The sequence below is a fragment of the Microtus pennsylvanicus genome, chromosome 12, assembly GCF_037038515.1.
Source record: "Microtus pennsylvanicus isolate mMicPen1 chromosome 12, mMicPen1.hap1, whole genome shotgun sequence".
Classification (NCBI taxonomy): Eukaryota; Metazoa; Chordata; class Mammalia; order Rodentia; family Cricetidae; genus Microtus; species Microtus pennsylvanicus.
In genome coordinates, this window is record NC_134590.1 from 36,653,843 (window position 1) to 36,913,027 (window position 259,185).

At 46.0% G+C, this 259,185-nt stretch overlaps 1 protein-coding gene across 6 annotated transcripts; it reads right to left on the minus strand.

Moving 5' to 3' along the window:
• Positions 1–47,132: 47,132 nt before the first annotated feature.
• Positions 47,133–234,180, minus strand: Tbc1d1 (TBC1 domain family member 1). 6 transcript variants are annotated; one of them, XM_075943453.1, is made up of 22 exons: positions 233,703–234,180; positions 221,277–221,783; positions 135,722–136,162; positions 133,126–133,215; positions 130,423–130,527; positions 129,700–129,832; positions 123,266–123,357; positions 118,848–118,958; positions 116,583–116,711; positions 114,830–114,916; positions 113,768–114,048; positions 111,518–111,676; positions 110,877–110,996; positions 109,746–109,885; positions 89,102–89,287; positions 84,331–84,492; positions 76,846–77,004; positions 68,155–68,399; positions 65,979–66,138; positions 59,924–60,093; positions 53,215–53,388; positions 47,133–48,823 (listed from the first exon to the last, which is right to left on the minus strand). In XM_075943453.1, the coding sequence occupies exons 2-22, from the start codon at positions 221,691–221,693 to the stop codon at positions 48,623–48,625; spliced, it is 3,762 nt and encodes a 1,253-aa protein (XP_075799568.1). In that variant the 5' UTR covers positions 221,694–221,783; positions 233,703–234,180; the 3' UTR covers positions 47,133–48,622. The 6 variants fall into 6 exon arrangements, with proteins under 6 accessions (XP_075799568.1, XP_075799571.1, XP_075799573.1 ...); XM_075943456.1 differs by lacking the exons at positions 221,277–221,783; positions 233,703–234,180 and adding an exon at positions 168,860–168,904; XM_075943458.1 differs by lacking the exons at positions 221,277–221,783; positions 233,703–234,180 and adding an exon at positions 167,597–167,676.
• Positions 234,181–259,185: the final 25,005 nt, after the last annotated feature.

Consider the following 259,185-nt stretch of genomic DNA (forward strand, 5'->3'; position numbering starts at 1 on the left):
ATTCGTCTGACCATCCATTGAGTATGTATCTGTTCTCTAGGTAGAGAAAAGACATTTTTATCTTCTTTAGGGTGTGGTGATCTGTACAGAGGACAAAGATATCCCGACTGGTGTCATAGTATGAGCCAAGGCTGCAGAGACAAGTGCACAGGTCACATTCTCAAGCATGCCAGACCCTGGGTGTGGTGGTGACTTGCTGGGAATGAGGTTGGCCAGACACTGTGGGCACCAAGTCTAGAAAGCGAGGCCCTTGACTGAGCAGCTTAACCCTTACCATCCTCAGAGACATAAGCTTCATTTTAAAATAACTCTCTTTAGATACATACTTAAGACACCACCAGAGCCAAATAAGTCAGCCAGTTGAGAGGCAGAGAGCCAGATGGTAGGAATACCAAGAACACTCTTTTTCTCGCATGGTAGATATTGGCCAAACTTCACATTTTGCCGCTCTTTGAATCACGGAGGAATGGGCTCATATTTGCAGGTACATTAAGAACCTGCTCGGGCTTCCTCCAACTGCACACCGATCATTCCAGAAGGCCAGGTGGGGAGGAAACACTATTGTGGCTCTTGGATTTCCAGCCATACAGGGGAGGAAGACTGGCCCCACCGAAGCAGAATGTTCCTGGGTCGGCCAGGTACCCTGTGCAGCTAGAAAACCCATACGCTCCCTCAGCTCCAGGCTGTAAGCAGCTAGCCCCAGGAGAACTTGTTGAACCTTGTTGGATAATGAGCTCCTTGCTGGGCACCAGGAACAGCTACAAGAAAACCAAGACAGGTCTGGAACAGTTCCTGACTGACCCTATGGAAGGGAGGCGATGCTTATAAAAATCATTTGCACACTGGCATCAGCAGACAGGCTGGCTGCTCTGGCAAAAGCAGCATATAAAAATAATTCTGTGATAAACCGACTCTCTCCTATATATAGTAAAGACAAATAATCACCCACTTCCCCCGTTAATGTATTTTGCAAGTTCCTGTTTTCAAATACCAGTTTTTCTTTAAAAGCTCTCCTCACAGGCTGAAGTTCTAATGGTGGCCACAGAGGGGGTATCCGGCCATCATGGAGGTGACCTGTAAGTCCCTACAGGGGTACAGGAAGTGACGGATGGGCTGGTGCAGGAACCCTGTAGCTCATCATCCGCAGGGAAAATCAGGCCACTTAGGAAAAATTCTAAAGCATCAGTTCCAGACCTTTGTTGCTGCTGGTTTCTGTGTCCTGGCAGGCTGGAGGACTCTGCAGAAAGGGGACCTCCAAGAACTCTTCCAACCTTCTTGTGGTGTGTGATCTGCTCTGGAGCACTAGGTTCAACCCTGGGGCAGGAGGAACCTAAGCTGTGTGCATGGTCAAGGTCTAGGAAACGTACCGATCTCTAGGCTGTTGTGATGGTACCAAAACTGCCTTTCCCATGGGTGCAGCTCAAATGAAAAGACCCAGACTTTCTTCCCACGAGTAGCTCTGCCACATCCCAGCAAATGCACTGAGAAAGATAGGCCCAACAGTAAGCTGGGACTGTTTCCTTCGGAAGTTTACAGCTAGGCATGCATGGAAGGAGCCACTGAGTCCTGCTGGGAAATGCCTCCTCCTGTGCACCTTGTCATCCTACCCAAGAAACTCCACTTTGTTCTTTTTACCTGTTTCCTCCCTCCATCTTGGGAAGAGGTTCGAGTCCCATTGCTTCTCCACAACCATTCTACTGGGAGACGACTTGTCAGATAAGAAGACGTTGCAGTAATAGGAAATACCATGAAGGATACCTGTCTAGAGTTTTGTTAAGCCCCGGGTTACGGGGAACAGGACCCTAGTAACATCACTGTGGATGACTGTAAAGGGAACTGAAAGAGCTGCAGAATATATTGTTGGCGGTCTCCCCGCTACTCCAGTCGGAGACTGGGAATCTACCATTCGCTTGGTAAGCACGCGTGGAGTGCGGTGTCTGCACCACTCCAGGCATTGCCAATAGCTTAGTGAACCATTCGAGACACAACCCTCCCAGACTCCTACCAGTCTTGCTATTATGGTTCCCAGTGTATGATCAAGACCATGGTGGACCTTGAAGATTGAGTCATTTCTCTAGGAGCACCCAGGTACATCCTGAAAACCCAGAACCAAGGTCCCTTCAGGTGCCACACTTAGCTGTCCCACCTCAGTGCCCCAGGAGAGATGTCCAAGGGAGACATCTTGCGCAACCCACCCTAAAACATTGGTTCCAGGCACTGCCCTCAGAAAGTCCCTCACCAAGCATTTGAACCTCTCCCGCTCCTGTCACAGTCCATTTCCCCTTCCTGGACTCCACGCTAGACAGTTAGGTGTGGCAACTTCCGAGAAGGAGGAGGGGGGCAGCCCGCAGGACATCCTACAGCTCGGAATGTGAGCGAGCCAGCAATCCTTCACAGCCGTAGTACTGGAACCAAAGCCCTTCCTGTGAAGGTCACCTGCCCCCATCGGAAGTCCCCCACCCCCACGTCTTCTTGTCAAAGCTCTCCACACACTGCCACCCTCTCCACCTTAGAGAGCAAAGGTTCATTAGCCTGCCAAGAAATCACATCTCTGCCTCTGATGCAACCCGTCTGGGGGCTTGTCAATCAACAGCATCTATTGCAAGGGGAAGGGGGACTTTAGGGCCGCGGGTAAATGGTACTTTCGGTGCCTTTGAACTTCTGTAAACCTGTGGTTCCATCTGATGGCATTAAATAGCCTTCTTACTTTTTGGAGCATGCTCAAAAGTCAGACCCACCACAGGGCTTGTTAAAATTCGGAGGGCAGGACCCCAGATATTGGTAGGACCCCAGAGCTTGCATCTCTAAGAAGTTCTCAGGGGATGCTGATGCTGCTGGTCTCGGACCACACTCTGTGTCTCCAGAGATTCCTTTGTGGAATTTGCGGTGCTGTGCTAGCCCCAGCTATGCCATTTCCATCAAGCACAGTTTACAGCATGATTCCAGGATAGCATATTACGTAAAATCCCAGAAGCACAAGTTGGCATACAAGGTCACGAGGTAGAGGAGAGTGAAGAAGTGGAAACAGACAGACAAGCCCCAATCAAACATTGAGGAAGAAAACCCTTGAAGACTGCGTCTCTTAGTACCCAACACACTACAAGGACTGTGGGGAAAGCCTTGTTTATAGTCAGGCTTGCCACTTCATTCCTAAGGCGACCACAGTGGATCTGGGTAAAACAGGCCTGCCCTGCCCAGACCTGCCCAAATGCTCCCTCATTCCTTGCAGGTGGTGATGGTACAGGGTGGGGGTGGGTGAAGGCTAAGTGGGGCGTGGACTGGACCATCTGTCTGTGCCAACCTGCCAGCCTGATTGGGCGCTAGCATTTCGATCTGAGTGTCTGAGAAGAGAGGGTTCTGATGATTCTTTGCTACAACCCATGTCTAGAAACATAGACATTAGAAGCTAGAACATGAAAAGATTAACGACTCAACTTCTTTCCAAATTCCTTTGCCCATTCCGTTCCTTCTGAATGGAAATTCCTTTCTTGTGACCACTCCTAGTCTTCCCTCAACAGCCAGTTATGGAGTTTCTGTCTGGGGGAGGGGAGAGGGGGAGAGAGGGGAAGTGGGGGAGGGAAGGGAGGGGAGGCTCATCTGCTCACCCTCTTCCAGCACCCCTAAGCCCACAAGCATCCCCAGCCAGTCAGCACCACCTTTGCCTGCTCCCTGCCCCAGTATCTCGTCTCTGTCCTCTCTGGGGAGAGGGGTTTTCCTTTCTGAGTTATCCTTCCCCCCCACAAGACCTCGAGAACAAGAACAGAGATAAGGAACCGAGGAGACAAAAGGAAATGTGGCTTTGTGCCAAGCAGGGCGGCAAAGACGTTTTCTGTCAGAGACAAAAAGGAAAGTGTGAGGGCTTGGCAGGTCCCTGGAGGTTTTGAGGAACAAGTACTCAGTCAGGTTCAGGGTGAGCAAGCTAAAGAAACAGGGTGGAGGCTGTAGCAGGGGTCGCTCTGCCGAGTGTTTACAGAGTGTGAAAAATGTAGGGAAAGGCCTGTGGTTATTGTGACACCTCTTTGGGTCCCTAGGACCCTTGTCATGTGACTACATTGCCACTCTGGAGCTAGATAGCCTGACCTCAGCCTCCCTTGGCTCACGTCCTCTCGTTCCTTCCATCTTTGACCTTGCCCTTCCCCGTGTCTGGCACAGGGCCCAGGCCCTGGGAGATGCGCAGAAAGGGCTCCCTTCTTTCCTCTCCTCAGCTCCAGGGCACCCTTCGTGTTGACATGGTGGCAGAATGGAGCCGAGGCTGCTAGGACAATGGGGGATGAGGGAGGAGGCAAATAATACATCCCACTGAGCCTCCCTGGACCAAATACCAGTCGCACAATGCTGATCTTGGCAGGGAGCCCACCATCTACCAGCCCCCTGCAGGCCTCTGGGGTATGGCTAATTAAAGACATGGTTACTCATTTCATTCCCAAGTCACTATTTAAGGAAGTAGAACCATGCCATTCCTATAAGGCCTCTGACCCGATACTAGAGGCGAACAATGCCAGGGCTTGTCCAAGTGGCCATAAACGCAGAGCTGTTCAAAGAGCAATTGAGGGGCAGAAAGGGAGGACAGCGCAGGCCACACAGCTGGACCAGCTGCTGCATGGCCCCTCTTTCCATTCTCCCCCCCTCCAGCTCCTTCCCCCTCTGCCCCTCCCTCTGTCCCCTATGGAATCTGGTGGCAACCCCTCCCAGTTCCCCTGCAGTTAGCTCCTGGTTTTCTGAACTTATTCAGTCTCACAGCTGACTCAGAAAAGCCCCCCCCCCCCGCCCCGTGATCTCTGTGGATTTAAAGCAGAAGCAGGGTTTGGGGTTTTTTTCCCCCTAGATTTTTGTTGTTGTTTTTAGAGTAAAGAAAAACATGGATTTTTGTATGTATGTGTGGTGTATATGCACATGTGTGTTCAGATGTGCACGCCAATGCACACATGCAGGCAGAGGTCAAAGAACATCTGGTGTCTCGCTCTATTGCACCCTTCTTTATTCCCTCTAGACAGGGTCTCTCTCAGAGTCTGGGTCTGGACTGGAGGCCAGGAAGACCTGGGGATGCTGTCTGCTCACTGGGGTTAGAGATGCACACATAGCTGTACACAGCTTTTTATGTGGATGCTGAGATCCAAATTCAGGTACCATTGCTTAGTGCTCTTACTTGTTGAGTCATCTGTTCAGTCCCAAACACAAACCTTAATCAACAAACTCTTGGCTGAGATCTGCTCTGGTATCAGACCCGGTACTGAGAGAAGGCAAAGCTTGTGACAGATGGTAGAGGGCCCCGGTCAATAGCGTCTAGAGGCCACTCTCTGCTTCCTGCACTGGGGTGGAAGCCTCCAGCTTATTCAGGTACTTGCCCCTGCAGCCATGGGCTCTGCCATACCTTCCCTGCTGGGATGGACTGAAACCTCTGAAACCACGAGCCAAAATAAACTTTCTTCCACTGTCTCTGCTTTGGCAGTGATGTGAAAGTCACTAATAGAGAAAACAGATAGCGGAGAAGTGGGTGATTTCTGTGATCACCCCAAAGACATACTGCTTAGGCACTGGGAACTGGTTTGTGGAAGGAATTTGGAAGTTTGAAGCCGTGGGATAGAGAAGTCCTAAAATGCTGTGAACCTAGTACAATGGATGATTCGGGTGAGAGCATAAAATACCCAAAACACTGATAGAGACACAGATGGCAAAGGCTAGGCTAGAAAGCTCCAGCCAAGAACAGGGCTTCTATTGGGAAATAGATCTCAAGCCATTTGTATTACATCTTGGCAAGGAATTTGTCTATATTCTTCCAATGTTTTTAAAACTTGGAATGAAGCTGGATTTTGCTTGTTTGGTTTGGTTTTGGGAAGCGGGGGTTTCTCTGGGTAGCCTTGACTACCTTTAGGACTCTCTTTGTAGACCAGGCTGACCTTGAACTCAGGGATCTGCCTACCTCTGTCTCCTGAAGGCTGGGATTAAAGGTATGAGCCACCACCACCTGACTTTGAAAACTGGTTTTTAAAACAGTGGGATAATTTATTTGGTTGAGAAAAATCTCAAAACTTCAGAGCATTCAGGTTGGCACAGGGTCATGGTTGGCAGCTTTTAGTCAGGTTTCCAGTGGGGACTGGGGACAAAATTCTGAGCAAAAAGAAGAGGGAAAATATGCAGTTTGACAAAGAAAAGAGCACAAACTTGTTTAAAGATGGAGATAAAACAAGTACAAACAAAGCAGCTAATCTGTTAATGAATGAGCCTGGCATCCTTAAAGAAGGTGCAGACGGAACCAGGAGCTAGGAGTGGAGGGTGAGACCCAAGGCTCAATGGTATAAAGTACAAATTCACTGGCAAGAACTTCCTTTAAAGAGAGTAAAAAACATGCCTTCCCAAAGAGGCTCTTGGGCACAACAGCTGCTGACGTGATCTCGCAGAGACTGTGGCGCCCAAACTTGACCTGTACACTTTCAAAGCAGACAAAAGCCCAGTACTGAGGCAGGGATGTGGCCGCAGGGTCCCTCTCCTAACCAATCCTAAGCAACAAGCTAATTGCAACTGAACCTGTTGGAAAAGGGAAGGTCTTTTCTCTTCATTGGAGTGACACTCAGATCAACCACACACTCCAGGGTAGACTCCAGGCCCCAAAGTAGTTGGCTAATACAAAAATAGACTCCATGTTTGCTGCGCGGTGGCAGGAACGCAGCCCGCAGCTCCGCCTACACATGTTAGTGTATGTGTGTGTATTTTGTTGTTTTATTTGTCTTATTTTTTGTCTTATTGAATCTCTCTTCTTTATTTGTCTGTTTTGATTTTTTTGGTTTTCTTTTCTTTTAAAGAGAGAAATTACATAAAGTTGGGTGAGTAGAGAGATGAAAAAGATCTAGGTGGAGTTGGGGAATAAGAAATAATATGATCAAAATATATGGAAGAAAAAAAATTAAGGGCGTCCTAGAACTGCACCGAATAGGCTCATTTTCTTTCATTTAGCCAAACGGGCACTCAAGATGTATATGTCTGCATACTGCAAAAGCGGGCACTCAAGGGCTGCATGCGCCCAATACTGCTCAAATGGGCACTCAAGGGCTGCATGCGCCCAATACTGCACAGGAAGCTACAGGATTTAATGGTTGTTACACTGGGCTTTGGTTTTCCTTGGAGTCGATCTTTTTCGCGGTCCTACTGTTCCTCCCATATTAGAATGACAATATTCGCCCTATGCCGTCTTCTACTAGAAGTGTGTCCTTTTGTTTTTGACTGAATGGCTCACAGCTCAGAGTTTCTTTTGCACCTTCAGAAGAGACAGTGGACTTTGGCACTTTGTTAAACTATTATGGCAGAACTACAGGAATTCTTAAAAATTGAAAAAATGCAGTCAGGCCATGGAGGCGTATGCCTTTAATCCCAGCACTCTGGAGGCAGAGGCACAGATCTCTGTGAGGTCAAGGCCAGCCTGATCTATAGAGCGAGTTCCAGGAAGCCAGGGCAACACAGAAAAACCCAATCTCGAAAAACCATTAATCAATCAATCAATAAATCGATAAACAAGCCAAGACGTAGCTTGTGTCAGGAGATGCCCGTGAGCCTTTGGGTCCGGGGTAGAAGATTATGGATTGAATTTGAAGTGTCCCACAGGCTCAGGCCTTGATTGTTCATTCCCCATCTGGTGGTACTATTTGGGGAGGCCGTAGAATTGCAAGTGGAGCCTGGCTGGTGGCAGAAGTTCGCTTAAGTCAGGCTTCAGAAGGTAGCCCAGCCTCTAGCCCTAGCCCACTGTGATCTGAGAGTCCTCCATCACCCTCCTGCTGCCATGAACTCTGCCACGTCTGCCCGACTCTTTTCAATCCAGGAGTCGAGGGAAACTTTCCTCCTTAAGCTATTTCGGGCAGCTCTTGTGGCCACCGTGGTATGAAGGTAGCTGATACAGATAACAGTAAAACACATCCGGAATTTCATGCCAATCAGTGGATATTCATCAGCCAAAGACAGCATGTTCATGTCATGCTGGAGACCAAGGATGAAGACATTAGGTGTGCCCTTCCACGGAGCCTTTCCGCGAGTGGTTGTGCAGTCATTTACGATGGTCTGACAGGACGTAGAATCTCCTTGAGGGCAGATCTCTCCCTCTGTCCATGGGGGATTATCTACTTTAGGTTAATGAGGTAGGAAGACCCAGGGGGACAGTGCATTCCAAGGACTGGGGTCCCACATTGAATATTAAAGGAGAAAGTCAGCTGAACTCGTGGTTGGCTCCTCCCTGATTCCTGACTTTGGGCACACAGTACCCAGTTAGCTCTCTTAATTTTCTTCCACCACACCTCCCCACCATGATCTGGACCCTCAAGCCAGGAGCCAAAGTAAACCCTTCCTTCCTTAAGCTGCAGATATATTGTCATAGCAGGAAGACAAGTAAATTATATGCCACTTAAGAATAGAAAACATCTTTCAATATCCCTAAGAAACTATAGTATTATTATTAATTATTATTATGGATTTACTTTGGTTTATTTCCATTTGAATAAGGATATATCTGTACAACATGAATTCTTTTCCTTCTGTCTGAAACCATAAACCTCAGTGACATTTTAGACTAGTTAGGGCTGACAGGATGGCTCAGCAGGTGAAGGTGCTGGTCACCAAGCCTAACAGGCTAGCTTCTCTAAATCCACATGGCAGAAAAGGAGAACCAACTCACTGCGGTTGTCCTCTGACCTCTACACGGGAGCCTTGGCGCATGTGAGGAAATGGATTTGTAACAGAAGCGGCAAATTTTAAGTTACTAAATAACTTTAAAACTAATTCTCATTGAGTTAATCTCACAAAATAGCTTTAGTCCAAGCAAAGTGCTTGGTTCTTAGTTGATGAATTAAAACCCATTCAGTCTGAATTGAGCTCAGCCAGGAGCTGAGAAAAGATAGCCTGGCCAGCCTTTGAGAGAGAACCAGACTAGTTATGTGGGGACTCCTGCTGACTTCAGGCAGAGCCTCAAACCCTGTGTGTCTGCCTTCCCTAGTTGGGAACTGGAAGTCACCTTTCCTTGCCAGAGGGACAACAGGGTTGTTGTTTGTTTGTTTGTTGTTTTTGTTTTTGCTTTCCCCCTTTGAGAACACAGCATTTCCTCTTCTTTCTGGAGGCCGAGATCAAACGGACCTTTTTGTTCCACAGATTCCTGTTGAAAAGGGAAACCATTCTGGTCAACTAACTTTTCCCAGTGCCACCCCACCCCAGCAAAGGAACTTAGTGCCGAATCTAGCACCGACCTCCTCTCCAGGGATCCCAGAGGCGTGTGAGGTGCGGACCCCAGTCTCTGTCAAGGCTCCCAGGACTGAGCCTGTGACACTCACGAAGTTGTATGTGTGTGTTATGGGAGTCTGCCTCTACAAATGCCTCTCTGTATTTTCAAGAAAAGGGCACGAATTGCAATTTCCCCCAACCCTGGACGTCTCTAAGAAACTGTAACCGTCTGGAGCTGCTTTCCAATGGCACATCGAACCAGCAGACGAGTGGCTGATTGGTGGGAAGTCAAAATTAAGTTAATACTGATTCTTTTTTTGGCTGAAGAAGCCCTGGTAATGCTTCCTTACATCTAAGTTTACTGATCTGTGAAATGGGTTCATTTCCCTCTCCAGGTGGTTTCCAAGGAGAAATGAGGCAGTGTGGATGAGGTCACTGAAGAGACTATAAATCCAGCACTCCCAAAGCCAGCCTGGCTGCTCAGTGAGTTTCAGACCAGCCTGAACCATGCACTGTGTGAGGTCACGTCTCACAACAAAGCGATGACAAAATCCAGTGATTGACATAAAGTAAGGCTTATAAACAGGAGCTTTTGCTCATGCCACCGTTGTTGGAAAAGAGTTCACAGGGCACACCTAGGTGGATTTCAGGAAAGAGGACCGAGGCCAGTTAACCGGAAGGTCCTGCTACCCATCCCTGTAAAGGGATACTTTCCATAGCAACGCGCGGCTTAAGTGGGATCAGTCACCTGGTGGTCAGATGTTTCCAAGTTCCTGGGGGTGAGACAGTTCTGCCGGGGAGCCCAGGAATGCAGTCCGATTTCCTGGTTCAAAAATCACACCTGTGAAATTCTATCCAGGTGGGAAATTCTTCAGCTTGAGCCTCCTGAAGCCATGGTTCGTTATCAAGTTATTTTTTTCCAGGTCACTCTGAGGTCACCGCCTTAATTAATACCATAGTCAGGGAGGATAGCCACACTGATCAGCAGCCCGGGCTTTGCCTAAAAATCCGCAATGACACCTCTTTTGCAGACCGTTTACTATGCTCCAGGTAGCAGGCATACAGCCCTACCTGCCTCCATCTACTTAAGACTCTAACTACTCTTCAGGCTCCGGCTACAAAAATCTAGCTAAGGCTTGGGAACGCCCAGCTGTTCATCCAAGATCACAGCCAGCAGCTGGAAGAAACAAGGCTCCAGGTCTTTCTGATTCCGGTACCTGTTTCCATCAGTCTCCACTTCACAGAAGCCCATTGTCACGTGTGTTTACTCTGCAGCAGAGAGCCAAAGGGGTTTGGGAATCTCATTTTTCTCACCCGCTAAGGAAGCAACCCAGCCTGTGGCCAAAATCGGGTCCTACCTGATGGATACCTCAGTGCTATCCAGAGGATTCTCCTGGCCTTCCTCCTATCAGGTCATCCTTGACCCCAGTGTCTGCTCAAGACACAACATACTGTCCGTTTTTGAGTTCTTTGGTTAAGTGCCCCTTTTCTCAAACACCTGGTTGGAGCAAGAGTGCCACCTGGTGGAATATTTGGGTCACTGCCAACACCAATTCCTCCAGGCGGTAAAGCAGGCTAGCAGGAAGGAGTTTCTGAAGGTTGAATTCTGAAGGTTGAGTTAGTTCTGTGAGAGCTGAGTAGCACTCGCTCATGCCTGCTGGACATGTTCCTGGACAGCTCCTAGAACTCACTCCTAGAACTCCAGGTCCTGATTTCACTGAAACAGACAGTTGTTGCTCAAATACAGGTCTGAGACTTTGGCGGTGTTCATTCCCCAGGTTCGAAGCCCAGGGCTGGGATTAAGAAGACAGAACCCAGAACCATGCTAGTACAGGACTGTATTCTATCTTTCTGTAACATTTTAAAAGGTTGTTCATCATACCTTTTGGTATTCATTTTAATGTTTTAAAGATATGACTTAGCTTGTCTGCAGAGTTTGAGGAAGCACCACTTTCATTGTTTTTGTGCTCAGTCAAATGCCTTCCTCACCTTTTCCTAGTAACCACCCTGCCAGAGCCCTCTGGGGAAGGATTCTGCTTCCTCAGGGAGCTCCTGTTAAAAACTAACAATACACAGACCTTGTGTGCCCGCATGCCCATCTTCATTCCCGCTGTCTAACCCTGGCCTGACTTTACCATCTCGTCAACACACACCTCCTATCTCCTGGATACACCAGCTCAAGTCACCAGTGAGCACACAAGCCAGCACTCACGGCAGGTCACTCGGAACTGATCTGGTAAAAACACACAGTCATGGCCTTGCGGCAGACCACTGCTCCTCTGGCTGTCAGTGGCTTTATTGAGATACATGATGCTTCCGGTCTGGTATATTCAGGACCATGAGGCCAAAAACCCAGGCAAAGACTCTGGTCCACACTGTCCTCACCTGACATTAGCCACAGCAAACTGGAGTCTGTCCGGGGACATCACCAAGAGTCTCTGAGTTTTAACGTCCCCACACAGCCCTGTGTCTGCTGGACTGGATCATCCCTGATCCACATCAGCCCAAGTAGGGAGCTACCAACCTAGAATGTATGAGTGGCTAGCGGCGGGGGTGTCCAAGAAAAGTTGAGGATTTATACCATGAGTATTTGTATTTTCTGGGGAGATGGTTTATCATGTCCCGCCTACTGCCCAGGAAAGTTTTGATTTTGTAGGCATAGTCTTTATAAAATCTGCATGCTTTATCAAGCAAATCAAAGACCAGCAGGGGCCAGCTGTTGTAGGCAGAGGCTGCTTGTTTGTTTCCCTGCCGCCCAGACCCAAATAATGACTCAGAAATTATATTAATTAAAACACAGCTTGGCCTATTAGCTTAGACTTCTTAGTAACTAACTCTTACATCTTAAATGAAGCCATTTCTACTATTTTATGTGTTACCACGAGGTTGTGGCCTACCGGTAAAGTTCCACGTGGCATCTCTCTGACTCCACCTACTCCCTCTATATCACTGTTCAGATTTTCCACCTTGCTATATTCTGTCCACAGCCTAAAGCAGTGTCTTTATCAACCCATGGTATTCACAGCATACAGAGGAAAATCATCAAGCTGTGGCCGTAGAAACAACTTGGGCTGCCCGGACACAGAGACCCAGGCATTTCCCACTGTGCAGAGTTGAGGCGGGGTGGGGGAGGCAAGGACAGAGTAGGGGTGCCCTTCCGGGTAAATGGAGTCTCAGCAGCGTAATCCACACGCCCTTCTTTGCTCCTCACTTGTTGCTCCCAGTCCTCTCAGCCCTACCACGGTACTCATGCAGAGTTCTTGGGAAGCTGTAGACCCTCCTTGGGAACCCACCCACTCCAAAGTTCCCTGCCTTCTGCAAGATGGTTCCTGGGCCAACCCTCACTATGTTTCCAGGCAACCCTGAGCACTTCACAAACACTCCTATTAGCAAGCAATTTTTTTTTTCCAAATTATATTCATGGTTATCTGTCTTCTTCACAAAATGGTAGGCTGGGAGGACAGGCTACCAACTCATATTCATTTTGAAATCCTTAGCACAAATATTAGGATGTTTCAACAAATCAATAATTTAATTGTGATTGAGGGAGCAAATACTTGTAATATTCTTTTCCTAAAAACATTGCTTGGTTCTTTCAGCCTTGGTGTATCAGCCTATACATAGCAGCCTTGGCAGGGATGACAGACAGATCCCACCCCCATGCTCAACATTTCCCAGATGAGGAGCCAGCCCCTGATAGTCACAGCATGTGGGTGGAGCCCAGCCCAAGGGGGTAACACCCAGGTCACTCTACCGCTAGGTTTGGAGAACACATGATGCCCATTTAGCTACAGGCTGTCATGGGTCTTGCTTTTGCTGCTTTTTGTAACTCCCCATTTGCCAGAGTGCTCAAGAGAGAGACCACTGACTAGGGGAATTCGCAGGAGAGAGTGGCCATCAGCTGAAGCCAGCTGCCACCCTGGCAGGGCCTGGGAACCCACAGCTTTGCTGTTAAAAGACCCAAACAGGAAACTAGTTGACTCAACTTACTTCCACATCAGGATAAAGAGAACTGGGTCTCATGACCAGAAAGACATCCTCCACGGAGTTCACCGGCTAGCTTTATTCTGCCTCCTTCTGCCAGAACAAAATTCATAAGAAGTCTGATAAGATCTTGGGTTGACCGCTCCAACCTCTGCTTCTCCTGAAGACACTTCAGTGGAAAGCAGCTTGAGGCAGGAGGCCTACCCAGCAGGCTTATGCCCACCGTGGAGACAAAGCTACCGGGAAATGACTGAGGCCCCGCAAGGCTGTGGTTGCCAACGAATCGTCACTCTTGCCCCACACAGCAGAGGACATTCCTGCGCTCTGCAGAATGAGGCTTCTCACTCTCTTCTGGGTTCTCCTGGTGATGTGGTGGGGCCTGTAAAGTTTCCACACAGTAGATTCTCTTGTCTCAAAGCCACCAAGCCGCTGGCAGCAGTTCACACCACTTCACAAAGATGCGTCCCAGCTTCCATACGCAGAACCCAGGAACTCAACTAGCCGCGGGTAGAAGAAACAGTTAAACCTACCATCTGCCCTGACTATCACAGACTTTTCCTGTTTGCTCTAAAATACACAGAAGAACACCAACTATACAGCATTTGCTTTGTATTGCCATCTAACATAAGATGCACTCAAGGTTAGAGGTGATTTAAAGCATGCAGGAGAAAATGCACAGGTTATTTCAAAACTGCACCTTATTCCATTTGTTTGTTTGTTTGCTTGTTTGTTTATTCATCTACTTGTTTGGGATGGGGGAGGACATCTCACAATGATGTCCAAGCTGGTCCAGCTTCTGGGTTCAAGGGATCCTCCTGCCTTAGCCTTCCTAGTGTTGGGACTCCGGGTAGAGGCTGCAGATGTGGCATGCAGATGTGGCATGCAGATGTGGCATGCAGATGTGGCAGACACGAGAGTCCTGTTTCCAGGAAGGAACCTGCAGAAGACTCAGTGTCTATCTGCAGTTCCCTGAGTAGCAATTTGACCGTCTGCTCTCCACTCCTCTGGATTAGAGGTCTCTCTGAAGAGCACAAAAATCCACAGAGAAGGAAATGAGGCGAGCATCCCAAATTCAGAGCTAGCCAAGGAGAACTCGCAAGACTACTCTCACTTGGATGCTTAGGCTCTTGCTGGAACTGCAGTTACAAAGGGGCACCCAGCCCTGACCAATGGCTTTCTGTCCTATGCTGGTCTTACCTGTGGTTCCAGGTCTCTTTCCCTCTCTTTTTTACTGGTGAAGTCATATATGGATGACAGCCTCAAAATCTAAAGTCAAGAACACACACACACACACACACACACACACACACACACACATATATATATATATAAAATCAGCCACTTCCAAATGTTGTCTAGCTAGGCCCTTTATCTTATAGTCAATGCTTACTATGAGCCTCCAGGTAGGTGCTGTCACTGCGAGGCTACGGGCGTCAGCATCTCAGTCCCAGAGTTTGGACTTCTGAGGGCAGGGTCTGACTTATAAAGCTGTTCTCATCACTCAGGGACCCCTGGTGTTGCAGAAAATGACCTAGGAAAACTTTCAGTGCCTGAGCTCATTAATAACAGCACCTGAAAACAAGGCCACAACCAGCTCTGGGGGAGTCACACCAGCAAGTCAGGGTACCATTCCTGGTAGAGTTTCAAATACTGCCCAAGCCCAGTCCTCCTTCCTAAGGTCCTCCCACTGCCTCCTAACAACGCCTATGCCTGTGCGTCTCAGCCCTAGGCCCTCTATGTTCCTTTCTCCAGCTTTTCTAGTCCTAGAACAGATGCACGGCAGACCCTAACGTTTTTGAGGTTATGTGCTACTCTTAAGCTCACCCCAGTTGTGTCCGTAGCTAACTAAGTCTACGCACCACTGTAAAAGGCGTACTGGACCCCAAAATCCTTCTCACCACAGCCCTCCAGGTGGCCACTGCCAATCAATCAACTTTATTTCTACCTGAAACCTAGGTTCACCATTAGCACAGCAAGTGACCCACGGCATTTCCTTGCTGGCTGCTTCTAACCTTCCTGCCTGAATCACCTGGTGTGTCTAGGATGGAAAGGATGAGGGAGGAAGGGATGGAGGGAGGGAAGGAGAAAGGAAGACTCTCTGCTGAGGAGCCTTAGTGGGGACCGCACTTTATTCCCGACTTCCTCCAGTTCCAACATCACCTTACAAAACTCACTCTTCGTGTGCCTGTCGCAGGAACTGGTGAGATCTGGGGGTCACTCCGAGGCCAAGGAGGCTCCCCTATGTCAGCACTTTGTACCTCACTCAATCTCATTTCCCCTCTGACACGCCCAGGCTTGAGGCCGTCCCTTCACCTCGCACTTCCATCTTCTTTTTAAAGCTGCAGCTGACGGAGAAGTTTCTTGTCCCGGTTCCCCCTTCTCTTCCCCCCACCCCTGCCCCACCACCTTGTGTAAAGAAGTAATTGTAATGGCTTTCTGGGGAGGGATTAAATACTCTTTGGGGTTCTGGGAGCCTTCCGTGTCTGGACCTTGGACCACACACCCCTGCGTCTCTGAATCAGCCCGTGCTGTTGCTCTGGGTAGCAACATTTTCTCAAGGCCTCTCTAGAAGCACTGGCTTTTGCTTCTGAGTCAGTTCAGCATTGGTGCTTCCGGGTTTCTTTTCTTGGCAAAAGACCACTCGGTGTTTAAGGAAAGGAACGGATGAACTATTGAGAAGAACTCAAGGAAGAATCCAATTGCTCTTCTTAAACAACATTTTGGTGATCCCAAAACAGGGAGAGCAAAAGCCCTGGGTAGCATGCTGTCTAAACACACTCGTTTCTTCAGAAAAAAAAAAAAGAAGAAAAACTTGCCGGGGAGAAGTACATTGTACAAAATGGCACATACTGGAAGATAGCTGTGGAGTTTTGGAAGAAACCTGAAATGTAAGAGGGTTAGCCCAGACTTGGTTATTAATATCTTGGAACCAGCTGGGGAGTAAAATTAGGCTGTAAAATCATTGCACCATTTGCTATGCCGAGCTGGAAATAACACGTTTCTCGCATACTTCTCCAGGGGAATAACAACACACTGGAGTGAGCGCAGGAGAGATTTGGTCTTTGTCTTCTCGTTCCTTGGGTTCCTAACTTCATTCACTGAGCTCACAGACTGAAGGGTCAAAGTGCAGAGGTGAAGGCAGGGTCTTGGAGTCAGGCTGCTGGCTCTGTCGCCAGTCGTGGTAGGCTCACACTCTGCCCTTGTCCCCTCATCGAGAGAGCAGCTAATGACGACAGCTGGTTCACTTAGCATCCAGGTGGAGCACAGAGCACTCTCTGTCATGCTAGCCACTCTGAGGTGCTGTCCTCACAGCGGGGTCTGCCACCGGGTCGGCTTCAAAGACTGACAACCCCTTAGGTAGCCTGGTAAAGCACAAGAGAAAGCAGAAAGGGCTGAAAGAGGGATGTCCCTGCCAAGTTTACAGCGACAGACTCCCAGGAGACAGAGAAGGGTAGTTGTATGCCAAGGGCTCAGACAGCTTGGATAGAGAGGATCTCTAGAAATGTAAATCACCTGATTACCACTGGTAGAAAGAGAAAGCCACGAGAGATCTACATCAAGAAACTGAGCCAAGAGAGCGAAACCTCTCTGTGAAGAAATCTCAGGGCCAGGTGGCCTCCTTTGTAAATTTTCCAGAACACTTCTGGAGTAAACACCCACTCTGGTCCAACTCTCCCAAACAATGTAACAAGATGAGCAGTTCTGAACTCACTCTGGGAGGACAACCTTGCCCAGAAGCCATAAACCAGTTCCTTAGTCCCCTTAGAGTTCTGCCCTCCCTGACCATTAGTGCCCTCCCTCTTCTCTCACGCCACACTGTTTTCTTGTTAACGTTGAACCCCATCTCAGAGGTATCCTATCCACCTTGCCTTCCCTGCTAGCATTCAAGTTCCATCCCAGTGGGGCATTTATTTGAGTGTTTCTTGCTAACTTCTCGGTGCCTGGGACGTTGTTACCTATTACATAATAGATGCTCAGTAAAAGTTTACAGCGTAAGGAAGTGAACACACCATCTCGTCATTCATGGCAGGGAGAATACTGCACAAACAAGGGGGTGGGGGGATGGTAACGGCTGCCAGGAGAAAATGAGCTTCCAGAGTCAGAGAGATAAGCCAGAAAGTGCCCTGTCAGGAGGATACAGGAAATGAGTTTCTTAAAAGCAAGCACACTCATTGTGTCAATCAATGCTGGAAAGTCAGAACACAAACGTCCATTGGAACTTCCTGTGAATGAAGATTACTAGACACATCAGAGAAGCCACATGGGGACATCAGGGGGATGAGTAGCTGGGACAGGTTTGGGGAGAGCCAGGTCCTTAGATAATAGGTGTGATTTCTTTTTTACTGGATACAGAGTGATAACTCGATACATGTATATAATGGCACATAGTGTGTGGTGTTCTGGTTGGGGTAGTGAGCCTCCCTTCTCTTAAACAGGATTTCTTAGTGCTGGGACCCTTTGAGATCCTCTCTTTTTGTTTTTTGTTTTTCTGAAATTGTTTCAGTTCCCACTCCTGTGCTCACAACTTAACAATGTGTTCCCATTGTGCTCTGGCTTCCCCTTTGCCTCTCCTCCTTCTTGCCTTTCCCAGCCCCCATTTCTACTTCTGCTCCTGAGAAAATAACTGTCACAAGTGAATAAGGGCCCACGGCATTGTGTCTAGCACTTCACCAAGTAAAATGCCCACCCAGCTTCCCCTCACTGCCACCAGAGAGGCAGGGCTCCCGTTGCTTATATCTTTAGGCAAGGTTCTGAAGTAGTATTTTTCCTATAGAGAAGGAAGTACAGAGATGGGGAAAGTGCTAGAAAGCCTGAGGGACAAGTGAGGATATTGTTTTCATATGGTAAAGACTTCCGTAAGTCTGAGGGCCTGTGGAAAATACCACTGAGAGAGGAAGGGTGCTAGGAGAGAAGCTGGATCCCAAATCACGGGACTGGTGTCTGCAAGGAGAAGCCATCTTGCCTGCACCTTAGTCTGCAGGTAGGAAAGTAAGATGTGGACAAATGATTCTCTTAGGCCCAGTCAGGACACAGTCTCCCGGGACACAGTCTGCTTACTGTGTAACTCTTCTCTGACTCATTTGAGAATGCTTTTAAGGGGCAGGGCAGAGGCTGAAGGGGTGGAGAGCAAAGCTGAAGTGTGGGAAATGCCCACTTCAATACTGTCATGTTTGTGAAAGACACTCCCCATCCTGAGTGATGCTCTACCTCTGGAGTGATGCTCTCCCTCTGGTGTGATGCTCTCCCTCTGGTGTGATGCCCTCCCCCTGGTGTGATGCTCTCCCCCTGGTGTGATGCCCTCCCTCTGGTGTGATGCCCTCCCTCTGGTGTGATGCTCTCCCTCTGGTGTGATGCCCTCCCTCTGGTGTGATGCCCTCCCTCTGGTGTGATGCCCTCCCTCTGGTGTGATGCCCTCCCTCTGGTGTGATGCCCTCCCTCTGGTGTGATGCCCTCCCTCTGGTGTGATGCCCTCCCTCTGGTGTGATTCTCTCCCTCTGGTGTGATTCTCTCCCTCTTGTGTGATGCTCTCCCTCTTGTGTGATGCTCTCCCTCTGGTGTGATCCCCATTACAATAATAGCCTCCCTTCCAAGTGTGAGGAGAATTACCCCATGGGTAAATTAGTGGTGAGAAATTAATTGGACATGCACAGCCTTGTCCTCTTCCGGGCTCCTTTTCCTTTAAGGAAGCAGATGATAGGCGTAGGCACAGAGCTTCATTCCATACCTGTGGGGAGGGGAGGCATGGTCTGACCTTGCCATGGGTCTATGGGTATAAATGGACAGCACCTGGGTTCAGCCTTAGGAAATCCTTCACCCACAAAGACTCAAGTTCTCCAGTGCCTGCTCTATTGCAGGAAAGGTGGTGTTTTGGGTTCTATCTCTCTGCCTTTCTCCTTTGTTCACCACTCTGCTCTCTGCCACCACCACCACCACCACCACCACCACCACCACCACTATTGCCACCACCACTACCACTATTGCCACCACCACCACCACTATTGCCACCACCACCACCACCACTGCCGCCACCACCACTATTGCCACCACCACCACCACTATTGCCACCACCACCACTATTGCCACCACCACCACCACCACTGCCGCCACCCCCCCCAACAACAATAACCATCCAGAAGGTTCAAAAAGAGACAGGGAAGAAGGAGGATTACCACACTGGTAATTATAGTATCAAATGTGGTTCCTGGAAGATGTTTCTCAAAAATCATTCCTTTTGAAAGATAGCCCCTTCCCCCCAAAAACAAGAAACAAACATTTTCTGATACCATTTAATAATAGATCCATTTTTCTTGAAGAGAATAATTGCAGTGTAGAAATGAAAACCAGACGCTTTGATGGACGTGTCCAAGCCCCGGGATCTGCTTTCTCAATTCAGCCAGATCAAAGCACATGCCAATGGTTTCTTCAGCTCCTTCCAGGATTCCATGGTTTTCTATCTGGAAACAGCCATCACCACACGCACCGCTTCTAGCTTGAGAAAATGCCTCCAGTCGTCCCGATATGTGAAGACTCAGCAAAGCGGCAACCACGCTGCGAAGGCAGGCGAGCGCCTGCCAAGGCGCATTCCTGCTGGGTGAGAGATAGCAAAAGCAGGTGTTGGCACCCAGCATGCACTGCCCCAGGCTCAGCCTTCAGAGCCGTAATCACTTTAGTTTATTTTTTTTAACTTTTAAAACAAGATTTATTTACTTATGTATTTTCAGTATATGACAGTATATGAGTGTGCTGTTTGCATGTATGCCTGCGTGACAGAAGAGGGCATCAGACAGGAGAGGGCATCAGACAGGAGAGGGCATCAGACAGAAGAGGGCATCGGACAGGAGAGGGCATCAGACAGGAGAGGGCATCAGACAGAAGAGGGCATCAGACAGGAGAGGGCATCAGACAGAAGAGGGCATCAGACAGGAGAGGGCATCAGACAGGAGAGGGCATCAGACAGAAGAGGGCATCGGACAGGAGAGGGCATCAGACAGGAGAGGGCATCAGACAGAAGAGGGCATCAGACAGGAGAGGGCATCAGACAGGAGAGGGCATCAGACAGGAGAGGGCATCAGACAGAAGAGGGTATCAGATTCCATTACAGATGGCTGTGAGCCACCATGTGGGTGCTGGGAATTGAACTCAGGTCCTCTGGAGAAGCCACCGGTGCTCTTAACCACTGAGCCATTTTTCCAGCCCCCACACTCATTTTAAAAATGGTCACTCTTCCCTTCCCCAAGTCTTTACTTCAGTCTCCATACTGCAACTTGAAAACCATGGGCTCAACTGTCCACCCCCTCTCTACAGCGAGTGTCTGCTGTCTGTAAGTTTACCAAGCCATCATCAGGTCTGTGCGTGAACACAAAGAACACCCGTGAAATCGCTCTTACAATGCAACTAGTCTGCTCCCTCCAGAATCAGAGGGATGGAGGCTGTTCAAAGTGTGTGTGTCCGGGGTGGGGGAGCAGCATTGGGATCTGTGGGAAGCTAAAACAAATCTGGGGCTGAAAAGAGTGGGTGGGGCCCCCACTGGGGGCGATGCTGCCAAGGCTGGTGCTTGTGTGTGGTCCTCATGCTCACGGTGCCGCCTTTGGCGAATGACCTCCTGCCATCTCACGTTATCGTGGCTGTTGTTTGAAGTGTCCAGGGGGAGACACTGGCCCCTGGTCTTTCCAAGAAGCAAACATTCCCACCCCACCCCCAGTCAGACGACAGTCCACAGGAGCAAATCTCCTAAAAGGAAGATGGGATGCTGACAGAACTGATGGGACCTGGGTGACAAATGCCGTCATCCCTGGGCTCTGTGAGGACACCGGGTTGTGCAGGCATCAAGTCAAGGTCTTGTTTCACCCAGGACTGCTTGCTGTAGGCAGCCTGGCAGCCTGGCAGCTCTCAGCCCCTCCACCTTCATTCTCTTCCTATTGTTGAGGCCCTTCTGAACTGAAAGTGGGGACAGGCAGGTAACCTGACTCACCCTTGACCTTCATGGAGGGTGCAGCCACGTCAATGCAGCTGGCTTAGAAATAACCACCAGCCTCTCTCCCCTTGCTCTGAGCCCACAGGGGATGGAAAAGAATTATATCCAAAATCTAGGCTCAATCTTGAGGAAGTTGCGTTAAAAAAAAAAAAGATGTCATCAAAACGGGACTTGAGATTCCAAAGATGGAGAGAGCTTCTGGTTTGAATTATCTAAAACTGAAAAAGCTAACCACTGTGGGGTGAAGGAGATGGGAGTGTCACCGTGTCACAGATGATAGCATCGTCATCCAAAGATCACGGTCAGTAAACACAGCTTACTGGAAACATTGCTACATGCAATTCCAGAGCACAGTGATTCAAATAAACACTCCCACCTCAAAGATCTGTTGTAAGAGATATTAACTTTGAACTCAAAGAATGACATAGGGGGATGGGGGCAGTGAGACGGCTGAGGGCAAGAGAGCTTGCTAGCAAACTCGATGGCCTGAGTCCATGCTCCGGGGTCCACATGGTGGAACGGGAGAACTAACTCTGTGAGTCGTCTTTTGACCTCCACACAAGCACTATGACATCACACACACACACACACACACACACACACACACACACACACACATACAAATGTGAAGAATGAACTGAGCTAGTTAAAAAGTGGGTGGAGAAGGTGTTTGTGAGGGGCTGTGCATCAGGCAAAGGCTGAGCTAACTTTTTCTTGATTTTCATAGTGACATTTGGCTGATGACAGTGGTCATTGTCATGGAAAATCACAAACCTTCCGGGTCTGGCTCTCTGTGGCCTTAGTGAGCCATCGTAGCTTCTCCGAGGCTCACCTCCCCACCATGACACTAGCAGAGGACTTCCTGGCACTGGTCATGCCCCGACCATGTGCCAGGCTCAATGCTGGAAAATTTCATTATTTAGTTTGGTTTGGTTTTGACAGGCTCATACTATGCAGCCCAGGTTAGACTAGACCTCATGATTCTCCTGGGTCAACTTCCCTAGTGCTAGGATGGCAGGCATGAGCTGCCACTGCTGGCTTTATGTTGAAATTATATATATATAAAACAAATATACATAATATATAATTATACATAATTTAATTTGCCACAAAATCTATTAAGGTTTTATTTCTACTAATTCTACAGTAAAGAATCAGACACAGAGCACTGATACAATTTCCATAAAGTCCCAAAGCTGATAAACCTAGGAGAGTCAAAACTTTTAGCCCAGAGTTGTGGCCCCATAAGCCATGCTCTCCAATAACTCATTCCACCGTCTTCTGACAACATGTCTGGTTGGAAAGCTCAGCCATGGCTGCAAAGGTCTTAACACTTTCCTCCCAGCCATCGCACACCGAAGCTCCTGCTTCACACTTAACCAGCAAGTGGTTTTCACTCAGGGTGTAAGAAGGTTGCTTCTGTACAGCATTTCAGCTGGCAAAAGGAACTCCACCTGAAAATGGGATGAAACATTCTTCCTTGACTTCCAGTGACCACGCAGCTTTCCGTTGCTGCAAAGGATGCTGGGAAAGGTGGTCTGGTTGCAAGAAGTCATCTGCCAAGCTGAAACAATGGGATCTTATTGTTAGGGAAGAAGGAAGGGGTGACCCTGCAGGGCAACCTCAAACATTTGGTGTGCGGTCCGTCGATGACATCAGGCACTAAGCTTGCCGGGTACCTAGTGGCTACTTCCTGACTATGACTCGTTGCCTGTGAAACACACACAGAAAAAATAAAACAATTCCAACGGGGCAAAGAGAGGTAACAACATGGGGAAAGGAGGAGTTTTAAAGCCTGCCCAGGGTTCTATGTCGGAGCCTCCCTTTCCACGTCCCCAGCACATAGCCTTGGCCCTCTGCAGCAGCCCCAGGACCACACGGAGGGTGATAAGGAGATGCTTCAGCAGGCAGCTCTGCAGAACCAGCCCTCCCAGTAAGAGCCAGGGCGCAGCGCGGTGCAGGTGATTCTGTTGGTAAATAATTCCTACTGCCGCAGTTAATGGAAACGCAGTTTTCATTACAGTAAGGAAATTGAAATCGCAGCCGCCCTCTGTGGGTTCCATCTGGCCGAACTTCATTTCTCATAAGACGATGTGTTGTTTGCATTTCCCTCGCGGTTAACCTTTACTGGGAAGGGTAGGAAGCCGGGTGATTGGGATCCTCACCACCTTTTCACCGTGCTGCCATCGTAACAAGGAGGAGGTGGGAAGAGACTGATTTTGTTGTTGTTGCTTGTTTGTTTTGTTTGGGGGGAGAAGTTATTTCGAAAGGAAGGTTCCAGGTGGCCATCCTGAGTTGAAGAACTAACAGGCATGCAGAAAGAGGAAAACTGAAGGTAAGTGACAGCACAGTTGCACACGTCCCTAAAACCCTAAAACTTTCCCAGATGTACCGGACAGCCTCCCCTGGGTAAGGGATATCCGGGGCCTCGATACTGTGAATGCTCCCACTGCAGTCTGAAGACTTACAACCATGATGCCCAAATTCATACATGAAGATCCTACCCATCCAAGTGGCGATCTTAGCAGACAGAATCTTTGTAAGGACATTGAGCCTTAGGCTGAGCTCCACGTTCAAAGGAAGTGCCTTCAGGGCCCCCAGGGAGACCCTTGATACTTCTGACACCTAAGAGTGCAATAAGAGGCCTACTATGCACTAGGAAGGGACCCTCGGCAGACATCAAATCCCTAAGTTTCTGTTGTTTACAAGCTACCCAGCCTACGGCATTTTGTTATGGCAGCCCAAATGGACTAAGAACTATCCCTACGCAAAATATGTTTTTGGCTCAGTTTAGCTCTCTGAATTGCAATGGTTTGTGGCTGTGCAGATCTTCTCCCTCGCTAGAGACACGAGCTGAGAAAGGATGGTACAGGCGTGCTTCCCCAGCTGCTCTTTCCTCTGCGTTCTGGGTCACATCCCAGCTCCTGATGGCTCAGAGGACCCTCCCTGCCTTTCTGTCACTGTCGGCTTCTCCCTGGCAGATTTGATTTTTGCACCACCCACTCAGCAGAGGAGGCACGGAGCTAATAGATCTATGACAGAGGAGACATCTGCTCAGCCACAGCAGAGTGCTGAATCTCATGATTTTGTTGAGAACACAAAAAGAGAAAAGACACCCTCTGTTGGCAGAGACCTATCTTAGGGTGTTAGTTCTTTCCTGTGGTTTCAGTGTCTGTGTTCTTTACACTGAACAGTTTCTGACTTCCTTTTTTCCTCTCTCTCTCTGACCAGAACTGATATTGTGTCAACCGTCGGGCTGGCAAGTTTCATGTCAGCTGGACACAAGCTACATGTCGGGGACCAACCTCGACTGAGTTCACACATTCCAGGGTAGGGGTTGATAAATTAGGTAGTAGGAACAGAGATATGAAAGAAATACAGAGACATAAGATAGAACTGGGAGGGTTATTCAGTGAATACTGAAAACACCCACATTTATTTTCCATAGGCTTATACACCCCAATCCAAAAAGGGGGGAAGAAGGCAAAAGACTGCTTTAACATGACAGAAAGGACAAAAAGAACAATTACTTGTTTCAATACTTGAAATATCAAGCAACTATATCCTTTAGTTAAATATTCTATTGTTGAGGCAGGACACATAAAGAATGACCACACCTTAGACCAAGCTTTCTAAAAGCAGCCACTGCTTGGGTCAAACCTCCTGTCATATCCTTAAAGGAGCAGAATAGGTTTGAATCCTCTGGCCTTTGGTCAAGGTGGAGCGGATCCACCTTTATGGTCCATCTTAATATCCAAGTAACTACACCCTAGGTCAGGATATTTTGTTTGTAGCCATTGCTTAAATCAGACTTCTTGTCGGTAACTTTGAAAGAGCAAGAGCAGGCTTAAGCTCTCTGACTTTCAGTCAGGGTGAAGCAGACCCACTTCTGTGGGCCCCCACAGCTATAGTCACCTGAGAGATTCCCTCAACTGAGAAAATGCCTCCATAAGATCAGGCTGTAGCCAGGCAGTGGTGGCACATGCCTTTAATCCCAGCACTCAGGAGCCAGAGGCAGATGGATTGCTGTGAGTTCAAGGTCAGCTTGGTCTACAAAGTGAGTTCCAGGACAACCAGGGCTGTTACACAGAGACACCCTATCTCAAAAAAAAAAAAAAAAAAACCAACCTCCAACCCTGAAAAAATGGATCAGACTATAAGTAAGCCTGTAGGGCATTTTCTCAATTAGTGATTGATGGGGGAGATCCCAAACCATTGTGGGTGGTGCCATACCTGGACTGGTGGTCCAGGGATGGTGCTGGTTGTTTTTGAACTCTTCAACTTTTTGACTCTTTGGGGGGCCCACCACCCAGTTCCCAAATAGATACACACAGAGCCTTATTATTTATGAATGCCCAGCCTTAGCTTGGCTTGTCATACTTAGCTGCAAGAGAAGCTGGCAATGGAATCTATTTGGGAAGTCATCCATCCAGAAAGAAAGACAGAACAGACATAGGTTCAAATCCATTGCTTCCCATTGGTCACAATGTTGATACAACTAAGCCTCTTTCTGCTTCACTTTGTTGGGTTAGTAGCAGTTTTCTCCTATTAGACACTCTTATTCCGGGATTATTTCCTAGGTAGCTTCTATGTTCCAGGGGCTGTTGTCTGATCTGGTGAGCTAGCTGTGAACAGATCATGCTGCTAACTCTGGAATCAGATGCACTGCGAGACTGTTGAGAAACTGCGAGGACCTTTTCTACTCTCAGCTAATATTCATTTTGAGGTCTCATTGTCTTTTCAATTTTTTTTTTTGAGATAGGGTTTTTCTGTGTTTTCCCGTCTGTCCTAGAACTAGCTCTGTAGGCCAGGCTGACCTTGAACTCAGAGCTCCACCTGCCTCTGCCTCCCAAGTGTCACCAACACCCCACCAAATTCTTTTTTCTTTAAAAATATCCTTGGATTTAAATGTGCTTCGAGGCACAGAAAACCAATTTTCATAGAGCACACATCTTAGTTGGGATTAAAAATACCTAAGATACGTATACATCAAATAGTGAAAGTATTGATACAAAATACAGACAAGGTCAAAAGATAGGGATACGTGTATTCATGTGTATATATGTGTTTGTGTGTGTGTGTGTGCGCACGCGTGCGTGTGTGCATGCATATGTGCACTTGCACGTAGAGTTCAGAAGTTGATACCACCTGTCTTCTTCAATCTGCCTCCACTTGCTTGCTTTGTTTATTTATTTATTTGTTTGTTTGTTTGGGGGGCAGGGTTTCTCAATGGATCTGGAGTTCACCAGTTTGGATAGACGGCTGGCAAATGAACAATAGAGATCCTCCTGTGTCTGCCTCTCTGACATTGGGATAAAGGCACGTGCCACGCTTTGTTTTAAAAAATATTTTTAAAATGTATATGTGTATGGGCATTTTGCCTGCATGTATGTCTGTGAACCACATGTGTGCAGTGCCTGCAGAAGCCAGAAAAGGACACTGGACTCTGACACTGTGTGGGAATCGAACCCAGGTCTTCTGGAAGAATAACTGATGTTCTTAATTACTGAGCCATCTCTCTGGCTTTTTATGTTGTTTGTTTGTTTTTGTTTATCTTTTTTTGCTATGTTTTCTCTATGTAGTCCTGGCTGTCCTGGAGCTCTCTATGTAAACCAGGCTGGCCTCGAACTCACAGAGATCTACTTGCCTCCGCCTCCCAAGTGCTGGGATTAAATGTGAACACCATATACCTGGTTCTTTTTGTTTTGAAATATGGGTTCTAGGGGACCAAACTCAGGTCTTCTTGCTTACGCAGCAAGCACTTTGCTGACCGAGCCATCTTCCCAGCCCTGACACTGGTCCTCTTTAGGCTGCGCAGTTGGAAACCCTTTCTAACGGCAGTATCACGTGAGCAGAAACGGGATGAAGGGAGGCGCTTCTAGTTTCTGCTGCTGTGAGGATGACTGTGATTCACATCCCTGCGCATAGATCTTCGTGTATGCTTCTGATTAGTTCTTTGAATCTATTTCTGGTGTGGAGATCATGAGTCAGAAGAAGAACAAATGTTTTAAGGGTCTCGAGACAATGTGCTGAAGTCTCTCTATTGAACCTTCTCAGTAGAGGTGAGAAAGCAATTAGGAGAGACCTCTCTTTCAAGGCATTTTCACTGTCTACTTAACCTTTTGCAATGTCAGAATATGCTAGAGATTTCATGGTTTTATACCAGTCTGTCTGAGCCTGGCTATGCCCAAGATCCTATCTAGTTCTTTCTGTCTCCCCTCTCCACATCCTTCCAAGCCATTCTTCATGCTAGAGCTGTATTAGGCCTTGGAATATTAGTTCAGGAAAGGACCTTGGTGATAACAAGTTGGGAAAATTGAGACCCCGAGAGAGCTACTGCTCAACTTTCCCAAAGCCTCATGGTAAGTTTGTGGTCAATAAAGCCTCACTCTTCTGGTTCCTGCTTCTGCCACAGAACCAAGGGGAAGGGAAATGTCCACGAGGTGATTTGTATGAACACACTGAAGGCAGAAGTTTAGGGTCAAAGCCATGGATAGGGATTGCCAGATTCACCTATCATGCAAGGTGGTGGTGAGCATTAATGTCACTAGACAGTAGTTGTGAAGGACATAGGGCAGTGATGGGCATTGTGACCTTTCAATATTAGTAATGGCCACTTCTTTAGTGACAAAAGACATGTCCCCACACTAGATATGGGACCATATGGTAAAAGGCACAGGTGAGTGTACCATGGCCTTGGGTCTAAACGGAAGACCTCTGTAGAAAGGGGCCAGTTCTTCAGCCATCAGATCCCTTCAGCTGGGGAAGGAGTCGCACAAGGCTGCTTTGAGGCTCTGAGACGCTTTAGCCTAAGTCGGGGGACAACAAGAGAAAAAAGCCCAGCTGGAGGCCTCTGACGAGGTCAGCTTTCATGGGCTGCCAGGCCTCTCCAGGGAGGCCAACTGTCCAGCCCAAATGTCTTGGGCCACCCTGCCACGTGAGAAGACTCTTGTTCCCTCACCTCTCCCCTTTCTGGGCTCCATTCCAGACATACAGGGAAATGGCGCCTAGCAAGGGTAGGAGGTGAGCAGAGAGAGGCAAGGAGGAGGAGCATGCCCCCTTCCCAGGGCAGGTTTCCAGAGGGAAGAAGTCAATGCCAAGAGAGAAGAGTTAAGGTTAAACCAGTTCCAGTGTTTTAACTATTACTTTGGACATAAAAAGCCAAGATCTGAATGGAGGCTATTTATTTTTCCAATTCAAAGGGGTTTTTTTTTTAATTGCCTCAACCCAACACAGAAATTAAAGGCCTGCCCAAGTCATGGAGGGGGACAGCAGAATTCTACCTGTAGTAGATAACTCTCAAGGAGACAATGAGAGATAGTTAGTTACTTTTCTCACTGATGTGGTCAAACAAAGGAAACAAGAAAGGAAAGGGCTTGTTTTAACTCATTGGTACATGGCAGGAGCCGGCCAGCTCATGCCCATGGTCAGGAGGCAGAGAGATGGAAGCTGGCACTCAGCTCCCTTCTCCTCGTTTTTCCTGTTATTCAGTCTGGGACCCTAAATAGCCTCCCATATTCAGGGAATTTCTCTCCTCAGTTAAACCCTTCGGGAAATACAGTCATGGAGTGAGTGGCATGTGCCTCCTGATTGACCCTGAATACAGCCTTGTTGAGAGTAAAGACTACCAACCATCAGAGAAACCCACAAAATTTGGATCTGCCCCTACTGCTTTCACGGGGTAAATAGGCAATAGATAACAAGTAGATAGGTTGGTAGGTAGGTAGGTAGGTAATTAAATGAATAGATAGATAGATAGATGATAGATAATAGATGAATGAGATAGATAGATAATAGATAGATAGATAGATAGATAATGGATAGATAGATAATGGATAGATAGATAGATGATAGATAATGGATGAACGAGATAGATAGATAATAGATAGATACATAGATGATAGATAGATAGATAGATAGATAGATAGATAGATAGATAGATAGATAATGGATGAATGCCTTGTGTTCGCCACCTCTATCTCATGCTTTTCTGAGACTCCAGTTACATATAACGTTGACTTGACCTGCATTCTGGCTGTCTCACTTACACACAATGGGGTTTCCTAAATAGCCCTTGTCTGCCAACTGGACTCTATTCTAATCTCATGCACTGACCTATGAGTCAAAGTAATTTTTAGACTCCTCTGTTAAGGTTGAGCTGCATGACTGTGTTTTTAAAACATTTTCTTTTCTAAACTCTTTTTACCCTTTAGAGCCCCAGCTGCATGCACGATCCAGGTCAATGTTGCTCTGAATGCAAACAACTCACGGTTGCAAACACCGACCCTCACATCTGAAGGCCACAGAGGATCGTGAAGCCTTTTCCCGGCCTTCTACTGAAAGTCCACGCAGATCCCAGTCCACACAGCGTTCATCCGTACCGACTTCAGTGGATTGGCGGCCCTTTGTCTTCAATCGCTCTCCAGAGCGCTGGTGTGCACACATGGGAGACGAATGGCAGCCCCTGCTCTCACCTGTGCCAGGACTGTACGGGTGCAGAATTGCGGTGAGTAGGATGTTTCTGGTGTAGTCAGCAGACAGGAGAGCAGGAGCTGTGTTTGGCGTGTTCTCCCTAAACTTCATGCTGAAACGTAGGCCCATTGTGTGATGCTAAGGGAGCAGATGCCTAATCTGACTATCTTTGGAGGTGGGGCATTTGAAAGTTAAGGTTAAATGAGTCAAGTGGCTGGACCCTTAGCCCACAGACCTATGGCTTTATAGCACAGGATAGACCTGAACACACATTCAGTCCTTCCCACTATGTGATGGCCTCCGCCATGTCCTGACTAACCACAAAGACTCTCACCAGATGCCAACGGATACCAGCAGCACTCTCTGTGGGGCACCCTGAGCCCCCACACCCCTAGTTTCAACTCTAAGCTCTAAGCATATTTATGATACCTGAGGATAGAGAGTATAGATTTCAGCATCAGAGCCTCAGCTAGGCCTGCCCTGGTACCGCTCAAGGCAGAGGTGTTATATATGACCAGACAAAGGGCCAGCGATCTCACCGCGAAGCTTTAAAGATGCTGTGTCTTCCACAGTACAAGGATCCTCCTTTCTTTTGTCTGCTGGAGAGAGATCTGCACACTTTGCATTTCCTATTGCTGCAATTACTCACCTTGCAAAGATTTTAAAAATATGCAACTATATAGAATTGTATCAGGTAGTGCTTTCATTTAAAAACAATTATTTCCAGTATCAACAAGAACTGGTGGCCAGACGGCCTGCAATTGATTCTGCTCCTGCAAGTCTGCGAACGCCTACCTGCTCTCTGGCTTTGTGTCTCGCCCTAACAGGAAGCCAGTGAAAGTGATCATCAGAGAGCCCCCCTTTATGTCAGGGGAAGCTGCTAGCCCACCCTCCCCGGGACTTTGGCAGGTACTCTCATCCCCAGTAGGTTTATGACATAGCAGGGAGTTTCACAGTATACCAATACAGCACACAGGAGATCAGCATCAGTGAGTCGTCAGGGCCCCAAAGTCTGTGGTAGCTAAGCATTCCAGAACTTTCCAGGACACTGGCAGAGGCTTCAGGTTGAGACTTCCTCAGACACTAACAACTGGGGCTTCCCTCTCTGGGGGAAGCATTGGTTCTCTGTTTCTCTCTCTCCCTCCCTCCCTTCCTTTTTCTCCCTCCCTCCCCCCTCCTTCCCTTTCTCTATCTCTCTCCTCTCCCTCCCTCTCTCCCTCCCTCCTCCCCCCTCCCTCCCTCTCTCCCTCCCTCATCCCCCTCACTCTCCCTCCCTCCCTTCCTTTCTCTCTCTCTCCCCCTCCCTCTCTCCCTTCCTTCCTCTCTCTCTCTCCCTCCCTCCCTCCTTCCCTTTCTCTCTCTCTGTGTCTCTCTCTCTCTGTGTCTCTCTCTCTCTGTGTCTCTCTCTCTCTCTGTCTCTCTCTCCCCCTCCCTCCCTCCTTCCCTTCCTTCCTTCCTTCCTTCCTTCCTTCCTTCCTTCCTTCCTTTCCATTTTCTTTTTTAAATCCCAAACTCCTGCGTCCTGGAGGCAGCAGAGAAGTGCTGGCCCTCAGTTGCCGCCCCACCGTGGCCACCATCACCGGTTCAGAAGCTTGCCAAGAGTCAGCCAAGCATAGACAGCTTGTGTTCAAAGTTGCTGTGGGCCGGACTCACCCCACCCACCCCACCCAACCTCCTGTAAAAGCTTAAATCAACAAGCATGGAAAAAAAAATCAAACAGGCCATCTTAGGATAGGGGGAGGAAAAATCCCAACCGACAGCTGCTGCCTAATTGGCCTTCTAAATAGCTAGAGGGTTGCCAAGTGCAGAAACGAATTAAATAAGCCTTTTCCCCCCTTCAGGGTGGAGCGGCAGGCTCCAGGTCTCCACCCAAGTCACACCCTAGCTGCAGCTATTTATAATATCTAAAAGCCAGATGGAACCTGCCAAGGGGAACAGAGATCGTGACAAAAAGCACAGACCCAAACCCAGCTCCCCCTGGAGCAGACACAGATCCTGAGAGGTCCCCTGGGACTGGAGGGGTAAGGCAGAGGACTTTAGAGGAACCTACCCCTCTGCTGAGCCTTCTGCAAAGTCAGCCTTCTGGGGGGCGGGGCACCACACAGATTGAGAATGGGGTGCTGCAGGCTGTACCTGTGGGAGCTGCAGGGAGCCAGCTGATTCCAGCAGTGTTTGCTCCCTGGCAGCTTGAACCCAGTTAGCAGGCACAGCAGCCAGATGTGGATTTGCCAGGTGGAGCGACTGGGCTGCCCCTCAGCGAGACAGAACTCCCAGTAAGGTGGTCTAGTACTTGGTGGTCTAGAGTGCTTCGAGGGAGCCAGGAGTAAATCCTGATTTCTTGTCTGTGAGATGTGCTTGTCAGTCAAACCTCGGAGCGTTTGTGTCCTTATTTATGAAACACAGACCGTAATCAAGCCAGCCAGATGGGATTTTTGAGAGCGTTCAACAATCTCCAAGTACTCAGGATAGTTTTGCAGCCTGCAGTCCGCAGCTGTTACTCTGGTGTCTGCACTTAAATGTGCCTCTGTGTTGGCCACAGAACGCAGGTCTCTGAGAGGGCAAATCCCCATAACCCTTCCGGGCTGAAGCATCTTGGAGAGAGATTGCATCTTGACCTCCTACTTCCTGCCAAATGAACAAAGGCTGGTTTGAGCTGACAAGTTGTCCAAAATAGGCACCTGTTAAAATCCCACTCACATCCATCTTCCCAGGCTGCCCTAGGCAGCTAGTTTGGCCCTGCCTCCCCCAAATTCCAGCCCCATCATGAGACACACATTCCTAGCTCAGCCCTGACCTGTACTGTCCAGTTTTCCTAACCCTCTACCGTGCATCTCTTACGTCCCCCAAGGGCTCACGTGTTGACTGAAGGCCCCAGGGTACTGGGTTGGAGGCCCTTAGAAACTGACTGATCATACTCCAGTGGCTCAGACCTCCTGGGGGAATTCATCTACTTATCGGCTCCTGGCTGAGTGAGTTTTGGAGCAGGGGCTTTATACAACAAAACGTGAGGTCCTCCTCTGCTTCCTGGGCGCTAGGAGGTGTGCAGCTTTCCCCCACAGCATACTTCTGCCATGATGTGAGGCCTCAGGCACAGGCCTGAAAGCCAGCAGGCCAAGTGGCCTCACAATGAGATTCAGAAAACCGTGAGCCCAAATCTGTCTTCTTTTCACATAGTCTCGGGTGTTTTGTCAGAGTGATGGACCGCAAATACACTCTCAGACCTCACTGACGGGGTCTTCATTTTCACTACTCCTAGAGCAAGACCACACGGTGACATGCACATGCTCCTTCAAGTTTCGTAGTAGCCACGTAAATAAAAGTCAAAAATTTAAAGGTGAAATTAAGGGCAATGCTCTATTTAATCTACTCTCTCAAGGATAATACTGTTTGGGGATGTAATTGCTATTAAACATTATTAATATACGCTCTCTTTTTATCTGAGGCATCTAAGCTCTGATATTCACTTTACACCATCTGTCTGCTCTTGTTCCCTGTTCAGTGCTCTGAGGCTACCTGGGCCAGGGCTCCCGAACGCCTCACTACCATTCTAGAGCATTTGCGTGACTTGCATTGTCTTGTGTTGGAGTTGAGGCTCCCCATTCTGTTAGGAAGATGGCAGGAACAGTGTTCTACTACCCACAGGGCTGTCTGAAGAGTCTGGAAGGAAGGACTGCCTCCTGCGGGTGGAGCTAAATTAGGTGTAAGTCAGGCTCAAAGCACCTGTTGCTACTCCCAGGGCATCTGGTTGTCCCCTTGGGTCTGGGGTGGGGATGCATGATGGGAGTTGTGAACCAAAAGCATCCTCCCACCTCCAGAGAGTGGCAGGTCAAGGGGGTGACCGCTGCTGTCCTTGGAGCCCCCTCTAGGAGAGGGTAGGTTTTGGTTGCTGTTGCTTCCTCTCTAGCTCTCAAGGGTAAAGTGAAGTTTCTCAAGGGGGTGTCTCCCAGAGAGAGGATGAAGTGGGGCTGGAAGCCAAAGGGATGGGAGGAGAGAAGCTGGGACCACCATCTGGGAAGCCTGTCAGGCAGCTTCAGAAGACTACGAAGGCTTCTTGGGCTTTTGGGGTGTCTGCAGCATTTGGAAGGCTCAGTGGACCTTCGCAGTGGATATTTCCCATGTCACATGAACAGTAGCTTCTTTTAGTGAGCTGAGCCCCCTTTGATCTGGTTCTCTCAGCCAACGGTACAGCACTTCCTGACTAGGAGGTGTCTGTGGTGGCAGCTGCCCACAACCCACTGTGCCCCAGGAGGACAGATGCTGGGACCTTCTAACAAAACCTGGGAAGGGCCGAGCGGTAATTTTGTGGTTGGTGCCTACCTCTCCTGGAGCCAGGGAGGGAAGCCATGGTCTCATTACTTGTTCCCACACCCTGCCAGGCCGGCCTAGAGTTGACCTGTTTCTCCCAGGCATTCACTGCTCTCGCACTGACCCACAGAGCACAGTCACCAGAGAAGATCTGGAATCTGGGTGTAACCATCCTGGCAGGAGGGAACATATTCTAAAGAGGGATATTTGTGCCCCTCCCTTTGGCTATCAGATTATTGAAACAATAGTCCCCAAGGAAATGGAATTTCCCTGAATCTCCTGCTATGAGAAGGCAAAGCTGTGTAGCCTGGTGTCAGCCGTGGGGGTGGGGGAAGGATGGGGTAGGGGGTGACGATGACACACTTGTCTCCCAGGAAGACACAGTTCTCTGTGTCAGACTCACACACTTCTTACCCTCTGGTTAAACCTAAACCTCATGAAGTGACCTTAACGTGGGACTCAGGGAGAAGGTCCCTGAGTGCTGGGCATCGAGCTTCTTCCTAGTGCCGTCACACTGAGTTAGCACTTCCCACCACCCTATCCTTGTCTCTTTAACTGGTCTGTTGAGGATGGTGCCTGAGCCTGGCTGGTGAGGGCCGCCAGGACCCAGGTTCTGACCCTAACTCAGGCAATATGGGGGAAGGAGAGAAAACACACAGAGGGATTGCCAGGTCAGATCATCTCGGGGATTAATTTAGGAGGAGAGCCTGGCCTGAAATGACCTCTCTTGGCTAAGCTGGCCTCTGCGGACCAGGCCTGAGGGCATCTCTGCCCTCGGGGAGCTGTGGAGCTGTCGGTACTGGGAACAGAGCCCTGAACACAGCTAGATGTTCCTTGTTTCAGTTCTCATGGGTGGCAGGAGGGATGGCCAAGGGAAGGGGTACCTTGCTCCTGAAGACAGTTTCCTAGGGAGACTGCTGCATCTCCATCCCTTGAAAAAGAATTTGTTTCTCCCTTACCAAGTGCATGCTGAGGAAATGGGGTTCTTCGATATCCCCCTTGGCCACAACCCTTTTATTTTATTTTAATTAGTGATACCGAAAATGTTTATCGCATGGACTAGTGCCTTGGCCTGTCTTTAATCATTCACAACCCACTGGGTGGCAGGGCACTGGTATTCCAGATGGCAGTGGCCACAGCCAAGCAGTATACAGCCACAAGTCAAACCCAATCTCAGGCCTGCCATCGGCCGCGGTGCCTTGTTTCTGTAAGTGCTTTCTGTCAGATCCCTTCAACGAGTTCTTTCGGCAATAGCATAGGTACAGGATTCAACACAAGGGCTCGAATCAGTTGGGTTCTGCTGGAGGCCTGGCTAGGGTTGAAGTCAAATGCTTTTGGCTCCCACGTGGTGCCTGACCGCCTTTTGACTGTGGAATGACTTTAGCGTTCACTTGGCAAGGGCGTTTCCATTTGGCTCCCGATGAAGTCACAGAAATTCTAGCTATTTCTGCAGTGTGTGATTGCTGGTTATTTATAAGAAGCACCCAGCGGACTGAGTGTCTTTTGCATCTGGAGCCACTTGCATTATCACAGTTATAAAAAGTTTATTTTCTTAGATCAGCTACAGCTGACAGGGCACTCTGGCGGTCTCCATTACAGTTCTTCTGACTCAAGGCGGTTTAGATAAGAACATGACTTTTGGGGTGAGGTTTGAACATCCAGGGAGTGTCACTGTCTCACAGACCCTTTGAGACCTGGAGTCCCCCTGTGAGGAAGATCGCTGCCAACATCCTTTGTTCTCTCTAGCTCCCACCCAGGCCTGGGAAACAGCCTGAGGAACCGGAGATGAGGTCACTGCTGAGGCAGAAGGACAGAGGCCATTTATGAATACCCCCGGGCACAAGAAGCCCCCAAAGGATATTCCAGGTTACCAAGGGCTTTTGTTGTTGTTGTTGTTTTTGGTCCAGGTTTAGGATTTAAAATTTTAATATGATAGCTCTCAGTCATTGAGTGATGGTAGAGGTCTGGTTGCTCTTCTGCCTAGGTGCTCCAGAGGACAGACTTCAATCTCACTGACCTTACTCTCTCCTGGCCGGGACGAACAGATAAGTAAGCGTGGAATCTGCTGCCAGAGAGCAGTGGGGGACAGGAGTAGGAGGGCAGACGGAGAACAGGCCTCCCCGGCAGGGTGGTCAGGAGTTAATGCAGGCCAGAGGCTAGACTGCAGGGATTATCTTGAGTGCCAGGATGAGGTAGAGGGAGCTGGAGTGCCCTTTACTTGTACACGTCTGTTCACACATGTAACATGCCTATCACTGAGAAGTCGTTTTAGAAAGACCATATACTGAAAGGGTAGAAACTAGGTTTCCCAACAGTAAGCCTTCTTCAGCACACACAACTCACGCTAACAGCATTCTAACTTCAGAGGAACAAGACCTGGGAAAGGATGGGCTGGCACTTTTCTGGGCAGTCCTGAGGTAGTCACTGCTGCTTCACAGAATCTTCCTAGGCCAGACGGACGTCAGGAGAAGCTATGACTGGCTATGGTTGTAGCAAAGTCTGTCCCAAAGTCTTTGCAGGGTTCGAATTGGCTTTCAACACTTAGTTGTGAAATCTGCCCTCAGATATGATAGTTCTTTCAGACAAAGAAATCAACTCTTAGTCAAAGTCCCCCACACTGGCTTTGCATCTCTGCTTACCTCGCTCTTGCCTGTGTGTGAGCATCACCCACTTATTAGACTACGGGAAGGTGTCTGTTCTCTGTCTACACCCCAGCATCCTATTTCCCACCAGTGTCTCAAGGTGCACGCATGTCGTATGAATGCACTGGACCAGGGAGACTTCCGTTACCTGCAGTATCTCCCCTGACTTCCTCGTGTCTTGTGGTGGTTTAAAAGAAAATGGCCCAAGAGCTGGAGAGATAGCTCAGAGGTTAAGAGCACTGACTGTTCTTCCAGAGGTCCTGAGTTCAATTCCCAGAAACCACACTGTGGCTCACAACCATCTGTAATGAGATCTGGTGTCCCCTTCTGTCATGCAAGCAAAACACTGTATACATAATAAACAAATAGAAAGAAAGAAATAAAATTGCCCCCAAAGGGAGTGGCACTATTAGGAGGTGAGACCTTGTTGGAGGAAGGTGTCACTAAGGGGGCAGATTTTGAGGTCTCTGTTGCTCAAACTTGCCTCAGTGTGACTGAGATGACGTCCTGTTGCCTCTGAGTGGAGATACAACACTCTCAGCTCCAGCACCGCAGCTGCCTGCACACTGCCAAGCTCCCCACAATGATGCCAGTGAACTGGACCTTTGGATCTGTAAGCGAGCCCTCATAATTAAATGTTTTCTTTATAAAAGTTCTCATGGTCATGGTGTCTCTTAGCAGAAATGAAAACCCTAACTAAGACATGTCTCTTCCAACTGCCTTGCCTTCTCTTGTTCCCTCCACACACTGAGGCAGAGTTTTCTAATATCTCTCAAAAATGCTCTTTTGCGAGGACAAGGGGAGAAATGGGTATAGGAGAGGGCTCATGTTTAACTCCTGGCAATCATTCATTTTAAAGTATCTTTACTGTTTATCCCAGATTCTCAGACACAAGTCTCAGGCAGGAGCTCCGATAGTCTATGACAAACAAGGAAGTGAAGTGACGCTACCCTCGGCACTAATGCTCCAATAACCATGCTCACATCTTTCCGTGTGATCTGGAAATCTGGCTCAGGACAATGCCTGGCACACGGCAACTGGTATGTTTCCACTGTTACTGTATCTTGACACTCTATCTACACTTGCTGCTTGCCAATGACTTTTCTCTGGAATTGCTCAGATTTGCAATGAACAGATCAGCAATGTGAATGTGGAACCCGGAGATAAGCACATGGCACGGCCTGATAAATAGGAATTTCCCAGCACTTCTTTTTGCAGAGGATCTGGGTTCAGTTCTCAGCGCCAACATCAGGAGGCTCGCAACTGCCTGTGACTCCAGTTTCAGGTGCTCTAATGCTCTCTTCTGGCCTCCTTAGGCCTCTGCCCACATATAGTGCACACACAAACAAGCAGGCATCGACACATATACATTAATAAAATAATAAATAAAAAACAGCAACAGTATGTGTGTGTGATGGTGTGTGTGTGTGCATGCATGCACGTGCGTGTATGTGGGTTGGTAAATGTGCGTATGTTCATGAGAGTGAATTCTGTCATGCCCATGCCACGATTCACGTGTGGAGTTCAGAGGACACTCAAAGGGGTTGATTCTTGCCTTCCTCCTTGTTTGAGACAAGGTCTCTTTGTTGTCTTTCCTCTGGGTACACCAGGCTACCCTATTCTCTTGTCTCCATCTCCCATTTTCATTTAGGGGCACTGGGATTTCAGACACACTACACATTCAACTTTACACAGCTTCTAGGGATTCGAACTTAGGTTCTTAAGCTTGCATGCTACTTTTACCCACTGAAACCATCTCCCTGGCCCAAGAATAGCGCCTCTTAGCAGTCATCACCATTGCCAGCCCAGATGCCTCCCATTCTGTTCTTGTCCAGGGGCCTTCTCCCCTCCACACTATGATTTTTAATCTTTAGTATGTGGCAGGAGTCTCTGGAGGATTAAAGATCCAACCTCGCCTCCAGAGTCCTGAGTTAATAGCTGAAGTAGAGAAAGGGTGTATTTCTAGCTACTTTCAAGTAGAAACAATAGCTTTGGTCTGAGTCTACACTCAGCATCACTGCCTCCCTTCAAACTTAGAACCTCATGTGTCAGGTACGTGCGGCTCAAATCAGATTACTTGTCAACACCAGTCTCAAAGCCCTGTCGTCCACCGCATGTGGTCTGAGGCATCAGGCACAGTCCTGAGTCCTGCATCCAGGTCACTGATGCAGATGTGCACCCAGCTGGTTAAGGACCTATAAATACTCCTTAAATAAATTAAATCCCAGCTCGTCCATCATCAACTAAAGCACTTGCTTCCAATCTTAGTTAAAGGTTAAAGTCACGGAGCCCTATCACAGGGAGTCCGGTTTATCAGCGAGAGCTCCACGTGGCGCTGGGGTTTTACAGTTTCCTCTGGGACTGGGGGATGTAGCTCAGTTTATAGTGTATGCCTAGCATGCACGAAGCCCTGGGCACCGTCCCCAATACTGTATAAACCAGGCATAGCAGCATCCGTGTTATCCTAGTGCTGAGAAGTTGAAGGCAGAAGGATCAGAAGTTTGAGTGTGTTGGGCAGATAGGCAAATGGCATGACCTTGGCTACCTATTTTGTTAAGGCCAGGCAAGACTACGTGAGGACCTATCTTTAAAAAGAAAAGATTTCCAGGTGAGTCTAATGCATACCCGGGGCCGAGGACAACCATCAGGGTTCTCCTGGCTTAAGCACTCACAGGACACTGCCATGGAGCTTGAGGTTTAATAAGCTTTGACTATTGGGAGAGCTGCCCTCAAAGCACTGCTCACATCTAAGAACGGTGTCCTACAGCACATCAAATGTTTGGCCTAAGCACTCTCAGCAACACAGTTACACCGGCCTAGCATAAACTGATTTTAGGGACTCATAACAATGATTCTTAAAGATCTTGATTTCAAACGTTTATGCCCCGGGGTGGAGGGATTTCAAGCTCAAAGACTAGATGCAGTTGGTTTATGGTATCGGAACACAATGATAACTAACATTTACTGCTTACTAATGTGCCCGCAGACCCAGAACTTTGTGCTTTCCACAAATCCTTGTACAAGAAACATGCAAATCACTTCCTTCCATTTGACACACCCGGGGTTGGTTTCAGCTGACTCGGGGCCTCTGCTTGTAACTATAGCATATTCCTTCTGTTACTGGCACTGGGTTTCATTTTGCTCCTGGTATCTTGAGAGTGTATATATTTAAAGCATACACTAATCAAGGCCAGCCTAGGCTACCTAGGGAGTATCAGGCCTGCCCAGGCTATATAGTGAGAACCATCCCTAAAAAATAAATCAAATCACAAATTCAATGGATTTAGGTAAAAAGTGCATAGAGTCAGAATGAGTCATGGGTTAGAACCAAATGCCCACATATTGACTGGTGGGAAGGCTGCCAATTTAGCTCTGAATATTTATGTCAAGTCACAATAAGATCCTATGATTAGTTGTGCAGTTGGCATTTGATTAAACACAAGTTTACCTGAGAAGTTCCAGGGGCTTCTTTAGAGGGTGCCAAGGATTAAAGAAACATCTGCTAAGAACACCACGGTCCAAAGACGAGAGTGCCCCCAAGGTCAATGAGCCATGATTACACCGCTTGCTATTGTTCTAGTTTTATTTGTTGCTGTGAGAAATATCCTGACAAAAAAGCAACTCAGAGAACAAGGTATCTATTTTAGTTCCAGACTCAAGGTTGTTTTTCATCACTTCAAGAAAGGCATAGTGGCAGGAGCTTGGGACAGCCGGTCACGTTGCATGTAGTGCCAGGAACAAGAGAATGAAGGTGTGTGTGCTTACTGTGCTCAGCTCAATGTCAATGTTCTTACATAGTCCAGGATACCTTCCTAGGGAATGGTGCTGCCCACACAGGGCTGGGTCTTTTCACATCAGTTGGCCTAATTAAGACAGTCCCCCACAGTCAGCCCAGAAGCCAACCAAATCCCCCACTGAAATTCTCTTCCGGGGTGATCCGAGGGCCTGTCAAGTTGACAAAGTTAACCATCACACACTTCCTACTTCATTGAACAAGCCAGGAATTTTAGATAGCTCTGTGATCTTCAAAAACTTCTGTGTTCTCCTTTCCAATACTACTTTTTGCCACTGTCAACTCATTTTGAAATAGTATGGAAAGCAACTGGGGAACTTTTGCTTATATCTTCTTAGTGCTCTGTAATGAAATGTGGAGAATCCGTCCCCTCGTGCCAGGAAATCAAGCCTGAGTTTTCCTGTCTTATAAGGTGTGTCTTCCCGAGGCTTAGATTCCCCGTGCTTTACTTCTAGCCACATCATGAAGTGGACAGGGCTCTGTCAACAGCTTGTATATGAGACCTGAAGGCCAAGCCATGGTAAGGCAAGCAATAGTGTGACCTGCCACCAGGAACGATCAACAATATCCATGTCACTAACTCATCTTTCCTCATAGCCTATGCTAAGTTGAAAGGAGAAGATTTCCTGTGTCCATTTAAACACTCAATGGAACAAAAAAAAATAACTTATAGTTTCTATTTATGGGCTAATATCATTGTGTTTTAGGCTCATATATTTGAATACTTAGTCCCTAGTTGGTGGAATTGTTTGGGAAGAATTAGGAGGTGTACCCTCATTGGAGATTTGTCGCTGGGGGTGGGATTTGATGTTACAAAAGACTTCCACCATCCCAATGTCTCTTTCTGCTTTGCTTTGTGGTTGTCTCAAGATAAATGCTCTCAGCTCCTGCTCCAGCACCATGCCTTCCTGCCTGTCACTCCTTGCCATGGTGGTCATGGACTCTATGTAATGGTCTGTCCTATCCCTTTAAGACACAAGTCTCCCCTGCTCCACTGATGCAAGGGGCTCTTCCTTTTGCTTTTAGCCTGTGAACTCTTTTCCTTTCTGCCTCTCTCCCAAAGAAGTAGCTTGTCTTCTCCTCTCCACTCTGTAATAATAGGAGCAGCGGGCCGCTTCCCACCACCTGGCTAGCTTTGCCCGAAATAATTACATGGAAACTGTATTCTTTTAAACACTACCTGGCCCATTAGTTCCAGCCTTTTATTGGCTAGCTCTTACATATTGATCTAACCCATTTCTAATCATCTGTGTAACACCACAAGGTGGCTTACCAGGAAAGATCTTAACCTGTGTCTGTCTGGAGTGGGAGAATCATGGCGACTGCTTGACTCGGCTTTCTTTCTCCCAGAATTCTGTTCTGCTCTGCCTACCTAATTTTCTGTCCTATTAAAGGGCCAATGCAGTTTTTTTATTTAACCAATGAAAGCAACACAAAACAGAAGACTCTCCCCCATCACCTCTCCCCTGCTTTCTGCTTCTCTTTCTCTCTCTGCCTCTCTCTCTGCTCTTCCCCCTTCTCCCCTCTCCCTTTCTCCTTCACAATCCACTAAATAACTATCCAACCTCACTCTGCATGGCTCTGGCTCTGTCTCTCACCCACCATGGCTCTTTGTGGGCCTGGCTGACCTGCCAAGGTCTCTCACCAGCCACGTTAACTCCCTGCCTGGGGTCCGCTCCCGCCCCTCTGGGAATCAGGGAATCATGCTGTTTTATTTTTACCATTACACTCTAATCTTCTGAAACTACTGTACACACTAAATAAACTCTTCTATCAGTTGCCTTGGTCATGGTGTTTTGTCACAGCAAGAAAATAGTAACTAAACATATACAGTTATGAAAATTTACCTTAAAAAATACCGGTATTCTCTTGGCATCTGTTAAATGGGCTTCTAAGCCTATTGGAGGCTTAGATTGGATAATTTAGTAAACATGTGGGATTTAGTCTGCACAGTTCTGGAGGCAGAGCCTCCAGAAGGTACCTCCTAGGCACATGGCACCTCTGGATACATCTTCAAATGGGCAAGGCAGCTCCCAAGAGCCTTTGACAAGGGCACTGTCATGGCCAGTTTTTGTTTGTTTGTTGGTTAACTTGGCACAAGCCAGAGTCTTCTGAGAAGACCTCAGTAGAGAAAATGTTACCATAAGAAATGCACTGTAGGCAAGCTTGTGGGCATTTTCTTAATTAGTGATTGAAGTGGGAGGGTTCAGCCCACTGTGGGAGGTGCCATCCCTGGACTGCGAGTCTGTGGAGGGCCAAAAATGTGAGCCTATATCCATCTTGACCAAAGGTCAAAGAGTTGGAACTTACCTCTACTCCTTCAAGGTTTTTGTGTTTCTACCTCAGACAAAGGTCCCACTATATAGATTTTGAGCAGAGAGTTCTGCCCTCTCAAGGTTGTCAACAGGTGTGACTAATATCCAGACCTTGTATTTCAGGAATAGGGAAATAGATATGTTTCTACCTCAAAAAAAAAAAAAAGTCTAAGGATCCAACTAAGGTTCCAGTTCCCTTAAGGAGATAACTTTGGATTCCACCCAGGGAGTGGTTTGCCTACAGAATGTTTTGGTCTAGGGTGTAAATGTGACTTGTTTTGTTCTAGCAACAGAATGTTTAACTATGGATGTAGCCCTTCAACTGGTCTGTTCATTTCCTTGTTTTGGGTTAATATAGTTTTTTTTTTTAAATCTTTTTATCTTACTCCTACCTCTTGGGGTTGGGGTATTTTAAGCAATTATAAATTAAATGCGGGTGACTTCAGTATTCACTGGGACTCCCTCCTGTACTTTTCATGTTTTGTTTTTATTATTTTCACATCTTCGTACTCTTTACTTATATTTCTGATCCCTAAGCCCCTACCCTGGCAAGTAGTATTTTTGTTAAGTCTGGTCCCTGACAAGAGTCCTGGGCTGTTTAAGAAAACAAACTGAGGGCTGGGGAGATGGCTCACAGGTTAAGAGCACTGACTGCTCTTCTAGAGGTCCTGAGTTCAACTCCCAGCAACCATATGGTGGCTCATAACCATCTATAGTGATATCTGGTGCCCTCTTCTGGTGTGGACATACATGCAGGCAGAATATTGTATACTTAATAAATAAATAAATAAATAAATAAATAAATAAATAAATAAATAAATAAAATCTTTTAAAAAATGAATAAAAGAAAACAAATGAGCAAGCAAGGGGAACAAGTTGGCAGCATTCCTCTATGTCCTGGGCTTCAGTTCCTGCCTTGAGCTCCAATCCTGACTTCTCTTCATGATGGGCTGAGGTGTCTAAGTGTCAGCTGAAATAGCCCTTTCATCCCCAAGTTGCTTTCAGTTAGTGTTTTATCACAGCGACAGAAATGGGACAGACAGTGATCTCATCTGTGAGTGGAACCCTCAGGCCTTCATCATTTCCCAAGGCTCTGCAACTCAGTACAGTCAAGCTGGATACTAGGATTGAGCAAATGAATTATAGGGGAGGAGGCATCAGGTTTCACAGGAGTAGATTTAGGATTTTTGAAAGGACTTGGTTCATGTGACTCAAGCTACGGCATAATCATGCATCACTTGGACTCCACCCACTAATAATCAGCTGCCCAGGACACACCCACTCTATTAGCTGCTCCTTTTCTTCTCCTTCCAGTGTCACCTGAACACCCGCACCGCTGAGCCTTCTCTGATCACTCTGTGTAGGCAGCGCCCACCCCATGGGTGATTGGTGCTGATTACCTATAACACTTGATGAAAACCTGAGTGATGGCAGTCACCCACCTTGTAGTCCCAAGATGAGGTTTGCTACATGGTGAGGGCATCCTAACCATTGTTGGGGTGAGTGAGCAGGCAAGCAGTCATACTTTGTACCTGTAGTCATATCCAAGGATGTAGAGCGGTCCAAATCTGTTCTTTAAATGTGCGTATGTGTGTGTTCATTACAGAAGGAAGATCCTGGGTGAAAAAGTAGATTTTACCCCGCCTAGCAAACAACCCACTGAGATTATCTGAGTACATAATGTAGGACTCAAGTCAACAGCTGTGTATTTCTAACAATAGCTACTGACCCTCCAAACGAACTTTCCTCTCCTTCCCTAGTACACAGCCTCCCCGAATGGTCCACGTCAAGGGTGTTGAGAACCCCAGGCTCAACAGTAAACAAGAGCCAGCTTTTCCACACTCAAAAGAAATTAGAGACATTATTTAGAATCACAGGATTTAAAAAGTTTCCAGACAAGAAGAAACCACTCAAAATTGGTCAACATAGATTCAAACTTGGAATAAGAGAAAAAACAAAGGCAAGAAATTACTGTCAGAAGAGTGAGGAAGATGAGCTGGGTATGGCTACATATGGCTGTCATCTCATCCCCCATGAGGCTGAGGCAGGAGGATCATGAGTTTGAGGCTAGCATAGGTAATAAGGTTGATTATCCATGGCCATGCCTGGTTGTCCAGAATCTGAGAACGGCCACTGTAGTAGTAAAGTGCCGAGACGAGGGGTGCAAGTGGGGCACAGGGCACTCCCAGCTTGGGTTTCTAGATCTCTCTCTTCCCCCACTTCTCTCTCACATGCACGTATAGTGTTCTGCACAACCATGAATTTCTTGTAACTTATAAAAGAAGAGTTGCAACCCAGACATGTTACTCATGTATCTAGATGGTAAAAACAAATAAAAAACTGCAAACCAAAAACCCAAGGACTAGGACCTTCTTCCACTCCCCCCGCTTGACTGTCCAGAGCAGAGGTCTCCAAGGAGGCTGAACCCAACAAACATTTACTGAGAAAGTACTAAGGGAGGGCTTGTGAAGGGCTTTGGGAGGGGCTCCATTGTTTAAGTCATATTTTGGCAAAAATCATGGGAGGGTGTAACTTAGATAAACTTGGAAAACTTTTATAATTGGTTAGGGTTTTTTTTTTAAGAAAATACTTAAAATGCATTCTTTTATGTTTTCATGTGTATACAAGGTATTTTATACCTATCAAACCCAAATGTTCTGTCATATTCCCTCCTGGCCCCTCCACTTCTTTTTCTTATTGAATCTTGTTCTTTCACAACTTTATGTATTTGCATAATATGCTCAGGTTACTTTCCCACCCTCCCTTATTTCCCTCCCACTTCCCCTTCCTTAGGAATCATTTTATCATATATACTAGTTTTTTTGAAGTTCATTTAATGTCCCACAGAGTTTAACTACATCTGTTTGTGTGATCCTGAATTGGAACTAATCATCAGAGCCTGGTGGGCTCAACTGTAGGTATAAAGCTGGTATTATGCCTCCCCTTCCCCAGAGCCCATTAGTTGTTAATGGGGCAGCAATAACTGAGTTCCTTTCTCCTCTGTAACTATTAGGAAGACCCAACTTGTGTGAATTCCAAGTCAGTAGGTGTAGCTGACATTTCACAAACCTTTTCCCTACTTTTTTTTTTTTAAAACAATCTTTCTGCTGTAGTTTCTGGTTGGGAAACACCCAGAGGCTCCCAAACAATACAGGTTTTGCCATTATCCAACAGAACCAGCTGGTAAGACCCTATTGCTGAAGACACTACACTCCTTAGATGCAAGATATAGAGACATCAAACTGGACTTGTACTGGAAACATCCTGTTGGCTAGCTCTCAGTGCAGGAAGGTGCTATGAAGGTGGCTGCCAGGAGAGGAGGGTAAGGGCATCAGTGGTCTAACCTAATCCTACGAGCTATATCAACCTGGCAAGATGTGCTTATTAGAGCAATAGTGGCAGGGCTGCTATGGGGATAACCAACCACTCCGTGTTTGGGTTTGAGGCCCACTGTACAAGAGGAAATCCTCGTCTAGAGCTGTAAACCTTGTCTAAAACCCATTACTGAAGAGGTTTTAGGTCCAGGAGTGCAACCTAAGGCTGCTGCTTTGCAGGATTAACATCCTTTCAAACTACCTCCTAAGTGTCTTTGTGTTTATACTCACACATAGAGGCTACTTAGTCTTAAACAGAGAAACATTTCCTTACAGCGAATGGGGGGCAAATTAAGCAGAACTTGAGTAAAACAATGAAGTTCTGATTATTCTCCTTAAGAACACTGGGTAGGGCAGGGAGGAGAAGCTCAGTGAGAAAGCACCTACCTAGGATTCATAAAGCCTTGGGTTCAAACCCAAACTGCAAAAATAAAAACTACTCTTCATCCTTAGCTTTCAAACAATTTCAGTTGACTTCACTAACAACTCTTCTTTTCTAATTTGCTTCATCACACAACCAAACCCGGTGCCCCTATCAGAGTGCCACTCAGGTTCTACACAGCAGTGCTTGAGGGTTGAGGGTCTGACACAAGTGTCCAAGACATAAATGGTATCAAAAGAGGGACAACTTCCAAGTGCACATGCAGGTACGGAGTTGTGCACGGGGAGAGAAACTGAAATGGACCTTGATTTAATAATTTGCCTGAGATTACTCATAGTAACATGAGTTGCCTCTGTGTATTTCTCTCCTTGCTAGGTCTCCAGCTGTGACTACATCCAACCTTTACCTATAGGTTCACTTAGGAGTTTATAAGAATGGTATGCTGGCCCAATACAGTCTTGTAATGACAGGTGGTGTCCACACATGGGAAAAGCCAGTTGCCTTGGTGCTAGCATGCATAGCCCTAGGGAAAGGTGTCCCAACATCATGGATACTTGGGCACTGATTCTGGAGGGAGAGCTAATGTCTCAAAATTGACTGCCAGCGGTGAGGTGAGATGCACACTGAAGCCACGTTCACTCCTAGCTGCCAAGCCAAAACTCAGAGTTTGAAAACAGACGCCATGAAGACACAGGTGTGAATTACCAGTTTTATTGCTTTCTTGTTTCTTATTGTAGAGTCAATGTTTTGAACAGTAGTAATATGTCCAAAACTCAACATTTTAAAACATTCAAATAATAAAATACACTGTGGAAAGAAGCCCCCACAGTTGCCTCCTCTAACTACCCCTGGTGGAGCCTCCTGGAAGAGAGGCAATGGGACTGTTGATGTTGTTTTGTGGAGAGAACAACTTTCCCCTGACCCAAGAGCTGGAGGGAGTCTTCAGTACCACCTGCCATTTGGTGTCCCTTTGAAACAGCAAGGAGATACCAAATGACACCAAGGATGGTGGTCCCTCCTGTCACCCCAGGCTTAAAAGGCTCCTTTCCTACCAAGAGAACTGAAAAGACTTCTGTGGAACAGGGGGCCAAGTGGTAGAGCCCAAGGCAGGACCAATTCCATTACGTGCCCGTGGCTCTTCTCCAAGCTTGCTGTGCACATGGGCGATGCTCTCCGCAGGACCAGCTGGAAGCAGGGTGGCTGTGAGCTGCACTCTGCCTGAAGGCACAGGGTCCTCGCCATCCCAAGGGAGGGGTCACTGTATTTTGAGTGCTTCTCAAAACACGCAGCCTACCTCGGGAAATCTGTCAGCTGCCATCGGACTGCAGTTTCAGCCGGGGTTCTTCTGCAACATTTCAGAATCTTAGGAGCCCCTTGAAATCGTGATGTGCTCTGCTCCTTCTAGGCAGAATCAGAGCTCCAAGGGGTCAAGACTCAAAGGAAGACATGGCTGTGGTACATCATCCCACAGACAAAAATAAATAAGTGACCCTATGGTGTGGCTATGAAACAGTCACAAATAAATATCTCAGACCCCAGAGCGATAGTTCACACACTAGAAAGAACAGGGAGTCTAAAACTGTGATTTCTTTATGAAACATTTATCTACCAGGACTTGAAAGAGTGAGCAAAAACATATTAAAACACTGGGTAAAAGACGAGCTTCTTCAGTACCCGTGGGAGCGACTGTGGAGTCGGTGACGATCAACACGTCCAATTTCAATAAACCCTTCAGTCCTTCCCCACGGCCACCTCTGGTCTCCATAACATGAGTAGACAAAGGCCCCACTGCACCTCATGGTGACACCAAGGGCATGGTCACAGGAACCTCTCCTTGCAGACGGACAAGGATCACACTTTTGCCTGAGGAATTACTTCAAGCCCTTCTTGCTTTGCTCTCTTCAGACAGTGCCTCTGGAGGAGGAGGGAACATAAAGGGACATTTACTCATGTCCATGCCATCTAAAGCTACAACAACCAGGACTGGAAAAAGGGTGAATTTAAACCAAAACAACAAAAACTCTGGGACTTTAGCCCTCCCAACTCCAAGTCTGAGCGCAAAGCGTCTGCGGGCTGGCGAGCCAGTTTCCTCCCTGAGGAGTCTTCTCTTCTCTGCCTCCAGCTTCTGTCTCTCTCCATTAAGGCCTGGACAGTGTTAGTGGTGTGCAGTCTCTCCAGGGAGCTGTCAGTCACCTGTCGGTTCGGGCTGGGTACAGTCCGGCTCCTGAGTGCTGGGCTGGGCACCCTGCCCTCGCAGGTCCTCCACCATCTGCAGCAGGGCAGAGCGCTCCAACTCCAGGGTTAGCGCCGCCTGCTTCAGCTTGCTCTCGCTGGCTAGAAGCTTCTCCACCGTAGCTTCAAGGCTTTGGATCCTAGCGTTTGCCACCTGGAAAATGGAAGGAGAAATGAGAATTGTACCCGCCTGTGATTACACAAGAGGGGGTGGCTACGAAGGCCACCACTCAGTCTTTGGGGGCCTCTGGAGCAGAATCTGGGCAGCAACAAGCCAACTGATGATCAGTTCTGGTCATTTAAGAACTATCCCCGCTTCCGCTGCAGGAAGGCTGGGCTCTTACAAACACTGTGACATTCTCCTGTGTCTTTTCTAGTTTGACTCCTCTGGAGATTGAGAAAGCAGCATCAGAGGACAGAGGGAACAGGACCCCCACTCTCTATCTGAGTACATGCAGGATGCTGTGGTAGGCCAGGTGGAAGACACAGCCTGTCCTGTCCCAGCCGACCATATATCTCCACGTACAAACTGGTTTCCCAGGAAACAAGGCATCTTCCTTGAGACACGAAAAGTCAGAAACAGTAGTATTCTACTGAGGTTTCTCTCTACTGTCGCTTACTGGCCACCGCCAACCTTGTAAAGAACAAGCCCTTGGTCTCTCTTGGAGACAAAGCATTGTCTTAGGTCACATCCTTAACACCCAGCACATACCAGGTCAGGGAAGTGCTTTGTCAGCCCTAGCTCCCATCTCCCGTCCACTGGGGCAAGCATCCCAGGGGTGGTCGGCTCTAGTGACCTGAGAGGCCCTCTGAGAGTACTGAAGCAGCTCCAACCTTGGACTTTATACTCAGGCCTTCTGAGCCTGCTCCTCCGTGCCCAGCTGCACTGACAGCACTCTGGACAGGAAGGGGGGGCCCGCCTTATCAGTCCAGCCTTTTTGTGTGTGCCATTTATTCTAGCTAGGGGAAATAGTACATCTAATTCCCCACTTCATTTTCAAAACTTGGGAAACTGTGTTTGAACAAGACAACCCTCGTGTTAGACAGAAAACTGTGACTCCAAGTCTAGCTCCTGCTGTAACACCAGAATCCTGAAGACCACAGGAGAAACAGGGTGGAAGGCACAGCTCTTCCAGCTCAGAGAGGGAATGGGCAAGCCTGGTGCATATCCTTAAGTGGTACCTCCCACTCCAGAACATTCCCCCACTGTCCAGGCTGGGCTGGCCCATTTCTGTCCTGAAAGCCATGTAGCTCACAGAGTACTTCCTAGTTTGCACACTCACTTCCCATGTGACTTCGTAGTGAACCAATCTGCAGGATGCTTTATGAATGGCACAGACGGCAGGTCTCCTCAGCAGACTAAACAAAGCATGTCTGATCTCAAGGTCTGGTCCCCACGGCCCTTCAGCTGGGGACCACCTGTAGCCTAGCAGATTACTAGGAAATGCGCCCATGCCACCGCCCAGCACACAAAGTCATCTGACATACGGCTAGTGAACAGCAGGATCAAGACTTTCATCTCTTGTTTCTGGACAACTCTGTTTTTGAGTCAACCTATTTTTACTCTGTGTGTTTATTTTAAATGTATAAACTCGGTGCTAACCTATGAACATTACAGTTTAATAGGCAAAGAAAATTTTAGAAATTTCTCAAGTACTTTATAAGTAAACCTGAAATAGCATTTCAAATTTTGAAAAAAAAATATTTCCAGTCTGCTAATTTAGATGACATACATTCAGTAACTAAATTTGGCATTTACAGTTCGAGAATTTATTAAATGTCAGGAATAATTTCTGGCAATAATCTACTACTCCTTTATATACATTTACATGTACTCGAATAGCTTGTGCTACTTACAAAGGTAAAAATGCCTTTGGACTTAAAGTAATAGCAGAATGCATATACTTCATAGAGGACTAAACTTAGCCATTAGATGTTTATTTCCTCAAGGTACTGGAAGAGAAAAGAATAGCGGAACACTGAAAAACTAGTGCAGGGTGTCTGATGTTCCCCTCGCAGCAACAGTTGCTACTGATATTTAGTGTATGATCTTTCATATTTTTTTCCACAGAACACACATAAATCATACTTTTAAAGAAAAGCACACCACACAGTCTGCTTAGTAATTTGTTTTTCTACTTAAAACATCAAGAACACAGCTCAACACACTTGAAAACAACGGATGCAAGTTCTATATTTTACTAAAGCACAATCCAATATAACTGTGAACAGTTTTATTCTCTCTCCTACCCCCTTCTGTATACACCCTTATATGCCAGTATGCATACTGAGGCATGCGGGCGGGGCCAATGTCACTCATTGAGAATTTGTTCGACATTGCTTAAGGCTGCAGAAAAGAGAGCCCTTGCTCACAGTACTGGAGGGCAGTATAATTTCCCCATGCAGTCCCTTCCACTGTTGTCTTTGCAACCTAAATTTTAAGAGCCATAATTATTAACATACATTAAGTGTTCATGTTAACGGGTTTCACTGTGGCATTTCCATACAAGCAAATACTATGTTTTGGTCATGTCTACCTTCTCAACTATTCCCCTTCCTCTCTACTCCCATCTTCCCTCTCGTGCCCCCCCCATGCCCACCCTGTCAGGCCATCTTTCTTAGTTTTTTTCCTCCAGTGTTTTTCCTCTGCATGAGAACTAACAGGCAACACTGTATATTACTTGTCTTTCTGTATGACGTCACATCAAATGTTTAAAATATAGATAGATAGAACTTTGGTCTGTCCATCAGTGATATGAACAGAACCAAGCTAAAGACCAGGTAAATTTTGATACTCAAGGTGGGGAGAAATGTACTTTAAGATCATACTGAAAACCTTCTCATACAAAAAGCATGAGATACATACGGGAGACAAAACTTCCAGAGAGGATCATGGGAAAACTACCTCTAAACCAGCTCAGGGCCCAGTAACTATACAACTACCCTTGCCTGTGTTTCTCAGAGCCGTGTCCGACTCAGCTTCTGTCCGGCACAGGCTCAGTAACCACAGCCGGCTAACAAAGCCTGCAACCCTGTATAATACGCTCCTGGAGCCACTTGGCTCAGAGAGGAGGGAATTCAGGAGACACCAACGACGTTTTCTTCAGTATGAAGGTTTTTCAGCAGCGTGTCACGAGGCCCTCTCCTCACACAGAAGCAGTGTATATAACTGCTTTCAAAACTCCAAAGATGAACACTGGCATCCGCTTAAGAAATGAGCCCAGAATATACTTCTGCTTGTTGTAAGTGGAAAACTTTAGAATGCAAACGTGAGCTCAGTGGGAGGAGCTCCCGTCAAGGTCCATGTGTGTGTGGGGCCCACTGTTGCCTTCCAACCTCTGGAAATGACCATGTGCACAGTGTGCCCTCGTGGGACAGAGCAGGCTCTTTGTCCCCTATGGCTTCCCTGCAGGTGACAGCTGAGACTTCCAGGGAAGAGTGTAAACATATTTCCAGTAAGGACAAATAAACCAGTGTGGCTTCCGAGGTGCCTGGTGGTTAGGATGGGTGAGGGGAGCTTTTGTTTCTGGGTGCTACAGTAAGGATCTACTGGTCTCCTGTGGGAGAGCCTGCTGGGAGGAAGGCATTTGAGGCAGGGAATGAGTAACAGACTCTCAAATGCTCACCTCATTTACATCATGGACAAACTCAAGTCTGCAAGGTGGCAGCATCTTACAGAGAAAGATCAGAACTGGGTAAGGATGGAGAACATATTCTAGGGAGCTCAGGGACCCCATGAATAACCTGCTTTAAAAAACATGCCTCCAATAATCTCTGAACATTGACACATTCTCTCATTTAACTATCAGCAAGAAGAAAACAGGGTTACTTAGTGCCGTTTGACTGACAGGGGCCACACTCTGCAGTGAGGATTTTGTTCTGCTCCCATCACACCAATGAGGGACAGGCCTGGGAGCCATGTGCATGGGCCACCTCTGGACTGTGTCCCACAGCTCATTCCCTCACCTTTCTGCATGTACTATTTACACGGCAGTTCTTCTGTGTCTCACCTGCACTGACCTACTTAAGATGGAAAGGTTCTAGAGGGGAGAATTGTGCCCTCAATAAACAAATCTTTGCATTTGTACTCCACTTATTTATTAATAACTATCATATGTTCTAGTTTACTCTGTCAGACAGACTTCTATGTCACTCCCCTCCTTTAATATCTCTCCAGGGACCCAGCTTGTCTCACCCCCAGGCAACAAAAGCTCAAGACTATCCCATCGTTATCCAAAGTACAATTGATGGCATTCAGCATCCGGGACTAAGCTGGTCTCTGGGCCTCTGGGCCGGTCTCCTGCAAAGCTAAGTGTAGAAAAAGCCTCTCAGAAAGCTCCAGGACTGTCTGACCTTAGCAAGGACAGTCTGTCTGCTCCACAATAAAAGGGCCGATTCTCCTGGGACACCTCTGATCGCAACTACAAACAGTGCAGGGCTGGAAAGGTCCTCCGGTCCTGGGAAAGCCCAGGCTGCTGTTGCCTTTGGTGAGTTAATGAGCTACTATACAGAGGCTCAGGAAGCTGCTTTGCAAATATGCTCTACCTGCAATTGTTCCAGGAGGTCAAGGTTCTGTTTGCGTAAGCTGCTGTTGGTTTTCTCCAATTTATCCATTCTTTGGTTGTCACTGAGAGGAGAGGAATCAATGAGTTCTTCTTGGAGCACATGGTACTCAACCTCGTAGGCTTGCAGCTGTTTGGCGATGTCCATCTCAAACACCTATTAGAGACAGAAAAATCATCAGGCTCCGAAACTAAGACAAGCTTCCACATGCATAGGTACCTGTACACACGTATGCTCATGCCAATGTGCAGCTATCATCCCTACATGCTTGGCAGCATGACTGTAATACACATGAAAGAAAAGGAAATTCAGCTCTGAGGAGGTCATGATTTTACAAAAAGAAGATAACAACAAACATCTAGAAATGATTTCAAAGGATAAAACAAGTATAGGTTTCAATACCCTTTTTCTAAAAGGCCAAAAAAAAAAGTCTTAAAAGACTTTCAAGGGGCTAGAGAACAGCTCAGCAGGTAAAAGCACTGGCTGCTCTTCTAGAGGATCTGAGCCTGACTTTCAGCATCCACATGGTGGCTCTCAGCCGTAAATTTAATCCAAGGGATCTGGCACCTTCTTCTGGCCTCCCTAGGCACCAGGCACTCGGGTGGCATGCATACATACAAACATACATACACGCACACAGACAAAACACCCACACATACAAGTAAACAAGCAAAACAAAAACCAGATCTGAACAAGACTTTCAAAAATTTTAGTTCTTGAATGTTTTCTGTGCAAATTCTATTTCACCGACTCTAGGTTAAAAGGTGGCAAAAGAATCATGTCTTGCTTGCAAAGTCTCCAAGTCCAAGATACGATCCAGCTGTGTCTTCAGAGTTGCAAGAACGACAAAGTAACAGAACTGTTAATGAAAACATCCTCTTGACACAGATATGCAAAAATTAGCCAAGCCCAATTGTCACCCACATGCATGAGTGAACACAAAACAATGCCTGAGCTGTCTCTGCCCACAACAGCATTGATGGTGACAGAGCCACACGTGTGCAACAACCCGCAGTGCGGAACTGACTCAAGAGGCAGTGTCTGCACTTTCTCCTGAGGAGGAAGTGACAGGGCTGCAGTGAGGTCAGAAGACAGATGTGGTGCTGCCCAGTGCAGCCCCTTCTCAGGGAGTGGGCGAGGGAACCCTACGGGCTGAAGCCGCTCAGCACAGGGCCATGCTAGTTACCCTTCTCATTGCTGTGACAAAATGCTCAACAAAAGTCAGAATGCATGACAGGTTTTAGCTCAGTTCAAGTGTGCTGAGTCCATCGGGGTGGCAGGAGCATGGGGTGGGCTGATCACAGTGCAACTGCGGTCAGGAAGCGGGGGGGGGTGTGTGGGGGGGGCTGATGCTCAGCTCCAGAGATGGAGCTGCCCACTAGGGTAAGTCTCTTCACCTTTTAAGCTCATCTGGACACTCCATCAGGCAAGGCCCGAGGTCCGTCCTCTAATTCTATCTTGTCAAGCTGACAGGGGCTCTGATGCTCATGTTCCCAGGACAGGAAATGGCCTCTAAAAGTGGCATGCTTGGGTATTCTCCAATTCCACATGAGCTTTGAATATCGGGGACCTCGTGCCTTCCACTACCCTGTCTGTCTCCCAGTCTCCAAGGTTTCAGGAAAGTTCCAGAATTTTGGTGCTGAAAGGAGCACTATCTTCTGTTTGTCAAAGCAGGAGCGATTCTTTTTTTGTTACCAAAGCAAGAAAACTAGAATGCAGGGAGCGTGGAGAGGAGGAAAGCCCAGCGCAGAGTCCTTCACCGTTAGGCTTTCTCTCATCTTTACTATTAGAAGCACATTTTTTTCTAATCATAAACAAAACTAATGCCAAATATCCTTCCCCATTCACTTTTTCCACTTAATTTTATGTTCTAAGGGCTTTCTTGTGTGGCGCCATGTTCCCCATAACCACCACAATAAATGGCTTTATGGTTCTTTACCAATTCAGCACAGCACAAACATATAAGCTCACTTGGTAAATGCTGGACATCTTGATACTTCCATTTTTTTTAAAATTACAAATGACAACTCTAAGAAAGTTTCCTTCTATACAGGGCTCTCCTAGTGTTTTGGCCCAGTTCCTAAGGATGCATTCCAGTAGTTGGGATTCCGGCACCAGAAGGGTCTGATGGCTTTACTGGCACGTACTGCCTCTTGCCAAACTACTTCCCACGTAGGAACAATCAAGCCACAGTGTCACCAGCATGTACTGATGTGCCAGGTGCTGCATGCCCTCGGCACTGCAAACTGATGTTAAAAAGTTGGTTTGTTAGTCTAGCAGGCAAGGCATTAAATGCTATGCAGAAATTTAAGTTACGCATGAAGCTAAATAGGTCCCCAGATATGTGTCTGCTAGATGGCTCCCCTGTATGCTTCTATTTTTGGCTCACTGCTATTGAAGTCTTGGTGTCTCGCTTTGCAGTCTCTGAACATGGTACAATGAAGGCACTGACTTGTGGCTGGCAAACCATACTTTCTGGCTTTCCTAGACCCTTCCCAATCTGTTGGTCTCAGTGGCCCTTAGTGCAGGGTAGAGGAGCAGTCTGCCGGGGGATCTGAGACAAGGAACACACTGTCTAAAGTAAACTTCAAACTGATAATGAAGTTAACTAGAAGTCAACCTGACTTTAATTATCACAACATGTGGCAGTGGTAAGGCACGTGTCCCCAAGGCACTTCACCCTCTTGGTGAGGCACTGCTGACTGTCCTTTTGCAAACTACTCATTTCCACCAATGCAGTGGCTCGAGCTAGGGCACAGGGCCACCCTGCTGTGGTAGCCTCCTCTGAACACAGGGACTTTGTGAAGATTGGTTTCTGCCCCACAAGGTCGGGTACAACTGGGAACTTCTCTGAACAACACTACCCACGGCACAACTTCCACACGGTCTTGTGGCTCTCGTAACCCTGCAGATTCCTGAGTCAGCAGGCCCGGGGTGGGTCCCAAGATTCCTCTTGTAACAAGCCATTACACGATCCGACAGTGCTGGTCTGGGACCGCAGGGCAGAGACTAAAGCAGGCTGCAGGCAGCCCTTTGATGTTAGCTGCTGTGAACTGAATCAAGGCTTCAGCGTCAGAGCGCTCACTCACGGCTACATGACTGTCACTCCGGCTCCCACGACACCCTTCAGTACTGATCGTTCCCGGAGGGCCTTCTTCTGGGTCAGCAAATGCTTACGACCTTTTGCATCTGACAATTGTGGCGAGCACAAGGCCACACTGAGGAAGGTGAGTGGCTCCAGAGACCCCAGCTCTTCCGTCCTGGACAGTCAACCTTGGAGATATGTCTGATGCTGCTCCCAGCATGAGCCGACTAAGGCAGGGCTCATCCAGGAGTCCGGCTGGGACCCAGCTGCTCAAGTAGTCTACAAAGGGCATCTACTGAAACAGGGTTATAGCCCCAGAGAGGCCTGCCCGCCCACCACAGCCTGTCCAGACACGGGGCTACACGCTGCCAGAGTCAATGACTGTACCCATCATTTCCACCATGAGGACCTCCCAGGTTTGAAGCTGGTAGCTCCTCCGGCCACTGAGTAATCATGCTGCACACCTCAGACTTGCTCTCTAGTCTGTTCAGACGTTGGTACCTCTGGGGGGAAGGGGCAACAAGCCTGAGTTCTTAGAGGTCAGGCTCCATACTGAACCACGAGCCAGAAGGAGGGCAGAAAGCTGCCGGCACTTGACCCGTTTTCTATCAAGACTGTTTCTGGAATGAAAGCTTGGGTTCCCAATGTCAATTTCACCCAGCCCACGCCCTCATTACTTCACCACACACTGAACACATCTGGCACTAGAACTAACTACTTTCTGTTCTCTTTCTCGTCTGCCTCTGGCATGTGGCTCAGCCAACTACAGCCTGCCTTGCTAATGTTCTGTTGTAACATGGCTACTTCACCCCTTTACCCGCTGCAAAGGCAGAGCTGTGGAACTGCAGCAGAGGCCTTCTGCTGCACACACAAAATGCTGGCCATCCAGAAACATCTCATTCTTCCAGGCCCAGATGAACCAAACTCTGTCAGCTCCAACACTCAATACCCAGAACCCCGTGGTCTTTCCCAGTTAGGCCCTTCCATTGCATATGGGATGCTGGACCTGCCTAATCTCACTGAAAATGGAAACTGGAATGTCATGGCTTAGATCTGCTAAGGAGTCTGGGGAGTACTGCCTGTCAAGTTCAGAGCAGCTGCACGAGCCAGCTCAGGTGCACAGATACAGATAGGTGTCTTCTGGTGCTGAGACACCATAAGCTTCCGGTATTGAAGGGCACTTGATGCATAGCAGAGTATGCAGTGCTCCCAGTAAGTACAGCTCTTCACAGAAAAGGGGAGGAACAAACAAACAAATAGCCATTATTCCCCTCTCTCTCTGAGGCTGTATACTCAGGAGGTAGATCAATGACCTGCCTTGGAGCTGGGACAAGAAGTCAGTAATCATGGGACACAGACTCAGTCTAGGCAGCCAAGACTCTGGGTTCACCTCAGAGGCTGTGAGTCGCTAAGTATATTCAACAAAGACTAAGAAGGGAGTAGACAGTGCAAACATCAGAAATAAAGAGCACCAAGAGTCTATCCTGTGTTAAGATGCAAATATAATCTTGAGGTATGTGGTGTGGGCAGCTGCTGAAGCATTCTGAGGTGAGGTGCACCTGACACCTCCCCTCTCCCCTCTGCTGCAGTGAGCACAGGCCAGCTAATAACCACTTTCTGTCCTGGGGAATGTGGTCATGCCTGCAAGAACTCATGTGGATATATAGATTCCCTAGGACCTGGCAGAAAGGATGGACTCAGCAAGCGAAAGCAGTCTACACTGAACAAGTGTGCCAGGCAGGTAAGACCTGGAGCCAACCAGTTAGCCAAAGATAAGTAGAGAGTGGACAAGAACTCCTCACCACGGGCATAGCAGTGTGCAGAGATGCAAGGTCACGTGCAACAGGAAGTCCCACCCTGTGCCAGGTCTGCACTTTTTTCAGTACTTAACCTCTAAGGTAGAAGAGCAGATGAGCTTCACAGCTGCATTTAGCTACAATTCACTGGACCAACCGGCCTGAGCTAGCGGGTGAATGATCAGAAATCCTTACATAAGCATTTACTTTTTTAAAAAGGCTTTATCTCACCATCTGTGTTTAAACGACTTATCTAGATTTGTATCTACAGAAAGCATTCTAAGCTTAGGAGAGCTGACTGCTGACTCTGCAGTGTGACCTGATGACGACATCCCTTCCAGTACACTCTGTGTGCTGGTTGATTTTGCTTGTTGATGTGCCTGGATTGAGGGATGTTGGGCGATTAGTAGAGCGTGGCTGGGTTTGTCCGTGCAGGTATTTCTGAAGATGACTGGTGTGTGTCAGAACAACTCAGAGGAAGACTTGTCCTAAATGTGAGCAGTACTCCAAGAGGCTGGGGGTGTGGGTGGGGCAGTCACACAAGAGCAAAGAGCAAAAGGTGGAAAAACCTTTAATCCTAGCAGCTCTCTGTGCTGATGCCAGCCTACATAAGTGAATTCAAAGGCAGCCAGGGCTACAAAGTGAGATCCTATCACAGGGGGAGGTGTGCAGGGAAGGGGGAGCAGCCTGCAAGCAAGCCGAGTTCTGCTGCTCCTGGGCAAGTGCAGTTACCACTGCTGCCACCCACTGACACCAGACTCTAGCTCCTTCTCCAGGACTCCAGACCTGCTGCTGCAGACTAGGACCACACCGTTGGTCTCCCTGAGGCTTCTGGCTTTGGGAACTGCACAGCTAGCAGACTTTCTGGCTCAAAGGTATGCAGATGGCAATTAAATTACCTAGGTTCCAATCATGCAAGACAATTATAACCCCCCCCCCCAATGATTATGGCCTAGCCTATTGGTTCTGTTCCTGTGCAGAAGTCAGATCGGCACTCTCAGCCACACACCCTCTGGACGCTTCTAGTCGGGACTCCCCCACTCCCACTAAGCATCTTGCTTCTCCAGCGCAGCAATCATTACCAGAAAAGTCTTTGTTCCCAAACCGTTCATGTTCTGCTTTAGTTGTAATTCCCAGCTAAATCTACCTAAAACATTCACCATTTCGGAGTAATGGTGCTATTGCATATGGAAGCTAGAGATGCCAAAACCTTCCAACAGTAACAACAGATTAGACTGAGCAGATTCATGAAATCAAGCTTATACTGATTACAGAAAAGTCATTTTCTGAACATTTCAGTTAGTACCACTGAGTGGGAAAAAAATCAAAGCACTCATTTTTACAAAACCTAGCACCTTACAAAAGTTTGCATTTTTGAAGAACAAAAGACAAGAATGGAAGCCTCCTACATGTAACAAACTACCGATACTGGTCCTTCTTAGCACACCTGGCTTCCCGGTGCCTTCTGCCATTAACACACATGCATACACGCATACACGCATACACACACACACACACACACACACACACACACACACACACTCAGATATTTCTTCTTCTGATGAATATCTGTGATGTGCCTTCCATATGCCAGGCACTGGGCAAGATGCCACCCGAAACACAAAGTGGTCAGAATCAGCTCCTTTTTAGAAAGCGACACTCCAGACCTCAGTGGCGTCTGGAAGCCGGGAGCAGGCCATACTTGACTGACACACTCCAGACCTCAGCAGCATTTGGGAGCCTGGAGCAGGCTATACCTGTTGACGGCACTCTAGATCTCAGTGCATTGAGAAGGCTAGTACAGCCGTACCTGATTGATGGTCTTCTCCATTTGCACTAAGCCCAAGTTGGGTAGTGTGTTCTTTATGAAGTCCACTATGGTTTCCAGGTTCTCATGTTGCAGAATCAAGGGCTTATGGCTTCCCAAAAGACTTAAAGCCACTTTAAATATGACCTCTGATCCCTGAAGAAAGATCATATCTAAGAAGACACAGAAATGCAGAGTTAAGTCCTGCCAGCTCCTGACAATATACCACCCTCTTCTCTCTGCCTCACACTAAGGAGCAAAAGGGTGGGAAATTTAATCCAAGTTACAAATTTTGTTTCTTCCTTTTTAAGAGCCTGTTATTTCAGACAGAGTTGTCAAGACACTACTGCAAATGATAACAATTAAAAACAACAGATACATATATGGCTTAGGTTTTGTCACAGGTTCAGATAAAAAATTTCTACTCTGAAAAAAACAATTAAAATTAAAAGATCTTCAAAAGTTGAGAAAATTTTTATTAGCTTATGATTTTTTCCATAAAAAAGATTTTAAAGGAGTTGCCAAAACATGTTTTAAAAAGACCAGTTTTTAACTATGTATGTGTGTGTGTGTGTGTGTCTATGAGTATGTGGAGTGTGCACATCTATACACTCATGTGCATTTATAGAAGGCAGAAAAGGGTATCAAGTATATTCCTCTTCTCCCTACATATTCCTTTGAGGAAAGGTCTCTCACTGAAGCAAAGGCTCATGTTTTCCTGTCTAGGCTGGCAGCCAGCCTGAGAGATTCTCCTGTCCTGGTCCCCCTCAGGGCTGGGTTACAAGCATGTCTGGGACACCCAGCTAGTTACTCTGGGACTCACAGCTGTGTAATAAGACCTCTTCATCACTGAGCCGTCTCTCCAGCCACTGCAACGGGCTTTCAATTAGTAAAGCCTAAAGACTCTTGTAGATGGGGAATTATATTTTGAAATAAAAAGACAGAATGAAAAGATGTTTAAAGCTTTTAACAGGCGTACAAAATTTCAAAAGCACACTGAACTTCATCAGAACAATGGAACCAAGAGCCAATCTTCTGTCTGAGGAATTTAAGTTGGGTGAAGCTACTCTCCAGTTCTTGTTGTGTTTTCTCATGATTGTTGGCAAGCCACAGCAATGCCTATGCTGAATTTATGCAGTAGGATGAGGCAGTGGACAAAGCAACGAACTGGAACTGGAGCCAGTAAAGATGGGCATCAGTGCCTGGGCTAGAACAGAAGAAAACTGGCTACTGGGTGTCTCGGCTCGGGCACGTTGGACCCAGTGACTGGAATAAAGTGAAAAGAAAACAGTGAAAGCAGAAGTATAAGTAAAACCAGGGCCAACTAATCCGTTTCTCTCCTTCTTTGACACTCCCCACCCCACCCTTGGCTGCGGCACAGTAGACAGGGTGAGGAAATGGCACCGGTGCAACCACGACACCAAGGCAAACCAAAGCACCCCAGAGAAGATTCCCCGAGATGCCCCTCCACGTGAATCAGAATGACAGCATGGGAGATCTGTTCATAAACTGGAACAAGGCTGGACACTGCTAAAAAGGTGAGAAATTGAGTCAGGGCAGCATCTGGACAAGGCACAGGAGAGAGGGTACTTATTTGTAAGCTTACTCAGCAGGCTAGTCCTCAAGATATCTGAAACGTTTACTATGTCCCCGGTCACGTGACTGGAGTTGGTGCCAAACGGGAGGTCTGTGCTGGAAAATGAGGGAACCAAGTGCAGCCTGAGATTGCTGACCACATGGGGAGCCCTTAGCTACTGAAAACGCCACACCTGCTCAGGGCTCAGGCTGGCCCTAGTCATGGGATGACCTGCTTCCTCCTCAGGGTTGGTTGTTGAGGCTCAGACAATAACTTCAAGATTGGCGTGGCTTAGAGGAAGTATATCCACACCAAGGCTGTGTCACTGGAGAATCCGTGACATGCCTCGCTTGTGGAACACACACCCACATATAAACCTCACCATGGCAGGAAATGACAAGATGGAGAAGAACGCTATAGGACTTATTTTTATTAATTTGTGTGTGTGTGTGTGTGTGTGCATACACACACACATGCCAGCCAGAAGAGGGCAACAGATCCATGGGAGCCGGAGTTACAGGTGGCTGTGAGCTGCCTGATATGGGTGCTGGGAACTGAACTCAAGGCCTCTGGAAAGCAGTAAGCTCTCTTTACTGCTGAGCCATCTCTCCAGCTCTTACAAGATGTATTTTAAACATAAATGTTTTGTAAAAGAACAATCAAAATGATAAAAGTTTTATGCACTCTGAAAAACTTTAAGCCTAATTTGTAAGTAACTGAAAAAAATGTTACCTACAACGCAGCCCCTCTGTGCGAGCCCAGCTATTTCTATTCTGGTCATCTTCCCACGCTCACACATCTGCATTTGGGAATTAAAAAAGTCAACAACAGTAACTGTCCTTGGAAAGCCCCTGCAGGCAGTGACCGCTGCCTGGGTGGAGGTCCTGCCAAGCTGCAGCTGAGCTGGGGCACAGCTGCCCACTTCCCCCTTCCCTTCCTTCGCTGTGTTTTCCAGCCATTCAGAAACAGGCAGGAACTAGAGGGTGCCTTAAGTTCAGCTGACCCCATCACAGTGCATAGGACTTGCTGAGAAGAACACAAATAACAACTTTCCCTTTGAAGACATTCCCACAGCTCGGGCTCTGTGCCCCATCACACCTGGGACCTCTGTTTACAAGCCCATGATCTGCAAGTGCAATTTCCTTTGGTGACCTCATCTGGAATCTCTCTCAGCCACATGACTGCTGTCCAGGACAGCCCCACCCTCCCCTTAACGTTCTCCTAGGAGGTTGCAATCCTGTGGTCATAGCCTCTACCTTCCTAACACAAATGTGACAATCATCGTTCAGGCAGATTCTGCCAAGGCACACAGTTGCTACTATGTCATACTGCAGAGCCAGCGGTTCCCTGGCCAGAGGACAACTCCCATTTCCTACTCTCTTTTCACTCTAAGGCTTCTGTGCCTTATGTCAAGCCCTCAGTTTTATGCTCCACTTTTATCTCCTCAGCAGGGCATTCTATAGAAGGACGCAGAGCCGGACCCTGCAGCTGCCTCCTCTAGCAGGAAAGCCAGCTCCTGTTTCTCCCAAAGGCAGATGTGATCAGAAAGTGAAACAGATGTATTTTACTTTATATTGATGTGCCTGTGTGTGCAGGTTCTTATGAGGGTGTCAGACCCGCTGGAGCCAGAACTACAGGTGGCTGTGAGCTGCTTGAGGAGGGTGCTGGTGTAAACACTGGTTCTCCAGCCTCCATCTTTGGAGGCCTCGCCCCTGTGCCCCTTGAATCTTGACCCCTCCCCAGGAAATGTCAAGACTACTCCCTCAGGCTATTTAAACTGCTCCCCCCAAAATAAACACGTGGCTTTCCCCCATTCCTCCAGTGGTCATGTGTTGGCAGCTTTCAGGTTCCCCTCGGGCCACCTGAGAGCACGGGAGTCCAATTAAACTTGGATATCTTTTAATTTGTTCTGATTGGGATTATTTTGGGTCGGCAGAGAGCTCGTGTTTGAAAATATTCCTAACAGCTGGGAGCTGAACTCCGGCCCTCTGCAGGAGCAGCGTGTGCTTTTAATCTTGGAGCCATCTCTTCAGAGCAAGAGCACGTGTTTCAAGGTCCATGCTCCACTCAGACTAAAATCATCCAGACCACGGGGTCCAGGACAGAGGACCACATCTACCTCAGTATGCACACCATGAGGTCACAGGATACACACTGGCAGCAGCTGTCCTCTCAAGCAGCACGTCCTATTAATTAATATGGGAGCTATGCTGGTGCAAGCTGGGAATCTCTTTACATTTGTTTGCTTATTTATTTAATGCATTTGTACGTGTGTGCCATGGCACTACTCATGGGAAGGCCAGAGACAACTTGCAGGAGTCAGGTTTCTCCTTCCTCCACCTGGGCTCTGGGGACTCAACCCATGTCATCATGTTGGGTGACAAAAACCCTTAGTTGCTGAGTCATCTCGCTGACCTCACAAACTGGAAACCTTCTACTCATGTATAAAAGAGAGACTATCAACAAAGGCTCATTTGCTTTAAGATTTATCCAGGTTTAAAGGCTTAAAATGGGAAGAGGTCCCAGGCCAGAAAGGCCCAAGAGCCTGAACGGCATAACTATGCAGCTTAACTACTGCTCCGTATGGAGCTCAACGAGCTTGGTCCCCACTGCTATAAACGGAAATGGCCGTGAGAACGCTACGTTTTCAGTGGGACCTACGGCTGAGCTGGACCACTGAGATGTGAGCCAGCCAGGAACTCACTAGTACAGCAGGGAGCTGTGGGACCCAGGAATTTTGCAGACATTGGCATCTTTAGGCACACTGTATATAAAACTCCAAGACTCATCACTCCTTCAGAGAAAAACATCCTGTCTGAACTGGCTTCAGCTTTTATTATTAGACTTTAAGTCACGAGAACGTGTCGCACGGAGCACCAAATTATCCTGCAGAAGAAAGGCTCTCATCTCCAGGGAGGAGGCTGCTTGTTTTTCCTGCCCTTCACCAGCATAAGCAGCTTCACTTGGCTCTCCTTGAGACCGGAACTTTCTCTGCAGGTGGCGGCTCCAGTTTGGCCCCGGGCAGGAGTGCCTCACTCGTCCCCTGTAGCTGAGTCTGTGGTCAGTTCAGCCCCCTTGGCACAGTTTCTCCCACGAATCCTGGAATTCAACTTCTCAGCTGTTTCCACACTACCAACAAGGAGTTCTCCCCGCCCCCTGCTCAGTTCTAGTCCTCGCACGACCCACACAGCTAAAGGAGGGGGGGGGGTGGAGCGGGGCACCCCCACCCCATTCCAATTTATAGGAAACTAAAGCTCAGAAAATATTGGCAAGAAAGACTGAAGCCCACAGCTAGAGATACATCCTGGGATCCTTCTGTCAGTATAGCAAGCACCCAGCTTTGAGGCTTTTATTCTTTACATATGGTCTAAATGCCATGAAATCTCACAGCTGGCCAAACTGTGAGAAAGCTTTTACTACCCATCTGACTTTAGTGAGCCATCCTCCCTCCCAACCCTGAACGCTAGAAAATAAGTCAAAAGAGTTACGCGGAAAGGAGTTGTTTTAAGGATACAGATCCCTGTCACAGAGGGGAAGTCTCCAAAGGTTCTTGTGGACAGACAGAAGGAAATAAAGGAATAAATAGTTCAGCATTCTGCTGGGAGGTGAGGGGAGAGGAAACCAACACCCACTTAGCCTCAAAGACCAGCGTTAAGGGAAGGAGAGACAGCTCAGTGGTGGGGAGAGCTTGCTGTTCTTCTTCCAGAGGACCCAAGTTCAACTCTGAGCATCCACATCAGGCCCTTCAGATTACCTGTAGCTCCACTTTCAAAGGATAGGATACCCTCTTCTGGTCTCCTGGAAATTCACACAAACATCTACTCACACAGGCACACACACATACACAAATAAAAATAAATTTAAAAACCAAAAAGCTAGTTTCGTACTTTTAGGATGTAGAATCTTCAGATGTCTGTTCAAAGCATATGTATAGTAGTGTACACGCAATGCAATGCTTCCGAACAGTTCCTTAAGACGCTCTCCGAGGGGCCGGAGAGATGCAAGTACTAGCCATGCAAGCATGAGGGACTGGGTTTGGAACCCTAGTGCCCACAAAACAGGGCATCATGGAGCAAGCCTATAATCTCAGCTCTGGAGAGGGAGAGACAGGAGATTCTCTGAGGCTTCAATGAGAGACCTTGTCTCAAAAATAATGAGGGGAGGGATAACGGAAGGTTACCAACCTCTGGCTGCCACATATATGAGCATGCTGCGCGCACGCACGCGCGCACACACACACACACCCTCTTTGGCTCTGAAGAGAAATCTTTGAAATTATGACATTACATGTGCTTCAAAGTAAAAGAGGTTACTAATGGGCGGGACTGTGTAGAGCAGGGTCTGACCTGCTCACGAGATGAGGACTCCTAGGCAACCAAGCCTGACTAGACAGTCACATAACCAACAACGACCACAGGCTGACAACACAAGCTGCTCACTGACAGGAGAATGCTGGCTGGCAGACACACGGAGGAAGCTCACCAAAGACCCTGGCAACAAAGCCGAGCGGGAACTGTGAGGCGAACACCGTGAGAAACCAGGGAGCCGCGTAGAGGCTGGGGCCGATCTCCTGCTCTTCCAGGTGGTTGTAGAGGTCTCTGTGGTAGTCATGGAGGAGCCGTGACAGCTGGTACATCTGGATCTGCAGGAACACATATCCACAGGGCTGACAACTACATACCTACCACACGTATGGACTTACTCATCTCACGGGGGGGAGGGGACTTTCTGCCCTGCCTGTCTTCTACTTGGCTGAGGGTATCCACTGACTTCAGTGACTAATGCATCCCTGGAGCTCTTGGGAAGAGGCTCACACGAGGTTAGTGGAAGAGTCCCAGAGCGATAACGTTGGGTCAGCTTCCACTTCCTTCTTTGTCCCCTTTGTGTTCCTTGGCTAAGAGACCCTTAGATGTCTGTTTGTAAAAGCATCTCACAAATTCCCTTACAAATGCACATTCTTAGAAAAACTCCAATCAAGGGGAATATGAAACATAATGTTCCAGCTAGGTAGCAGCAAACCAACATCACCTTTATTATGATTCCAGAGAGTAAATCCACTGTCTGCGCTCAACAGCCAGTTCCCTCTGGACTCCCAGAATCACCCCAGCAAACCAATTTCTTAGGTTTATTAACAAAGAAACACAGATTCTGAGCAACTTAAAACAAGAAATGCTTAAGATGAACAAAAAGAAAAACAAAAACTTCAAGCTAAAGTTCCACTCTGGGGTCAAAGGCCACTTCTTCAGAGAATGCTGCAGCTCTGGTAGGAAGCTCACCCCATTCTGTGTAGTGACTAGAGCCTAAAGACAAAATAACTCAGAGAAGGCCAGAATCTGACATGAGGCACTGGGGTGGATATGTACGTCCGTAACTGGGAAAACTAAAATACAACTTAGATCATAAGTTTTCTTCAGCAGCCTCCAAGCTTCTGAATGAAAAGCTGATTCTGCTAAAGCAGGAAAAAGCCTGGAGAGTAGGCTAAGTGCCGTAAAGCTGCGCCACTCCACTCTGGTGACGGCTGCCGCACACAAAAGACAGCGGAGGGGCTTGCTTTTGTGAGGTTCATGTTCATAGGGTTCACAACTCCAGCGAGAGTTGAATGGACTTTCAATAACACACACTGGTGTTTTCAAACCAAGCCCTCAGTTCTGACAGTACATTTTAAAGCCCTCAAGTTATGGGAAATGCACAAATGAACAGGTCCCCCGACAGTTAAGCAGTGCTTAGGGACACCTCCAGATCAGGACCCAGAGCTTTCTCCACTTCTGAAAAACAACAAGTACAGTGCCTGTCAAGCTGGACACACTGCTGTGTCGCTTTCTCTCCTTCCTTCCTTTCCTCCCTCCTGGCCTGGAAGCTGGGCCAGAACTTCACCACGCGTTAGGAAAACACTCAACTGCTGAGCTACATCCCTAGACATTTTGTTTGTTTTTGAGACTGGGCCTCACTATGTAGCTCAGACTAAATTCATCCGTACAGGCCAGGACAGCCTACAACTTTGGACTCTCTTGCATCGGCCTCCTAAAACTGGGGCTTACACACCAAGACCAGCTTGGTTTTCTTTGGATAAACTTGTTCATTCACTGACAGGGTTTCTACTCCATTCCCGGCACTGCTGGAAACTAGTGCACAGCTCGACAGAATCTTTTCCTCTCACTAAGGAAATCAGGACACCAGACAGTAGCAAGTCAGCACTAAGGTGATTTATGGCAGGAAATGTGTTGTCCTGAAGGCACGGTATGTCTAGGATGAAGGGACGCAGGGTCAGTATAGGCAGGAAGAGCTTCTGTGATACAGTATATAACAGTGTAGCTGAACCCTAGACGGACAGGCAGTGGGATGGAGAGAGGATCCCAGGCAGAGGATAGAGCAGATCACAGGCTTGGAGACACCAGTAACATTGCTAGGAAAGGACGGGATAGGAGTTAAGGTCCTGGAGCCAGACAGGCCTGGATTTAAATTCCACCTCTGCCACTGGCTAGCTGCGTGCCCTGGGCCAACTTCATATTCCTGTCTACAAGCTGACCCAATTAATAGCATCATCCTGAAAAGCATTATGGGAAGCACACAGATCAGTGGAGAAGAGCCTAGATCAGCCTAAGAGGAAGGATGCGCGTCTCCAGCATCTCTTTATTGACAGCACAGGGAGGCCTGGTACCTGTAAAATAATCATGTCTGGCCGGTACTGTTTCCGCAGCCCCATGTCAAACATCAGGAACTTGAGCATCTTGAATGCCTCTTCCTCACTCATATGAAGAAGCAAAATGCCTGCCACAAAGCTGAGGCCTTGGCAGTATCCTACTTCCTGGTCCAGAAGCGAGTAGGCCTTCAGGATGTTGTAAAGGGACAGCTGACCTGCTCCGAGCTGGGCAGAGAAGTATGGGTGCGTTGGAAATGTTCGCCCTGGGAAAAGAACATAGGTCAGGTATAGCATACACAGAACCCACGGAACCAGAAAAGCAGCTGTAGGCCAAGGGTGTTAACATCTGTGTCCTCAGCACCACCTCTGCCCTGTGAACGTGGTCAGCTGGCGGTAGGTCCTAACATAACATCTGCAACAATAAACGGTAAGTTCGATAGCTCTGTTGTCGTATTTAGTTGTTTGCTTTTGAGACTGGGTCCCCGTTTACAGTTCTGGCTGGCCTAGAAGTTGTTTGCTGTGTAGACCAGGCTAGACTTTAACTCACAGAGAGTAGCTCATCCCCTCCCTCCCAGGCACTGGAATTAGAGGTGTGCACCACCGTGTCCAGTGAGTGGTGGATTAGGTAGAATACATTATAATTACCTTTTATCTAGTAGATATTTGTGTTTCAATCACATTTGGATTGAAACAAGAAGGAAGTCGCTAGTCCTGACAACAGAGCCCTACTTCTTAAGAGCACGGTTCTTTCTAGACATCAACCCTGGCCCGTGTCATTCAAATACTGGGACAGATCTTTGCCACAAGCCTTTCCAGACCATGAGTTCTGCCCACAAGTGGGTGTCACCACGGGATTCTTCTATACTTTTAAACCAGAGGCTGAGATCTCAGACAGGCCAAAGGATAGTAGTTCTCCTTTACTCAAAACGGTGACCTTCTGAACAGGGGATAAAACAGGTCTTAAGATCATGGGGCTGGAGAGATGGTTTAGTGGTCACGAGCATTGGTGCTGTTTCAGATGACCCAGGTTTGATTCTCAGCACCAGCACCCACACAGCGCTTCCAACCACTTGTGGCTCCAGTTCCAGGAGACTTATCCAATACCCTCCTCTGACCTCTATGGACACACATACACACAAATAACTAAATACATTTTTTAAAAAAAAAGAAAGAAAAATCATGACTACTTCCACCAAGTTGATACCAAAATCAGAAGACATGGGCCAGGGAGAGGCTCAGTGGGGATTGTCGTCAAGCTGACAGCTGGATTGTGATCTCCAGGGACACACATGGCAGGAGAAGAAAACTAACTCTACAAGCTGTCCTCCAATCAACATGTGTGCTACGCCACAAGTGTGTGCACAAATAGGTAAAGCTGTCATAAATAAGTTTAAAATATAAAGTAAGTTTTAAAACCAACTTTTTTTGCCTTGTTTCATTCAGGAGTCTCTTCCTGCTGATACCTGCGAAAGTCTCTGGTGACATCCTGGTGACAGATGGAGAGGAGGATTTCTAAGGAATAGTCACTAGAAAGCGCCACATTAAAAAGTTACAGAGGGGCACAGGACCAGGTGGACACAGGTGAGATCCATGGCCTGGCTGGTCACCCGGGCCACAGCAACTGCTAGCCAGAGTTCCTGAGCATCAGCATCAGGCAGGAGGACAGAGCCACAGGTTTGTCCTCAGCTTCTCTAGAAAGCACCTACTTCATCTTGATGAAACGTGGCTGAACCAGCCACAGGCTCCTGCTTTTCAATCCCTGTTCCCTTCCTGTCTCTGCTACCTCTTCCTCCAACACATTCCCCAAATACTCTGCGCAGTCACCCTACTGTTCAGGAGAAGTAAGCTGTGCACACAGAACAAACACTCCCCTCCATCAGTCTGGATGCGCACTCTCCTTTCCTACTCCCAGATACGCCCTTTAGGCCTGTGAGGCCTTTGAGGGAGATTCCCAGGGTCTCCAAGACCTTGTTCCACTGTGGACCCCATTGAAGGTGTGCACATGAGCAGAACAGGCAATTACTTTTGTTAAGCTCTGAGTGATGGCTGCATATGGCTATGCTGCAAGCTATAATGAGAATTTAGCACTGCCTAGCTGTCATATTAAAGTTACAGGTAGGGCCAACAAGATGGCTCAATGGGTAAAGGCACCTGTATGTAAGCCGGGTGGAGAGAGTTGACATGCCAAAACTGTCCTCAGATCTCCACACATGTACCACGGCACACCTATCACACATATACATCATATACAAACACAATACTTTTCTAAGCACAGGTAGAATTATTTTGAATAAGCTGTTTTGTTTAATTAAACGTATACAATATTATCATCTCAATATGTAACCAATATGAAAGCATCAAGGCATTTTGCCTTCTCTTTTCATATGGCACCGAACTCCAGCGGTTCTTGTGAATGACAGCACACCTTAATTTGGGCTCATCACATTTCAAGAACTCCACAGTCACTCTCGGCTTCTGAAATGAACGGGCCAAGAGTATCGCTTTCCTTGGATTATCAGAATATCAGAAGCAGGCAGCATACGCCCTTCTTCCTTCTCACTCCGTTCCCTCACCGGTTCGCAGGCAGACTGAAGCACACCCTGAGACAGGCCAGCCAGCATGAATACCCCTCTTCCCTATTTAAAAAGATGTTTATTTATTTCCTTACTTATCAGGTAAGTCAAAGGTATGTACATCTTACATGTGACAGCCAGAGGACAAGTTGGAGAGGTCAGTTCTCTATTCCAACCTTGTGGGTTCTGGTACCAAACCTGGTTTGTCAGGCGGGGAGGCAAGCCGAGCTTCCTCACCACCCCACTATCTGCCATTCTTTTAGCCCTGTGCTTTGCGCTTTCAGCCAGAGGATCCTGGGAGTCTGTGAAGCCTGTTCAGAGTTTGTGAGAGCTACCTTTCTGTTTTCAACTTCAGATCCATATAAAGTCAGCCTTTTCTTTGTTTTCTTCAAAGAATATAAGCAGAGCAGACTAAATGAAGGAAACACGATAATCCTGTTGGTCCTATTAAGTAAGCTATGAAAGTTGTTTTAAAACTGTAACACAATGTCATAAACCATGACTGATTTTCTTTCGGAAGACAGTTGTTTCTCATTGTATAGTGAGCTAGTTATTTTAAAACAAAAAAGTTTTTTTTAACTGTGTCAGTTTTAATTTCTAATGCAGTAAATATTAACACATTTTCCATATAAGCCAAAGCTCGTTGGGCTACTCAGTTTGAAAGAGAAAGGAATCCTGACCTCCCAAGTTAGGAAACCCTTGTCCCAGGCGAACACAGCTGATCTGCCTTCCTGGCTGCAAATCCAGAAAAGGCGAAGGCCGGGTACTGCGAAGAGAATGGACCATCAGGGTTAAAAACGTTTCCTGGGCAAGCCACTCCCCTGAAGCCAGTGTTAGTGTGGCAGCCCCAGGGAGCAGAGGGAGACACACCGCATCCCTCATCAGGTCTTCGGTTAGTCACCTCACAGACACAGCCCCCCGCCTTGTGGGATGTATACCCGGGGCATTCGTGGTCCGATAGGCCTCACTTCTCACTCAAAGCTGCTGACCACAGGTAAACCAGCAGCGGCTGTGTGCTGTTTGGCACACTTAGGAATAATAAAATGAAAGTCCAGGGCCAAGTCTCTCCTGCAATGAGCCTGGCACAATAACCCCTAGGCATACCACTGGCTCTAGAAGACCCTGCCAGAGGAGAGTAAGAAACTGAGGCGTCCTTGCACAAACCCACCGGATTAAGACTTCCTTTAGTAAACTACACGTTATAATTTACCATTTCTTGGTAGAGAACTGCGGGTCCCTTCAATTTCTGCTAAAGGAGATGCAGGCTACCTTCATAGACCAAAAAAAAATTGGTAGTTGGAAACTGTCAGATGGGCACAAAGAAACTCCTGGACTAGGGAGATGACTCGGTGGGTAACAGCACTTGCTGCATGAATACAGAAAACAGAGCTCAAACCCCCAGAATCCACACAAGTAGCGAATGTGGTCACAAGCATGCCTGTAATTCCAGCACTGTGGGTGGGTGGAGTCAGGAGGGCTTGCTGGCCAGCAGCGTAGCCCAGGTTCAGAGAGACCCTGTGTCAAAGGCATAGGTGGAAAGTGATAGAGCAGGACATCAGATTTGGGCTCTGTGTGCCCTCCCACTCCAGTGAGCTTCCTACAGTGCATGGCATATCTAGGTACCCAAGGAGACCCTTTGCAACTGCAGCTGCAGCTGCCGCACGTGTGCGCTCTGTCTTAAGTACCTAAGTGTCCAGAGGCACTGGAGTTAGCATGATTCCTGGACTAGCTCACGGGGCTCTGTATGTGAGCACCTGCGCCAACCCACCACCTACCAGATATGGCGGGAGTCTTGGCACTGAAAACTAAACCCCAGAGGTCTTTTGAGGCATTGGGAGGAGACGGCCACCGAGAAGTTTCTGGAGACCATCAGCTGACTGGAAGGGTGCAGGAAAGGAAGGACATTGTAGTCCGCTTTACTCATTTATCGTTCACACTGTTTCCTCGCCGTGAGGTGACAGGCTGGAATAGTGCTTGTCGCTGCCACCACCGCCGCTGCGATAGCACACTCTGACACAGCAGCTCGAGAGAGAGGATTTATCTGAGTTCGCAGCTGAGGGAAGTCAGGGCGGCAGGCACTGGAAGCAGCTGGCCAAATTACATCCAAAGTCAGAAAAGAGCAGGGAGTGCATCTGCGCTAGTGCCGAGCTGTCTTCTGCTCTCCACAGTCCAGAATGCCCTGCTCAGGGAATGTCCTCCCTCACAATTTAGACAGACAGATCTTCCCACATCGCTTAGCCATAATCAAGATAGCCACCCTGCCCAGAGGCCAGTCTCCCAGGTGACTTCAGATTCTGTGGGGTTGACAGCTGACACTAACAGTCACCCAGGGCATATTTAGAATGACCAAACAAAGTGAGTTCATGTTGAGATCTCGATAATATCAGAAGCACACACTCTTCTGAATAATTCGTGGCACTGCTGGAGCAGGAATTTATTACCCTCGAGGACTGTGATGTTTAACTGATTTCCACAGAACAGAGTCCAGTCTCAGGCTGGACGCACAGACTAGTGTGGCTGCGGAACAAATTCTAGGCATATTTCTGTCTTTTGCCATTAAGGTTTTTCACCTGTTTTACTGTACCTCCCAGTTAGCAATAAAGACCTGCTCATTTTTTATGAATTCTAAAAAAAGCAGCGAAAATTCTGCCTCAGGTTTGAAGCCTCTGGTTAAAACACATTAAGTGGAAAGACATGACATGACAGTACCTAGCCTGACCCTGCGCCCGAGTGGCTCTGATGGACATGCTCTGCCTCTCTTCACCAGCACAGGCAACCCTGCCACGCCCAGGTCTCACAGGGGAAGCGTCTCTAAGAAGCCCGTCAACCACGTTTCTGAGATGAGAAATGGCGGCACACCTGCAATTGAGGCAATGGGGATGTAGGCAGGGGGACTTGGGGTTTGGACCACACAGTGAGATCCCGACTCAGGAAAAGAAGAGCAAAGAACTGGAACCCACCGAGAGACTCATGGGACCCTCACAGAGTCATTTCATATATGGTAACAAGACTGCAAGAACTTGATACATAGAAGGGAGGGGCAGTTCCAACTCCTGCTCCGACTCAATGGTGTTTCTGTGTCTGGACTGGGTTGTCCCCTGTCTCACCCCCATCACAGGAGAGGCTGCGCAGAGTCACTGGTAGAGACAGATAATTGCTGATGTGCAGGATGGCTACCAAGGAAGGTGTTTGGAACCCATCAACAGCCAGAAGTGAACGGGAGCCCCAGACACAAGGCAGGGTCTTGGCAGTCCATGTTATGCACCCAGGATGGAGAGTCACAGAGCTGGGGAGAAAGGCTATTGTCATCAGGAGGTCAGGCCAGAAGATGGAGCTGGAGCAGGGTGACACCTGCTAAGCCTGGCAGCTTTCTTCAGGCTGGCTGTGGTCTGTGCTGAAGGAAAGGCCAGGAGACACATAAGGAAGCAGTAAGCAGAGCTAGGAAGTCAGGCCATGAGGCACAAAGACGAAGGTCTCTGCACAGAGCCTGCCCCAGCTCTTGCTTCCACAGTAAACTAACTGCACAGTCCACAGCAGGCCATGCAGAGGTGAAGTCAGGCCACATCTGAAATCACACTTTATAAACCAGAGAACACGACTAAACTGTAAGGTTGACTATTTTTACTCCTTGAAGGAACAACTCTTGCAAAAAGCTGTTTAAGCAAAAGGCCCGGTTTCATAAAATAAAGCAAGAGATAGGAAAACAAACCCATGAAAAGCCAAATACTTCCCATCAGTGATGCTTTTTCTTCCGGCCAGTATAGGAAAGCCACTTTGAAGGAAATAGACTGTGACGTCACTCTATAGCACACACCTTCCCTGGGCCCAGAGACTGCCACTGTACCTACAAAGTACACAGCGTGGGCTCAACAAGAGCCGGCGGGGTGAGCTGAGCTCTGGCGTGTCCCGCTGGTCTGGGCCAAGCCTACTTGATGTCAACTCACAGCAGAGCCAGAGCCCTGAAGAAGGGCACCCGCTCCAATTCTGGGTCTGGGCCAGCAACCAGGATTTCTGGTTCACACAGGGACAAGAGCTAATGCTGGCAGAATCCCTGGATCACTAGGAGCCTGGTGGAGGTAACTTGGGACACGGATTACTGCAAATAGAGGTTCTTTAGACCCTTGGGAGGAGGTCTGGAGGCCATCCAAAGTGGAGAGCAGGCAAGCACTGGGCCAGAGGTGAGGAAAGAGAAGGGTCAACACAGTGGGGGCTGGGTGTAGCTGGCCTTGGGAGCAGAAGGGAGAGGGTGGGACCGAGCAGGGGCAGGGAGGATGTGAATCAGGCTGTTTTCTAGGGGAGAGGCCACTGAGCTTGGGCTCAGACAAACACTACTTCCTAGGGTGAGGCCTGGCTGGTGGGGTGGGGGTGGGGGCGGGGACGTGTGACCAAGCTGGACTTCATGCTCTTTCTGCAGGAAAGTGATGACATTCAAGCAGTCTGAGGCAGAGGGCTGACCATGCCCAGGAAGAGTGAGGGCCAGGCAGACAGGAAGTCAATGGAACAAAATGCAGAACAGGGAGGGAAGTCTCGGCCCCATTTCCTCTCCTCCTCCTAAGCTATGGAGGAGGGGGGAAGGCAGGAGAGAGGTGATCTGCACACTCCCTGTCACACTCCTACCCCCCACTTCAGCTCACGTCACATGGTGGGAACATGATGTCACTGTTCTGTTACTTACCTGCCAATGTACCAATAGCCATCCACCCTCAGGGTCACTGTACCAGATGGGCTTTGATTGGAGGCCTGTCAGGCCTGTCAGCATCACCCTTTACCTGCCTAGCATCTCCTTGGCAACATGGAGCCTGCTGGGCTTGGCAGTCTCAGGGATGGCAGAATGATAGGGGGCAGGTCCAGTACCTCTGCTCTGACGACCATGTGACTTGATTGCTCAATGTCAGTTTCCTCATTTCTGAGGACAGAAGGTCAGGTTCCCAGAGAGGAGGAGGGAGGCAGCTGAGAGTGCCTCCCAACTAATGTGGTAGAAAGATACGAGTGCCTACTACGTGTGGGGCACTGTCCTTGGGTTGAGAGTGTACTGTAATATAGCCCATGTGCAGCCATGGATGGCTGCGTCCTACCGAGCAGAACCAGGGGTCAGGAGGGAACAAAGCTCTCATGTCACACTGCTTATTGGAATATTTATTTATCCAGGTTCTGAGACCTCTCTGTGCACTTACCTCTGTGTAATGTGAATGATGGCATTTAAAGCCAGCACTAAGAGTAGCCTGAAGATTGTATGGAAGCATGAAGTGTATGGCTTGAAACTGACTCCTGCTGACCCAGCCCACCTTCTCCATTGTGGCTGCAGCAAGGGAAGTACCCATAGAACGGGGCCACTGCAGTGCCCTGAGCAAAGACCTGGGGGGAGGGTGCGCAGAGACGGCCTCGGCACCCAGAACTGGCACTCTGGAAGCAGAACCACATGCTCCACCAGCAGTAAATGAGCTGCAGCCATGGAGCCAGCACCCTGCAGCAGAGACAGACCTTGTGAGAGGGTGGAGAGGGTGGACAGCCACCCAGCAGTCAGAGCGTCTCTTGTTCAACGTAATTCCATTCTAAGTCAATGAGGTCTTCCCCATGGCAACTGCAAAGACATCCAGCACCCTGCTTCCTTCTTGTGTTTTAAAAGCTATTCCAGAAATAAGGCACTGTCCACTTTCCAAGATGAAACTGCAAACACATAGCTTTCTACAGCTTTTCTGATGAGTTTTGTTTGCACACCACAGCCCAGGGGATGCTCCGAAAACTAAACCAAGCCAGTGCATTTCTCTGAAACTAAACCAAACTAGTGTGTTTCTCCTGTAACTAAACCAAGCCAGGGTGTTTCCCAGGATGCTTCTTCAGTGGGCCGCAAACCATTGTGGAAATATGAATTACTGAACTAAAGCAGAATTATGTCTCTACATCCTTAATGACCACTTACCCTTCTCCATGCCCGAGAACATGCCAAGCAGAACAAGCCAGCCACCATGCAAAAAAGGAGATGCTTATGCCCTCTCAGAGGACATCTGTGACCACTGTAGGGTTTTGAAATGAAGTCTCAGCATTCAATTGCAGATCACTAAACGACCTGGCCACCTCTCCAGATTTCTCAAGTGTGGAGCATCCCCTCTTGTCTCCAGGGGGAGGGCAGACTCACCGAGGTCAATGAGAATGGCGTGCTGCTGGGAGGTCAGCTTCTTCAAGAGTTCTTTGTAGGGCACATCCTTTGGTTGATGTTTACTGGGAAGTGGATGTCGAAGGAGAAACTGCTCAGCTAGAAATTTCCAGATCTCACCCCGGTGATGGCGTGGCACACCTTTAACAGAGTGGAAAATGCTAAACCAGACTTTATGCACAGAATTCCATCATTGATAAAAAATGAACTGTGTCCTTTCCCGTGGCTGCAAATTCGTGTGTGGTGTGTGTTCTTTGTGAGTATACATACCTATACATGTGCAGGGCATTTGTGTATGGGCACACATGCACCCTTGGGTGCTGTTCCTCAGGTACACATCCACTTTATTCAGAGACATGGTCACTCACTGGGCTGCATTACCTAAGCAGGCTAAACTGGCCAGGGAGCCCCAGGCATCTGCCCATCTCTGCCTTAGTTGGGATTACAACCATGTGTGGTCATTCTCAGCTTTGACATGGGTTCTGGGAACCAAACTGAGGTCCTCACGCTTGTGAGACCACTCTTTACTGACTGCACCATTCCCCTAGCCTCCAGTGAATGAAATTCTTGTTCCATTATGAATTAACTGCACAGGAGCAACAGAAAAAGTGTTGCATCTCCCCCTCCATCCCTCCCACCTCTTACCTTCCCCTCCCCTTAGCCCTCCTTCTTGTCTTTCACCTTCCAAAAGATACATTATGATCAGAGCAGGCCATACTCTGCAAAGGACAAACCTGTGAGTATGGCAGAAATCCCGACCCCACCTAAAGCCAGCTAACGATGCTCTAAGAAATGAAAGAGGGATAAGGAAGTGAATCAAAGTGCGATAGAGCTCAGGTGAAAGCGAGCGGCTCCGTGTATCTCAGCAATTGAGATCTCACAGCCTCTGGCGTGCAAGCCAAGATGAAGGAAAAGGAAAGAGAACCAACCGGAAGGAAGTTATCTTGAGTGGGTCAGGGTACCTGGACAGTTGTTGGTTTTTCCCCACCCTGTGTATCAGCTTGGGAGAAATGTAAGGAAGGCCTAACTAAGTGACTGCATCCCACACATCCTCTTGATGATTCTGAGCAGGATCCATTTCCTAACCCTGGAACCTCTAGTGGCTTTGTTTCTGTAGATGTACCTAAAGCCAGGACTTACGACATCATCACTGTAATTGCAACTCTGTACCTTGAGACAAGGGTCCCTGACAGCAGCACCCAGAGAAGGAGCTGAAAGGAGAAGCCAGTGTGCCCATGGAAGCACAGAGTTTCTGCCAAGAAATGCTACAGCTGGGGGCTGGAGAGATGGCTCAGTGCTTAAGAGCACTGCCTGCTCCTCCAGAGGTCCATAGTTCAACTCCCAGCCACCACTTGGTGGCTCACAACCACCTACAATGAGATCTACGGTGCCCTCTTCTGGCCTGCCAGCATGCATGTAGGCAGAACGCTGTATACATAATAAATAAACAAATCTTTAAAAAAAAATGCTACAGCCAGCAAAAGCTGGAAAAGCCAGGTCTGACATCTGGACTTGGGATTGCAGAACTGTGAGAGAGAGAAAAAAAACATGTGTGTGTTTTACTTTTTAAAGTTAAATTTATTTGACAATTTTTGTACATGTGTACAATACATTCTGATTAATGTCACTCTCCATTTTCTCCCCAGTTTTTAAATATGTTTCATATATCTTGACCATATTCTTCCCTTCCAGCTTCTCTCAGAACCTCCTCGCCTCCCTAATTTTATGTTCTTTCTCTTTCTCTGAAATCAAACAAGAAAAACAAACAAACAAACAAGCCAAAACAAACACACATTAAAAAAACCTCTCTAAACCTACAGAGTCTGTTTTGCATTGGTCAACTACTTCAGATCATGGGGCCTGGCCTGGAGTTTGCCATACTGTTGGAGAAAACTGATTTTTCCTGTGCCAGCAGCTATCAGTTGCATGTTGGTTAGGGGTGGGATTTCATGTTCACTTCCCCTTCCCAATAATGGAATTTTGTGTGTCTTGAATGTGTACAGGTCTTGAAACTTATCTTAAAGAAAACCTTTGGGTGTGTGTAAGTGTAGGCACACGTGTGCCACCATGCTTGTGTGGCAGTCAGAAGACAGTTCTCAAGAGCTGGTTCTCTCCTTCCACTCTGAGGAACCCAGAGACTGAACTCAGGTCATCAGGCCTGCGCACAAACGTCTACCCTTGGACCCGCTTCCTGGCTAACTTGTGTTTTAGCCACTGAGTCTGTAATTATTTACTGTGCCAGCAACAGGAACCTAACAGCCCCTAACATCAATCTACTCTTTTTTCTTTGCTTACCATTCCTGCTCAGGTCTCCCTTAGATGTACACACACACACACACACACACACACACACACACACACACACACACAGAGCAAACCTGTAATACTTCAAACTCCGACTAAAAGCAAACAGTGAACAAGATCATAGTCAGCATGATGAGTAATTTATAGAGGGGCTTTTTCACCAAATACTTTCTGGCAGACTGGAAATTCTTCGCAATTAGGAGATGTCCAGCTTCCTCTTCTTCCTAAATCATTCCCCTATCTTATCGGAATTATTCTGGGGAGGAAGAGAATACTGGTCGCTACCAGTGAGCACCGGATGCTCTCATACTGCAGGATTAGCCAAATCTGAGGCAGAAAGCAAAGTCATTCAGTCAGACCCAGTGCTTTTGCTCAGAATGTCCTGGAACATCTTCCCCCATGCTCAGTTCTGCTTTCTCCTAAGCTCAAGAGGAAACCTGGTCATAGAAGGCCAGCAGGCAGGGAATTCTGGCTAAGCAAGAGACTGTTCACTCAGCTCATGTGTGAATAACTATTTCACCAATGTGAAACTAATATACGCTTACTGCTATAAAGGGAAAAGTTCTGACAATGCAAAAGTATAAGATGAAAAGCAATAAGCCCACTCATAACCAGGGTAGACATATACTTCCAACATTCACAACAGAAAGCTTCAGAAAGTGGGGAGAACCCTCGCTGCTCATTCTATCAGGACAAGAGTTAGCACAGGGCGCTGTGCCCGGTGGCCCAGGAGGCGCACTCACCCACCTCTAACCTAGACATGAGCGAATGCATCGCCACAGGTCTCTGTGTGAGAGACCAACTGTGAGACCGAGTACTGTCCTTCTCTCACACGTGGAAACGCCCACTGGGCTGTTTCCCGGGAAGACGCATGGGTGGTCACATGGCTGGGCCACTTTGTTTTGGTTTCAGCTACTAAAAAAAAAAATAGAATAAGCATTCTTATCGTAGCAATCTGTGGCTGATTAATTTCTAGAATAAGTTTCTGGGAATCACATTGCTGGGTCAAAGGTAAGTGGCGTTTGCATCTGACCCATTCTGCAGATTGCTTATGGCCACTTCACGCTAACATACTGAGAGACACAGCTATTTGCTTCTAGGACTCTGAACTTTGCTGTCTTTCAAAAAGTCATCTGAGGCCCATCAAACTTGGAGTTACTTAATATTCCGCAGAATTCTTTTCCCAAGTTGACTCCTTAATCCTGCTACTCCCCTCTCATGTTAACTTGGAAAACTTTCTAAGTCCCTACTGGGAGGAAAAGCCTCATCAGTTACACAAAGACTGTCCTCTGTTTCACAGTCACCTCTGCTTGGAAGGTCAAAGGCATGTTTTGGTTTAGTATTATTTAAAAAAGTCCGAGGCTCGGACGAGCAGTGGTCATTTGTTTGAAGTTGCTAAGTCTTTGCGTGTTGAAACTAGATGATGGAGCCTCTGACTGTTTACACTCCTTCAGGGAATGACCAAGTCAGAGAAGTCAAAGGAGTTCCAGACCAGCCCTGGCTTACCACACTCTATGACAATCTATGACGTGCCTCACAACCCTGCCCTACTCTAGCCCACAGGGTCCAGTTACCTAGAGCCCATCATCCCCTCACCACAAGGAACAGGAAATAAATGCCGAGGTTTGCAAGGCCTCTGAGATGCTCAAATATTTGGAGCAGCTGCCAGAGGGCAGGCTACTGCTGCTGAGGTACCACTTCAGCACGTCACTTAGCTAACTGTGAGAAGGAAAAGACGGTGCACTCAGTTTCTGCTTCCATAAATTTCAAAACAGCCATCTGCGACCACCCACTATGACGGTCACAATGCAGCAGCCACGATGGGTGCCAGATCCATCAGCACCGCAGGACTGTGCAAGAGTGACAGCTTGGGCCAGGCTTCCCCTGCTGCCAGTCAGGGGGCAGAAGTGCAGACTCCTACCCAGGATCACACGGAAAGCTGTGCAGAACATGCCTCCAGCCCTAGCCCACATACACAGGGACTTGAGAACAGCGCTCTTTGAGGCATGGCTCAACCAAATGCGGATGAGAATTCCTGCAAGCTGAGGGTCTGAGGCCACTATCACCCAAGTCTCCTTAATCCGTAGGAAGGGAAGGTCAAAACTAGCAGTAACTACCCACGAGCACTGGGACACTGCTGTCAAAGCCCAGTAAACGGTTTTGTTTACCTATTCAATCTATTTGCATGAGTTTGTTCGAATGTGTGGGGTCATGGTACGTGTTTGCGCAGACCACAAAAGCTGGCATCAAGGGTCTTCCTCAATGGCTCTCCATTTAGCTTTGGAGCCAGGGTTTCTCATTGAACCTGGAGGTCTGACTGGTCTAGCTAGTCAGCCTTCCTAGGGAATCCCTGGTCTCTGTCTCTTGAGTGCTGGACTTACGGGTAGTTACCACCTGTCTAAGTTTTCCATGGGTTCTGGGGATGTGAACTCCCAGGCTTACACTGGCACTGAGTTACCTCCCCAGCACAGCAGAAGGTTTTTAAGGATGTCTAAAAGGGATGGGCTTACAGCTCAGTCCAGACACTGACCACTCTTTCAGAGGATCTGGGTTCGATTCCCAGCACCTTTATGGTGGCTCACAACTGTCTATAACTCCAGTTCCAGGGGATCTGACATCCTCTTCTGACCTTCTTGCACACTAAACATGCACATGGTATACAGACATACATATAGGCAAAACATCCATACACACAGAAATAAAAATAAAAACTCTTTATTGAAAGAAAACGACCATGGTAGAACACTGCTTAGTCCTATTGGTTCTCTTAGCGGTGAGTAACACACGCACGTTGCCTCCTACTACACAAGCACAGGAAACCCTGCATTGTGTCTGTGTTTGCAGCCCTCATTCAGATCCCGGGTATTCAGAACTGATGGAGCAGAGCCAGGAGCATCAAGTACAGCAGATTACTCTCAGAAGGCTCCCCTCACACCAGCGCTCACCAAGAGAAATCATACTGTTTACTGGAACATAGGGAGTTTCAATGAATCAGACCAAAACAAAATGAGAGAGAGAGGCAGGGGCAGAGGGATGGGGAGCCAAACAATTGGGAACAAGGTAAATGACACATAGTCATGGAAATGGCAAAACCTGTTACTTAGTATGCCAACCTAGTAAGTTCAAAAAAAATGAGAGAAACATAATGATAAAGGACAGACCCATATGATTTTTGAGACAAAAACCAAATTTTGTGACAAACTGCTGGAACCATTTCCAGACTTCATTTCAAGCTATGTGCTCACCTCTGCAGGGATAGAGCAACTTTGGACTGGCAGATGGCAGGGAAAGGCGCCCACACTTCCCTCCTCCCATATCTAGGACAGCAGACTCAGGTGCCATGCTCCAGGGTTTCAGTGCATCTATTCTTCAGAGCCACCATCGTCAGGCACACCTTACACACGTGCACGCTGAGGCTCACAGCTGGAATGATGCCCAGCACCGCAGAGTACTTACTGCTCTCACAGGGGCCTGAGATGGATCTCCATATCACGTAACCGCCCATAGCTCTGCCTCTGCCGCCTGTGGGCACTCACACGGACACACTCTGGGGACCCACTGCCTCTGCCGTCTGTGGGCACTCACAAGGACACACTCTGGGCACCCACTGCCTCTGCCGTCTGTGGGCACTGACACGGACACACTCTGGGGACCCACTGCCTCTGCCGTCTGTGGGCACTCACAAGGACACACTCTGGGGACCCACTGCCTCTGCCGTCTGTGGGCACTGACACGGACACACTCTGGGTACCCACTGCCTCTGCCGTCTGTGGGCACTGACACGGACACACTCTGGGGACCCACTGCCTCTGCCGTCTGTGGGCACTGACACGGACACACTCTGGGTACCCATTGCCTCTGCCGTCTGTGGGCATTCACACGGACACACTCTGGGGACCCACTGCCTCTGCCGTCTGTGGGCATTCACACGGACACACTCTGGGGACCCACTGCCTCTGCCGTCTGTGGGCACTCACAAGGACACACTCTGGGGACCCACTGCCTCTGCCGTCTGTGGGCACTGACACGGACACACTCTGGGTACCCACTGCCTCTGCCGTCTGTGGGCACTGACACGGACACACTCTGGGTACCCACTGCCTCTGCCGTCTGTGGGCACTGACACGGACACACTCTGGGTACCCACTGCCTCTGCCGTCTGTGGGCACTCACAAGGACACACTCTGGGCACCCACTGCCTCTGCCGTCTGTGGGCACTCACACGGACACACTCTGGGTACCCATTGCCTCTGCCGTCTGTGGGCATTCACACGGACACACTCTGGGGACCCACTGCCTCTGCCGTCTGTGGGCACTGACACGGACACACTCTGGGGACCCACTGCCTCTGCCGTCTGTGGGCACTGACACGGACACACTCTGGGTACCCACTGCCTCTGCCGTCTGTGGGCATTCACACGGACACACTCTGGGTACCCACTGCCTCTGCCGTCTGTGGGCACTGACACGGACACACTCTGGGGACCCACTGCCTCTGCCGTCTGTGGGCACTGACACGGACACACTCTGGGTACCCACTGCCTCTGCCGTCTGTGGGCATTCACACGGACACACTCTGGGTACCCACTGCCTCTGCCGCCTGTGGGCATTCACACGGACACACTCTGGGGACCCACTGCCTCTGCCGTCTGTGGGCACTCATATGCAGACTCACACATATACATGGGCACTCACATAGACAGACTCACACATAAACACATAATTAAAAATGAAATACAACTTTTTAAACAAATTTAAAAACGAAGTGGGGCTCCCGGAGAGAGGTTATCTTTGCTGAAGATCACACTACAAAGTGCTTACCTGGATGTGGTCCAAACCCAGACCCCCGCGAGATGAGCCGAGCACTCTGTTGTTTCCCTAGCAAACCCAACCATCAAGAAACCACATGTGGTTTCTCTTTAGTTTCCTAATTAATTTATCGTATCGCTTATCCAGCTCACAGGCAACTAAAACTAAGCCTTGGGTTTTCCTGTCAACATACTGGTCCCTGGTTTTCCGGGCATTTTCATTACCGTAATTAAGATCATGAATGGTGGTGGAACCCACATCAATCAATCACACATCTGGAAACACAGTCACAAAAATGGGCCTCGCAAATGCCTTCACTCTGTTCTTCTCGCCGTCACAGAAGGTCACACTCACCTTGCCCAACAGCTGCGTGCATTCTTTCCATGTCAAATTTAATTTTGGATCTTCCTGGAGTGCTAAGCATCTTTTCCCACACGGTGGTTACTTCTTTAAGACAAGGAGTGACTTCTTCATAATCAAGCTTCAGGCGTTTGTTCAGCAGATCATTCTCAGAGGCTGGAAGAGATAAGGGGGGTAGGTGAGTAGAGGCCCCAGGGCTGCCGGCAGGAGGACTCCACACAGCTCTGCTCACCACTGCTGCGAGGTCAAGCCAAGGCAGCCAACAGCACAGGCACATTGAGGCCACCTGCTTTCCTCCTCTTAGAAATGTAAAGATGTTTCTCTAGCCAGACAACCTGTGCCCCATCCAGAGACTAAAAGTTGTGTAAGAAAGGTAGCTGAGCAAGGCAGCCAGTCAGTAAGAAGAATTTCTCCATGGCTTCGGCTTCAGTTCCTGCCCTTGTTTTTTTGGTGATGGACGGTAGCCTAAAAATCAAACTCTTTCCTCTCCATGTTGACTTTGTGTGTGTGTGTGTGTGTGTGTGTGTGTGTGTGTGTGTGTGTTTATCACAGCAATAGAAAGCCAACTAGGACAACGCATCAGTCCCAACATCAGCACCGGTTTTCCGTGTCCCTAGGAAAAACCACAATCCCAGCTGCCAAGTGTCGACAACACAGACAGACAGACTGAGATGGTGGTTAACTTTGCTCTGGGATGGAAGATTTCCGGAGCAGTAATTAGTACTGGATCATATATTCAAAAAGCAGAAAGCAGGCTTAGTGAGAGGAAGTCTTTGTCATGTGGGCTCCTCTATTTTCTTTCAACAAGAGCATGCAAACCAGCTTGGATCCTGGTCAGTTTCAGGGGTCACTCACACCTGCAACTTCAACTTCTTTTAAGAAGTGCATGAATGGTTCTGTGTACACGGTGCACCTTCTGATTCGGTCCCGTCTGACCTAGCTTCTACGTCAACGAGAAAGTTCTGCCTCCCCAGTCACTCCTATCAAGCTTACTAAATATTTTTAGCATTTTAATATTTTAAGCAATCAGCTTGCTATTGTTGATTATTTCTCAGTAATACAGGTATAGCACAAACTAATGGACTGATGCTTTCTATATTAAATTTAGCAAGTTGATTACATTTTGACCACAAGTCAAGCATTTCCTGGGCCGTACAGGTAAGATGAATGAGCTCAAGCAGAAACGCTCCAAGACCACCAGAATAAGAACTGCCAATAAACCTGCCAAGCAGTCAGGCAATATCACAGCCCTGGCAAGGTGACTAAGGCAGCACACACACACACACTCGGCTGCTCATGCTGATCCGCCTACTCATCCCTGGCAAGGCAGCACACACTCTGCTTTTGGGGTATACTGATTCTACTTCACCAATTATAGTCATGACTTCTAATACTCCCAAGAGGCAGCCCGGCTCACGCTCCTTCTACAGGTAGACCTCCGCTTTCATTTTGACTGGCTGAAAAGCACTGTCAGGACCCACATAATGAGCATTTCTGCCTTTTCAGTTGCCAACAAAGATCTCCAAATACATAGATGTTATTTACCTGATGCCACACTTTGTAAGGCTATGACCACAAGATGTTTTTATTTATTATTATCGTCAGTACCCCCCTGCCTCTCTGTGTGTGTTTATGTGTTTGTGTTTATGAAGCTATAATGTAGGGCCCATAAGATAAAACAAAACCAACCCAAAACATCAAAATAAATAAATAATTGTCCTGGCTAATCAGAGAAGATTCCTTCTGCAATAGACAGAAACAAATATAGAGAGCCACAGCAGGACAATCAGACAAGGTGAGACAGTCTAGACCACTCGGTTCTAAACGGGATGTCTCCATCAGTTTCCTCCCCTCAGGGCTCAGGGAACCTTACCAAAGAGGAGGAAGAAAGATCATAAAAGTCTGAGGGAAAGAAGGACATCAAGGGAACACGGCCTTCTAAACACACCAGGACTGCACATATGAAACTGTGGCCATATGCACAGGGCCTGTGTGGGCACTGCCAGATGGGAACCAGTGCTGAGAGATGGGGACAAAAGCCCCATCTCTAACTGATAATCACTTGCAGATGAAAAATTAGTTTTCTCCACGCGTGTCTCACTGCAGACGCAGATCACTTTCAAGGGCAGGCCCCACACCCAGTAGCCGATGGCCAACACAAAGGGAACTCAGTGCCATCTTTGGATATTCTTTGTCTCTTTAAAAGTTTTTAAGACACCTGCTTTTAGAATTACCTTTAACAGTACACAAGGAAAAAGGAATAAGAATAAAGCAGGAAAAGCTTAATACTGACCTATTCGAAACTGCTCTTCCTGTTCTCCAACAGCTTAGAGCACGTGACAGGACAAGCCTGCTCTTAGCTTTGATCCTCTCAACAACAAGCGCGGGCTTCACTTCTAAGCATCGCTCCAACTGCTGTGTTGGGCAGTATTTTCAGGTGTGTTACTTTTGTTTATGCTGCATTTGTTTAACTCTGTGAAGCTGTCTAAAACACCTGATGGTCTACTAAAGAGTTGAATGGCCACTAGCAAGGCAGGAACAAGGATAGGGATGGCTGCTAGGCAGAGAGAGCAAATAGGAGGAGAAACAAGGAAGGAGAGGAGCAAGAGAACAAGGAGAGGAGGACACCAGGGCCCAGTCACCCAGTCAGCCACGGAGTAAGAAGGAAAATAAGACACACAGAAGTAAGAAAGATAAAGGCCCAGAGGCAAAAGGTAGTGGGGATAATTTAAGATAAGAAAAGCTGGTTAGAAACAAGCCAAGGCACGGTCTGGCATCCATATAGCTAAGAATAAGCCTCCGTGTGTGATTTATCTGGGAGCTGGGTGGTGGGCCCCCAAAAAGCCAAAAGAGTAAACATCACACAACACTGTTGGACTACAGTTCCATCAACAGGGTTTGTTCCTTCAGTTCATTGCTTCCCGATCAAACCTAACGATGCTGAGTCTTTATCACTTGGCATTTCACCAGTCTGCACTTTCTCAGCAGCAGGAGCTGCAGTCCTGGCATCTGGCGCTGCTGCAACTCAAAGGCCTGATCATGATGGGACAGCTACTCACTGTGACACCAGCAAAGAAGAGCCGCGGAGTTCTAACCAATAGGGCCTCATGGGACACAACACATTCTGAGAGATTACCCATGAGATCTGGTGTCTTAGTTACTTTCAACTTTATTCAATCTTCAAGGTCCTTGTTAAAGGACAAAAACCTGTGATGAAGGATAATGTTCAATGAAACACACTAATTTTGCAACTGCCTTAAGCAATGTCACTATGAGAGAACCTCCTGCTGCAGGAGTGTTAGACTTCCCACTCAAAAGCTTTAGGACTTCAAATCCAGGCAGGGCCTTACACCCTAGAGTCCGCATGGTTCCCACAGGGGACACATGTGTGAATGCATGAGCTACTCTGGAAAGGGCAACTATTGATTAAAGTCTTGAAATGAAACAGGAAACCAAACCTAAACTTTCTAAGTTCCTTATAGTTTGATAATATCGGTTATTAGTGGAATAATCTTTTTGTACATTGTAAAGATGTGTTGCTGCTAAAGCACCTTCTGGTTGAATAAATAAAGAGACAAATGGCCAATAGCTAGGCAGGGGAGGGCAGGCGGGACTTCTGGGAAGAGAGAGGAACTCTGGGAAGAAGAAAGGTTGGATTTACTGGTGATATGCAGAGCAAGTAAGATGTACACTATGGAAGAAAGGTAATGAGCAGATTAGTATAAACAGGTTAATTTAAGTTATAAGAGCCAGTTAAGAATAAGCCTAGCTAAGGCAAATCTTTTATACTGAATAAGAAGTCTCTGTGTCTTTATTTTGGTGCTGGCAGTCCAGAGAAAGTTCACCTACAGTTGGTATCCGTACAGGTAAAGCTCACATAACTATTTTTCTTCAGGAAATCACTAAACAACCATATAAAATGATGTTATACATCTTAAGGATTTACATAGGATCAGTTTATTCTCAGTATCTTGGCAGAAACTATGGCTGGGCATAAAAAAAGGAAAAAATAAAAACAAAAACCCATAATTCCACCACAGAACTATCATCACAACAAACAGACCAACCGACCAATCAACATAAACCACTTCTGAGGCTCAGAGCTTAAGTGGTGCTTATATTTCAGAAGTTACAGACATGGTGCTTACGATGCCAGGGAGAAATACATAACACAGGAAGATTCCCTTTAAATATCTGGAAAGTAAATGGTGATGTGGGAGTGTCACATATCAATCTGTTGATTTCATTGGTTAAGCAATAAACTGCTTGGCCTCATAGCTTATAACATAGGTGGGAGGAGTAAACAGAACAGAATGGTGGGAGGAAGAGGAAGTGAGCTCAGAGGCCATGCTCCCCTCTCCCTGGCAGACGCACACGATGAAGCAAGCCGCCAGGTCAGACATGCTGAATCTTTCCAGGTAAGACCAGTGCTACACAGTTTATTACAGATGGGTTGATCGGGATATCAGAATTAGCCAGTAAGGGCTAGAGCTAATGGGCCAAGCAGTGTTTAAATGAATACAATTTGTGTGTTGTTATTTCTGGTGCAAAGCTAGCCATGCGGGAGCTGGGCGGGATGAAAAGCAGGCCCGCAGCTCCTACAACAAAATAGCCCAGTGCTACTTAGAAAAGGTAAACAGACAGGACAAGCATCCATCGCTTGTTGCTTTAAGACTGATCCTGATGGCTGTTTTTAAGGGTAAATCCTGCGTGAAAGGATCAACTAAGAGCATCAGTTCCGATCAGCTTCCAACTCCAAACCAACCTTGCAGCTTCTGATTCTCCTTCTCCATCCTGAGCAGCAGTATCTGTTGCAGAATAGCCTTTCTCCATAGCTCTCGAAGCTCGCGTGATGTCCTCTTTTTTTCTTCTGGTACAGGGCCGAATGGTCCATCTTCACACACTGGTTCTAAAGGGGATCGTGGAGGGAGCTCTCCTAGCTCTGAATAATCTGTAAATGAAAAGGACATTGCAAGATGGCATTTCTCTCCTTTTAAAATTCCCCCCACCCTTTGTGTGTGTGGATTGGTTCTCTCCTTCCACCTGTATGTGGGTCCTTGCGACAGAACTCAGTCTTGGAATGGTCTCTTTCTTTCAACAATAAAAAGTATGTATTCAATTCTTTATCAATTCAGAAATTTCTGCTCAATTAGCTAAGGCACAACACCGGCAAATGTAAAATTTATGTTTTAGAGCCAGCAAAGATGCCTCAGCAGGTAAAGGAGGTAAAGGTGTGTGTCACTTAGGTTGGCAACCTGGGTTTGATCTCCTGGACCCACATAAAGGAAAGAAAGAACTAACTCCTGGAAGTTGTCCTCTGACCTTCACAGGAGTGATGTGGCGCATGCATGCTTGTCCCACCCCTCACAGACACAAACACACAGATCAATGTAATTTAAAAATTATGTTTTAATATTCACCACAATACCTTATGTATGAGTCACAAATGTGAAACATGACACATTAGGTAGGAAGCGAAAGCTGGAGGGGTTGGGAAAATGTTTAAGGACACGTTTTAGGGTTTAAGATTAAATAACCTTCGGAGGTATTTAGTAACAACCATACAGTTGTTACTATGTTTCTATGGCCACTTATTTAATACAACCACCCTAAGACACTGGTATTCAGTTTTATAAACTGTCTAGTTGTGTATTTAGAAGAACCTCAATAACAACAAACAAACAAGGTATAGGTGTGTGAGAGAGTTGCCCAGGGTCACCCAGCTAGGCAGCAGGGGAACCAGCCTGGGAACACACCAGCCTGGCTTACACAGGCATTCTTGCTGCCACACTGTTAGATATTCTGAGAGAGTTTAACATCCTTAGGGACAATATGAACCAGCACTGTTAATAGATCCCCAAGCGCAGGACACTGTACTGGGCATCTGCACAGGTAGTCACTCATCCAGACAACTGTAGAAATACACAATTGCCTGAAAAGGAAACTGAGGCCCAGAAAGACCAATAGACTAAGCAAGCAGCTCTATTGGGATTCCATGGGAGTCACCTGCTTATCATGAGAAGCAATTTCACCTCCAACGTTCCCACGTCCGTTTCTAAATACCTGTGTTTTGTTTAACTCCTTGCATTTCATGAATGGAAATCCCTTTATCTGCAGAAATTATGTTCCTGTTACACATGATACTGTGAGCCTAGCACTAACAGGCAACAGAGGTCCCTGAACAAGTGGATCCACACGACAAGCAGCATTTTAGGAGCTATTGGGTACACTGAACTTAAGGAACACGGGTCTTAAGATCTGCGATGGAAACACCCTTCACAGGCAGCTTAGGCCGAAAATCACCCAAACAAAATCGGTTCTGACTGGCAGTTCCAACACAATCCTGCGTTCTCGTCTCCCTAGCCACCACTGGTACTGGGCGGTCGCTGCCTTTCTTGATGTTTAGTTTCCTACTATGAGATCCTTAGCACACACAGAAGCACAAAATGGTACCGGGCGGTCACTGCCTTTCTTGATGTTTAGTTTCCTACTATGAGATCCTTAGCACACACAGAAGCACAAAATGCTTAATTTCTTCTAATAACCTGCCCATCTGAACTACAAACACTGGGCTGTAACTCGGTCAGGAACAAGGAATAAACAAGCGGTTTAGGCTGCTTGGTCTCAAGTCCAGAGCAGCTTCTGACCGGAGCTGTCTACAGAGGCTATGAAGGACCAGTTGTGACTTCAGTTTTCCTCAAAACTGCAAGGTTGCAAGCACCGTTTTGAGGTGACGATGACCCAAGGTTTAAGATATAAATCCCTTCCTAATGTTCTCTGCCTTTGCCTACTTGCAAGCCATCAAGGCAGTTTGCTGGGGGACACAGATAAGCTTGTCTGATTTTCATAGGTCGTATGAAAGACTTCAAACCAAAACCAATCAGAAGAGATAGGGAAGGTCATCATCAAAGGAAAATCCACCAAGAGGACACTGTAATTCTAACATTTATGCACCAAGCGCAAAAACACCCAAATTCATAAAAGAAACACTAGAGCTTAAATCACATATTAAGCCACACCCAATGATAGTGGAAGCCTTCTCTCATCAATAGACAGGTCAAACAGAGAATTGCTGGAGCTGACTGACATTACCAACTAAATGGACCTAACATATTACACAAAAGAATATACCTTCTTCTCAGTACCTCACAGGACTTTATCCAAAACTGAACAAATACTCTGATATAAAGCAAGACTCAACAGACACAAGAAGACTGACACCCGGCACCCTATCTGACCACCATGGATTAAAGCTGGATTTCAACAACAGAAAACCTACAAACTCATGGAAAAGGAACAACTCTCTACTGAATAAAAAGTGGGTCATGACAGAAATTAAGAAAGAAATTAAAAACTTTCAAGAATTGGGTGAAAATGAATACACAGCATACTCAAACAGGAGATACAATGAAGGCAGTTCTAAGAGACAAGTTCATAATGCTAAGTTATGTTAAAAATCTGGAGAGCACTCATGCTAGTAACTTAACAGCATATCTGAAAGATCTAGAACAAAGAAATCAAACCTTTGGAGTATATGGGAAGAAACAATCAAACTCAGAGCTGAAATCAAAAAAATAGAAACAGCAACAACAAAGCAACACAAAGACTCAATGGAACAGAGTTGGTTCTTTGAGAAAAAAAATCAGTAATATTGACAAACCTTTATCCAAATTAACTAAAAGACACAAAAAGAAGATCCAAATTAACAACACTAGGGGTGAAAGGGGGGGGGCTAACAATAAACACTAAAGAAATCCGGAAAATCCTGAGGACATGTTTGTAAAAAGGCTACACTCCACCTAACCAAAAAATCTAAAAGAAATGGATAGTTTTCTTGATAGCTACCACTTACCAAAGTTAGATCAAGATCAGATAATAAATTTAACAAATAGCCCAATTTAAAAAACAGGGCTATAATCCCTACTGAAAAACAAAAAAAAAGTATATCAATCAAAAAAAAATGTCCAGGGCCAGATGGTTTTAGCAAAGAATTCTACCGGATTTTCAAAGAAGAGTTAATGCCAACACTTCTCAAACTGTTCCACAGAGAAGAAACAAAGGATCACTGCCCAGTTTGTTTTATGAGGCCAGTTACCCTGATACCCAAACCACATAAAGACCCAACAAGGAAAGAGAATTACAGACTAATTTCTCTTAGGAACATAGATGCAAATATTCTCAATAAAATATTTGCAAACCTAATCCAGTAATATATCAAAAAGATCTTCCACCTTGGTCAAGTAGGCTTCACCCCAGAGAGGCAGGGACAGTTCAACATATGTAAATTGAGAAATGAAATCCTCTATATAAACAAAATGAAAGACAAAACCACATGATCATTTCATTAGATACCGAAAAAACCTTTCACAAAAATCTAATACCCCGTTCATGAGAAAAGCCCTGGAGAGATCAAGGATACAAGAGACATACCTCAATCTAATAAAGGCAGTTCACAGTAAAACTATAGCCAACAACAACCTAAATGGAGAGAAACTCAAAAGCATTTTCCCTAAAATCAGAAACAAGAGAAGGTTGTCTGCTTTCCCTGTATCTATTCAATATAGTATTTGGGAGTCTTAGAGCAATAATGTAACTGAAAGAGACCAAGGGGATTACATTGAAAAGGAAAAAGTCAAAGTACCTTTACTTGTAGATGATAAGATCTTATACATAAGTGACTTTCAAAATTCTACCAGGAAACTCCTATAGCTGATCCACACTTTCAGCACAGTGACTGGATACAAAATCAGATCACTAAAATACATACAATTGACAGACTGAAAAAAAAATCACGGAAACAACACTTTCCATAATAGCCTCAAATAATATAAAATTTCTTGAGGTAACTCTAAGCAAGCAAGTGAAAGACTTGTATAATAAAAACTTTGAGACATTGAAGAAAGAAAATGAAGATGCTATCAGAAGATGGAAAGATCTCCCATGCTCATGGGTTGGTAGGATTACTCTAGTAAAAATGGCCATCCTACCAAAGGCAATCTACAGATTCAATTCAATTTCCCTCAAAAGTCCAACACAACTCTTCACATATCTTAAAAGGAAAATTTATAGTTTCACATGAAAACATACACACAAAACCCCAGGATAGCTAAAACAATCATGAATAATAAAAGCTGTGGGAGGTATCACCATTCTTGACCTCAAATTGTACTATAGCTATAATAAAAAACAAACAAACACATGATATTGGCACAAAAACAGCTATGTCTCAACAGTGGAATAGAACAGAAGAATCAGACCAAAATCCATACATCTATCGACACCTGATTTTTTTTTTTTTTGGTTTTTCGAGACAGGGTTTCTCTTTAGCTTTGGTGCCTGTCCCGGAACTAGCTCTTGTAGACCAGGCTGGCCTCGAACTCCCAGAGATCCGCCTGCCTCTGCCTCCCGAGTGCTGGGATTAAAGGCATGCGCCACCACCGCCCAGCTTGACACCTGATTTTTTTAAAAGTCAAAAATATAGACTGACCTAACTGGATGTCAGCATGTAGAAGAATATAAATAGATCCATACTTATCACTATGCACAAAACTCAACTCAAAATAGATCAAAGACTTTAACATAAAACCAGACAAAACATAAAATGCTGATAGAAGAAAAAGAGGGGAATAGACTTGAACTCATTGGCACAGGAAAAGACTTTCTGAACAGAACACTGTTAGCTCAGGCACTAAGATCAATAATTAATAAGTGGAGCTTCATGAAACTGAAAAGTTTCTGCATGGCAAAGGACACCATCATCTGTTTTATTAAACCAGTATGAGTGATAAATTTTTACAGTGTACAAGAACACTCTCCCACATCACTCACCCATTGTTTGTGGGAATACAAATTTGTACACCACCATGGAACCCCCAAAACAAACAACAAATATAAGAGCATCCCAGAAAAGGGAACCAGTAAAGCCTGGAACATCCTGGAAAGATTAAGCAGAAAAGAAAGAAATGAGAGGGACAGAATCAGAAATATCCTATAGTAGGAAAAGATTTTTACCAACTTCTTGTTCAGTAGAGGGCTAATATTCAAAATACAAAAAGAACTCAAGAAACTAAATACCAAGAAAAGAAATAAGCCAATTAAAAAAAAAACAGAGTACAGCTCTAAAAAGAGACTTCTCACAAAAGGAAACTCAAATGGCTGAGAAACATTTAAAGAAATGCTCAACATCCCTATTCATCAGGGAAATGCAAATGGAAATTACTTTGAAACTTCACTTTATACCCATTAGAATGGCTAAGATCAATATAACAAATGGCAGTTCATGCTGGTCACTTGTGGAATAAGGGGAATACTCATCTGTAGACAAAAGTTTCTGTCCTGCCTGATCCCACAGCCCTTCAGTTCCAAAGAAACACACAGACACTTATGTAATTATAAATTGTTTGGCCTATTAGCTTAGGCTTATTATTAACTAATGCTTACAACTTAAATTAATCCATACTTCTTATCTATGTTTAGCCACACGGCTTGGCACCTTTTCTCAGTGAGGCATTCTCATCTTGCTTCCTCTGTGTCTGGCTGGTGATTGTCTCTCTGCCTTTCTTCTTCCCAGAATTCTCCTAGTCTAGTTTCCCCACCTATACTTCCTGCCTGGTTACTGTTTTATTATACCAATACAAATGACAAATGTTTACAGTGTACAAGAGCATTCTCCTACAGCATTCATCCATTGCTTGCAGTAGTGCAAACTTGTACAGCTACCATGGAACCCCAAACACAACAAATATAAGAGCATCCCAGAAAAGGGAACCAGTGAAGCCTGGAACATCCTGGAAAGATTGAACAGAAAAGAAAGAAATCAGAGGGACAGAATATAGCATAGCCTTGTACAGCATGCAATATTGGTAACAAGTGACTGGGCTGCAACTCTCTAAAAATAACTTTATTCTTAAATTACGTAAACTCTATCTATCATCTATCTCATTGAGAGCTACAGAGATAGGTGGATATTTATCACATATACCTTTATATACATATAATCGTAAATTCTATCTATCATCTATCTCATTGAGAGCTACAGAGATAGGTGGATATTTATCCCATATACCTTTATATACATATAACTTTATAAGAAACATCACAGACTCAGTATTAATCCTCATGAGACCAAGCATCCACCCACTTCAGCTCAGAACAATAGTGAAATAAAACCAAGTTCTATTCCCAAGGTGATAGCTGAATGGGTCCCATTCCAAACAGTGTCAGGAGTGGTTGAAGACAAGTCAACAGCGGTGACAAGAGTTCAGAGGGCCATTAATGATGAATGAGCCAACCAACCCTAACTGGACCCTCTGTGGGACTGGGGGCCGTCAAGTGCTGAGTCCTGAGATATAAGTGCAGCTGCCACGGCCAGGGCACTGTGCGAAATAAAGCATGGGCAAAGCAGCAGAGAGAATCAGAGACCACAAAGAGTTCCACCAAGCCCCAGGTCAAGTTGGTAAGCTGGGTCAACACACGAAGGCCACCTGCTAAGTAAGACCTCTACCCTGATAGACACGCAGAGGAGAAGTGAAACAACGGTGGGCCACAACTTCTGTGTCAGAGTGTCAGAACGCAGGAACCAGCTGACTGGTACCCACACTAGGCCATCAGATCTCATCCACAAGGGGTTTTAAAAAGTCGTCAGATCACTCAGCATTGTGATTTACACTGCTGGTGTCCAGGACTATAGTTGATGATCAAGCTTCCTCTCCCCAGAATTTACAATGGGCACAGAGAAAAGATCTGTCTCAAAGCTCCCTCCAACAGCATGTGGGTCCCAGTGGATAAAACGTAGCAACAAGTTCAATCCTCAGAATGCTTCTCAGAGTGTGGCCCCAGCAGCATCAACAAGAGGCAACCCTAACAGGCGTGAGAAAAGCTGCCTTGGCTCCAACCATCCAGGCCTGAGAAATCATACACCGAAGGGTAGACCCAGTGAACTAGGCCTACACAACTGGAATTCTACTCACATACATGTTTGAAAGCCCCGGATGTGGGCATCGGCATGTTCACTGCTGCTATATTTTCATCCGTTTGCCTTAACTGGTGGTGTCATACTATGAGACACTAACATGAGACAACATGTCTTGTATTTACTTTTTGCAGTGCTGTGGACCTTAGTGAGGGCTTCGGGAACACTCAGCTAACCCCTTAGCCCCAGGCGTACCTTTAAATAAATTTCACATTAAACAATGACTCTAGCCATCATGTGCACCCTGACCATTAAATAAAGTACAAAAATACATGTGTCTTTTCAAACACTGGCCAAATCACATTATCTTAGTCAAAGGCAATTGTTTGAACTAAAATGAATACCATTTTCTTAAGAAATGCATTCAGAAAGGGCTCCCTCCCTGCTGACCCAGATCCACCACCCACACAAATCAAGTCATAATAAACTTCCTTCCAAAAAACCCCAGATCTGAATATAAATAGACAGGGGCAGAGACCAGTGAGTCACTCAGTACAACAGTAAGATATACTACAAAAAGCTAGGGAGAGATTTCCCAACCCATGTTGTTTAGCTAACTGCAGTGAAGAGGCTTGTTTGGAGTGGAGCTTCTAGCCACCCCCTCCCCCCACTGCTGTGCACCTCTTCCCAGCCCGCCTCTGTAAACCAGGATGCTCCTGGACCACCGGCTCTCTCTGCTGCTCAGCTGCTACGGAGGCATGGGAAAGAGAACCACAGAGAAGACACCCACTTCCTCACTCACCCTCAAGCTTCTCCCAGCCATGGCACAGGTGTAACCATGGCACACATGTTACAGGGGCTAACAGTGGAGCTGAGAAGAGTCAAGAGATTAATTATACCATGGAGAGGAGAAGGGGAGAGAGAGCCAGTATGCTGGGCAGAGCTGTCTCAGGTTTGACTTCTACAGCTGGACCTAATCTCCTACCCAATACCATCATATTGGGGGCCAGAGCGTCAACATAGGACCATGTTGCAGGGGAGGGGCACACATCGACCCACAGCAGGGGCAAATGCCACTCTAAAATGCCCCCTTGTTCTACTTCTACAAACAGTTTTGGCTCAGTGCTCAACAGGAATTCTGTAAACATGACAAATCTACCGAATGATCCCGGGGACAGGGACTACATCTTATATATTTTAGATATTCATTAAAATTTTCATTAGGGACATGGCAAGGAGTATTACAAGGGCTGGAGGTTACACACACACACACACAAAACAAAGCAATAGAAGAGCTATTGTGTAAAGGACGACACTGAAGTCTGAGTAGAAAAGACAGACAGACAGACTGTAACAGGGCAGCACATGGCAACTTTCAAGAGAAATTTAATTTTCCCTTTTCTGGCCCGGGGAAGTGTAAATATTTCCCTTCATATTTGCATATTTATGAAACCATACATCTTTAAAGGGCTGGTTTCCTGCAGTCCTGTTTCCCCAGGATAAGCCTTCTCCCGGCCCTTCATGGAACTGTCTCTGCATGATCCATTTGCTAGCACTGCACTGGGGTAGCTCCTTGGCCATAACTGCTCTTTAAAGTGCCAGAATGGCAAGGCAGGCTCTGAAGCTCTGAGCATGTGCCCGCTGAGCCAAGATTCTGAAGCAGGGGTTCAGGCGCACACCAGGAACTCTGGAGAGGGGCACTGGAAGTTTACAGCCGGGCCACAGCACAGCCTGTGCTGGGTGAGCATTTCTTAGTGCTGGGGAAGGGAAGAAAGCAGGAAGAGGAAGCGGGTGGCACTGTAAGAATCTCAGGGGGAGGGCAGCACAGTGCTGTAGGAAAGCAATGTGTGACCTAGGGGAGAATCAGAATCTCACCAGAGCCTTTGGTCAGGACGCTGCTGGTCACAGCAGGTCTGAAGCAGAACTCTATGCTTGAGTGGCCAAAAGCTCCAGATACAACCTCTGTTGCCCTCCACCCCCAGAAGCATCCGCCACTGATACCCTGGTCCCATCCGCTTATTATGCAATGGTTATGTGTGATCTAAGGTTGGACTCCATGAAAGGAAATCCAAGGCCCGAGAGCCAGGAAATACTTTTGTGCTTTGCTGGGGAGAGGGGATGGGGAAAATCCATGCAATAAAACAAAAGGCTTAAATAGTGGACCCAGTTCTTCCCCAGCTCCTGCAGTGTTCAGCTTGTTAAATGTGGGATTGCGGCCCTTCTCCCTGGAAAAGGCAGCACTCAGGCTCCCTAAGAGGATGAGGCTGTCTGCAGTCTGTGTGACAACAGCTTCAACTGGCCGACCCAACATCCCTACTACCATCAGGCAGACGCTGTTGCTATACTGTGTATATTATGGATAAGGAGGTCACCAAATCACTGTTAGCAGACAGGTCACAGAGGAGCCACCATGGGTAATCACCTCACACCCATTAGAATGACTCCTATCATATTAACCAGAAAGTGGCATAGGTTGGTGGAGATGCGAAGAAACAGGACCCCTTGGGTACTGTGCCAGTGGGAAGGCACAGCTGCCATGGAAGGTGTGGAAGCTCCTCACCAAAACGTTAAAATACTAGGGTTACGTGATCTGGCTTTTGGTATTTGTACCCAGGTTCACAGCAGTGTTAGCCAGAACAGCTGAGAGATGGGTACCGACAAAGTCCAGTCAGTTGAAGCAAAACCACACACATGACAGAACGTAGTGTGGCCTTGAAAAGGGAAACCCTGCCATGAGCTAGCTGGAGGAAACTATTTTAAGTCATACTGCACGATTTCACTTACCAGAAACATCTAAAGTAGCTGCATTCATAGAAACAGAAAGTCAAGCAAAGGTTAAAGGGGGCTGGGGACAAGGGAAGTGTGCTAATGGCTTTAAGGTTTCAGTTTTACAAAAAGGAAAACCCATAACCAAAATATACCATCTTAACCACTTCGAAGTGTAAGAATGTGTTTTACACAACAAAAATCATTTGGAAAAATTTTCATCAATATCCTTAACCAGAACAATGCCCCGACTCTCCAAATGATCGAGTATTTCCAAGGTCACAAATGTCTCTCAATATCTCTCTCTCTCTCTCTCTCTCTCTCTCTCTCTCTCTCTCTCTCTCTCTCTCGTGGCTACAAGCCAAGTGATTAACTGGCATGGAACTTCTTCTTCTTCTTCTTTTTTTTTTAAAGAAACAGTGTGGTCCAGTCTGCCCTCTAACGCTCTGATCCTCCTGCCTCAGCCTCCTGAGTGCCGAGATTATGGGAGTGCCCTCCCATGACTGTCTCTGAGTTTTGATTTGCTTTGCTTTTACCACATGACATACCAAGAAAACAAAGAGCTGCCGCTGGGATGAGGTCGTGGAAAAAGCCTGCAGAACCCCCACTGGAAGGCTGCAGCTGGGAAAAGGAGGGTGTGTGAGGTCAGGCTTGGTGTGACCGGACCCCCAAGACCTCCAGCAGCGGGCTGCCCTCCCAAAGGTCGCATCATTTTCGTACTTGAAACCCCCACACTCCAGAGCTCCAGCTCTCAATGTGGGTGGGTGTCACAAGTTCTCTGTTGCTTTCTGAGGCCTGACACTTCTGCCTTATGAGGGATGCCCGACTCTCATGCCCTGTGCTATACTGCCCCTCACAGCTCCACACAGTGACTGCAGACAGAGAACAAGGAGCGGGGACAGGGCACCAGGCAGAAAGCGCTGAGAGCGAGCTGAACAGCACCGCAGCACCGCAAGCTTCTAACCAGGCTGCTCTGTAACTGGTCAGCACTGAATGCTGACCCTGAATCTTCGTACACACAGGGCAAATGAAGGCTGCTGTGGGCTTCAGTCCTCTCATGGATAAAATGAAGCACTAAGTTAATTTGTTTAACAAGGAAAAAAAATTTAAACTCTCAAGAACTTACCACAGTCTATAGCCTCAGAGTATTTACTGATGACAAGCATTTAAGTGCACAAAGAATCTTCGCACCTTGACCACAGTGTGCAGAGTCTCATGTGGCTGGAGAAAAGGCCAGGTGGTTAAGAGCATTTGTTACTCTTATGGAAGACCCAGCTTTGGTTCCCAGCAGCCATGTGGGTGAGCCAGTTAGAGTCACCTCTGATTCTTACAACTCAGTAACCTCTGAAGTGGGCGGGGTTGTGTTCATCCATTGTTTCCAGAGTGCTCTTGGAAAACTCACACAAGGAGATGGCTGAGAAGCGGAGAACGACTTTCTCTGTCAGAACTGAAAACTAGTAAGAGGGGAAGAGGCTCAGGGAAGACAAGCTGGTTGGTGACCTCAGGTGTCCGTAAAGAGTCAAGAATTGGAAAGAGATAAGAATCTACCTCCGAAAGGCCTGAGTGACCTTCAATGGGTCCTGTTCCCACAAGCCTTTGCTGTCTCTGTCTGTTAGGAATTTGAACAGATGACTCTCAGCGTCTTCGCCTGCTGTCAGGATTCCTTGAAAGTGCAGTATTCGATACCCATCACTTACTGTGGGGAGAAGTGTGGGAAATCTTGACTCTGCCCGTAGATTGCCACGTCAGTGAGGAGAGAACATACAGCGAACTTGGGCTCTGCAACAAACATCTGGGTTCTGAGTGGCAGGCAGTGCGAAGGGAAAGCTAACAGCCTCACTCTGGGGTGGGGGCAGGGAATATTCTAAAGCTGTGCCCTTGAGTACTGTGCGAGCTCACACGTGGCCCCTGAGCACCTAAAGTAAGGCCAGCATGAGGAGCTAACTTTTTGTTTCTTTCAAGTGTGGCTGGTTTACTCTTACATTTGAAAGGCTGGATGTGGCCATGGTCGCTGGTGTGGAAGTTACCACAAATGACCAGATGTAAGAAATAGGCACAGCCACAGGGACACCAGAAGTCAGTTAGGAGCAATGGGAATGGAGAGGCCAGCTAGGTCACAAGAGGAAAGGGGAGAAATATCAGTACTGAGATGGCCTGGAAGGATGCGGGGAACTCTCCCAGTGTTGCAGCAGAGATTACCCATAGAGGGGAGAACATAAGCAGGAGGCTCTTGATGTTCAGAGAAAAGATCCATGTAAAATATGGCTGCCTGAACACACAGCACAACAGGAAGCAATAGACCTCCACACAGGCACAACTGCAGGCCTCCAGCCCTACCCCGCCATCACTCCCCAAATACTAGACAAGGCAGAAATGCACTGAGCCAAATATCAAGGCTTTCCAGCTTCCCTGTCACTGCATTTGTGGGAGAATTCTTCTCTCTGGATATGAATGAAGGCTTGTGATTAGGCTCACAACTTTCCTCCTCGATGCTGCCTTCTTTGTTCACAAGACTTGGAGATGGAGGGAAAATGGATGAAAGAGGCACAAGAGGCATTGAAAGGGTAAGCCCAAGACAAGGTCAGGGTGCACTGGGAAGGTCACAGGGTCGCACTGGTAACGTCACAGGGTCAACAGAAGGAGCTTTGCTCCTGCTGGCCATACTTGTTACGGAGACAAATGAGTCCTGCTGTGGTCACATCAGTGTGCATTTGCTCAGACACAATCTCTAAACCATCTCAGTTTTGATGGCTGGGAATGAGAGAAGAGAAGGACAAAGACAATTGAGCATCAGGAAGTGAGGAACTCCCCTCCCCCGCAGCATAAGGGCATTCAGTGACCTGGTTGTGTGCTGAAAGAACATATGGGCTAAGAGTGTGTGGCTTCTGGACACGGGGACAGACACCAGGTGGGACTGAGACTGCAGTTAGGGAAGAGTTGCGGAGACTACCTAGTGGTGCGCGCTGCTTCAGAGAAGAATGGCGAGCTCCAACCTTTCTTTCTTTGCAAACATCAATCTGAACAAAACTTTGTGACAAGAGGAAAGCCACCCCCCATCCTCACCTTCCAATCTAAGTCCCATGGAGGGTTTAAAAGAAAATGGCCTCCAAAGGAAGTGGCACTATTAGGAGGTGTGGCTTTGCTGGAGTAGGTGTGGCCTTGTTGGAGGAAGTGTGTCACTGTGGAGGCTTCCTATGCTCCAGATACCACCCAGTGTCACAGTTCACTTCCTTCTGATCAAGATGCAGCCAGCATGAAGAAACTGCAGGTCACCACCTCAATTAAACGCTTTCCTTTCTAGGAGTTGCTGTAGTCATGCTGTCTTTCCATAGCAATAGAAGCCTTAAGACAGAGGGGGTTCCAACCTAAGGCCCCATTGAAACCTCACAGGGCTGAGGAAGTCAAATGGTTCTATATACCCCACCACACTCCTAAACTCAGGCCAATATACAACCCCAGAATGGGGACTGAGGGAAAACAGTAAAACCGTCTGAGACTAGATGTGGCTGTTTATCCCTGATAATAGAACCTACCAAAATGTCCTTTACCCAAAGCTCTCCAGCTAAAGTGCCCCTATAAGAAATGAACCACAGTTCTCAGCATTCTGTAGAAAATTCAGTTCTCTCAATTATAAAATTTGTCATTTGCCACTACCAATTACATCCAGAATTATGCAAGACCATCACGATAGTGTTTCTGTTTTTGTAAACAATGTTTAAAATCTTTTAGGACTTAGGCTGAAAATATTTTCATTTGTATGAAAGCACTAAAACAAATTTACTTGGACAAGTCCGATTAGAAACAGCATAATGCATCTGCTGGCTTTGTCTCAAGATTTTCTCAAAAGCAAGAGCTTGCTGAATGTGTCGAGAGCTGTAACCTTGGAGCTGCCAGCCTACATACAAGGGGTACACACAGCATCACCATCCCCAGGGGACAAATGTTCCTTCCTTTAAATGTAAAGGACAAAAACCATCCGACTAGGCAGATCTTAAACCTCCCAGAGCTTTGGGGTTCCTGGGAGTCTAAAATGTATGCTTCATTAGGAAGTCATCAGGTAAGGCCACAAACTTCCAACCGGAGGCATGCTCATTTACTATGGCACAGCCTCTCTCTGCACAAGGACTAGCTGAAGTGCTCAGACCAGACAAAACTCTTGGCAATTTCTTCCTAAAACTGGGAACAGGTCATCTGTACAACTAGAGAGTGGATTTAATGCTAATTAGAACTGACTGGGACTTAGCTGCAGAGGGAGCTAATCAGAGCAGAGGGAGCCATGGGTCCGTTATTCATTCTGTCCACCATCCCTAAATGAGCAGCGACACCAGGACTTCTGTGTGTATAAATGCAGAGACACTAGATGCTTAAGACACACGGAGGAGAAGCACTACAGCTGCTGTTAGGGGTCAGAGAGTTTCATGCAAAGCAAACAGTGTGCGGCACCCCAGTCTGCTACAGGCTACAGTTCTATTTTGCATTCTGATGTCCCTCTTACTTATTACTCTGAACTTTCGGGGGCCAAATTTAGATCAGAAGATGATGAGCCCTTTTTTGTAAGTGACTGGGACCATGAAGGTGCCTCTCCAAATAATTTCATCTCCAGAACCAGAAACTTTATGGTGATGCCCAGCAGCCTGTTTCCACAAGTCCCCAAAGCATTCTGGGTTGGGCTACGATTGAGGATAGGTGAAGGAAATGTGGCACCTAGCAAATGCCCCAACCCGTGACCCTCTGTCTGGCTCCCAGGGGCAAAGGCAAACTGTGGAGCCCTGAGGGAGGCCCCTTGGATACTGGGTTTCCCATGAGCTCTTGAAGGCAGGACCAGGATGCAAAAGCTGAAGCGAAAGCAAAGACAGTCTGCAGGAAAGACTTAGGTGCCAAGACCCCTGCTCCCTCTATCCCACTGGGTATAACCAGCCCAGTAGGTCGGAGGTACAGGGGCATACCTGGGAAGGGAGTTCCATGCCAACTCACCCTTCGGGGCTGGGCTCAAAGCCAAGGCCTTGTAGATTTCAGGTAAACCTCTACCAGCATATTATACCCCTAGTCCTAATTCCCTTTGTTGGAAGCTGTGGGCCCCCAGACCCTGAATTTTTTGTAAACAACTTGTTAGGCTTGCAGCTGCTCTAAGCATGAGATCCTCAGGAGTTCCTGGTAGCAGGGGAGAGGTTTCTGGTGGCTTGCAGCTGAGAGTTAGGGCGTGGCCATTGGTCAGGGAAGGCACTATATAAGCTGCCTTGGAACACAATAAAGTGTGCATTCTTGGGGGATTCAAGGATGACCCATGTCACTGTCTGTCTCTGTGTTTGTGTGTTTCAATCTCCAGTAGTTCAGGCGGTGTGCTACAGGCATAGTACCGTAGTACGTGCAGTACAGGCGCTACAGGACGGTAGTACACATAGCAGCGTGGACGTTACACCCCTTTCTTAACAGTCATCCACAAAACCCCTTTTCCCAACAATGCTCCAAACATTATGGTTCCTAACAGCCAAGAAGTGGAAACAACCCACATGTCTACTGACTGGGAAGTGTCACGCAGAACGTAACATGCCTGCAGGTTGGGGCATTGGTCTCCATCAAAAGGATGAGGCACTGACAGACGTGACAACACCGAAGACCTAGGGAACATAAGAGAAATGGGAGGAGCCAGCAGAGGGCCGCCTATTCTGTAGATGCATTCACAGGAAGTGTCCAGGATACGCCTATCTACAGAACAGGATTAGTGATCGGCTATCAGCAAGGGATGGGATGTGAAGGGATGGTTAGAATTTTTTTCTAGTGATGTAAGATTTTGAAAATTGCGTTGTGGTGATGGCTGCACAATGTTGTGAACAGATCTCTCTAACAACAGCAACATTGAACTGTAAGCTTTAAAGGAGTGATTTGTACAGTATACGAACTGTTTCCTCCCAAAAGCTACTTCTTAAGTAGAACTGAGCTGTTTCTTCCAAAGAAAAATAAATCCCTTCCCAGAACTCATTCTCCCCTCCCCTGCAGGGTAGGGTCATCCCAGTACCCAAGGAGGCTGTAGGGCACACAGTTGAGGATGCCAGTTTGGGCAAGGACCAGGAGGCCAGCAGGCTGGTGCAGTACAGAAGTCAGGAGACATTCACCATGGGGGAACTCTAAGTACAGGGCCGGGAGCCTCCTTGTATCCTGCTGGCCACACTCTTACCACAGCCTTCCTTTGGAGGCTGGTTCTTGTTTGCACAAGTCCACAAATTTTATCCCCTTGAAAGCATTTTAAGCTTGCCACTGCCTTGTTTTAAATACTTCAACAGCCACTGGAACCTACAGATTAAATTTAATGGTAAATCATAAGCTAGATATGGAAAAATACATCTGTTGTTCCAGTACTCACAGGATTGGAAGTTCAAGGCCGGCCTTAGCCACACAGAGTTCAAATCAAAACCTTCTGTTTTGGACTTTATCCTGGGGGCACACCAGCAGCCTTGGAGCAGTTACTTTACCCTATGAAAGAACTCCCTGCCACTGGGTAGCTCGGTGCTGCGGTCAAGTGACAGTCACCTGACAGGCCATTCAGCTCCTATGCTGCAGTACACGACCCTCAGCTCTACTCCATGAGTCTTGCAACCAAGCAGAAGTTGTCAGGGTAACAATGTTTTCAATCACCCCATAAATAGTGGAAGGACTAGCTGCTTAAATTCTAGAGGCACAACAGGAAAAGCTGACAGTGCTGGCTTAGCAGTTCAGTGGTGACAGGACACAAGCAGCCAGCCAAAGTCAGCCTCCGTGGCTGCTGACTTCTGAAGAGACATGCCAATACACACACACACACACACACACACACACACACACACACACACAATCAGATCAGTGGCCCCAAAGACATCATCTCAAAACCTAGTCTTCACTCACCACAGAAAAGCAAAGTTCAAGGACAGTAAACAAAAACCACCTTGTCAGGGTAGCATATGCCTGCAACCCAGTATCTGGGAGGCTAAGGCAGTGGCTCCCATATCTAAGTCCTAGAGAACAAAACCCATCTCAAAATAAAGTAATTAAAAAAAAATCACATCTGTCAACTGGACACAATCAGCTTCTTCTTTGTTTCACCCTTGTAACAAAAGCCTTTAGAAAGAGAGAAACTTGACGTCAGAACTCCATGTTCAAGTAAGTTGAAAGCGAACAGGAAATATAACTATCTCAACAACTCACAAACAAAACATGCTGGGGAAGGAAGCAAGTCCTTTTGGCGGGATAGGAGCCTAGAGCCATCAAGACAAGGGAGAAATACTGCCACCAAGTGGTGACAGCAACTCCAGTCATCCCTGAGGTTGCCTGGTCTCAATGCAGAAGCAATCAGAATCATCAGAAGCTTCCAAAACAAATCCCAGCATGATTTGGGAATTTAAATTCTTCTAGTACTAGCTTGGGTACCTATAATCTTCCAGCAAGACTAGGGATCTGGCTCAGCTGGTAGAGTCCATGCCTTGCATGCATGCAGCCCTTAGTCCAACCCCCAGCACTACATTAGAATAAAACAAGAACAAAAACAACAAGGTTCCATCCACCACCACCAGAAAACAGGCATGTGGCACACCAGTGGACTCCTAGCACTCAGAAGTGGAGGGAGGATCTAGAGCGCTACACAATTTAAGGACCGTCTACGCTCCTGGGGACCCAGTTTCAACAACTGAGTCCTCAGATGGCTGCGGTACTCAATGAAAGGCAAGAATGCTTAACCAAGAGGTAGTGATTATATAGATGTGAATATGGTGCTCACGTTAATCCTCTCCTGTCACTCATTAAAATCTCCCCAAGGTACACAAATTCCTGAAAACAAATCCGTCACAAAACGTGTCCTACCTTTTCTACAGGAACACAGAAGTCACACTAAAGATCACTTACATGCTTTAGTTGGCTCCAACTGCTTACATCTCAGTTCATGTGTTATCTAACCTAGAGTTCTTCGCGCTGGAAGTGGGGCAGGCTGACCCAGCTGTACTCACAAGACAAAAACCCTTTCAACTTTGGCTTCCCTGGACTATATACTCACACAATGGGTTTCCAGTCAATAAATCATTCTTATTTGTGCCAGAATGAGTTTCCTTCCCTTTTTCAAGACATGTCAAAGTCTGAAGGCATCCATTGTTGGAGAAATGCACACTGTGCTATGAAATGCTCAGATGAAAAGAACTAGACCAAGACGAAAGCTGTTCCCTGGCACAGACAGAACAAAAAGATTCTCTCCCGTTCCAAGTGGAGCACTGCCTAAAAATTATTCCTTAATGGCAAAGAGTTCTCTTTTGTACGGTATGCTGAAGAAAGAAACTGGAACACATGAGCCACCGCGGATCTAGGGAAAAGCCAATTTCCAGCATCCTGTGCAGGCCTGACAAGTAGGTGAGAGCCCTTGGCAAAGAAAACAAAAGCTCTGTAGACACTGGGTCCTTGAGCAATCCACGGGGTGGGCCAGGCTACCTGTACAGGGGTGAGGGCAGGCGGATGTTTTCCCAGGCCCAGCAGCAGCACTACACACACACACACACACACACACACACACACACACACACACACACACACACACACACACGACTTCTAGTAAAAGGCTCAGGAGGGCAGCACTTGCCCAGCAGGCACGAGGCCCTGTGTTCAATTCCTGACATTACAAAGAAAACAAGAAAGTCACTATTGGAGGCTCTGGGACCTTGGGAACTCCTGAGTCCCAAGCAGAAGCCCAGATCAGTCTCACAGAGAGACTAGCTAGGTCTGGAAGACCCGGATCATACACATTGTGGCAGCTTACTCTAAGCCCTTACTGCTTAAAATATGCTGTTCACATCAGCATCAGGGCGACAACCTTTCAGAAATGAAGGCACTTGGGATATAGCTGGAACCACTCATCACAATCCGTCTTTCAACAGGACTGTCCAAGGACCCCAATCTCATTAAAGCTGGTCAGATACTGTTCTGATTCATGACTGGACAAAGCCACTTAATGGACAGGTGCGTGTATAATTTTGCCCAGGGACAAGAGCATCACCATCCTCTTGTCTATGGTAGGGGGCCAACAGTGAGGCTCTGCAAACGAGAGGCTAATTCGAAGGTCGGGCATCTCTCCTCTAATCAGATGAGCCAGTGTGTGCCTGCCTTCAGCCATGCCTTGGGATGCATTCCTGAACACACCCAAGTTACTAGAGCGTTGCCCTGATTTACTGGCACTCTCGTGATACCACCCTGGCTGGAGTGAATACTTTACCAAGTATGGTCCTTTCACATGCTCAGTGCTGAAAATCCTCCACCCAGAGAACCCATGGCACAAGAGGAGAGAGCATGCTCTCCTGGGTTTTGGGGGGGAGGGGACACCACGATATGGGAGCATCATGGTGCCCTGGACTCTATATTTAAGCCACCAAGCAGCTTATAGCATCTCATTTAATGATCTATGGTTGTTTCGTTGTGGAAACACCTGTCTCGCCACAGTTGGGTAAAACCTGATGGTTTCCTATTTGTCTTGCGGCTCTGCTTCCATGTGGTGAGGGCTGTGCATTTGACCTAGCATCTTAGACGTAGGGACCAGCCCCTTTGTAGGCACAAAAGTAGAGCTAGCCCTCTCGGACTTTGTTAAATTAAACTTGTCAGTCCCACAAAACTCCAAGTAGTCGCTGCTGAGCTCGGGTGGGGCAGAGGGCACACGGGGGTATAGCTCGATGGCAGAATACCTGCCCGGCTTGTGCAAGGGCCTGGGTTCTATCCAGCATGGGTGGATGACAGACATATTTGAAGATGTTTCCCTAATCTTATTAGACAGTGAGACTGTAAGTACAGTTCAACTTCCTTTCTTCAGCTAGGTCTCTAATATAAAATTCAGTATGTGAGACTTAGTTCACAGGGCTTGGACACAGGAACTGGCATGCTGGGCTAGTACGGTTAGAGACGGTGTTTGTCCAGGCTAACCTCTTCATCACTACCTCTCTGTTCACTTCGTATTTCCCCTTCTATTTATGTATTTTGTCCACAGTCACTAATACCCTTTTCTTCAGGTTTTGGCTCAGACATAAAAATGGGAATTTCTACTTTACAGACCACACCACTGCTCTCACAAGTAGGACCATTATTGAGAGCAAGCACCATGCTTTTAAATGACTACCGGTTTGTGCTGGGAGCCTCTTCCTAAGCAGTGAAAGGTGTGAGTACGGACATCCCTAGCTTGCTGGTCAGCTCAGGATTAGATGGCTGGAATCTAAAGGCAGACGGGACAGTCATGCAAGCAGCTGAGTCTGTACAAGGAACCACCAGGCTTGTTTGCTACCAGTATTTCAATGATTTTCTTTCTCAAACAAAGTTTAGACAGCGGCCAGGAGTGGTAGCACCCACCTTGAACCCCAGCTCTTGGGAGGCAGAAGCAGGTGGATCTCTGAGTTCAAGGCTAGCCTGGTCTACAGAGAGTCACAGGCCAGTCAGTGTCACACAGTGAGACCCTGTCTCAACACCTCCCCACCCACAGAAACACGCATAGGTGTGGCAAAAGTCAGAATCCTAGGTTACTGGGGAGGGTTTCAGACAGCTCAAAGTTCTCTGTGGGGAGGACTGGAGTCTGAATAAGGCCTCCAGGACCTACCTCATACCTACATGGATGTTAAGGTGCTACTGATCCTACATGACTTCTGTGTCCTTCCCTAATTTCATCTGAGACTACCTCTGACACTCCAGCCAGGGCATCTGAGGCCCTCTGTGACGCTGAGGAACTCCTCAGGGATGGCCTTACCTTCATATCTGCTTGGGGAATCACACGTCTTCTGTGGAGTGGCCACTCGAAGGAATATCTGCTGTCTCCATGAATGGCGCCGGGTCTTCACAGGGGTCCCATCTGTGTCACCCAGGTGGTTTGTTTTGGATTCAATGTCCCTAAAATGGCGACATGACTGACTCATGAGTGGTCGGGAGGCTCAGTGCTTATTATCAGCTAACTTTATCTTTCCATAAGTAGATAACTTGAGAACCACAGAAGCTAAATCAAAGTCAGAGCGGGTCAGTATTCTTAAAGGACACTGTGCAGAAAGAACAAGATCGCACCCCCATACCACTGATCTCGTAAGAGACATTCTAAGGAGTAAGTGCCACAAATAGTAGCTTCCAATTTGTGCCTTTTTGGGTGCTACTTCAAAAGAGAAAAAAAATCCCAGCTTGGCACTATCACCAGTACTCCAATCCATCTTAGTTAACAGGTAGGTTTATTTTTCTCAGCACCAGCCAAAATCTCCATGATTGTCACAAATCACACCCCTCCACATACAAGCACACATGCACCCCCCATGCGTGCATGCACAAACACACAAGCTCACTCTCCCGTGTGTGCACAACAAAACAGAAAATCAGATGTAGTCTAATTAAAATCATCAAAGAATTGAGGATAAAAATCACTGGTGATGCTGCCTACTTTAAAACCTTTAGCTTTAAAACTATAAACAAAATACTTGATATATAAACATCATCTCACTAATTTTCTTTCCATTTACAAAACAATCTGGGCAGGCTCTTGCTATTTACACTCAGTTTGCACCCCAGTGAAGCCATCACCACCCCTGGCAGATGGGCTGGCTGGCTTCTGGAGGACAGGCACAGGCTACTGCCCTCCAACAGCCCTGCAGAAGGCGGAAGGACTCCTTATTCTTCGGAGGACAACAACGTCAACAAACCAATCCTATGCAAAGCTGGAGAGCAAGCTGCCTTCTTGCTTTAAAAATGGGGCTTGTGAGGGGAAACAGCATAGGAAAGATGACGCACCAGACTTAGCTCTCATGCTCCAAATGGCCAAAGGTCAGTGAACTACCCACATTTATCACACAGAAACTCAGCACTCAGAACGCCAGAGCTGATGGTTTAAATCGAGCCCTACCTGTTTGTGTTCATAAAGTCACAGGTGTGATTTTCATCTACAGGAGCCAGAAATTTTAGAAAATTTGGCACAGAGGAGGAGGAGTGGAGTTTTTTCCGCAGAGCATTACGGTAGGAGACACTAAGAGTTTGGTTAAAAAAAGAGTTTAGGATGAAGAAATATAAACACACAAAGTAAAAACTCTAAGCCTAAAAAGGAAACCTTTTCATTGTAATGCTAAATAAATCAGGTAAGACAATTAAAATACTCTGTGAATGAAAGTGACTTTCATTTTCATGAATTAGGAAAAAAAGTAAGCCTATCCTCCAAATGGCAAGACATGGTACAAATTCCAGTTGCATACAAACACAGCTGTTAGCCTGTGCACATGCATGTGTGCATTCCCATAAGGCAAAGTGAGGTGCGAGTTAAGGGTGAAGACAGTTCACCATTGACACTTTTCGCAGTAGCTTAAAAAAAAAGCCAAGAATAAAATTATGTATTCAAATGACAGATGAAAATAGTAAAGTCAAATAAAACCAAAAAGCCCTGTCTCCCAAAAGCGGTGACTAGGGCTTCCAGAAAGGACATGCGGCCAGCTGGGCTGAGTCAGTGTGAACTCCAGGGCAGACAGACAACACTGGCCATGCGAGTGTGCTCACCTTTTGGGCACAGCATTCCCACTTTGTTCTCCACTGGAATTGTGTTTTAGGTACTTAAAAAAGTTTGGTGAGGAGGCGGAGGGGTTAAGACGAGGCGGAGGAGGAGCTGAAGGCTGCCCTGAGCAGCACTTCGCCTCACCCCCAGGAAGATGGTCCACACTAGACAGCAATCACAGAAAGTAGGATTAGAGAGGACAGGGGCAAACTGCAAAGGGGAGGACGACAGAAGGGGAGAAAACGCGGCCTTGCTGAGATCTACAGGAACTGGCGGTAGGGCCTCCCTTCACTCCTCCCCACTCACAGATCAACACTGTCTATTCTTCCAATAACACTTTCTACCCTGTTCCATTGCTGGGAACCGACAGAAAAGAATTCTAGAAGTAAAGCAAAAGAAAATAACCCAAAATTTAGAACCCACATTTCCCTTTAGGACATCTTGTCCTGAATTTCAAAGTCCTGTCCCCTATCGACTGAGGAAGAAAGTTCACAAGAGGAAAAGCAAAGTCGCTATGCAAAAGGCAGGCATTTCCCCATCCCTTTCACACTGGGCCATGACTGGCCACGACAACGTCTGGGGAGAAAGGAGCAGTGGCGGCACTGGTCCTCCCAGCTGGGGACTGGCAGAGAATGGGGGCTTTGCAGGTGGAAAGATGCTGCTCCCAGTGTGCTGGAAACCAGGGCACCTGCTGGGCGACAGCTGAGCCACACATGTCTCAGAACCCGCAGACTTGTTAAACATCTCCTGGGGGATGTCTTCCTCCTGCCCTCAGTCACCCAGCCGAACACCAAAGAACCCATGATTCCCAGTGAGCGGCTCAGGAGAGCGAAGCTGAGAGCTCTGTATGTGACATGTCACATTTCCCTCAACCTATAACAAACACCAACCATGGCACTGACTCAAATACCTGGCATAAGTCACATGGGCACATATGTCCCCAAATTCTACTGTCACCAGCCAAAGAGAGGCAGTCAGCATACACGGGTATAGCCCCAATTTTAAACTTATCTTAAAGGATACTTTGGGGCCTTGTTACAGACTCCAGTGCTTGGGGTTAGTCACTAACAGACCCAGCAAAGTACGGGAAAAGCGTCTGCCACCACACTAACTGTGCTTCTCTATGGCTGGAAAAGTTCAACTGTTTATTTGAGCCCAATCCTTTAAAGCAGGGCTGGCTAGTTTTATGTCAACTTGACACAAGCTGGAGACATAAGAAAGCAAAGAGCCTAAACTGAGAAAACGCTTTCATAAGACTGGGCTGTAGGCAAGCATATAGGGCGTTTTAGTTAGTGACTGATGGGGGAGGGCCCAGTCCATTGTGGGTGGTGTCATCACTGGGCAGAGGGTTCTGGGTTCTATAAGAAAGCAGGCTGAGCCATGAGGAAGAAGCCAGTAAGCCACACTCCTCCATGGCTTCTGCTTTAGCTCCTGTCTCAAGGTTCCTACTGTGTGAATTCCTGCCCAACTTTCCTTCAGTGATGGACTATGATGTGGAAGTATAAGCCAAATAAACCCTTTCCACCCCAACTTGCCTTTGGTCCTGGTGTTTTGTCACTGCAATAACAACCCTAAGGCAAGGAGTGCATCCTGAATGCCCACAGACTTCAAAAGGCATCAACTCTGATTCTGTCGTACAGAGTCATTCGACAGATCACACCCAGGTCACACTAGATCACGACAGCCAGGGTCAGCGTCCAGGCTTCTGGACATCATCATGGGCACCCACAGCCCATCCCTCCCACTCTGCCTGTGGACACTGTGTTCCCATCCCACCACAGCCCAGATCTAGGTATCCAAACGGGGAAATTCCTCCACTCACACCCGTGTGCCGCCTTTCCCAAGGCAGCAGACAAGTTCCAAAGTCAGCATCTCAGCATTAAGGACTAATGATACACGTAAGGGCCATTTCTGCTCATGTTTATCTGCTTGCTAGCAATGCTTGCCTACCCTCTACACTTCCTGGGGAGCTGGGAAGGACACGACACTACTTCAAGTTTGTTTTTGTTTTGTTGAGACTGTGTAGCCCTGGCTGTCCTGGAATTCGCTCTGTAGACCAGACTGACATCAAACTCCTAAGAGATACACCTGCCTCTGCCTCCCAAGTGCTGACATTAACGGCATGTGCCACCACGGCCCAGCAACACTACTTCCAATTTTATCTTTTGATGTCAAGGGTCAAACCTGACCTGGTTGCTCTTCAGCACAGAAAGCTCAGGATACACAATACACGTGACGCTTTAAGCAAATCTTACTTGCGTTCATGAGGCGTCTCTGTGCTCACGGAGTGATACCTCATGAGCTTTCTCTGAGAGACCCCTGGAGAGTTCTGAGCAGGTTCTGGAGGCGCCGGGCTCTCTACAGGGAAATGACTCAGGGTGTTGGCTCTCCTTCTGAATGACTGCTGAGGTGACAGCAGAGCAGACTCTTCTGCAATGTGGACTTCTGAGTCACTGGATAGGTCATCTGAGGAGCCAAGGAGCTTGAAGGAGCTCTCAGAGACGGGCAAGGCCTCCTTGTCACCCATGGACAGTTCCTGACAACAGACAACAGATGAGACATACCACAGGGAAATTGAAAGCGATCCTCTGGTGAGGAGCTGGAGTTCAGACCCCCTCATTCTTGCACCAGAGCATGCTGACAATGACGGGGCGGGGCGGTAAAGGGAGTGGGGGCTGTCTCCTAAACACCAATCCTCTCCAGTTTACCTCTTGGTAGTCACAAGGTTAAACAAACCAGGTTCAGGCATGTGTAAATGCCTCTAGAACAAGACAGGAAAGCAAGGAGACACACCAGGTGGGTCACCACTGAGGACTGTGAGCCAACTTGTTATACCTGTGCTCGGTGGCAGACCACAGGGGCAAGGTTTGGCTGCTTGCTTAACCATAATGACCGTGTGTACTCACAGTCAAGGGTCAGCAACAGGACAGGCTCAGGGATTTATGACTCAATTCCCTGAGTTCATAACCCTCCCTCCCACCTTTGAAGCTCTCTCAAATTTATTTATTTTCATTATTGCAAAAATCTACTTTGGATAAGAAACTCATTTGTTGTTATAAATTAGATCTCATTTGACTAAAGTTACGATCTTGATTCTTTGTTTATGGGAATAGTTATTTGCCTTTTTATTTAAAACTTTTATGTTATGATAAAAAAATCACATGAGCTCTCCACTTGTGCAGAGAGGCCTGGAAAGATTAAACATTTTACAACTGGAGGGATGTGGGGTTTTTTTGTCCTTTCTACAGAGCTGTGTAGGTAGGAGGATGGGCAGGCTGCTGGCTGGATCTTGGGGTACCACTCAAGAATATGCTTACTTTGCTGGTGTTACTCAGAGTACTAGAAGTGGAGCTGTCGAGATCCACGCTGGCAGACTGGTCCTGCAGGCCTCTGGCTTTATTACCCTACAGAAAGAAAAGACACTTGAGATACAGCCCCAAAGCATCAGCCGGGGCAGCCTGGCCTCGTTAAGTAAGCTCAGAAAACTCAACTCCCTCACAAACACCGCAGAGCTTACTCGTGTGTTAAGACCCTCATGCTTCTGCTATCGTTTAAAGGATCATACCAACCTCAATGATCTATAAAGGCCTGAGAATAAGTCATTTGCTGCGGATCACCAACAGGAAGAAGGAATAATTCCTCTGATGCTCCCCAAAGTACTCCATAGAAAGCTCTTTCTTGAGTCACAGGTGGTCATAACCGGCCACCTGCATGTCACTCAATCAACCTGCATCCCTGTGGGAACTCTCAGAGGCAAGCCCTTCCAGCCTTGGTTTTGTAACTGCACTGTTTTGAATTATCTTAAGGAGCATTGTGAAATTCTCAGTTATACCATGGGACAAAGTCATCTTTGACTGATTAATATTTCAGAGGGAATATTGCCCTACCATTTTGAAGAACTCTAATGAAATAGTGCAAGCTCTAAAAATGTCCAGTTTTGATTTGTTAGACATAACATAAGGATGTCCACACGCATGGGATAGGAGAATGCTTTCCTAAGGAACTCCCAGGTGATGCTCACTGCGTCTGGACCTTCCCAAGGAACTCCCAGGCAATGCTTGGTATACTTGGACCTTCCTAAGGAACTCCCAGGCGATGCTCGGTGTACTTGGACCTTCCTAAGGAACTCCCAGGCAATGCTCAGTCCATCTGGACCTTCCTAAAAAAACTCCCAGGTGATGCTCAGTTCATTTGGACTTTCCTAAGGAACTCCCAGGCAATGCTCAGTGTATCTGAACCTTCGGAAGAACTCCCATGTGATGTTCAGTGTACTTGGATCTTCCTAAGGAACTCCCAGGAGATGTTCAGTGCATCTGGACCTTCCTAAGGAACTTCCAGAAGATGCTCAGTGTATCTGGACCTTCCTAAGTACTCCCAGGAGATGTTCAGTGTACTTGGATCTTCCTAAGGAACTCCCAGGAGATGTTCAGTGCATCCTAGAGAGCTCTTGTGGGCAACTTTTTCTACAAAGGTCTTGATAACAAGTATTTCATAAGCATCTCACCAGTTCTAAGTCACGTGGCCTTTCTGACAAGTATTCAATTCTCTACAAAAGTAACCTTAGATAACAGGTAAATGAATGAAAGGCACTGTGTAAATAAAGTTAACTTTATTTATAAAAACAAGGGACTGGTAGGATTTGGCCCATGGGTCAATTTATTTCATGGATCTGCTTACAGGGAATTCCAAGCACTTAACAAAAGGAGCTGATGGGACAGTTTCCAAAGCTGTCCCCAGGGACACCAGGGAAGATGTGATCTACATCTTGCATACATAACCTATGTTCTTTATAGGGACGGTCTGTAAAAATAACAACGCTCTTGGGAGCAGAGAATCCCATGGGATAGACCACGAAAGAGTGTAACTTCCCAGCACTTGGGAGCTTGAGACACAAGATTGGGAGTGTGAAGTCAGGCTATGCTACGCAGTGTGACACCATCTCAATAAACACACAGATAAAGAAAATGTAGATAGTTATTGCTCTAAGTCTGATGAGACAACAAAATTGGGCCGAATCCTAGGCTGTTTAAGAATTATTTAACTGAAGTAAGAAGAAAGGATGTCACCTACCCGGGACAGAATGCTCTCCAAGGACTCTGTTAGGGACCGCTTGGCTCTGTTCTTCAGCATATCTAGCCTAAACCGGGTAGCGCTGGGTGGCAGTTCACTCCCAATATTCTCGGCTGCCACCTGTGGTGTCTAGAAAGAGAAACAAAGAAAAGTCAAGTCAATTAAAGCTTCAACCCTTCTGTGTACACACAAACCACTTCCGGGTCCCATTGCTTTGAGAGCCTGAGGTCCCGTGTGCACCTTAGTGACATGCCTGCAAGTCCAGTACACAGTTTGCTCTCTGAAGAGAATGAGAAAATAAATGTGCTCTGAACCTCATCAGCTGGCTCGCTCAGGCTAGGCAACTGGATCAGAAACCTGCTATTTCCTAACTGTAGCCTTGTGCAAATTTCCCATTTTCTCGGAGCCTGGCACACTGGGAGCAACAACCTACGCACGTCTCTGACGGTAAGGCTGATGCACTGCCAATGCTGGTCCTGACTGCGAGGCTCGGGCTCTTTCACATCAGCTCTTGTGTTTGGAAAATGGAAAAAAAAAAAACAAATATATTTCTCCAAGAGACTGTGCTATGCCCAAATCACCCTGAATCCATAAAATTAATTTGTACTTAGGTCAAAACTTCTATCTACTGTAAGTGCTTCATTCTGTTTTTTCTAACAGTTAAAAGCCATTTCAAAATTATCAATTTCCTGTCAGACTGACTCAAAGAAAAGAGGCAAAAAACATTTTGTGGCACAAAGTGTTACATGGGTGGTGTGTTTTTGTGTGTGTGTATGTGTGTGTGTGTGTGTGCACGCGTGCATGTGTGTGTGTGTGTGTGTGTGTGTGAGATAAATCAGCTACAGTGAACTAGAGACCTCACTGGAAAGCCTGACTAGGTGGAGTCATGCCACTGGTAAAGAGACAGGTGGGTTCAGGACCCTGAGATGGCTACAGGGGCAGGCTAGGAAAGGTGGGCTGGCAGAAGACCGAGGCCACTGCCCCAGGCCTCAGCTGGCCAATGAGAAAGCACGTTCAGAGACCACGAGAGCTCTAACAGCTCAGGAAAAGGTGACTGCCAAAGCCAACTGGCAAGAAGACACCAACTGAAGGGAGTTGCTAAGCCTGTGCCCAATTAAAACAGCACCGAGTTCAGGTTACCAGACAGCAACGGAGCCCGTGGGGAACAGCACATGCAGAGCATGCTACGGGAACTCTGCACTCATGTGCCCTCTGCGTGGGAATTTGTGTCTGGGACAGGCTTAAACATACAAGAAAATGCACTTCTACAAAACTAAGGCACTTGATGGCCTTTCACTGATTTTTTCCCCCTCTAGATTTTTCTGGACCAGTGACTTCTGTTGTTAGGAGGCCTCTAATTAGTTCCCGGCCACTTAGCCCCGAAATAATCACACAGAAACTGTATTAATTAAGTCACTACTTGGCCCATTAGCTCTAACTTCTTATTGGCTAACTCTTACATCTTAAATTAACCCATTTCTAGTAATCTGTGTATCGCCATGTGTCTGTGGTTTATTGGCTAAAGTTCTGCCTGGCTCTGGCAGGACTACATGGCTTCTCCCTCACTCCGCCCTTCTTTCTACCTTGCTATAGGTCTAAAGCCGTTTCTTTATTAATTAATCAATCATATTCACAGCATACAGAGGGGAACCCCACATCAAACTTCAGCAAATATAAAATTCTCAGGGATCAAAGCTACTAATAATGAGCTAACCAGATGTGTGCTGGATCCCATACTTCTCAAATGTCTTGAAGGCAGAGTCTGTGGAGATGGGAAGTCCCAGTTTCAGCACAGTACCCCACAAGAACTAAACAAGTGAGAGAGCAGGAACAGACATGGGGGAGACTGCACTCCCACCATCCAAAGGGAATAATGGAAGTTCTGACTGAATGCCTGGAGCTAGGCCTCCCAACCCTCATCCAGCAGGCCAAGGAAGCCTGCTCACATTGACACAGCATTTGCACAACGAAAACCTTGCAGACCCTAAGTGTACTCCCAAGGGGGGCTGGACAGTTCACTGCGACCTTTCAAAGAGCAAAGGTGACTAAGACCAGCTTCCCAAATCATGTGACCTGTGACTACAACCTGCCATGGTGCAGACAGAAACATGTGTCATCTTTAACACAACTAACACTCCTCATTTTCTCTATGTATGCAACAATAAAGATAAAGCTTAGGTTGGAAAAAAGGTTCTGCCTACCCCAAATCCCGATCCCGTGTACAGAGTCGCCCTACAAAAGCACAGGAGATCACCAAGTGCCTACCTGCTTTGGCTCCCCAGTGTGCTTGTGCTCTTTTTGCTTCTCTTCATATAAACATCTCAGAAAAGAAATAATTAATTCATTCTCTCGCTGCTCGTTCCTTGGCCTCAATTTCTTTAGGAAAAAAACACAGAAGTATAAACATTCTATTTATTTTTAATCGTCAACAAAACTGCTAACATCCCCTTCCAAAGGGCTAACAGCATGGAGCTAGTAACTCCGCGCTTTTCTCGATGTTCTCACTAGGGGGCACCAGTGACATTAAGAGTGGAGACAACAGAGCCCCTGGGCCAGATTGAGGAGCTGATCTTTGATGTTCTTTTACCCAAGATAATTTTTTAATATCACATAGTGGCGGTCAAAACAGTTAATAAGTAGACAGCTTTTAGAAACAGATAAAGCAAAATCTACGCAAATGTAGTTATAATGACTACACATATAATGACTATTTATAAGCTCTTAAGGTTAGAGACCTAGAAAGGAACACAGCAATTGGATCCGGGTCACGCTGTCACATGGTGAATGTGTTCATTATGAGGCACTCTGTGGCATCCCCGTGAAGCGGGTACTTCTGTGAAAAGCTGCATGCCAAGTACTCCAGCTGTCCTCCTTTCCCTGCCTCTCCTCTCTGTCTCTCTCCATCCCTCCCCCCTTTTAGTCTTCTTTCTTTACATCCTTCCTAGGACTTTTAATTTGTTAGCACTGGCACGGCACACCACTCTACAAACTAGCACATACAAACTGTAGTTACTTGCAGAAACCAATTAATTCCTCAAGCTTTCCCTAATAGATCATGGTCTCCTCCAGCTCCCAGATCTCTGCATATGAAATACCAGCCACAGTAGTTTTAAAGTCATCTAATTCAATACATTACTTTCTGTGACCAAAAAAAACCCAACTACCCAAAGTACCCCAGAGAAACAGTATCTGACTCATAGCTTTGCTCCACTGCCCAGTCCTCCTCTTTATCTCCAGATTTCTAACCTGCCCTTTAACAGTCAAGAGGGTGACAAACAGATCAACTACACAGCAGTAGAGTCTCTGGGTTAATGCCATTATTGGCAAACAGCTCCAGCTAACGAAGGAACAGTGGTATTATCCTTAGAGTCACAAGCATTAATGACAAAGGAAACCTTGATCCAGACTTCCGATAGGCGCATCCTTAGAAAAAGGTCAGTTTAAATGGCAAGTTTTAAAGGTTAACAAGATGGAACTTGTCAACCAGAACCACACAGTGGAAGTTGCGAGTGGTCATGCGCATCCATACCAGAGACCGACAGCTAAAGACAGAGGGGGACGAACTGTTCAAATTGGCAGAAAATGAAATCGCAAGCAGGAATGGCAGAATAACTGCGGTTGCTGCCCACTGACCACAGGAGCCATGAGACCCCACTGGAACTCACCAAGCATCCCGAGGCAATCCCTGCAGTGCAGCAGAAATGCATTATCTGCGGTGTCACACCAAGTCCAGAAATGAATACTTCCTCAAAATAACTGAAATACGGAGAGGCTACCCGTCTGCACTCACCGAGATTAGGGGTGTGTCATCACCCTAAAATCTCTCATGTGGCTTCATCGTTCTCTACCGTGGTTAGACCACTACTTCTTTCAAGTTTTTGGTTTTTGTTTTTGTTTTTTGGGGGGGGGGTTCGAGACAGGGTTTCTCCGTAGCTTTTTGGTTCCTGTCCTGGAACTAGCTCTTGTAGACCAGGCTGGCTCAAACTCACAGAGATCCGCCTGCCTCTGCCTCCCGAGTGCTGGGATTAAAGGTGTGCGCCACCACCACCTGGCAGGCCTCAAACTCACAGAGATCCGCCTGCCTCTGCCTCCCGAGTGCTGGGATTAAAGGTGTGCACTACCACCGCCCGGCTTCTTTCAAGTTTTATACACATTCATTAATCAGTGACAATCACGAAAATGACGATGAATCACGTCGAGCAGCATCACAGTGCGGTCAATAATGAACTTGCTTGTTCACAATCAGAGGTGTGAGGAGCTGGGATGCAGTTACCCAGGGCAACAATGAGGTACAGCTGGCAGTAAAGGAAAGGCTCTTAGCTCAACCTTGGTGCTGACTGCACAGGTACATAGATCATCAGTCTGTATGCTTTTCTATAAACATTTTCTATAACATGATGTTCTATAAACATCAATTTAAACAATCCAAAGCAGCCAACTTCCTGCCAAAAGTTAAATTGTTTCTTAGCCATGTTTCTCCAAGGGTCTTGCAAAGCACCATAAAAGCGACAGAAAACTCCTGAACTGACGGCAAGTGCAGTGTCAGAATCTGAAAAAGTCTAAGGAGCTCCAAGGAAGTCACTTAAGACACGCTTCACTAGGATACCACACTCGATATTAATTAAAGACTTTGAGCCATTCTTCTTCTTATTGTTACTGCAATGCCAGCTTGGAGGCAGCTATTTCTGGTGAAGATGGCCAGAGCAATGAGGGGCACTCAAAAGTGCCTAAGAAGAGAGGGAGACCCTGTGTTGTGACTGCCACAGATGGCCCCTAGGTATGTTTGAAAGCCACGTACTTCAAGCTTGTAAAGAAAAAGGTAGCTCTGTGGTATTGTGGGTTCTTTTAGGAGCTGAGAGGCTAATATTCCAAATGTTTTTATCTACCACCGTGGACTCTGAGGGCTCAAAGCCAGCTGCCATCATTTCTAGTACCATTTGCCTAGTTATTATTTAAGCTTTCTCCTAAAGAAGCACTGAGTATAATATACATGTTTTAATAACAAAATAATAAATATCACTTATCACTATAATACTTAATATTATAAAAAGCAATTACACTTAAATAATTGGCCTTTGGGAGGGTTTTTCAGAAATAAATTACTCCCAAGGAATTTATATGACATTTTTATATGACCTTTTGGAACTATATGAATTTTCAAATACATTAGTAGAGACTGCCGCCCATCACATGGCTGAGCCTATAAAATATCTTAGGAAAACCATGCAGGTATTGCTTGAAGACCATCAATGCGCCATCAGAGAAGATCAAATGTATCTCTCTCAAAAGGAACTCCATGGTGGAGCGCAATGGATGAGCTGGGTTTCCAAGCCAGTGAACAGCATGTCTGCTCCTCTTCTTCAGAGCAACCGAACATCTGGAGCTCTGCACTCTGCAGTACCGGCTGGACACTTCTGCATTTGCAGTGAACCTTTGCCATCGGCTTTTATCAAGTGTCTCTGTTCATGGAGGGGAGGGATCGTACCCATTAGACTTCTCACTACCGCAGAAGGGGGTTCTGGGAATGGCCTATCCTGAGTCATCAACACACTGTTTAGGGAAAGCTACACGATGCCATCTATATGAAAGTGAAAACCTGCATTAGGGAGGGGAAGTACATCTTCCATGCTTGCCAGGATGATGCTCCCTGAGTGACCTGGTACCACGCACTAAGCGGGTTGGCGCTGATGGCCTTGGCTTCAGTTGCAATGCATTAAGAATGAGATGGCAAAATTGTGAGTCTCAACAAAAAACAGAGGCAAATAAAAACTGTGAAAACAGCCTTCAAGGTCATTCGTAAAATTAAAACAACAACAAAGCAAAAAAAAAAAAACCCTATTGTTTCTTTCTAAAAATGCATGCCACTCCTCCAGAAGGACAAGGGGATGAGAGAACTTTACTGAGACACCAGGAGGAAATGCAGCCTCTTTCGTGCTCTCCCCACGAGGTGCTGACAACAACACACAGCTACCTGCTTCTTTGCTTTAATCACCCCCAACTGTAGAACTTGTCAAGTCACACACACAAGTGCACATACACGCACACACGACATTACTTCTCTGTCGCAGTGGACTTGCCTCCTTTGAAAGGGGCCAGAAAATCACAAAAATGGCTCTCAGCTCTGGCAGGCATGAAAGCTGTGTTGAGCTCATTAGAGATTCATGGCAAACAAGCCATGGGCTGGCTGACACACTCGGCCAGCCTGGTTTGCCGGAGGCAGCAGCTCCAAGCACGACGAGAGGGGACCTCTGGGTTTGATGTGCACAGTGTATGAGTGTACCTCTGTGTGTGGTGATTTTGTTCTGCTCTGCGTTCTGAGTGTTTTTTACTGTATGGCTCTAAACATATAACACGACACACATATTTTCAAAAATGGCAAAAAACCAATGTTGGAGGAACAATTAGGCTTAAACCCATATATAAATGTCTTGTGACTCCGCAGTGGGAGATGAAATTCCACGTGCGAAGAGGCTGACAGAGTTCGCAAGGAGCAAAGGAGAGCCCATGGACCCACACCCGGGCCTCTGCCTCCTGGGCTGGGGAGTTTTCCCACTATATAATACACAACACTGGCTCGTGTCCCTGGGGGGGTTGACAGTGATGACTCCTCACACTCAGGACACAGGATGCCCCACAAGCAGGCTCTGGTGTGCTTTCCCAACAGACACGATAGTGCACTCTACCTGAACTTCCTCAAAAATAGTTGCCTGCTCCTGATTGGTCAGTGTGGTCAGGTGCTTCTGGAGTTCTAACTTGGTTTTAGATGAATTCATCCCTGTGGGGAAGAGAGAAAAGGACAAAGGGGAAATTCAGTGTGGAGCTACTGCCTTCACATACTCACCCACCCGCTTCAGGACACGGCCACTAGGCAGCAATGTTGTCACTGTGAAGTGCAGGACACCAAACATAAAACTGCTCCTTCTACTGAATTCTCAAAACAACTCCACGAGAGTACGCTCCATCCCAGTTTCATATTCGGGACAACCATGAACACACAAGTTTATAAACCGGCTTCACCACCCGTTTGTACTCTGCCGCGGGTGCGGTTAGCGCTAAATTACTTATTTGGTGGTAAAATACCACAGATAATCCAAACATTTCCTTCCAAAATGCCGAGCTCTTCTAACTAATGAGAACATGAAAACACTTTCCTAATGAAAGGCAGGCAGTACTGAGGTGAAACCTGATCCGCACTTCTCCCTTGAATTCTACGTGTGGCCCCTTCACACAGCAACTGGTGGCCGACCAAGCTCCTCTCACACGTTCAACAGTCTGAAGACCAGCTCGTTAACAGTGCAAAGGGTTCTGGGAGCACTTACAAACGACTACCCAGAAGCCCAGCCCCCACTAGAATCTAACATTACAACATCCCATTCCACTCCTGTGGAATCCAGTTCAGGGCCTAGTTTGAGCTCTCTTGATGTCAGGCATACATGTCACAGATGTGAAGATTGAGAATGGAAGAATTTGCTAACCCGACTGCCACAGATTAAAGATCAGTTGCTAGTTTCTTCTACTAGTTCAACAGTTCAAGTCTCCCCATGCTGAAGGGAAGCCCTGTTCAGGGCCAGACTAAGCCTGAAGTATCCATGTGAGTAATCTTTGGGCCACTAAGAACATAAGGCCAATTATGAGTCCTTTATTCAAGCTGGTAACTGAGAGCAGACTTCTGCCACCAAAATCTCTTGTCCTGAATTGAGGCACGGTAGGTTTTATAAAGCCAAAAACTACAATTATTTCATACCGGAGGTAGGCTGTGGGATAGGGTGGGGTGGTGTTCCAATTCAGTTGATTAAAATAATCATTGAACCTCCCAAGTGCAGGTGTGGCTGCAAGGGAACGGTCTGCTCAACAGGATGTGGTTAGAGGCCTGGAGAACAGATAAGTAACTGAAGACTAGGAGTACTTTGGACAGTTCAACAGCAGGAGCAGTGGTCAAGGCACCTCCATGACTGAGGGCTGGAGAAAACTGGCCAGAGCAGGGAGTCTGCTGTGACTTGGGAAACAAACCTCTGCTTTCCAGTTAAGTTTACTGCAATCCTCAGGAGTCTGGGAACTCATGAGAGGTCAGAAGGCCAGTCAGCAGCCAGCCTCCTCCCTCCTCCTTTAGCTGGATGGAGGTCAGCTCAGCCCCACTTACTGGGGTGCTGACCCTATGCAAAATACAGCAGGCACCTCAGCTTCTAGAATGCCAGTTTTCCTTACTTTGTCTTCTACCAAGATGGACTCTAAAAGGCCACCATAAAACTACTGCCTCTGCACTCACTACGTCATATGTTGAAGCCTCAAAACAATCACTGAGGTAGGAACTTCATTTTTAGTAAGCCTGAGGTATCAATAAGAAATTGAGACACTGAAATCACATATTTTGTTCAAAGTCATCCACAAATAAGGAGGCGACTTGTCTGCCTTGAGAAATCAGATTCCTATGGTTTCCATTGACTCTCTTGACTGGCAGTGCCCAATGATCCAACACACAAGGGGCTCCAGTGCAGAGACAGGTGGGGGTAGAGAAAAAGCTGTAAGGGGGCAATTCACTGATGCTCCCTGCCACCTGCAGCATTATGCACAGCTAGAGGAGCAAGCGCATGGCTTTCTATAGCAATAATTCAATAACGAAGCACAATGGTTTTTGAATTTATTAACAACTACCCAGTAATCACCAACTAAAAATCCTCCCAAATATGAAAAAAAAACTGTTTCTAATGTAGTCAAGTGTAAACATCAAACTCTGGAGATACTGAATTGTTAGCAAATGGAGGAAACTGTACGCTCTTAAGGAAGTTAGACTAGAATGGTTAGGCTATGGAAAACTTCAATGAAATCCTAAGTCTCATCCTCTTCTTCATAGGCGGCTGGATGGATAGGCCTGCTGACTGGCCCTGGCCAGACTTCAGATGCCTCAATACAGTAAGTAGATCCTTCTACCTCAACTCAGCATTTTGTTTTTCAGAGAAAGCATGATTAATTTTAGCAATCCTCAAAATGTTCCTCTAAACTCTGAAATAAGCAAAATACTATTCGATGCCATAGCAGTTGTATGGTTATACAATTCAAGCAAGTAATCCAGGATAGCTTTGCTTCTTGGAGGCTGTGCAAGCATATTAGCATTGGGTATCTAGTGAAATCACATATACAACGTATTTATTCTATACATTCTGGGGCATAACTTGTCTACATCAACTGCTTAAGGATTTTACAAGTCTTTCAGCTACAGTTCTTTCTAGACTTTGTGGAGTGCTTGGTCAATTCATAACTTCCTAATAGAATACTTCTTTTTTTCTTTTTGGCAATACTAGGGATTGAACCCAGAGTGTTATGCAAGCAAGGCAAGAACTCTTACCACTAAGCCACAGCCTTGGATTTTGGAGTCTTTTAGATTTTAGGATTAGGGACACCCAATTGGTAATGACAAGATGGTTGGTGGGTGTTCTTGATGATGGAACCTGAAACCTCATACATGCTTGGTCAGTGCTCTACCACTGAGCTATGCCCCCACCAGAGACTTTTACAGTAATATACAATGATTTTAATAAATTACTCCATTCCGCTTACTAGGACTGCAACCACAAAAATCAATAGACCCCCTAATCCATCCATTAAGTCATTAGTACTTCTACAAAGGTGGCCTCTCCTAATTCACCATCTAGTTTTTTAAAAATGCTTCCCACGCAGTGAGTAAAACACACACTCCCCAGACTTCTCCTGATACTGTTTCATGTATAATGGATGCTCACTACAGTTTCCTGCCTTGGTTGGGTTTTATTGTGCAAAAGAGAATTGAGTGATTATTCTTCAAACTACAACAGCGAAATCTTGATCACGATTAAAAGTTCCAGCTGTAACTTTTGAACACTCAGGCCCAGTGCAGATTTCCCAAATGGAACTCAGCAGCAGCAAGCTCTGCAGATCACGATCTCCTCTGTCTGTAAGGCCAAAGTCACCACTGGCTTCTTAACAGGCCTTGGGGCATCTCCATCATCATTTGCCTCATCTTGACAGCCCAGGGAAAGAGCCAGTGAGCTCTCTGTTGGGATCTTTTGTTGAAGCAACATCTCATTCCCAGATACAGGTTACATGCTGTCAGCAAACAGTAACGGCATGGAAACTTGGAAACTGGTTTTAAAAATGCATCAATCACACTCATTTCAAGAGCTTCTGTGATGCTCAAAGTGAACCCTTTCAGATTTTATTATGTCAACTACTAATTTATCTTATTAAAAAATAAACCAGATCAACATTTCATACCTATTAGAACGGCTACCATCATAAAATTCCTTTCTGCAAGGATGCAGAGAAGTCAGTATTTGTGTATGGTGCAAATATAATGATTACAGTACAGTAGGGGAGGGTGAAAGTTAGAGGGACCCACTGTGCTGTCTAGCTGTCAACTCAACACAGCTAGAGTTACCTGAAAAGAGGAACCTCAACTCAGAAAATACCTCCATAAAATCAAGTTATATGCAGCCTGTAGGGCGTTTTCTTAATAGTGATTGATGTAGGAGAGCCTAACCCATTGTGGGTGGTGCCATCCCTGGGCTGGTGGTCCTGGGTTCTATAAGAAAGGAAGCTGGCAGGGCAGTAGTGGCGAACACCTTTAATCCCAGCACTCGGAGGCAGAGGCAGGTGGATCTCAGTGAGTTCAAGGCCAGCCTAGTCTAAAAGAGCTAGTTCCAGGACAGGCTCCAAAGCTACAGAGAAACTCTGTCTTAAAAAACCAGAAAAAAAAAAACAGAAAATAAAAGAAAAGAAAGGAAGATGAACAAGCCGTGGGGAGCAAGTCAGTAAGCAGCACTCCTCCATGGACTCTGGATCAGCTCCTGCCTCCAGGTCCTTGTCCTGTTTGAGTTCTTGTCCTGATTTCCTTCAGCAATAGATTATGATGTAGAAATGTAAGCCAAATAAAGTTGGCTTTGCTCCCCAAGGTTGCTTTGGTCATGGTGTTTCATTTCAGCAATAGAAACCCTAAGTAGGACACTCACCATACAAACCAGCAATTTCACTTAGTCAAAAGAACTGGAAGCAGAGACCTGAGCAGACGTTTATACCAATATTCTTAACATACCTGCTCACACAGTCAAAGGGCAAAAAGACCCGAATGTCCAATGGTGGATAACAGATGCAACTGGTGGAATATTAATCAGTCATACAAAGAAGATTCTGACATATACAAAAGGAGCAAACCCAGGAGATATAATGCTAAGTGAAAGAAACAAAAAACAAGAAAACACATCCCACTGATTCGACCACACAAGGTAGCTAAATTAATTCACTTTGTAGAATCAGAAAAAAAAAAGGGTGGGGTGGGGCTCAGTAGTAAGAGTGCTTGCTCAGCAAGGAAGTGACCTGAGTTCAAAGCAGGGCATCCAGCTTGTGCCTGTAACTCCTGCCCTAAGGACAGAGACAAGTGGACCCAGCACTCGCCAGCCAGATTGGTCCAGTTGGGGAACCCGGTCTTGGGCCAAGGCAGAAAATTACAGAAGAAAACTCCCCCACCCCTCCAACACCCCCCCAACACCGGAAAACAGAAAGGAGAATGGTGGTTGCTTGGGGCTATGGGAATGCTACAGGATGATCAGAAGGTTCTGGAGGTGACAGCAATGAGGGTTAGTCCACACTGTAAATGGACTTAAGGCCACTGAACTGCATGTTATTTGTTTGTTTTTAAAGTGAAAATGACAAATTTATGTTTGGGTATATTTTTACTCACAATTACTTAGAAAAAACAATTGTTTTAAGGTCTAGATGTCAATATAGCCTTTCTTTACAGAATTATAGTTTGTGTATGACAAGTATTTCTTATGTATACACAAGAAATGATCATATCTTTGTTTTTACAATTGCGTAATTTAAATCATGTAACAGTTTCAAAAATCAACACACAACGCACAACACAACACACAACACACTTAGAAATCTTCCTACAGATAAGACAAGATGCAAAATGAAAAAAAAGAGAAAACAAACACCTCACTTTCTGGATTCCTTCAAATGAGCCTGACCACCACCAGCACCCTATCTTCCAGCCCTCTGCTGCCCCCAGAGCATTCCTTGCTCGGGATCCTTCCACTCATGAGACTGGCTGTCTGCACTGACAACCAGGGTGGTGGATCCTGGGCTTTCTATATGCGAGTTTATCCCTAGACAGCTCTAATCCTCCAACAATGTATTTATAAAGTTACACAATAATTCACTTGAGTTCTCATAAACATAATGAAGATAAAAACTTTTAAAAACAACTTAGCACAGTAACGGGCTCCTCTTAATATCAAATAAAAGCCCGCAAATGCTAAGGTTCCATGTAAACTTCTAGAAGCTCTGGTTAATATGGTCACCTCGTGTTTTATTCCCTCCCGCTGACTCCTCGGTGTGGCCTGTTTTCTGCCGCCCTCCATTAACTGCCCTATGGAGATTACAGGGGTCCTCTACTGGGAAAGCACGGGAGACATTCTTTAGGCCTCACTTTACGATCTCTGTGATGGCCAATCCACATGACCTCCCAGTCTCACTCGGCTCAATAAATGTTTGATAACATTTACTCCCTAACTTATTTACTACTCCAAGAGTAATGAGTGCTGTAGGGCCCGGGTCTACCCTTGTTCCTGGGGTGCATCTTGAGGACAGTTTCTGGTCAGCCAGCTAACTAAAGCATTCTGTTTGTTCCTGTGCTCCCCCCCACACACGCCCCGCCTGGTGATTGTTGACTCCATCTTTGGCATGGTAATTTCCCATCTGCCTGGGTGGAAATCCTTGTGCAGCAGCTAGGTATATAAGGATTTCCCCAACGTTGAATAAACGGCATTCAGCTGATCTTCTTTCAAATGACCCAGGTCTCTTTGTGTGTTCTTTCGATCTCCAGGCCCTTGTCCGACTTGCTTATGGTACAGTGGCGTGCGAACTGTACCGAGGGTGTAACACAAAATCGGGTGTTACAGAGTGCCTTCGAGGAGAGATGGCAAGACAGTCCTTAGCTTCGAATCCATCACACCCAGAAAAACCTCCTGTCACACAGAAGACATCCACTGCCCAGGGTGAGTTCACCTATGACACAGCCCTCTGCCACGGATGCTCCCACCCAAGGCGCTTGTGACCCAGGCCGACAGTGCCTCCGACTCACCCTCGATCCTCTCGCATAGCTTGTGCAGGCCCTGCAAGGGACAGCTCTCGCACAGCTGGGCTGGCGCCTTGGCAGTCTGCTGCACAGCAGCCACGGTGAAGGCCTGCTTCAGAGTCATCATGATCTCATCAACCTGAGCACAAGAATAGTGTTGACAGAAGTTCACAGAAGGGACTTTGTCTAGTTTTTCACAGACTACCAGAACATAGCAGGAATGACTGCTAGGGCTGTGGTCTGTAGTCTGAGGAGGACCACGTACAGATTCAGCCCTCTTAACACAGGTGAGGTACAAGGTAAAATCTTTTTACTAAGTACAGAGCAAGTGCGTCTGGTTCAAAGTTCACCAGGATTCTTTTGTTTTTCTTCCCTGTTTCTTTTCAGTACCAGATCCCACGACATGGCTCAAGTGGGTTACGAACTTACCTGCCCTAGAGTTCTATAGTTTGTACTCTGCCTACCTCAGGCCTAAATGCTGGGGTTTACAGAACAGGGCCACCCCACTGTGGGAATGAGGTTTCTAAATGCTGCATTAGGGCAGAGAGTGAAAGCAAGTATGTCTTTCAAAAATATTGAAACCTACAATGAAAATTCAAATGAATTTCAGATGCATAGCAGAACGGGATTGGTCATGGGTGAATAACGAAAGCAAACATTGCCATGTCAGCAAGGCTCTGCACGGGCTGAAATCCCTCATGAGGCTTGCAGCGGGGAGTGTCCGCTTACCAGGGCTTCATTTGTGCACTGGAACACGTAACAGACAAAGTGGAAGCCGCCGCCACCTGAGCACTCCCGGCAGATAAACCCAAAGTGGTCCACGTGCCTAATGCCCTGTGCAAGAAGGAAGAAGGGGGGGGGGGACATGTAAGTGGTACAGAGAAGTACTGCTGGCAGGAATACAGCTTCATGGGGACACTGTCCCCTTCAAAGAGCACTATGAGATTACTGCTCACATATTTTTACATAAAGATAAGCATCCTACTAAAATGTTACTTGTATCATCTCACAATGAGAGTCAAGGTTTGCAGACAGAGATACAAGGAAAAAGGAGGCGGAGCTGAGGAAAGGCCAGCAGTCACCAGAGGAGTAAGATGCCAGAGCATCACGGGTAAGCCATGGGGCATGTGGTAATACAAGGATTATTAGGAATGGGTTTATTTGTACATAGAGCTAGCCAGTAAGAAGCTTGAGCCACCAAACAATTATAATTAATATTAAGCCTCCAAATGATTACTTCAAAAGCAGCTGTGGGGACCTGCAGATGGGAGAGAAATGGGTCCAGGGGACCAGACAAGACAGAGAACAGACTTCCAGCTACAGATAACAGCTGACAGAAAAGCTAGAACTTTGGGGTGTGTGAGGAGAGCACTAAGGAATAAAAGGTACTTTAAAAGTCAACAGCACACCACATTAAGAAACATCTCACACACCAACACACACACCAACAAGTATGTACACACAACTCACATATATAAAGGTTAAAAAGAGATTCAAAATGTGTTTGTACTAAAATCACAAGCAAATCACTGAGCAGGATGAAGAATGAACAAAACATTACTTATATGCCAAGATGAGCAGCTGTGAAGTCTCTGAGACTAAGGCCAGAGCTCTTCCGGTGTCCCACAAGCTCTTTCTCATAAACAAGCCTTAACACATAAGCCCGATCTGAAAGCCACAGGGACAGAAGCTGACAGAGGGCCTTGTTGCTGCCTTCCAATTCTACCAGAAACAATTGCGGCAGCTCTAATTTTTAGACTTTATGTGTTTGAGTGTTTTACCTTGACATATGTATGTGTACTGTGTACATGCCTTGTGTCGTGGAGGTCAGAAATGGATGATCTTTTCCCAGGAACTGGGGTTAGGAATGGTTATGGGCCCTCAGCAAGAACAAGTGCTCTTAAACAGTGAGCCATGGCTCCAGCACCAACGGTTAGTTTCCACTGTCACCCTGACACGATCTAGAATCACCTGGGAGAAGGGCCTCTGGGAATGTCTGTGGGGATTGTTTTGATGACATTAACTAGCTAAGTAGATCCACACTGAATATGGATGGTACACGGCCACACCCTGGACTGAACGAGAAGGAGACCGCAAGCTGAGCACCGTAAACGACTAGACCTCAGAACTGGGACAGGAATAAAACCTTTCTCCCTGAGCTGCTTTTATCGGGGTATTTTGCCATAGCAACAGGACAGGAAACTAAAACAGCAAGCTAAGTCCAAATGAAATATCTTCTGTGACTATTAATTCTCAAGACCTCTGACAGCATCGCCATGTGGAAGTACAGGCTCGCGTAACTTAGGGGTCAGAAGCTCTTCAGGAAAGAATAAACTACCACACTACCCTAAACAGCAGGGTGCATGTCCCTGATGTCCCTGATTCCAGCACTCAGGAGGCAGGGGCAGGTGGCATGGGCTGCATAGAGAGACCTTAACTATCTAACACTAGCATTTTAACATTCCAACATAATTCGGATCAATCATGGGCAAGTATTTTCCAGCCCATAACTGCTGACATATCCTGATCTCAATCAATGTCCTCCATCAGCAAGCTAAGAATCTAACAGAGGCTGCTATGTAGGGGATGCCATTTATCAAAGTTTCTTTGTGAAGTCTTCTCTATTCAACTTGTTAAAAACATTACTTATTATCAAAATCGAAAACAGTATCTTTATGACCACTTAATTAGCTTACATTCTAGATTAACAAACAACTAAGATTTTTACATCTTAGTACAAAAATGAAAAGTTAGAATATAAGAAAAGAAAATCACCAAACAGTAAAATAAACGATCTCTTATTTGCCAGGACAATCCAGAGGAAACTGGCTCATCACAGTGGACAGATTCCTCCCAAATCTCTCTATGAAACACAGCTGGAAGACTAACAAACACAGAAAGTTTCATGTAGACACTGCATTCTGAGTAAACCCCCTCCAAGGTAAGTACAATCCATCACAGTTACAGGAAAAGTAATAATGAAAATACAAAAGATTAAGAATTTCAAGACTATGAATTATATATAAAGCATATATAATTCTATATAACATATTACATATAAAAACAGATATTAATTACATACACCATGTGCATATATATCAAGCATGTACATATATCAATTATACATAAGACATGTGCACACACATATACATACCAATTATATATAAAACATGCAAATACATAAAAGACCTTGGAAAAAGCAAGAAGACATCAATACCACTAGAACAGGGAAAAAAAGGAAGGTAGATAATTTTCTCTAGCACACTGTTCTAAAAAGCAAAATTGTTAATTTTAGGATTATAATTTACCTCAGTAAATGATGAGATAAAGAGACATGGAATCAAGATTAAAAACCCGCTGTTTTATACAACATTGCTTCTCCTGTGTGCATTAGAAGAACTAGAATTTAATTAGTAATTTGTCTGCATTTACCTGAGAGCAAAAGGATATCTCCTTAAAATTTTTCTCCAGTGCAATCTTTTTGGTGTCAGGGCTGATGAGGTAAACTTCAGACTGGCCAATCTTAAAAAACAAACGAAAGGAAAAAATGTGTTTCTCCTGAAAACTGATTCATTATACACGTCATGGCCTATGAGGTAAGGATAAAGGCAAGCTCTCATAAAACTCTGTATCTGTAAAGAGTTTCAAAGGTTATAGCTCATGCCACGATGTCAAGTGACAGGAGAAAAATACCTATGTGACACAGCAGTAATCTGATGACAGTGATAGCAATGGCAATAATAATAACGATCCTTCAAGTCCACACCCCCCTTCAAAGGGAATTAGTTTTCTGTACAAGTGAGTATTCCAGAAAACTACAGTTTCTATCTAAAATTTCTGAAACACCTTCGGAGCAGAGTGTCCTAATGCCAGGCTGGCTATGGGAGTCTGTAGTGATATTTGTGTTTTAACAAGTAAAGCTTGCCTGAAGATCAGTGCAGTCAGCCATTAGAAAGTCCTTTACCTCTCAGAACAAAGGGGTGATCCTGCCCTCAGAATGCCACCTCAGACTTCATCCTCTGACCGAAGGGGCAATCCTCAGACTGCACTCTCTCCACCAAACCTCAGACTGCATCAAGCTCTTGTCCCCTCCCGCCTTCTAGTCCTCTCTCCGCCCAGTCATATCCCTCCTGTCTCCACCTCCCTAGAGCTGGGGTTAAAGGAATGGGATCCCAAGTGCTGGAGTCACCTTTGTGTGAGCTCTGTTTCTCTTTTAGACAGATTCAATGTTAAGTAGCCCAGGGTGGCCTTGAACTAACAGAGATCCCTCTGCCTGGGATTAAACGTGTATGCCACTACTGGCTGACCTCCAGTGGCTTAGCTCTGTACTCTGATCTTCAGGCAAGCTTTGTTTGTTAGATTACAAACAAAACATCACTACAGAAGTCTGCCTCCCTGGCCGTTACCTCCATACGCTGAAGTTTCTCGGTTCCTGTATGTGTTGGTTTCTACAGATTTAATCCCTCCTCAGAATCAACGTTAGCAGTCACTGTAACTGACAAGCTTCACCTCCAAGACAGAGAACAAGACAGAAGCTGAAATGGCAGATCACGAGGGGCACAAAGGTCTTTACTTGTTTACTTGTCATTAAGTGAGATCCAGAAATGTGAGGTTGCTCCTGGTCTCTCTGTCATGACTGCTTTCCCATCACATCACATCAGGAGAGACCTGACGTGAGGAATAAAGCCCAGACAACTAAAGGGCCTGCCAGGCGAAGCAGTGGAGCGATGTCTTCAGGTCTCTGAAGTAGAGCTCCTTCCCACCTCTTACATCGCACCTGCTGCTCTCTGAACCCAGGAGGAAACCCTGCCTGTTGGCCACACATGGAGACCTCTGCTGGGTGAGAATCGCATCAAAGATGCCTCTCCTGATTCTGAGCGTTCCTACAGCATCCACTACTTCTCCACAGTATGCGCTGCGGTTGTAATTGCATAATTACTGGTGTGTCAGTTGCCTGTCCGCATTGCTGGAATCTAAATTCCGCGTGGGCAGAGACTGTTCACTGCTCTATTTCTAGGATATTGTAACCACTTACAAACAAATGCACCAAGCAGCCTTTCTCAGTAACACTGCAGTGTTTGGGAAGAAGCATACAGACCACAGATTAAAGTACAAGTCTTCCTGCCAGCCCAGGACTCGTCCATGTACTATGTCAGTTACGAAGAGAGAGGTCAGTCCTATTACCCTGACACACCATCTGGATAGTTTAAGGATGCATTATGCTTTGTGTGTACATGTGTGCGTCTGTGTGTGTGCACGCACACAGTGAGTGAAGGTGTTCACAGAGTCCAGAAGAGGATCTCTGAAACTAGCTTTCTAAGGGTGCAAGCCACTTGATGTGGGTGCTTAGGAACCTAACTCAGTTCCTCTCAAGAGCGGTATGTGTTCAGAGGCTGAGCCATCTCTCCACATCCATTTCTGGATCTTTAAAGCCAGCTATAGCCACACTACACTAACCTATGCGGTCAGTTCCCTTACTGTTTGGCCTTTCCGGTGCCTTGGGCGAAGCACAGAAGGCTACACTGTGTCTAAGGCAGTTTTGCTCATTACCATGAATAAAGCAAAGACTCAGAGGCAGAAGCTCGCCAAGGAAAAACCCACAGACCAGCTCACTTCATGAAGAGGGCAGAGTCCTGTCCATTCAGACACAGGGAAATCCAGAAAAATCTAAGTCTCCATGAAACTCCAATAGCTGGCACCCTTAGCTATTCCTTCTCTTCCATATGGCTAACAGTTTAACAATTTTCTGTTTAAAAAACAAAAATAAAAACAAGCAACTAAACTAGTATTTTAGTTGGGGTGTAAGTTTTAAATATAAGGTTATCTAAAAATCATATTACCCTGATAAACAATGGATATTTATACATTAATAAGAGTACTTTCTGTTTAAAACTGTGTTGAAACTTACATAGTTTTGAACCTCGTTTACATAACTATTCTTTCTTCAATGAAAGGGTGTGTACAACCACTGACGCATTAGCTGATTTTTTCAGACCTCCAGGGTGCAGAAAACTGCCCAAGACTTTACCGTGAATAGCATAGTTCGGTTCTCCTCCATGTCTGTGGGCTGAACCACACTGTGTCCTCCGATGAGGTGGTTTTCAATACCGTCGTCGAAGGAGCTAAAGGTGCTGCTGCGGAGGCTGGCGTCCTGGAACTCCTTCCTGAAGGCCAGGGAGCGCAGTCCGGGCTGCGAGAAGGACTTGCGCATTGGCCGGGGTCCTGGCGCTGATGGCTGCCCCGTGGGCGTGTCCCAGTCGGCTCTGTGGCCGCAGCTCACGTGGTTGAACTTCTCAATGCACTCGTCGATCAGCGCAGGCGGCGCCTTCTTGTGGGCCACAGTGACCCTGCCGCAGAACAGCACCTCGAACTTTTTGGCGAAGGTGTCATCGAATTCCGAGGGGCAGCGCAGCTCCTCCTGGCGGGCAATCTTCCCCGCTTGCCGGATGGAACTGATGATCTCAGGCACCTGCGAGAATGGGAGCTGGTTTAGTGACGTCGTGGGCACTGGGTTTTGGCAAAGGTCACACAGGCCCAATATCAGTATCACTCCTGCTGTATGTGGCTCACAGACCACAGCGCCCTCCAGCGTTAAGTGGCCAGTCCCAGGCTGGCTTTGCGCTCTAATCCCTAAGGTCCTCAGGTCATCTCCACTAAATTTTGTCTAAAATGTGGTTCACCTAAACGTACCAACTCATTCAGAAGAGTTTCATCAGTGTCCTCTGAGAAGCCTTCCTCAGTACATGGTGGGAGGAAGGGCTCTAAAATCATTTTGCATTTATTGGAACTATTGTACCATTGTTTTCTTCAACAGCAACTAACAAGTTATGACTCGATGCCGTATCTCCTAACGTTGATTATAAAGCAACAGAGCTAGACAGTTTGAACCAAGGAGGGCAGAGAACCCAGGCCTACTGTCACAGGAGACAGTGGGGCTTCTCACAAAAGAGGTTTTTTTTCCAATGTAAAAGTCTTGAAGCAAACGGTCTCCGGTGCTACGGTCCCTCCCTCCCCATCCTGTCCATTTATGAGTAGGCTCTCCACAGCAGCTTCAAAAATAAGATGGAATCCATACCATTGTCAGTGAACACCTGAGCCCTGCTTAGGTGACCAGCGGCCTCAACACTCACTCTGACATTCATGGTCTGTGAAAACGTGGCCAGCATGGACCTAATCTTCCAGTTTTTGCTTTGACAGGACACATATTTCTGTGTATAAAACTTTGAGTTGAAGGCCAAACACCTACAGGGCCCTGTTTATTTAATATCATAACCAGAAAAATCCAATCCCCTTTCCAATTCAGATTAAAAAGCTTAACCAGTGTGTACAAAAAGGGAGATTGTTTCAGTTTGTCTTTAAAGAAAGCTGTATTCTATGTCCGTGACATAATTCTCAAAGACCCACTGACTCTCTGTCACTAAATACTGAGCACATTAAACATAGCCTTTCTGCCAGAAAGATTAGGGTATCTCCTGTTAAGCTGTTATAGCGTAAGAGTCAAGGATATCTTTAGAGATAGATGTATTTTTAAGGGGACTCCTAGGCTGGAGGGTTGCGTCAGCAGTTAGAGCACTTAGTGCTCTTTCAGAAAACTGGGATTCAGTTCCAGCACCCACATGGTGGCATCTCTAACTCCAGGCCCAGTGGATCCAATGCCCTCTTCTGGCCTCGTAGGGTACATGGCATACAAACAGGTAAGCAACACACACACACACACATCTATAAAAAATTGTTTGTAAAGCAGAAGATTTAAATAATAAATTTAAAAGCTGAATTGTAAGCTGGTCAGTGGTAGCCCAGGCTTTTAATCCCAGCATGGGGGAAGTCAAGGTAGGTGGATTTCTGTGAGTTTTATCCAGTTTTGTCTACATAGGGAGTCCCAGAACAGCTAGGGCTACACAGAAAGACCCCCAAACAAATAAAAAGTTGTTTTTTTATGTGTGTGGGGGTGAGGGGCTGTTCACATTGTTGTGTGCGTGTGTGTGTGTGTGTGTGTGTGTGTGTGTGTGTGTGTGTGTGTTGAGGTCAGAAGACAACCCGTTGACTTGGTTCTTTCTCTCCACGTGGCCCTGAGACAGAACTCAAGCCATTAGCTCTGTCAGCAGACACCGACACCTGCAGTCATCTTGCCAGCCCGAGGCTGAGCTTCAAATGGCAACCATGTCTGCACCGGTCCTTTATATGCTTGTGCCCACTCACATACGGCCAAATAAGCTTGGGAAGCCTGTGGCAGCCTAGACATTGTTGGTAGAAAAGCAGAGAACAGAAACAGCAGGAAGTCTAAGCTGCAGTCAGAACGTTGTTAATGATTCACAGGACCACAGCAAAAAACAAAAGGCCATGTTTTCTCTCTGTGGGAGAGGGACTTCAAGATCAGAAGCACTGAAGACTGTCTAGTGAAAAGTTAGTTCAGTGTGGTAAAAACAGCATCGCCAATGTACACAGCACCCCTTTCTCAGCAGGTGTGAGATTGTTATAACAGAAGTCACATGGCGCTCCCCAATTATTAGCTGCACTTCTGCACAGAACACACATTTATTCAGTCCTTTGAGGACTGCTAAGCTAGCCAACGTCTCTATACGCTGCACCCGCAATGACTCAAGTGAGCAATGATGTCTTCCATCATGTTTCAAAGAGGGGAAAATGTATGGAGCATAGGAACTTTCAGCACTTCAACAATAACACAAGGGCTACAGAACCGAGGGCTCAAGGGTCCCCTTGATTCCGCCAGTCGGAGCAGCTGAGTAGCACATCACACCCAGGTCAGAGTTCAGGCTGCATGGGTTTTCTAACTATGGATTTCTTTAGTTCTTTGATTAGAATCTAAAACGGACACACTTCATTCAAAGACCAAGTCCTATCTATCTCTCCTTGCTGGTGGGCCTCATAATTTAGACATAAATTTTGCTCAAGCCTCCTGCCATCCAGCACCAAGAAGGCACATGCAAAGCGACGTACAGTAGACAGGAGATGGACACCGGCTCATGCAGGACAAGGGGTGAGGTGAAGCTCTGAGGGCGGGGGTGGGGGGAGGATGGGGAGGGGATAGTGGGAGGGAACAAAGGGGCCCTGGAAGACCAGGCATTAATTCAGGACTGAAGAGACTAGAGAAGGGCAGACCACAGTGTGGCAGATCAGAGGCCAAGCAAGGGTGACGCAGAGATGTCACGTGAAAGTAGGTGGGCAGGAGCTTGAAGCTCACGGATACATAAAAAGAAAGATGTCAGCATTGACCCCCCAAATAAACACAACTGAAAAACAGCCTTTCGGGTCTATAGGAATATATACATCAGGTTGCAATGATTGCTCCCCACAAACAAAACAAAACAAAGAACCCAAGACCTTCTTGGGGCAAACGCACTGGGGTCACTAGAAACTTACTCCCTCTGATAAGATCTGGGCCTTTTACTGAGAATCTTGCCTGTTCAGTCAGAGCACTAAGAACTACGTCATTCCTGTTCGCAGATAAGCCGATAAAGCAAATCCAAACTCACCAGAGCAGAGCAGAGAGCCTGAAAACGGTTTTCCTGGAATAAATTTAACAAGGGCTAGGGTTTGATTAGAGCGTCTGATACTATGGGAACCATAACAAAAAAAAGTTAGATAATTAAGATCAATTACCCAAAATTAATGAAGCAGGCCTGTTCGGGTGTATAGAATTCTAAGAATATTCTTAAGAATATTTCTGTAAGTCAAGTCCTTATTCAAGCGCACGGGTCAGCTTTATAAGGATTTAGGGATTTTAAGGAATTACAAACACACTGCAACTGTAATTTTATTCACAAGGATTTAGGAGGGCATTTCTGAAATAACCTTTAGAATAAAAAATGTCACTTTCATTTTGCACTTACTGGTTTGTCTACCAACTATTAACATATAAATATTAAATTATTCTTTTCAGTGTCTTGGCCTCCTCTTCCTGTAAGCCTGGGGTGACCTGTGAAGATGATTCCCTACTTTCTTGACCCCAAACCCTACACAGTTATGCTAATCAAGAGGTTCAAATCTTTTTGTGCACTTTAAAGACACCCGTGACACTGCCCAGGCCATCAAGGGCATGCATATCTGAAACGCCACAAGTTACCTTAAGCAGGTCGCTTTAAAGAAGTCATGTGTGTTGTTGTGGTGGTGGGAGTGGCGGAGTTGGTCAGTGTACCCAGGCTAGGGTTGGACACGGGGTTGGGGATCCAAGAATTGTTTTGCTGCACACGACTAAAAACGCAGAGAAATGCTAACTGTAGGGCTCAGACACAGGTCCTCTAGGCACTGAGCAAATCTGGGTGAACACAGCACCTAAGATGGCCGGCGAACTCTCAGAGCTCACGGCCAGATTAACCCACAAGTGAGCTTCCCCTGCCACATCGAGATGATCCCCACTGAATAGGAACAGATTGTTCCATAGCCAGAAGAGGAAGATGGCGCAAAGAAGAAAAAGCCATCCCTGAAGAAACAAAAATTCATGGCATGGGAATAAATTCAGCATAAAAAGAATGCAGATAAATGTTTTTAAAAGTCTAGCATCTCATTTAAAACTATAACAACATTCATACATAATAGAGAAACCATCTGAAGCTGCAAAAAGATGGCAGGAATATTCACTGCTTCCTCCCTCAGAGGAAACATTTTGAATGGTAAGGAGTTAAATAAAAGCAACAGTAACAGTAATGATAGTAAAAATAGTAATAGAGAAACAGCTCATTTCATATTAATTATTTTCCCAGGAGGAACAGATGTGTCTGCTGATAATGAGAATTAGTGCTTGTTTATTGATCACGAGGGAGAAACTACTTTAAATCAAGCTCCTCTTCCCCACACCTTATCTGCCTCTAATTTCACACAAACTCTTACCAGTACCTTATTGGTTTTAATACATCATTTAGAGAGAAAAAAACAACAGCCACCCTCTATATAATATACAAGGCCATTCATGCTGTGCACTAGGTTGGCCTCATAGGATAAAACTGAGACTTCACGAAAGGATGAATGGGACAAAAGCAGTCACACTGCGTGCTGGATGCCAACCACTCTCCACAAAGACAGGCACACTGTGTGCTGGATGCCAACCACTCTCCACAAAGACAGGCACACTGTGTGCTGGACGCCAACCACTCTCCACAAAGACAGCCACACTGTGTGCTGGATGCCAACCACGCTCCACAAAGACAGCCACACTGCGTGCTGGATGCCAACCACGCTCCACAAAGACAGCCACACTGCGTGCTGGATGCCAACCACTCTCCACAAAGACAGGCACACTGTGTGCTGGATGCCAACCACTCTCCACAAAGACAGCCACACTGCGTGCTGGATGCCAACCACTCTCCACAAAGACAGCCACACTGTGTGCTGGATGCCAACCACTCTCCACAAAGACAGGCACACTGTGTGCTGGATGCCAACCACTCTCCACAAAGACAGGCACACTGCGTGCTGGATGCCAACCACTCTCCACAAAGACAGGCACACTGTCGAAGGCTACACAGACAGAATGAGCACAGGACAGTGATGAGCAAGGTGGGCTCCACGGGCCGGCCACAGGAGGAGCGCTAAGCACGTACGGAGGAGAGAGAAAGGAGCCCAGGCCTTCTTAAAGAAACTGAAATACAGATTGGACTAACTTCAGGGTTTCCCACACTTGGCCCTTCCTAAAATAAAACCAGGCACTAAAGTGCCCACCGAGTCCAATTCAACTCCATTTTTATTCCTATGCAAGAAAGGATTTAATAAAATTTCAGGCCCCATTTAAAAGACAATATTCAGAAACAGAGCCCAAGAGAATTCCTGTTTGAATTGTTTTCCCGTTCTCCCCACGCCCTGCCTGCTGGCTGTCATGTAAATAAAACAAGGGGGGGAAATAACCACACAGAGTACCAGTGGACAAAACTGGGCAGGAGACACGAGTCCCCTGCAAAGTGACCAACGCTGCCTCACATCTGGGCCAGAATGCCACTCGGAAATGTCTGCTTCCTCTCCTTGAATGGGATTCACGCTTGAGTTCAGCGGTATCTGTCCTGATGAGGGGCAGGGCAGAGGCTGGCATCACGAGGCCTCGTGAACTCTCACTCTGGGACGTCACGTGCATCCTCTGTTTACCTAGAAGCAGAACCCACCTGGCCGAAAACACAGCAGAGGGATTTTCTGGGTTTTTTTGCTAGATCTCCAAAGGAAAGACTTCATTTCTTATATAAAAGGCAAGGCCTTCCTTCCTTAGGGGACCTGAAGAAAAGCGGAGAGCTCTGCCAGCAGGCACAGACCCCAGGTGACAGGCAACAAGAGACATGGTGTCCCCAAGGAGGCTGCACTTCTCTCAAACCCCAGCTGGGAACCACATCACACATGGACAGGAAAACACTGAGCGAGCTCTTCAGCCTCAGAAACTAAATCGAATTGTAACTTCCATTCTCACAACAGCAATGCCCCCCATTCATAAATAACTACAGCCAGCCGGAGCCAGCACCTCTGACCTCATCTACATATCCACAATAACAGAAGCAAGGAGCTCATCAGAACCAAGGCATCCACTAGCAATGGAGACTTTAATCTTACATTCTTCCTTCACTATCTCATCTACGGAGTAAAATTCCAAAAGCGTGTTTGTGCCAGTAGAACTCATCCCCCTTGCACACCTTCTCCCTCAGCAGTCCCTGGGGCCTCAGATCCAAATCCGTACCCACAGAGGTATCTCTGCACTGTGACCCTGAAAGGTCCATAATTTGGGTCATCCCCCTTGCACACCTTCTCCCTCAGCAGTCCCTGGGGCCTCAGATCCAAATCCGTACCCACAGAGGTATCTCTGCACTGTGACCCTGAAAGGTCCATTATTTGGGTCATCCCCCTTGCACACCTTCTCCCTCAGCAGTCCCTGGGGCCTCAGATCCAAATCCATACCCACAGAGGTATCTCTGCACTGTGACCCTGAAAGGTCCATTATTTGGGTCATCCCCCTTGCACACCTTCTCCCTCAGCAGTCCCTGGGGCCTCAGATCCAAATCCGTACCCACAGAGGTATCTCTGCACTGTGACCCTGAAAGGTCCATTATTTGGGGCCAGTAAGATGCCAGCCTGTTGCTACTGAACAGAATGAACGGAGGACAGAAAGGTACAGGCCTGCCTTTGCCCTGCTCCTCCCCCTCGCCTCAAAGAGGCCAAGATTAAGGCTCAGGCCTGGACTGCCTGGCCTAAAAGGGTCAAGCTCAAGACCCAAGGAAGAAACAAACATAAGTATTGCCATTTTTCAATAATCCATCCTCTTTTTCTTTTAAGTAAGGTTTTTTTGAGGCAGGATTTTATTTTTTCCCTCAAGTCAAAGCTTGTGTAGCCTTAGCTGTAGACCAGACTGGCATTGCACTCACAGAGATTCCCCTGCCTCTGCCTCCTGAGTCCTGGGATTAAAGGCATGTGCCACACGGCCCAGCAATCCATCCTCCTTTTTAAACAAAGGAGCAGAATGTATTCTTCAGTCACTTTGATACATATTTAATACATATTCACATCCATATTTAATACAAGTCACATCCATATTTAATGCATATTCACATAGATATATATTACATACATATTTAATACATATTCATATAAGAAAAGCCCAGAAACATCTATAGCTACAGGGTTTTTTTTCTCCTGTGATTCATTGTGTGTTATCTCATTTCTTTCTCTTTCTTTCTTATACACACACAAGCGCGCGCACGCACACGCACGCACATGCACAATGTTCTGCAACTATTATCACTGGGACCCTATATTATTGACATATCAACCCGTATAGAACCATCTCATTCCTTTTAGAAACTATGGCATTAATCTTACTGCGAGATATGGTTTGGATCGTAACCCCCACCCCCAACACTCATATATTATGAAAAGCTTGGTCCCCAACAGGCAGCATCATTGGAGTGTGGTAGAAATCTTAGGAGGTAGGGCCTGAGAGCTAAGAAGCAGGCCATCTGACAGGGTGTGGCCTTGAAGGGAATGCACGAATCTCTAATCTCTGTCTTTACTTTCCCCATCAGGAGGGGAGCAGCTCTCCTTTGCCACATCCTTCAGCCTCAGATAAGCAGCAGCAGGGCTAAGTACCCCTAATGGGGCACACCTGAAACCTTGAGCTCAAAGAAAGCTCTCCCCATCTCAAGCTGTTTATCTTGGGTGTTCTATCACAGCGAGCTAACCAGCACCCGAGGTAAAGACCAGGCCTTGATGTCTAAGACTATTCAGATCCACCGTGGTCACTGCTGAATAAGCCAGCTGCCACTGTTGAGCACTACACCATAAGTACAACCTGGGAGAAGGCGGCACAGAACTGCCCCTTAATAAAGAGATGGACTCTGGCTGTTGGTAGAAACTGGTCCAGAGAGAGGCCTACAACCTGAAGCAGTTGACACTCCAGTCTCCTGCATGGACAGATCCCACAGGGAAACATATGCAAGAGAATACTGTGACATTTGCTGATTCCAGCACAATCCAGGCAAGTCACCCAAGCCCCAGGATCTCAGCTGCTGCTATCAACAGAACCCCAAAATGTAGAGTCATTTTGCAGCCAAAAATTAAATAAGGTGTGTAATGGTCTGTCCTGTCCCTTTAAGAGACAAGCCCCGTCTACTCCCTCCCCTGCTCCCTTTCCCTTCCCCCAATAACCCACTAAATAAATACCCACTTTCTCCACTGGCATGCCTATCCATCTCTGTCTCTCACCCGCCACAGCTCCTCGTGGGGCCGACTGCCCTGCCAATGACCCACCAAAGTCTCTCACCGCTGCCTCTCACCCGCCTGGGATCCACAGAGGCCTCAGGTGGTAGGACCGGCTGCCGCTCCTCATGGCCTGCCATGGTCTCCCACCCGCTGCTGCTCTAAATGACCTGCAGCAGCCCGCCCCTCTACTGCACTGTTTTACCTTTACATTGGTGCTCATGGCTCGGCCAGGCTCTCTCCATGCCCCTTCCCTCCCGAGGGTGGGCTGAGGATATGTGGAACCCTGGGCTCAGAACATGGTATTTGCCTGAGTGCTGACCTCTATGCAGACCAGCAGCTTTGGTGGCGAGTTTTCCCCTTCCAGTCAGCTTAACCACTTCTCTAAACCTGAGGAATTGACTGTTGTTCCTAGAAACGGGGGAATTGCCCCCAACCACAGTCTTCACGGCTAAGATTGAGCCCTTCACCAACGTTCATCCCTGGTGGTTTCCCGTAGCTAAAATGTGATCTGACCACCCAGGGTGGTCTTCCCACACTAGCCCTGCACACACTGAGCAGTGGATTCGCCTTGGGGCCCGGGTCCCTGGGATATGTCTTTTCTTTTGGACTGCTCTTAAGTGGTCCCTGCTGTGAGAGACCTGTCCAGGATGGCCTCTAGCCTCTGGCTTCCCAGTCGGCTTCATTAACACCCCACCTGTAGAGAGAAGACATTCTCCTATAGGCTTTGCAGTGTTCATTCGCTGTTTAAACGTTTTCAGCTATAGTATAAACCCTCAAACTATTAGCTACCAGCCTGTGAATGCTCTGCCAGTGTCCCGCTGGCTCTGCTTCTCCTTTTGCTGGGCAGCCCCTTCCCCACCCGTCAAGGCACCAATGTAATGGTAAAACACCACGGCGCAGTTCCCCGAGGGGCAGCAGCAGTCTGCGGGTGGTAGCGGGCCACTGAAAGAGATGGATAGGAACGCCACACAGAGAGAGGGTTTGGGTATAGTTTATATGAAGGCGAAAGGGGGAAAGGGGAGAAGGAGGAAGAACAGAGAGAGATGGGGGGAAGAGAGAGAGGGGAAGGGGGGAAGAGAATAGGAGAAGAGAAGCTACCTCTTAGGGAGAGAGGTGGAAAGGAGAGAGGAAAGTGAGAGCTCAGGATGGAAGCATAAGGAAGATCAGCTTGCCTCAGTGGATAGGGAGGAAGTGGGTGGGGTTTGTCTCTTAAAGGGACAGGACAGACCACCACAAAGAGTAGAAGAGTTTAGCAGAGAGAACCTACACTTAATGACTGCCAATGAATGTTGTTCATCTTGATGTCTGCAAGACAAAGACTGACTCCACTGCAGTTCCCAGAGGCAAGGAGCTGACTACTATTCCAATCTCCAGGGACTGACAATGACAGAAATGTACTCTAGGCTAGGAACGAGCAAGCATAATCCAGCCAAATACAAAAGAGTAGACTACATTTTCCACCCAAACTCTTCTCCACCCGCAACTTTCCAGCAACCTCACAAGGACAACAGGAGCGCCCTGCTTTCTCCTTCCACCGACTTCCACCCCCACAAGAGCATCACGGAAATCATGAGATTCTGAAATACACCAGGCCTGGAAGTGGTAAGCAGCTCTGTGACATGCTTAGGTAGGCTCTACAGACTTCCCAGAATAAAACACCTAGGTGATAAGTATCAGCTCCAAGAGAACACAATCTCCGTCTCTTGCTCACTGACACAGATAAGCCAAGGGACCTGAAAGAGCGTAGTTGCTGTATGAACTACAGCAATGCAAACTGCAATGCTAATAACTTCAAAGTTTTTAAGTGATAAAAAAAATAATTAGCCGGAGTGATGGTGCATAACTGGTACTGGGGAGACAGAGGTAGGTAGATCTCTGAGTTTGAGGTCAGCTTGGTGTAAAGTGAGCTCCAGGACAGCCAGGGCTACTCAAAGAAACCCTGTCCAACCCCAAGCCCCACCCCCAAAAGCAGCAGCAGCAAAAAAAAAGGAAAAGAAAAATATCTTGAATCTGGAAACCAGAATAAGGCAAGGGAGACATGTCCATCACAGTGCCTGTATGCAGAAAGCACGCCACAGACACGGGCAGAAGGCACGCCACAGACATGTGTAGAAGTGGCGTCACAGACATGGGCAGAAGGCACGCCACAGACATGTGTAGAAGTGGCGTCACAGACACGGGCAGAAGGCACGCCACAGACATGTGTAGAAGTGGCGTCACAGACATGGGCAGAAGGCACGCCATAGACATGTGCAGAAGGCACGCCATAGACATGGGCAGAAGGCACGCCATAGACATGAGCAGAAGGCACGCCATAGACATGGGCAGAAGGCACGTCACAGACACGTGCAGAAGGCACGTCACAGACACGGGCAGAAGGCACGCCACAGACATGAGCAGAAGGCACAATGTGCATGCAAATCTCAAGCCAAGTTTGCAACAGACTGGCCCCTGTAAGCACCAAAGCTATTTTTGTGCTAAACATTTTTGGGTGGGAAATGCTTTAGTGTATTTTTTGGCAAACCCTCTCTGTTTTGGGGTGCATACATTACAATGGTCACAGGCCGTGGAGGAGGCTAACAGCACTGCTGGGCCCAGTCTCCCCTCAGCAATGGTGCCTTGCTAGTGCTCTCTCAAATGCACCCCAGGGGCTGAGTCTTAAGTTTCATTTTTTTCAAGGACTCTCTGACAGCCCAGAGAAGCCTATACCTTCTCAAAATTAAGGTTTACAGCATATAAAATGGCACGCTAGGGAATAGGAAAGAATTCGATTGTAATGAAGAGAAATTATCCAAATAATTTTGATAATGCATCTTATTGCCATATTTAACAAGATCCAGTGGTGAATCACATTCTGCTGTAATTGTTATCACTCAACATCATAATGTGCACAGTATTTTGATGAATATATAACCTGCAGTACAGTGTGAAAATGGTAATAAAGAGAGGAATGGTCTTGGCTCCAGGCAAAAAAAGTCTCAAAATATAGAATCTGTGGAATTTTCTGAGTGGCAAGAGATAAGCCTTTTGTTATTCATGACACTTTCCATCACACCTAACTTTATGCTAATGAATGACTCAGGGCAGGTCTCCACAGAACTCAGCCAATAATTGATGTGAAGATTGGAAATTTGGTTCCATCACCACCTCTTGACAGGGGCAAAGGTTGTAACCAAGTTAATTAACCAGTAACACCTCATTAATATAACCTACATTTAAAAAATCCTCCCAAACAATGAGGTCCAGAGCTCCCTAATAGGATCTACAAAAAAACAAAACAAAACAACAACAACCAAAGGGTCCAGGACTCCACATGAACACATGGAGACGGCATATCTAGAAAGCACGGGAGCGCAGGCAGATGGGACAGGACAGTCTCTACCCCAACTTTGCTCTATTCATTTCTTCCACTTGGCCCCTCTTGAGTTGCATCTTTGGTAAGCCGGGGTGGTGGTAGCACACACCTTTATTTCCAGCACTGGTAAGTCGAGGCAGGTGGATCTCTGTGAGTTCAAGGCCAGCTTGGTCTACAAAAGCTAGTTCCAGGACAGGCTCCAAAGCTACAGAGGAACTCTGTCTCAAAACGCCCCCCACCCGCAAAGGAAGGAAGGAAGGAAGGAAGGAAGGAAGGAAGGAAGGAAGGAAGGAAGGAAGGAAGGAAGGAAGGAAGGAGAAAGAAAATCTAAATCAGGAAATATAAGAAAATAACTTTCTGAGCTTTGGAAGCCATCTATCAAATCACTGAGCACAGAAGTGGTGGTGTGAACCTGATTGTAATGTTTAGAAGCGAATCCTGGGGCTTGGAAGTGGCCCTGTAGAGGCCTGTGGGATTAACCCTTGCCTGTGAGGTCTGCTCTAACTATGGAATGATTAGGGTCAGAACTGACTCTCTGCTCAGTCAGCTGGTGCCTGGAAAGTTGCAGAACTGAACAGTGGTGTGGGGGAAATCGCCAAACACTTCACTTCAGAGGTATTAACGGTGAGGGTGGGGGAGGGGAGATGGCTCAGGAGGTGAAGCCTTGCTTGCAACACAAGTGTGAGAACCTCAGTGTCCTCACAAAGCTGGACATGACAGTGAACTCCTGTCATGTCAGGGCCGGGTGAGGGTGGGAGTATGTCTGTAGATAGGAGTGATTCCTGAAACTTCCTGGCAAGCTAGTCAAGCCGACTGATGAGTTCCAGGCTCAGAGAGAGACTCTGTCTCAAAAACACAAAGTGAAAGGAAAGAGAAGATACCTGCCATGGACATACACACATCAGGCAATGTTGAGAGGACAGCAGTGTGAATTTATTGATATTAACATTACAAGAACTGCTAAAGATACTGGTCTTGCTGAATTCATTAACAGTCAGAGGATTAAGTTAGATTTTAGTTAGAAGTTGATGAAAATAGAGATGTAATATGATGTTTTACCCCATCCAAGTGCATGTACCCAACTTCTTATCCTGAGCCCAGGTTAAGGACCGCTGGATTGAAGTGTTTGTCCAGGGGAGGACAACGCCAACAAGGACTCAGCTAAGAGAACTGGGCAGGCTGGATAGGCATGAGGGCTGAGGAGGGGCAAGGAGGCTAGAGCTAATGCAACCAGAGACTCACCTTCAGCAAGATAACTCAAAATTGGCTGGACCAGCATGGCTGACTGAAATCACTAAAGTCCTTTGCTTTATTATAAAAATAATAAAGCATCTCCATGTCCTTAGCCTTACAAATCTGCCTGCTTCCATCATGCATCTGACACACCTGGGACAATTGTACTGAGAGACAAAAGAGCCTTCCGTTCCTGGAATCCCCCATCTTTGTACCAACTACTCTTAAGAATAATTCCCCACTCTATTAAAGTTTGCCCATAAAATGAACTACCCCAAATCCCAAAGACCTGACTCTTGATAGATTTTCATGTCTTTTTTCCCCCGCTAAAACAGGGTTTCTCTGTGTAATAGCCCTGGTTGTCCACAAATTTGCTTTGTAGACCAGGCTGGCCTCTAACTCAGAGATCTGCCTCCTCTTTTTACTTAATAAACTCGCTTGCTTTACTGAATATAGCCGTTTACTTAATCAACCCAGCTTTGCTTTGTTCTGATTCATCCTGAAATTCTTTTCTGCACCTGTGCAGAAGAAAACGCAGTTGTATGTTCAATAATGTTGGTTTTACCTCCCACTGCCACAACTCCCCATCATCTCCTCTGGTACCATGGCGTGCATCTGCATGAGTGTGTGCATGTTGCATGTGTGCATGCATACATGTGTGTGTCCAAAAACATCCCTACTGTCTGAAAGCCAGTTGAAAAATGGGAAGCTATAGCCAAAGTCTCTCATTAAGACAACAAAATGTAATTTCTGAAGAAAGTAATTTTTAACAAAACTCAAGTGTCTTATTAGTAAGAGTAATAAAACTGGCTTCTGTATGATATAAATTCATCGATGCAAACACACTACAGCTCCTTCTAAAAGTTACAAATACACAATTTAAGTCTGATGCAATTTATTGTCCGGTTAGACTTTGTACACAACTTAGTCCAATGCTGAAACTGACAGGATTTTGAGTATTTTCAGCTGTCAACTTTGTGATTCAGCAGGAATTGCAGCAACTTCAAGAGTCGGCTCTTTGGGGTATGGTTCACATGCGACGATCACTAAAGGTAGGAGGCTCTAGAATGCTTCTCCATCAGCTCTCAGGGCACCTAACATTGCATGTCTCTCTCTCACACCACGTCAGCCGCTCTGGAGATCACAACAGGTTTGATTTATTTCCATGGACCTGGCAGATGCATTTTAACATACTGGGTGGAAGGGAGCTTGAGTTTTTCTCCAAGTGTAAAATGGTAACTATAACACTCCTTTACTTCAGTTCACATGCTTACCTGAAAATACTCCAGAGTGTCACAGAGAAACTGTGTAGGTTAAAATGAAAACAAACAATAGGAAGGCTTCGACTTCTAACTTGCCTTATAGTTTTGGGGAAAGTTTTGGGGAAAGTGTGCCCAACAATTATTCATACAGCCCTGTGCACACCTTCTTAAAGAAAAGTCAAATCTCTGGCAGGGTGTTGACTTATTCTTCAAAAGAGCTGCAATATAACTGTGGATGAAAGGCTGTTATTTCTTCTACATATTTGCATTCATAGAGATGCCACTTTACTATTACTGTGTATTCTGGATGTATATGGGGTGTCCACAGGCAAAGGGGCACAAGTACAGGTCAGACAGCTCTACGGAAAGGACTCTTCCCTCCACCTTTATGTGGGCTCTAGGGATCAAATTTCTCTTCAGGCGTGAACAGCAGACCTTTACCTGCAGAGCCACCATCCCAGCCAAAACCAGATATAGTTAAACAGAACGTACTAAAGAACAGACCTGAGTGGGGCCACGAGTGCAGGCTCCGGGCAGCAGCAATGGTAATACAGTAGTTTGTTATTTTCACACGCATATGGTGTTTCCCCCTGTACTTTATACACATTAGTATTGTAATCTTTGAAGGGTTTAAAATATTTAAAGCCCACCTTTGGGGTCTGTGTGGTAATGCACCCTTCTTTAATTCCAGTGCTTGGGAGGCGGATGGCCTCTTCCGACACAGGTGGATCTCTGTGAGTTTGAAACAAGGCTATTTTGGAGCATGGTCACCAAAAAAGTATACTCTTTACTTAAACCAGTCCTTCCAAAGTGTCCTTCTACTATAGTCGAGTAAGGCCTTCTAGTGGCAAATAAGCTAACAAAGAGAAAATCCTTCAGCGTCAGGAGCAGAGTGATATGTGTGTAAATTATTAGAAATAAGCTGCAAACATAGAAACAACAGAAGACAAAACCCCTTTCAGTTGGTAAGTGCCCACTGCAGTCTCAGCTCGCCCAAGGTTCATGTGAACAAGATTTAAGGACCTGAGTTGGCTGTAAGCCTGGGATAAGCCCACAGAACGACCTGAATATCCAAAGAATGGAAGGAACAAAACCCTAGGGCATTAGGAGAAAGGTCAATCTCACATCAAGGGAGAGGTCATGACCCCATACTCTTGCTGATCAGATTCTGATCTTAGAAGACTTCCAAAGCCACAAGATGGGGAGGTAGTGTCTTGCAAAATCCTGAGCGGGGCCGAGGGATTGAGTCTAGAGAGGCCCCCAACTCCCAGGGAGCAAATCTGCTCCCAGAAAAGGCTTTAGCATTACACACCAGCAAATGAGAAACAAAGGTGAGTGAGTTACATGCTGGTTTGTGATTTGACTCACACAGTACACAGTAAATGTGTGCATACAGTTTCTATATGTCGATTTTTTTTAATTTAAGGAGTGGGATGGGGATGACAGACACTGAGAACCTGGCTGCAGCCTCTCCCTTCAAGGATGAGACAGGGCATGAGGGGCTCAGTTCTCTCCAGCTGTCCTCCCCACCTCTGTGGGAAGGCTGCCTTCATTTCACTGGAGCCCACATTCACTATCAGGAGCATTCCTAGAGAACCAACTCAGAAACCAGGCTCTCAAGAGATAAGAGGGCTGTAGCTGCCCAGAGCTGCTGCTGGGAACCGGCTCACGGCTGGCTAGCGGGCTGGCTGGCGGGCTGGCTGGCGGGCTGGCTGGCGGGCTGGCTGGCGGGCTGGCTGGCCCATGCCAGAGAGCAATACGGCGTGGCCAGAAGCTTCAAGATTTGCTCAGGCTGAACTCTAATCTACCCACCACAATCAAATTCCATCTACCAAGAGGGAACTAAAGTCTCTGAATCCTAAAGTCATTTTCAAAAGTGACACTCCGTCTTGATTTACAAGGACAAGAGGAAATACAAGAGAATAAGCCCTAAGGGGTTAGGGGCTGCACAGTATGGGACCTAAGTGCTGCCCTTGGATGTGTGTGGTTAGTAACCGCTTTACAGCCTTCCTCGACTGCTGCTTTAGCATCTGCTCTAACCCAGGGGAGGATTTCTGGGCTCCTTCGGCTGTGCCAGAGGACTTGGAGAGTGGGTGTCTTCCTCTACTCTCCCCAATTTCCCAGCTCTCCGCAGAGGACTGTTTAATCTACATCTCTACCTTCGAATGGTTTTCTAACTTGACCCAAATGCCCAGCCACCTCTTTAAGGTGTTTTTCAGGCACCTTGACCTTCCAAGATCCCTATCAACTGCATTCTCTTCACCACGAAGTGGGTCTCCCTCCTTATTCCCTGGTTCCCAAGTGCTTTCCGGGTGACCAAGCTTAGACTTGGCCAGAGGCTTCGACTTATTTCTCTTTCCATCAGCTTTCCACCGTGAGGGTGCACAATTTATTCCTCAGCTTGAGCCCGGATCTCAAGTGCTGGTCAAGCCTGCACTTAGTCCAGTCGGATGATAGCAAGGCTCTTACTCCACCCAGGGCCCATCCTCCGGCCCATCCCCAAATCACTTGCTCTGCTCTCCACAGATCATGAAGAACCACATTTCTCAGAAGGTCGGGCTTCTGCTCACGGACCCTCCTCTGGAACCCCTACCAAACACAGGCAGCCAGATGCGCCAGGGTCTGCCTCAGAGTGGAAAGAAACTAGCTGCCTTATCTCACTCAGCTTGAGACCAGCCTTTTTATCAATCCCTCTGCCCGTCCCATTTCCACCTCCACGGCTTCACTAATTCAAATTCTGCCCTGACTCCTGCACAGGACCCTCCAAATCACTCCTTCAACCTGCTCATTTCAGAGCTGAGGAAAAGACGCCGCAAAAGGCTAAAGTGACTGGCATCAAATCACAGAGCTCAGGTGAAAGGAACTGGACCTTCCCAGACACGCTGTTTTCCCAGATCACGGGATCTGCTTTTGCTTTGGGATGAAGTAATCTTTGGGGTCAAATCTCCTTATTTGGCTAAAACCTCTAAGCCTCTAAATTAATAATAACAATAATCTAGAAGAACAACATATGGCCATACGGCTAGAAACACATTGTGGTGTCTCTGAGACCCACACCTCACCAGTTTCCCACTGCATGCTTAGCTGCAGTGATCCATGATGGTGAAGCCAGACACCCTGAATCTGCAGCCAAGGCTTGGGGACAGTCACCCTTTCTTCCACTCTGCTGTCTGCCTATTAAATCCAAATAAAGCATCCACTTATTAGAGCAGTTAAAAACACACACCTACATCAGCAGACAGGTGCTCCAGGACACCACAGCTGCTTCTCAATACATCCAAAGTATATCTGTGGTGTGTGTGTGTGTGTGTGTGCTGCACACTTCTGTTTATTCATGTATGTGTAGAGTGTGCATGCACATACGTGTACAGGCATGTAGAAACCAGAGGTCAATGCCAGGTGTTTCCCTCTATTGGTCTCTACTTTTTTTAAGATTTATTTACTTTTCTTTTATGTGATGGGTGCTTTGCCCGTATGAACATCAGTGCACTACAAGTATCCAATGACCTCAGAGGTCAGGAGACAATTTCAAATTCCCTAGAACTGAAGTTACATACATTTGTTAGACACCATGTGGGTGCTGGGAATAAACTCTAGTCCCGTGAAAGAGTAGAGAGTGCTCTTAACTGCTGAGCCATCACTCCAGCTCTCCCGCTTACTTTTGAGACAGGGTGTCCAGCTGGTGCTCAATAACCTGAGTTGACTAGACAGGCTAGTCAACGAGCCTAAGAATTCTCTTGTCTTTACCCCTGCATCCCACCCCATCCCACCCCTATGCTGGGATCACAGTCTCTAATTCACTCACAATGAGACTCCATCTACACAGGGGCTGGGGATTTGGAGAGCCCTCTACCAACTAAACCATCTCCCAGGCCTCCAGAAACCACATTTTAAAAGACAAGCAATTCTGACTCCTTTACACACACCTGCCTTTCCCTCTAAGAGGTCCTGTCTCAGTGTGCACCATCACAGATTTGCACAACAATGTATCCAAGTGCACAATCAACTTGGAGCAGTTGGGACTCTGAGCAAAGGTCTAGAATGAGCACACTGCGCCACTGAACAGCAGGTGACCACAGAAGTCCGTGCGGAGCTCTGTGCTCTCCTAGCCTCACAGTGGAGCTTTTCCTGGGGGAAAAACAATCACACAGCACAGCCACAGCCAATTAACAATAGAGAACGGCCTGAATGTAATGCTCTCACGTACACCAAAATCAAGTGGAACAGACCGAAACGTTGGTGGGATGCAAATTCCTAGGCATTAGTCAAGAATTTCGAGAAATGAAAATATGTTACAAATCTTTCCACTCACTTGGAAACTTGGGAACATGGCTATTTCTGGAACAATAAGAAGGGTTTGACTACAGTACCTATATTAATATCATGGTCAACATATAATTTGCTAATAATCAAAATACAAGGAGCCACTAACTTATTACTCATAAGTGAGTTTTGGTTTGTTTCTGAAATCAAACTTTGTAAGCTTTAGTACTTTTTATTTGGAATCTTATATTGTATTAAAAATGGACAATAGAAACAGTCACAAATGACTATAAGCAAATATTGTCTCAAAAAAATCTTAGGCTATTTTTCACCTAATGACTGATTTCCTTAGGATCCGCCCAGTAAAAAGAACTTCCGCAGAATACCATTCTTGGCTAATTTTCTGCCTTTAACAGGCCTATAATTGTAAACTTCACTGAACAAATAAACTTCCTTCCTATTTTTGAAGTTTTCCAAAAGTGGAGTGTCTAACGTTTTCGGTTGGCCAGCTTTTCCTAGTTTAAAATCTTGGCAATAAGAAATTCTTCACAGAACCCTGAGAGAGGAAAAGGCCCAGGGACAGTAGAGCAGTCCTGTTTGGGAAAAAGGCTGGAATTATGACCTTGGGCAAAGACATTCGGGCTGCGGGCGGCAGAAACCAGTGTAATTTCTCTGTCCTCTTATCTGATCTAAATAACTTGATGCTTGACAGAAGCACCCCGTTCTTTCTGTCCTACTGAGCAAGAGTGTAACTGCCACACCACGTGACTAAACAAGTCAGAACCCAAGTACGACAGCAGGAGTGAAATATAAAGGGAGCACTGGATTCCTCCTGGGTATATGTGCGGGTGTGCGTGCAGGAGTGAACGGGTGTGTGCGGGAGTGAACGGGTGTGTGCGGGAGTGAACGGGTGTGTGTGCGGGAGTGAACGAGTGTGTGCGGGAGTGAACGGGTGTGCGTGCGGGAGTGAACGGGTGTGCGTGCGGGAGTGAACGGGTGTGTGCGGGAGTGAACGGGTGTGCGCGCGGGAGTGAACGGGTGTGCGCGCGGGAGTGAACGGGTGTGTGTGCGGGAGTGAACGGGTGTGTGTGCGGGAGTGAATGGGTGTGTGCGCAGGAGTGAACGGGTGTGTGTGAGGGAGTGAACGGGTGTGTGTGCGGGAGTGAACGGGTGTGCGCAGGAGTGAACGGGTGTGTGTGCGGGAGTGAATGGGTGTGTGCGCAGGAGTGAACGGGTGTGTGCAGGAGTGAATGGCTGTGTGCAAGTGTGCATGGAGGAGCACACATCTGTGTGCACACGCAGACGTCAGAGGAGGGTGGCAGAAGATGTCAGATGCCACGTTCTGTCACCTCATTCCCCATCTTAGGCTTTGACAGGAGGTCCCTCACTGAATCTAGAACTACACCTCCAAGAATCCTTCTATTTCCACCCCAGACCATGCTGGTATCCAGGGGTGCACATGGTATGCCAAGATTTTTACATGGGTGTTGGGGATTTGAACTCATGTCTTCGCATTAGAGCAGCACTACCCACTGAGCCATCTCTCCAGTCCGTGAACATCCTAGCTGTAGTCACTTCACCCATGGAGGGGAGGAAGAGCTGAGATGGTAGCTCAGCAGTAGATTACTTGCCTGGCATCCTCAAGGCCCTAAGCTCAGTCCTCACCAGCAAAAAGAGAATAGTGCTGGCAATAATAATAAATAAAAAGAAGGAACAGGGCTAGGCGGCAGCGGAGTCATCTCTACCTACAAGTGCAATGAGGCAGTGTTGATGAATCACGCTTAAGTGCTTAATCTGGCCCAGGAATTGCTTCATACTGAGTAGCTAAAAGCTAAGTAGCCTGAAGGAAAGCTATTTATCCCCATTCTACTGACAAACACACCAACATTTAGAAACAGTGAGACAGCCCACTCCAAAGATGTTTCCCTCTTACTGGAGACGCATGGGTGAAGATTTATGATTCTGGCCCAAGTTGCAATCACAAAAACAATTCCAAATGGAACAAGAATAAAGTGGATATTCAACACCATATGCTCATATATCAGAATCTGGGACCTAGGGAAGAAGTCTACCACACCCAACCCGAAGAGACTGAAAAGATGTAGTTGCCATCAGTTAGTCTAGAAACTCAAGCTAAAGCAAGCCTGGCAGCCACACGTGGTGGGGCAAACCTGCAATCCCAGCCCTGGAAGGCCTAAGCAGGAGACCATGAGTTCCAGGCCAGCCTGGGGTGCATGGAGACAAGGGACAAGGAAGGAAAGGGGGAAAGGAAAGGGAAAAGGAAAGAGGAAAGGGAGGAAAAGAGGAAGAAAAGGGAGCAGGGAAGAGAAGACAAACCCAGTAACCGCCAATAAATTGCAATCTCGGCCTCCATCACCTCAAAACTGACCTCTTGGGACTACCCTTGGCCTTAACTTTCTTCCAGTCCTAACCATCTTTGATTTTCTACCAGGGTTTCCCCTTCCTATTTTCTTCTCTCTCTGGCCAAGAACTCCTGAAATATAGGGCTATGGAAAGTATTGTTACCGGCAACTGGTTCCACCCTTGTATGGCTACTTTCAAAAGCAGGCGAGTTGATCATTTATGCCTTTCTCTTAAGGAAAGAAGTTCCGTTTCTCAGTGGACAAGATCCTTTTCCAAGTTCTGCCAACCTGTTTCATAACAGGACCACCCCCGTGCTACCCGGACGCACAGCTATGGCAGACGAAGCATGGTAAACTTAGAGCCAGACAACCCAGCCCTTAATTTTAGTAGCTATGACTTGTGCTGTTCGACACAGTGGCATGGACAATAATGCATACTCCTGGGAAAGAGATGAGAAAATGACATGAAATCTCTCCATAGCAGCAGTGAATATTTAAGACAGGTGTGTGCCAGTCAGCCAGATTTAATCATTCCATGATGTAATACTTCATAACATCATGGAAGGTACAGTAAACACAACTGCATCTGTCTATAACAACATAACTTTTAAAAATAGCTGTGTCTCTGTGAGTTAGAGGCCAGCCTTGTCTAAAACGGGTTCCAGGACAGCTAGGACTACACAGAGAAACCCTGTCTCAAACCCAACCCCCACCCCAAAATAAAAATAAATAAATAAAAATAAAAATAGCTATCATGGAACCAGAGGAATGGCTCAGCACTTTTAAGAGCACTGACTGCTCTTGTAGAGGACCTGGGTTCAATCCCAACACCCATATGGCTGCTCTCAGCTCCAGTTTCAGGGGATATGACTTCCTCTTCTGACCCCCACTGGTACTGCACACACACACACAGACAGACCTACATACAGGCAAAACACATTACATAAAAAAAAATTTAGTATTAAAATAGCTCTGATAAGTTACCTAGCTTCTCTAAACTTTGGTTTCTTCATATCCCTTGCTCCCCTCCCCCTGACACATTAACAAAACCATAAGAAGAGCCAATAATCGCACTAGTATCACAATTATTCCAAGAATCAGGAAAGCTATTGAACTTGACTACTCCCAACATAATGACTACCACACATAAAATGTTCAGAATGAGATTATCTCATCCTCTCCATGGTATTTCAATGATAACCCACTTTCCCTTCTCATAAATGCCCAATGCAGGTAACGCTTTTCCAGACAAAATCAATCACCCCACTGGAGGAAGGGAAATACAGAAGAGATATAGCTCACTTCCTGTGAGTCTTCTGGGAACAAGAGCACTAAATGGACCAGTGTGTCACCACAGCTCAGTGCCATGGAGCGGATCTGCCACCCTCAACCCCAATAGCTCTCACCCTGCAAAGGTTCAGGCCATCCTTTCTCCCTGCACCCAGTTCACACAGCTGGTCCTTCCAGGCCACTGGGGCCTCGTGTTTATTTACTGCACTTTTCCTAGGTCAAAGGCTTTCCACTGGCCCCAACTGCTCACACTCCCTACCTACACCTGTCCATTTCCCATGGCCATCTTGATCTGACGTTCACAAGTATGCTCTTACGTGACTAAATGAAGTATGGGGAGATACACTGTCTCAAACATATGCATGGTTTGACTCATTAGAACAGTTTGATGACCGTACAAGCAAATCAGCAAGGTAATATTAATGTGTACAAAACCCAGAGACAGAAATTTGGATATATGTTCAGTCATAAATTAGCTACGTGAACTTAGTAGCCAAAATTGACTGCTCTGGAGGCCAGTTTCCTTACGTAGAAAAGAACAAGCAGAATTGTGTTCAAAGCTCCACTCCACTTACTCCAAACAACAGGACTGAATTCCAGCAAATGACCACACCTAACCACAACCATTAACAGGATGTGATGGGATGAAAGAAAAGACTCCTTCAGTACTGAATCCACCTAAGTCCCAAGAATTTGGTGACAATAATTAGGCTTTCCCCCAGGGATAAAAAAGACTGGAGACAGAAGACGCTAGGCAAACAGCCAAGGGAGGGAAGCAACCAATCGTCTTATCCAGCTGTGCTGCCTAAGAGCCACAAGAACGGGGAAGACGGGGTGGAAAGACTGTAAGAGCCAAAGGACCGGGAAATCTACTGTAGGGTTGTGTCTCCTAGAAATGAGAGTGAAGTTTCACTCATTCTACCTCTACAGTATGGCTAACCTAAACAAGACCCGAACAAGGCACCAACAGACACAGTAAAGCAGAAACCTCCCAGGGCTCCACCCCTGGATAAATACCTACAGGTAACTAAGGGGTGCTGAAGGTGGGAGAAATAGTCTTCCCCCATGGAGGTGCCACCTAATTATCATCCAATACCAAGTGGTTAGTCCTGAGATCACATACATGCAATACTGAATGGACTTAGGTTGTATCTATGTATTTATGTGATGCACGCATACATCCACACACACACACTTAAAAAGAGGAGGCCAGGGATTTGGAAGGGGACAGGTGGGAGGAGGAAAACACACGGAAGGAACTAGGGAAGGGAAGAAGGGGAAGAGTACACAGGCAACACAAACTAGACTTGATGACTTGAAAAGATGACAAATTTGTGTGGGTAGGCAAGGGAGGGAGATCCGGAGGAGTCTGGGGAGGGGGCTGACTAAGATAAAAGTGCATTGTATTAAGTTCTCAAAAGAGCTAATAAAAATTAGAATGGGGGAGGAAAGGGGGAAAAACACTATTGTCAAAAACACAGCAAGGGGCAAGCAGGGCTCTCAACCTGCAGTGACTCTCAACCTGTAGGTCGCAACCCCATGGGTCACCTAAGACCACCAGAAAACACAGATATTTGCATTATGATTCCTAACAGCAGCAAGATTAGTTATGAGGTAGAAACAAAAATAAATTTATATTTGGAAGTCACCATAACAAGAGGAACACCGTCGCAGCATCAGGAAGGTTGAGAACCACAGGGCTGGACAGTGGGCTCAGCAGTTAACAGCACGTGCGGCTCTTACAGAGGATCTGAGTTTGGTTCCCAGCACCCATGTCAGGTGGCTCACAACCACCTGGAACTCCAGCTCCATGGGATGTGATACCTCTGACTTCCTCAGGCACCTGCACTCACGAGCATATGCGCACATGATGACACACACATACACATAATTAAAATATAACGTCTTTTTAAAAAAAATTTTAAAACAGGGCAAGCAGAGTTAGACAACCCTGAATAACTCAGGCATGCAAGGAAACTCCCACTTGTGCTTCCTATCCAGGCTCTGGCCTCCTTTACCCTTTCTGAAGATTTCCCTCAGACCTCACCTTCTAGTCTCCTCATAACCCTGGCTGGGCCATTCATAAACACCATATCCACATTACAGTCAACCTTCACAAGTCTCCTCTCCCCAATAAACTGCAAGAAGCTCAAAGGATGGGAACGACGCCTCCTTTCTACACCCACAGCACCTAACATTGTGAGTGTGCTCAGCCACTCAGCTCAACTACCCACCTACCAGGTTCTAGACAGTCTATGCTGTGTGCAGCATCCACTCAACTACCCACCTACCAGGTTCTAGACAGTCTATGCTGTGTGCAGCATCCACTCAACTACCCAACTACCAGGTTCTAGACAGCCTATGCTGTGTGCAGCATCCACTCAACTACCCACCTACCAGGTTCTAGACAGTCTATGCTGTGTGCAGCATCCACTCAACTACCCACCTACCAGGTTCTAGACAGTCTATGCTGTGTGCAGCATCCACTCAACTACCCACCTACCAGGTTCTAGACAGTCTATGCTGTGTGCAGCATCCACTCAACTACCCACCTACCAGGTTCTAGACAGTCTATGCTGTGTGCAGCATCCACTCAACTACCCACCTACCAGGTTCTAGACAGCCTATGCTGTGTGCAGCATCCACTCAACTACCCACCTACCAGGTTCTAGACAGTCTATGCTGTGTGCAGCATCCACTCAACTACCCACCTACCAGGTTCTAGACAGTCTATGCTGTGTGCAGCATCCACTCAACTACCCACCTACCAGGTTCTAGACAGTCTATGCTGTGTGCAGCATCCACTCAACTACCCACCTACCAGGTTCTAGACAGTCTATGCTGTGTGCAGCATCCACTCAACTACCCACCTACCAGGTTCTAGACAGTCTATGCTGTGTGCAGCATCCACTCAACTACCCACCTACCAGGTTCTAGACAGTCTATGCTGTGTGCAGCATCCACTCAACTACCCACCTACCAGGTTCTAGACAGTCTATGCTGTGTGCAGCATCCACTCAACTACCCACCTACCAGGTTCTAGACAGTCTATGCTGTGTGCAGCATCCACTCAACTACCCACCTAACCAGCTTCTTAACAGTCTGTTTACAAATGGTCTTCACAGTTTCCTAAGCACATTTTGATGTTAGTCAAAAGCAGACTGTGCCAACGAAAGGAAAAAAAGCACAAACAGATGTGAAGTTCCTTTCAGAAGAAGAAAACTGGTGTAGGAGGTCCTTATGTTTGTGTGTTGCTTTCATCGGTTAATGAATAAAGAAACTGCTTTGGCTTAGTTGATAGGGTGGAACTTAGGTAGGTGGGGAAAACAGAATTGAATGCTGGGAAGAAGAAGGGCAGAGTCAGAGACACCATGGATCTGTGGCCAGAGGTAGATGTGCTGAAACTTTTCTGGTAGGCCACGACCTCATGGTGATAAACAGATTGATAGAAATGGGTTAAACTAATATGTAAGAGTTGGCCAATAAGAAGTTAGAGCTAATGGCTAAGCAGTATTTTAATGAATACAGTTTCTGTGTGGTTATTTGGGGTGTAAGCTAGCCGGGCAGCTGGGACAAACAAGGGGCCCACTCCCCCACAACAGAAAACAGCTTAGCAAAATTAACCTGGATAATTGTGGTCAACGTAGTAAACAGAATCCATGCATCTCTTCTGTCCTAACACATGACAGATCAAAAAGAAGCTGCAGGAAAGAATCAAACTGCATGAACACCATATCGTTTTTCAGGTAAATCTAACAGAATAATGTAGAATATGATTCATTCTTCTGTTTATGACAAAATCAGAGATAACAAGAATTTTTAAATGGAGTCAGTTTGAGGTTTATATCCTCACAAATCTAACCAAAGATTTGTTTTTTCATTGGTCTCATAGATTTGCTGTTTTTGCAGGAGACTGAAGTGTTGTGAAATATTAGTTTAAAATGTGCTATGTTTGTTTATGCTGTGGAATATTTGTTTAATGATGCAAAGATATATTGCATTCTTTTATGTTGCATTTGTTTACCTCTGTGAGGCTGTGTTACTTTGCCCGTCTAAAACACCTGATTGGTCTAATAAAGAGCTGGATGGCCCATGACAAGTCAGGAGAGGCTTTTTATTTACAATTCTAGCAGCCCAACAAAGCCAGCCCTACCCTTCCCTTCCCGGTACTCTCCACTCAGGCAAGGAATGAATGATTAATCAGGGATGCCTCAGGAAAAGGACAGAGGACCAGAGGACGGAGGGGTTCTGACAGAAATGGACCATTAGGGCACAGACACAAACAGACTAAGATGAGTTAGGGAACTCGTCCAAGCAACAAACTATGATTAACCTTGTTTCTCGTGACACCGGGTCTGGCTGTGTTCTGCTGGAGACAGCATCCACTCCAGCATTCCTCCATTTTCTCTTCACAGGAACCACCGATGCTTGAGGTATTAGCCCAAGAGAACCTGCACCACTACAGACAGCAACAAAGGCTCCCCCAAAGCTGGACTGACGTGTGGCTTACTCCAGTTGCACTTAGCAGAGGCAGCACATTTTCCAAGCTCAAGCAGTGGCGTGACTATTAGTAAGGAGTTCTTCGCTCTTTATTAAACTTAAGCAACTACTAATGAAATGTAGCAATAATATAAAGAAGAAAATGCCTGTGCTTCAAGGACACATCAAGGACAAACCAACATAGGACTGACTTCAAGCAAGGCTGCAGTGTTGCCTAAATAAACACTTGCCATAGCCAGGTGGACACCTCCCAAGAAAAGCACAGGGAGAGCGGCTGTTCTGTGTTCTGGTAACGGAAGAGCAAGTCCGGCCGACGTTGGCACTGAAGGTGGGCTACTCCAGACACAGAGAAACTCTCGAGTGAATAAATAAGCTGCGAGCCTGAACAGGACTTGACTGAATGCTGTGGTTAGCAGCGACTGACCAAAGAACAAGGCGCAATTGTACTCAACATGCAACTGTACAAATAACAAGCAAGAAATTGCTTCAGGAAAGAAGACTGAGGCGAGCCAAAAGGCCAGCTTGCAAAAGCTGCAGAGCGATGATGCGGCCTTCCTGCCTCACTACTCAAGCCTAGGTTACCACCATCACCTCCTAACAGAGCCACAACAGCCCAAGTATAGCCCAAGAAGTCAGCGTCCTCCCATCCACAACACACATTAGCGAACACCACCACTTCCTTCCACCCTCCTACTGGCCTCCTAGTGTGTTTAAACACCATCCAAACCCAGCCCTGTGCTCAGAGCTCTCATCCAGCTGGCCTAGAATACCCTCCACACTCTGGATGGAGTCTGCTTCTCTGCACCAGCTCTCTGGGCCTTTGTGCTGCCGCTGGGCACCAGGGCAAACTTGCAGCTCGCCCCACCCAACCAATCCCCACGCCCTCTCCGTCTACTTCTCTTCCTAGCACTGACCACCAGCTGGAATCGCCTTGCTTATCTATTGGCTTCTCTGTCTCTCCTTATCAGAATGAACAGACCATAAAAATAGGGAACTGGTCTACCTCTCTCTGGCTGAACCCCCAGCTGGTCACAACAGCCTGGCATATAGCAGAGGCACTGTATATCTACATATTAAGTGACCTATGAAAGAAGATGACTACAAATGCATGTTTTAGACAAAGACAAAATAGGAAAAATTAGCAATCAATAACTTATTAAAATTATTCTTTTCTAAGGCATTTTAAAACATTTGCCTTATAAAACTTCAGGGTGAGCTGGGTATGGTGGTGCATGTCTTTAATCCCAACACTTGGGGGGAACAGGCAGGAGGATCTCCATGAGTTTATGGAAAGGCTCCCCTGGCCCCATGACACACACACACACACACACACACACACACACACACACACACACACAATTCAAGAGGCAAAGCAGGGGGATCACATGTTTGAAGCCAATGAGGGCTAGATATTGAAATTCTGTCTCAAACAATAAACAAAAATGAAAATCTTCAATATGCAATTCTTAAAGGACAAACCTATTGTGCAAATAATATACCTCCAGTGCAATGGGTTCTCAACCTTCTTATTGTGCAAATATACCTCCAGTGCAATGGGTTCTCAACCTTCTTACTGTGCAAATATACCTCCAGTGCAATGGTTCTCAACCTTCTTATTGTGCAAATATACCTCCAGTGCAATGGGTTCTCAACCTTCTTAATGCTGCAACCCTTTTATTAAAGGTTGTAACGACTCCTAATCATATAATTATTTCATTGCTACTTTATAACTGTAATTTTTCAATTGTTACGAATTTTTATATCTGATATGAAGGATATGATATGCAACCCCCAAAGAGGCGAGACCCACAGGCTGAGAACACTACTCTAGACCATGAGTGTTACCTGGTACACAGAGAGTACACAATATACATTTGCTGAATAAACCTACAGTCCCTGGAAAATAACAAACGGCACAATCCATATGAAAATATCTTGAATTTCAGACACAGAAAGTCTGCCTACATTTTTATACACCATCATTCATTTTTATCTGTAAACTAATATATACACATACACTCAAAATCCTGTGACACTAGCAATAACCTTAGTCACAGTCTTTACAGGCAGGTACAAATCCGAGTAGATTTCTAGGGTTACCTGGCAGGTTTTCTGGGACCAGTTTTCACTAACAGATATGTAGAAGCAAAGATTCAAGCAACAGACAAGCTCAAGGCTGTGGGGCTGGGGACGTCTGCAGGGGTAGTCTAAACACCAGAAAGCTCGAGAAGTTTCTTTTTATTTATTACGGGGGAAGAGGAACAACTATCCCCAGGAAGACTTATGAAGAAGCAGATCTATCATTTATTCAGTGCACACCTTGACCAAGCTCCGTGCTCAACTAAAAGCAGAACAGGGTGTGTACTCGTTTAAAAACAAAACAACAACTCTCAAACGTTTTCCCACCTAGGTCTTACTCCTTCATTACTAGGTTGCTCTCTACAGTTAGCGAGTGCCATCCATACAAGGAGACTGCCAGCTCAGGTATCCCTCTGCATCAACCACACCCACTCCCCTTTTCCTCCCCTGCCAGGTGCAGAGCTTCCGCTGCCAAGGTCAAAATGGAAACTAAATCAGATGAATGACAGGTAGGTGTAGTGTGAGGCCCACGCCTGTGTGCATCTGAGTGATCGTAAGCATCTCTAAGTCGACTATAAATGCCCGTTAGGATTATGCTCATTGTGTGTTCCCTATACCTTTCTTTCCGCCTTTAGACCATTCCCTATTTTAAAACAAAGTCTTCACCATAAGCAAGCACAGGTCTACACAGGTTCCCATAAAGTGAACGTCACTCTTATAGTCTATAATCCCGAGTAGTTTTTCTTTCTTTTTGGATCTTAGTTTGATTTAGTTTTAGTTTGAAACTTAAGAGACTGAATTTCTTGAAGCCTATACTGACCATACCTCGATTCGTAGCTGAGGATGACCGTAACTCATTATCTTTCTCCCTCCACCTCAATGTTTACAGGTACACACCACCACACCCCAATTCATGAAATACTCTCAAAAGAGGTGACATTCTTCATTCACAAAACACTGGGTGAGAAAAGTAATTCAAGGTGTAATCTATAATTGTACGAGCTACACAATACACACACACATACATACACACATGTATACATGTGTGTATGTATGTGTGTGTGTATATACATGTGTATATATGTAAAATTATACAGCTGGGCATGGAGGCATACAACTTTAATTCCAGGATGTGAGAGACCAAACTAAACACAGAGGTAGATTGTAAAGATCTACTATTCCTAAAACAAAACAAAAACAAAAAACTAAAAAAAAAAAAGCCTGCTACTGCTTCTTTGTTTTTGTTTTTCAGTTGTATTTACTTCTCCTTGCTGGTGTTGGAATGACACATCTCTGTGAAGCTCAATTTTCCCCCTTAGAGTACAGTATTAAAAAACAGCAATAACCAAAATAAACAAATAAACACCACCAACAATAATAAAGCAACTCAGTTCTGCACCTGAAGAATATATATATATATATATTCTGAACCACTTCACAAACTACATTAATACTATTTTTTTTTAAGTTTAGCGTTACTTAGAAAAGTTAAACGAGTCTTCAAAAGCAAAAATGTGGACATTCAACAGAAAATCATACTTTCTATGTACAGGCTCAAAGCTTTTCTACAACCCTCTCAGTGAAGCACCAGCTGCTTCTGGAGGCCACTCTGGTCAGGAGTCAGTGTTGGGATGTTGTTCCTTGGTGTCACCTCAAAACCAACCTTACCTAGTTTCTGTCTCCACTTTATAACTTAAATTACAGGCGAAGCCACACGTGCTCCCAAACAGGTATTCAAAAAATGTAATTAGTGGGGGAAAACCAACCCACTCTGAACGCCTCACATCATAACTGGAGATAGAACTCCGTCTAATTGCTATTTATAAAGGGTCAGAGACGAGCTAACGGGTTCTCTCGAGGTGAAGTTTCTCTCTCTCTCTCTCTCTCTCTCTCTCTCTCTCTCTCTCTCTCTCACACACACACACACACACACACACACACACACACACACACACACGAGAGGGGTATCGTATCCAGTATCCACGAGAGGATGTGGGCGTCTTCCATGGCTGGAAGCAATGCACTAGTCAAAACACACAACCCAAGCAAGGCTGGAGGCAATCCGGGCCATTCCGCCAACTTTTTCAGTTCAGCAGCCCTGCGCCGGCCTGGATTTCTAACGTTCGGCTCTGAAAGTTGGAGAGCTACAGTCATAAAACTTTGTGCAGACAGAGAAAGTTACATTTCAAACACCTAGACCTCGGAGCTTGTCCCTTGAAAGCTGCGGGTTAAAAAGCTAAAGGCAGGCAACATCCTCGGCGACCCGCCCCAGTCACCCAGAGCACAGAGGATCCAGGACGGCAGGGGCGGACCCACTATCTGGGACCACACCTGGGACTCTGGCTGTGCCTCAGTCTCCCCAGCTGGGGAAAGGACACGACGCCTTCTGAGAGGCTGGCCCGCGGGGTGAGAGGAAGAATGAATGAAAAGTACTCCGAAGCTGGCTCGAACGGCCTGGCGCCCCCCACCCCCATCCCGCGCCGCGGCCCGGCAGTTGGAGACCCCCCGGCCCCCGGCAGCTCTGGCCCGCCGCCGCCTACCTTGGCCACCCAGCTGAACAATGGTGACATTGCTGGCCGGGCGGCGGCTCCTCGCCTGCCGCTCCCGCTCACACGCGCCTACCCGTGGGCCTACGGATGGCCGGGGGCGGGCTCGGGCGCGGCGGGGTGCGGGCGGGCATCGTCCCGAGACGGCGGCCGAGCGGCGGGCTCCACCCCTCCCCGAGCGTCACAGCCCGAGAGGGCGAGCCCGCCGGGCAGCACAGCCAGAAAGGGAAATGGGGAGGAGGGGTGCGGGGGAGGGGGAGGAGATGGAGGGGGGCTCCGCCGACCACGCCCCCAGACAGACACGCCCACCGTCCCGCCCACCCGGACCTGCTCACGCGGGAAGTTGGGATGTGCAAGGGTCGCCCCCTGTGGACGTCCGCGGTGCTCGATCCCTGGTGACTGAGGAAGGCTAGGACTCTACAGGTCTCCGGGCCTTTTCGGGCAACTTCAGAAATCTGAAGTCTCTCGCTTTCTTCCTCTGATTTAAAAACCGCAGAATTGGAGGGAACACAAGGCTGCCCTGCTTTCCAGGGGGATTGCTCCCTAACCTCTCTAGATGGCTGGTGACAAAAGGGCCAGTGTTACCAAGCCCCTTTTACGAAACCAGAGGTGCTTCCCTTGCCCTCGTAAAACCCAGCTGAGGAGACAAAAATGACGCTACCTGCAGGGTGATCAGATTACGTCTGCTACAAAGGTTAAACTGAGTTTCCTATCCAGACGCTCCCAACTTCCACGGTGAGAAAATCCAAGTCCAAAGGTCTGAAGTAGTTGGTGTGTGAGGCACACGTGCTCACAGTTCCTCCGCCCACTCGTAAATCCAGCCCGCGAGTCCTGTTCTTGCCACTTTGTAATATTGATTATGCGCTATTTTCAACATATTTCAATAGTCTCCAAATACCTGGCATCTTCGCAGTTGTTGGTTACCTACTGCCCTTTAACAAGTTGTGCCCAGACTGAGCTGCTATGGTAACAAATCCCGTATGGCAGAAACTCAGGAGCACATAGCTGGGTGTCCGTAGCTCAAGGTCTGCCTTGAGTTTAAGGCAGGCAGTAAGGTGAGGATGCATGTATCCCAGGCCTGGATGGGACAGAAGAATCCACCACCAAGCCAATACAGATTTGCTCCTAGGATTCAGGACACCTTGGGAGAATTGAACCTGCAGGGATCAATGACATGGTGTTCCCCAAAGCAGAGGTGGTCACTCTGCACCTCAGCATGTATTCCAAGCAGAGTGCCATGTCCCAAAGGGGAGTCAGTCCTTTTGTCAAAGTAATCTCAGAAGTGACATCTCGGCCCTTCTGCCTTTTCTTTCTTTCCTTTCTTTTTCTTTTCTTTTTTAATTCCTCTGCGTGTAACAGTCATGGCTATCCTGGAACTCACTCTGTAGACTAGGCTGGCCTCGAACTCACAGAGATCCGCCTGCCTCTGCCTCCCAAGTGCTAAGATTAAAGGTGTGCACCACCACCTCCCAGCTGTGTTTTTATAATGCAAGGAAAGAAGAAGGTTCAGTTTGGGAAGATTGCCCAAGGGCATGAAAACTAACTGCAGAGGGCTGTCGGTCCCCCCCACCCCACCCCACCCCCCTGTACCTGGTGAAGTACACACAGGAGATAAACCATAAAGGCTTTGGTGACGGAGGGGCAGGTGCCTTCATTCACTAATCAGTTCCCTGAAGATTACCAATAGGCAGGGAAGGGAAGGGCTCTGCAGCCTTTTAGCCGAATCTTCCTCTTGTCATTAGAGGACATTCTGGAGCAGAGAGGAAGAGGAAAGCTAAGAGTTTTATTAAAGCAAGAGCCCTTCTCTGTGTGTGACCTCCCTCCTCGCTCTGTGGTCCATGGATCAGCAAGCTCAGCGTGGACTGTCAATCCACTGGGAATGCAGACACTCGGCCGTTCTCTCAGGACTTTCATTATGATATTACGTTCTGGCCTTTGTTCACAGTTACCGGCTTATGAGCCCTTTCCAGAGGGCAGCCATGAAAATGAGTTTCTCTTCTCTGAGGCAGCTCACAGAAATTCTCAGTCTTCCCTCACACTCTTTCTCAGATCTGGCCTTAAAGAGCTCTGACCTGTCTGTTCTTGTCCAATAGCGGGCTAAAACAAACAAAAAAAGCCTCCCTCATTCCAGATGGGGCCTGTCCTATCTCTGCAGGAAGGAACGCTGCGCAGAGGCCATGAAGAATGGCGACACAGACAAACCTTGTCTGTTGGGTTTCCCCAGCCACTCTGTTAGTAATCGTGACCACGAAAAGAGGGATCTCTAAAAACCCAAAGGATAGGGCATAACTTTTGGATGGGTGAACATATGGAGGTTCCTGGAGCATGGGATGCCTAGAGAAGGTGAGGGGCTTCAACACATCTCCCCCAGAATTCTCTCCGGTATTTTATCTGTAGCCTATAGGGCAGTGCTTCTCAACCCGCTATCAGATGTCCTGTGAGTTAGGTATTCCCACTGTGATTCATAACAGTAGCAAAATTACAGTTACGAAGCAGCAACAAAATAACTTGATGGTTGGGGGTCACCACAACATGAGGAACTGTATTAAAGGGGCACAGCATTAGGAGGATGCTACAGAGTGTCCTTTAAGAGCCTGGTGTATCCCTGAGTTGCATCAGATTAACTGAACCTGAGAAGGCAGGTGTGGGAACCTTAGTTTATAGAAGGTGGGTCAGAAGTTCAGGAAAAACAAAACCTTGTCTGTCTCTGAAACAAAGCCACACAGATAAGCAGCCCAGGGTTGCAAGCTGGTATCTGATTGGAGGTGGAGTATCTTAAGGACTGAGGTCCTAATCTGCTCTATGACATTATCGCCCAGGTACACAGCCTCAGAACCGAACTCCATTAGAGAACACCCAGCTGATGTCCGCTGCGGTAGGACCAACTGCTTGTCTGCTGGTGGAACAAACCCCCACACCTTGAGGTCACAGAAGTCTGTGGTATGAGGGCAGAGGGAGCAGGCGGCTTGTTTTCTCTTAGACACATCCCGTGACTGGTTTACACATTGATAGCTGAGATTCATTATCACTGGGTTTTCAGATATATTGTCAATGAATTATGGACCAAGGGATCCTTGAGAAAATAGTGCCCAAATGATTTTGGGATAGTGGAAGCTACTGGGGGAGGGGTGGGGGGAGAATGTACTGGAGAGTTTCAAAGTGAGTGAGTGGTAAACAAGGACCAGAGCAGAAAGGCTGGACAATGACAGATGTCCTTAGACTCATCACAAGAGCCTCTGGACTGAGCACTCCAGAAATTCCCAGCATCCTGAAACCACTCTGGAGAAGGGGAGAGGAGACCCTAGAATTGTCTAAAGAAACTAGAACGGTGTTTTCTGGCACGGAAGATAAGTCTACTAAAGGGAGTTTACAGAGAATAAGGCGTTAAATATTAAACCAGGTGTGGTGGCACATGCCTGCATTCCCAGCTACCTGGAAGGCTGAAGCTGGTGGACCCTGAGTTTGAGGCTAGCCTAGGCAATATAGCAAGAGCTCTGTAATTAAAATAAAACCCTAGCATTTCTTGCAAAAAATGGGAGGGGGAAAGTAAAATATGATCAAATGCTGACTTGTAAGGGTTACAAGTAGAAAGTATACAGACAAGCCAAGTAACAGACATGAAGGCTTCAGGGTTTCCAGCTGGACTCAGTCCTCCGTCTTGCATAGGTGCACTGAGGGTACAGCCTCAGGAACATTCTAGTCTGAACTTGCCGTAAGTTCATCTACTCCAAGGTACTCACAGGAGACTCTCAGAGGCCTCGCTCTGAGCCAGGTCTCTTGGCCTGAGCCAGGAATGGACAGAACACTTCTTTCATGGGAAAGCGGGGCTTTTCCATCGAGTGCATTTGATAGAGACTCACAGAACATTAACACCAAGTATTTTGAGAAATACACATGAAAAGCCCTCATTTTTTTTTCAAGTTTACTGGCAGCATGCAACTTACCAACCACATGCACAAAGAAATTCTCTGTTACAGTCTGGAATTTCACTAAAAGTAAAGTACCGACATCACATACTCTACCAAAATCCAGCCGACCCTACACTCAAATACAATTCTCCTTAAAATACCCCCTTTCCTCCCACCTGAAAAAAGTCTCTTCCTCCCAAAAAAATGTCTCCTGGAGGAGAATGTGTTCCACACCCTTGTGGAAGTCTGCATGCATCTCAGGCAGCAGTTATGCGTAACAGCTCCCAAGCAATCTGAGTGCAACTGGAACTCACTGCTCAAGGAGGCTGGTGGTCCCTAGCCCTAGCTGTCATGGGAGGGATGGGGGGCTGACAACAGATAATTTGCTTTGAGATCAAGATCAAATTCTCAAAAACCTCAGAGGGAAGGCAAGTTATACAAACGTGCAAGGCAAGGAAAAAGTGGAAGAACAAGGAATGAATAAACGAATGGAAAATTCATCATGGAGAATGTGTGTCCTAACATCAGAACTGGTTGTCAGGCAATGGAATCTGGCTTGAGAAGAGGGATTATTATTGATGTTGACTTCTGGGTTTACTTAAGGCTCAGATACAATTTATGAGATGCATCAAATGCATATTCTAGTATGTGATCTGCCAAGATTGAGAGCCACTTGCACAGTTCTATAAGCGGGGGAGGGAGTGGGTCGGTAATCATCAGCCTGATAAGAGCTAGAGTCACCTAAGGGACCAACCCCTGGGCATGTCTGTGAGGAAGTTTCTTCATTAGGTTAACTGAGCTGGGAGGACCAGACTTAAACGTAGGTTTGCACCATCCCATGAACTGGAGTTTCACACCGAATAAACTAGAGGAAGTCGGCTAAGCACCAGCCTTTACCTCTGCTACCTGATTGCACCTGCAATGTGACCTGCTGCCCCACACTTCCGGGGCCAGCCTTTTCCCATCTGGCAGGAATAAAGGTCCCTTCTTCCTTCCTTCCTTCTTTCCTTCCTTCCTTCCTTCCTTCCTTCCTTCCTTCCTTCCTTTCTTTCTTTCTTTCTTCCTTCTTCCCTCCTTCCTTCTTCCCTCCTTCCTTCTGTCCTTCCTTCCTTCCTATCCCTTCTTCTTTCCTTCCTCCCTTCTTTCTTCCTTCCTTCCTTCCTTCTTAAGTTGCTTTGGTCAGGTGTTCTGTCACACCAAAGAAGAAAAGTATCTGACCCAGGAGAGTTGTGTGGTGAGCAGCAGGCTTTTCAAATGGCTCTAGCCAACAGTGTCCCTCCAGAAAACCCAGGACGGCTGCCTTTCTATGAGACTTCCAAAGGATGCACAGAAGGACAGCTTCATCAGTCTTCCTGAAACATCAAAAGGAGGGAGACTGCAGAATGGGAGAAGGGTACCTACCAAGCCTACCAATACCCCACAGACAAGCCTAAACATTCCTGCTCAGTATTTCTCCAAGTTCTACCCTTGCTGTTTGGTTTGTGTGGTTCTTTACAAGCTCTCCCTGTCATCCCCCTGCCTGGACTCTATAAATGGCAATGATTTCTTGCTGTGGAATAATCCCTTTGTACACTGTGAAGATTTGTCGCTGTGACTGAGTTACTAAAGAAGCTGACTGGCCATTAGCTGAACAGAGTAAGATTAGGCAGGAGGACCAGACTAGAAGAATGTTGGAAGGAAGAAGGGCAGAGTCAGAGGAGTCGTCAGACAGAGAGGAGGCAGGATGTACAGAAAATGAACATGATAATAAGAATGAGCCATTTGGCAAGGCATAGATAAGAAATATGAGTTAATTTATATGTAAGCATTAGCTAGTAATAAGCCTGAGCTATTGGCAGAGCACTTAAAATTAATCTAAGCCTCAGTGTGTTTATTTGAGAGCTGGGTAGGACAGAAACGTCTGCCTACAACTTCTCTCCCATTCTGTAGGCTGTCTGTTTGCTATATGCATCGTTGCTTTACTGTGACACATTTTAGCTGCATGTAGCCCCATTTGTTAATTCAAAAGATGAAGAAACAAGGACTGGAAATATTTGGTGTATTCAGGGAACTATGGCAGACAGGCTGCAGGCCTCCAACCCAGACGAGGAGGAAGCCAGGGAGAATAGAGAGCATAAAAAAGCATGACCTCACCCACCAGCTCCTTCCTCACCACAAGACCTGGTTAAAAATAGGGCCATTGTAACACTAATTGTACAAGAAGATTCTGTGGAGTTTCAAGTGAGTCAGAACCACTTGGCGTCTAGCCCGGGATTTATTCTGTTCACAAATATGAATATTTATAAGCACCTATAGTGAAAGGCAAGGGAATCATTGCAGGAAATAGGGACAGTGAGTCAAACCTCAATCCTGCCCTCAAGGGGCATAAAAGGCAGGAAGTGCAAGCCAGGACAAGAGGGCAAAAATGCCAAGAAAATGGCAAAGCTTCCAGGCATTCTCACAAGAGGAAAAATAACTACAGGCTGCAAAGACAGAATGGCCTTCTGTGCTGAAAGATGTCAGGCTAGGCCTCGTACAGAAGGTGAGAATGGGAGTGAAGGAGTAGACTTTCCTGGACCAGACAGGACAGGCTTGGAGGAGACGAACCCAAAACAAGCTTACGTGGGGTGAAAGATGGTGTGTGTGTGTGTGTGTGTGTGTGTGTGTGTGTGTGTGTGTGAAGTACAGGGCGGGAGTACAGAGGGGAGAGGGAGGAGGAGAGGAGGGGGACAGCAGGAGAGAGGGAGGGGACAAAGGAGGGATGGGGAGGCAAGGGGAGGTGAGAGATTGATTTAGTAAAATGGCAGCTTGAGTTTTTCCCTTCTAGTCATGAAAGTTTATTTCTAGAGAATTACATGGGACTGGAATGATGGGTCTGCGGTGAAGAGCACTGACTGCTCTTCCAGAGGCCTGGATTTTGTTCCCAGTATCCACGGAGAGTGGCTTACAACTGTATGTAACTCAAGTTCAGGGGATCTGATGCCCTCCTCTGGAGCCTCAGACACCCGCACCACATGTGGTGTGCACACAGACAAGCAGGAACATAGGTGAAAAATATGTCTTTAAAACAAATTTTTAAAAAAGAAAGATTTAAGAACACAAGTCCAGAAACACCACTGTAGTTTGAATAAGAACAGCCTCCATAGACTCATATATTTGAACGCTTAGTCATCAAGGAATGTCACTGCTTGAGAAGGATTAGGAGGCGTTGTTGGAAGAAGTTTGTCATTAGGGGTAGGCTTTGAGAGTTCAAAAGCTGGAGCCAGGTCAAGTGTCTCATTCTCTCCTTTCTGCCTGAGGATCCGGATATAGAACTCTCAGCTACTTCTCCAGTAACAGGTCTGCCTGCATGCTGCCATGTATTATAAAGACCTAAATCTCTGAAACTGTAAGCGAGCCCCAGTTAAATGTTTTTCGTTATTAGAGTTGGTATCATTGTGGTTCTCTTCATGCCAATAGAACACCGATTAAGACAAAACCCAAGACTGAAAATGCCTGCGTATAAATGGAAACCAGATGCTCATGCAAAAGCCTGTCCATGAATCATGAATGCCACTTACTGGAGCACTATCAACAACAGTTAAAAATAGTATCATCAACTTAACGGCTGCACGTGACTCTAAACGAGATGCATTCACAGCACGGGTGGACTTAGGCAATATTGATATTAAGCAGTCACAAGAGACTACATAATGTGTGGTTGCATTTACATGAAATGTCGAGAACAGGAGTGTAGATCAGTGGTGACCAGGTCTCTAACAGTTTCCTCCCAGATTAAAACATTCCATCCAATAGAGACGCTCCTTAAACCAGAAGGTAGCAATTCAAAACAGCTTCAGGAAGTGCAGGAGCGAGGCCGCTAGTTAGTTCCTGGCCACTTAGCCCTGAAATAATCACACAGAAACTGTATGGATTAAATCACTGCTTGGCCCATCAGCTCTAGCTTCTTACTGGCTAACTCTGACATAGTAATTTAACCCATCTCCATTAATCTGTGTATTGCCACATGGCTGTGGCTTACTGGGTAAAGTTCCCAGCATCTGTCTCTGGTGGCTGGCTTCATGACTTCTTTCTGACCCGCCCTTCTTTCTTTCAGCATTCAGTCCAGTTCTCCCCACCTAGCTCTGCTCCACCCCACCCTGCTCTGCTATAGGCTCAAAGCAGTTCTTTATTCATTAACAGTAATCACAGTATACAGAGGGAAATCCCACATCAAGGAAGTCCCTGAAACTGACAAGATTCACTAGGCACCTCTCTCCCAAGAGTAAACTATAAAGATTGCTGAGTGTGACCCTCAGACAAGGCAAGCCACAAAGAAGATTTTGAGACCAGACCTGCTGTCTGGACCAAGCAGAGGCCAGCCAAGCTGCCTGAAAGAGGCTTAGACCAACCGAGTCACCTGGAAAGGACACTTTCCCAGCTGTCAAGCTGCACGCTGGCTGTGCAGTGAGCTCCAGGTTTCCAGCTTTGTGAGCTGTTATCCAGGCTAAGGTAGGTTTTGATGATGCATCTGTCTTTGAGTCATTTCTGCTCCTGTAAGTAACCCCTCATCTATATTCACCAGTAAGTGACCCCAATAAAAATCATCGGTTCACCAAATTGGACTTCAGTGGTATCTAGACTTGGGGTAGCAGGGTTTCCTCTCTGGGGTGAGTAGATGTATGTTTTATGTCTCCCCAGGAAAAGTCTTGTCAAGCAACACCAGGGTAGGGGTAGACCAGGGAGAAGATGGAGAGATTCTCTACATTAATAAACGTGTTTTGGAGTTAGCAAGAATGGTTGCACAAATTTGTGGAGCAAAATTTTATACTATGTGAATCATGTCTCAGTCCCAAACTCTCTTTATACAGTGATGGCTGAACAACCAACCCTAGTGAGTTAATTCCTCCAGCCTTTATCATGATGGAGCCTGAACTTAATGGGTGGCTTTGGGGATGAAAGCACTGAGCGAGAATTCTGACCTATGGTGACGTTCAACACATGCTCGCTGTGGTGGTGGTGGCAACAGCAGCGTGAATTGCTGGGATTGAGCTGAGAGTCATAGGGGTGTCTGTATGTGCACTTATGTGTGCATCTGTGTGTACCCATAGAATCAGAGAAAGATATGGGGTACCCTCCTCTATCCCTCTCCACCTCGATCATTTCCGATAGAATCTCTCGGCGAGCTTGTGTTTTCTGGCTAGGCTTGCACCCAGCAGGCCCCAGCTACCTTCCCATCTTTGACCCCTTCAATGCAGGGCTAATAGGTGTACACAGGACACACCCAGATTTTATGTGAGTGCTGGAATCTGAACTCCAGTCTCGTGTTTGCACAGCAAACACTCTTAACCACCAAACCATCACTCCAGCTCCAAATATGGTCAATGTTAAATAAAAAATAAAATAAAATGATCCAAAGGCCCCGAGTTCTAATACAAGTTACAAACATAGGCAAATATAACAGAACAAACAGCCAAAACCAACTGCAGGAAGGGTAGGCCTCCAAGGTGTCTCTCCATGTTTCTGTCTCCTTTTCTTATGAGTTGCTATGTCTACCATCAAGACTGTGTGTAGTAGTAGGAGCGGAGGGGCTGCGTCCCCAGCACCCCGGTCACCTGCTCCGCTAGCTTATGCCTCGAAATAACAACACACAAATTGTATTCATTTAAACACTGCTTGGCCCTTTAGCTCTAGCCCTTACTGGCTAATTCTGATATCCCGATCAACCCATCTCTAATAATCTGTGAGCACCAGTCTTACCGGGAAGATTCTAGCCTACGTCCATCCTGGGTCGGAGCTTCATGGCGTGTGTCTGCCCGGGAGCGGGGGGCATGGCATCTCTCTGAGGCGTCTGCTCCCGAGAGCAGAGCTGTCGAGTCTGAGCTCACTTCCTCTTCCTCCCAGCATTCTGTTCTGTTTTCTCCACCCACCTGTGTTCTAACCTATGAGGGCCAGCCAAGCAGTTTCTTTATTTATTTTAACCAATGACCTTCCTCCATCAACTGTGCTCCATTTTTATTTTCTTTAACTCTAGAAACCAAGGAATGCATATTCCAAAATTCTCTGGTAAATTCTGGTCATTCTGCTGGGCAGCCTCAATGTTCACATACATTATTAGCCCCTCTTGCTTTATTTATGCATATGGGTCTTTGGCCTGCATGTACATCTATGCATCACATGCATGCAGTGCCCATGCATGTCATAAGAAGACACTGGATCCACTGGAACTGGAGTTACAGATGGTCGTAAGCTACCATGTAACTGGCTAGGAATTGAACCCAGGGCTCTGGAAAAGTAGTCACTCTCCTGCCCTGGCTCCTCCTCACTTTCAGGGGTTTGGAAATTCCTCTCAAGACTTTGTATCATATCTGCTTATAGGGAAACATGCCTTCCCCTGTCGCAAACCTCTACCCCCCATTCATATTCTCGACTTTTCCAGCATACACTCACACTCACATTTGAAGTCACTTGAAAGTCAGAATAAAGGCCTCCTGGTGGCAAAACTGAGGCAGCTTCCAAGCTTACAGTGCTCAATAAGGTGGTGACAGAAGAGCCCAAAGGTTAAGGGAAGGGGAATCCAGTGAACACTTATTTGGAGATAGGCTGTAAGTTCACTGCACCCTACCTGGAAAGGCTAAGACTCTGTGGAGCGACGGGAGCAACCGAACTTGGACCTCCAGGAGGTTCCTCAAGAATAAAGTTCACCCATCTCTGGAGTGCTTCAGTTCTGTGAGCCCACAAGCCTCAGGAAAACTAACATTTGTCTGTGAAACAAATTTATCTCTTCAGCTATAATATAAAAGAGTCAACTTATCAAGACGCAGTGCCATTTCTAAACCAGCTTTCTGATCACATTTTGCTATGTTAAGAATCTGTTTTCTTCCCATGCTATACTTCCTATGTACATGGTCAGGTTCACCTTTTAGCTTGTATAGCATTCCAAGAATAGAAACAGCCCTCATCTGTTTTTAGCTCAGTCTATAAAGTTAAAGCAAATGATCCTCTTTCCACGGCACTGTACATGTTTCAGATTCATGGGAAAATCCAGCCGTAATGAGCTCATAAAGGGAAATGGTAAAAAGGTACAGTCAAAAGATTTTGACATCTACACCTTGTGTTATAACAAAACAGAAGCTCAGCTTTCGTCTCAGACTCTTGTAAAATCTATAATGGAAACATTCAAGAGATCCATCTGTGTTTCACAGAATTTCTGGGTGCACTAATTTCACAAAAATAATGACTTCTAAATGGAAAAAACGTATGTTCCTCATTTAAAAAATAAGACTGAGAAGTGGGTTGGAGAAATGGCTCAGTATGTAGGGAAGGTGCTTCCTCCCTTGCGAGTTCAATCCCCAGAACCCATGTAAAAATATGACAGCAAAAAACCAGCCCAGGCGTGTAGTGGTTCATAACCTGAGTGCTGGGGAAGGGGGGAGATGGGCGGATCCCTGGGGCTCTGTCAATAGCCAGGCAGCATAGCCTAGTCGGTGAGTTCCAGAAGAAGGCCAACTCAGGAATGCCAACCAAGGCTGACCCCTGGCTTCCATACGTACGTGCATACACATGTACTTACACACACACACATGAACATATACACCACACACATGTAGACAATTTAAAGATAGAAAAGTATAAAATCCTATGTCCTGTCTAATTGTTAGTAAATAAGAATCTGCTTCAGACTCTTTCCCTGCCTCCACAGTAGGTCACAGTTTCTGGTCTTAGGGGTGTGTGTGTGTGTGTGTGTGTGTAGAACTTTCTAACTAGACTGGATTCCTTTAAATGCCCAGGTTTTTTACACTGCTTAGCCTTTTCTGTCAGCCCCACTCTTCTCAAGTCTGAAATGAATATGCTTCCTCATGTTAGGTCAAAATACACAGTGAACACCTTACAATGGATGGTGGCTTCGCCAGGATTGTCACTTGGGCCTGAGACAGAGCTACAATCCTCTGCACAGATACACAAAAGCATGACTCTTTAAAAAAAATTAACCTTATTATTATGTATATGAGCATGATAAGGGGAGGCTGTGTGTGTGTATGTGTGTGTGTATGTGTGTGTATGTGAAGGCAGAGGCCAACTTGATGGAGTTGGGTCTTTCTACCATATGCCTCTGAGGGGTTGAACTGGGGTTCTCAGGCTTGGTGGGGTGCCTTTACCTGCTAAGCCAGTTTGTCAGTCCTAAAGTATACTTTTGCTTTCTTGCACTAACTTGAGATTTGAGATTTCAAGGTAAAAACCCACTGAGCTGCCACAAACTCCTGTATCTCACCGAGTGTCGATGCATGCTTTTTTTCAGGTGTGACTTTCAGGTGCACTGATGACCCAAATGTCAGTTTCTCGATAACTGGCCTCTGAGGGGGGAGGGGAGAAGGAGGAGGAGGAGGGGGAGGAGGAGGAGAAAGAGGAAGAGGAAGAGAGAGGGAGGTAGGGAGGGAGAGAGGAAGGAGTGCGAAAGGGAGGAAACAATGCCCAGTAAAGTCTCCGGGGACTTAGTGCTGAGCAGAGAACACCTGCCTGGGTGCATAAAAACCCATCCGTGCACCCTGGCCTCCAAGCACAGCTGGAGAAGGCACTGAGCCAAAAACGGCTAAACTGGCACTGGCAGATGTCAGGGCTAAGAGGCCTAGAGAGAGAATGGCTTCTCTTTCTCACTTGTGTTAGAACCTCATCCAGTTTCTCAAGAGCTTTTGTGCGGGAGGTCTGAGGCATAGCTCTTCTTACCTGGAATTCCGAAAATGTAACAATGATAAAAGTATGGGCAACATGAAGATAAATTCTGCTTTCAGACGAGGGTCGGGCAACTTCTGCTGTGATTGGATTAATCTTCATGTGAACGTTTGAATCCTGCTCTCTGGGAGGCAGAATAGGAATGACGTGGGGCCAGGCGGGTCGTGTGCACTGCTAGCTTCTTTCTACCTGCGCATTCCACAGGCCGGTCACATCTGGATCCGTTTCCCCTGTAGGTTACTGTGAAAGATATTATGGACTGAAGATCCCTAATATTCCTTCCAAGCTTCCTTCAGGAACACGGTAACATTGTGTTGAGGTGATCCCAAGCCCAAGGCATGGGGATGAGGGGTTCCAGACCAGCCAGAGTTGCATACGGGGTTACAGACCAGACTCAGCTTTGAGACCCTATCTGAAACAAACATACACGATGAGTTATGGTTTCGTGGCCCTAGCTCATAGCTATCCTTGCTTGCTAAACTCAGAGTCACAGTTAGCTGGTCACCAAAGCTCCTAGAACTTTCCAGAACCCAGGCTCAGTTCCTTCTTTCAGAGAAGAGATCAAGAAAGGATGGCTGCCCCCTCTCTGAGGCGGCCTTCTCAAAGATCAAGGATGGGGGGAAGAAAGCAATATCTCCAGCATTTACTGTCTGGGGGATGTTTGCCATCATCTCATTGGTCATTGCAACCCTTGGAGGTAAGAGAAATGATAGTGGTAACAGAGAGAAATGCCAGACCCTGGGGAAACCAGTGAGCCTTGGCTAGAGACCATGCATTCCCCAAGCACAGTTAAAAATCTCCATAGTTCATGAAGCAGGAAGCCTTGTGACCTCCTGGATTGGGAAAGTGAGCACCAGTTGGGACAGGACATACCCAGAATTCAGGCCTGTACTAGCTAGTTTTACATCAACTTGACACAAGCTAGAGTCATCCGAGGAGGGGCCCTCCATTAAGAAAAAGCCTACATAAGATTAGACGTAGGCAAGCCTGTAGGACATTCTCTTAGTTAGTGATTGATATGGGAGGGCTCAGCCCATTTGAGTGGGGCCATCCCTGGACTGGTGGTCCTGGATTCTACAAGAAAGCAGGCTGAGCCATCATGAGTAAGCCAGTAAGCAGCACCTCACCCCTCCTTGGCACAGTTCCTGCCTCCATGTCCCTGCCCTCGCGAGTTCCTGCCCTGACTTCCTCCAATGATGAACGGTGATGTGGAAGTGAAAGCCAAATAAACCCTTTCCTGCCGAGTTTGCTTTGGTCGTGGTGTTTCATCACAGCAGTAGAAACCGTAAGTAAGCCAAGGCCCCTCTTTGCTTTAGCTTTCTGTCCCTAATTATCAGAAACCTGCTGCCCAGTGTCATTTATTCTGTTTTGCACATGAGGAACGGGAGTTTGCAAAGTTAAGAGAGATGCCTGGCCTGGGACAGTGCCACCAATATAAGCCACCTCTCAGAAGTCCTCCAAGCTGATTTTCAAATCGATGAACAAGGAGATTTGCGCACTAAGATTTCAGGTTTTAGTTGGCCAAGAGGGGCTCTCCAGACTGCCACCAAGCTCTGGAAGCTTCTAGCTAAAGCAGGCTTGGCCAGAGAAGGAATCTGCCTGTTAACGGAGCTTGAGGCATTGGGTTGATGCTAGCCAGCTAAACTAGATGGATAGGGCCTAGAAATCGCAGCAGATTGGAATGAATGGAAGGGAGGAAGGGAGGGAAGAAAGGAAAAAGGAAGGCAATGGAAAAGGAAGTTTCTTTGGGTCTGAGGCAGCAGGCCCAGCTATGTCAGTGGATAGCCAAATCAGGGGCTAAGAAAAATCAAAAGCCTGCCACACTGAAGCTATGACGATGAACTGAAGCTATGACGATGAACTGAAGCTATGCTGGCAGCTGCAGGCCAGACAAACCTGCATCCAGGACAAAGCCTAGGCTGGGCTGCTAGCTGCCGGGAAGGCAGGAGTGATACTTATGCAAAAAGCTGGCCTGGGTGCAGCTGGAGGACACTGACCTCCCAGTGCCCAGGAAGTTCAATTGCACGTGGTCTGGCCCCTGCCAAAGCCTAACGGGAACTTGATTCCTTAACTGAAGCATCAGTGGCTTCGGGACAAGAGTTAGAATCACTTCCTGTGGAACACATCACCCTACTGCTCATCACCTCCAGCTGTGAGTCAGGAAAAGCACAGCAAGCTGCCAGAACCCAAGAAAGGGATCCCTAGCCCGTCTGGGTGGACAATGCTGCTTTATCTAAGCGGTCTGGCTTATCCAGTGGTAATTTCACATACACAACCCAGCCCAGTGTGCGCACAGCAATGAACTCACCTACAGAGGGACAGACTTCAACTCAGTCATCTACTAAATGTCTATGGCTCATTACCACAATCAGTCCCTGGGGTGCAAGGGCATTACCTGCCCTTGAAGAGCATAGTACAGTCTAGCAAGCCGACACTGCAAGCAAACAGGAAACAGCAACTCTGGGTGATCAGCACAGGGAGGGGGAGAAGGGTTCCTCGCCCAACAGCAGGCCACATAAGCAGCCTGGAGTCTTCATGAGGCACCCAAATGTTAATAGAAATGATCTCCCTATAAATAAGAGGAAAGAAACTACCCCTAATCTGTTAAAAATTAGAATTAGGCACTGTCAGGATTTTACATTTTTTAAGATTTATTATTTTATGAATATATGCCTGCATAAATGTGCTCCATGTTATGCCTGGTCCCCACAGAACTAAAAGAGTGTATTGGATCTACTGGGACGTGGTGAGCCACCATGTAGTTACTGAGAACCAAACCCCAGACCTCTGGAAGAGCAACAAGTGCTCGTAACCACTGAGCCATCTCTTCAGCCCCTGGATTTTTATCATAATATTCCTGTTTCCCACAGTTTAATTCATAATGTATTCCCCTCCCAACTAAATAGCTTACAACAGATAGGCATTCTTACGGTTCAAATATGGCTTGTCCCCTCCAAGACTCACACTGAAATTCACTTGCCATTGCCTCAGTGTTGGGAGGTGCAATGGGAGGCATCTGGGTCATGGGGACAACACTCTGAGGCATGGACTGATTAATGGCCTTCTGGCAGGCATAGGGTAGTTCTCACAAGTGGGGTCTGGCTCCATTGCCTCTCTTCCGTATGTGCGTCCCTTGCTTCTCCATCAGGAATTGAACACACCAGGGTCTCACCAGAAATAACTGACTCACCTTGGGCTCCCTAACATCTAGACATGTTCTAAATAAGTTTCCGCTCTTTAGGAATTAGCCAGCCACAGGTATTCTGTTATAGCAAAAGGAAGTGGACTATGACACCCATGTAGCTTTTACCCAGTCACAATAGTCTTTTAATGTTTTGTGCATATATATTTTTGCATATGCATTTGTGTGTGGCGTGTATGGTACACGTGTGTGCATGTCTACACATGTGTGGATGCATATGGATGTATGGAGAGGCCAGGCGTCTTCTCCAGCTGCTCTCCACTTCGTTTCCCGTGGCAGGGTCTCAACTGAACCCGAAGCTCAGTGATTCAGCTAGTCTAGCAAGCCTGCTTGCCACAGGGCGTCAGTCCCTGCCTTTACTTCTCAAGAGCTCACATTACAGGCAGGCTGCCATGCCCAACTGGCTTTTCACTTGGGTTCTGCGCAGACTCTGTTCCTCAAGCTTATGTGGCATGCTTTACCCACTGAGCCATTCCCCCAGACCCCATGCTACGCTTGGTTTTCCTTCTTACTCTAAAATTAACACCACTGAGTGGATCATCTCTTTCTTCCTATTTTTAGATATTAACCCCACAGACACCAATCCATGATAATACAAAATAATATTTTTTGCTTGTATATTTTCCCCTATCACTGTGTGTGTGTCCTTTAGAAACTGTTTATAGTCAACATTGTATTATTTTAACTGCTGAACTGTGTTCAAGTACATGACTATTACATAACTTAATTATCTATTCATTTTTGAAACGGAACTTAGAATCTCCCCATGCCTACTTTGTTTCTTTATTTTCTGTAACAACAACCTTGCAGCCATCTTCTTACTCACTTGTCCCGTTGCTGAGTGTCATACTCAAGATTGTTATTCCTAGTACCATAGCCTGGGTGGCTTCAACAACAAACATGGCTCATGGTTCTAAAGGTTGAGAGTTCTCATGACAAGGCGCCAACACACCCGATGTCTACTGAGCACTATGGCCTGGTGTAAATGGAAGTTTCCCTCCTGCCCGCCAGTTCCTGAATCACCACTCTGAGCCTTAATACTAATTACAAACTGTTCAGACTATTAGCTCAGGCTTATTGTTAGGTAGCATTTAAAACTTAAATTAACCCATTTCTATCATTCTATATTTTACCACGAGGCTTGTGGCTTGTGACCTCACATCCTGCTTCCCCCCAGTGGCTCCTGGCATCTCTCTTGAATCCGTTTTCTTTCTCCCTGTATTCAGTTTGGCTTTCCCACCTAGCTATATTCTGTCCTGCCGTAGGCCAAAGCAGCTTTATTAATCGGCCAATAAAAGCAACACATATTTGCAGCATACAGAAGGACGTCACACATCAGCCTGGCTTGCACAGTGGCCTGTACCCTTGCCCTCTGTGGTAGAGGGGAGAGAGTGGAAGAAAGTTCTCGTGTGACTGTTCCCGTAAGGACTTGAGTCTCACGAAGGCCCCATTTTCATGTCCCAGTTACCTTTCAAAGTTCCTGATACAAACTCACTGAAGGTTATGGCTTCAACATGAATTGGGACAGGGACACAAACAATCCACATCACTGGGCAAAGGGTGTTCATGTTGCAGCTTAACTTCACGAATCCTGGTATTATCCAGCTCTGAGGTTTGGCAGAGCTAATAGGTAGGTTTCTAATTTTAATCTATTTTTGCCTAGTAAAAACACATCACCGTGCTTGGCTATTGATTATTCATCAATTGTCCTTTGATACTATTTTTCAGTAATAATTCTGTTAAGAGAATCACTTTAAACGTCAGGGTCATCTAACAGATTTGCAGATTTTCAGCAGAGTGATTCTCCGCACGGGACCTGGCTTGCCTCTGCTCCATGGTTTCATGTCTCAGGCCTTAGATTTTCTTATACAGAAAGGTATTGGAAGAGTTAGTGTCCAGTGTCAAAAAAAAAAAGTTAAATGGTTATGATTAGAGACTGTCATGAAAATGTTAAGAAATCGCAGAGAGGCCCAAACTATAACACTGTGCTGACCACAAGATACACCTATCTGTGAACTTTAGTCATTTCCAAAACATTCCCTTTTTTTGGTCCAATTATTAGTATCCTCATAATAATCCTGAGAAAACAGATAGTCTGAAACCAAAGACTATCATAATTGCTAATCTCATCACAACCCAACAATAAAGGCTACTAGAACTGGGGAGCTATCAGATAACTAGAACCCTTTATTAATAGGTGGGAGAGCTGAAAGCTGAGGAGTTGATTAATCTGTTTATCCAAAAATACTGACCGAGTTTCTCCTCTAACAGATAACGTGTATGCATTTACTAGGTACCAGACACTACACATTTAAGCACTAAAAATGCAAACATTTAAACATATTTAAGCATGTAACAGTAACTTTAAGACACCGGATATAAGCAGTTAGGCAGTCTGTTCAATATTACATAGCTATTAAATGGGAAAAGGTAGGTTAAGACCAGGGCATCTTATTCCAGAAAGACTTCCCGTCTTGTCATGAGTTATGCCTATGGTACTTGGCCCAAGTTCAGAGATAAGAATCTTCCAGAGGAGGGGCCCTAGCATTTATTCACTATGATGTCTTCATTTGTAGAAGAAATCCAGTTCACCTGGAAAAGGGCACCATGGATGGGTGAGAGAAGATGCCCACACCCAGTGGACACTCACCTTTGACCAGCTGACCCAAGGCAAAGGTAACTTCTATAGAAGATTCCACCCTAGAATCCACTCCAGGATAAGGGTGAACACTTAGACCTCATGGTGACAAAACGAATACTGTCCCTGCCCTCGTGGGCTCGCAGTACAGTGGGAACAAAAGTGATGTGGGAGTTCACAGACATTTTATGATTTGTCTTCAAGGGGGAGAGAGTGACAAAATCTCCCTGCACCACCAGAGGTGCCTAACCACGAGACTTGCTCACCATCTCTCAGCATCCTTTCATTGAGAAGGAATCTAGAACACGTAACCGGTTTTGCCTTTAGCTACATCTACTTGGCTTCTTGTGAAATAGCACATTCAGAGCCATAACCATCACCCACTTTCACTAGTATCAGCAAACTCATAAACACATGATGCTAACTGGCTTGTAATTTAGAAAATCCACTACGTCTTGGAACTCAGCAACTATACAGAATCCCCACGAGCCTCCTGGGTGATCCGGATTGATACCAGACACCACTTGGGTCCCCATTAAAGCACAGAGTCGAAGGCATGGACATGAAGTGCTTTAAATGATAGCAAGAGAAGCAAAAGAAAATTATAAATATTATTTGACCAAGCAGTCATTTTAATAATTGATGTTAACTAGAAGTATTACTAGCTGCTACGTCTCTTTTTATTCTCTGTCCCAGGAATTCTAGCTGATGCTCAATATAACCTTATTTCTGTCCCCCAGCTTCTAGGACCTCCTTAAAACTTTAATTTCTCTCATGATGAGCTGAGAACAGAAGACGTGGGAAGAGCCTGACCCGGCCCTGGCCTTTTCCCCTTTCTCCTTTGCTATTTCCTGTCTCCTGTTTTGTCTACCGGAGTAAATTATGTTCTTAAAAACTGTGGGCCTCATTTTGAAAGGACTGAACAAGCACGGGAAAGCGGCAGGATAATGGAGCAACTTATATTATATGGCCAATTGTATTTAAACAAAATATCAATGACAGCACAACCAATGTTGTCAGAACAAACTTACACACTTAGCACATGATCTGAGAACCAAGATACATACTCTCTATCCCTTTCCCTTTCTTTCTTTCTTTCTTTCTTTCTTTCTTTCTTTCTTTCTTTCTTTCTTTCTTTCTTTCTTTCTTTCTTTCTTTCTTTCTTTCTTGTTTTGTTTTTGAGACAGGGTTTCTCTGTGCAGCCCTGGCTGTCCTAAAACTCTCTCTGTAGATCAGGCTGGCCTCAAACTCATAGATCTGCCTGCCTCAGCCTCTCAAGTGCTGGGATTAAATGTGTGAGCCTCCACTGCCCAGCTAGAGGATAGCTCTCTTTGGGACACACTTAGCACATGATCTGAGAGCTCTTGCAAGGAGCCCAGACCTGAGGTCAGACAGACCTGCCCGGGCATTTCACTGGCATCACTTTCTCTATGAGATTTGGGCAAGCCCCTTTCCCACACCCATACAACAGAAGCAACATCCATGCAGCAGACATGCAGAATGTTCCAAACCCATCCGTGAAATGCAGAACAGCTAAGGGATAAAGAGCAGCTGAACAGCACTTTCTAATTTATAATTGACTTCCACAAAAGAAGTTTCAGAAAGCAAACAGCTTGGAATTCAGGGAAATAGAGCCCCGTTTGGCTGGAGAAGAGTTCAGAATCTTGAACCTAGAAGGAAAAGTACAAAAAGCCATCCACGGCCAAAGGTTATCGAAGTTTCTGTCAAGCTACGGTATCCATCAGTCTGGGAAGAAAGCAGCCTGTTTGGAGAACGGGCTGTCTAGATGAAAGTGTTGCCAAAGCATTCTTTAATCCCCACACAACTTCAAATTTAAAAACTCTGACACAACCACTGTTCAGCATGCAAACACACAGACACATAAATAAATTCAGTCACCATAGATATGATGGGCAAAGGAGACATTAAAGCTGGCCACAATCCAACCACTCTGCCCATCTGTGTTTCTCCTGCTCGGAGCAGAGGTCAGCAAATATAACATGTAAAACAAAAACACAACTGTGATGAACGTCTATTTCCAAGCGAGGTTCCCACAAGGGACTAGTGATCATTTCATCCGGCATTTAAAAATAAATATGCCATCAACAGGGCATCATGAAAAGCCACCATCTGTTACACAATTAACCGTCGGCAATGGAAGAAAGGAGGAGGGGGAGGGGCCTGCTGCAAGTTTGCCATGATAAGTCAATCAAACGTAAGAATCAACTTTCAAAGGGCAATAATGATGTAAAAAGAAAAGCCATTAAATAACCTGTTCTAAATTTTTATGAGAAAACAGTGTGAGTGGACGTACATTAGAGACTAGAGGCTAAAGGACTGATGGAATCTCAGGTGCCTCGCCTTGCCGTGCAGTCTCGTCTCCAGGAGATTTAGTCACCCTTAGAGGCTGTAATCATCATTTACTACCTTGGTGATCCCGAAGGGTAGAACACTACATGGTAACGTGTGACACACACACGGTCACCTGCTTCCTTGTCTGAGAAAGGAAAGAGCGGGTCTGCCACATGTCCTAGTGTGGGCAGAAGTAGTCTACAGACTCGGCAGCTGTTGCATTCTGCCAACACAGGACAGGCCGTTAAGTGACTACACCATCAGCTTGAGTCTTCATGTGAGAGGAGGAAGACAACCGCCTGGGCACACACAATCCTCCTCACTTAGACCTGCCTGGAAACGGCATCCCAGACAAACCCAGCATCACTCCTAGGTGATTCGGAATCTGGTCAAATTGACAATGGCCGTAGGGGCTAATACGAAGTGAAATAAGGATTATCAGGGCATGGGCAGTGTATGATTGTGACAACTGATCTGGTAACTGAGGCAGTAGCTAGGTGATGAGCAGTGGTTCTCAACCTGTGGGTCGCGGTCCCCTTGGGATTGCGTATCAGATATTTACATGATTCATAACAGTAGCCAAATTACAGTCATGAAGTAGAAAGGAAATCATTTTATGGTTGGGGGTCACCACAACATGAGGAACTATATTAGAGGGCCACAGCATGAGGAAGGTTGAGAACCACGAAGTGTAATTGCTATAGACTCTTAGGTGTATATAACATAGATACCGCCGGGCGGTGGTGGCGCACGCCTTTAATCCCAGCACTTGGGAGGCAGAGGCAGGCGGATCTCTGTGAGTTCGAGACCAGCCTGGTCTACAAGAGCTAGTTCCAGGACAGGCTCCAAAGTTACAGAGAAACCCTGTCTCGAAAAACCAAAAAAAAAAAAAAAAAAAAAATAACATAGATACCCTGGACAAAGAAATCACATTCCAGGATGCAAAGAGATATCATCACAATATTCATAGCCACATACAACTTTAAATGAAATTTCATGGGAGAGGTACTCGATATGTTTATTATATAGGAATCTCTCAGTGGGTCTCTATCATCTTTGCAGGGTAAGTTGGGGAAAGCCACATGCTCCAGAAGCAAGACAGAGGTCATAATTCCTTTCCTTTATGTTATAGTTCCTTTAATGTATCTAGTTATCAAGCAGAGTTCTAACTTGTTTTACTTTACAGTGTTGCTAAATAAACAGAAATAAATGAATTATGGCAGGGAGAGATAGTCCCAGATATAATGGCAAAAAATATCAATCCACAGCACATTAAGTGGAAGACAGAGGTTGGTGTCATATGTCACATGCCTATAAAGAGTTTTTAAAAGTCAACCAGCATCAGGTGGCTGAGTGTGTCATCCCACAGTCTCAGTGAATTTCTCATCCACACGCTGTTATCACTGAGGACTTCCAAGCGCAAGCTGGCCTCCATTCTACCTGCCGAAGTCCTAGGTCAAATCACTCTGTCTCTGGCTGAATCACTGACTCACTCCCAAGATCACTTCACTGCCTTCCACATAGCTGTGCCTGCTTCTTAGGTCACAACGTAGATGGCTTCGCCCAAGGGCAAGATCAACTCATTTTTGTCAAGACTTCGAAGACCCCTTTGTGTATATCAGCCTGCATATGACAGCTACCTACACAGTAACCATTCCTACATATCTTTTTTTTTATTGAGAAAAGGGAAAAAAAAAAACAAGTTTCCTCCTCCTCCCAGCCTCCCATTTCCCTCCCCTTCCTCCCACCCTTCTCCCCCTCCCCCCACTTCTCTCCCCCTCCCTCTCCAGTCCAAAGAGAAGTCAGGGTTCCCTGCCCTGTGGTAAGTCCTAGGTCCTTCCCACTCCGTCCATATCTAGGAAGGTGAACATCCAAACTGGCTAGGCTCCCACAAAGCCAGCACATTAAGTAGCTGGAGAGGCTGTGGAGGAAGGGGTACCCTCATCCATTGCTGGTGGGAATGCAATCTTGTGCAACCACTTTGGAAATCAGTGTTTCAGTTTCTCAGGAAATTCGGGATCAACCTACCCCTGGACCCAGCAATACTACTCCTGGAATATACCCAAGAGATGCCCTATCATATGACAAGAGCATTTGTTCAACTATGTTGATAGCAGTATTATTTGTAATAGCCAGAACCTGGAAACAACCTAGATGCCCTTCAATGGAAGAATGGATGAAGAAAGTGTGGAATATATACACATTAGAGTACTATGCGGCGGTAAAAAACAATGACTTCTCGAATTTTGCATGCAAATGGATGGAAATAGAAAACACTATACTGAGTGAGGTAACCCAGACCCAAAAAGATGAACATGGGATGTATTCACTCATAATTGGTTTCTAGCCATAAATAAGGGTCACGGAGTCCACAATTGGTGAACCTAAAGAAGGTGAGCCCAAGGAAAAACATATAGTTATCCTCTTGGCTATGGGAAGTAGACAAAAATTTCTTTTTTTTAAGATTTATTTATTTATTATGTATACAGAATTCTCAGTATTCTGTCTGCATGTATGCCTGCAGGCCAGAAGAGGGCACCAGATCCCATTACAGATGGTTGTGAGCCACCATGTGGTTGCTGGGAATTGAACTAAGGACCTTTGGAAGAGCAGGCAGTGCTCTTAACAACTGAGCCATCTCTACAGCCCCTCCTACATATCTTTATTCCTGTCAAAACCCTCATTTTGTTCAAGCAGTAGACAAAGACTCCTCTTCTCATGTTAGCCCCATGGGTGCTCATGAATTGGCAAATAGTCACTTTTAAAGCTGAATGAGTCAATGGTGTATACATTAGGCATACATTTCTTCTTCCCAAAGGCTAGTGAAAAGTTAACTTATGACCCAAGTCTGGCTAATAAGAAGGTACCTCTTCCATTCTTCCCGCTTGGGACTCAATTGCTGGAGGAGCAACAGCAGTTATCTTACAAGTCTGAGGCTACAAACATAAACCATGACAACAGAAGAGATGGAGATGAACGCCTGGATACTAACCATGGAGATGCCATCACACTAGGCCAGGCTACCCCCAGACCCTTCGAAGTGAGATAGATATCTACACATCTTTATTGCCTAAACCACATTTCAACATGCCTATGAATCACTTACAAATCTCATTAAAATGATAATTCTGGTTTGATAGACCAGAGGCAGAGCTAAACTCCCTGTAAACATTAATTACAGGTTCTCTCATCTACATCGCCACTACCACGTTCTGAGGGATGATGATATAAGCCACTATAAATTGGTGTTTTATTACTCTGAGCTAAACTCATCCTTACCGCTGCCTATACACATACCAAGCTAACCACACTAAGCCCACAAACCTCTCACTCCACATAAATGGTCTGCCAGGCTCCCCAGAAGGAGCCGTAAGCTTCTTCTGGTGTCATCACTATCATACACATCTACGTTGATCACTTTTTCCGCCTATCATCTGTAGCCCAACTCCCTCAAACATGTTTTCTATAGAATTATTCAAATCATTACTAAATGATTACTGTGACATGCTTAATGGCTAAAATGTTATTGAAAGACCTCAGACTTAATTGCAAAATTACTGAATTCCCCAGCCAATATTCTATATTATTCTACATAAGTGTTTGTGTTCCATTTCAGTAATACAGAAATTAAAAACCCCAGGAGCAACATTCTATTACGAGTAATGACATGCAGGTGCCTCTCCTTGAGACGCTTTAATTGCATGTGGCACTCTGAAAGCTTTTTTAAAAAAAAAAATAATAATGTCTGGAATTAAAATGTAGCAGCATGAAAGGAAGTTCAACAGAATAATTCATGATCTCTCCCAACAACACCCTCCTCTTTTGTAAGGCATCCCTACATGGTTCTAATTCACTAATCTTCGGACTTTCTATATCTCATTGGGACATTCCAGAGTCGAGCGTTTTGTCAGAAAAGGCATCAGATGACTATATCTGGATGCAAAACCTGTCCACAGCCAGAGTGGGAAGAGACACAGAGGAGATGTATCCGCATGGACAAGTAGCGGCTGCAGCTGTCGCAGGACCCTGCACATCTACAGTTCTGTCAATCGGTACACCAGTGGGTATGTGATGAGTGCACATTGTCCAGTGAGCTGCTCTGATCACCACGGTGCACAACTCTCCCATGTCTGTGCAAAGAAAAAGGCCACACGGGATAACCTGGATAACCGGGATAACCGAAACCCAGACTCAGAGGCTTACACTCACATTTTCATGACTTTGCATAAGAATTGAAGGTCCCTCAAGTTGAAAGAACTTTAAGTCACTGTCTTAGCTTCCTGTTCAGTTGCTGGGATAAAATACCTTGATTAAAAACAATTTTCCCAATGGGTTTAATTCAGTTCACCATCCCAGGTTAGAGCCCACCAACTCAGGGGAGCCCCAGCAGCAGAAGCTGGCAGCTGGTCACACTGTATCCCCTGCGAACAGTGAGTGAAGAATGAGCTCGGCTGGCTTCTTCCTTTTCGGTCATCCAGGGCCCAGACTAGGAAACCACACCCCCGACATGCAGAGTGGGTCTCCCCACCTCAACACAAGTAGGGAACTCCCTCTGAGCATGTCCCCAGGCTAAGCTAGTACATACATGTGCATCTCTTCCCAGCTGATTTTGGAGTCAATTGACACTTAAAACTGACAATCACAGTCACACACTGAGATTTTCATTCTTAGCTCTCAAGCCTGTGAAGATCGCGTGAAGGTTCAAAGAACGGCAAGAGGAAGGACAAATAGCCTGAGGGCTAGGAGTCTGAATTGTAACAATCTTGACCTTGCTGTGAGTGGTGGTCACTCAGGGTTGCTCTCCGGGTAGACCCTTCTTCCTCACTTTCTCCTCCAAAGGTCCCCTGTACTGAAGTGAGGAGATTCTAATCTAGGAAAAGGCTTAATTATAGCCCGAGGACTCTCAGGGATTCACATATAGATTTGTGCCCTCAGAAAGCTGTACATCATAATGATTTATTCCTCTGGGTAAAGACAGGGACCTCTGCATAGATCTCAGTGTTTCATCGTCCGGGACAAACACAACCATTCTACAGATCTGAAGGATTTTCAGAAGCCAAAACCCACGCCTCTCTCAAAATCGTTTTTTGAAAAACCCTCCTTTCCAGTATCTTTTCTGAAGTTTGCTAATGCATGAACACAAAGTCCACTTCCCTATCTTTGCTGACTGTCACAATGTCTTCCCTTCCCTTGTGACCCAGTGCCTCAAGGTTCACACCCCCTCCTCTGAACACATGACCTAGATCTAGCAGGGAGTCTTGGGCATACTCAGGAATAAAAGAACCTGTACTTCCAATATGTTAATTAGGACATATTGGTCCCCAGCTCCTATGTGGAGACAGTTCCTTTCTTCCCATCTACAATGGAGTTCTTACCCCAGTAAAGTTTTATTTATAAATTTTGAAGATGTGGGGTCTTAACCAAAACATCTTAGGGAAGTTTTTGAAAGAAATAGAAAAGAATTATAGTGAACCTCTATCATTCAACTTCAACAAAATTTATCTCAGGACTAATCTCGTTTTATCCATATCCACACACAATTCTCTCTCCAGAGATCAATTTGAAGATAACACATTATTTCATTCACGAATATTTCACTGTATAATCCTAGAAGACAAGGTTTCTTTGTGGTACTTAGACACAAAAGATAACTGATTTTCAAACAGAGACACTAAGTATGGAGAACGCAAACAGTGTTGGCTTGCGATTTGTATTTTGTATAATAAATCATAAAGAACAATGGAGGCATGCTATTATACAATCACCCCAATCCACCAGCCACCCGCAGAGTCAAGCTTAAGCTAAAACACGTAGACTTAACTGATCTTGATGTGTTAATCTCTATTTTTTAATTGTAGCAACTGTGCCCCTCTGCTATGGGTTGCAGGAGGCTTTGCCAGTGGGGACAAGGGACCATGAGAAATCTAGACACATCCTCCTAGCCTCCCAGTTTCTCGAGGAACCTCAACCACTCCATTCAAAATTAGGGCTTGGGCTGGGTGCCGTGGCGCATGCCTTTAATCTCAGCACTCGGGAAGCAAAGGCAGGTGAGTCTCCATGAGTCTGAGGCCAATGTGGTCTACAAAGCGAGCTCCAGGACAGCCTGTGCCACACAGAGAAACCCTGTTCTGGGAAAACAAAACAAACAAAAACCTAGGGCTGGGTACTGAGGAGAGGCTCGTTCAGTAAAGGGTCCTTTGCACAGATATGAGGATCTGAGTCACGGAAACTCCACATTAAGAAGCACTAGGAGGTGAAGATAGATGAACCCCTGGGGTTCACTGGCCAGTTAGCCTACTCTAACCAATGAATTCGAGACCAGGGAGAGACTGTGTCAAAACCAAGGCGGATGACTCCCGAGGACGGGCACCTATGGCTGACTTCTAGCCTCTGCATACATGCGCTCAGAAGCTGCTAGATGACCACTGCTGCGTGGCTGTCTATCCAGCAGGCAGTGCGAGCCAGTGGCTCCCAGGAACCCCAGGCTGAGTAGAGAGCACTGCGGAGATAAGAGGCCGTTCCTGGACCCTGCCCCCAAAGCAACAGTCAGGTCGTCTGGGCTGCAACGCCTGTGGGCCTCCAAAGCCTCACCTGCAACAGAGCTAATAACACTTCACACCCACACGAGGGTAGGAATTATACCGGAAAATACATGCTGGCTTTATAGCAATTGCCTGGCACAGAAGAACAAATATTATCTACTATTTTGCTCACAGTCTTCCTAAACACTAGTAATTAGGAAACACTATCAGGGAGACCTATGGGCTCAGTCTGAATTCTCTATACAAGGGAAGGGTGCCAAAGAGTCCTCACACGTTTTCTTAATTACCAAGTAAACCAGATGGCCTTGCAAGTAGCCCGCTGCTTGCACGGCATCTGTGCCTGCTATAGCTGCCCCTCTGACAAATCGCCATCATTGTTTAAGCAAAACCGATTGAGAACCGAATTTGGTAGCGCATGTCTATAGTCCTAGCTCTCCAGAGGCGGTAGCTGGAAAACTGGGTTCTAGGACAGGCCGGGGCTACGTAGAAAGTTCAAGGCCAGCCTGAGCTGTGCAGGAGATCCAGTTCTTCAAAAGGGGGTGGTGAGGTTGGGCTGTAGCTTGTAGAAGGTCTGCCTGTGTATTTGTAAGGCCCTGAGTTCCATCCCGCACTGAGAAAACAAAACAAAAATTAATAAACCCACAAAAGCTGAGAACGATGATGACATTACTGATAACAGAGGGAAAACGGAAAACAATTTAAGGGACCATCAACGGATGATCAAATGAATCAAACTGCATATAATGTAATGTCACTCGGTCACAAAAAAAAAAAATCACAAATTAACATTACATGCCATTACACTGACAAATCTCAAAAACGTACTGAAAGAACACACAGAGATGATTCCCATCACACGCAATGTACAGAAGAGGTAAGTATAAACCTGCAGAGGAGACAGCGGCTGGCTTCCACGCACGGGAAGACGATGAGTGGCTAGCTAGCGTCAGGGAAGGAAGAGAGCTCGAGAGTGGCAGGGTTGCATTCGGGAAAGCCAAAGTGTTATGAAAGTACATTGTCCATGGTTGCACAACCCTGGGACTATATAATAACCAAAACTACTGTGTGTACTCTTAGCTGAGTGACTTTATTGCCCGGGAATTAACAACTATACAAGCAAAGTCAGATTCTTTGTTTTTTGAGACAGAGTTTCCCTGTGTAGCCCTGGATGTCCTGGGGCTCAATCTGTAGACCAAGTTGGCCTTGAACTCAGAAATCCACCTGCCTCTGCCTCTCAAGTGGAGGGATTAAAGGCATGTGCCACCACCACCTGGCTCAAATTCTTATATTTAATAGTTCTCATAAAGCTTCATGGAATTCTCAGGTACCCACTGGCACTGCCCCTGGGAGGTCCTGACACACTTCAGCTTACCAATGCTGTGGCCTCTTGAGCTCACTGGTTAGCCAGATCTGTGCCAACGCATGCTAGCCACAGCTCTGCCCTGATGTGCAATACTGGGCATATTTTTTAACCTCTCTAGCTTCATCTGGAAAAACTGGGATAGTAGCAATCAGTGCTTAGTTATTAGTGAGTGTGTGTCCTGAAATTTATTGAACATGTACCATGCCTTGTTTTTTCTATCTTTTTCTACAATGGCCTTACCTACAGACTGTGTAATGCTTCCTGTGTTTTGATATGTGAAATTATCTGTGATATCAAGAAATTTCCATTGCTCTTTAAAGTTCTTGTCTATCCCTCTCTCTTTGCTCTCTCTGAGGAAATGTTGCTCTGTTCTTGTCGCTGAAGGGTCTCGGCATTTTCTAGAGCTTTATGTAAGTGGAATTCTGTACTGTATACTCCTTTCATGGACCGTGGAGGAAGGTCTTCCCTAACTCACTCTGAGGAATGATTCTGAGATGGCTCCCCAAACCCAACACACCACATACAGACTACACGCACACACAGACTACATACACACACTAGACACACACATACACGCACATACTACACACACATACATGCACATGCACGCACACAAGACTACATACACACATTACATACAGATACGCACACAGTCTACACACACACAACACTACATACACACACGACACACAGATACATGCACACACAGACTACATACACACAACACACACATACACACACATACATGCTGTTCATCAACAATGTGATTATTATCTGTTATACAGTATTCTCTTTGCCATTTCTTCATCAGCAGCTGGGTCGTTTTTCAGTTCTGAGTGGTTTTTCAGGTTATGTAAAAATTTGTGTGGGTGACATACTTTCATTTCTTATGAGTAAATTGCAAAGAGCTGAGTCTTGTGGCTCTCTGGAAATTTTGCAAAGCCCCGTGAAGGGCACGGCCTCTGGTCCACTGGTAGAGCAGGCTAGCGTCAGCACTACTTGGACGGCTTCGCTCTTCCCACACGTCTCCCCCAGACACCACCGTTACCCCAGCTGTTTGACCTCCGCAACCACATCATCTTCCTCTTCCTGAAGCAGACATCTCTAGTTCTCTTCCTTAAATGCCTACTGACTCCTCAATGCCCTGGTCATGGCCTAGCCTTTCTCTGAGACAGGAGAAAATCATTTCCTGTGTAGACAAGTTAAGGGCATTATTTCAATAGTCACATGCTATAAACTTCCCAGTATTTCTCATTTCCAATGACTGTTTGTATAACCATGAAGTCATTGCTTTTCTCCTATTTTTATGTTTCGCCATTGAAACTAGTAAAATAGCCAGTGTATAAGCAAAATATTATGGCTCTCATCTTAATTATCTGTGTAAATATAAAACATTTAAAACTTTTTTAAAAATGTAAACACTACTTTTTGTATGTTATCAACACTCAAAACATCCATGTGTTCAAATGAGTCATAGCCAAGTTTTATTTTGGCTGTGATTCCAAACTAAAATTCTCTCCATTGATCTATTTTTAAATTACTAATCCAGCGTGGGGTCTGGTGGTGTAAGCCAGCTATTCCAGAGACTGGAGCAACAGGATCCCAGCCTGAGCAAGGCAGTGAAGCCCTGTTTCAAAATAAAAGAGACGGCTCAGGAAGTAGCTGAGTGATAGAGTGTTTATCTAGCTCGTGCCAAACCCTAGGTTCAGCCCCAATACAGCAAAACCAAAACCTATAAAGAGGCAAAAGAAAAGAAAAGAAAAAAGAAAAAAATCCCAGCTATATCTGTTCATTAAATTATATCAAAAAGGTTTAACCTGATCCAGGTTTTGTGGTACATGCCTTTAATCTCAGCACTTGGATCTCTGAGTTTGAGGCCATCTTGATCTACACAGAGTTCCATTCCAGCTGGGGCTACATAGAAAGGCCATGTCTTTAAAAAAAAAAAAAAGGAAGAAAAGAAGAAAGGAAGGAAGGAAGGAGAAAGGGAGGGTGGGTGAGAAGGAAGGAAGGAAAAAGAAAAATGTCTCATTTAACAAGTATATAAAATGGAAATGCTGCCCTTTTAAATATGCATAGAACATTGATTTCAGCCATAATAGCTTCATACAGGACTCCTACATGTTCTACATAACACGCCTACTTTAGTGTAGAAATTCTAAGGATGGGTTACTTAGTAGAGAAAAGCACATGGTACCTACCATTCAAAAACTAATGTATAGCACCTTCCAGAGGCAGAAACCCAAGTAAGGAGTAACAGTACAAAGGAGGCAAGATGGATGTTCTTAGGCTCTTGGGAGGTCTCACTGGGGACAGACAGATCTGAGGTTCTTCTTTTAGAACCGACTCAGCTACTGTTATGGGTCAGCCCCCTGATAACCAGAAGTGCAATTATCCAACCTCGTTTAAGTACATCATTCATGTATTGCTGAGCTCAGTGTCCATGACACCAAGAGTGAGCCACCCACCAACACAACAAAGAAAATGAGCAGATGGCACTGGAAACTGACTCTCTGGGGAGACAGGAGATAGTGGGCTAGTTCTAGAACTTTGCTTAAGAAGAAAATACTCAGAAAAATATTTTTGGATAATTTAGGAGCAGAACTGTCCACATGATTTATTCTGTATAGAATGCTGTTCTCCTGCTCACTAAAACTTCCTAAGGATAAGGCAGAGTGGATACTTTCCTTCCAGTAAAACTCATCTTGGTTTACCCATAATGTAGGGTGAGCAGGGCCAAGGAAAAACACCCTGATCCTGACTTGACCCCAGGACTAGGGCTTGAAATCTCACCAATCTATGAGCTTGCAGAGGTAGGCTGCAGAATCCCTCCAATCCCTGAGAGCAGAATCCCACCAATCCCCGAGTTTGCCCCAGAAACAGGCTTCAAATTTCCACCAATCCCAAGCCACTCTAGAAAACTCCACCCCTCCCCCACAACCAAGAAACTTTATATAAGCTCTGTACCCTGTTCAGTCTGTTGCTGCTTCTCACCCTAGAGGCTGCCACCCTCCTTGATCAATCTCAGGCAGGCCATACCCAGAGCTTCTTAATATAACACACAACACACCAGCATTGAGAGCCAGTGTGCTCCCTGTTCATGGGGTAGACTGTCACTTCTTGTGAGTTACCAATAACCACCACACACATAAACAATTCTTGAGACTCTAAATGGTCATTTTTTTCCCCAAGTAAGAACACCAGAGCACAAGCTTCTATATGAAGGACAAGCATTCCATTACGGCTAGGAAGTCTATCCTTGTACATATCCAAGAAGCATCTTGAAGACATGGAGAACGTTATCATAACAGTTCTTTTTAGGATGGAGTGGGATTAGGACGTAGGAAATTGTGGACTTACAGTTTCTATTTTATGGCCTTCTGAGTTGATGGAATTCTTTATACTAAGCATTTCCTACTCTTCAAGTCTGTGAGGTCAATCAATATTAAAAGGCTGCCTTGGTTTAGGTAAAAGCCCTAAAACCGGTAGAAGCATGCCCCCTCCTTTGTTGAGCACAAAAGTGTGATCTCTCCAGCTCTCCAGCCACAAACTGAGGGACACTTGACCTCAGCTCACCCAATCAGATATCCTGTCTGCGTCCGTGGCTCTCCAGGTGGCAATGTCAAGTCACAGGGTCAATGAGAACTGACTCACAAGAAGGGCAGTGGCGTCATAGCTACTGCCCAGCAGCGGTGGCGGTGCCAAGGGCAGCAGTGTCTGGTAGCAGGGCCAGGGTGGCGCCCTTGCCAGGATATTCCTATGATGTAAGCAAATTCCTCTCGCCTGACACCCCTTCCCAGTGGTGATTGGCCGGGCTGGTTTTGCACATGTCACGATGACTCCGTGAACTACCCTAATATTCTTCTGAATGATTCTTTTCTACCAATGTTGGGTCAGTGTTCATTCTTGGAGCCAAAGAATTTCATTTATTCATTCATTCATTCACCCACTCATTCAAGGAAGTATGGGTTACCTGTTACATTCTGAGGACTGTTCTAAGAATAGGAATCATTCAGGGAACAAGATGGAAATCTCTCCCCTGAAGGTATATTCTTCTGAAGTCTATGATTTTTTTTCTCTGTAAATTTATGTGAGAGACACTGCCAAGAGAAGTGACATTTAAGAGCAGACATGACAAGTAAGTTAAAGGTAGCCATCTGAGGAGGATACAGAGTCTGTATTGCTTGATTCTCTGAAGGACAAAGCCGAGGAAGAACAGAAGTATTGATGGAAACAGAAGGGCATGTCACCATATCTGCAATGATGATGTCATACCTGGAGCGGACTCGCTGGAATGGGGAAGGAAAGGGTGGAAATGCGAGACCGTTTAGGAACTTGCCAGAATAGTCCAGATAAATACAATGCACGGGATTAAAGCAGGACAGGAGAATCGACAGGAAGCCTGGGACCTTCTGATTGACAGCTGACGTGACGGAGAAAAGCATGAGGTTGAAGAGGACTCCCGGGCGTCTGGTGTTGTCAGCCTGTGGGCCGTGGGCCATTAGCGAGAAGGACTGAGATACACAGGAAGAGAGGGCTGTAGTCTGGTCATGTTTCATCTGCAGGGAGCATCCAGGAGTGTGATCGTGAGCCGGGTGTGAAACTGGCTCTCAGCCTCGACTCCTGAGCTGGCGGAAGGGATGTAAGGGCATGGGGACCGTTACTGAAGTCACGGGAGTAGTGAGATAGTGCTGGAGTAAGAGCACGTGTGTGGAGGGCTGTGCTGTTGTCCCAAATGTTCACTGTCGCTCTCTGGGGAAAGGTTAAAGTTTAACACCCTATGGGTGCCAGGTTTAGCCACTGGACTTGTTCTGGCCAATGAAACTTGGGTAGACATTACGTTTCCCTTCCTTTCTGTGCAGAGGCTCTAGGGTGGCTCAAGTTTTTCTAGTCTTTTCCTTCTGCACCATAGCAGAGATCACAGAAGAATACAAGAGAGAGACAGTGTGGAGAGCCAGGCTTCAGAACAAAGATTACTGGCTATAGTCATTCACAGTGCACAGGCCACTAGAGGTGTGGGGTTCATTTGTGACCCAAACACACTTGAGTGCTGAGCTACTGCGTCTGGTCTGAGATGGGGAAGAGCAGGAAAAGTACGCGACAGGACCCGGCGACAGGAGAGCTGGCATAGTGGAGCCTGGGAAGACAGCCCCTCTCACACTGAGCTCCTCCCCACAGAAATGAAACCTCTGCAAGTTAGCCTGGGTCAGACTCCCCTCTGCTGGCCAATTCAGCTTCCAGTCCACAGAGGGGAAGCCCATCTTCCACTTTTCTTGGTACAAATAGGCAAAGAAGCATACCCCGTCCCCCACCACACCAGGTCCCTGTCCTGCCATGGCCTTTGACTTACTCTCTTGTCTTTCTGTCTCTCTCTCTTGTTTCCAGTCTGGTTCTCAGACACAGTTCTGGCTAACCTCGTTCTCAGCCCTGACCCCATCCTGGCAGCGCAGACTCTGCTTGTCCTGGCCCGGCCTCTGAACATCCTGCACCAGTCCTGCCCAGAACCATTCTGACTCATCCCGTATGTCTGGCCTTGCTCCTGGACAGACAGCTGCCTAGCCAGCTGATGTTTCTAGATTCCAGCAGTCTGGTCCCTTATCTGACCGCAGGCCAGCCTTGCAGTCGCAGCCCTGAGAGCCACATAATACGCAGATGCCCACAGCCGACACTGCTGCCCAGTCATTCCGCCCACTGGGTCCAGCGGGCCACCACCCACCACAACCAACTGGCACACATCAATGTCTTTGTTTACGCAGAACACACGCAGTACAGAGGTCTTTGCGAGCCTTCAGTAAGCTCTCCGGGTCCCCCACCGGCCAGGCTCCTGAGATGCTTTTGGCCCTTCAGCACAGATCAGGGCTGGTCATGTGTGCGCTCTTTAAATCTATTTTTTTTTCAAAATTAATAAACCTATGCAGAAATTAAAAGGAAAATAATAAATCTTTTTTAAGGAGCTGGAGAGATGGCTCAGCAGTTAAGAGTGTATAACTGCTCTTGCAGAGGATAAGAATTGAATACCCAGCACCCATGTTTTTTACAATTGCCTGTAACTCCAGCTTGAATGCATGCCTCTGTGTGTGTGTCTGTGTGTGCGTGTGTGTGCGTGTGTGTGTGTGTGTGTGTGTGTGATGCTCTCTTCTGGCCTCTGCAGATACATACACACAAATAAATAAATAAAAAGTTAAAAAAATGAATAAACAAACCCTCCAAAGACGATGACACCTCCCTTGGTTTAGGGACAGTCCTCAAAACAGAGGACTGCCAGGTCTCACAGGCATGGTATAAGCCAGCCTCCCATGCTGGGTGATCCACATGGGGGCCAAGACCATGCCTCTGTTGTCTCCGGTGTACTCACCATCCAACACGTTGCACATTCGCTGCCTGCTCAAATGGTAGGGCAGATGCAGAACTCAGCACAGATGCCCTATTCTGTCTGTCATTACTCAGTCTAAAGGAAGCAGGTTTTTCCAAAACACATTTTAACTGTCTTTATAACTGCCAAGGAAAACAGTCCATACCAATAAAGATCTAGGTTCTGTTGGGCATGGTAGCAAGGTCTGTAAGCCCAGAACTTAGAAGGTAGAAGCAGGAAGATCAGGAGTTCAAGGTCATCCTTGCTACATAACAAGTTCAAGGACAGCCTTAGTTACAAGAAACCTTGTCAGAAATAAACATGCACACATGCGTGTACGCGTGCATGTATGAACGTGCACACACACACACACACACACACACACACACCAGGGCTGGTGAGATCAGTGGCTTGGTGTGTATAGGCTCTTGTCATCGCGTCTGAGGACCTAAGCTTGATGTCCAGGACTCACAAGGTAGGAGAGAACAGACTCCTGTGAGTTGTTGTCTGCCCTCCACAGTCACATGCACTATGGCATGTGAGCCTCTTAACCCAAACAAATACATGTAATTTTTTTTTAAAAAAATCTAGGTTTTCCAGCTCCAGAGTCCTCACACACACACATGCACACACCACAGACACACATTTCACTATCTTGTTCTTTGTATATGTGCTTAACTATGTGTGTATGTATATAAGGATGTGGAGATATATTTGTGTGTGTATATATATGCACATATATAGAAGAGAGTTACATATATTTATGTAGGAAAACATGTATACAAATGTCTATATAATATAAGGATGCAGATTGTATATATAAGTGTGCACATGTATATTTGTATATATGTGTATTTGTGAGTTTATATATACAAGCACATGTATATATACATATACATACACACACACATATATAAGCACATGTGTGTATATTTGTGTGTAATGAAAGGTGTAAGATTTTCCTGGTCTTAGGGTAGAAGTCAGGTGCTATATCCCGCTTTAACCGTACAGTATCACATCTACGATAATATGGTAGTCTAAGAGAAGCTCTCAAATGCTTTTAAAATTACAGTGTATGTGAAAACCATTCAGACAAAACTGGTGCATTCAGGGTGATATGGCTGCAGACTAGAAGCCATTTAAATTTAAAATACTGCTTTGGGGGCTGGAGAGATGGCTCAGTGGTTAAAAGAACGTGTTCTTACAGAAGACCTTGGGTTGGTTCCCAGCACGCACATGGTGGCCCTCTTCTGGTCTGAGAGGGCACTGCATGCATGTGGTACACAGGCATAGATGCAAACAAAACACAGGAGTACATAAAATAAAAAATAAATTAAAAGAATAAAAAAGAAATTGCTCTGTGAAGGTCAGGTGTGGTGGCAAACACCTTTATTCATAGCCCTTGGGAGGCAGAGGCAAGTGGATCTCTACCAACGTGAGGCTAGACTGGGCTACCTAGTAAGTTCCAAGTCAACCAGGGCTAGACAGAGTCAAAGGAGCAGAGGGAGGAGGGGAGGGGGGAGATGAGAAAGGGGAGTAGGGAGAGGAAAAGGAAGACAAGGAGAAATGGGGGGGGGCAATGGCAATGACCACGCAGATGGGGGAGGGGAAGAATAGGGACACTGGAAGGAAATTGCTTGTGAAGGGAGAATCAGTAACCTGAACTGCAGAGCACCTCACTTCTCTGACAGTAAGCTTTGTTTTTTGTTGTTTTTTAATTTAATTTTATTTTTGTTGTTGTTTGGTTTTTTTTATGTGTAAAATGAAGAATCTTTATTTGAGACCTTATCAGGGCCATTTTTACTCCCAAACCCCACAACTGGGAAAAATTGGCTGTCACACTGAATCCTTCCTTAAGTAGTATCTTTATAATAACGTAGAACAATCTGGGTTCTAAGTAGCACTGGAACCTGTGCTTTGGAATTTAAAGGCCTTTTCAACATGAAATCTTTACAGTATCATGTTTTTCCAAGCATCAAGAGAAAATAAAGTTTAATTCATTATGTGTTCCCAACTGACGTATATATATTAAAGCAAAAATAATTCCACTTTGTCGGTGATGATCCTTAGTTTCCTACATAGATTAGATGTGAATTAAGCTGTATATTTTTTTGGCGTTTAGTGGGGTACCGAGTGCATCACGAAAGGAATCGTGGCAGAGAACAGAGGCTATTTTTGTAAAGGGCAAACTGAACCCAGATGGGTTCACACAGAACCCATCCTTCAGCAGTGCCGGCGAGTTGGGTTTCAGAGACTCCGCTAACAACTTGGGTTGTTTACTCTGGCAGCTGCTCGGGAACCAAACTTTAGCTGCCACTGGGGGAAAAACAATGACGGGTGAGATCAAGATTTTCCCAGATGATTCCAGTTCCACCAACCAAAGTTCATAGGGAAAAATACCGCAGAGACTCAGAAATAGAAGGCATTAAATCCAATTCATTATCTGAAACTGTCTCGGTGATGATCCCGAGGCAAAAGAATCAGGAGAACAAGAGCAAAAACTGCTTCACTTCCTGATCAAAGGAAGGACGGGTTTACAAACCGCATGAATGAGTTTGAAGTTAAAAAGGAATGAAGGGGGTGAAAAGGTCAGGGGTTATGTGCTTGGCAGTTTCTCGTGGTTAGGAACTTTTTAAAAAATATTTCTTATTGTTTATTTACTTTATTCTATGTGCACTGGTGTGAAGGTGTCAGATCCCCTGGAACTGGATCTTCAGACAGTTGTGAGCTGCCATGTGGGTACTGGGAACTGAACCCGGGTCCTCTGGAAGAGCAGCCAGTGCTCATAACCGCTGAGCCATCTCTCCAGCCCCTCGTGGTTAGGAATTTTAAAGAAAACTGGAAATAAATAAATAAAATACACAAGTAACTACCAGGTGAATGGCATCACAAAAACAAAACCATTAAAAAGTCTAAAGAGATGCAAGACTGAATGTGGTTTTCCATTGAGCCTCCCGACAGTTTCATCATGACTTGCTATGTGCCAATCAAGAGGACCACGGTGATTTCAGGCTGTTTCCTAAGTCACACTTCTGAAGCTAAGTCTGGAGACCTTTCATATAGGACTAAACCACTTCAAAGAATTCCACCTGTGGTTTGTATGCGCCTGGATTTCAGGAAGTTGCCCGGGGGATGGAGAGATGACTCAGTGATTAAAAACATTTGCTGCTCTGGCTTAGGACCCCAGTTGGTTCCCAGCACCCACAAGGCGGCGCGCCATCAGTGACTCCAGTTCCAGAGGACTCTATACCCTCTTCAGGCTTCTGCAGGCACAGTGAGCATGTGGCACACATACAGACTTGGAGGTTAGACACTCAAATACGTAAAAATAAATCATTAAGAAAACGAAAGAAGAAGAAGCAGCTTGTCTACAGGAATGGCAGTTCTGGAGGAAGTGATGTGAGGGCAGTGGCCACCACCAAACTCAAAACAGCACCTGTTTCTACAACAGGAAACACTGAGGTCCCCCAAAGTTGGACTGCCTACATTTTGGTGGCATTTTGGCTTCTGACTGAGAAGCACACAGTATCCCCAACTAGAGCAGTCAGGCATCAATTCCTGTCGCAGAGGAGCCCTGAAGAACACTGGCACAGAGTGGTTGTTTATTGTGTGCAGACAGGCTACAGAGTCATGATCCAAATTTTCAAAAGTATACAGACTTCGAGGGCTGGCAGTCTCGCTACAGAGAGCAAGACAAAGTGAGATCCAGACAGGCTGCATGTGATTCCAAAGCCAGGACCTCGCCACGGGGACTGGGAAACCAGCAGGAAAAGACTCAGCCAGTCACGCAGGAAAGGAAAATAGCTCATTCTGCTCACTGCATGGATTTGACTCTTAACAACAAACCTAGTCAGGCCAAGAGGCACAGCAGCTAGGGTAACCATTATCAAAAGCTTACAAAACAAAACGCCAGTTTCAATCACTGTTGAATGTCATCACAATTGCCTTGCTGAAAACAATAATAAAAAAAAAGGTATAGTAAAAGTTGGCAAGGCGCCAGGCATGGTGGAGCACACCTTTAATCACAGCACTGGGAAGGCAGAGGCAGGTGGATGCTTGAGTTCAAATCCAGCCCAGTCTACAGAGAGTTCAGGACTTAGGACCTCACCTCTAAGGGAACGGAGGCAGGGGGTTGCAGGTTTCAGGCCAGTCTGATAACACAAAGCGAAACAGGGAGCTGGGGAGGTGGCGCAGTGGTAAGAACATTTGCTCTGCAAGCATCAGGGTCTGAGTCTGCATCCCCAGCCCAGACACAAAGGCAAACGTCTGTAACCCCAGAACTGGGGAGCAGAGACAGGAGGACCCCAAGAGCTGCCTAGGCAGTCAGCCTCTCTGAGCTCCTAGTACAGTAAGCAAGAGACAGAGAGGAGAATGTGAATGATACCGGAATACGGAGAATGATATCAGAAGACGCCTGTTATCTTGCTCTGATCTCTGTATGCATGTGCACAGGTGAATTGACCTGCACAATCACAAGCATGTACCCCGCCCCCCCAAGCAAAGCAATATTACATCATAAAATGTGTATCCTGATTCTACTAGGCTTCCAGAGATAATTGTTAAATTTCATGTCTTACTAACACAAGCCCAATTTAAGTACTATATACATACTAACTCATTTTGCCCTTTTTTTTAGGCAACCAAACTGGCTATATTTCCATTCTATAATTGGGGAAATTGAGTCATAGATAGGCTAGCATCTTCTCCCAGGTCCTTAAGCTGGTATGTGGCTGTGTGCATTGATAGTCACCACAATGAGAGGAAATGACGACCTGGATTTTAATCTAACAGTATTGTGAAAGTACACCTGCCAGATGAAAGCGTAGAGATCTGTATTTAAGCAGGCAGCTCGGCTTTGCTCGGCACCACACACTTCCACAAAATTATATTTAATTTGCATAATGGCATAATGATTTGTTTTTAACATGAAAAATTCATTTACTGTGTCTACAACAAAGGAACGAGCTATTTTTTGCTTTCACAAAAACATCACGGTTAAACAAAAGTCTGGGGTGCCTCCTGCAGGAACTGGGGATCTAGGCTCCAAAGAAAGCAGGCGCTGAAAAGCAATAGATAAGGCTGGGGATGTGGCTTGACTGGTAGAGTGCCTAAATAAACCGGAGCAGGTGGTACACGTCCTAATCCCAGCACTTGAGAGGTAGGCAAATCAGAAGTTCAAGGTCACCATGGCTGCATATCAAATTCAGGGCCAGCTGGGATAGTAAGACTATCTTAAAATACAAAAGCAATAGCTGGAAAAGACTGTTTAAAAACATCTTAAAGGAGAAGGAAATACAGTCCTTATAAGTTCAAGAACAAATACTGGGAGATTAGGAGGTAGGTAGGTAGATACATAGATAGATACATAGATGGATACATAGATATATACATAAATGACAGACAGACTGACTGGTAGATTTTTGCTATTGGTAAAAAAGAAAGCTTCACCTTCAAACAAAAAAATAATAATAAAATCAAGACCCAAGATGCCTTTAAATGGGCTTGCAGCTTTGAAAGAAGTAGCTTAGCTGATTTTTTTCTTGCCCTTATTAACATCTTATATTAATTTAAATAGCTGCTAACAGTATTATCAAATAGCTGTATGCAGAAAGCTACCTGAAATACCTATTGCAGAGGATTAGAGGATTAAAGTTCTCATTTCTACTACAGAGTTGATGATGGTGTGTCAAGGGTGTTCCAAGGTACCTTGCTGTAGGGACCATACTTGGATGATAAGAACTCAGCAGATCTGTATTACACAAAGGTCCACATCACCAAGACTCAGAGGAAGGAATGTATCATCATATATGTCTAGACTATCTATAGTACCCACATGTCCAAAGGAGAGCAAGCCTCAAGAAGACACAGAGTATCGTGTGTTGTTCAATGATCAAAGAGGACTAGCCAAGGAAGCAAGAAATAAAGGGATCCAGCTGCCAAGCTCCACCTAGAAGAAAGGGCCTGTCTCATTCACTCAGGACTCTGAACACTTGTTGGGAGCAATGCTAATATGTCAAGGAAGAGTCACAGCAACCAGATGAGAGCAAACGAGAGCAGAGTACCCATGCAGGTACGAAGGAAGAGACTCTGGTTCTGGGGCTCGCCCAATGTCACTTGAGTCTCCTTTGCCTCCAGCGCTATCTATGCAATGTTTATGGTTGGTCCTCCCCAGAGAAGTCTCCCTGCATGCCTCTTCACATGGTACCTTCCTTTCAAAACACACACATTCCTTCTACATAGTTGCAGCTAATGCAGACAGATTATGGAGCATCTTCTCCTAATGATGACGAATAAGCACCATCCCTGGGTACCATCTGGCTCCTTCTCCAGGAAGAACCCCATCCAGACAGAAAGATATAAACCAACAGTAACTGAACTGAATCATGTAAACAAGTTGGAGGTGGGTGGGATCAATGTCCCTCTTGGGTGGGGTACTTTTAGGGTCAATGTCCCTCTTTTGTTTTACTGTCAAAGGTCATCAGAGACAACCACACCACCAAAGTTTGGTGAGCTTTATGGTTATGTCCTTTTATCTCTCCATCCCTCCCCTCCATTCCTCTTTACAAGGTCTTGCTATTTATTCCTGAACTCCTTCTGCCTCAGTCCCGAGTCCTGAGATTACATGGCACACCATTACCCAAGGCATTTGTCAGCTGCTATCATTTTTGAAATCTTAAAATTATTATATGCCAGGTGGTGGTAGCATATGCCTTTAATCCCAGAACTCGGAATGCAGAGGCAGGTGGATCTCTGTGAATTCCAGGCCAGCCTGGCCTACAGAGAGAGTTGCAGGACAGGCTTCAAAGCTACAGAGAAACCCTGTCTCAAAGGAAAAAGAAATCATTGTTACATTTATTTAGAGGGTGAGGAGCACACAGCACAGTGCATGGATAGAGTCAGAGAATTGTTTCTCCCCTTATATCACGTGGCTCTCTGGGATCAAACTGGTTATCAGACTTAGGGAAAGCACCTTACCTTTGCATCCATCTTGTTCTTAAGACTTTTCCCCATTTTAAAACCCCTGCTGTGTCCTCCTGCCTTGATGCTCTGTTTTGGACTCCCCTTTCCCTCTCTAGCTCCGACAAATGTTATTGAACAATCCTTAGCAATTTACATTGAATTATGCTAACATTTTATAAAATGTCTAATATGCCAGAAACACTGTGTAAGTTCAAAAATGATATATGTTGTCTATAACAAGGAAAACAGCATCCCTGATGACTGATAGATGAAGTGTACATTTGATTATACATTCAGTTTGGAGACTGATCAAACATGGTGAGGTGAGCCTTGGGAAGCAAATGCCAAAACCACACCATGATGATATTGGTTTCTTCACTACTTACAACCTAAAAGCCAAAGAAAAGTTTGAAATCTTATCTGACCTAATTTTATCTTCTGTATAAAATGCAAATGCTAGCTGCAGCGTTCTGACATAAAACAATGCTTTTTCTTCATTGTAAAAGCCAGTGACTGCTGCCGCATTCACTGAGGCAGTCCACAGCTTGGGAGAAGGAGAGAGGCAAGAACAGAAATCCAACTGGTATAAATGATGCTTGTGGAACGAAAGTCACTTGGATGTGACATTTATTCTCTTGCATGTACAATTTGTCTCCAGTTGTTGTTTCTTCTAAAGTTCTGAATCCCAATAAGGCATGCCACCCTAATTAAAATGTAATCTCTGGTTTGAAAGTCAACATCAGGGAGGTGGCACAGAGCAGCGTGGCACTGAGCCATGTGGCTGTTAAGGCTTGCTTCCTTCCAAGGAAGAGGAGCATGTTTCTATGAGTCTGTATTAATTTGCCACATCTGCTTCAAGCCAGCTGTAAAGCAGATGCGAAGGAAACTATCACGAGATGGAGAAATGGGATAAGCACAGATCAACCGTTACTGAGGGCTGGCTAAATCATTGTAAAGCCCCAACTGCAGCAGAAGAAATCTTTTCACTGGAGAGGTTTGAAGCGTTGGGTCAAATCTTTGTTCTTGAGGAGAGAGAGGTCCAGCAGCCGTAAAAACTCTCCAGGGTTTCCTGGATGCCCAGTCCTATGCCCAAGCCCAGGCTGCCTCTCCCTGCTTCTTCTCGGGGGCCTCTTCATTTTCTGCTCTTCCACAGATAGTGCTCAGACAACTTCTCCCTGTAGCCAACTGCAGAAAATGTTTGGGGATATCCGTAGGGGAAGTCACTGGGAGAAATTAGATAGTCCACTGGACATACACATCAGGACAGCAACTAATGTTCAGACAGCAAAATCTCTAGTCAGAAGGCCCAAGTTATTTCTACTACATGGCCAGCAAAGACAGGTTTCACTCCTGCCTCGGCTCTCCCACTGACAAAGCCTGGCTTTCCCCAAAATTATGTTCCTTTCTTTGGCTAAAAAATTTAGAAGTTGGGGGCTGGAGAGATGGCTCAGTGGTTAAGAGCACTGACTGCTCTTCCCGAGGACCCAGGTTCAATTCCCAGCACCCACATGGCAGCTCACAACTGTCTGAAAATCCAGTTTCAGGGGATCTGATACCTTCACACCAATGCACATAAAATAAAGTTAAATAAACCATAAAAAGATTTTTAAAAAAAAAAAAAAAATTTAGAAGTTGGGGCTGAAGAAAATGGCTCAGCAGTTAAGAGCACTGGCTACTCTTCCAAAGAACCAGGATTCAATTCCCAGCACCCACGTAGCAGCTCATAACTGTCTGTAACTCCAAGATCTGACACCCTCACACAGACATACATGCAGGCAAAACACTAATGCACATAAAATAAAAATAAATAATTTTTTAAAAAAAGAAAGAAAATTAGGAGTCATCTTCAGTTTATGCTGGTCACCCCCCCATCCCCCACTTTTCACAACCAAAATGGCTGACCAGAGCTATGCCAAAAATGGTGTCCCACCATTTAAATTGGCATTCTGCTGCAGACTCTTCTCTTCTGATATAGACAAGGGGCTATTGTACAATTGTGATGGGGGGGGCAATGAGAAAGAATAGAAAGATGGGGAGGCTAGAGACTTGGCTTAGTGGTTAAGAGTACTAGCTGCTCTTCCAGAGGACCCAGGTTCAATTCCCCCTGTCTACATGGATACTCACAGCCATCTGTAACTCCAATTCCAGGGATCTAATGCTCTCTTCTGGCCTCCTTTGCCATCAGGTATTCAAGTGGTACACAGATATACATATAGGCAAATATCCATACACATAAAATAAAAATTTTAAATTAAAAAATTTAAATGCACCATAAAGAGATGTATGCATGTGTGTGTTTACAAGTACACATATAAGGAAGAGAGAGAATGAAATAAATAAAATTATTTCCTATAGAGAGATCTGATTTTATAAGTAAGAGCATACACCTATAACAATATACACTAATGTCTTAACGTTGGTTTCTGAGGGAGATGAGAATAAGGGGAAGCTTTTTTGATGATTGTTTGTTTGTTTTGTTTTTAGTCCTGGCCAACTTGGAATATATTATGTAGATAAAACTGGCCTCATGTTGAAAAGATTTGCCTGCCTCTGCCTCCCCAGTACTGGGATTGTAGGCTATGTGCCACCATATCTGGCTTACAGATAAACTTTTACTTTTAACTCATTTTTAATTTTTAAAAAGAAAAGTTTATGTATATTAGTGTTTTGCCTACACATATGAACTGCACCATGTGCATGCTTGGTACCCAATGAAAAGGTTAAATCCCCTAAAACCAGAGTTACAGGTGTTCATGAGCTGCTATGTGGGTGCTGGACATCAAACCCAGATCCTCTGCAAAACAGCAAGTGCTTCTAACCTCTGAGCCTTTTCTGCCGTCCCCACATCTAACTCGGTTGTGCTGGGGTTTTGACATTGAAGAAAAATACTTTTATAATCACACACACACACACACACACACACACACACACACACACACACACCTTTTATCTTCTGTAACAGAACAAGCAAGGAACTGGGCCCATGTCGCATCTGAAAAGGCTTAGCTGTCAAGTTCCTTGTCAGAGACTGATTACATCCATGAGCCCCTTCTCGACCATCACCAAGAACACCAAGACGATGCCGTAGATACTGAAAACTGAAGAGAGCTTGCGCAGATGCCAGGGGACTAAGATGGTGAGTACTACTCCAAGAAGACTCTAAGGCGCTGTTTTCAACCTTCCTACTGCTGTGACCCTTTAATACAGCTCCTCGTGCTTGGAGTGAATCCCCCCACATCAGAAATTAATTTTTGTTGCTACTTTATAACTATAACTTTGTTACTGTTATGAACTGTAACATAAATATCTGTGTTTTCTGATGGTCTTCTGGGGGGGGTCACGACCCACAGGTTGAGAACCACTGCTCTAAGGGAAAAGAAGCTCAGTCAGGGTGGCCAGAAAAGGGGCCACCTCAGAACACAATTCTAGAAGGTCACAGAAGAATCTGTGTAATCACAGAGGCAGGGAACTTGTTTCACTGCTCAGGGGGTATGACAGCTTATGTCCTGTGTAAGCGTCACTGAGCCATGGGTACTCAAAACACTGACTCTGGGTATGTCTGAAACAGTAACACTTGAATGGATGGACTGACTTCAACAGATACTCACGTATGCACATGAGAGAGAGAGAGAGAGAGAGAGAGAGAGAGAGAGAGAGAGAGAGAGAGAGAGAGGAAGAGAGAGAGAGAGAGAGAGAGAGAGAGGAAGAGAGAGAGAGAGAGAGAGAGGAAGAGAGAGAGAGAGAAAGAGAGAGAGAGAGAGGAAGAGAGAGAGAGAGAAAGAGAGAGAGAGAGAAAGAGAGAGAGAGAGAGAAATGGGAGGGGGCTGAAAAGAGGCAGCAGCTACCTCTTTGAGAGAGAGACAGAAAAAGAAAGAGACTCAAGCTGGAAGCAGAAGGAAGATCCGCTTGCCTCAGTAGTCCAGCACACTTCTAGATTTAAGACCAAGTCACAGCTTTGAGATGTGACCTTTACAGAGGTCACTGAGCACCCTACCTGTCATTAGCAAATCAAAGCAGCAAAGAAGGGAACTTGTGGTCTCCTGTGAAGAATAAAGAGCTATTTCCAGAAACACTTGTCAGGTCACCAGACTATTCAACGCTAACCAATGGGAAGAGGATGTAAGCTATACCTGCGTTTTTAAGTTATCTGGTAAACAGATTTGAAAATGGTAAAAACAAATTAAGGACACTTAATTTTTGGTCCACGTAATCTAACCCTGTATATGCAAAACATATTTCCAGCACATAACCCACACAGAATCTTATCGAGATATCATCCATTCTGTTTCTCAAGCTGTGCCTCAGTATCCACTCTGCTCCCACTGACTGGTAATCTCATTCCAGAAGAGTCACATGACTCAGTAGCCACGTGGTTGCTGTAATGGAGAGGAAAGATCGAAACCATAAATAAATCCCTTTACGACACAAGTTAACTTTAGGTTTGACATCCTTGTAAAATCTAATCTTAGGAATAGATTTATTTTCATAAACAATTATCAAACGCAAAGCCTTGGGCTAGACATGCAAGGCAATATCAAGTGGTACACGTTGAAAAGAGAAAAAAGATGTTGAAAAAAATGTCCAAGCATGTCTCCTAAAGCAACTGCTTCTGGAGCCCTCAGACTCATTTTTCAAAGTCAAAAATAAATTATGTAATTAGTCCAGTGTCGTGAACAGAGACCTTCCAACAAATACTTCAGAGTTCATCAAGTCTGGGACATTCTTTTTATAGATGAGAAGAACCCTTGCCAACCCTGCACCTGGCAGCCGACTTCGGTCTGGCTGACAGTCGGTCAACTAATTTTTAGCTGACGTGGACACGATGCTGTTCCCTGTGACTGCACAGTAAGACATAGCTGCTGAGCTACCCAAAGGAAATTTCAGAGAATGCACTGGTGTGGATGGAGAAAAGTCTTCAGAGCACACCTACCAAAACCTTCTCAGAACCTGATCCTGAAGAGCAGACAAAGAGATGAAATTCTGGCATAGTTGCAACTTTCCACTACAGTGGGAAGGAAAGCTAAGAATACCTAGAAGCCTGTATCGTGTTCTTCAAAGTCTCTGGACTACTTGGGGGCACAGTTCTCAGGGTAGCCATCCCTATCTGCACTCTGGCAAAGTCAGTAACAAGCTGGCAAACACAACAGCCATGCCAGAGGCCCGCTGGTGGCTGGGCTCTATTGACGGTACATCAAAATTTCAAACAGATGGCAAATTTGATTGCTTGTTTTGAGACAGGGTCTCACTACGTATACCCGGCTGACCTGGAACTTGCTATACAGGCCCAGCTGGCCTCAAACTCACAGTGAGCTGACAAAGGTGTGCATCACCATACCTGGCCCAGATGGTGAAATTGTAACCCAAGTTGATCCCTGATAAAACATAAATAAAGTTAACAGCAGAAGTAAACAACTTTAAATGTTTTTAACGAAGAAATGGAGCAGCCCAAACAACCCTGGCTTTAATACGGGGTGGGGGTGGGGGGTGATGATTAAGCTCTATTGTTGGTTTATCTGCATTTAGAATCTCCAAGGAAACACACATCCCCAGTTATTTATGAAAGCATCTATGGAGTTTCCAGTTTAACTGAGGAAGAAAGCCCCTCCCTGATGGTTGGCAGTTCCAACCCATGGGCTAGGATCCTGGACTGAATATCACGGAGAAACGGGAAGGAAACACTAGCGTTCCTCTCTCTGTGCTCTCTGATGAGAACCCGATGGGACCGGTTGCCATACACTCCCAACACCGTGCCTTCCTTACCGTGATGGACTCTACCTTTGCTTAATCCATGCACCAAAGTAACAACACTGAGAAAAGGGATAACACAGGGAGATTGAAGTAACAGTCAGGTGAGTTGCCAAAACCGCTTTCTGACTACCTTCTCTTTTAAAGCAAGGCAACCCAGTTGGGATGGGGAGGAGATGCTCTCAGTCCCATGGGACTCCCGAGAACGATGATGGGATTACAGAGTCTCAAGCAAGGATATACTGTCTTTTTTTTTTATATACTAGAAATTTCAAAAAGAAACATTTATTGCTTTTAAGTCTATGAACGATTATAGAAACTTAAAATTATTGTTCAGGGAGCCTACACAATTTACTATGAGTTTGTGTCACCTCCAAGCAGTGTAGTTTATGGTTTATGTAGTTTATGATCAGCAAGACCGTTCAGTCGGTAATGATGCTGGCAAAATAAGCCTGGAAACTTGCATTCAACCCCTAGAACCCACATAAAGGTGGAGAGAACCAAACCCATAAGGTTACCCTACACATGTCTGTACACACTGTATCATGTACACAGAAAGTAATACATTTACAGTAATTACAATTACAGAAAATAATAAATGAGAAATTTTAAAAAGAACTGAAAGAGAAAGCTTTTTTCCCCTCACAGGCTATAAGAAGTATACAAAAACATCTTCTCCAGCACCATTTAATCCGGTTATCTTCTCCAAGCGCACTTCTGGTCATGCATCTCCCCCACAGTTACTCCAGCGTCACTCTGTCGGCCCTCTTCCCTCCCCAACCCTTGCTCCCCTTTTCCCACATCTGCCCCCCCCCCAATTCAGCATCTCTTTGAGCAACAGAAAAGGAATACGTACTCTTTGGGAAGAGGCATGAGGCTGCAATGGCAAGAGTTTCCTGGCAAGGATGGGACGGGGCAGCCTAGGAACAACCCCCACAGCAGTGACACCTGTCTCATCGCAGTTATTAAACATCCATGCTGTGCACAGACTGAACAAAAAAAAACCCAGAAGACCAGAAAGAGGGCGAGAAATAGTATTTGAAGAACTGTGTTCCAATGCGGTAAAGAACAAGTTAAAAACATCTGGCACTTAGGAAAAAAAACTACTCCCATTGTGGTGCTGGAGATACCACTCAGTGGTGAAGAGCCCTTGCTGCTCTTCCTGAGGGCCTGAGTTCAGTTCACCCATGAGAGGTGCTTCACAACCGCCGGTAATTGCGGCGGAGGGATCTGATGGCCTCTCTGGCTCCTGGGGCATTGGCACACATGTGACGTTAACTCATACAGACGCAGATACTTATGAATAGAGATAAATATATCTAGAGGCTACAGAGATGCTCAGAGGTGAAGACCACTTGCTGCTCTTCCAGAATTTGGTTTCCAACACCCACATCATCAGGTGGCTCACACCTGTCTGTCACGACAGCTCCAGAAGGTCCAGCACCTTCTGCCCTCCGTGGACACCTGCACGCATATGCACAGATTCACACGCAGGCATACTTGTATACACTTTGTTACTCAGAGATAATAGTGTCTAAGTAATCAGTGCATGACGGTGCAGAATCAAGCTTAAAATACTTACTAAAGCACAGGTTAAAAAGAACTTGGTTTTAATACAAAAATGTGCGCAGAGCCTTGTGTAGAAACGTGTGCAGAATGCCTTGCGTGGACTCAGATTTCTCACGGCAGCTAAACCTTAAGAGGGCAGCATTTGCTGAGCTGTAGAAACATGAAAGAAAAGTCGCCACAGCATCTCTGTTTTTTATTGCCTATCTCTCTAAAGCTAGGCTTTCTTCAGATGCTCAAGGAAAATGACACATCACGGAAGAATGAACGGAGAGGCAGCTATGAGGGACCTACCTCCTCCTCCTAAGCCAGACATAACAGAGATATGAAAAAATAAAATTAGGCAGCTATTCCCACTAAACACTTTTTGGAAAATATAGTTACAGTCCATGAGAACATCCCATATATTGATATGTAAGGAGTTCATTGCTTTTATATAATTTTTTAAAGATTTATTTATTTATTATGTATTCAGTATTCTGTCTGCATGTACACCTGCATGCCAGAAGGGGGCACCAGATCTCATTACATACGGTTGTGAGCCACCATGCTGGGAATTGAACTCAGGACCTTTAGAAGAGCAGGCAGTGTTCTTAACCACTGAGCCATCTCTCCAGCCCCTGCTCTTATATTTAAATAAATTTAATAATCAGTATCTTTACAATATGTCCGTTTTAATTTCTAAAGAGTGAATGTTGAGACACACGAACCATATAAACTAATATACTTTAGGATACTTGATAACTTCCATTTTGTTTTGTTGAGATAGGATCTCCCTAGCTATCCCTGGCTGGCCAAGAGCTCACTCTGTAGACCAGGCTGGCCTCAAACTCACAGAGATCCACCTGCCCCTGCCTTGGAAGTGCTGGATTAAAGGAGTGTGCCACCACACCTACAAGTTTGACAACGTTTTAAAAAAGAACACTGGCCCTCAGGCAAAAGCATTTCAGATGCTATCCTAACGCATTTGGTGATGGAAACTTTTCTCTGTGAAGTGCACACCCAAGGGAAGGGCCATATCACAGTGTACCTGTAAAACGACTCCTCTCCCTGCCTAGTCTCCTCAGATATTCTGCAGCACAGTAACTCAAAGGATCCCCTCCCAAGCAGCAGCCCTATGCTTATGCCTATGCCCATGGCAGCGAAGGCATGTTTGCTTGGGCAAGCACAATCAGGGCTGACCTCATCTGCTTAGAGGAAGCCTTAATCTTGGGAATTCTTTCACTGAGCGAACATTACAGACCAGTCGAGAGAGAGAAAAAAGCCAGTGCAGGTTTGCATACTCCTACAGCAGATAATCCTGTTAGGAGACATCTTGCCAAGGTGTCGCGAGAGCATAATAGATACGCCAGTTAAAATCGGGGCCACTGTCATTTCCTATTCTATTTCTGACAAGAACAAAATGCCTGGCTTAAGTAGCTATGCTGCCAACAACCCTCTCAACTGAAATGAGCGGAATGGCGGCAATTTGGACTCTAGTGACAAGTCATGTTGATAAAAACTGTGCACAAGCCAAAAAGATCTTAAGAACTAATTTATATTTCAAGGATGGCTTTTTTAGAATATAGAGGGGCCGGGAGGGATGGCTCAGCCATTAAAGGCTAGGCGCACAACCAAAAATATAAAAATATAGAGTCAGACTAATTCTCTACTTGGAGCAAGACGGAAAGCCTTGGACACAGAATTTTGCTGTAAATCTCTCGCTCCTGTCAGATGTCAAATGACTGGCCAGAGCTTGCTCACAGATGGCTGAGGAAGACCCTGAGGGAGGGGTCAAAACTGAGGTGCTGGACAACATTCTGGGCAAAACCCATCACCAAAGAGAGCTGTTTAACCCTCTCCTCTTTATTCTGGGAGCTTCCCAAACAATGGGAATTCCTAGGTTTATTCATGGGGTCTGTGGGAGGTGAGTTAATGTTGCTCAAGGATGACAAGAGCATCATCCGAAACCTGAGGACGCACCTCTCCATACACCTACTCTCTTTACACCACACCTTTGGGACGATGTTAGCACTCAATCTGCTTCCATAAACCCTTCTTGAGTACAGAGGCCAATGACATGATTCAGTAGGTGCTGAACTGCCTGCTGGCGTGCCTGCTGTCCAGACTGATGGCCTGAGTTCCATCCCCAGGACCACAAGGTAAAAAGAGAGGCGACAACTCAAAATCTTCCTCTGACCTCCACACCTCCCCCCCCCCCAGCGTGGACAGCTCCCCCATCAAATGCACACAAAACAAACAAACAAAATACACTTTTAAAGCTCTCTTGAATACTTCCCATGGCCATAAATGCTTATTGCTATGGGTGTTTTCCTTCTTTCCTTGGCAGTGCTAGAGATGGAAGTCAGGGATTTGTACCTGCAAGGCAACTGCTTATAACCTCAAACCAGCATACTCGGTTTGGGGTCTCCCATTCTATCTCACTTAAGCCTCCCAGCCACTGTATGAAAGAATTACCATAGTCATTCCCGTCTGACAGATGAGCAAGCAGGCACACTCAACTGCCTGAGGTCACTAGTTTCTACGTCACAGAGACGGGATTTAAATCCAGATGTTAATATCACTGGACTTTCAAGTGTAAATCCGTGGAGCATTTATCTGAGACGTCGGTGTGGTTAACACTAACATGATTCCTAGCTCTGAGGCAATTGAGTGGGATGGCGGCTTTTAGCGCTACGCATCAGCTTTACTTAAAACAAAAAAAGGCCCTCTTCCCTACACAGGATGTGTGACATGTGTTAGACTTCTTTCTGCCTTTCCGCCATGCTCCTGACATGCGCCACTGAACCCGATCCCTCCTGACACCTCTACCTTCCTCTCTGCTTCTGCTAATGACCTCTGAGACACTGGCCAGAGTGGCAATCACTGAGTCAGTGCGTTAAAGGAGCAAACAAAAGTGGGTGTTTGCAAATCCACTGCTGTCCCTTGGTGTCTTTAGGAGAGTTGTCCCAGGATCCCACGGACCCCAGAACCCCCAGATGCTCTAGTCTCCTGTACAAGAGGTCAGAGTTGGCAAATAGCCCCCTCACCACCTCCTATATCCTTCAAACAACCTCTAGATTGCCCACAATGCCTGACATGACGTCAGTGCTCTGTGAATTGTTATACATACTCTATTGTTCAGGGAATAAGGACAAGAGAAAGTGCGTTTGTATGTGTTCAGCATGAATTAGATATGGGGGGGGGAGGTTGGCAAACATTTTCTATCTGCTATTAGCTGAATCTACTGGTATGGAAGCTGTGGCTATAGAGGGCCAGGTTATACTTGGCAACAAAAACATTAATTTCCAAATGATATTCTTACACCCTGGGGATTATGCAAAAGAACCCAGTAGGGAGCAGTGGAGAATGCTGGCATTTCTATTCACATTTTAAACTTGAAATTAGGAACACATAGCTGGGTGTGGGGGAGCACTCCTGCAACCTCAGCTCATGGAAGGAGGAAGGAGGAAGACTAGAAGTTCAAGATCAACCTATGCCATTAAAAAAAGAAAAGGAGCCGGGCAGTGGCGGTGCAAGCCTTTAATCCCAGCACTCAGGGGGCAAAGGTAGGCGGATCTCTGAGTTCAAGGTCAGTCTGGTCTATAGAATGAGTTTCAGGACAGCCAGGACTATACAGACAAACAGACAAACCCCGTCTTGAAACAGACCAGAAAAGAAAGGAGAGAAAGGAAAGCATGAGAGCCTCACTGTCATTTCCCTGGGAACTTTGGCAGCCTCACCCAGTCAGCCTATAGCTCCAGGCACAGGGGATGCTCATGCCTAGCACCCGAGACTGCAGACCCTCAGGTGGGGTTAGCTGCAGGGCCCATGACTGCATCTTGTATACTGTACGAAGCTACATTTCCACCATGGGTCCAACTGAGAAAGTGACTACACGGATTATATTTTCGTTTTAAGTCGCTGATGTTCATGAGATGCGCAAGCGACTTGAAGTAAGCCCCGTGAAGAGCTACAAAGAACGCTGGCAGCAATCAGGCAGAAATAGGCAGGGAAATAACAGAGTTTTGGCCGCACCTCATACATTCCTCTCAGACACATCATAATACCAGGGTGATCAGATCTGACTAGAGGCTGGCAAAAGGAAAAACACAAAAGAACACCGATAGTATCAAAACTTAGACTTGTAGCTCCTGTTCTTATCAACAATTTTTGTATGAAAAAAATGTTACCACTGCCTTCGGAAACTGGATAAGAATATTTCATATTTTTCCTAATGGGATTAAAGAACTTTGCTACTCAAAATGCAGTTTGCTTTGAGCTAGCCTGGCCTTCACTGGTCACTTATGGGACACGCAGTCTTGGGGACCATCAAGCCCTGAGCTATGATTTCTACTTTAAGCCATCACCCCAAGGCTCATGTGCACACTGGAACACGAGAGGCGCCGGAGCTTTAAAAACAATGCCATTAAACAACACGGGGCCCTGACAATTCAGCTCTTCTTTATAATTCTAGGCAGGCTTTTCTGTTGAATTTTTAAATCCTGAAGCTGATCATTTTAAATCTATATTACAAACATCCTTCAACAAACACTATAAGCTTCCCATAAATCCCAAATTCTGTTAAACTACGTATAACAGCCGCATTTTTCTCATTACTCCCAGCATACTCAAAGTAAGCATCCCGACCCCGGCACCATACAAACCCCGCTGCCACCCGTGCCTTATCTTTTGATCCCACCTCCACTTACTTTAGTTTGATCGTCTGCTTTAAACACATAGCAGAGACTCTGACTGTTGGCAGCATCCTCCTTAATGAGACAAGCAAAGTAACTCGGGTCGTGACTGTTGTGAATCAGTTTGTGGACGTGCTGAGGCTTGCACTCAAAAATGCTGGAACAGATCAGCGGGTCCCATTGTTGACTTTTCCTCAGGTCGGGTTCACATCTCAGTCCAGAGGGCGAAACCCAGAGCCGGACTTGCTTGACTCCAGGCTCCTTCTTGGCGCCCTGGCCACTGAGTCGCCGTACCTCGGCCACCACCCATGGCAGCATGGGCATAGTTGTGAGCGAATGCACAGGTAAGGCGCCCACCAGCTGCAAGCCGAAGTCCACCGAGATCTCATTAGGGAACGGATGCTTCCTCGCTGTGAACGTGATCGCGTCCATCCTGGGAAAGGGCTGGGGAGCCAGGAAGTCGTGCTCCTGTTTTCCCAGTTAAATGGGTGATCTATTTCACATGCTTCTGAAGGCAGATTCCTGGGGGAGAAAAACAAAATTTAATCGAGTCACAGCAACAGCTGCTTGCACAGTTATTATCCCAGAATTTAACAGTCTGATACTTAAATGTAAGAAGAAATGGATATTTGTTCAAATAACCTCTACCTAGAATGAAATTCCCTGTAATTGTTTTAGGCATAAAACCTAGAAATGGTGTAACTGTCACATTCGTTGTGGGACACAAAGATCCTACTGGGAATTTATTGGAGAATACAAGCCTCACGGTGTCAGGAAAAAAAAAAAAGCAGGGTGGGGGAGGGAGGGTTAGAGAGATGGCTTAGAGGTTAAGAGGACTTGTTGCTCTTGCAGATGACCTGGGCTCAGTTCCCAGCATCCACATGGTGATTCACAACCATCTGTGACTCTAGTTCCAGGACTGATACCTTCTTCTCACCTTTGTGGGCACTAAGAACACACACGGTGCACAGACATACTTGCAAGCAAAATACTCACACATAAAATAAAATGAATAAATCTAATCTAATCAAGTATATAATAATAAAATATAATATAATACAAAAAGCATGCACACACACATGAGCACAGGAGAAAGTGAGACAGTTCTGAGAGTTCCACACTCTGTTAGAGCACTTACAACTTATTCAGGAAATTTCTCTAAGACAAAATTCAATAGTGGTCATTCCCTACCCCCAAAGGAGAAATATTGTGAGGAAAAAAAAATCAGCCCATTCCTTTTCATAGTTCACTGAACCAGACCCATTTTAAACAGCTGACTACCAAATTTACTTTTTAAAGAAAAACCCAGGAGCTCACTCATTCTAGGCTACTGTTCTACCACTAAGCTATAGCCCCAGGTCATAGCCAAATCTTACTTTATTTTATTTTTTGAAGAACAGCTAGAGGTTTTTGTTTTGTGTTTCTTTGTTTTGCGTAAGAATGTTTTGCCTGCATGTACGTATGTGTACCATGTTGAATGCCTGGTGCCTAAGGAGGCCAGAAGAGGGCACTGCATCCCCTGAAACTGGAGTTTCAGATGGTTGTAAGCCATTATATGGGGTGCATGGAACCAGCCCAGGTCTTCTGTAAGGTAGTCAGTCCTATTAACCGCTGAGCCATCTCTCTAGTCCCAAGAGTTGGACTTTGTTAAGATATTTTCATATAAATTTAAGCTCGAGCATTGGGAGAATGAAAGGGGGTGGGAAAAAATCAAGACATTCCTGAGGATATAGGCATGGGCTCTGAAAAGCAGTGTCCCCTACTCAAAATTCAAAGGGCCCTCCCTGAGCCTGTCCAGAGGTTCAGACTCACAAATTCATACTCTTTTAACACACACTTGGCCTTATCACGGTCAAAGCATATTATAAAGATTAGCTTAATTCATTCATAAGTAAGTCGTCATTTCAATCTTGTGCCATTCATCAACAGACGCCAGTCATCTTTTCCAAACCCAAATTCTCTTGACTAAATTCCTTATCATCAGCAACTACCTTTATTGTATTTTTATAATTGATTGGTTGACTTTTTTTTTTAAGATAGAGTTTCTCTGTGTAGTCTTCCCTGTATCCCAGAACTTGCTTTGTGACCAGGCTGGCCTTGAACTCACAGAGATAGATCTCCAAGCCTCTGCCTTCCAAGTGCTGGTATTAAAGGTATGTGCCACCATCGCCTGACTCCTGTGATATATCTTGAAGCTCATAGCAGACGATGGTAAACTGCTGCTGTACAAAACTCAGTTGCCAATAGTACCTCACGCATCCCCACCCATCCCTGCTCACCCCATCCCTGCTCACCCCAGCTCTGTCCATCTCCTCTCACCAGCCCCGTCCAGCCTTCAGTCCTCATACCTCCCTCTAGAGTACTGACCCCAAGAGAAACCCCATGAAGGACAGGACTGTACCTGTCTTCTTTATTCTGACACTGGGTCTGGCACACAGTAGGGCCTCAAGGGTATCTTAGAGAATGAGAGAATCATCTCCTATCCTAAGAAGGAGGCTGATGACAAAGAAGGAAGAGAAGGTTATCTTTGAAACTCCGTAGCCCTCAAGTCTTCCTTCCCATTCTTCTCGCACAAATTTCTTCTGTGTATCTTCCTCCCGATGTCTTCTCTCCCTGTTGCTCATCCATTTCCGCTTAGGAGTCCTCAGCTACACTGCAGAGGCACTGAGACCGCGTGCATTAAAGCCACCTGGGTCTTCCAGGTTGTGAAATCCAAAGATAGCAAAGTGGCCCTACTCTAAATGATTTTTCAAGCAAGCCACATCCCCTTCTTCCTTTTCTTTTTGCATTATCACGCATGTTGGCATGTGTGGACACAGGTGGGTGCCAGTGTACAAGGAGGGCAGAGGTTGAGGTTGGGAGTCATGTTCCAGCTTACTCATTTAGGCAGGGTCTCTCAATCAAGCCCAGAGCTTCCTGGTGTAGTTTCCATAGCCGGCCTGCTCTGAGGATCCCCATAGCTGCCTTCCCAGGCTGTAGTTACAAGCAGGCTGCAGTGCCCAGCCAGCGTGTCTGAGGGCTCTGGTGACCATAACTCTGGTCCCCACACTCTCGTGGCTTACTGTCCTATGTCCCCAGATTTTGTACACGTCCCTTCTTGAGACTCTTCTGGCTCCTGTCTTATCTGCCAGGACCTTGTTTTCAGGTTATTAGAAGGCCCCCAATTTTCGTTTGGCCCCATTCCCTTCCCTTATTCCACCTGCTTTTTCTTGTGACAGTATTACCTTTTGGTGCCAACAAACAGTCAAATGCTCATATGACTGTGAACATGACGCATTCTACGTATGTTAGCTGGCGGTGACTCCTGTGAACCAGGAGACCACAGTCCTTGACTAACTTGTCACAAAGTGACATGGAAGAGTTTGCACCTGGCCCTGAAGCCCATGTTTTTAAATGAGCTGATCAGATACACCCTAATAACTCCCAAGGTTTTTTTTTTTTACTCCCAGACAATCTCCTTTCTGAGTTCCAGATGAGTCATTCATATTTCTGCATGGTCTCAGCTGATCAGCTCCTCAGCCTGAGCTTAGCTGTCTCTCAGCTGATCAGCTCCTCAGCCTGAGCTTAGCTGTCTTACAACGAACCCAGTCTCAGCTCCCTGTTGACCAGAACTTCTCCTCCTGCATCCCAGCAAACAGCATCACTGGCCATTTTATGCTGTTCTCTGCTTCCTGTTCCCAGAGCAAACCCTGAGACAATCAGCTTAGAAAGAGAAACAGTTCACTTTAGCTCACGACTGCAGTCCCTCAGACTCCGATGGGTTGTGTTGCTGCTTTCAGGAGAGAAAGAAAGGAAGGAAGGTGCGGCACAGATACACCACTTAATTCCCAGGAACAAAAAAGAGGATAAGGAAGGGCCCGGGGTCCCATCATCTCCTTCTAGGGCACAGTCTTAACTTGGAGACTTCCCACAAGGCTTACTTCTTAAAGATTCCATTCTCTCCCAGTAGTGGCTTCCTGAAGACCATGCTTTTACCACGTGGACCTGGCAGCAGCCTGGGGGCACATGACAGCACTGGCCAAGTCACCGGGATTCCTCCGTCATCCCAGCAGTCCTGACTCTACCATATAAATATATCTGACCTTTCCATCCCCTAGAGAACCCTTCTGCTATCTATCAGCCATCACATGCCATGAGCTCTACACACAAACATTCTCTCAGAACCCTCAGCCCTATATTCCCCCTAATGTCCTCTTCCTCAACACTTTTTGTTTTTTAAGACAGAAAAGTAGTCACAATCGCCATATAAGATGTGGGTTCTCGTGGCCCGGTGCCACGGCACACACTATCCCATTCCCCTCTTCTGAACATGAGACTAGTCACTGACTGTAAGGGGCCAGAGAGTTTTCCTCACTTGAAGGGGACAAGTTGGTCTTCATGGTTAAACCACTGAGAGAAGAAATGAGATTTCTACACGGGAGGTAAAAGACCAATAGCAATAACCAGAATCAGCGGTGATGACGATTTCCCATCATCCACAGGCAGGATGACACCTGTCACAGAGCAACACAGTAGAAGAAACCAGGTTTAGGTAACCTGCCTGGATTCTGGTGAAGAATGTATCCACCATAGATGTTTACAGCAGAGGCATGATGGGAAGTGTAGTTCAGAATAAAGGCATTCGGTGACCCTCCTCATGATGTGTGTAGAAACACTGGAGACCCAAGGAGAAGAACTGTCTCTCAGCCAGTCCCACGTTCATCCCTCGAGTCCAGTTACATCACTGCTGAAGAACCATGGCCTCTTTCTTCCTAGGGAGGTCAGAGCCACTGGCAGCATGCCCTCTCCATTACTACACTTGGGGGTCTCATTGTCGCATGTATTTTAAGAGTCTGAAGAGGCATCCTTCAACAGACTGCGAGCTTCATACACCAGTCAGGTTTGGGGGTAGAAAAATCAGTATTTGAATTTTAAACCTTTTCTAAGACAGAAATGAAGTCTGTTCTTTATTCTGTTTTCCCATTTTATGTGTGTGTGTTCTAAAAGTAAAGTTTTATAATGTGGACATAGCTTACAGCTATTTTAAGATTTACTTTTATTATTTTTAACTATGTATATGGGTGGGGTATGTGCACACGAATGCAGGGGCGCTAGGAGGCCAGAGACACCGGATCTCTCTAGAGGCGGAGTCACAGGCAGTTGTGAGCCACTCCATATGGATGCTGGGAACTGAACTCTAGTCTCCTTAAAGAGAAAAATGCATCTTAACTGAGGTACCTATCAAGCCCCAATGCTATGGTTTTGTGTTGAATTTTTTTTCTTTTTCCTTTATCTACCTGTTGGTTTATTTATTAGTTTTTAATTAAGTTTATTCATTTATTTTACATCCTGACCAGTTACCCCTCCCTCCTGTCTTACCATTCCCTTCCCCCAATCCACTCCTCTGTTTCTGTTCAGAAAATGGCAGGCTCCTATGGGTGTCAACACAAAGCATGGTGTATCAAGCTGAGGTAGGACTGAGCTCCTTCCCTTGTGTTAAGGCTGGGCAAGGTAATCCCTTCTGAGGAATAGGTTCCTGGAAGCCAGCCAAAGCATTAGGGACAGTCCCTACCTAAGAGTCCCACAAGCAGATCAAGCTACACAACTGTCACACTTACATAGAGCGCCTAGATGGGTCCTCTGGAGAGTCCCTAGCTGTTGGTTCAGAGTCTGTGAGCTCCTATGAGCCCAGGCTAGCTGTTCCTGCGGGTTCCCTTGTGATGAACTGGACCCCTGGCTCGTATAATCTTTCCTCCCTCTCTTCAACGAGGTCCCCAAAGCTCAGCTCAGTGCTTAGCTATGGGACTCTATTCCTGTTTCCGTCACTCACTGGATGAAGCCTCTCTAACAACACCTGGGGTAGTTACAATCTGAGCACAAGAGATGACCAATTCGGCTACCTATCCAATATTGCATTTATTGGCTTTTGGACACGGGGTTTCTCTGTGCTGCCCTGGATCTCCTGTAACTCACTTTGTAGATGACACTGGCCTTGAACTCATAGAGATCCACTTACCTCTGCCATATATCACCATGCCTGGTCTTTCTTTTCATTTTAAATATTGAAACCTACCAACAATAAGGCAACACAGTATTGTTTTTTTTTTAAGATTTACTTATTTATTATGTATATGGTGTTCTACCTGCATGTACGCCTGCATGGCAGAAGAAGGCACCAGATCTCATTATAGATGGCGGTGAGCCACCATGTGGTTACTGGGAATTGAACTCAGTCACTGCTCTTAACCCCTGAGCCATTTCTCCAGCCCCCCCCCCAAGCAATACATTACTTTGTTCCTGAATAAATTTTATGAAAGTGGGGGTCTCCTTCTTCCTCCAGTGTACAGCCACGACCCCTAGTATACATGCACTCATGGTAACAGAAGGCCTTAAAGTTCATATAATCCAATAAATAATATTCCCTCCCCCTTTAGAGGTGAAAGTGGCATTAAAAGCCGGGCTTGACATCCAGTCCTGTAACTGAACCTGCTTTAAGTTCTAGCCGTTGACAGCTGCTAATCCCAAGACATGTTTAACGAAACCCTAGAATGAGCACAAAGGACAGACCTGAGGTCTATCAATTATTTTAGGTAGCGCACTTATAAATCAGGTGGCAACAAGCATGACAAAATGGTTCTCTGCTTTCTTGTCATTTCAATCATTTGGTGAACAGTCAGTCATTGAATTAGTTCTGCCATTTTATTGGCAAAAGTATTTGAATGCTTCAAGGGCTCTGCTTTTCAAGCAGCTGTGGGACATTCGAGTGTATCTGTACAGGAAGTTAGCCCTTATAATACTTAGAAAAAGAAGCAAACTGAACTCAACATTAGATATAATTATTTCTGAGTAATTCAGATGATTCTAATATGACTGCTACAGTTTTAGATATGAACTGGCCCCGGTCTCCTGTTCTGATCATGTGGTCCGCAGTGACGGGACCTGTTTTCGGAGGTTGTGTGACCTTTGGCATGTGTGGCCTAACTAGCAGAAGTGGGCTAGCTGCTGTGGACAGGGCACTAAGGCTAGGTCTACCTCTGGTTTCAGTTCATACTCTCTGCTTCTGAATCTGCCAAGATGTTAACAGCCTCGCCACATGTCCAGCAGCACAGGCTGGCCCATCTCCTCCCCGCAATCTCAGCAGCACAGGCTGGCCCATCTCCTCCCCGCAATCCCAGAAGAACAGGCTTGCCACTCTTCTCCCCACAATCCCAGCAGCACAGGCTGGCCCACCTCCTTCCCGCAATCCCAGCAGCACACGCTGGTCCACTCTGGTATTTCTGGAAACCACAGTCCAGAATGAACTCTTCCCCCTTCAGTTCTTTCTGCTTAGTATTTTATCAAAGCAACAAGAAAGTAACTAATGCAATGAGATTCAAGATAACTCAGACTAGGTAAATAATCATATCCCTTTTTGATCAAAAATATCATGGAATAAACAAACTATTGCATAATGTAAGCAAACCACCGCATTGTTTCAGAGCTATCCCAAATCACATCATCTTCAGCGGAGAACCTTCTGCATTTTAAACGCCAAGGAGAACCACCTATTTATAGGTCCCTTTCTGTCTTGTACCCAAGCAGTGAAAATCATGCCCTGCTATTCCAGTGGGGGTTCTGCTTAGGTTCTTCTTAGTAAAGTCACACATATGCAAGCCTGACCCTTTAGAAAGGCCTTTAAATATAGCAGCTACCCAAACACAAGAGTGTCCTTTTTCTAGAACCCTTTCAGTAACCTTGTTAACGAGCCCTGCTAACCCTGGAAGCATGAGCTTGGGATCATGAAACTTTAAAGTGAGCCTGGTCCTTTCAAGCCATTTACAAATTTCCCTCATATATGAAATGAAGCGACTGGGTTCTGGAGAAGTGGCTTGTCTAAATTTAGTGACAGATTTGGGACAGTCCAAGTCCCGGACTCCCATCCCCAAGCTGGAAAGAACCTCAATTTCCCCGTAAGAACACTTTCAAGTGTGAAATTGAAAAGCAAGTGACTTAACTTCTCCAAAATCTGAAGTTTATTCTTATAGGAGAATAAAATAAAATCCTCTCCGAGGTTCCTCTGTTTCTGAAATCTGGTGAATGCAATTTCCATAATGCAGAATACCAAATGTCCCCCACATTGTGTGAGGATACAAAGCTGCTTCCGTCTTTGATTTAAGAACAAAATTGTGTGTGGGGTTAGGGGAGGAGTCTATGAGTCTAAGCACAGGAGAAGCCAGGGTAGAGTTCACAAGCTATGTAGGGGGAACCCTCTCCCTTTCTAGTTCCATATCACCCCATCCCAGGACACAGAGGGTGGAATAAAATTCTCCAATAGCTAGCCTAGGCAGTTTCAGCTCTCACCTGATCAGAAGGGCACTAGGGCTCCATATGGTTTTAGTGGGTACCCTAGGGTTGTGTCCTGGAAGCCTGGCACGCAATGTGACTGTATTAAAAAGTGGTGGACTTTACGAAGTAAGGCCTAGTAGCAGGTGACTGAATCATGGCCACCTTCATAAAGAGAGCAATACTCCTCTGGTAGGGTGGGCTCTTTCTGCAAAAATATATCAGTTCTCGCAAAAGGGCGTTATTACAAAGGAGCCGGCCCCTTCCTTCTTCCCCTCTTTATCTATGACCTCTGATTCTCACACACATCTGCCTGGTGATGCTATCCACCGTGTATAACGACTGCTTAAAAACACGGCCTGCCACTTCTTTCTACTCCAGCCAGGGCAGTGATCAGGTAAGGGCGATCCTTTGCAGTTATAGATATGGCGTTCCAGAAAACAGTGGTCTCACTTTCTCACCCTCTGGGGTGCTCAGTGCTGGGGTGTGCCTCTTTAACTTGACATGTCAAGTGACAACCTTTTGGAATGGCTTCTTATAGAAGTCCGAGCTAATTCAAGCCAGTGTGTGTGTGTGTGTGTGTGTGTGTGTGTGTGTGTGTGTGTAATCTTCCCTCCTGCATGGCTGCTTTGAGTAGTAACAACTGTCAACACAAACAGCGCTGTGTATCTATTAACTAACTTAACACACAGCAACCATACACAACTGAGAGAAAAGAACCGGTGGTCCCCTCCAGGGAGAGCACTTGCCTAAGGTCAAATGGCTAAGCACAGCGTGAGGATTTGAACCTGTATCTTTTGGCTCTTGGGTTCTCCTCTTCTTGGACTTGCTGCAGATGCCCTTCTGGACTCCCACAGTTGAGAAGGGTCTACTTTATCCTCCCATTTCACAGATGGGTTCTCTCACTAATAAATGGTAAAGGCAGATTTGAATCTCAACCTGTCTCATGCACAGACTCCCATTCTCACTCTGACGGTCTCATTACTCCTCAGACATCTTTCTCACTGGCGTAGGTTGACTGCTGTACCTAAATTTTCCATAGTTTTTGAAATTCAAATTTAATGTTGGAAATAAAATATAAAATAAATAAACATAAAAATAGCAGTAATTTTTTAATTAGATAACAGGTATGTTTTAAGCACTCTGCCTGTGTAAGTCCATAAATTCTGGCAAGCCTATAAGTATTTTCTTAGTTTGAAAATATAGATTCATTTATTATATATGATATTTGTTTTTGTACTAAGAATTGAACCCAGGGCCTCATCCATACTAGGCAAACATTCCAATGCTGAATTATATCCCAAGCCCCCTCTTCTTTTCATTTTAAGACAGAATATTGTTTAATTAATTAGGCTGGCTTCCAACTCTCCATCCTCCTGCCTCAGCTTTTATAGTAGTAGGAATTGGGTATGTACCACCCTGTTAAGCAATATATAAAGATGTGCTAAAGTTAAATGAGTTTGTTATCTTTTGGTGGGGGTTGTTTGTTTGGTTTTTAGGTTTGGAGAGAGTAGCCTGTAACCCAGGAAGGTCACAAACTAATTATGTAGCCAAAGCTGACCTGGAACATCATGTCTTTTGTGAGGAATCTTCTTTTAAAATATTTTCATTAAACTATTTCAGTGGGGTTGAAAAGGAAGCAAGGTGTGGGGAGAGGACAAAGACAGCAAAGCAGCTTGCATGGGAGCAGCTCCGACTGGAGACAGAGTCCATTTCCTTGCTCCTGGGATGCGAACCCTGCACACCCTCATTGCTGGACCAGCCAGTTATTTTAATGAACATTTTCTGCTTCTCCAAGTTTAATGTCCAAGAACAGAACGGGACTGGGAGGCAGATCAAGCCCCGGGATTACCGGGGTCGTTAAACTTGAGAAGGGCAGTAAGGCAGACACAGAAAGGGCAAGGCAAAGTATCTGTGCCAGCCCAGCCACACATGCCGCTCCTCACAGGGGCATATGTTTTACGTTTCCTTGTGACTATAAAAACTTTGGGGCCTGGGACCTACAGAGAAAGGCTGGGGTGGGGTGCTTCAGGGAGCTATCTTTGGTGAGAAAAAAAGAGAAGCATGTTTAAAACAGTAGCCTCTCAAGCAGCTGTGGTCCTTGTTGCCCCTTATTCTATCAAATAGCTGGCGGGGAAGTGGGTACAGGCAGCCCTTCCCTAAGGGCACAGCCTAGAAAACAATGGGCCACAACATAGCTCCTACCAACACCACGGCTACAACATGGGCCACAACATAGCTCCTACGAGCACAACAGCTACAGTCTTCTTGGTCCAGGCTGTCTTCTGGAGCAGTCGGTCAGGTATTGACAAAGGATAGATAGTCAGGGGAAAGGCAACACTCAGGGTTCTTCCAGCCACCCAGCCCCAAATGCCCTCAGATAACTGTGACAGAGTAGGTGTTATAAGTTAGAAGGCAAACACTGACATGATGTCACCCAATCAGGAATGTCCCCAAGGTGATCAGGGAGCCCTTGAGCTCTCCATGGGACAGACCAGGGTAGACCGTGGCAGGGAGTCCCATTGCAAAGCTCTCCTTTGGTATCAATAATTCATAACTACACCAATGCTCCCCCTTTTTTCTACTGGTTTGTAAATGACTGAACAAATCCACAAAAAGCATCCCTTACTGATTTTAGGCCGTCCATCAAGCCACAATGGATCCCTTTATTGTCTCTTGGTCATCAGTTAATACATTCAGCATGTTATGGGATACCCTCTAACTCACTGGCGCGTCTTACCATTCAGTAGCTCATGCTCCATCAATGGTGACTTACAGATAAATTTGGAGAGTTAGTGTCTTTAATTTGATAGGAACCAACACCTAAAACCAGACACGCTGGAGGCCCAACAGCCCATTTCTAACCGTTGGAAAGCACCCCTTACATACTCTTTCATGTACCTTCCTGATTCCCCAAGAGAGTCAGGAAGACGCTGATTCTGCGCGAGAGGAAGCAATCCTCTGAATGCTAAGGAAAGATAAAAGAACTTCTACCTTTCAGAGGGCTACAGAGCTCTCAGCCAGGTGCAGGACAGAACACCCGGTAGGGAGCCGGGTAAGTGGCTGCAAGGTGCATTCCTACCTCTTGGTACAGCTGCCCTTTCCTCCTCCCTCAGACCCCTCCCACTCTGAGCAGGCCCCACAAACAACAAAGGCCAAGCGTGGCCATCCTCCAACTCATAGCAATCCCACTTCACATCTGCGAGACTTAAATAAAGCAGGCTCTTTTATCAGTGTAGGTGCAATGCAAAAAGTTTAGGAGTTTAGGCTTGTAGAGATAGCCGAATTTCTTGGGTGTGACCCATTTAAATTAGGTCATCAAAAACTCCCTTCCAACGCCCGATTCTACTAATAAAAGAACTCTCCCAGTCACCTAAGAGGAAAGTGAGAGAGGATGAGGTGAACGCCTGTCCGTCCATCAATACCGGGGCACTGAAGACTCAACTGTCTGCTGAGAGGAACAATCATCACTTTCAATTTCTTCTCCTTTTTAAGCAACTTCCGGAGAACCAGCCATTTAAAATTTAAAAAAAAAAAAATCACAACCGGGAACGCCACACCTAGGCGGATTTCAAACAAAACGACCCATCTTTCAGAAAAGAAGAAAACTGCAACCTGTGAAATTTGAAAGAGTCTTACTCACGTAGCAATCCGGAAGCTGCTAGAAAACAATTAAGCTGGGTTTCAAAATGACCAGGACAGGATGTGCCCATAGAAAGAAATGTTGAGTGCGCCGAGAAGCTGCCAAAGTTAGCGCTGCAAAGTACCCTGAACTTTGAAAAGGTATCCTAGGGTCACTCTGACCCCTTCCTCCCAAGCTGGTAGTCTTACAAGCACTTTCGCCCTGGTGATATTTGGCGGGAGGGAGGGGGAGGCGGGAGATGCGAGAAGAGCTGGGGAGAAGCCTGCCTGAGCGCTCTGGTCACAGAGAGCATCAAGGTTTCGGTTCCCTCCAAGCAGGGGACAAAAAGGTGGCACTGAAATCCTTTCTCTTCCCCCTCCCCCAACGGCGCACCCCTAGAGACCCGGCAGCAACGCCCTTGGGTGGCGGGACCGCGGCTTCTCCTCAGTGAGGGAGCGCAGGGGCTTGCAGGAGGTGGAGGGCTGCGCGAAACCCTAGGGACCCAAGGTGGAACCTACCAGCGAGGTGGCGCGCTCAGAGCTCCGGGCTGGGCTGGGGCTCGTAGGTGCTCCCCAGCACCCTGAAGATGGCCTGGGCGGGCCAGGCGTCCATAGTCTTCAGCTGACTGCGCTCTTGCCGCCCTACGCAGCTGGAGTGGGGACCGTTCCACAGTCTGGCGCTGCTTCTCTTGCGGGCTGAAGATACGGCGGGTCCCGCGGCGGCTTGCAGCAACAGGCACCGCGGTGTGGCCGGCGGCGGCGACAGCAGCGGAGGAGGAGGTGTCTGCGCGCTGCTCGCGTTTCCTCCTCCCGGGCTGGGCGAGCGCGGGGGAGGCGGGGGCGGGGGCGAGGGGGCAACAGCGGGGATCTCCTTAGTGGGTTCCGCGGGAGCCAAGAACAGGACGCAGTGCCCTCCCTTCTCCTCCGCTCCGTGCGACTCTGGCGGGGCGACACGGCCCAGATTGGCGAGTCACAGGCGAGCAACAGCTGCTGCAGTGCGGGTCCTCCACGGCCTCCCTCCCCTCGCTCCCCAGCGGTCCATCCTCAGCCCGCCCAGGGGCCACCAGGCTCCACCCCACGAGAGCTTGGATAAGGTGCACGGATCGCTGCCCCATCCAGCCTCAGCGTGAAGTCCTGGCCCGGGATATTCTCCGCGTGCTGGGGACGCGGGCCCACGAGTGATAATGGCCTTCGCGGCGGGATGTGCGTTTGCACATCGTGTTCTTGATGGCCTATTTATAGCAGGTGGCTCTGACCGTGGCTACTTTGGCCCCGGAGGCTCTCAGCAGGTGGTAACGTAGCCTGGGCTCTGGCCAGAACCCAGCTCCTCCACACGCACTCCTCCGAAACTGACCGGGATCACTGCGCAGCTTACCCGCAGGCCACCCAGCCACCAGCCCTCCCCCGCATCACCCTTCTTCCTGCACTGGGGTCTAATGGCAAGAGGGAGGAAACCGGGCACCAAAGGAGGCTGGGACGCTGGTACTCCAGGCAGGAAAATCAGGGACTCAGGAAAACACCCGGGTTGGAGTGCCCTCCGTGGATTAAACACCACTAAGCCCATCTCTGACCAGGTGCGGGAGTGACGCAGAGCCCAGACTGCGCGCTTTTTCCCTCCCTGCGCGCCGAGCACACACGCACGCAAGCGCGCTTGTGTACACGCCAGAGAGCCACGAAAAGCTCCCAAAGCATCCCAGAGCATCTTAAAGCGGGTTAAAGAGGCAGTTTCACTTAGAAGGGCAGAAGGGGTGGAAGAAAAGTGAGCACTGCAAGTGGGAGCTGCCAGCTTGGGTTGTATCTAGAACACTGTGTAGCTATAGTGTGGGGATAGCTTACTCTTTATTACAGCATAGTTTGTCTGCGTAGTTTCAGATCTTTAAAAAAAAGAGTTAAAGAATACATACAGCTACGAATAATCTAATGAGGAGAATACTGACGAGTTTATGGAAATTGTTCTGCAAAACAGGTCAGATTTTCCTGTTAAACTAAAATTGTCTTCGGGATCAGATCATTATTGTTTCGTTCAGAACCCCATTGTTCAGTTATCCTTCCCTCTCTGTGACCTTCAGACTATGGCTATCTCCAGAGGGTCACCAGAGGCGGGTGACCAGTCAGCCATTTCAGGAGCACCAGGGCCACCTTTCAAAGCGTCTGAGAGATGGTGTTTGGACCTATTGTTTAATCACCTTGCCTGGCAGTCCCCCCAGTGGGAGAAGGGACAGAGGATTTGCTGGATTATACTTACAGAGTAGGCCAGAGCCACCTCAGTATTACTGCTTCCTTCCCTTTTCTTGTCCTCCCCCCTACACCTCCCCCCTCCAAAAATTCTGGACCTTGAGTGCTGGAGGCTTAGCAGCAAGGTGGAAGCCAGGTGGTATAGCAAGGCGGGGCTTGGGTACAGAAGTGGGATAGTAGAGGAGCCTAGGCCAAGTCTTGATGTTGGGAGGCAGGGGAATAGTTCATTCCCCATAAGCTCCAGAAATTTATTCCCCATAAATTCCAGCAAAGAGGTGTGTATAACGGAGAGGCAAGCAACCTGCAATAACCCTGATCTGGGTTGGTGAAGGCGTGGTGGCCTTGAGGCAAGCAGTTATTTCTGCTTCACCTCTCTAGTTTCCAGGGGCATTTAGTGTCCCGAAATGATAGTGAGAAACTGTATAGGACTTTATAAAATAGAATCCACCTATAACACAACACATAATAGAGAATTGTGAATGTTTTGTCTTTTTAAATCCTTAGCTGACTTATTCTAGATGTCAGGAAACAGCCTGCCTACCTAGCCCTTTGGTTGATATCAGCTCTGGAAGAAGTAGTGAAGACTCCAGAGCAAAGTAAACATGTGGGGCTTGCAGGGGAGTGGAGATCTTCCCTACAGGGGATCCCGGATGCTAGTGTTGACCATCTTGGTGACTTGACGGATAAAACTTCCATCAAGGAACCTATCAGCCATGGATGCTGCTTGGTTGTCTTTGGACAGTCTATGCACTCGCCTCCCTGCCCCCAGAGCCTCCCACAATCCTGAGTACAGCATTCTTTCAGGGCTCCCTCTCGAAAGTCATTCCTATGCTCCAAATTTAGTCACTTGCAGTATAATTAATTATTTATTGCCAAATACTAGCAATATTAATACCAGCTCTAAGACAGCTGCAAGCTCCAAAAAAGACGGCCATTCTAATAGGAAGCCCAGAGACAAAGACAACAGAGGCTACTTTGCTTCTAAAATGTTAAAAAAAAAAAAGCCACATGTGAATTAAAGTCTTTGGCTAATGTAAAAACGCGATCTTTAAATGACTAGGGGCATAGGATGTAACTTACTTAGAAGATTGCTTGACTAGGCTGCACAAAGATCTCGGTTTGACACCCACATAAACCAAATGTGGCTGCGCATGCCTGTAATCTAGCACTTCAGAGGTAAAGGCAGGAAGATTATGAGTCTGAGGGAAGCCTCGGGGAGAGGCTGTCTCCAAAACAATAATGTTTAAAACAAAATACCAGAAGATTTTTCTTTTTGAGACAGGGTTTCACTGTGGAGTCTAAACTGTCCTCAGACTTGAAATCCTCTTGCCTCCGCCTCTGGCATGCTGGGATTACAGGTGTACACCATACCTGGCTATTACAAAATCTATTATCTAGGTATTTGAATGTTCATTTTTCCAAGGATATTGAACTCTAATTATTGCCATAATACAGTTTTACTTAATTTCAAAATATGCTTATTGGGAAAGAGTTCTCAATCAGAGTTCCCTTTTCAAAACTGGTGCCAATAAAGACAGAAGTTAAGATGACAATGGATAGAATCCTAGGGTGTGACGAAGTGGCTCACCAGGTCTCATTGCCTGCTGGTGGCTTTCTGGAGACATAGGTGGACTGGCTCCCGAGCAAGTTCATGGTCAGTGGAAAACATCTGTGACCAGTAGGAGGTGCCCTTTCAGCACCTGCTTCCTGACTTGCCACCCTGTCAATCCCATCATAAGATTCACTTCTGAAGAGGAAGCCAGGTCACAGCAAGGCATCTTTATTAGCTACAAGAGCAATGGTTCATGACAGGAAAACAGATTAAAGTCACGAGAGAGCTAACTACACACACTGACTCGTCTGCGTACAAGGCCCTTGGAGTCCATTTTCTGAAAGGTGCAGAAATGACAAAATACAACGTTGTAAAAAGTTAACATGAGCAGCTACCCAAGGCGGATCTTGAATTTCAGCATCCCGAGTACCCAGAAGTTTGCGTGAAGAACTCGTGTTTGCTGTGGATGGGACAACATAAATCTATGTGGAGCGAAAACAGACTGTACACTCTGGCCCCAGTGCAGGCCTCTGTGAAGTGTCTTATCTCCTTTTATGGACAAAGCAGATAAAACTCTGAGCGCTGGCCCTACTTCCCTTTTCAGCAGCCTCTCTTGTCTGTCAAGGCTCTACCCAAGCTCCAGGCACTCTCTGTGGGATCCAGTTTTTAGGTAGGGGTCCTACTTCCCATCTGAGCTGGCTGTGTGTGGGGGCAGGGAGCACACAGCCCTTCATCGTGAAGTCTGAGTCAGCGAAGTGCTAGCGGAATCTCTGTAGAGTCTCACAACTGATTGAGCGATTTCACCCAAAGCTGAGTGAGCTTCCCACACTGCAGGACCCCTTCGTTTTACCCTGTGCGCCAGCCTGCTCCATGCTGAGAAATCTCAGCTGGAATGCAGTAGCTGGCTTGCAGCTCCCTGCTTCTGCCCCCACTGTCCCAAGTCTATTCTCAACGTAGCTGTTAAAGTATCTGTTAAAGTAGCAGTTGGTTCATTCGAACCTGTGCATGGCTCCTCAGGCTTCCCAGAGTAGAAGTCACATAATCATTTAATAATACCATTATAATCACTAACAATTTCTGATGAGATAATTATAATAATGTTATAAATATTATATAATGTTGTCTCTTCCTTTTCTATGCCCCACTACCTCTCCAGTATTTCATCACCTACTCCAGGCCTTACTGACTCTGCGCCTGCAACACTGACCTTGTCCCTCACAGCTATAGTCACACTCCTGCACCGACCAGGGCCTTTTCCCTCTGCCTCCGGTGCCCTGCCCTCGGATGCCTCGTTGTCCTTCACTTATTCCAGTTCGTCAGGGTTTCACATTTTTCCCTCTCCAGAATGTCAACTTTCTGAAAGTAGAGCTATTGCTGCACACACTCATGCACACTCGCACGCGCGCACGCACACACACACACACACACACGCACACATGCATGCACACACTCACATACACACACTTTCCACCCTCATTGCTTCCCATTTCTCCACAGCACTTGCCCACTGCTGTGTTGTGCTGGTGAAAGGTCTGTCTCATTTGTCACCTGTCTTTCCCCAGGAGCAGAGGGATTTGATTCAGATACCCCTCTGTTTGCAATGAATGCATAGATGCCAGAGATGCCAGAGCAGATATTCAGTAGCTCTGCGCTGAGTGAGAGAATGAGTAAGTCAGTCATGGTGGGGCTGGAGAGATGGCAGGGCAGTTAACAGCACCCTGTGCTCCTCCGGACCTTTCACTCCAACTCCAGCAGATCCAGGCGCCCGCATGCACACGGAGACATCCACAAATACACATAGTTCAAAATAATCAAAAGATAATCATTTAGAAAAGTAGGATAGATGGTTTCAGTGAGTTTCAGCGACCCTTTTAGAGTCAGCAAGAGTCCCAGCTGTGCTGAGAGACTTCTCTGCCCCAGGTGAACTGAATGTTTAACTATGGCCTGATTTCCAGAGGTACTGAAAAGTCACTGAGGCAAAGTTTGCCAAAGGTTTGACAAAAATATGATCTCACAGACCCACATAAATAAAACACAAAGTCTACAGTCCTGTTGGCTTCCTAAGTTAGAAACAAACAATAAATAATCTTAGTATCACACAAAGGAAGACGCAGACAAAGCAAAAGTTGTTTGGCAAGGCAACTCTGTTGTCAAAAGAAAGTGACAAACACAAACAGGGCTACTGAACACAGAGGGGCCAAAAAGGCTCCCCATCTTTTACCCCTGACTTAGGTGGTATCTCGTCACCACCTTGGTGGGAGGCTGACATCACAATCTGACACAACTGGTAAGTCAGCGCAGGGGAGGGGGAGGTTCAGGAAGTGCGAGTCCTTACAGGAACTTTTTCTACTTTTTTTTTTCGATAGGAAAAAAAATTCTCACGCCAAAATTATGAATCCCCTAAAGTCCTTATTACATTAGTTCAAGTGAAGAATATTTACCCAAATTTATCTTTTGTTGAGGACTGTTCTGTCGGGAGATTATGATTTGTACAAACTCCGCAGTCCATCTTGGGATATTATTGTTGTCATTGAATACTTTGCACAATGCCCAGTGAGAAGAACTCAGGGAAAGTTTCTCAGAGCGTCCTTCCAAGAAAAGTCTTTAAGCAATTGGAGCATCTCCATGCTCACACTGCCAAGTGAGCTCAAGGCAGATGGGCTCATTGGTTGTTATGAGTCCAGGTTGTCTTAGTTAGAGTTTCTATTGCGGTCATGAAACACCATAGCTTGGCTGGAGAGATGGCTCAGTGGTTGAGAAGACTAGCTGCTCTTCCAGAGGACCCAGGTTCAATTCCTAGCACCCATATGGAGGTTCACAACTGAACCAACACCCTAACACAGATGCATGGACATACAGGCAAAACACCAAGGCACATAAAATAAATTCAAAATTTTTATTTAAAAAAATAAGATAAAAACAAAACACTGTGGCCAAAAAGTAAACTGGGGAGGAAAGGGTTTATTCGGCTTACTCATCCTCATCATGTTTTTCACTGTCAAAGGAAGTCAGGACAGGAACTCAAGCAGGGCAGGGTCCTGAAGGCAAGAGTTGATGCAGAGCCCATGGGGGTGGAGGGGCTTGTGCTTGTCACGGCTTGTTCAGCTGCTTTCTTATAGAACCCAGAACCATCTGCCCAGGAGTAGCACCACCCACAGTGGGCTGGGCCCTCAATCAATTACCCATTGATTGATTAAGAAAACACTCTGCAGACTTGCCTACAGTCTGATCTTATGGAGGGAGGCATTTTCTCAATTGAAGTTCCCTCCTTTCAGATGACTATAGCTTGTCATAAAGCTAGCCAGGACAAGGGTCATTTTGTAAACAGAGACAGTGATCCAAAGTGGCTCTTTCTAAGCCATTGCCAGCTCATGTTAGTTTCCACCCACCCAAGACAAATCACATAAACAGCCATGAATTTCACAAGACAGAACTAGACTGTACTCTGAGTTGCTGATCTTCCTATTTTATAGATATTAGCAATGTACTTATTTTATAAAAATTATGGTGGCAATCAATAGTGGCATCTTTGGTTTTCTTCTATTTTATTTGTTTTTGTCTTTACTTGATTTAAAAGAGGAAAACAACTTGGTAATTGTTAATTTTCTTAATTCCAGCCATTGGAGAAATTTTATTGGCTCAGAAAATTTAAAGAAGTCTGATTTCTACTGTACTGTCTCATTCTATAGCAACTAATAGGTTTCTCTGCAGTCTGATTTTTTATTTGTGTGTGTGTGTGTATACATATGTACACATATAATTCTGTTGTTGTCTTGAATGCATTAAGTACACATCTTTGGTCATTTTGAGAGGTGGCTGACATAGATGACGGAATGAATGAATGAATGGATGAGCAGTAGATGCACACACAGGAGGCAAAGGACGTCCCCCTTGTCATGTGACCTCTTGCTGCACTCGGGGCAAATGCTCATCTTGCCAGAACCCTGCATGTTGTCTGCTCTATGCCTCATTTGTAATGTATGTCTCATTTCCTTTAATCCTTCAGTAGACTTCAGAGGTATGGATGCGGTGCCCCTCACCCTCATTCTAAGCTTAGAGAATTTAAATGATTTGTCTAAGGCAGAACACTTACAAGGGAGAGGTTCCAATTTGAACACAGCTACAAGACTACCTTTGCCTTTGAGTCTCATTCTTTTCCTCCACTCCATCACTGACTTCTAAATTTCTGGGTTTTGAATACGTTATTTCACAGAGATGCTTTGTCTGTTTTGCTAATAAATATGGAGGGTCCGGCTATTACATTGGCTTTCATAAGTCTTCCATATTGTCAGTAGTCCTGGCTTGCTGTTAGCATCCATAGAAGCAGGGTTTCCGTGACCAGTACATGGTGAAGAGATGTGTCAGAGATAACCAGCCTCCTTTTGACCACTTTTTCTATTGCATAATAATTCTTATTGTGCAACAGCTTTATGGTGGGAGCTTGTTTCATGACTCAGTAATTTTCTCTAACTTTAAGCTGAGCTGGAGATCCTCAGTCCTCTTCTCATTTATCTGTTACTAAATATACCCTGTGGGATGAAGTTCTGTGTTCAGGGAATGTGGGTCGGCTTAGAGAAAAAGTAAAGAAGGAGTGAGCACTTACTGAGAGCCACAGGTTCACAGATTGATTCCACCAAGGTGTCTAGGACCAGTCTAGACTAAAACACTCTTGCATGAAGATTTAGAAATATTAGTAAAGAATATGAAGACACATGTGAAAACAATAAAACAGAAAACAGAATAGTTCTGGGAGGGAGTTCCAGTGAATACTGAAATCCCTGTGTTTAATTTCCCATACATTTTATACCCCAATACCACAGGGGAAGAAGACAACGGACCACTTTAACATGAAACAAAGAGCAACCGGAACAGTTGCTTCCATGCTTTGAGACATCAAGTCATTAACATTCTGTTGTTTAGGCAGTGTGAACTACACTGTGGACTTTCATTTAAACTTCTCAACAATTCCATGAAAATGATGCTTAAAAGTCATCCTAAATCCCATGTGTGGCTGTTGTAAAAACAGTGAAACCTGAGGCTCCTTGAGAAGCTGACACCAGCCATACTTGGTTGGTCTTATTCTTTCTCGAGCCCCACTTTAATAAACTTTAATAAACTCCAATCCTGCATCAAACTCCGTCATCCCAAAACTACTTCCTGCAGCAAAACCCAGACTCCATCTTTAACTGGATGGAGGACTCTAACAAAGACTGTCTCATGTTGCTAGAGGCCCGTCTAATCCCCATGGTTATTGAAGCTATAAATTCCTGCATGCAGAAGGCTTGGCTACTTCTATCCCCCCTTTTATTTATGGAAATATGATTTCCATATTGCAGATTGGGTCCTAAATCAAATCATGTGTTTGCTGGCTTCTCCCAAAAGCTTTGTGCCTCTGTTACACTAGTGTATATCGCAAGCAGTTAGTTTAGTAGACTAAAGGGTTGTGGCTGGGTTGATGTTTATGTTTCTCTCTTGGTAGCATGCAAAGTAACTTCCTGTACCAAAGACACTACCATGTAGGGTTAAAGACTCTATGTAGGCACCAGCCTGACTTCTCTAATTTCAATGAATTATAAAGGTGTTAGGGAGAGCAACCTATAGTCTTGGCAACAGCCTGGGTTGTTTAGGGGTTCCCATTGGACCCCTTTAGCCAACAACTCAATTAGGTGTAACCCAATGAGTGGGCTGGAAGCTTCATTTAGTAACAAGAGATGTTCAGTGAGGGCTCTGCCTCCCCCATTATCTGACAGTTTCATTTAGACTCCCTTCGTATGTGTGCATATTTTATGAGACTTGTCCTGCATTAATATTCCCTCCCTCACTCCCCTTCTTCCCTCCCCACTTGGCCCCCTGTTTCAGTTCCCTACTGCCATTCATCCATCACCATCTATCCATTCTATTCCCCTTTCTTAGGGAGATCTAGCTGTCCCTCCCTAGTCCCTTACTCTATATCTGCCTCTGTGGTTCTATGGATTATAACTTGGTTATTATTGACTTAACAGCTAATATCCATATATAAGCCAAAACATGCCATATTTTTCTTTCTGAGTGAGTTACCTCACTCTGTGATTTTTCCTAGTTCCATCCATTTACCTGCAAATTTGATTTTTTTTAATGACTGAGTAATAGTCCATTGGGTAAATGTACCACTTTTTTTTTTATTCATTCATCTTCTGAGGGCTATCTAGATTGTTTCCAATTTCTGGCTACTATGAATAGAGCAGAAATGAACATGGTTGCCATGGACTAATCCTTTTTGTACACTATGAATATGTATTATACTCATTAGTTTAATAAAGAGCTGACTGGCCAGTAGATAGTTAGGAAGAGGTTAGGTGGGAAAGCCAGAATGAAAGAATGCTGGGAAGAAGGAGGGCAGAGATGCCAACCAGACATAGAGGGAGGCAGGAATATACCATGTTTTAAAAAAGATACCACCAAATGGTAGAGTGTAGATATGAAATATGGGTCCGCTTAAGTTGTAAGAGCTAGTTAGTAACAAGCCTGAGCTATTGACCAAGCATTTATAATTAACAATAAGACTTTGTGTGGTTATTTGGGAGCTGGCTGACACAAAAGAAAACCTCATTAACACATGGTTGAGCAAGTGTCTCTGTGGTAGGATGAAGTGTCCTTTGGGTATATGTCCAAGACTGGTATAGCTGGGTCATGAGGTAGATGGGTTCCCATCTTCCTGAGGATCCACATCCCTGACAGCATGATCTGTCGTTTATTTTATTGGTCTTAGCCATTCTGATAGGTGATGTGGGAGTGTCATATATCAATCTGTTGATTTCCTTGGTTAAGCAATAAAGAAACTGCTAGGCCCATTGGATAGGCCCACCCTTAGGTGGGTGGAGCAAACAGAACAGAATGCCGGGAGGAAGAGGAAGTGAGGTCAGACTCGACAGCTCTCCTCTCCAGAGCAGACGCAGGAGAGACGCCATGCTACCTGCTCCAGGGAAGACGCATGCTATGAAGCTCCAACCCAGGATGGACTTAGGCTAGAATCTTCCCGGTAAGCGCACCTAGGGGCGCTACACAGATGATTAGAAATGGGCTAAATTAATATGTGAGAATTAGCCAGTAAGGGCTAGAGCTAAGGGCCAAAGCAGTGTTTAAATGAATATAGTGTCTGTGTAATTATTTTGGGGCATAAGCTAGCCGGGCAGAGCCGGCGGCTGGGGTGTTGGGGGACGCAGCCCCGCTGCCACTCCCTATTACTACAAATGACGCCCAGACGTGTGGCTAACTAAACCCACTTAAAAAACCTGAGAAGGCTTAAAAATAAGGGAGAGAGAGTTTAACACAGATTTTTGCTGTTTGTTGGTGGCGTGCTGTAGAGAGATTTCCTGATTCGGCAACAGCAGCAGAAAAAACACTGTGTCATTTCAAAGCGTGGCTTCCTGGGGCTGTGCCGCCAGTGCAAACTCTGGCTTTATGTTTGTGTTCCCGCTTGGGATCGGAAGGAGAGTGCTCTGAGACCGTGCGATGACTCAGAGCTCCCCGCCTGCTCCTGGGAAGAAGGCAGAATCAGGCTTAGGCAGGCGGAAGAGCATGGCGGATTCCTGCCGCCATACAGAGACGTGTTTTCAGACTGCACAGTGCTCTGCGTGTCAGATTTGGATGTAACTTGGATGAAAAGAATTTCTGTGCTACACGCTCAGTCTCAGAATTAAAGTGCTGAGTGCCGCTCCTACCTGGTAGCCCCAAGAGGCTTCCTGACTCAGCTTTAGCTGCAAAACCCTGCGGCTCATTAAGAGGTCCTGCCACAAAACACTTAAACAGTGTTGATGGAAAGCTGAACACATGCTTTTCGGTTTTCAGCCGTAGCAGGAAAAAAGCTGTGCCGTTTAAAAATGCCGGCTTTCTGGGCCATCCTGCCAGGGCAAACTCTGACTGTTTGAGGCAGGAGGGCCGGCTACTGAGAGAGGACTTGAGTGTTGTCTGTTGTAGCTTGCTGGCTGGCAGGGACCTTGCAGCCAGTACCTCAGCCATGAGGCTGGAAAGCTAAGGAATGGGCTGGATCCAGCCGTCAAAGCCACGCCTTTAGTCCTACTGATATTGCTCAGTAATTTAAAGGCTCATGTGGTCAGAAAAAGAGAGATATACAGTAAAGAGAGCGTCAAAGACAGAGAAAATTTCTGAATGGTTTAAAGTGTGTTAAAATATATGCAAGCTGAAAGTTGAAGTTCTTAAAGCAAAAAACAAAAAAGGAAGAGAGTTGTTTTGTGTCCTAGTACACACCTTTAATCCCAGCACTTGGGAGGCACAGGGAGATAGAACTCTGTGACTTCAAGGTGTGGTAGCACACGCCTTTAATCCCAGTGCCTAGAAGGCAGAGACAAACAGATCTCTGTGAGTTCAAGGTGTAGTAGTGTACGCCTTTAATCCCAATGCCTGGGAGGCAGAGACAGGCGGATCTCTGAGAGTTCAAAGACAGCCTGGTCTACAGATGTACGCTCAAAAAGCAAAAGTTAACCTAGGAATGTCACATCTTAGATTCTTAAGCGCCTAGTGATTTAAAGGCACAAATCAAAAGTGCTCCTGGATAGTAAAAAATTGCAGATTCACAATAGGACAGATTCAGACCACTAAACGAGTCACACTGTTGGATAAATGTACGTTGGCTTGGGAGAGAGAAGAAAAAGAATATAAAGAATAAAGTTAATGGTTTAAAAAGAAAAAAGTAAAAGTAAAGTCTTTAAAGAGACAGAGTACAGATAGTTATAGATATAAATAAAAATAAGCCGCGTAAAGATGGAAAATTCACAGAGAGTCTGGATTATGTACATTGTGTTTTCTTTAAAATTTTTGACTGTAAAGGAGCTAAGTACAGACAGACATTTCATTATATGGACTGCCAAATGGAACCAGAACGGATATGATAAGGGTATTATGATTTCAGAATTTGGGTCTAAGGATATGATGCTTTGGAGAGAGTCTTCTTTTGTTTTCACAGAGGATGAGACTCTATGGATTTCTTCTATTCCGATTTGGTATGATGGACCACGTCCTCCTGAAGGGTTGCTGTGAACATCTTCAGAAAATTGCCTTGCTCAACTGCCAACTGAGATAAACCTGGCACACAGGTTACACCCTAAATAATCTGATTAACGACGCCCCCATTCAGCAGGAAGCAGTTTGGAGAGAAAAAACTGCGCCCATGTTCCCAAATATAGTTTATAAATGTTCTTTTACATTTAAAGGGGGAAATGATATAGGTATGAATAATTTGCATTGGTATGGATTTTAAGGTCAATTTTGTTATATGTATAAATGTTTCTGATGTAACTTTTACTTGATAACTGTTATATGTAATTTTGCTATGTTAAGGTTAAAGCCTTCGTTTTTTTTTGTTTAAACAGAAAAAGGGGAAGTGATGTGGGAGTGTCATATATCAATCTGTTGATTTCCTTGGTTAAGCAATAAAGAAACTGCTAGGCCCATTGGATAGGCCCACCCTTAGGTGGGTGGAGCAAACAGAACAGAATGCCGGGAGGAAGAGGAAGTGAGGTCAGACTCGACAGCTCTCCTCTCCAGAGCAGACGCAGCAGAGACGCCATGCTACCTGCTCCAGGGAAGACGCATGCTATGAAGCTCCAACCCAGGATGGACTTAGGCTAGAATCTTCCCGGTAAGCGCACCTAGGGGCGCTACACAGATGATTAGAAATGGGCTAAATTAATATGTGAGAATTAGCCAGTAAGGGCTAGAGCTAAGGGCCAAAGCAGTGTTTAAATGAATATAGTGTCTGTGTAATTATTTTGGGGCATAAGCTAGCCGGGCAGAGCCGGCGGCTGGGGTGTTGGGGGACGCAGCCCCGCTGCCGCTCCCTATTACTACAGATAGGTGTAGTTTTGATTTGCTGTGCAAACACTTTTCAGTTTCATGAGGTCCCGTTTATCAATTGTTGATCCTAGTGCCTGTGCTATTGGTGTTCTGTTCAGAAAGTCTTTTCCTGTGCAAATGATCTCAGGTTTAGTGTATCTGGTTTTATGTTGAGAACTTTGATCCATTTAGATTGGAGTTTTAGGCAGGATAATAAGTACAGACCTATTTAGAGTCTTCTACATACAGCTTGACTACTTCTTAAGTTTGAGATTACCATGAACTACATGAAACTCTGTCTCAAAACCTTCCATTAAAACTATTATTTAAATTTAGACCTTTTGGGTCTAGGGGCCATAATTTGAGTCAGCAATTTAATTTCAGGTTTGTTTTTGTTTGTTTTTTTTTTGTGGATTTTTTGCATGGACTATGTTTGAAATTTTTATGATTCTTTACTTACAAATTTGTAATGGCCATGATTTTCATATAAAATTTCCTCTATTTATATATTTATAATTTCTATTTATAATTTCCTCTTTTTGTTGCTCTATTTGTTTGTTTGTGCACCAATCTATCCCTTATCCTTTCTCTATATTTGTAATAAATATTGCTATTGAGTGGTACAATTTATTTAGTTAAGAGCTGTGAGAGTCAGATTTCTATCTACTTATAAGCTAACAAGACAGCCTGTACTGTTTCATGGCAAAGACAAGAGGCCAAGGGGTCAGACACAAAGGACTTTATTGGTCACAACACAACAGGTAGGATGCTTTACGTTCAGGTTGGTCACTCTTGTTCTCAAGTCTCCTATGTGCCTTGGAATGGCTGAGGTTAAGGTGAACGCTGCACTTTTCTCAGAGGACTCAAGCTTAGGAGACCCCAAGAGACCTAGCAAGCCTGCTTATCCTCCACCACAGAAGGAGACAGTTTTTTATTATCTTAGACATCGAAGCAGTCTGTTCAATTCTTGGAGGGTGGTGTTACCTCTTTTTATTTTCCCCAAAAACTGTTTTCTGTACAGATATCCTTGAAAAGATTATCTGCAGAAGAGAGCCATCAGTGCCTCCGCTCAGAAGACGGGCAGAAGGCTAAAGCCCAGGTTTTTCTCCAAGCACTTATCCATGCGGTTCAGCTCTTATCCATTGCCTCTCATTGTTTTACCCACTCTGTCTCTTTTTCTTCCTTCTGAATTTTAAGATTACTTTGTATAATTAATGGGGGTACTGTTATGTTACTAATTATCGATTGTAATTTATGTTTCTGTGTGCTTTAACATACATTTTTATTTTGAAGATGTAAATAGTATCATATAATTGATAATTAGATGAAGGCTTGAGAGATGGCTCAGCAGTTAAGAGCACTTACCCAGATCTGTTTTCCAGCGCCCACATGATGGTTCACATCCATCCATAATTCCAGCTCCAGGGAATCTAACTTCCTATTCTGACCTCGTTCTGACTTCACATGGCCACTGCATACTTATGGAACACTTACATACATGCAGGCAAAGCATAAAAGTTTTAAGTTAATTAGTTACAATTAATAACTAGAATTGTATTTGTGCACAGCAATTATCTTGAAAACTAAACAAACCGATACTAACAGCAAAGCAAGGAAATCCTCGGGACCTGACAGGAGCGCACACAGAACCACTTGGCAGTGTGTTTCTGCAACGCAAGGCACAAGGGATGTCCACAGTGAGAGAAAACTTACACACACCAGAAAACAGCTCACACCGCACAACGAAGTGGAGGAACAGTGCATGAGAAGACACCAGTGTGTAAGAGGAATAGAAAAAGAGCACGGGGGAGGACACACGGCACCCGTGGGAACCCTAAGGATGGGATGCAGCACACCAGGAAAGAAAGGGAAGATTTACAAAAAGAGGAAACGGAACTTTCAGAAAAAGATTTTTAAAATTGTCCCAGAGAGCAGAGCATGTCTGTCAAGGATTGTCTTGATTGCCAATAAATACAGAGTGGCCCCACCTACTGAGTGTGGGTGGCGGCGTTCTCTGGAGATAGTCCGAGCTGCATGAGGGAGCAAGTCAAGCCCACGCCTGAGAGCCAAGCAGCAAGAGCCTTCCCTTGTGGTTTCTTTTCCTTTGCTTTTTCTCTTTTCTCTTTTTCTTTTTTTTTTAAATTGGTGTTTCGTTTTGAGACAGAGTCTCTCTCTCTCTGACTCTCTCTCCATCTCTGTCTCACTCACATTCCATAGCTCTCTGTCTGGCCTGGAACTCACTAGGAACTCACCAGGCAGGCCTTGAACTCACAGAGATTCATCTACCTCTGCCTCCTGAGTGCTGGGATTAAAGACATGTCCTCCCATGTCCAGGCTCCTCCATGGTTTCTGCTCCATAGATCCTGTTGAACTCCTGCCCTGACTTCCCTCAGTGATGGACCATGAACTATAAGCTGAAATAAGCCCTTTGCTTCTCTAAGTGATATTTGGTTAGAGTGGTAATCATAACAGCAGAGATAAAACTAGAACATCATGAAAGCTGAAACTCCAAAGAAAGGTTAAAACAAGAAGAAAAAGAGACAGACAGACAGACAGACAGACAGACACACACACACACACACACAGAGAGAGAGAGAGAGAGAGAATTGAGAATTAGGAAAATGAAGCTAATGCTGAGAAAATGTGAGAACGTCGCCTGAGATGAAGCAATGGAGACCAGCATCTGACATGGCTGCGGGGAAACTGCACAGGTCCAAAGGTAGAGCAGGCTAGAAACTGTCAGACTTGAGTGCAGGACCCAGCCTCCCTTGTACGAATTCAGAAATAGACAAAAACGACTTTGCCAGAACAGTTGCTGCCTCTAGCAAACAAGGGAGGTTCCAAGTGGGAGGAGGCAGAAGGTATGCCAGGAATGTTCCCTATCCTGGATGTACAAGGAAGCTGTCCTGAGAGTCTCTGCTCCTTCAGTAACTTATCCCAAGGTACTTTTAAGAAAGTAAATGTGAGTGTGTGTGTGTGTATATATATATATATATATATATATACACACACACACACACACACACACACACACACACACACTTGAAAGAAGTAGTCATTGGGAAGGACGGGATTAGCAACTTGTTTTTTGGTCAGAAACAAACAGTTCTGAGTAAAATCAAATAGCAACGTCACAGTACCAGGGAAAATAAGCATCAAGTCAGCAGGCTTTCCCATCAGTTTAGGATGAATGAACGCAGGTGGCTGAAGACATTTTCAGACCACGAAGAAAACAACCTCTGAAGTAAGTGCTCCAGCAAGTGTGTGTTGTTGACTCCGGGGCAGCAGCTAGACTTCACTTCTGAAAACAGTGATTTTTGGGCACTTTAAAAATGAAATAGGTTATCATGCAGGCACACACAGAGACATGCGAAGATACAGGGCAATGTTATTGTCTGTGCGGCTGCTGCTTGAAATAGCACAAGTGAGAAAGAACCTCAGCACTCTCCAGTAAGGGAATTTATTTGAGCTATGACACAAAGTGGCCATGTTTCTGTAGGAGGCAGAGCTTTTCACCATTACTGACTGCAGAAGCTCAGTGCGTTGTAGCAATGAACATGGATTGCTCCATCAGTTCATCTCAGGGAAGGAGCCAGTGAATAAGCAGGGGCACGAAACAGGATTTCACAACTGCATAGTAAAACAAGGCGCTGTGGAGAGCAGTGGGGAATGACTTCTACCGTATATGCAAAGCCAAATCTAGACAAAAGGATTCATCCCCTAATTGCTGCATATCTTTGAAACTGATGAAGATGGCCCCACTAATGCATGGGCTGTGGATGAGGGTAAAGACATTTTGCTGTATGCCTTCTGTATCCTTTGAGTTGTAGGCCATTGGAATATATTACAAAAGATAAACATTAAAACAACACAAGTGTTGTTTAGGTGGAGGCTGGAGATACTAGCTTTGCAATGATTATGCAAGAATAGATGTTAAGATTAAAAGAGGTTTTGGACTGATAACCCAATCCGTAGAGCGTTTGCCTTGAGAACATAAAGACCTGAGTTTGATGGTCCAAAACCCATGTAGAAAATGGTCTATGCCTGTAACTCCAGCAGAGAATGTGTGGGCAGAAACAGACAGACCCTTGAGGCTCAATAGCTAGTTAGCCTAGCCTACCACACAAACTCTGTGGAGGCCCAAAGAGGCCAAAGGTCAGAGAGTCGGACCTTGTTTTTAGTTCAAGATTTTCGTGTTTCTTTTTTTTTTTTTTTTTGGTTTTTCGAGACAGGGTTTCCTCTGTGGTTTTGGAGCCTGTCCTGGAACTAGCTCTTGTAGACCAGGCTGGTCTCGAACTCACAGAGATCCGCCTGCCTCTGCCTCCGAGTGCTGGGATTAAAGGCGTGCGCCACCACCGCCCGGCTGATTTTCGTGTTTCTAACTCAAACAAAAGTCTTGTAAATCAGAGCTCTGCTCTCTCAAGGTTGTTGTCAACAGGTGTGGCTAGTTGGGAAAGTAGTTGCTTCCTACCTAAAACAAAAGTCTAAGGAGCCAACTAGGTTCTACTTCCTTTTATGGAAATAACCTGGGATTCCACCCAGGCAGTGGTTTGCCTACAAAGTGTTTGGTCTAGGGCCTGAGTCAAGGGCAGGAGAGGACTTTCAATTTGTGTGTTAATTCACGTCCTTTTGTTCTACTCCTATCTTTTGAGGTCAGAGGTATATTAAGCTATTGGAAAATTAAACAGGGGTGATTTTTCAGTACCCACTGAAATTCCCTCCCGGTACTATCCTATGTGTTTCTGTGTTTTATTATTTTTGTTTACGTCTTTGTATTCTTTACTATACTTCTAAATTCCCACGCCTCCACTCTGGAAGAAAGGTAATCTTGTCAGGGCTGGCCTCCCAAAAAACTCCAAAAAAACAAGCTGAATGACACCTGAAGATTGACAGCTGAGATTGTACTCTGGTCTCTACAAACATGCTCACACATGTGTGCAAATGCATGTACACACATAATCCTGCACAAACACTCACAGAGACAAAAGACTTAACATGTAACTACTAAAAGAATTAAACTTCCGGGCTGGAGAGATGGCTCAGTGGATAAGAGCATTGCCTGCTCTTCCAAAGGTCCTGAGTTCAATTCCCAGCAACCACATGGTGGCTCACAACCATCTGGAAAGAGGTCTGGCGCCCTCTTCTGGCCTTCAGGCATACACACAGACAGACTACTGTATACATAATAAATAGATAAATATTTAAAAAAAAAAAGAATTCCATGTGTGATTAAAATGGTGCAGGAAACTAAGATGGGTAAAAAATTTCTCTTGAGCATCTATCTGGATATCTATCTCTGTGTGTATACATATGTATGTATATGTACATATATAATTACGCTTTGAATGTGGTGTGTCCCCTGCAGGTTCAAGTGTTTGAATACCTGGGTCCAAGCTGGTAGCACTGTTTTTGGAAGTCTGTGGAACCTTTGGACATATGGGGGGTTTCTAGAAGCAGGCCTTGAAGGTGACAAGCCAGCCCTGAATCTGGCCCAGTTTTCTTTGTTTGCTGATCTGACGCAGCGTGAATAAGCTACAACCACAAGTTCCTGTCACCAAGCAAGTATCCCTCCTGCTGCCAAGTCCTCCCCATCATGATGGACCATGGCCTCTTTGAGCCACAATAACCCTCTTGTCTCTTAAGTGGCTTAACTAATTTATAGACATATTAAAAGCATGTCTATTTTGTGAACTATATTTCCATATAATTTGCTCCTTTTTCTACTACATTGTTAATTTAATTTTTATGTATTATTTATTTTTTGTATATGGATGCATTTCATGCATGCATGTCTGAGCACCATGTGCATGCCTGGTGTCCATAGAGCCTAGAAGAGGGCATCATAGACCTGAAATTAGTTGTAAACTGTTATGCGGTGCTAGGAGCAAATGCAGGACTCTGGGAAGGGTTATCACTGCTCTTAACTACCGAGTCTTCTCTTTATCCTCATAGTGTTAGTTTTTAAATCAGTATATATAGGAGATCATTTTTATATTAGGGTGATTAGTCTTTGCCCATGACATGAGTTCCAAAAACTTTTCTCTAGTTTGCTGCAGAACACTTCATATAAAATAGGCAAAATTTCCAATTATTTTTAAAGTGAGACCTTTTCAACACCAAGACTACATGATAATTACAACATACTTTCTTCTAGTGCTTTCTGGAGGACCTATAAGAATATGATTTTCTCAGGCAAACTTTTATGTGTTCAGGAATAATAATAATGCGAATATCCATATGTCAGCCAGCAAGCCTAATGTGAGTTCAAGAGGTATTGTATTTCCACAGAAAATCCAATTTCTCTTAAATCATTGATTAGTATCCTGTCTAGTTAAAGCAATTTGAAAATGTACTTAATGATGATTTTAAAAACACAATTTTATTTCACATCCCATTACAGAGGAGGACACTGGCATTTTGAGATGTCTAGAAATGTGTCTGGTATCACACATTTTAGTAGTGGAATCACAACCAAAATCCAGACAGTCTGGATGTAGCACCTGCAACCGTGGCTTCTACAGGTGTGGTTAGTACAACCTACAGTTAGTGTCTATTTTTTTCCAGCTTTATTAACTGTATTAGTCAGGGTTCTCTAAAGTAACAGAACTTATAGGATCTCTATATATAGAAAGGAGGTTTATTAGAAAGTCTTACAGACTGGGTCCAGCTAATCCAACAATGGCTGCCTGTGAATAGAAGGTTCAAGAATCCAGTAGCTGTTCAGTCATGGAAGTCTCAGCTGCTCTTAGTATATGCTGGAATCCCGAAGAAGTAAACTCTAAAGCCAACGAAGGAATAGACTTGCTAGCAAGACAAGAGCAAGCAGGCAAAGAGCAAAAGCTTCCTTCTCCCAAGTCCTTTTACTGGTTGCCAGCTAAAGGCGTGGCCCACATTAGAGGCAGGTCTTCCCACCTCAAAAGACTGGGATTAAAGGTGTGTCTTCCTACCCCAAAGATCCCGTTTAGAAGTGGATCTTCCCACTTCAAATTAAGAAAAGTTGCTCACAGGCGTGCCCCCATTTGGGGTTTAGTTAATTCCAGATGTAGTCAAGTTGACAACCAAGAATAGCCATCATATTTAAGATAATTGGCAAATATAATTTCATAAATTTAAATGTTGTAAATTTAAAAGTTGTGCAAGGCATACCTTTAATCCTATGCTAGGAAGGCAGAGACAGCTGGCTCTCTGAATTTGAGGCTGGCCTGGTCTACACAGTGAGTTCCAGGACAGCCAGAGCTACATAAAGAGACCTTGTCTTAAACTGTATCTGCACCACTCAAAGAAGTTGCATAATTTTCAGTGGAATGATTTGATATAAGTAAGTATCATGAAGTGATCACCACAACCAAGTTAATTTGACATCTCTCAGGTTACATCATTACCATTCTTGAAATGAGGTAATAAAAAAAAATACAAGGTCTATTTTTCTTAGTAATGTTCAATTTTATAAAAATCCAAGGTTGTTAACTGTAGCCTCCATGAAAGTTTATACCCTTGACCATCTTCATAATTTCCCCACAACTAACTTTTTATATAAGTATGATATTTTTCCACACAGGTGCTGTCATGTAGTATATATTTTTTGTCAGCATCTGGTGGTTGGTATCACTTAGCTTAATGGCCTCTCTAGGCTCATCTGTGCTCTCACAAATGGTGTGATTTCCTTTATTTTAAAGCTGAATAGAGCTTCACAGTATTTACCAGTTTGTCTCAGTTTCTTTGTCCACTCACCCGTCTTTGGGTGCTTCGGCTGCCTCTATATCTTGACTTTAATTTCTTTACTCTTAAGTCCTTTAGCACATGAGACAATGCTCTTTGACTGGGTTCCATCCTCCATCCTGCCTTGGCTGTCATGAACGTGTTGCAATAAACACGGGTGCAAGCATGCGCAGTGGTGGTGCATGCCTTTAATCCCAGCATTTGGGAGGCAGAGGCAGGTGGCAGAGTTCAACGCCAGTCTGATCTACAGGGCAAGTTCCAGGACAGCCAGGACTACACAGAGAAACCCTGTTCTGAAAAACCTAAAGCAAACAAACATTGGGGTGCAGATACCTGTTCCAGATACTGATTTCCCTTTCTTCGGCTATGCACCTAGAAGCAGCATTGCTGGGTCACAAGGTTAGTCTCTGTTTGGAGAGACATTCATACAGTACAGTTTTCTATCATGGCTGTGCTGACATTCCCACCCACAACGAGTCAGATTCCCTTCTCTCCTTGCCCTCATCAATTCTTTCTGTGGTCCTTTCATCATCATCATTGGATTTGTTTTAATTTTAATTATGGGTTTGTGTTTGTCACGTATGTGGGTAACCTCTGAGGCCTGAGGTGGCAGAGCCCCCGCAGCTGTAGTCACAGGTATTTGTGAGCCACCTGACATGTGTGCTGAGATTTGAACTTAGGTCCTTCTGTGCTGTGGGACAGTGGTCTGTACCCTGTCACTTGTATTTTAAATAAATGCTGACCGGCCAGTAGCCAGGCAGGAAGTATAGGCGGGGCAACCAGGCAGGAAGTAGAGGTGAGGCAATGAGAATTCTGGGAAGGCAGAAATTTCAGTCTGCAGTCGTCACCCAGACACAGAGCAAGGAAGATGTGACTGCCTCGCTGAAAAGGGTACCAAGCCATGTGGCTAACACAGTCAAGGATTATGGGCTAATATAAGTTTTAAGAGTTAATAAGAAGCTTGAGATACCTGGCCAATCAGTTTATAATTAATGTAGACTTCTGTGTGATTTCTTTGGGACTTGACTGTGGGAACTGGGCAGGACAAAAACCCCAGTCAACACTTCTAGAAGAGAAATATGCTTTTCTTAACTGCTGTGCTATTTTTACAATCCCTTAATATTGTTTTTATTTTAAATGTATGTATATTTTGTCTGCATATGTGTCTGGGTACCACATTCATGCTTGATGCCTGAGCAGGCCAGAAGGTTTGATTACCTGGAAGTAGAGTTACAGACAGTTGTGAGATGCTGTGTAATGCTGACAATCAAACCTGGGTCCTCAGGAGGAACAGTTAGTGCTCTTGACCACTGACCCATCTCTCTAGTTCCTCTCTTGTCTGATAATCACTATTCTAACAGGTGCCAGGGATATCTGTAGTTTTGTTTTGCATTTCCCTGATGATATATGAGTCTGAACACACATACACTCCTCCATGTTTATGTCTTTGAAAATATATCTACTCACAGTCAGAATCATAACCTGATTTCTTTGATTTTTCCCTGTTTATTGAGTTATATAAGACCCTTATATTTTGGGAATTAATCCCTTTATAAATACAAATTTACTAGAATTAGAAATGTTATTAACTTTTTTAAAGATTACAATACTGAGAACTGGAGCAGCAACACCTCATCCCATCCCCTCCCTGAAATGCTGTACCCACCAAGTGAGTATGCTGTGAAACAGTTTATGGATGGGGTTTGTCCGTTTGTCTGATGACACTGATACTTCATGCTAGACAGTCTACCAAGTGTTTCTACCAGATCTCTCTCGCCAGCTGTCTTTGTTTCTCTTCCTGTTTCTGTGATAAAATCCTCCAACAAAAGCAACTCCGAGAAGAAAGGACTCACTCTGGCTCACAGCTAAGGGTACAGTCCATCATGGTGGGGAGATCAAGGCAGCAGGAGCTCGAAGCAGCTGGTCATATTTCACCCACAGTCTGGAGCAGAGGGAGAGGGATGCACGCTGTGGCTCAGCTCCCCTTCTCCATTTTACAGCAGTTCCAGGATCCCAGCCAGGGGCATGGTACCACCTACAGTGGACCTGTCTTCCTACCTCAATGCAACACAGATGATCCTCCACAAGCATGGGCCCACCACCCAGGTGGATTAAATTTTATTTATTTATTGTTTATGTGTATGGGCGTTTAACCAGCATGTATATCTGTACACCATGTGCCTGCAGTGGCTGAAGAGGTCCAGAAGAGAGCATTGGATCCCTGAACTTGAGTTATAGACAGGTGTGAGCTGCCACATGGGTGCTGGGAATTGAACCCAGGTCCCCTGGAAGAGCAGCCAGTGCTCTAACCACTGAACCAATGCTCCAGCCTTTCCAGATGATTCTAGAGCTCACCAGCTTGACAATGGAGATTAATCATCATATCAACATTGCACCCATGAGATACAGATAAAAATAAAAAGGAAAGGTTTACTTACATACATTATTCACTGTGGTATTATTATATTAGTAGAAGATGGGAAGCAACTGGAATGGGTCTTTGACTATGGAAAGCTGCTGCAGAACAGGTTTACTGTAGTTTTACTGTGTGCTGCCCTTTGTGAGCCAATGCAGAATATTTCAGCACCCTCATCCCTTTGCATATTTTACATTCAGATAGTGTCATATTTCATAGTTTTCATTACTGGGACAAACAAAATTTATCCCAAATAAAATGTAAATATTGTCCATGAGTTCAGCAAAGCAAATCAGATTCGTCTACAAGATCAGTACACTCAACACATGTGTGCATACACAAACACACACACACACACGTGTAAAAGTGAGACAAACCCATCTTTACTTAAATCTCTTGGTCCCCTATTAACAAAAACTGAGATTACAGCTGTGTGTTTCACAGCAAAGAGCAAACCCTCTGAAGGAAGAGTTCACCTTTCCTGACTTCTGGCTCCATCCCTCAAGCCAAGCCTTTGCCAAATCTTTCTGTTGGATTTTCGTATCTTATTAATATGTTTCTTTTGCTGGTCCTTAAGACAGCAAACACATTTAATTTTGTTCTAGAACATTTATGTAATCAACCAGTTAAAAGAAATCACTAAGAACCTAAGAGGATGTCGGGCCTAAAGAGACAGCTTAGAGCAACTGGGTTGGATTTCCAGTTGACAACATCTGTGTCTCCAGTTCCAGGGAGAACCCATTGCCCTCTTCTGGCCTCAACAGGCAATGCACAGATAATATGTGCAGGTAAAAACCCCAAACACAAAAAATAAAAGTGGATAAAGCTTAAAACAAACAAACAAACAAAACAAAAGAAAGAAACAGTATGGGGGTGGCAAATCAACTTCTTTGAAGACCTGAAACCCAGGGGAGATTTTAAATGCATGCCATCAAGGTAGATGTAAATTACTAAGCCTGTATGAGACAGTCCACTGACTCCTTTGGCTCCTTCTGTAGCAAGTCTCCTTCCATCAACTTACATGCAATAGAAGTCTGTCTGTTATATCCATGTTGTGGCTAGAGCACTGGACATGTTGATTCATTCGTGTGTGTGGTATTTGTATGCATGCATGCGTGTGTATAGGTACATATGTACATGTGTGCCCTTAGAAACCAGAGATTGATTATCAGTCTTCTTCCTCAATCACTCTCTACCTTATTTTGGGGAGCTGGTCTCTTAATGAACACAGAGCTCACCAATTGGATGAACTACCTGGCCCCTGAGCTCCCAGAGTCTCCTATTTCTACCCACCAACACTGGGATTACAGAAACAGGGCCATGCCTGACTTTTATTTGGGTGCCAGAATTTGAATTTAGGTCCTCATACTTGGACAGCAAATATTTTACCCACTGAGCTATCTGCCTGTCATCCTTTCTTTTTGACAAATTCTGTTGCCATTTACCTAGTCACCTTTTAAAAATGTTTATCATTACTGTTGTGTGTTTGCATGAGTTATATGGACACATGGAGTGTGTGTAAGAGGTCAGAGGACAACTTTGTACCGTCAGTTCTCTCCTTCCACCTTTATATGGGTTTTGGCGGATCAAGTTTAGGTTTCCAGGCTTGTGTGGTAAGTACTTTTACACACCGAGCTATTACATTGGCCCAGGCTTGTAACTATAAAAACAACTAGAAATGGTATGAGCCTCTCTTACCCTCTAGCCCTGCATCCCCATCGAGCATTTGTTGTAGAATAACCCTTCTCTACTGAGTGAATAGATATTACTCTCATTGGTTAATAAAGAAGCTGATTGGCTGGTAGCCAGGCAGGAAGTATAGACAGGACAGTCAAAAACAGAGGACTCTGGGAAGAAGAAGGCAGAGGGAGAGACGCCAGCCAGCCGCCATGGAAGCAGGGCTTGTAGAAAATGAGGTAACAAGCCATGAGTCACATGGCAAAGCATAAAGAGAAATGTGGGTTAATTTAAATGTAAGAGTTAGTTAGTAATAAGCCTGAGCTATTGGACGAGCATTTATAATTTATATTCAGCCTCGTGTTGGTTATTTGGGACTGGATGGTCAGGATAGGAAACATCCATTTACAAGCACTCTTGCAAGAACGTCAAATTGTCTGCCGGTGCTAGCTCCCATGAACACAGCACACAAGAAACAAGCTAAGCACACCATGATGCTTCCCCCCTCTTGACCATGCCTGGATCATGTTGGGATATCTCATGCCTCTAGTTTGTTTTTATCTATGGATTGA

Bases quoted from the DNA above. Each gene is read 5' to 3' on its own strand.
- Tbc1d1 (XM_075943453.1), bottom strand. From the start codon at position 221,693: ATGGACGCGATCACGTTCACAGCGAGGAAGCATCCGTTCCCTAATGAG. The intron at 136,163-221,276 runs GTAAGTGGAGGT...CCATTCTCGCAG, and splicing joins AAGCAGACGATCAAACTAAA to GTGCCTGAGATCATCAGTTC. The intron at 109,886-110,876 runs GTAGGGCTCGAT...TCGCCATTTTAG, and splicing joins GACTTTATGAACACAAACAG to GGACATTGAATCCAAAACAA.